Here is a 288358-nt window from a genome sequence, read left to right on the forward strand (position 1 = left end):
ATTGATATGTATATATAATATTGAATATTGATCTCCAACATGCTACGTCATATAAACATATGATGACCTTAATACCTGGCTTAGACGTCACCACCTCATTACCATAACACCTGAAGGTGGGGGGGGGACACAATGTCTCGTTGTCCCCCCTCTCTTCCGGTGCCTATGGATGGATAAGAGTGTGTGTATGAGCACAAGATGAGCTCCTCTCTGCCTGAGTGTGGGTTCATCAGAGAAAGCTCAAGTATTGGCTGTCTCCAGTACACCCCCCCTTCCACCAGCCGTCCAATCAGAGGCAGCAGCAGCCAGGCAGAGCTGCCAGTGTGAGGCTGCACTCAGAAACAGAGCAGAGCCCCTCTGCATTAGCCCGCCACACTGTCTCAGGTAGGTCCATTAACACACACGCGCACACACGCACACACACAAAAGTTTGATTTTACTGCGTGTCAGAGTATCGATCCTCTCTGCATTATCTGCTGCAGCTACTAGAATGGGAATCAGCTTGTGTGTTTGCTGCTGTTGATGTGGACGGAGGGATGCCGCAAGCCTCCCAGCAGAGGAGTTATTGGGCTGATAATATGCTGTGGATCGCCTAGCTGCAGTCGTCTGTGTGTGTGTGTGTGTGTGTGTGTGTGGGTGTGAATGAGCGGTGAGGTTGGACCGTCCTTGCATGAAATGGATAAAAGCTGACGTTTTTTGATTAGATAATATTTTCAGTTTGGACCCGAGATGCTGATATTGGCTGATTGAATAAATACTCGGTTGACCCACATTTTAATATTTGATCTCACTCGTGGTATCTAGCCATACATGCTTGGATTTGTATGAGAAACTATATTTTTTTTCCTAATTTGTGAAACAAGCCTTTTGATGTTTTGTTGGACTGTTTGGTAGAACACATTTTGAGTCACTAGATTTTCTTAAAGGGACTGTTTGTAAGAATCAGAAATTGCTTGTTAACAGCGACACACCTGTGGCCGTTAAGTCGACGAAAGTCAGCGTCCTGTTGCTCGCGCTTTTTCTCGCTCTACATAGACATGAACGAGCATCGCTCAAAACAGTGAGGCGACACGCGTCAGCTAAAAGCACAATATCACTCTATATTTCAGCTGCTTGGCAGTAATGTTAGCTGACCAGACGAAGGTCTCTCCATGAATCAATGCTGATCCTAGTGTTGGCTTTTCCTGCCTCAACCTTCCGACCACGGCCGAAGGGAACATGGGACACCAACCTGGATTGATTTATACCTGTAAGAAGTTACAAACAGTCCCTTTAACTCAACCTGACGGAGCCTCGTACCACTGGTTTTAAGGTTGTTATGCTGAAATAATCCACTAGATGTCGCTGTGTCTTGAAACTGCATGCCTTCTCAGTCTGCCTCCTGACAGGAAGTTAGCAGAAGAAAAGTCTCTCCAGACATGAGGACCCTGTTTGGTCTCTATTCTTTCGACTTATCATAGTCTCAGAGGTATTACTGAACGGAATTATGTAACTTGATACTAAATTAATAAGTCTAATAAAGGGCAAATCATTTTCTAAAAACACGCTCTACCTAACGGTTCAGTTGTCCTTTCATGATAAAGCTAGTGAAGCTGATGATGTCATTAAAATGTATTATTTTCTACTAAATAAAACAACTTATTATTGTTCCTTATTGTTCATCAATTATTCATTGTTGTTAATATGGTACATTTAATGTTATTGTTTTCATTGATGTTGTTTTTATGTTATGTTTTATTTATGCAGGAATAAAATAATAGTATGATTTTCTTTTTTACTGTCTAAATGCTCTATACCAAACGGTTGAATTGTTCTTTACTCGTAAAAGTAGCGTTGCTAAGATAATAAATTTAGAATTTGTATGAAATAAAAACAAACTTATTAACATTCACTGTCGTTAATATCATATTTTCTTTTTTTATCCATTAAGTTAAGTTAGTCTACCATGTATTTGATGACACAATTATATCAGTATGATTTTTCACCATTTCTGAGATGTTTTCAAAGTATCCTATACTGTAAATATGGTAAATATCTAGAATAAATACATGGAAATAATACAAGTGTTGTTAATACTACTAATTCCATGCTAACAAATGTACATATGTTGGTATATTAACCTATTACTAGCATGATAACAGTACATGGTTAGTATTTTTCTTTTACCATGCAGAGTCTCAACCAAACTCCAAAAAAACAAACAAAAGGACAAAAGAAAGGCAAAGAGAAAACTTCTCCATTGTTTGTTTCTTAGTGAGGACATTAAAGGGTTATGGTCTGTTATATTATATATATTATCATGCACCAAACACGACTGTATCCAGTACATCCAGTCCTTTAGTGTTCAGCTCAGCAACTGAGGTTGGCGGATACAGAGATACAGAGGTATGACACACATTCCCACGTGTCTTTCTGTCATGTACTGCTGGACATTTGTCAGTCAATCAATCAATCAATCGATCAATCGTATCCAGTTATAGAGTGCATAAAGACTAATGTTATTCCATATTGTTGTTTTGTCAATACCTCCATCATGAAAGGACTCAGACCAGCACACTGTTGGTTCCTCCTCCTCTGCCCATCGGCTCCTAATGAACATTCAAATACTCTCAAACAGCCCGACTCCTGAAACAAGGAAATAATGACGTTGTTGGGGACTATTTCCAGTGGTGGATTAATCCACATGTGGGTGCTCTAGTGAGTATTAGTGGCAGCTGGACGGTGGTTGTGGGGTTGAGTCTAAATAAACTACAAATAGTGCAAAGAAATGAATACTGAGTGGATGTACATGGACTGGAATAAGTACAGTAGGAACATGTATAGATGTCTGTATGTACAGTGAGTAGGTATTTATATTGGCAGTGACAGATGATGTGTACATATTTACAAAATGTGCATTAAAGACTGTAAGAATTATAACCTATAAGAGCAGCAGTGGATATGTTGGTGTTAGAGAGTTATTGACTGTGTATGACTGATTTAGATGTCCCATATCGTGCTAATTTTCAGGTTCATACTTCTATTTTGTGTTTCTACTAGAACATGTTTACATGCTGTAATATTAAAAAAAAATACTGTCTGCTTGAATATACCTGTATTTACCCTGTCTGAAATGCTCCGTTTTTGTAGAGAATTGTTTATCAAGATGACCCAATCGCAGAGTAACAAGCAGGAACGGAAGTTTTTTAAATAAAGGCGAGCTTTAATAAAGCTGACAAAAATCCAAAAACCACAAAACAAGGAGGGGAACAAAGTACAAAGAAAACATACCAAAACTAAACTGAGAACAAAACAAAACTACAAACCAGAGGATACAAGAACCCGGGCAGGAGGAACACTAGGACCAGAGCTGGAGGAAACAATGAACACGGAGGACAAGGTAGACGGGGCTGGGGAGACAAGACGAACCGACCAGGACAGAGGGGAAACACACAGGCTTAAATACTAGACAAGATTACACACAGGTGAAACAAATCAGGGCGGGGCAGACAATCAACAAAAGGCGGGAAAACAAACAAAGGAGGGAAGTAAAACCAGACAAGACACAGGAGGAGTGAATTACCAAAATAAAACAGGAAACACCGGAATAATATAAAAAACACCAAATCCAAAATCACAAAAGTAAATCATAAGAGGCTGGCACAGACAGAACATGACAGTTTTAGTGTATTTCAACGAAATTGCAACGGATACGGATTGCCTGGCAACAGTTTGGGTCCATGTTTACTTCCTGTCAGCTGATGTTATTTACATACACTGCAACAGGAAATAAACTGGGACACATTTAGAATGTTTCATTCTAAACCGCGTAATGATCTAAATATTGTATATTTGTGACATCACAAATGAAAAGAAATCCTAACGCCTTGTTTCAAACGCACAATTTCTGAATAAGGGGTGTGTGTATTTCTCTGTATATTGAGCACTTCGATAATTTCACAGTATTTATACAGCACTTAAACCTGCTTTATAATATAAAAGACATGGAAATCTTACTTTTTACAATATGCGACCTTTAAGAGATCATCGGAGTGTCGGCCTGAGAGACGAAACTGTTGTTGTGTCTGCTTGTTTTGGCGTACAGAGCTCTGTAGCGCCTCCGACAGATTGTGTCCAGGGTGTGAAGGGTCTGCAGTGATGCTTCCTGATTGTTTCCTGACTCTGGAGGTGTAGTTGCCCTGGATGGAGGGGCAGGTTAGCACCAATGGTTTTCTCTGCAGTCCTGACTGTCCGTTGTAGTCTGTTCCTGTCCCGTTTGGTGGCCGATCCGAACCACACGGTGATGATGATGAGCAGAGAACAGACTGGATTATTGCAGTGTGCAGAACTGGATTAGAATCTTGAGGCAGGTTCCTGAGCTGGAACAGGAAGTAGTGTGTAGATTATCGACAGCCTTGTTTTTGAATACTTTCCGAATGGTTAATACTCCTTTCAGTGATCCGTATTTCTTAATAAACAGTAAAAGATGATGATAGTATTATGTGTGCAGTTTAGCCTGCAGCTATCTTGCGCAGTCCGCTGCAATGATTGCATGTGAGTTCTTGGAGTAGAGATGGAGCCGGTGTTTTCAAGGCTTTCCCTCACAGAAACGTGTCAGTGTGGCTGCGACAAAGACTTACACGTGCACACACACACAAAGCACATGTATCCTTTGACAGATTTGTATCCCTCCTAGTGAACTACCGCTGATGTCTCCGTCATATTTGTCTCATCTGTTAGACTGAAGCTTTGCACATATAGTGTGTGTGTGTGTGTGTGTGTGTGCGTGCGTGCGTGTGTGCGTGTGTGTGTGTGTGTGTGTGTGTACTTGATTTCATGACAAATGATGAGGACAATTCTATGATAACACACCTTCAATATCAGGACGTTTGGAAAAATGAGGACATTTTTCCGAGGCTCACCAAAGTGTTCTAGAGCCTCCCTAGCATTGAAATCAGGTCTGACCAAAATATAGCCTCAGACAAAATCTCAACAGATGGATGTATTCGTAGAAGCATGGCTCGGAAACACTTTGATTCCAAGCTCTCTAGGACCTTGGGAAAGGCACGTCCCCATTTGTCACGTTTTTTTCAAAAGTCCTGATATTGTCTAAAAACACGTATGTGTGTGTGTGTGTGTGTGTGTGTGTGTGTGTGTGTGTCTGCTGCTTTGAAGACAAAGAAAGCCCAAGCAGCCCTCATCTTTTCAGTTAGTATTGACAGGTTGAAATGTATTTAGAGGACTGCAGGCAGTGTATTAATGAAGGATGAACAACACACTCAATGAATTCATTATTTTTAATGGTAGAATATAATTTACCCCGCTTGCGTAGCCTTGTCTAAATCTTAACAGAATACATTCAGAGCCGAAATTAGTGCTGTTCTGATGCCTTTCGCTTATTGATGATCACAGACTGGACAGTCTTTTATTTCCCCGGGAAAAAGGACTTTCACATCCAGTCGATATGAAAAGGCTGGTAGAAGCTGTTTCATGTGTAATGCAACATGTTGCACACAAACTCCAGAACCACTGATGCAAAAGACACTTAATTTCAAGGTCTTTTTTTTTCCTCATAAAGATGTCAGGCTTTTGTAGTTTGCAGGATAAAAACCTCCTGATGATGCTGGCACGTGTCCAACCTCACATCTTCAACGTATTATGAAGGGCTGAATGTCTCCTCACTGCTCCTCACTCAGCTTGGAGATGAATTGTTTCCATTCAATTCAAGTGATAAAACGCACACCCTTGTACACATTATGGTACCACATGCTGTAATAATAAAACCGCTGACTGAAAGCACCACACTTAAAACAACAATGTGTCAACAGCAAAGCTGGAAGATGTGTATAACATTGATCACAGCAACACAAATGGATGAATGGATGTCAGCCTTTAATACTGGAGGCTGCTGTTGGCATCTAGAAACAGTCGAACATTGTTTTCTTGTAAACATGATAAAACCCTGTCTGTCTAACTGTAGCCAAGTATTTCTTATTAACCGTGATCTGAACGCTGCACAGGCAGCTGGAGATATCCTGAACTGGAATGTTGACTAGTCAGAACGAGGTTGTAGATATCTCTAACTGGAGTTAGGGATAGTCTAAATGGAATTACAGATATCTAGAATTAGAGTTGTGACTAGTCTAAATGGAATTACAGATATCTCGAATCAGAGTTGTGACTAGTCAAAATGTGATTACAGATATCTAGAATTAGAGTTGTGACTAGTCAAAATGTGATTACAGATATCTAGAATTAGAGTTGTGACTAGGTGAAATGATGTTGCAGATATCTGTAATTACGTCAGAAGGGGGGGGGGTGGGGGTGGGGGGTGGAGGTGAAGCTATTCAAACTTTGGCGCTGCATTGCAGCCGTATTGGTTTATAAAGTGTGTCTGGAGACAATGAACCTACAATAGGCTGTAAATTTCTATCACAACTCTCTAGTGAACAAAGCTCTCATTGGCCACAGATGCCTCGATGATGAGCTCTTTCTATTTCATGTTAATCTTCTGACTATCTGATCCACAGCGGTCCCCGACCACTCGTCTCACAGCCAGCTGCACATAGAGACCGATTTCATGTATGTGTCCAGCTTGGAGGACTAAAGGCTTGTTGTGATTAAAATGAGCTTGTAGCTCGTTGTCTACCTCACTACGGTTAGAAAGAGCCCTCGTTGGTGTTTTAACTATGTTTCTCTGATGAGTTATTAATCCGGGGAAGTTTGAATCTGTCAATATCTTTCACACTTTACCAAATTATCTAAGTTAGAAGAGCTTCTGCTGACACTGTTCAGATGCTTTGTTGGGCCGATATCCAATGGGAAGCCTTAATGAGCCACGTCATGACAACAACACTCATATGAATAATTTCTGTAATAACCTTTAGTAACAGTTTCAGGGGGCAATGACGAACAACACGGAGGACATTTTGATTTTGATTGTGTTGTATTCTCATTTCAAACTGCCATTTTAGACTCTGTAAGCATGACAATCATCACTACCTGTCAGGTAGATGTAATTAACAGATATAATTATTATGGTTTAGCATCTTCTAATCTAATGTTTCTTTTTTTATATTTCAACCAGGTAACAAATTAGACAGACAAAGGTGTAATGAAATATACAGACTCAAGACGTATGAATCAGATGTTATATGATTTGATTATGGTACAGATTTTATGTTGTTTTTGTTAGTGCAAGTATTGTAGGTGTTTGTGTGCATGTATGAAAGTGTGTTGTATATTAATATATGAATAACTGTGACCAGAAGTATGGCCGAGGAGAAGGAGAGAGAAATAATTAGATACTTAAGTAAATGGTAATAATAATAATGTTGATAAGTAAATTCAATAACTACATGAACAACAACAATAATTCTTATTATAAATAATAATAATAATAATAATAATAATAATAATGTTTTTCTCTTAACTTACTGTTGATTTGGGATCAACAGCGATCACAAGAGTTTCAAAACAGTAGCGATCTTGATTTGTTCAGTCTTACGGCTTGTCCACACCAGGAACGTCAGCAGCGTGTGGCGGCTGCGTTACCTGTTTTTATTTCAGCGTCCGTGTTAACAGGTTAGAGCGGCCACACTTCCCACGTGAGACGCGCGTCTCATGTGCGGCTCGGCTGCGTGTCAGCTGTGTCTCTTCTAGAGATTCGAGGTCTCGCCTATTTTCACAGCAGCAACAGACAGTGAAAGTGATCGTTTGACAGTATATATATATATATATATATATATTTGTTTGTTTTTTTGTCATTGGAATTTATTTTTATTATTATCATGGCCTTTCCTCTAATGCTACCTGACAAACTTCACATTTTTGGAGCCATTAAATACAGCAAAATCATCAAAAGCCAATATTCACTTCCCTTTTAGGTCTGTTTTTGGTCTCCACCACTTCCAGAGTGAAATATCTGTCTCTTTAGCTGCTAAATGCTTGACTATGGTCACCAGCTTGTCGCTAACTTTGCCAGACTACCTTTTGATGCTGGGCAGGTATAGTGTACAGTGGGTTTAAGAGACTGGAAATTATGCTGATGAGAGCGGTGACGGTGAACAAAAACAATAAAGTTGCAGTCCGTAAAAACAAAACAATGAGCTGAAAGACACTAAAACACTCGGGTGTGAGGCAGGTGATAATGAGCCACCCTTGTCACATCACATTTAGTTTTTTTTGTTGTTGTTTTTTTCTGTTTGACAGTACATTGACATCATACCAGCAACATTACTACAGTTGTAATGTCTGTATCTGTATTTGTATTTTTTCTGTATCTTTTTTCTTAAATATGTGCCAGGACAGTGTTGTAGAACATGCAGTGACTTGCAGGGCTCCATGAATGAATATAGTACGGGGTAGTAATGGTGGATTATTACTATTATTTACAAATTACCACACGTTTCTTAACCTTTTTCTGTCTAAAATATATATAAATTATATTTATAATGAAATGAAATGGCCATTATGAAAGGCAAACTGTATGTAGAAAGAAAGAGCTGACAGCAGCAGCAGTAGCAGCAGCAGACACGCAGCTGAAACACAGCTGGTATGAACACCCAATGCCTGAATCAAGCCATTAAGCGAGCCTGACGTTCCTGGTGTGGACAAACCGTTAGTTATGGCTCTCACTGCAAAAATGGGACATCCACTCACTTTAAGCTGGGATCGTGTGTGTGTGTGTGTGTGTGTGTGTGTGTGTGTGTGTGTGTGTGTGTGTGTCAATAGGAAACAGCCTGAGGGAGCCTCATCTCCACTCTCAGCTTCATCTGAATGACAGTTCTACCAATACTCCGGTGTGTGTGTGTGTGTGTGTTGGTTTAGCACAACTGTCCATACATGAGGCAAAGTGTGTTTTCACTCAGTTAGGACTCCAACAAAGCCGCACCATAAGGCCGGTATAGTAGTATATACAGTATCTAGTATACAGTAGCAGTGTTTGTTCCTGTCTGAGTTGTTTGGAAGCTGATCCTGAATATGATTTCTGTGTGGATGATCTACTACATGCTGACGGTAAGTAGGTTTTATGTTGGGTAGAGGAGCGATGGATAGATTAGTTCGGCTTTAATCCCATAAATTAAAATGGAATTACACCTTTAGCCATACAATTAATTATTCTTTTAACTTTCTCTGACTGTTGTCACTAACTTTAAAAGAAGTACAGTAAAATGTACACCACAGAAAACTATTATTATTATATCATTTAGGGCATCTACCAGTTAACTGCTGTTTCTGTAGAGTTCAGCTGTTCCTGCAGTCCTGTTGTTGGACCTAAAGGAGCTTTATTAGACGTACGGGATGCATGCTGAAGTCACTGAAATCAGGTTAACAACTACTATAAAAAAGGACATGCGCAATTTAAAAGCTACATTTCAGAATTTTAAGATGTTTTAATGTTTATTGTGTTATTCTATATTTTATTGATCTGTGATAACACCGCAACGACGGCCAAAACAAAGGGTGTAGCTAGGGAAACACACTGAGCTGACTCTGAGGTCCTTGAACGCCTCGTAGACAGCTCGTCTGCTACGCCAAGTGAGGTTTGTTTATAACAGCCTCACGCCGGTTATAGCGTTCATGAATGGACCTTATATACTGTGGCTCTGCATGTATCCGGTAGACACGTCTTGATTGGCTGGCTACATTTATGCAAAATTCAGTGGGCGAATGTGTGCGTGAGATTGCAGGAGTGTATTGCCCATAGAGTCCGGCAGAGGATGGAGCCTGTGGGAGTTGGAACAAACTCTTTGCCATAAATGTGTTTTAAAACTCACTTGTATCAGTGGAAGTGAGAGAGCACAGCGGGGGGTAGGCTATGCCTTGTGGGAAGACCCGCCCCTACTCTGCCTCTGATTGGCTACTGGCTTCTAAGCATTGTAACGGTATAGGTAGCCAAGCTATGGATGCTAACCAGAGCTTTGGAGCTGCTTTGGCTGAGGAGAGCCACTCAGGGGTCTGAAAGTAAGCGAACCCGTTCCAACACCGGGATGTTGTTTCATCATTAAATTCACTTCTGAGAATTTTTTGAGGTGAAAAATCAACTGTGTAGGTTTTTGAATATTGGCAGTTTTTTCAGAGTTTTTTCAGAGTTGAGAAGCTCCACAAACTGCTTGTGCCTGCGGGGGTTGTCAGCCAGCCAGCCAGCCGGCAGGCCGGGCACGCTCACAGAATATTAAATGTTTTCTGTGAGTGAAAATGTCTACATAAAAGTGCTTTGCTTTGTTTCTGTCTGCGACTTCAAATTCACATCACATGTGTGAATTATTAATAAAAAATTTAAACATACAAGTTCAGATTTTTGTTCTACAAGTTCTAACATCAAGTCTACAAGCTCAATCATTTAGCAACATATTTACCTTTATAGTCATAAAGAATACACAGGTTGTCTCCTCGCCTCTTCCAGATGCATTTTATGAATTGGGACATCCTTCAAGATGAAGCGCTGAGATCGATGGATGCATCAAACCAAAAGGTTAATAGGCTACCACATTCTAATAAGAGATTAGCCATAAACACACGCAGCTATTTTGGAAAAAATGTGTGTCAGTGTCCTTGTGGCAACACCAAAAAAGGACATTTGGGAATGATTTGCTACCTCCAGAATCCAATGATGCGACATTTCAAACACACAGTTCTGCTCTGTGCCTTTATTTGAAATGTATAAGCAAAAATACTACTGAACCGTATGTGGTCGTTCCAGTGTGTTTAACATATGGAGAAGGTTTTTTTCAATATGACAAGGTGAACTTTTTTCAAGTAGGACATTTGTATTTACCACTTTTCACACATGACATGATTGCAGCAATGCTTCCAGTCACATCCAACAGTCTGCTGATGAGGTGGTGAGGGGGAGGTGGAGGAGGTAACAGCTGAGCGGTGCACTAAGTGTCAGGCCATGGTGCTCAGTCTTTCGCATGCTTGTGTCCTTGTAGTGTGTGTGTGTGTGTGTGTGTGTGTGTGTGTGTGTATGTGTGTGTGTTATTGAAAACTTCCACCAGCAAACAAAGAAGTGTGACTGGGCAGTTGTGGATGAAAAGAGATGGAGATGGACCGATCTCCTGATGTGAGCATACTTTGGTCTAAACAAGACTCGGTCAAAACTGAGTATATGTCTGGACCATATGTGGTCAGTCTGTGCATTTGTGGCTAAATTGTTACACAAATAGTCAGTGGTCATGTCTATTATGTTTTGTGAACAGTTTTTTTCCACTTATATCTTAATGTTTGATTGAAAGACAACTTGTAATGAAGCAAATGACATTCAGTAATAGTAAATGGTAACATTTACTAGTCAGTATATTATACATTTACCTCATACATACAAGGTGAAAAGGTATGAGCATGACATACAGTATGCAAGGTTAAAAGTATTTCATTTTTTTACTAAAGCATGTGTATCAAAAGCATTCATCATATAAGTGGCGTGCAACAATATATACATTGCAAGAGTTTATGTCATCACTGACGTTGTTGCTGCCGTATTTATTCCTAGACCGAGTATTGATGCAGCAGCTACTATGTTAGCATAGCCTGGCAGTGATCGATCCAATGTAATTTTAAAAGTTGTTTACTTGTCGTGTTGCGGAGAGACTTGACAAAGCATAAATTCTGTGTTTTTTACAAATCAACATCATTATGTAGTTATTTCTGTATAATTTTGATCTGTTTATTGCAATTAAATCACAGCACAGTCTGTTTATTTTGGGTTCATACCACAGTAGCGATGTGTGGCTTGCTAGATACAGATATACAGTATGTAAATACAGCTCGCCGCTTGGTGTGAATGCACGGTAACACAATACGAAGCCCAGCATAGCGTAACTTAAACAAACATAAACAAAAGCACATGCACAAAAACAGCACTATGTAATGACACATTGAACCGCTGACACGCTCCCCAGAAAACGTAAACACGGAACTGTTCTCCACATTTTCATTTTGAAAGAGCAACGGCCAATGAGGAAACTCCAACAGTCCGCCGACCAATCCTGTAACTTCATCACTCAGTCAGTCAGTCAGTCAGTGACAGACTTTTGCGTTTGTAGGGCTGGCCCTCTGCGGGCCAAAAAGCTGTGGGTTACGCACATCCGAAAAGGTTTTTACAGGTGCTGCATCAACACAAGGCAAAAAAATCAGAAAAACTGGATCCGCACACTGCATTGGTAGCTCCCAGCAATTTTAACGAAGCAACGCTTCGATCTAACCGAGATCCTCGTAAGGAATTGTCAAGTCAGCATCACAAAGCAGAACAGGCAACATATGGACACAGACACATCACCACTCAGGTGCTTGTGATCTGCTTGATTGGAAGTCAATCAGGTCACACAGCTGGACCAATCAGGGGAGGCATACTGGTGGTCTGACATGGCCATGAACAAATTAGCTTCATCATTTTATCATCATGGTCACATACTTATCCACCAAAATCTGTTTCTGAATACACTGAAGTTGAGACGCTGAGTCATGTTTTATCATCCGTGACACACAACTTTAATATTTCTTCATAAGGCAGCCTTATTTTTATTCTTTGTGTATAGTTTATGAATGAAACTTGCCCTCAAACAAAGCGGAACACATCGCCTTATGTGGCACTTTTTAGGGCTGTCGATGATGCTCATGATGATGTCATGAACAGGTGGCAATCATCAGGCTACTCGATGCATTTACTGTTTACAACCATAAGTTTAAGACTGAAGGTGATGAGGTTCACTGATTCACAAAAGAGTGCAGGAACACTGTTCAAACTAATTTGTTCATTTGATGCATTTGGGGATGGAAAAGGTAGAAACTCAATTTGCTTTTCTTTTTAATGTGTCACTTCCTGTGTGGAGATTCTCCACCAGTAACTGCACCGACCACAGATTTATATGTGGGGAAAATAGAGTGAATCTATGGAGTCATAATTAGTAGGGAATAAGATGTTTCACACATTGAAACACTGTATTATGAATTATGAATATTGCCTAGTGCTGCTGTAAAGCTGCCAAGTCAGTCTGAGCAGAGAGCGGTACATTATGTGTCGTTTCATCCTGTCGCTGAGATGATTTGTATTGATTATCACGACTGATGTCAGACTCTGGTTCTGCTTGGTCACTGTGTCTGTTCCAAAGAGAGATGGAGAGGGAGGCGGTAGGATTAGAAACTTCCTGTTAAATACTCTGAGCTTTGGAGTGAGAAGAGCCCTGGTGAGCAGCAGGTGCACACGACCTCGGCTGCAGGTCGAGGTCGATTCAACCAAAACCTTCCATATAGGCACAAAATACCAAGACCCAATGTTTGTGTTTCTGACTTTATTCATATAATGTTATGACTCTATTCTCTAAATCTCAGATTTATTTTGTTTTCCTCAATGTGGCCCTAATACTCCGTCGTACCGTCGTATTATAGACCTACAACAATGATGAATAAAAATGAAAATGTAAACACTAAACAGTTATTCATTTCCATTTTTAAAAATCCACAGGGAGCCACTGGAGAGGAGCTAAAGAGCTGCATGTGGCTCCGGAGCCGCAGGTTGCTGACTCCTGGCCTACAGTATAATGGTGTATGCATACTTTGCATGTTGTAAAGTAGGCCTACTTACAGTATGTGGTACAGCATTACTATGTACTTACAGGGGACATCAGAGCCTGAGGCAGTACAGGTTTATGTGGACTGACCCTGTTGTTACACAGAGTGATGCTCATTTATGAAGTAGACATGTTGTTTTAATGGTGAGGAAGTTGTAGAAGATGCCACTTTCTTCATCAGCAAATATTGATGGTGGATACTCGCTTTGATGGTCATGCTGATATTAGAATGGTAAATGGATTAGCATTTATATATCTCCTTTCTAGTCTTCCGAACACTCAAAGCTCTTTACACTGCATGTCAGCATTCATCCATTCACACACACACATACATACACTGATGGCAGAGGCTGCCATGCAAGGAGCCAAACTGCCCATCAGGATCTAATCTACTCATTCACACACCGATGGTTCAGCATTCAGGAACAGTTTGGGGTTCAGTGTCTTGGTCAAGGACACTTCGACATGTGACCCTTAATGTGAAAATGCTTCTATTGATTCTGATCTCAGCGATGCGTTTAGCAAAAGGTACAATCTAACAATTCTATTTTACTTATTCTCTCTCTTCACAGAGAGCTACCTCGATGGATAGAGAGGCAGATGGAAAAGATCTGAACGAAGGCTGCAGCACAACTGAGAACCACAGCTCCTTCTCCGTCACCATGGAAACCACTGAACAATCAGAGCTGGCAATGGACTGTGAAGTGGAGGGCACTGTGGCTGATTCACCTGAGCAGGAGAATGATTTCAATGAAAACGAGGAGCGAGTTTGCACAGAGACAGACTCATCAGATTTCCCAGGGGAAACAACGCTCGGCAAATTATTAATTGACCTGCCAGCCGGCACAATTGAGATGGACAAGCCTGACTGCTCTGAGACCAGTGTTTGCACTGAAACCCCTTGTCAGGGTCAGAAGGAAGCTTTGATATTAGAATCAGGGCACGAAGAGCTCAACAGAAATGAGTCGATCACCTCGTCTGTGTCCGACACACTCTCCAGTGCTGACAGTGTTTATGAGAACGAAGCCCATCGCAAAGACACGCCAGAACAAGACCCTGAACCAGAGCAGTGTCCTGAGACAGAGCAAGACCAGGAACCAGAGCAATACCCTGAGCCAGAGCAATACCCTAAGCCAGAGCAAGACCCTGAACCAGAGCAAAACCCTGAACCAGAGCAATACCCTGAGCAACAGCAAGACCCTGAACCAGAGCAATACCCTGAGCAAGAGCAAGACCCTGAACCAGAGCAATACCTTGAGCAAGAGGAAGATCTTGAGCTAGGGCACTACCCTAAGCCAGAACAAGACCCTGAACCAGACCAGTACCCTGAGCCGGAGCAATACTCCGAGCTAGAGTTATACCCTGAGCCGGAGCCGGAGGCTGAGGATAATGAGCTTAATCTCGAAGATGATGGTTATCAAAATGTGGCAATAGATACAGAGGACGACCCAGAGGTCCAAGACATCCTATTTGGACCCCCCGTTACAGAAGAGTCAATATTAGCGCAGTGTATCAGAGAAGAAGCAATGTCAGATGTTTCCAATGAATCCTGCCGTGACCTTGAGCCTGACGAAATGGACGAATGCCTGAGGGTTGAGATTGCAGAAGCTTCCTCTGACAGTGAGGCAGACGACAAATGGAGAACAATATTCTCCTCTTCTATAAATAGAGAAGACGATGACTCATATTTGGACAGTCTTCAACTCAGTGCTCAGGAGCTCTTTGTGCAGAAAGTTGAGGAGACAGACTTTGACGAACAAGACAATAACAACTATGAAGAGGTCAGTTTCGAAGTTCCACTAGTGGAAGAAGTTCTGGAACAACCTGAGGATATAATTCCCTTTCCTAGCCCTCCACACGAGGTTAAATATAACCCTTTAGGCATTCAAGGTTTGTCCAAAATCTCTGAGGACGACAGCGAAAATGGCAGAGATGCCAATCATAACCACGCCAAGCACATCAATGCAGATTTGAACAAGAAGCTACCCAAAGACTTCTGTGTGATACAAGAGACCAAGAGCGAGAACGTTAGCACAGAACATGTGGACTTCCAGCTGGCTCGAAAACAGTGGCGGAAAATGGAGGAGCAAACCATGAACATGATTGTCTTACCTACAACCAAGCAGCCCAGCTTCCATGGCAGCCACAGCTTCATGTACACACCCGTCCGCAACATTGAAAGAACTCAAAAGAAAGCACATGATCTGGAGAACTTGAATCTGGTTGGCGAATATCCTCACACCCAATTCAGCCCTTGTTCGGAGGATTCTGGCCTGGATGATTCCAGTTACAGGTCCCCTTACGATGACCCAGAAACATCAGTTGAAAGGGAGATTCGCTTATCAATGGAGAGGGAGGAGAACTTCAGGAGAGAGAGGGGCCTCTCCAGGATGGGCAAATCAACTGATTGTGCTCCGTCACGAAGTATCCCCAGATCCATAAGCACTCCACTGACACCATCATTCATCATCACCTCCTCACCCACTAAGGAACCACTGAAACACGAAGTATCAGCAAACAACGTTATCATTCTCGACCCCAGCAATGATTACACCTCCAGCCCTAGACGTGGCAAAGACAACGTGGCAGCTCAGTCCGGCAAGTGGTGCTCTGAGGACAACGGCTCGAACCTCATCATCCTAGAGACATCCAATCTGATTATTCGCAGTGCCTCAGAGTTCTCACTCAACAAAGCCTGCGAGCAGCCCCAGGAAAAAATGTTCCTGAAGAACCCCTTTTTCAAGCTGCGTTCAAGAAGCACATTGTCACTGGTGGACGAAGAGATTAAGATGGTGAAGGAGAGGGAGGACGAGCTGAGGAAAGAGAGGGCCAATCTATATGGCAAAGACAGGTTCAATAATGAAAGGCTATTGTCAAATCACATGGACACTTTGACGTTTGACAATTCAGGTATGTCAGCAAAATACTGACCACAGAACAATACATTATTTACTACACTCTGTACACATACTTTCTATCTCTTTGTATGTATAGATTTAAGCTAATGATCCTCTCTGGTCTTTGTTATTAGTTGATGTCCCGGTGAAGTGCAAGTCCTCACCATCATCACCAATGAAAACCGCCTACAGGATGGATCGCTCTGCTTTATCCTGTGATCACAGAGTAAGTTCAAACATTTCCTTTATAGAAATGTAATTTTACAGACGCTATGTCAATGAAAATGATTGAATATGCTTTATGTTTTGTAATATACCTAATGTAAAATACAAGTATGTATCATTTAAAGGGACTGTTTGTAAGAATCAGAAATTGCTTGTTAACAGCGACACCTGTGGCCATTAAGTCATAGAAAGTCAACATACTGTTGCTCGCACTCGCGCTTGTGTTCGCTCTACATAGACATGAATGAGCATCGCTCAAAACAGTGAGGCGACACACGTCAGCTAAAACCACAATATCACTCTATATTTCAGCTGCTTAGCAGTAATGTTAGCTGACCAGACAATGGTCTCTCCATGAATCAATGCTGATCCTAGTGTTGGCTTTTCGTGCTTCAGCCTCCCGACCGACAACACTGTTTTGCAAGACGGGCTCCACTAGATATGACTTGCGGTTTGGACTGTGTTGGAGTCTTGTCTGAACAGCGTAGCAACACTCGAGCGAGCAAGGGACACCCACCCGCAATGATTTATACGTGTAAGAAGTTACAAACAGTCCCTTTAAATTTGTATGCATCTATTGAGTTTACAAAAATGACTGAGAATTGTAGCAAAATGTAGCTTTAAGTAAGTCTGAGTAGCAATATTACCATCCCATTGACGCTGATTTACTTATCCCAGCTTTAGTCTAATAACCGGAGAGAGGAGGTGGAGGTGGAGGTGAAGGTGAAGGAGGTGGAGTAAGTAAGCAGGTAAACAATCAGCTGTCTCTCTCAGTTTCCAGAGGTCTACGCAGGAGGAAGACGCAAGAGTGCCATGGCTCTGCGCTGGGAGGCAGGCGAGTTTACAAAAAACGAGTGAAGAGGACCAAATCAACAGTTTGCCATATAAGGGCATTGGTTGTCAGTGTTATACTCATTCAAGTTAAATGCAGTGTTGCAATTGTTTGTTTCATCTTGTGACATAACCTGAACTCTCTGCTTCTGTGATGCTTTGGGCAAAACTTCAACGACAATGAGAATGTTTGTGGCCACATTACTTCTGACAAAGTGCATAAAGAACTCATACACACATTTGTATAGTGAACCATGGACGCAGATAACACTTGAATTTGGCCAGATGGTGTGCATTATTTTCAGAGACCTACAGGGCTCTGACATCTCCTCATCACTTTCGAATCAACACTCTGAGCTGGAAGGCTGCTGATTTCAGCTCTTACGAGGCTACAGCTTCTACTACATGTTGGAGTACTAATGTTTATTACAATATTGGCAAGGCTAGGGGTATTGTTCTCGCTTCGGGTGCGAGAGGTCCCAGGTTCAAATCCCGGACGAGCCCCCAATTCATGTTACGACCCGGCCTAGGGGAAACCATGGCGCAACATGAATAATAAGGCTCCCCTCTCCCAAGCTCCCGAAGACAACCAGCAACAAGGAATTCGCAGCCATTTACAAAGTTTATTTAACTCATCTTCAGGGTAGGCTATTGCAAAATTATAACAGCTCAACAACCTAACCTTACCTACTTCAAAGAAAGGAAAAAAAAGACAAATACTAACCTAACTCCTATGGAAAAACAGGAGAAAAAAGGGTTAAAGAAAAGGCTGCCTACCCCTACCGAACCTGGGCTGTATATCTGTTTACAAATTTAATTAGAATTCGCTGGTTTTTCTTGCTGGAAGTTGAGAAAGGAGAGCCTGCTGGGACTGAGGGAACTCGTCCTTTTGAATCTGTGTCTTGAGGCTGGAACTAATCAGCTCCCTGGATCAATCTACACACCTACACCCAATCAGCCACCTTGCCAAACTTACCTACAGCTCATCACACACACACACACATCACAGAGAGAGAGAAAACAAAAGGATCCAGCACAGAGCACATTACAGCACATACACAGAATACAGAAATACATGTTCATACGCCCTCAGGGTCGTAACACAGTAACAACACACAGTTTCCATTTAGAAAATTATGAATAAACAATACTTCTGAACTGTGGCAAGTTGCGACGGTATAAATGAGAGTCAAACCCAGGTTATCAGCTTATGTGTCATGCAATCATTTTGAATGACTGCATGCCTGCTAGTGGATTATCACTTGCCTATTGAAGAACTGTTTAAAAGGTCCAATCCAGAAGCACATAATCTCAAAAAACTGCCGGGGGAAGAAAAATATTTTTAAAAATGGCCTTATTTATGAGGATAGTACTCATGTGCCATGTTAAAAGGGTTAATGGTCGCTGTAATCAGAAATTCAGCTGGAACTAATATGAGACTTCAGTAGTATGAGTTAGACAAATCAAGTGGCCATCGGGTGTAGGTTTATTGCTGGATATCTGTCTTGGTTTGAAGTATGTTTCTCCTTTGAATAGTGTTTGCAGTGAGGTTGGAGACGGCTTCATTTCTCACCATGATTTGATGCCTCAAAGAAGAATTGTTGGAGTTAGGGCTAGGTGATGTTGAGATTAAAGCTACATTTATTGAGTTTTTTGGTTACTTTGAGGCAGGTAAAACAAGATATAGACACAATATTAGCATATATCATCACCAGTTATTTACACATTCAGAAGAAACAGAACAACATTATCCTCATGTAGAGTCTGTTTGGTCTCCTTAGAAATATATTTGTCTCTCATTAGCTGGAAATCAAACTGTGTCTGTCTGCTGTTTGGTGCCGGGCAGGTAGTGAACAGTGGGTTTATCAAAACAGCTGCCTGCTGCTGTGGCTTTGAAACGAGGCTGATGAGAGCACAAAAACTGAGCAGTAAAGGACCGGGCCGGAAAAGTAAAACAATGAGCTGAAAGATGCTAAAATGTTCTGTACAGCTCAGGGGAACTGCAGCGTTGGTGATGATTAATCTGTGAATGTACCGCTATGAACACACACCTTTCATATTAATCATAGTCATTGGATTCATTGGAAGTGCACTGTAAAAATAGTGCAGCAGTTAGGTAAGAGGAACCACACACTAATGGGGAAACATACTTTGACACAAAACCAGCAGCAAGTCTGCCAGAAACTGCTGACTTCTGACTATTCCTCTCCTGCGGCTCAGCCGTAGACTATAAAATATGGATGTAGTCGCGGTGACGTCAACCTTCTGAAGAGCCGTTGTGAAGCTGAGAGTAGGCTGCTCCGTCCATCGACATCTTTGCAGTAACGACACAGCCTAACGCCCGGGACACACAGGGAACGTCATGAGCGCGTGGTGACTGCGTGATTCACGCGATTCACGCATCGGGTGTTCACAGAAGTTGCGTGTCAGCTGCTTGTCTGCTGCGTTTCTGCTGCTGCAGCTGCTGCTGTCAGCCCTTTCTTTCTACATAGAGTTTGCCTTTTAATGGCCATTTCATTATAAATATCATTTATATTGATTTTAGACAGAGAAAGGTTAAGAAACGTGCGGTAATTTGTAAATAATGGTAATAATCGACAATTAAAACTCCGTACTATATTCATTCCTGGAGCTCTCCAAGTCACTGCATGTTCTACAACACTGTCCGGCACATATTTCAGAATAAAAGCCTTGTGTTAACAAATGAAGGAATTCTGTCCAAAGAAAAAACGCTTGAGGGCTTTTATTTTTAAACGAAAGTAGGAGGTGTTGATTTAAAAATAAGTCTTTACTTTTTTTTCATCTCCGTAACATATTCTACAGATAGACATCGAAACTGTAGTAATCGTGCTGGTATGATGTCAATATACAGTCAATAGATCACTTTCACTGTCTGTTGTTGCTGTGAAACATGCGCGGCACGCGTAAAAAAAAGACGAGACCTCTATTCTCTAGAAGAGCTGAGATGAGTGTCTCACGCGGGCAGTGTGGCTGCTCTAACCTGTTAACAGAGACGCCGAAATAAAAAACAACAGGTAACGCAGCCGCAACGCACTCCTGCCATTTCCTGGTGTGTCCCGGGCTTAACTCGCTGCAAAGATATGCAAAGAGGTGGATCGTCGGTGGAGCTGAGTCGGGACCGGATGATGCAGCAGAGCAGACAGCTAGCAGCTATCGACCTGGTAGAGCAACCACCTGTCACTCAAAGCGCCCACACCCTCAATTATGCCAAACTTTAAGCCTTAATATGATTCAAATCAGCCCAGTCTCGCGTGTAATAGACCCGCCTGTCCATCGGAAGAAAGCCTGTCAGGGTCACGTTTTGAGATGCAGTGTTTTGTATCGACAGTTGTCTCGTCATGTTTTCCGTACTAACCTTACGTCGTTTCCGTACGTGTTTTACTTAGTTTACGTACTTATTTCAAGCCTAACCTTGACGTTTTCCCCTGACTTCACAAAGTGTTTTTTTCTTGCCTGAATCTAAATCAGTGGCTTTATTGCCCCCCCCCCCCCCGGGCACGTAGAAAGAATAAAAACAATCAATAAAACCGTTTAAAGAGAAGCAGTTAATGAAGAGACGGCTTCAGTGTGGACAGAAGGGAACGATTACAGTGACCAATAAGTCTTTCAACACACACATGATGTGGTTATTGTATCAAGATAAACTTATGTGATAAAATGTGAACACTTTATATAAATGATGATAATTTGCTGACGGTAAACTGAAAGTTCTTTAGTTTGCGGAGATGCCTGAATGTTAGACTAATGTATCGTTGAGTCCACTCTTTGCTAAACTTTTCTTGACATTATAAACGTAAATCAGATTTGAAAACATATTTTGATGTTATTGTATGTCTTGATAAAGCAAATGCTACATTGCTCAGCGTATAATAATTGTATTTTCGTACTATGCTTTTTTTTTGCTGCAAAATAATATTCCAAGGTGAGCTGGACGGGCATAAATCAGCATCCACATCTTTCACCGGACAAATATAGTTCGCTCACAATAAATGACAATAAATGTAAATATGCATTTAATTTTTCACTCCCTGAGTGATATTCAGGACGCAGAATAGAACGTTGGCTTTAGCCTGAACTAGCGCTACGTTGTTCTGTATGACCCGCAGTAGGACAATCCAATAAGTACAGGTATTAGTGAACAGAGCCGTCACAAGACCAATGACACTACGTACACATATGTGGAAAGTGGACGTTCATTGTCTGTAATCTCAGTGCTTTGGAAATTCCAAATAATAAAATAGGTTTCCACAAATTAAAGTATTTTATTCTTTATACAATAGAACTATAAATGAATCTATACAATGAAGCTACTGTATACTTACTGTACATGAGCTTCTTCTTAATGTTCAATCAAATTCTGACTTTATTTTCCAACATTCACCAATCATTACAACTTGTGTGTAACAGGGCAATCGTAGGCAGTATTCACTTTTCAGCACTTTTCTTTGCGGTTCCTTTATTGTGAATTTCACGACCACATACAAGATATTTTCAAAAGGGATTTTCTTAAATATAAACACTGATATTTGATGATTTTAATAAATAAATGTTTATTATTATTTACAAAGCCTTGATATTTCCAGCTACTCTGAAAAGCAGCTTCTAGAGCTTGTTACTTTCTTGACCTTAGATTCCACTGACCTTAAACAGCAGTGTTTTACATTTCATGTTTGTATGCTTCATTGTTAAATTATAACTTACGAATCCCAAGATTGCTTGCTGGTGTTTAAACATTCTGTGAAAAGTCCCTGCCATGGCTTTTTGGGGGGCTTATTGGGCTCTTTATGACTTAATATGCGGGGGCTTTTTACTTTGTATTACTCGTGCAAGTGTTGAAGAGATTAGTGCAACAATAAAAGATGTATATGAAGAATGTTTTGGCTAGCTTTATTTCTTTGGATACATGAGCGTGGTCTGCCTGTGATGAGATAACATTTTAGCCTGAGGGTGCCACTAGAGGAAAGTTGCTCAATAAACCAAAATAGAAATGGCTCGCCCTCTATGGAGTATAAAGGAACACAGGAATCTGGCCAACAGTGAACATTTAGGTCTGCTGGTGGTGCTTGTGAAAAAACATTATAATTCTAATTGGAACCTCTTGGACCAGGAACACCAATAGCTAATCATAGGATAGTCTGGACTTTAAACACTTTGAACCAGTGTTTCATAGCAGGACGTTTGAGCTGAGGGTGGTGCTAGATGAGGAGTTCAAAAATAGACAAACTCCGGACACTTATTTTAATTAGTTAAGTTAATTTTTTTGCTTTTTTTTAAGTTGTTGATTTCCAAAGGAATCTTTTTGAAATAACTGCTCTATTTAAAAATATGTTCATCATTTATGTATTATTGGGAACTTTGTCCTCCATATATGATTAATGATGTGCTTGCCTGTAGACAAATTGGACAAAATGTTTCCATGTTCAGCTGACCTGTTGTAAACTGTGATGGGTGTAATAACTTTACTCTTTGTTTTCTCTACTGAACGAGTCCGGCTAAAACGTTTGGTTCTTGCCACGTTGGACATCTTTTGTGCTTTATGTCAAACACAGTGAAGCTTTTGTTAGATCTCAGTTATTATTGATCAAAATGATGGACAAAATTACAAAAATAAGACCAAAGTTTCATGAAACCGGAAATATTTAACTATTGCCAAATCTAGGTTTATAGGTTAAGAACAGGTTTGGATATTGGATAGTCATTGTAGTCATCACATAGTGGAAGCCATTACTTTTGAAATTAACTATTTGTACGAAGTAATATGAACAGTGAAATAACTTACAAGACATTATCATAGATAATCATTTGTGATAATTATACACTTGCAATGGATGTTATAAGTGCAGCCAGGAAGCCTGTATTCCCCACTAGGAACACCACTAACACCATCTTCTTCACTTTGGATATCTGGAAATAAAATGACTTGAAGAATCAATAAAGTGAAAATAAAAACAAACAAAAACAACAAAAACAATAAATAAAGAAAGCAAAAATAGAAAGTGAAGTGTGGTTTCAAGTCTCACCTCTCCATGCTGCTGCCTCTCTAACTGAGCAAACAAAATCTCTTTGTCATCACCGTCCATGTTTCCTGTGGATACATACAGTATGTAATTATTTAGCCAGATATGTTTGAGGGGAATACAAAACATACCAAACAGCACATATGGTTTTAGTTCAGATAAATCTATTTCAGGAACAATGTGATGCAGAAAAACCTGTATATCAGTACATCCGTGCACAGTGAAAGAACACTTCCCACTGATGGTAGAGTTCATATTAGGTCTGTCATTAAAATACTAGTACAGAGTGGTGACATTTCCAAGCTATTTGGCATTCACATTCACACACACCCACATAAATACACCCACCCATAACACACACACACACACACACACACACACACACACACACACACACACACACACACACTATAATAACTTGTAGGTTTAGTCATAATGTGTTGGAACAGAACAATTGTTTTCCAGCAGCAGCACTCAGCGCTAATTGAAACAAACAAGTAATACAGACTGTTTCCTGTTTAGGCTTTAAGAGCTAATCCACAGCTGACAGCAGACAATTAAAAGCATATACTGAAGAGTGCACTGGTGGGTTAGGGTGGACTGGATCAACACAGTGGCAGTGGGAGACTATAGCGAGTCCTACAGGCTGATCAGGGTGCTTGCACAGAGTGGGCGGGATCTGCACACCATGAAACATCATTTTTATGTCAATGTAATCACCACAGTACAGTTAGGGTTAGGGCAGGGGTCTGCAACCTGCAAATCTGGAGCCACATGCGGCTCTTTAGCCCCTCTCCAGTGGCTCCCCGTGGATTTTTAAAAATGGAAATGAATAACTGTTTACATTTTCATTTTTATTTATCATTGTTGTAGTCTATGGTACGTCGGTATGACGGAGTACTAGGGTCACATTGAGGAAAAAAAATAAAACAGATTTCAAGAATAAAGTCATAATATTATGAGAATAAAGTCAGAAGTTTGAGAAAAAAAAGTTGTAATATGAGAATAAAGTCATAATATTAGTATATATATGTACAGTAGTATAGTAGTACTAATTTTACGTGTTATTTTCTTTTTCTTTTTATGACTTTATTCTCTTAATACGAGTACGGATGGAAGGACGGACAGAAGGACGTACACACGGAGCGCTACTGCGTTGTCACGGGGGTATAACTAATAGATTCCACGTCTCCTTCATCCCAAGTGCTATTAAGATGCTCAATAGCATACAGCACTCTGGCTGCACTCTTTGCACTTCCCTTACACTATTGCACACTTTGCACATTTGCATATTTGCACGATTGTATATGTTTACTTGGGTACAAATTCCCGTTCCCTGCTCTAGCTCTGTGATTTATTATGTTGATGTGTCGACGATGTCGTCTTTTTGTATTCTGTTTTTATGTGAACTAATTTCCCCTCGCGGGACGATAAAGATAACCTCCCCTAACCTAACCACGAATGATCACAAATCGTTCACATTTGTCAAAATGCAATTCTGTCCAACAATCACACATTTGCTTGAAACTTCATTTTTCAGTGTGTCGGCATACACCAACATGGTGCTGCAGTACCTGTCCTCCTGAGTCTGTAGGAATGGACCAGCAGCAGCAGGTTTGCCAGCACGATCCACAGCAGCCATCCAGTGAGCGCTGCAGCAGCCCGGGGGCTGGGTAATAACAGAGCCTGCTGAGCAGCTCCCAGGAACACACACACCACTGGGAGGGAGAGAGGACCAGTCACACACACACACACACACACACACACACACACACATTATGCTGCACTGTGCACATTTAGAAATGACTTCATGCTGAAATAATAAAATATGTATATATATATGGATTTTCTTTTCCTCAAAACATTAAAGATCAAGAGATATAAGATAAATGTATCATGGCATGAACAAATCTATAAATATGACATAATGATTTAAAAGACTAGATATTCTACATTTTTCTTAATTTCTTCAGTCCCACATTCACCGTCCTGCTGCCCAACACTCACCATGTTCTGTTTGAGTAAGAATTGTGGAATACCACATTTACACTAATTGAAGTACCTTAACTTAAGGTAAGTTAAGGTACTTCAATTATTACTCCTTTGGGAGCAATTTGTGGTTCAGTATCTTGCCCAAGGACACTTCAACATGCTAGGCTGGATGAGCCAGAGAATAGTGGAATAGTGGAATATTAGTGGAAGAACTGCTCGACCTCCTGAGACACAGCCAGCCTGCTTCATTTTGATACCAAGCTTCTCACATCTCTCATATGGATGAATCCAAACCCTCTGTGGTTTAAGAGGAGTATCAAAAGTAGGATCAGTAGTGATAGAAGACTGTAGGGGGATGGTAATTAGATTAGAGGCAGTAACAGTGTGATTTGAATAATTAATAGGGTATCTAACAGTGGTTCAAGGAGAAATGATTGAAGAAGTAATATATTGTTCAACCTTGGGGATGATTAAAGGGATCAAATCAGATGCATGTGACATCACCAAGCCTGTACTGGAGGGAGGAGGTCTGAGCAGGCACCGACACCTGACAAACTGGAAGGCTTGAGTCTCAACAAAGATTAAAACTGTCAATAAATACAATGCTGACTTCACAGGAACAACAAAACCTGTTTACCGTGTTTTAGTTTTCCATCACATACTCAAGGGATATGTGACGGTTCATGACAGACATGTCATGTCATGTCATCAGCCAAACTTTGAGCAACTGCAGCTTGCAGGAATCACATACAGTTTCTGTTGAAAATAATCTCTCTAATTCGTCTTCTTACCAGCGAGTATCTGGCCAACAGTTCCTGTTCCAAAGTGCATCCAGTTGAAGATGATCCTCCTGCATATTATGTAGAAAGATGGGACCTGGTATGATTTCAGCTAATGTGAATGAATTTTTTTTTTAAAATAACACTGCTTCCCACAGGACTGAATACAGATAAAATCCACTTATTTGAGACAGTGATGAGCGAGTCATGGAGTTGTTAATATTCTGGTTTCAGGTCTTACCTGGGGGACTCTGGGGCTGGTCTGAGAACTGCCATAATTAGCTGGATGACTGACAGAGCCATGACAGTGCAGCCTATGTAAGGGTGAGAGCCGGCATGCTGAGAAGACAGAGAGGATGAGAGAAAGCACAGAGGGAGAGGAGCTGATACGCTGTAGTGAGATATCTGGTCATACATCGGCAAGAAAATACCAAGAAACACTTTTTACCATATACAGGTCGACCAAATCCCATTTTAATCCTGTTTTACCGGGGGCATTGAGAGATGGCATTATTAAAGACTGGTATAACAGAGGTACAGTATATGTACGTTTGGACACCTGTTTGAGCATGACAACTTGAGATCCTTTGAACAATTGAAATCCTCTTTTGGGCTTCCTTAAGCACACTTTTTTAAATATATACAAGATAGAGATTATATTAGAGTGCAGCTTGGAGGAAAACTTGCCCCTTTGGAATATTTTCAAATAGATACTATGATGCAAGAAAAATGTAATCCAAGAGGTTTTTTATCCTTTATCTATTACAGACTCATGAGCCTCACAGAAAGTTTAAGTTCTTAATGCAAAGGTTAAATGGGAAATAGACATTGGCAATGCCTTCGAGGCCTTTGAGTGGAAGTCCATCTATGATAGCTCTAATTCATTCTCCTATAACAGTCGACACAATCTCTTACAGTTCAACCTTATTCACAGGGTTTACTCCTCAGACTCCTCAACGCCTCCATAAGATAAATAATAGCTATTCAGAATATTGCCCTAGATGTAAGTCTGAAACAGGGACTCTTTTACAGATGTTCTGGACATGCAGATGCCTGGAGCAATACTGGAGATCATTAAAAGGATTGTGCAGGCGGAAATCCCAACCAACCCAAGACTGACACTACTGGGGGACCACTCAGTTTTACCAGTCAATCTGAGGGGCAATATTCGCTTTATCAGACTAGCCCTAATCACGGTTAGTAAATGTATAGCCATTCACTGGAAAGGTTAGGAGCCCCCTAGTGTATCTTTTTGGCTTTAAGAGCTCTCATCTTATTTACCATCAGAAAAGATTATGTTTAATCTTAAAAAGAAACCATGGCTCTTTGATAAATGCTGGGGTGACTTCGTAACCTTTTTACATCCTGGTACTTCTCTTAATGGTGTTTTCCATGGTCAGACCGTTTAAGAGAATATTCTGCATGTATATAGCTTGTCTATCTCTATCTCTTGTACTACTATTACTTCTGTAATTCTCTCTCTTTATTTGTTTTTTACTTATTTATATGTGTATTTATGTATGTATGTATGTATGTATATGTATGTATGTATATATGTATGTGTATGTATGTGTATGTATATACAGTATATATATATATATATATATATATATATATATATATATATTCTTTCTTCCTTTTCTATTATTTTGTTTTACTTTTTCCTTTTTTATTTTTTTTTTATTTTGTGACTACTGTTATTTTGTTATCATATATGCAAAGTTTATTCATGTAATTATCTGATGTTGGGGGGGCGGGGATTAATGTGTATTGCTGTCTGTATTGATTGTGTTGTATCCTTTGTGGGGAAAAAAAGGGGAAAAACTCAATAAATATATTGTTTAAAGAAAAAGAAACACTTATTACAAGAGCTACGACTCAATTACATCACAATCACTGCCCTATGCTGCTGCTACTACCTGAAGAATGATTTTAATTTATCAATTTATACAGAGAAGTACTCGTATCGGTACTTGGTATCGGCGAGTACCCAAATGTCAGTACTTGTACTCGTACTCGGTCTGAAAAAAAGTGGTATCGGTGCATCCCTTCTCTTAGGTGTCTGAAGTTGGTTAGGAGTAGACCCGTGATGGCGACAGTACAGAAACAGAGGTGAGATCTTCTGAGACGTGTTGTGGGATGAATAATGTGCCAATATAATAATAATAATAATAATATACCAACGGTCATGAAGAACAATACATTAACTGAAGCTAAAATGCATCCAGTAATTACAAATAGGAGAGTTTTAGAGCTTTTTAGTAGAAGCTCAGCCTCTGTGGTGAGTCAGGGTGCGCAAATGCTAGAGTGATTCAACACTGCACTCACACCACAGAACAGCATGTGACTAACACGGCTGAGTCACTCACACTCATACACACCACGGTGAAGCCTGAGGAACATACACACCTCACACTCATACACACCACAGTGAAGCCTGAGGAACACACGCACACACACACACACACACACACACACACACACACACACAACAGTGTTAGTTGACAGCAGAAGAAGCTGAACTACGGGAACATTAAGAGAAATAACGTTTGATTCACTGAAGAAAAGACTACTTTCTGACTAACGTGTCAAAGATAATACTCATATCATGTCATCATAATCATAAACAGATCAGCCTTGTTGTAACACAGACACACATACAGAACCACCCCATACCCTCACAGTGCTATGACAGACTGAGAAATAAACATTACAAATGATTTAATGGACAAATTCATCAGCTGAGTGATGGTAACAAAGGTTACACTAATAATGTAATAGTACTGTAATGTACTAGTAATGCTAGTTCTATAAGCACAGGCGAAGCCCTCTACAGGACTCGATGGAGCGCGATGGATGTACACCCTGCCATCAGGACCACCGTCAGGCGGGGGCAAAGGGTACAGCTGTCCCCGGGCCCAAGGCCAGGGGGGCCCAAGGCCAAGGGGGGCCAACGGCCAGTAAATTTGAAAAGTTCAGATCAGTCAGGATTAGACGTGGTTTTAATTATTAATAACTATTACAGACTGTGGGCTAAAACACACTAGAAGCCTGATTCTCCTTTACAATAATTCACTAGCTATATTTACAATCAGGCAGGCAAACTCATTAAAATATACACTAATAAAGATCAGTGTATATATATATATATTTTTTTTTTTAAGTCATTTTTTGGGGGCATTTTTACCATTTTTTATTGACAGTGGATAGAGTCTTGGAAAGGGGGGAGAGAGAGAGAGTGGATGCGGAAAGGGCCACAGGCCGGATTCGAATCCGGGCCACCGCGGTCAGGACTGAGGCCTGTTACATGGGCGCCCGATCTACCGACTGAGCTAACCAGGAGCCCAAGATCAGTGTATATGATTGAATAGTAGCATTAGAATGTGCCAGAGGTCACCAAATTTGGGCTTTCATAAAAAAAAAAAAAAAATCCCCCGGACCCCCCCTAGCTGGTTACTGTTTACCACTGGCTTTCTATTCCATATCTTGTGGAAAGCCCTGATCGGGGGCTCAACAAAATAAAAGCCCGGGTACAGAGAGAACAAGAAAATGAAAGGATCAGACAGGCAGTGAACACATTTCTGTTGAAGCAGCAGGTATGACAGGCAAGAGCTGAACGTACAAAGATGAGGAGCTAGACAGACTAGCAGATAAAACCCGCTAGCGGGCTCATTTTTAAAGTTGGAGTGAATATGAATATTGCCTAATATATAATATAATAATATCATATGAAAGTGGGCGACCTGGAGTCGGGGTGGATGAGGGGCCCAATTTGGAAAGTCTGTCCCGCTGCCCATAACTCCTAATGGCTGGCCTGCCTGCCGTGACGCGGTATGTGTTTTAAGTGCATTAACATCGGGCAGCCACGAAACGTCATGCTTAATTCGAGTTCAAAAAGACGCCATGTGAAGCCGAGGAGGTGGGAGAGAGGGGAGGAATATGCTCTCATTTTAACCAACATTACCGGCATCAGCTTATTAACAACAACAGGAGAAAAAAAAAGAAAATGCAGAACACTTTCTTTTTCTTCACCGCAGCGTTACGCCTCGCCTCAGCTCTGATGATGCCAGTAAGTGAATATCACAATTACTTAGATTTGTACTTAACTTTGTCTTTGTTTTATGTTGACATGAAGGGAGACATGAGCAGCAGGAATCTGTGGAAGTCATTGTTACAGAGAAGACCAGGCTGAAACTCATCAATGTTTGCATCTCTGACTTGGTTCTGGAGAGCATGGATTGTAAGTATACCAACATGAAATGTTGATATCCCTGAGAGTGGTTAAACCAATATGCCCACTTGTAATGATTGGACTATTAAAGAATGTACAGCATACGTGTGTTGAGTGTATGAAATGCAAAAGGGGGATACAGTATACAAATTCTCATTTGCTTGATACAGGGCACATGTTTTTTTTTAACAGTTGTTTTTTAATCACACATTTGACTGTAATGGATTTTATTATTATTACTGTTGTTGTTGTTGTTGTTGTTGTTGTTATTATTATATTATTATTTATGTTCCTTGCTCATTTATTTAGTTATTTCCTTTCCTGTGCTCTCCCTTAGTTAACTACCTTTAATACTTTTTTACTTTTTTTCTCCTCTCTCCATATATCCACCCTATAGACTCCTCCCCAGAACACACACACACACACACACACACACACACACACACACACACACACACACACACACACACACACACACACACACACACACACACACTTTTAGGTCCACCAACACTAGAGCAAGCCATGATGACACAGAGAGACAGCAAAATATTCAGAGATGCCAGTTAGACAGATGGAGGGACAGGTGGACAATCATGGAGGCGGTACAAACACACACACACACACACATGCACACACACACACACACACTTACCTTGCTCCATCCCCTCCTGTATATGAAAGGCAGGCTGAAGGCCACAGCAGTTAGAACCACAGCCAAGACCATCATGGTCCGATGGAGCTACAGAGAGAAGGAGAGAGACAGAGGGAGAGAGAGAGAGAGAGGGAGGGAGGTGGACTACTGTAAATACATGATGGAGACCGGTTCACTGCCGTGTTATTACCCACCAGAGACGGAGAGAAGCAAACAAATCATTTGTTTGTGAATGATTCCGTTAATGAAGACATTTCAGAGCACATCCCAGGTTTGGAAGTTTTGTTGTCATGGTAACCGATACTGTATATAGTGGTGCTCTCACCTGAAACCACAGCCTTTGTCCCAGCAGAGTTGTGTCAGGCCAGGAGTGTTTGTAGTGGTGAGCGATGAAGATGGCTGTGCTCACCGTCCACATCCAGGCAGTCAGCATCAACACACCTGAGAGAACAGACCACAGCTACCATAAAGGGCCCACTGTCTTAGACTGAATGAATGGGTAAGATCTATTTGATCATATACATCATCATATTATGTTTGTTTGGAAGAGGTCCTCAATCTGAATTTATTCTTATTAGAGATTTTTGATTGCGATGAGTTTTCAGTGATGTTAATGTTTGCTGTAGTAGGCTACATCAGAGCTGACACCAGAGCTACGGCGACTACAGTGATCCTGTGGACACGAACTGTGATTGGTCAGCTTGTGTCTGATGGATATCGTTGAGAGTGAAGACAACATGAAGCAAGCTGAAGAAAGATTCAGTACTCTGCTGTGTTCGTTGGTCTGTCCAAAACGGTGCTATTGTGTTAATATACTGAGCCGATACTAGAGACCAACCGTGGAACTTGATGAGCAGGGGGGAGCGGGAGCCAGATAGATCCTCTGGATGTCCAGTGATCACCTTCTGATTGGTGGAGATGAGAGGTTGGCGATCGTGTCTGTGGATTAAACCTGTGGAGGACAAACTTTAGATATATTTACTCTGCACTAAATTTACACAAAGCTTCCTTTTAAACGCACAAAACATTAAACACAAGAATAGTGATATTTTGCCTCCCAGCAGTAGTAGAAGAGGAAGCAATGTAAGCTATTCTTGACGATCTGACTGAAGCAAGTTTTCTCACTGAAGAAGTGACTAGTCAGGAGCATATTACCCTGGCATGCACCCCCCCCTCGACGGTTGTGGCCTGCTTCCACCGGCAGCCAGCTGGTCAGAGAGCAGGAAGCCTCTAAAGCCTGGGACACACAGGGAATGTCAGGAGCGCGTGGCGGCTGCGTGGCGTGGTGGCTGCGTGATTCACGCGTCGGGTGTTCACACCAGCTGCGTTTCAGCTGCGTGTCAGCTGTGTTTCTGCTGCTGCAGCTGCTGCTGTCAGCCCTTTCTTTCTACATAGAGTTTGCCTTTTAATGGCCATTTCATTTCATTATAAATATAATTTATATTTATTTTAGACACAGAAAGGTTAAGAAACGTGTGGTAATTTGTAAATAATAGTAATAATCCACCATTAAAACTCCGTACTATATTCATTCATGGAGCTCTCCAAGTCACTGCATGTTCTACAACACTGTCCTGCACATATTTCAGAATAAAAGCCTTGTGTAAACAAATAAAGGAATTCTGTCCACAGAAAAAACTGAAAAAAGTCTTTACTTTTTTTTTCATCAACGTAACATATTCTACAGATAGACATCGAAACTGTAGTAATCTTGCTGGTATGATGTCAATATAAACGTGTCAAAAATAGGCAAGACCTCTATTCTCTAGAAGAGACTCAGCTGCGTCTCACGCGGGCAGTGTGGCTACTCTAACCTGTTAACACGGACGCCGAAATAAAAAACAACAGGTAACGCAGCCGCCACGCGCTGCTGACGTTCCTGGTGTGTCCCGGGCTTAACGCTGCTGCTGCATGACAGGGAGAACTGGTGTGTGTTGGGCATCACCTTGACGTCTTCAAGCGTTAGTAACGTTATTAGTAATGTGTAAACGTGTTTCATTTCACAGTTCACAAGAACAATTGGCAACGTGTGATGCTGGACGTGCATTATGTCATGTTCTACCTTTGTACGACACATTGAACTTTACTCAAGTTCAACTTTCTGTTATGATGCAGAATGAAGTAGTGATTGTGCAGGCTAGCAGAAAAACGATGCGCTCTTTATGCGAGAAGTTCAGTCAGTAATAATTAAGATCTGCATGTATTGTGTTTGTTAGTTCTCAGCAGAAACATTAGTTACTGCTCAGATTAATCAAACAGCAGAGACATTTCCATCCACTGTAGAACCACTTTATACTTCCTTGATGTAAGTGTCCTGATTTATTCTGCACATAAGTTCAGTGTGACTTTGCAAATCCATTCAAACACTTCCTTACATCCTACTTTTCTTTCCAAACTTATTCGCTGTTATAAAAATGAGTTGCATATAATTGGAATTTAAAGGAAAAAGGCTTGCCTGATATAAATGCGTCACCTGTGGGTTCATCAGCATAATGTTGGTTGGCTCTGTAACAGAGAGGTCTTCGCTCAACTACATGATCACTGTTTAAGCTGCAGTTGGTAGTATCACATTTGTTTGCATTACATTAGTGTTAGTAGCCTCAGAAACTGTCATAAACTTGAACATAATTACAGCAGTTGTCAAGCATTAAAGTAGTATCATATTGCATTAAATTGTACAGCTGTTCTATTTTTTTCTGGTCACTGGACTGCATCAAGGACTGGTCATTATTTTTTTTGACAGGAAGCCAATAGAGGCCATACCTGTCACTGCTGCCTTACCTTGGTGAGATCTCCCATGTGCCAGAAACAGGAAGTAGCTCTGGTTTAAGTTGAACCTGTCCTCCACCTGAGGGTGGATGATGTTTCTTTGGAAACGGCATTGGATGACCCCGTCGGCCAGTCTCCATGCCCGACCCCACAGGTCCTCCTGGAGACAGAGAGGAGGTCAACGCTGACAGCCGACAGCTGACAGCTGCTGTTACCGTAGCTGATGATGATCCGTGTGTGTCTCAGTGTGTATACTGTACCTCTGTAGCCAGCTCAGGGTGTGTTCGTCCAGACACATGAGCAGCACTGATGCTAACTCTGCCTCCATCATTCACACACAGATAGGCGTCATCATCCCCCTACAATGGCAGAAACATTTACATACTGTACATCTCTTTACAGTGCGTTTAACTGTAAGAGGACACTGAACGATAACACAACAAAAAATACATCACAAGGACTAAGAGCAAGCAAAAATCATCCATCAAAACCAAAGCACTGTACAGAGTGCTCGTGTCAGCAGTGATGAAACTCACCATCCATTTGTCCCGAGACAGGGCAAAGGACACGTAACCTTCAGCAGGTCCACTCAGTTCAAACATCACACTCCGTCCTTGTTGATCGGTGATGAACGACAGGAAGAAACAGTGGAGGTCTGACTCTGGGTGACAGCCCACCGGGTCTCTGAGGCAAGTTTTACTGTGGGCACACCCCGCTGAACTAAACTGAGGAGGAAGGAGACAGAAAACACTTCAGACATGTAGCTCACAGTTCTATTCTATAACCCTTCATTTCAACAGTTCTCTTTACAGCTACTGCAGGAAGAATCTGAATCTGTACTGTATCTAAAGCAACAGGGGCAGTAATGGTTAGTTATCACAGAATACTAATGTTCAGTGTGATGTGTATGAGCTGGGAAGAGTTCCACCAAGGAGTCATCTTCACACTCATTTTATATGAATTTACTGAATTTGGTAGCAAACAATGAGGGCATATACAGTAGAAACCCCTGTACTGTATGTTGTAAGGCAATCCAACAGTCTACCTTTACATTTTAAATTATTGTTAAATGCTGTTGCTTCAGAAAGGTGTTAGCTCAACCATATCATATTTTGAGGCTTAGTTTTTATAATTTTGGATAGTTTTTTATGTTAGTTGTGACAGTTCACAGTTCAACAGGGTATAGGAACCAAATGGAGACCGGGACACAGTGAATGTCAGGAGCGTGTGGCGGCTGCGTGGCGGCTGCGTAGCAGCGGCGTGGCAGCTGCGTGGCGGCTGCGTGATTCACACGTCGGGTGTTCACACCAGCTGACAGCTGTGTGTCAGCTGTGTGTGTCAGCTGTGTGTGTCTGCTGCCGTCTGCCTTTTAATGGCCATTTCATTTAATTATAAATGTCATTTATATTTATTATTATTTTTATTTATATTTAGAAAGGTTAAGAAACGTGTGGTAATTTGTAAATAATAGTAATAATCGACAATTAAAACCCCGTACTATATTCATTCATGGAGTTCTCCAAGTCACTGCATGTTCTACAACACTGTCCGGCACATATTTCAGAATAATGCATCAAAATGAATGTGTAGTTATTATTTACTGATATGAAAATGGTGCACATAATACTATGACGTCAGACACTGACCGGTGTGAACAGAGCCGTGGCGCTGCTGGTGGTTTGAACAGGAACAGCAGTTGGTGGAACAGCAGTCGCTCCTCTAAGAGAGACCTCAGGGCCTGCAATCCTCACCCAGTAAACCTTGTACTCATGTACCACTGTCACACTGCAACACACATATTAAACACACCTTCAGACAGTGAAGTATGAAGCTCGTAGGCCAGACTGTTGTAGTGTTCAGCGAGAAAGCAATTATGACATATTTTAAAGGGACTGTTTGTAACTTTTTACACGTATAAATCATTGCTGAGGCAAGAAAAGCCAACGCCAGGATCAGCATTGACTTTCGTTGACTTAACGGCCACAGGTGTCGCTGTTAACAAGCAATTTCTGATTCTTACAAACAGTCCCTTTAAATAGTGTTTGGACTTTTAGCCTGTTATTGAATCACAGATTGTGTCTTCCAATACAATGACTGTGTCTGGGTCTGTACTTAAGTGCAATCAAATGCACTCAGACCTGGTATTGAACTGAAGTGTAATGCATACTTACAGAAACTGGACTCTTTGTGGAGGGTTTTCTGGAGACGTCCACACGGCCTGAACATGAGTCTTTCTTTTGCCTCTCCTGTGACTCACCCCAGATCCCTTCAGATGATTCACAGCAACACACACACACACACACACACACAACAAACACATTAAACACATAATTTTCATCCATACTGCCACGGATTAGTGGTCAACAGACAGGTTGTCTTACAGGACATGGAAACCTTTTTTATCAGCCTTTACAAGACTTCCAGAGGTGAGCAACAGTAGATGTATTCAGTCCAGGTTTATTTAATCTGCACCACTGGCCGGTTTGTTATTACAGGTGCTCAATAGTGTGTGTATCAAGTAAGTATCAATATCTGTGTGTTAAAATTTGATCAATATCACCATCTCTATACTGGTGAAGTCGACAGCTAATATTTAGTATTTTACTGCCGGGATGGAACTACCACTGAAACAGCACTTTACACAGTCATGGGGGACAGAAACTGTTAATCAAAGTCATTGAAAGGAAATAAGGAGAAACATTGCAGGTTCATTATGAAATAAATACAAAAATATAATTTATCAACACCGTGTTGAGCAGAAATTGTTTGGAAAGAATACATCAGGGTAGATTTTATTAACTGTTGTTGTACCCACAATATAATAATACCTCCATTTGATCCTGTTATTAGTGTTACCATAAATTAATAAGCCAGTATTCAAATAATGGCTGAGACTAGTGATGGTCAGCACAAACCAACATGGAACGGTCACAAAAAATGGCTCTATTGTTTTATTGTGAGTTTAACCACTTCCTCTGTCTATAGATTTGTAGTGCAGCTGTGTCCTGAACCGTCCAGAGTGATGATCTGTAACCCCGTACTGAAAGGGTATGTTGCGGAAAAACTTAAAGGTCCCATATCATGCTCATTTTCAGATTCATACTTGTATTTTGTGTTTCTACTAGAACATGTTTACATGCTGTAATGTTAAAAAAAAACTTTACTTTCCGCATACTGTCAGCCTGAATATGTCTGTATTTACCCACTGTCTGAAATGCTCCGTTTTAGCGCATTTTTGACGGAATTGCAACAGAATTGCGTTGCTAGGCAACAGCTTGGGTCCATGATTACTTCCTCTCTGTTGATGACATTCACATACACTGCAACCAGGATAAACTAGGACACATTTAGAATGTTTACGTTTAAAATTGTGTCAAGGGTCTAAATATTGTACATTTGTGACATCACGAATGGGCAGAAATCCTGACAGCTTGTTTCAAATGCAGAGTTTCTGAATACGGGCTGTGTGTATTTCCCTGTGGATTGAGTGTTTCAATACTTTCACAGTATTTATATAGGACTTAAGCCTGCTTTATAATAAAGAAAGATGAAAATCTCACTTTTTTATAATATGGGACTGTTAATTTCGTATTATATTTTAGGTGTAATATGGTCAATCTATCCTTTTTAGGGAAGGATTCAGCCTTTTGCCTCTCCCTTGGTTGAGCCACAGCAGAGTCAGTGATTGCAGTGAAGTAGGGCCCTGAGCAGTAAGGTAATTTAAAGTAGGCTGGTAATGTAGGAGGGTTACTCCCTCTGAGGGATTCTGGTAGAAATATTTGATTTTTACCATGTTTCCCCCTCTTTTTTTCAGATTGAAGCTAGATTGCTGCTTTGCCTAGATGTATTTAACACCGAAGCCTGATTGTGACTACTGAATGTTTTACATGGACTAAAAGAGAGAGACTGTGTCCAGCTGCCCATTTGTTAATTTGGACACATCCAAGTCAGACTGTTGCATTGTGGTGGTTATTATTTGAAATACTTTTTAACTCTTTGTAAACCAGAACCAACTGATTCATATTACATTGAATTTTTGTTTCTGTTCTTCCAGGCAGTGGGAGACCTGCGGGGGGTTGATTAATCGTGGTATTTCCCCTCTTCTTCCCATGCCGTGTGGTAGGCCCAAAAGTGTGATAGTCACTTTTTACAGTTTCATACATTATCTATTTGCAGTGCTGGTTGCAGTGTAGAGAAATAGTTCATATTATGCTCACATGTTGGGTTTAAAGAGGGGTTACAATAGAATCTCCCCGCAGACAGTACCCTACCTTAGTATCTGGCATTTTTTTGTATTTTTTTGGTTTCTAATTTAAAAAGGGAGGTCAGTTGGAGTTTTTATGGAAAAACTGTTTTAACTTTCTATTATTGTTGAATAAATATTGTTAATTTATGATTGCCCTCTCTTTTTTTAGGGTTATCCATTTCCAATCATTTTTCCCTTTAATTCAATACATTTGGTAGTGTTGAACTGAATGCACGTCTCCCGCTCTGGAATCTGTGAATTTATTGGTGTCAACACTCAAGTAATTGAGGCCAATTGCCTGTGGGTCTCTGCAGTAGTAGTTTCACACAGAGCTCCTATACAACACAGGCAGGAGACAAGTGTAAGGGAAGGGATGTTTGGGGCACACGGTGTGAATAGAAAGCTGGTTCATGAGACATTTAGGAGCATCACCTCCTGTATACCTGAGAGTGGCCACACTGGAGCAGCTGGGACTCATGGGGGTCAGTCAGGATGAAGAAACCCACTGCTGGGGAGTCCAATTTCTCAGCATCCCGAGCTTCTATGAGGAACCCCCTGAAAAACGTGGGGTTGGAGGAGGCCACTTGTAAAGATACTGGGGATGGAGGATGGGAGGAAAGACTAGATGTCAGCTAACAGGAGAGATGATGTGTGGGCTTTACAACTAAAGTTTAGCAGCCATACCTGTGATGTTGTCCTGGGGACTAAACGTGTCTTTGTTCACAGTGATGCTGTATGGAGGAGGGTCCGGGCTGGGCTCGTAACCATGCTGAGGCATCATGTCTCCACAGGCAATACTCACCTTCCCATTACTGTATCCTGAGACTGGCTTTACACTCCCAGTCAACACCGCCAGCAGGAAGTATGAACGCCACATTGCTGGTGGAGAGAAGAGATCCAGAATCTGTAAACTTATCCTCCACATCCCTTCTCCACACCTCTGAGACTGTCCTCACCCTGTGGTGAATTATGTTCAATTAACAACATCGCCTATGATTACATTTTAACACCTCATAGTATTTTGGTGTCTCAGTAATTCTATAATACTTGATATTTATATATTCATGTGCTCAGGGTCTGAAATTAGCACCCGCCACCCGCCAAATGCGGGGATAATTGTTGGTAGTGGCCGGTGAAATCATCAGGACAACCGCCACTTTGGCAGGCAGGGAAAATGCTAGAGATGGGAATAGAGAACCGTAGTTGTCCGCTTTCTTGGCATCTCATGCCTCTGTGACCATCAATCCTCTTATTGATGCTTTCCCACAGTTACGCTGCACAATGACGCATACGAATGCTGTATCATGTTTCAGTTTGTTTTGGACCAAAGACAAGGCGGAGAGAAAAAAAAGCGCTCAAAAGCATGACGCTACTAAACCTGAAGGACGCACCCTATTTTTTTCCCAGATAATGCGACACTGTGAACAACAAATCTGTGTTGAAATCAGCAGGAGAGTTAGTAACGTTAGCTGTTAGCAACCGTTAGCAAAACAGTCCTGACTGGCTAAATAACGGAGCTACTAACGTTAATGGAGGTGCCATTGAGTTATTATTATGAGACGATCAAAGTCTGTCAAGCAAAATGACTACTGGGTGAAGGTAAATTACAACGTTATCATGATGCGTTCAAATGTAATCTCATAAAATGAAATTTTTGGTGAGAAACTTGAATAAATCCAGTTGTTTGAAGGAGATGTTTCCACATCAATATGAAATAGATAATAGAGAGAGAATTATGACCTGTTTAACTTCATAACAATTCACCAAGATTTTTTTTAATCCAAGCAAATATTTAAATAATCATAATCATTTGAATTGTGTTTTTATGCAAATAACCGCTATAGATGACAATAACAAAGTACAGTACAGTACTGTGTATACAGTACCCTCCCTGCCCCCAAAAACAGGGCTCCCCCAGAAGCTACGGTGTAATTCCAACACTGTAATTTATCATGTATATAATATTTATTATGTTAAATATATCGAACATTGACTTCAGATCTAGAATGTTATTCCTTCATTTAGCGCAGAGGTTTCAAAAGTGGCAGAATTTTCTTTTGAGTGGCAGACAAAAAAAATACTTGTCTGTCACAGTGGCTGGAAGTGAAGAAAGTTCATTTCAGACCCTGCATCTGCTTATATTATATATGGAGTAATAAAGGAGTGGACTTTTTTAATATACTGTATAGGGCGCTGCATACCACTTTATGAATTTATATGATTCATTGAGGTGATCTAAGGAAAGTTCATTAACTTGACTAAATGTCTGCACGGACTAGACGAGTCGGGGAATTCACCTTCAGATTCACAGCCAACGTTGTCAGAGGATATAGAAACACCCGAGACGTGAGGTCACCTACAGACAGTAGCACACCTGCCGAGGGTAAAAATATGTATAAGTATCTTTGTCTGAACAGTATCTCTCGCTCTTCAGTCCGGCGAGGTCAGAGATCCGCATTTGCAAATGTGAATCTTATTTATTGCAATAAAACTCTGAATTCATGTTTTATATTCTATTAAGAAGAACATTTACACCACAGGTTCACCTATCTTCACTATTTAATTCATCATATTTGTGATGTCACAAATGTACAATATTTAGACCATTTCACAGTTTTAAATGTACACATTCTAAATCGGTCCCAGTTTATCTACTGTTGCAGTGTATGTGAATGACATCAGCTGACAGGAAGTAAACATGGCCCCAAGCTGTTTCCTAGCAACGCAATTCCGTTGCCATTCCATTGAACTGCACTAAAACGGAGCGTTTCAGACAGAGGGTGAATACAGGTATATTCAAGCAGACAGCATGAGAAAAATAATGTGTATTTTGAACATTAAAGCATGTAAACATGTTCTAGTAGAAACCCAAAATACAATTATGAACCTGAAAATGAGCATGATATGTCCCCTTTAAACAAAATGAGGGAGTGTATCTTAAAAGAGTCACAGAGAGTCAACTGAGCTGTTGTGAGCTGTAAAGTTCTAGCTGATGAACACAAAAACGAAATAGGGTGTAAAAACTAAAGCGAAACGAAATAAAACAACTCCGGTGCTTTATCTTTAATAATAGAATGATATTAATACATATAGCAAAGGGAAGTGGGTGTGGACCTCCAACGTGGAGCTGACTCACTGGCTGACATGATCTCTGTATAGTCAGTAGAGAGAGGCTGGACGGAGACACGCTGCCATCAGCTCCACGACATAATCAGTCAACTGCAGATGAGACGGAGTTCAACCGGCTCTCTGAGATAACAAACCGCTTCATCTGAGACCTAAAGTCGAACTTCTCTTAGCTTCTTCTTACACAAACAGATCAGAGGTGGCTCACTAGAAAGTGAACCAGAGACAATAATCAACCTTTAAGACATAATTAGTTCTCATTGAATAATACAATAAATAAAGGGGAATTAAATAATTAAACTTTTGCATTGAGGTTGAAAAACAATGTTTTGGAGTCACAAGATCCAACAGCCATATCTTATCTATTGTGCGAGACAAAAATGGAAATATTGAGTTCTATTGTAGCATCTAATTCTCATCCCTCAACATGTACTGTAAGAGACCTTCTAACACACACTGCTGTCTCACAGACACTTTAAAAAGTTTAACTACTACACTTAATCTAAATGAAAGTGTGTTGGTCTTACCTCCACCCTGAGCTGCCGTGTCTCAGCCTGTCTTCACCCTGAATACACACAGTTGTGTTGGCCCTCAGAGGGCGGGGCTTCTTCTGCCTCAACTTTCCATGGAAGTTCTCTTCTAGCAAATACATGTTCCCTCAGCTCCCTTACTAAATCTCTATAACTTTCTGAATTCAAATAAGTGACATTTGAAAGAAGTTGAAGGAGTGACATTCATTTTATCATGTAATGATCTATATAATTAAATCATTTTTTTACTCACATCACTTTAAAGGTCCCATATTATGCTAATTTTCAGGTTCATAATTGTATTTTTTGTTTCTACTAGAACATGTTTACATGCTGTAATGTTAAAAAAAACAACTCTATTTTCCTCATACTGTCGGCCTAAATATACCTGTATTCATCCTCTGTCTGAAACGCTCCATTTTAGTGCATTTCAACGGAATTGCGTCGCTATGCAACAGTTTGGGTCCATGTTTACTTCCCGTCAGCTGATGTCATTCACATACACTGCAACAGGAAATAAACTGGGACACATTTAGGATGTTTATGTTTAAAACCATGTAATGATCTATATAATTAATATTTGTGACATCACAAAGCTTGTTTCAAACACACAATTACTGAATATGTGCTGTGTGTATTTCTCCGTTTATTGAGCGTTTTGGTAGTTTAACAGTATTTATAAAGCACTTGAACCTGCTTTATAATGTAAAAGACATAAAAATCTCACTTTTCACTTTTATGGGACCTTTAAAGAAGCTTCTCCCACTACACTGATAGTTAATCTGAGGGTAATATTTGGTGCCCCCAGTGGAAGTGGTATAATAATAAACCCTGTGTTCCTTCTCATTTCTTCTGCACAGTATGAAGAGAATGATCTGACATGGTGAAAATGTTCTCATTAATCCTTTCTAGGGAGAGACAGACAGACTCCTCATTTGTTCTAAGGTCTACTAATAACACTCTGCTGCCATCACGTGGCAAAGATTATCACCTACACCCCCCCACCACAGCTATTACACACCATCTGTTGTTGGTGTTTCCATGGCAACAGCCCTCTGTTACCTGGTGCAGGTGAGAATTGGCAAACAACAGAGCAGAGGAGCTGCGGGGGAAGACAACAACAGAACCAACATGAACAGCCTCTTATCCAGGTAGGAGTCGGTGCTTTTATACTTCACAGTATCCAGAGTCAGCCGGGGACCTTTGACCTGAATGTTACCAAGCTGCTTCATTAAAGATAAAAGATATCCTATACTGCCAGTTTGTCTCTGGATTTGTCCCAGCAGAGACGTCCAGGTGAAGAGCATGGAGCAGACGGTGAAACATGCTGAGAAGTACCTGGGCGAGATCTGCTCCCTGCTGGCCTCCTACACCAGGAAGACGGCCAAGCTCCGAGACAAGGCGGACCTGCTGGTGGCTCAGCTCTTTGACTTCTCCAGCAGAGAGGACCCCGAGCTCCAGATCGGCCTGAAAAACATGGCAGAGGACCTGGCCATGGTGCAGGACTACAGGCAGGCTCAGGTCAGTGAAACTGTTGCTCTGCATGCATCAATGTTCTCTATTGACTGCATCAATCTGTTATACAGAGCCTGTATGGTTGTTGTCAGAATGACCGCGTTATTGTTGCAGGTAGAGAGACTGGAGACGAGAGTTGTCGCTCCTCTAAAAGCCTACGGAGACATAGTGAAAAATAAAAAGGTGAGTTTGGTTACGGATGTGTGCCTCCTGTATTGATTTGACTAGAAACTGATATCATCTGATACCCGTATTGGCCTGAATATAAGATGACCCTGATTAGAAGATTACACCTCATTTTCCAACACATAAAAGTGAAACAGGAAATAACTTCAGCAGAACCTAGATCCCACATTTGTGTAGCTTGTCTATCAGTCACATGCTCACACACTCACCTGTGTGGCTCTTGGGAGCAGTTGAAATGATTCCTCTGACAGTCTGTTTGAGCTCCTCGTCATCTGTGGCAGCTGACAGATGATTCAGTTTCTGCAAGAAAGATGTTGGAAGATGTTTTCAATCCTCAATAGACCCGTTTTAGTCTTCTTTAGGGGGGTTCAGGGGGTCTTTAGGAGGAGATAGCAGGTCAACAGAAGAGGTCACATAGAAGCGGTGTACATCATCTGAAAGCTGGGAACCTGAAGATTCATTTGAGATACAGTTCAGCGCTGTGTGTCAAGTTGTTCCAGTCATACATCAAAAATAAACATGAACTAATCAATTAATTAATTAAAATGAATAATGAAAGTGTATAAGGGTTTAGAACATAATGATAGAAGTATATGATGGTCATCCCCATGCTCTATTACGTCTCATAAGTTGTTGCAGCAATTTTTGGGTTTAATTTGTTACACAGATCTGGTGCTAAATTTAATTTTTTACCAGTTGAGAATTGATAAAAATGATCAATAATCTCTCCAAAATACCACATTAAGACACCGAGACCTTGAGGAACACCATAGAAAAAGCCATGCTGTGAGTTGGGATCAAAAACTTTTGACATTTGGAGATTTCTGCAAGAATTGCATTTTTCAGGCGATTGAATGGCGATCACTTGTGTTGTGTAAACTGATCAGAAACCCCCTTTTTGTCAGTCTAGCTAGGAAAGCCATCCATCCTCTGAATGCTCTAGGTCTCTAGTCTGATCCATCCATCCTCTGAATGCTCTAGGTCTCTAGTTTGATCCATCCATCCTCTGAATGCTCTAGGCCTCTAGTTTGATCCATCCATCCTCTGAATGCTCTAGGTCTCTAGTTTGATCCATCCATCCTCTGAATGCTCTAGGTCTCTAGTTTGATCCATCCATCCTTTGAATGCTCTAAGTCTCTAGTTTGATCCATCCATCCTCTGAATGCTCTAGGCCTCTAGTTTGATCCATCCATCCTCTGAATGCTCTAGGTCTCTAGTTTGATCCATCCATCCTCTGAATGCTCTAGGTCTCTAGTTTGATCCATCCATCCTCTGAATGCTCTAGGTCTCTAGTTTGTGGCTTCATGAGGTTGCAACAACCAGTGCTGTCTCTTGTCTTGTGTTATACAAATGTAACACAAGTTACACATGTAACACATGTTGTGTGAGCTGACGGTGTTTCTACAATACAGGCAGATCTGAAGAAGTTCAGCACTGATCTGAACAGAGAGATGAAGGAGCTGCAGAAACTGGAGAAAATCCGACTGAGGAACCCGGCAGATCGACAGAGCATCGTATCCTTCATACAGACATTTGACTCTTTTCATCACCACACACTGATTTGGGAAACTTGTTTTATTGACTAATTAACGCTTAGTAACCAACCAATGGGTCAGTCAGACATTGTTCATCCCCCACAGAACGTTATTTAAAATTGAGGTGGAGAGGCCAACGTTTCCAGAGATATCAAATCTGTCTGACTTAATTTTGAAAGAAATTTGTTTAAAATGATGATGGAGCCACAGAAAGCATGGAGGCTCAGGTATGAATATTTCACTTAATGTAAACACCGTGTAGATTCAATGAAGACCTGGAAAAAGCTGAAACAGAATATTTATATATGATACTGTCAGACAATGGAATAAGATGATTTTTTCAAACCTAAAGTCACTTAAAGGACCAATATGTAATATATTTACTGTAATAAATCATAAAAGGACCATGATATGTCATCAGAGCTTTAGGAAACATGCTGAATTGAAATACTGACACCCTGACAACAATGCATATATATATATGGCATGCCATTAAGGAAATTATTATATATATAATGTGAAATTTCAGAATATTGAATGAAATCCTGAATATATTGAATGAAATGTGAGAATATTGAATGAACGCTTCATTCAATATTCTCAGGATTTCATTCAATATTCTCAAATTTCACATTATATATATAATAATTTCCTGAACGGCATGCCATAATGTATATACTGTATATATATATATATATATACATATATATATACATATATATATATGTATATATACACACACAGCTATACTTGTGAATATTTTCTTAACAATACCTTTCAGTCTCAGGTAATGTACATGATTTTATGATAATCTCATGTATATCATCACATTACTGACCCTCCCAGCAGCTCCTACTGACTGTGAGGTAAACTGTGTGTTAACTGACAGGCAGAAGTAAACGCTCAGAAAGCTTCCAACAATGCCCAGCGCAGTATCAGACAGCTGGAGGAGACCATCACAGACTTCCAGAGACAGAAACTGGAGGATGTCAAAGTCAGTCTCACACTTTCACACATCTTCCAGTAGGGTGAGTATCCACGTCCCGTTGTCTACAACTGTTGTTTTATTTTTTTTTTATTTCAGAGGATTTTCACCGACTTCATCACAGTGGAGATGCTCTTCCATGCTAAAGCGCTGGAGGTCTATGCACACACATACCACAACCTAGAGGCGATGAACACTCAAAAGGATCTGGAGGTATCTTATGTTGATGACACAGCCAATAAACTGTTACTACTAGTACTTTTCTTTTACTTGGGAATTATCTGAGTGAGGTCGTCTTCTTAAAATGTCTGCCGTTAACTTGTAAGATGAACCGACTGGCGTGTGAGAGTAGACTTGCTCAAAAGACATAATAATAACAATAATTCAGTCATAATTGCAGTTTCATGCTTCATCAGCAGGTGATAACGATAAGCGTGAAACCTCTATCCTGTCTTTATGTCTCCATAGTTGTTCAATGGACGGATCAAGATGTCTGACTTTCTGACTGGGCGCCTGGACACCCCTCTGACCGGCTACCCTTCTCCCCTCATGAGCCACCGTCCTCCTCTGGCCTCCCCCACGGGCCGAAGCCTCAGGTCAACGCTGGCTTCCACCACAGGCCAAACCCAGAGACAACAACATAGCCAGTACCCAGACACCGTCAGGAGGGTGAGTCCTAATGTCCTTGTTACCATGGTGACAGAATGAGAGTGCTCGTTAAGGTAATTTCTGTCATTAAAGGTCCCATATTATGCTCATTTTCAGGTTCTTACTTGTATTTTGGGTTTCTACTAGAACATGTTTACATACTTTAATGTTCAAATAACATTTTATTTTCCTCGTACTGTCTGCTTGAATATACCTGTATTTACCTTCTGTCTGAAACGCTCCGTTTTAGTAAATTTCAATGGAATTGCAACAGAATTGCGTTGCTATGCAACAGCTTGGGTCCATGTTTACGTCCTGTCAGCTGATGTCATTCACATCCACTGCAACAGGAAATAAACTGGGACACATTTTGTATGTTTATGTTTAAAACTTTGAAATGGTCTAAATATTGTAGATTTGTGACATCACAAATAGACCTGACGGCTTGTTTCAAAAGCTCAGTTTCTGAATACGGGCTGTGTGTATTTCTCTGTGGATTAAGCGTTTCGATACTTTCACAGTATTTATATAGAACTTAAACCTGCTTTATAATATAAAAGCCATGAAAATGTCACTTTTTACAATATGGGACTTTTAAGATGTTTTGATGATTGATTTGACTTCTATGACCTTTTATAAAAAACAAAAATAAAGTAAAATAAAAAAAATAGCCCCCATGTCCCTCCAAAAATCCTAGGATTTTTTTGCCAAAGGGCCAAATCCAAGCTGGCTAATTCTTTTCTTGGTCTTCCTCTCGGTAGTCGCCATGATTCACCGTAAAGAACCACTGATCAACAGGCTCGTTTCTATACAGAAACATTCATGAGACGCTTTTTGTATCAACCATTTATGGTTGGATGCGGGCGAGCAGAGGGCGGGATATGAGGCGGATCCATGTGCGGACAGCTCCAAGTTGATTTTGGATTTTTAAGAAAGGAATTGGGCTGCACGGTGGTGCAGTGGTTAGCACTGGTGCCTCACAGCTAGAGGGTTGCAGGTTCGAATCCGGCTTGGGACCTTTCTGTGTGGAGTTTGCATGTTCTCCCCGTGTTAGCGTGGGTTTTCTCCGGGTACTCCGGTTTCCTCCCACAGTCCAAAGACATGCAGGTTAGGTTAATTGTGGACTCTAAATTGCCCGTAGGTGTGAGTGTGAGCGTGAATGGTTGTCTGTCTCTATGTGTCAGCCCTGCGATGGACTGGCGACCTGTCCAGGGTGTACCCTGCCTTCGCCCAATGTCGGCTGGGATCGGCTCCAGCCCCCCCGCGACCCCTAACGGGATAAGCGGTTGCAGATGGATGGATGGATGGATGGATGGAAGAAAGGAATTGCACACTGGCAGGCGTATGAAAGGTTTTCATCATTTGTACGTATGCTGAGTTTTATAAATGAGGCCGCTGGTCGTCTTCAATTAATGTAATGTCATGATCTGCCATCATAAATGACCAAATATAGGTTAAAAAAGTAAAAGTTACTTTAGAAGGTGTCTTTTCACTGAAAAACAACTTACCTTCTCGTTCAAAAGTTATGTTTTGACTCGCGGCCATCTTGGATTTCTGCATCTGGCTAACAATCCCAGGAGTTTTGGGAGGGATCATGGGGCCAAAATGTTTGTATCAAAGGTCCATAGAAGTCAAATCAGTCATCTTAGCCAGAAAGTGGGGAAAGAATTGAGGTTCTGGACCCGGATAAGACAAAAACTTCAGTGATGCTCTGATCAGTGTTTAACTGCTGTCCTGAAGGCCGTCACTCAGTGAGCCCGAGATTTCTCACCTTATTCAATCTGCAGCCTCGCAGCACCTTACAACGCCAGAGAGGCATGGAGGAGGAGGAGGGCGATGAAGAGCTGGACGGGGACGAAGAAGAAGAGGAAGAAGAAGAAGAAGAGGAAGAAGAGGAGGAGATTTATGAATCAGAGATAGAAGAGGGTCTGCACACCAGCAGGCAGTCTTACGCTGCTCAATATGCACAGATGCACAGATGGCAGAAGTAAAAGCTTGTGCACGGGACCATACACAGAAGCAGCTGTTTGTACGCAACGCTGAAATATATCTGCTGTAACCTGTAGAGCTGCAACAACTTATTTTCATTATTGTTGTCACCAAAGCACAGTCTTTAAAATTAGGTTCATACAATATTAATAAAACTGAACGCACTGAAAACAATGTTTTGCTCAGACATATTGTTATAATAAAAAAGGAGTCAGCTCGACAGAAAAAGGGTTCCCAAAATAAACCTAGATGGATCAACTTACTGTGATAAGATGCAATATTTTTCTTTAAAGTTCAACATTTAACATTAGGCCACATCTGGACTTTATAGGGATCAAAGCTGACTGACAGGTTTCACTTCACCGTCCACAGGTCTGTCAGAATGAATTTGTAGTCCATAAAGAACAGGCCTCCATCATCATTATTTAGTTTTTTCTAAATTCTCTTTTTAATATGTTTGCCTATGAGATTCATATGTATGTAGACATAATAAATGCTTAGTTTGTATTTTGCCTTCAGATTCTTGGTATTGTACATTTATTTTTACACATTAAACTTAAAGGAGTTTAAAAGATGTTTTTGCTCTGTCTTTACTCAACCTTCAGTATTAAACTTAAAAATAGTACATGTAACTTCGATTTATATTATTCAAGTTGAACTTAAAAATAACATTATTATTATTATTATTATTATTATTATTATTATAACAATAAGGCAGAAAGTACAGGTGTGAAGCACATCTGACTTTAATGCCAGAAACTGGAGTTTGTATCCCATCCTGAAATCAGCAGTTGCCTTCTCATCAACTACAAGCACAATTTTCCTCAACCCTTTTACCATATGGAGATATTGTGCAAAGAAATAATACAAATAAATGTTGGTATCAGGCATAAAAAAAAGCAACAGATGTCATAGAATGTAGTCTGAGTTTCAGTGTTTGTTTGAAGAAATGCAGTGCATGATTTTCCCATCATTTTGTACCGTAGGAACTGAACTGTAAATTAAAGCAGACTTGATGTTCAGTGATGGATGAGTCCGTTAACTGACCTTCAAACTGCAAAGAACAGAATAGAAGATCTGGCTGCCTGGAGAGGAACACTACTAAAACAATCTGAACTTGTACTGCATACAAACATGTAAATAATACATAACACAGGTTTAAAGTTTAGGAGCTTAAAGGTCCCATATCGTACTCATTTTCAGGTTCATACTCATATTTTGTGTTTCTACTAGAACATGTTTACATGCTTTAATTGCGTCGCTATGCAACAGTTTGGGTCCATGTTTACTTCCTGTCAGCTGATGTTATTTACATACACTGCAACAGAAAATAAACTGGGACACATCTAGAATGTTTACGTTTAAAACTGTGTAATGATCTATATAATTGTATATTTTTGACATCACAAATGGACAGAAATCCTAACAGCTTGTTTCAAACACACAATTTCTGAATATGGGCTGTGTGTATTTCTCAGTATATTGAGTGTTTTGATAGTTTAACAATATTTATATAGCACTTAAACCTGCTTTATAATATAAAAGACATTAAAATCTCACTTTTTACAATATGGGACCTTTAAACTTGCAAAAACTGTGGTATGTTGGTTTAAACCTCACCTGGATATCGTAAGCAGCCTGTTTAACCCGAAGCATCAATTTAATGTCTGCTGAGCAGTGTGAAACTGTCGAATAATAATCAGCCCAACTGACGGTCACGTTAGTCATCTTAGGAATGTTTAATATTCCATATCGTCAGAAGCTAAAACATTTGAACATAAAGGTGGAAGGAGCACATCTCACTGAATGCACTTACAGAAGTGATATCACTGGGCTGCATCGATGTGACATGAGATTATACTGGAGACCAGATACACAGAGCAGGAATACTGGCGATCAGAAGTAAAAGTAGCTCAAAGAACGTCAGTGTGCGATGCTGTCAGCTACTTCCTGAATCTGGTTAAATATAGCAGAGATAAAAAAAAACAAAAAAAAAAACAATATTCTTCACAGTAGTTTTTCATCACATCCATGCATGTCATTGTAATTCATCCATGGCACACTTCAAATGGCACTTTAAAAAAAGAAAAAGAAAGAACGGGTTGTTTACTGTCGTTGACGTGGTAGGTATACGGAGGAGTGGAGGAACAGACTCCGGAAAGGTGTGTTGCTGTTTGTCTGAATAAAAAGCTCCTAATCTGTGCTGAGTTGGATCGCCTTGTATGTGATGACTTGTAACACCATAAATGCACCAGAGACATACAGAACCAAATAATGGCAGATGGAGAGCACAAAACACTGAAAAAACTGCTGAAATGATACTGAAATGTTGTACAGAGAAAAGCACAGGAAACCCCCGCCCCACTCTCAATTTTCCCTTTTTTTCATAAACAGACACAGAAGCAAAGAAATGTAAAAACAAAGGTTCTGGCACTGTGAACACTGTGAACACTGTGAACACAGTGAACACCGTGGACACCGTGGACACCGTGAACACCGTGGACACCGTGAACCGTGGACACCGTGAACCGTGAACACCGTGGACACCGTGAACCGTGAACACCGTGGACACCGTGGACACCGTGAACCGTGAACACCGTGAAGACCGTTAACACCGTGAACACCGTTGACACCGTGAACACCGTGGACACCGTGAACACCGTGGACACCGTGAACCGTGAACACCGTGAACACCGTGGACAGCGTAAACACTGTGAACCGTGAACACCGTGAACCGCGAACACCGTGAACACTGTGACCACTTGGCATCTGTCAAATCATAAAACAACACAACAGTGGAAATAAATGACAATATGTTGTCGACAGCAACGTCTTCACAGAGGCAGCACAATCAGGAGTCCCACGCTCACTCACAGCAGTACAGTAGTAGTATTAGTACCAATCGGCGCTTGATTGAAGGTGTAGTAGTAGTAGTAGTAGTAGTAGTAGTAGTAGTAGTAGTAAGTTAAGCAAGAGTCCACTCTCCCTGTTTGACTCAGTGTCTCCAGGAGACCATTCTCAAGTCTGATTGTTAACCAACCTATAAAGTGCTTTCAAAAAAAATAATCTGCCCCTTCATCATACTCATCCTCATCTATACAATAAATCAGTATGTCCATTAGGCAACGTTAGAGGAGGAAAGAATAGAGATCATTAAAAAGGGTCTATCAGGCACGAGCATGGAGCTCCTCTCTTTCTCTCCGCGGCCTCGCTCTTCTTCCTCTCCCGTTTCTTTCTTTCTTTCTTTACTTCTTGAAGGGCGTCAGTCTGCCGATGTTGTGCCAGAAGGTGGAGGTTTTGCGCTTGGGCTCAGCCAGCATGAAGACCTGCTGCTGGGGCAGAGCAGTGGGGAGAGAGGGGTGCTTCTGTCTCAGGAGGAAGTCGTAGTAGGGTCTGGTCACTGCTGAGGAGGACATCCACAGAACAGTGTCATTACATTAGGAGATATCACACCCAGCTGGGACAAGCAACAAGAAGCATGCAGTCGTTATATATTACACATCTGTATTTATTAAGTGTCTCAGAGGGATGCATATATAATAAAAGTATAGGTATTCCAATAATGACAGCAATAAAGGTCGGTTGCTATTGAGCAGGGGTGAAATGAGCTGAACTATTCTGGCTCACAGTTCCATCAGTTAAACAAACAACGACAGTCATGTCATGTTGTTATTATTTATTAATTTGAATTGCAATTCTTATTTTATTTATTCTTATTTTTTTTTACTTCTCTATTTATGTGTATTTATAGCTCTCTTTGTCTTCCTGCAACACCTGAATTTCCCCTCTGGGGATCAAAAAAAGACTTACTACCAGGGTCTGAAATTCACTTTCTTCACTTCCTGCCACTGACAGACAAGTCTTTTTTTTGTCTGCCACACCCAATGAAGGAATAACATTTTAGATCTGAAGTCATTCAATGTTCGATATATTTTACATAAAAAACATTATATACACGGTAAATTACAGTGTTGAAATTACACCGTAGCTTCTGGGGGAGCCCTATTTTTGGGGGGTGGGCGGGTAATGTACACAATATGTACACAATAATGTACACAATGTATTGTACTTTGTTATTGTCATCTATAGCGGTTATTTGCATCAAAAACACACAATTCAAATGATTATGAATATTTAAATACTTGCTTTGATTAAAAAAAATCTTGGTAAGTTGTTATGAAGTTAAACAGGTCATAAGACTCTCTCTATTATCTATTTTTGATGTGAAAACATCTCATTCAAACAACTGGATTTATTCAAGTTTCTCACCAAAAACGTAATTTTACGAGATTACATTTGAACACATCATGATAACGTTGTAATTAACCTTCACCTAATAGTCCTTTTACTGAGCAGACTGTGAACGTCTCATAAAAATAACTCAATGGCACCTCCGTTAACGTTAGTAGCTCCGGACTGTGCTGCTAAAGGCTGCTAACAGCTAACGTTACTAACTCTCCTCCTGCTGATTTAAACACAGATTTGTTGTTCGCAGTGTCGCATTATCTGGGAAAAAAATAGGGTGCGTTCTTCAGGTTTAGTAGCGTCATGCTTTTGAGCACTTTTTTACTCTCCGCCTTGTCTTTGGTCCAAAACAAATTGTAACATGATACAGCGTGCGTATACGTCATTGTGCAGCGTAACTGTCGGAAAGCATCAATAAGAGGAATCGATAGTCACGGAGGCATGAGATGCCAAGAAAGTGAACAACTACTGTTCTCTATTCCCATCTCTAGCGTTTTCCCTGCCTGCCAAAGTGGAGGATGTCTTGATGATTTCACCCGCCACCGCCAAGAATTTACCCACATTTGGCATGTGGCGGGTGCTAATGTCAGACCCTGACCACCATCATCAGTGTCCAGACTCCGGGGGAATATACCTCATGTCACCAGGTCATCATTACCCCCTTTAATATATTATGTCACGATGGAATGTAATCGCCATAGACTTTGCACTATTCATCTTCTCATGCACCATGTAATAAATTATTGTTCATTGGATATGGGGTTTCTCCAGATTGAAATCAATACTCAGTCGATACTCTGCTGCTCTGAGTTACTCTTTTCAACACACATATTGTTTTCCTGCTCTATTATCACCAGTTGCCTCTACTTTGTTGTTTTTCCTGCATGTGTTTCATATTAAGAGCCTCGCAGGAAAGAGGATGATTCTTTTTTAAGCTACTTTAATGCTTTTGATGTGAAAACATCTGTGCAGATGAGTTTTATTGACAGCAGCTTAACACCAAACAAAGAGCAGCAAAGTATTAATACATTTATTTTTATCGACGATGTCTGTCCGGTCCAGAGAGTGTGTGAAGGAATGTTCATAGATTACTCTGCTGTCGTGTTCAGAGAGAGGAGGAGGAGTTTTAGTCCTAGTCAAACCTTTACTGTGATTCCTAAAAGTGATTCTGGGATGCTTGAGGAATACAGAGTGCTGCTGTATGTGCTATAGATCAGTGCTTCTATATCTATATAGTGCCTCTATATGACTCATAGGGAGGTGACCTGTGTCCAAGCCCGGAGAGAAAGAAAGACTTTCATCTTAAGACTGATATTACACCTAAGATGACCTGAGGGGAATTATAAGGAAACCAAACTTATGAACAGAGGGGTGTAAAGTCTGCACGGATTCAAACACTACTCAGAACTCAAGTCCATGCGGTCCCATCCAGCTTTATTTGCCTTTCTCTGAACCCTCCTCGGGTGCATACCTTTGGGTTTCCCGGTCGGGTGGCTTTTGCAGGCATTAAGCATGGCCTGTTTCTTCTGGACATCTGTGAGAGAGAATCCTGAGAGGAGAAAAAGGAAATAGTATCACTATATGACGTCAAGTCAAGTCGATTTTATTACATAGCAATATCCCAAATTTCCTTTACAATCTGTGCAGCACTTGACCTTCACTATGAAGCTTTCACAATACGTTTCATTTGTTTGTTCTGAATCCAACAGAATGTCCATCTTCTCACTATATAACCCAACAAGCATTTAATGGATGGAACTGTGCAGTCTTCAGTCCTCATAATTCATAACGTCCCAGTGAAGCAACCAGAGAATACAGACCGAACAACTCAGGACACCAGCCCGGCTGACATTCTGCTTGTCAGCATCATAGAAATCTATTTATTGCTGGCAGTCCCACAGTTCCTGACGCGATATTAAAGATGTTAAAGATATTAAAGATGTAGTGGAGGATATAGATCACATGTTTGGAGGCACGGCTGAGAGGTTATGGAGACAATGACGGTCAAAGGCAGGTCGCTAGATTTGAAATGATCCAACCTATAACTTCACCCCAGTGGTGCCGACTCTTCCAATGAAAGTAGGCTAGCAGCACTAGCTCCAGAAGTCTCTGAATCTAGAGACAACGTCACTGAGTCAGAAACACAGACTAAACGTAACGGCGTAAACAACCAACATGGCTGCTGTTAGTACTCACAGATATCAAGCTAGCAGCTGGAGGAAGACTGTGGTCATGTGCAATGAGTGCACGGGCAGGTAGGCAGAGAGACAGGTAGGTAGGGAGACAGGAAGGTAAAGAGACAGACTGGTAGAGAGACAGGTAGGTAGAGAGACAGGTAGGTAGAGAGACAGGTAGGTAGGGAGACAGACTGGTAGAGAGACAGGTAGGTAGGGAGACAGGTAGGTAAAGAGACAGACTGGTAGAGAGACAGGTAGGTAAAGAGACAGGTAGGTAGAGAGAAAGGTTGGTAGAGAGACAGGTAGGTAGAGAGACAGGTAGGTAGGGAGACAGACTGGTAGAGAGACAGGTAGGTAGGGAGACAGGTAGGTAAAGAGACAGACTGGTAGAGAGACAGGTAGGTAGAGAGACAGGTAGGTAGGGAGACAGACTGGTAGAGAGACAGGTAGGTAGGGAGACAGGTAGGTAAAGAGACAGACTGGTAGAGAGACAGGTAGGTAGAGAGACAGGTAGGTAAAGAGACAGGTAGGTAGAGAGAAAGGTTGGTAGAGAGACAGGTAGGTAGGGAGACAGGTAGGTACGGAGACAGGTAGGTAGAGAGACAGGAAGGTAGAGAGACAGGAAGGTAGAGAGAAAGGTTGGTAGAGAGACAGGTAGGTAGGGAGACAGGTAGGTACGGAGACAGGTAGGTACGGAGACAGGTAGATAGAGAGAAAGGTTGGTAGAGAGACAGGTAGGTAGGGAGACAGGTAGGTACGGAGACAGGTAGGTACGGAGACAGGTAGATAGAGAGACAGGTAGGTAGGGAGACAAGTAGGTAGAGAGACAGGTAGGTAGAGAGATAGGAAGGTAGAGAGACAGGAAGGTAGGGAGACAGGAAGGTAGGGAGACAGACAGGTAGAGAGACAGGTAGGTAGGGAGACAGACTGGTAGAGTGCCAGGTAGGTAGGGAGACAGGTAGGTAAAGAGACAGACTGGTAGAGAGACAGGTAGGTAGAGAGACAGGTAGGTAGGGAGACAGACTGGTAGAGAGACAGGTAGGTAGGGAGACAGGTAGGTAAAGAGACAGGTAGGTAGAGAGACAGGTTGGTAGAGAGACAGGTAGGTACGGAGACAGGTAGGTACGGAGACAGGTAGGTAGAGAGACAGGTAGGTAGAGAGACAGGTAGGTAGGGAGACAAGTAGGTAGAGAGATAGGTAGGTAGAGAGACAGGTAGGTAGGGAGACAAGTAGGTAGAGAGACAGGTAGGTAGGGAGACAAGTAGGTAGAGAGACAGGTAGGTAGAGAGACAGGAAGGTAGAGAGACAGGTAGGTAGAGACACAGGTAGGTAGAGAGACAGGTAGGTAGGGAGACAGGTAGGTAGAGAGACAGGAAGGTAGAGAGACAGGAAGGTAGGGAGACAAGTAGGTAGAGAGACAGGAAGGTAGAGAGACAGGAAGGTAGGGAGACAGGTAGGTAGAGAGACAGACTGGTAGAGAGACAGGTAGGTAGAGACACAGGAAGGTAGGGAGACAGACTGGTAGAGAGACAGGTAGGTAGGGAGACAGGTAGGTAAAGAGACAGACTGGTAGAGAGACAGGTAGGTAGAGAGACAGGTAGGTAGAGAGACAGGTAGGTAGGGAGACAGACTGGTAGAGAGACAGGTAGGTAGGGAGATAGGTAGGTAAAGAGACAGACTGGTAGAGAGACAGGTAGGTAAAGAGACAGGTAGGTAGAGAGACAGGTTGGTAGAGAGACAGGTAGGTAGGGAGACAGGTAGGTACGGAGACAGGTAGGTACGGAGACAGGTAGGTAGAGAGACAGGTAGGTAGGGAGACAAGTAGGTAGAGAGACAGGTAGGTAGAGAGACAGGAAGGTAGAGAGACAGGAAGGTAGGGAGACAGACAGGTAGAGAGACAGGTAGGTAGGGAGACAGGTAGGTAAAGAGACAGACTGGTAGAGAGACAGGTAGGCAGGGAGACAGACTGGTAGAGAGACAGGTAGGTAGGGAGACAGGTAGGTAAAGAGACAGACTGGTAGAGAGACAGGTAGGTAGAGAGACAGGTAGGTAGAGAGACAGGTAGGTAGGGAGACAGACTGGTAGAGAGACAGGTAGGTAGGGAGACAGGTAGGTAAAGAGACAGACTGGTAGAGAGACAGGTAGGTAGAGAGACAGGTAGGTAAAGAGACAGGTAGGTAGAGAGACAGGTTGGTAGAGAGACAGACTGGTAGAGAGACAGGTAGGTACGGAGACAGGTAGGTACGGAGACAGGTAGGTAGAGAGACAGGTTGGTAGAGAGACAGACTGGTAGAGAGACAGGTAGGTACGGAGACAGGTAGGTAGAGAGACAGACTGGTAGCTCGTTCAATCATTGGTTTATTACAGCCCTGCGACAGTCACAGATACCAGATTTGTTTTTTGTCAGATCATTTGATTTATTGATCACTGTCAGGATGTAATGAGACGTTCAACTAATATCCCAAAACATGTTTCTAAAATCTCTACCAACCTTCCCTTTAACCACAAGATCACAGGTAAACAGTGTTTTTCTTTCAGCATGAACTTGACCTGTTCCATACAGTATATCTGACCTGTCTCGTGGTCATGCTGGACCTGGATCCTCTCGTCGGCGAAGGCTCGGAGCCAGCGCTGTTTCTGCTCCGGCTTCTTGGCACACAGGAAGTGGACTTCATCACCAGCCAGCGAGCGCAGCTTCAGGGCGTTCTTCACGCTGATGTTGAAGTCCTTCTCCTTGCCATCCTCCACGTCCGTCACCTCCATGTGATCCATGTCCAGTCGACCCTTGTAGTACAGCATGTCCCGCCGCAGGAGGTCCTGCGATGAAAAGGACGGCACATTCACCCATATTAATTCCTCCATTTTAAACATAGGTTATAGGCATTATTATAGGACTAACATCAGATGGAATAAAAAGCTGGATGGACAGAATTTAAGAAATAAGTATTGAGATTGGTAGCAAGATCAGTCCTGAGTCAAATCTAATTTAAAGGTCTTTATAATTTAATTTAATATCAAGTTTACACACTATAGTGCATATTCCCTTCATAATATTATGCTTAATCAAGTTACCTAACTAATACATATACATTGTACAGAAAGTGGGAGACATGTCTTTAGAGTGTTGCTACTCAAACCACCACTTTGGGCCTTTTAATGTTGACATGGAAATGAATGTAGCTTCTAGGCACATTTTGACGTCATCAAAAATACAAGCATTTAATAAACGCAGTTTAATATTTGGATCATGTCCTCTCCTGCATTAGAAGTCAGCTACTATCGCACAGTGCAGACGCTCATTATATTTTTATAAAGGATGACACCTTTTGTGGACGTGGACAATCATGGTGTCTTGACTTAATAATTTATGTGACGATTTCTTTCTCCAACGCTCGTCTTAACCCTCAAAGTTACGGCTGATTGGTGTTTGTATATGAAAAATAGAGAAAAATAAATCAACCACTTTGTTTTGCAGAAAGACTGACCTTGAGGTCCCTGATGAGGATCAGGTGGTTGAAGCCTATATCTACCCTTGGTTTCAGTGCTCAGGTGCTGACTCATTGGGTGCATCCCAAAGCTCTTAATTGCATCCCTGTTTCCCTCACTAGCGTCTTTTCCTTGCATCTTAGTCCTTCCCACCAGGGAAGCATGGAGAGATGCAAGGAAACCATGCGAGGAGTGAGGAAACGAGGAAATATGCTTCACGTGAAGCGACGTCTGTTTCTGATGACAGAAGCAGCTGATCGCAGCTGGATCAGCTGTCAGTCGGCTTTAACAGCTGTCTATGTCTGAACTGTACTAATACTAATAAAGACACTCAGTTATTATCAGTGGCAGAGCAGCAGTGTTTTCTCTCTGTAGCCTGTTACCTATTTAACAAACACCTGCACATGAATAACAGCTGCAGTCTGTATTTCTACTGTGGACTGAGTCCTGCTTAGAGGACCAGGAACCATCTCTACTGGCTCAATGCCTTTATATTATTTATTCATTATTAGCGTCTGTATTTATTTATATTCAGATTGTGAGTTCATTATTCAATAACCCAGAATATGACTATGGTGTCTTTTGAACACTAGACAATATTTATTAGGCTGAATGTTTCAGGGAAAATGTAAATTATATAACTCATATCAAAACCCGACGTTCAGGAATTATCAGCCTCACAACTCAAGCGATGTTGAGAGGTAAAGTTATCAGATCAGTCCGGTCGGCAGCAGCGTCCAATCAGTAACTGATATCCAATAAGGGGGCGTGTCGGTCGGTAAAAGACTTCCGTGAAGGCTGCTCTCGTGTATCCTCGCTCCTCGCTCCTCAGAGATCCTTCCTCGATCCTCGATCTTCGATCCTCGCTCCTCCGTGCAGAAAAAAGACCTTTGGGACGACCTTCAAGATGGAGCACCAGAACAACTTCCGGTTCAAGCGAGGAGCGAGGAGCGACAAATAAGAGCTTTGGGATGCACCCATTGTCTCTTTGTCAGAGGTAGTGAGAGTGCTGTCCTGTTGTTGCTCTGTCTGCATAGGGCTGTGTGAATCCTCAGAAGTACCACATGAACCTATCTCACCATTTAGCTTCTTCTCTTCTCTGGAGTCTCTTAGAGTGGGTTAGGTCTGTGTGGCCCGCCTTCGCTGGTTCCTTTAGTTCCTTTATGTTCTAGTCAGCTGTTTGGCAGCGTTGTTTTACTTTGAGTCTTTTCAACATATACTGAGTGTAGGGAGCCTTCCTTTTGGGCCTGTTTTCATTTGCTGTTTCCCCGCTCCCTGTGTGGTTATCCTTCCTTTTAGATTCCCCTGGTCCGCTATTACATCCCTCTCCCCGTTCCCCTGACAACGTGTCATTAAAGTTAGCTCAGCATCCACAGTCTGTTGAGTTCATTCCCCCCCCCCACCCCCCTTTCGGATGATTGTTCACTCATACTGTCATCAGCATAAAATAGTGTAAAATGCTGAGTCACCTTTTTGCAGAACACCATCTGATGATCAAAGAGGAAAAACATCCTCTGTTGACTCTTGGCCTGAGGCTGGGACAGCTTACTCAACTCCCCCGAAAAGATGAGATCAGAGCTCCTGCTGAGGATGTCTTCTCCCTGCATGGACGGAAACACACACACACACACACAGATAGCTGTTGTGTTGCCGCTGTATTGAACAGTATGAAGTGAGAGACACCGTTTCAGAACAAACCTCCCAGTCCTCTATGGAGCTCTGCCACTGGGCGATCTTGTCGATGTTCTCGAGGCGACGCTTCCTCTCGTTGATCAGCCTGGCCACGTTCTTCATGGCGTTTAAGGCCGCTTCCACGTCTTTGTAGTCCCTGAAGATCAGAGAGAGTGACATGCAGTTGAAGTTTAAAGGATCCGGCGATATTCTGTATTTTTCTCAAAGTCAAGAAAATGGACCCAAAAAGAGACCCAAACCAACAAAAATAGTCCCCAACAAACGCCCAGTTGTCTTCTGTTTGAGTAACGTTCTCTATAAACTACAGCGTCCAGCTGTTTTAGCAAATTACTGAGCCTTTCTAACAAATGAAGCCAAATATTTTGATCTGTTTTTAACGCCTTCAGGAGGAAGAGAGAGCCGAAGGTAGGATGGAGACATCAGAAAGTATTAAGAGACTTTTGTGACTATGAGAGTTTTGGTGTTTTCATGGAATTTGTTGACAGTAATAAAATATAAGCTACAAGATACTTCATTAATTACGTAGTTGGAATTTACCAAAGTACACATAAAACACAATCACTACACAGAACAAGTTTGTGAAAGAAGAAAATTGTTTGTTTCCAAATTGGGATTTCTTATCTTCCAAAAAGGTTCCTAGAGCAACAACACTACCAGCGAGAGACACATAGCCAATGATTACTACCCGTTTATAGACAATAAGAATTGTGTGGGCGTATACAATGTTTTTATGTTTTGAATATTCAGGGATTTGTTTATCAAAGTATTGTTTATTATAATATGTAAAACCTTAACTCAAGGTCCACTTACTGGTATTTTCCACAGCTTTGAACTACATCTCGCCATCTTCCAGTTTTTTTTTTTTTTTTTCCTTCTCAATGTTTTTATTAACTGAGGAAGATAAACAGTTGAAAGCTCTGGAAAGAGCTACTCAGTGGACCTTGACTTAAGATCTGGTTGTTAAACTACTATTTCTAAAGTAAGAAATTATGCATATCGACTGCATCCGTCCATGTTGACCAATGAGTATGGGAAAGAATAAAGCGATTGGTTTTAACATCAGCGGCACATACAGTACGTGCATCAGTGGATCTCCTGAAACCCGTCCCCTGGGGGGGGAACACATGAAGAGTTTGCAGTCACCTGTGCTGTGGGTTGGTGTATTTGAGCAGCTCGGCCAGCTGCAGCGGGTACTTGCAGATCTTCTGAACCGGAGTGAGCAGGAAGCCGTCCAGGGAAATGTCGATCATCTTCTGGAGGAGTCGGCAGGCCTCGAAGAAGAACACGTACTTGTTGACCTTCATGACCTTCGACAGCTGGACGCAGGCGTTGGGGTGGTTGTTGCAATACTCTGAATAGATCTGGAAATCTGTTTGCTGTACGGAAAAAATGACAGGAGAGGATTAAAAGGTATGCACCAACATTGTTCACAAACTATACCAGAATTAGTTTGATGGTTTTGGAAAACAAAGTGAAAGATACATAGTAAAGAGGCCATGTGAAGTGAAATAACTCAGAAGAGAGACTTCTTATACATACGGTAACATCTCTGAAGGCATCATTTTGAAACACTACTGCTGACATTCATTTGCTTTCTGCAACTTCTCTGAATTCAAGCGGTCCTGATTGACTGTCATGACTCAGCTTACGTGCTCCAGGAAGCAGCAGCCGATCTCGCTGAGGTGCGGTTGCTCCTTGTTGAATTTCTTCTCCAGGCCTTTCAGGAACTTCCTCTGGAATCGGTAAATGTCTTCAATGTTGCCAAATATGGTCCGAAGCTGCTCTTCGGTGAACATGTCGGTCCGCTTGCGGCACTGTTTGATGTAACCCTGAGGGGAACCAGAACAAGGATCACAACATGCTGCACAATAAGCAGCAACATATGAATAAATAGATATTCATATTCACATTCCATACAATACATATACAGTAACACATTTAATGTTGTGGGAGGGCATTAGCTGCTTGCTCCACTGCTAGTTTGTCCATACTATGAGGTGTTTTCTGTATCAATAAATGTTAAATTGATAGTTAATCAAATTTTGGTTAATAGTTATTATACTATTCCAACAGTGACATGATAATTAATAATCTTTACAGATTATTAGTAATGCTATAATACATGCTATTTTAACAGTTTATTGTTGCACACAAATATAGCATATATACATATATACTGTATAACATATATACTATATTAAGTATTTGTTGGATCAGATATGGTAACACTTAAACCGTCTGTAAGCATTATTTGGATGTCTATTATAAAGTTGTAACTGATGATTATAATACCTTGTTAAATGGTTAATAAATACAATGTAAAGCATCTATAAACATTATTTAGATAGATAGTTAATACTTTATCAGTGGTTAATAATTTATTTCTGGTCCATCTATCTATGTAATGTTTATAAATGTTTTACAAACAGTTTCTTAAAGGTCCCATATCATGCTCATTTTCAGGTTCATAGGTGTATTTTGTGTTTCTACTAGAACATGTTTACATGCTGTAATGTTTAAAAAAAAACTTTATTTCCCTCATACTGTCTGCCTGTATATACCTGTATTCATGCTCTGTCTGAAACGCTCCGTTTTAGCGCATTTCAACGGAATTGCAATGGAATTGCAATGGAATAGCGTTGCTGAGCAACAGTTTGGGTCCATGTTTACTTCCTGTCAGCTGATGTTATTCACATACACTGCAACAGGAAATAAACTGGGACACATTTAGAATGTTTACGTTTAAAACCGTGCAATAGTCTATATATTGTATATTTGTGGCATCACAAATGGACAGAAATCCTTACGGCTTGTTTCAAACGCAAAAAAAAACCTGTATGAATAAATAGTTTACTGATGTAATTAGAATGTAATTGTTAACGTCCCTTATCAGCTATGATACACCATATAAACTAATTATTTCATATTACACAAACTACTGATAAAATAACAGAAATTATAACATTACTAATAATTAGTAAACATTATTAATTATCATGTCATTTTTTGTTAACAGTAAAATAACTATTAAATAAGTTTAATTATCTATTAAATTACCATTTATTAATTATGGTTATGATAAAGTGTTACATCAAGTAGTTTTCCAAGTAAATATGCTGTTTAACATGAGGGAATCTTTACATTTTTATGTGAGCCAGTCTCACCACAGCCATGCTATCATATAGTCTGGTTCATGGTTCTAGTATAGATGGTTTTGGGTGAGCTTTATGTGGACTCTTGAGTTGAATTGTTTTATACCTGACACAGAAAACAACATCTATGTAAGTAATAATGCACAATGAGGTGTCCCAACAATAATATTCGGGCAAGCCTATTATCTTTGAAATTGCATCAGAATGCATCATCAGAGCTTATTATGACAACGAGGAAGTTGCATTCAAAACCTCATACACTTTAAAGGTCCCATATTGGCTCATTTTCACGATCATACTTGTATTTTGTGTTTCTACTAGAACATGTTTACATGCTGTAATGTTCAAAAATACCCTTTATTTTCCTCATACTGTCGGCCTGAATATGCCTGTATTTACCCTCTGTCTTAAACGCTCTGTTTTAGCACATTTCGACGGAATTGCGACGATATTGCAACAGAATTGCGTTGCTAGGCAACAGCTTGGGTCCATGTGTACTTCCTGTCAGCTGATGACATTCACATACACTGAAACCAGAAATAAACTGGGACACATTTAGAATGTTTATGTTTAAAATTGTGTAAAGGGTCTAAATATTGTATATTTGTGACATCACAAATGGACTAAAATCCTGACAGCTTGTTTCAAATGCAGTTTCTTAATACGGGCTGTGTGTATTTCCCTGTGGATTGAGCGTTTCGATACTTTCACAGTATTTATATAGGACTTAAGCCTGCTTTATAGTAAAAAAAACGTGAAAATCTCACTTTTTTATAATATGGGACATTTAATTTGCTGATAGTCAGAACCCAGGCTAAGCAAGATAAGCCCTACTAATATTGTCCTGCAGCAGATAGTCAACAGAGTCGCACAACAAAAACTCTCTAAGACCACCTTCATAGGGTCTACCAGAGTACAGCTGACTTTAATACCAACGTAGCTCTCTAGTCCTTTAGGTTCTGGTGTGTCAGGAATTGGAACAAGTTGCATATTCAAATAATAAGTAACTAAAAGTTTAGCATATGGGAAACTTGGCCGTTGTATAGATTTATATTACTTACACTACCAAGTGTATCTGGTCACCTCCTGCATCTTTGTATTATTAACACGAAGAACCACAGGGGGAATAAGTCCTGGATTTTATTGTATTATTTTATTGTATTATGTCCTCCATCTGCTCCTAACATCAGATAGACTACTAAAACTAAACTGTATGGTTAGTTTCACCAGTGATCTAACTGTTAATGTAGCACTTAGTGTCAGTATTTATGACGGTGGTTTACACTGTTGACTAGAACTAAGTTTGAGACCTGACAGACATCAGAAAAGAGAAGTTCCCCACGGTCATGATAGAGGGTTGGCTTTATTGGAGCTAGTGTGTATAAACAAGACATTTACATCATGTATTCACATGATCTGATCCAGACCTCACAGATGTCTTTCAGGTGCTTGATGTAGTCTCTCTCTGTGCTCATGATCTCATTGATGACGTTGGTCCTCATCTGTTCCTTGCAGGGTAAACCGGGTCCCAGCAACAGGCCCAGAGCTGCCTGGTTCTCCTCTCCAGCTTGAGCCTCCTCCAGGTGGGCCAGGTACTCCTCCATGGGCTCATCCTGGTTCACACGTAACTGAGGAGGACACAAGGAACTATTAAACCCCCCCAGGAAGAATTTAGATCTTACCCAATAAATGCCTCTGTATCCCATCTACTTTCAGTTCTGTCTTCACAAAATAAATCACATGAATGTGAACTGCAGTTCCAGTTATAGCTTCTGGTTTACAGCTGTGCAATGAGAGGAACAAGCGCGCAGACATTTTGATCCGCCTAAATTTGAGTTTTTAGTAAGTTTTATTCTTACTTGTAGACCCATGTGCAATAACATAGCATGCTTATTATGAGCCTTGTCTTAATGACGATCCGCTAATAAAAAGAGCCTGGACAGTTTGTCCAACACCTTCTCATCCCGACTCGTCACATACCGCCGCTTTGTCACGCCCCTTGGCGTTGGCGTCATGCCCCTTGGCATTGGCGTAACAAATCTTGGCGTTGGCGTCATGCACGCCCCTTGGCACCCTCTGTCTTTCGCTCTTTAAACTACGTCACCTCACTTCCCACGCACTTTAGTGTTTACTATGAGTGTTTACTGTTGCCGCGGATGGGTTTACATCATAGTTAATGGAACGCCCGGTGTGTTTCATACTGGCACTAAAGGGTGCCGCGTGACAAAGCCTCTGTATTTATTGGTTTATATGTCTCACCCGTACGAAGCTGGCAGGGAACCAGCCCTCACTGTCCATGATGCGACCCCACCACCACTCCTTGTTCGTGGCGTCCACTACTTCGATGACATCGCCGGCCTTGAAGCCCAGCTCCTGGTCGTCCATGGTGACATGGTCCCACAGGGCCTCGGCATACACCACGCTGCCATCGCTGATCAGCTGCAGAGGAAGTACCATGGAAGGGTTAAGGTTGCAACAGGGACACTCAAGGGGTCAACAACCAAAGGATGGCCGTTTACTGATGTAACATTACTCAAGTTCAGTGTCACACATTCTTCACAGGTGGAATGGTTCATTGTGCTGCTCTGACATCTGACCTTTAGGAATTGGCTGAATGACGGCATTACATTGGAATGAATAAGCTGAATAATGCTAAAGTCAGAAGGCCAGCATACTGATGTTTACCATGTTCACCAGCTTAGCTTATTGAGTTTGGATGTTAACATTCACTGATTAGCACTAAACCCTAAGTACAGCTGAGGCTGATGGGAATGCTTTCTAGGTATTTGGTCATAAATACTCTGGGTATTGGACAAACTATTAAAAGTCAGAGGATCACCAACGTTACTACAATTCCAACCTCAGGACAATCCATTCAATAGTTCTTGACACATGTCACCACTCTGTTGGTCATTTGATTTTTGAGTATGGTTTTTAAGGACATTGTTGTCATTTTTGAAATCTGCAGCAATGTTAGCACGTTGCAGGAGACACTGCTGTGTGTAACCAGCAGAGTGTACACGTATTGTGAACCTGCCTGTAGACTCATCTTACTATCTGAATAATCACTCACTTAGGTTTACTCACTCACTCATCTTCAATCTCTTATCCGGGGTCGGGTTGCTGGGGGCAACAGCTCCAACAGGGGACCCCAAACTTCCCTTTCCCGGGCCACATTAACCAGCTCTGACTGGGGGATCCCGAGGCGTTCCCAGGCCAGTGTCTAAGACCTAGTGCTGGGTCTTCTCCATGGCCTCCTCCCAGCTGGTCGTGCCTGGAACACCTCCCTAGGGAGGCGCCCAGGGGGCATCCTTACCAGATACCTGAACCACCTCAGCTGGCTCCTTTCAACGCGAAGGAGTAGAAGCTCTACTCCGAGTCCCTCATGGATGACTGAGCTTCTCACCCTATCTCTAAGGGAGACGCCAGCCACCCTCCTGAGAAAACCCATTTCGGCCACCTGTACCCGCGATCTAGTTCTTTGGGTCATGACCCAGCCCTCATGACCATAGGTGAGAGTAGGAACGAAGACTGACCGGTAGATCGAGAGCTTTGCCTTCCGGCTCAGCTCTCTTTTCGTCACAATGGTGCGGTAAAGCGAATGCAATAACGCCCCCGCTGCTCCGATTCTCCGGCCAATCTCCCATTCCATAGTCCCCTCACTCGCGAACAAGACCCCGAGATACTTGAACTCCTTCACTTGGGGCACTGAATAATGAGCCTTTTAAATAGCAGGAAAATATTGGACCACACTTTAGACCAGGTTACTGTTGGTCGGAGGATGGAGCAATCCTTTTCTGCTGCCTAAAGATAACAAAGCACCTGACCACACCTCATCTAAGACCAACACACCGTGGGCGCACAGATGGGTTCAAGTACATCTGCTACTTACATAACGTGGGCGCTGGGCGGGAAAATAACAACTGTGTTGGTCTGAAGCTAGCCAACTAAGCTAACTATGACAGTTGTGCTGCGCTGTACGCCGCTTTGCGCCTGGTGTAAGATAGATAGGGCCCTTAGAGTTACTAATATCAGTTAGCCCATTAACTGCCAAAATAATGCACTTACAACACTGGTTCATAGTGTGTTCAGTGAAGAGTTTTGATGTCATGAGGTCAAAGGCAGGCCCATAATTCAGCAGCTTTGATATACAGTAAGGCTAATAGTGTAGAATGATAAATCAATGAGAAGCTGAGGTGAAAGCAGACTAAGACGAAGCTACAGAAGAGGAAGTGTGAGAGACGGAGAAAGGGGAGGCAAACACAGAGTGAAAGCAGAAGGAGATGGAGCCCGGTGTTATTGATGAAGACACTGCAGTGGTCATATTTCACACCGCCTCATACACACTGCCAGGTTCACTGCGTCACCGTGGCCCCAGACTCTACAGAGGCCGTCCATTATGCAGCCCAGCGTCCCCTTCCTCTCAGCAGGCCCGTCGTCTCTTTCAGGGACAGAACACAAAGTATTTCTCACTGTACCTCACCAGTGGTGTTAAAGACACGCTCCTTTTTATTTTTCTGTCTGCGATCTTGCCTCTTAGCTCCACTGATCCATCATGGCGATGAGGAAAAACAGACGATATGGCTGTTGCTAGGCAACAGACCCACACCATCTTGCCTCTCCAGAATCTGCTCTGACTACATGACCGCACACAAGTCCTCTTATTAAATGTTGTGATAGTGAACGGCTGCATATGGCTTGTTGTAAACAGGTCAAGCATCATGACAGTGCTCATGGAGCATGACTAAGGGTCACTATGGTAACACACACACACACACACACACACACACACACACAAAAGCAACTGTGCCACCTGATCACAGCTGAGTAGGACATAAGCAGGTCTGGTCTGGCCCTGAGACCTCATGGGTCAGGTATAAGCTTTCTCTGGGCACACCTACATAACAACCTGATTTATACCTGTAGAATAAAATACTCTTTCTTTAATATGCTCTATGTCACACCAATACAAATATTCATGTACTTAGCTGACCGTAGGATAATTTCACCATGTCAGGACAACTGAAGCTGCTCACAGCTCACATGACTTGTACTACGTATGATGAGGGGTCCCAAGTGGATGTAGAGTGCTGCTTTATAGGAAGGAGTCCTAAAACCCAGAATTGTGTTACCACTTTAGCACTTCCTGTACCCTAGTCTGGAAGTCAATGAGGTTTTTTGAATGGATTTCTAGTTGGATGTCTGAAATAAGGTCTGTGGTTAACACAAGCTGAAGAGATTTTAATGTTTTGTTCTACAATATAAAATACGTCAAATACTCGTGAATTATGAGGCTTTGAAAAAGACGGCTGCTAACAAGTGGCTAAATGAGACTCGTCCTCCTCTACAGCCTCGTTGTGTTTACTCGTGTTCATGTGACGGTGGTGGAGTTCCTTTTAGAGCCTAACATTAGCTTTTCACTTCTGCCGATTGCATTCACACTTCAAAAATCCCAAAAGTGGTGTTCATTAGTGGAGATTATCTTGATGAACAAAACATGTTAATATCATAAACGTTTGTTTTGCCACAGAGATTATTTTACCCTAACCCGATGGAACAATCCCATTGGCTGTTAGTGGAGGAGACCCCCCCGCCCACTGCTTCATTCTAAGGCATCTAACCAAAGATGTTGGGAAAAAAACAAAAGAGACTGGGAACAGCTGGTTCATTTCATATCTTGTAAGTTCAACTGATGCTCTCAAAAACTTTATAATACAGTAAATAAGTGACAATGTACGAGGAGGCCCAATGTGAAACCATAATGCAGTAGGGGTAAGAGAGCGCCACACTACGCAGCACAGTGCTGTTTCCCCCTGCAGCCGATTACCAAAGGAGAAGAAGGTGAAGCTGCAGTAAGTAGTGAGTTGTTAACACTCGGAGAGTCCAGAAACACAGTGGTGAGATAGCATTAGCTTATCTGCTGAATGCTAACTATTTCCTACAGACACAGAGTAACATGAACGGTCCATATTTCAGGCCAATCTTAATTCAATATTCACTATCCTCTACCAGTTTTAGCAAAAGGTCCCCAACATGTTAAGATTTTCCCCAAATCATTTAAAAATAATAATTTAAGTTTGCACCGAGGCTACCGAGTACACCTCTTTATTCCTCATGTAACCTCATGTAACACGCTGCGTCTTCTGCACAACTCATCAACACAGGCGGGGAATGACAGCACTCGCTCTGTCTGACAGAGAGGCTGACCTGGAGCACCGACACTTTTAAGAGAGGTGGACAGTTGATCTTGTTGTTGAAGATTTAATGTGACTTCCTGTTTCACTTGCAAGCAGAAAAACTGCTGTTGTCCATTAATGCAATCTCTACTACTACTACTATTACTACTGTATACTGATGATGTGGAGCATTGGGAGATAGAAGAGATTGGGAGACGAGTCACTCAGTTTCATGGTGTATATTAGGGATGCACCGATACCCGATACCAGTATCGGGTATCGGTGCACTCTCTGACTCGCGCGTGCATTAGACTCTTTGGTCCGTGTTTCAAGACGGGTCGGGTGGGTTGCCGAGATCGCCGCAGACCCCTGGCGCCTTTTACGTGGGCCGAGCCCCGCCCTGGGCGTGACACTTTGTCCACGGCCCCGGGAAGCACCTTCGCCCCGAGCCTTCCCTTTTCCATGTCGACCTAGAGCCAGTTGCGGCGCCCCGCCTCGTATGCGGACTCCTCAGCCTGTCTTGTGTTGCTCACACCTTCCAGCTGGCTGTTAACGAGGGTCTTTTGGCACAGAGAAGTACTCGTATTTGTACTCGGTATCGGCGAGTACCCAAATGTAAGTACTTGTACTTGGTCTGAAAAAAAGCATCGGTGCATCCCTAGTGTATATGGGTTAAATGTATGCTTTATCTACCAAATGTTAAAGCAGCCCCCTCTAGGTGAGAACACCTGACTAATGTAAGACCCTGATTTATACTGTCAGAACTGCTACAATGCCTACAGTGTAATCTTGGCAAATTCATTTAGAACAACAAATACCTGAACTGTGGATAAAGGACAAAGGGGGCAGTCAATCAAGATCAAGAGTTCTCAGTGACTAGTGTATATAGTGTATAGTATAACAGCAAGTATAACAAGTGAACTCCTTTTTCAAGCCACCATGACATTAAGGATTAATCCACATTGTAGATACTGTAAAAGATAATAGCTAGTACACAAACAAAGAAATGCTAGTTAGTAATAGAAGCAGAGGGGACTATGATGTCTCACATGGTAAATTCAGTCATGTTCATACTTATTAACAGATTGATATTTTAAATATATTATATAATAATATACAGCACTAAATTGATGATAAAATTGGCAGGACTGTTCAGTTCTGTTGAAACTGCCAAGTTGTACGTTCAGAACCCAACCGGCCGGTTATCTAAGAGCTGAAGAGCGGTAACAGGGTTGTGTTACATCACCTGTTATACTAGTGTTACTTTCAAAGGGTTGGATCATCCAAACCACGAGATGATTTTCTCAAACTACTTTATACCAAATCAATACTCCGTATGGAAGTGTTTTCTTTTCGTTATCAACACTAACACTGTTTCTGGAAGAGTCAACAAATCCCATGTGTAGATCCTACCCAACAATGAATACATCTACTAACAGGCGTTGTGTGTGTATCCGAAGCCTGATATATCTTCTTCCTCTGGGCCATTGAGCTCCATTGTTAACTATTACAAACAAACACCTTAAAGGTCCCATATTGTGCTCATTTTCAGGTTTATATTGTATTTTGTGTTTCTACTAGAACATGTTTTTTAGAACATGTTTTACACCGGAATTGCGACGAAATTGCAACAGAATTGCGTTGCTAGGCAACAGCTTGGGTCCATGTGTACTTCCTGTCAGCTGATGTCATTCACATACACTGCAACCAGGAATAAACTGAGACACATTTAGAATGTTTACGTTTAAATATGTGTAAAGGGTCTAAATATTGTATATTCGTGACATCACAAATGGACAGAAATCCTGACAGCTTGTTTCAAATGCAGTTTCTGAATATGGGCTGTGTGTATTTCCCTGTGGATTGAGTGTTTCGATACTTTCACAGTATTTATATAGGACTGAAGCCTGCTTTATAATAAAAAAAACATGAAAATCTCACTTTTTTTATAATATGGGACCTTTAATGTTGTCCGATATGCTCATTCTGACACCAAATGTGTATTAATCTGCTGCTGAAAATAGTCTGCAACAAATGCACTATTTCTTGCTGTTTAAGTGACGTTTATGAAAGACTACAGCAGGATAGGTTAGGATAGGTTTTTAAAAAGGTATGTCTCCAGTAGGAACCAAAGGGAGATGACAGCCACAGACAGGTTAGAGAAGTCAGACAACACTGAGAGGCAGACTAACTCATTGTCGGTTTGGATCTTTCTCTGGAATTTGTTGACAATTTAGTAAAACATACTGTATAACAGAAGCCTTATCTTTCAAGCACCACAATCTGAATTCCATCAACTTCACTGTTTTAGTGTGGAGAGACTGACATCACAGAGACAGATATGTCAGAACCTGGACAAATCAAAGCATCTGCATTAATAGTTATTACTAGAGGTAACCCTCCCCCCCCCCTTATAGGGTCCTATGCTCAGATACAACACATTCATCTTGCTTACATGTTTCTGACTGATACAAAGCTACACAATTCATCCATTCTCACATCAAATGATCTTCCCTCTCCTCCTGGTTGTACCTGAGTTCTGCTTCTGCCACGTTGGACACCCATCAATCCTCAATCCCAGCAGCCAGTCCTCCACTGATCCCTGGTCCCCTCTCTGTGTCTCAGTTTATGGTCTGTTTATCTTCCTCCATCTGGAATGGATGTGCTCGTGTGTGTTTGTGTGTGTGTGTGTGTGTGTGTGTGTGTGTGTGTGTGTGTGTGTGTGTGTGTGTGTGTGTGTGTGTGTACGTGCGTGTGCGTGCGTGCGCGTGCGTGTGCCTTCTACTGGAAGGCCAGCAGGAACATGAGCACCACGTTGATGACGATGAGCAGCATCATGATGAGGAACACCACCACCTTCTGGGTCTCCGGGGGGAGGTTGCAGCGCAGCATGGTCGTGAAGAATCCCAACTTCTGCCTGCTCCACCTCCCCGAGCCGCTGCCGCGAGCCATCAGTCCCCTGGCTTCCTCCTCTTCCTCCTCCTCAGCACCGCTGCCCCTCCCCCGTCGTCTCTCCCTCAGCGTGGAGCCTCCACACCACACGGCGTCACCTCCTCGTCCTCCTCCTCCTCCTGCTCGACTGTCTCCGTCGCTGTCCTCTAGCGCTGCCCTCCTCCTCCGCTCAGCTCCGGCGGTCGCCTCCTCTGCTTCTCCTGCCACTTTGCCGATTGCCCAGCGTCGCCCCGGCCTGTCAGTGGAGGCTTGGTGCCTATCTGTGTCAGCGTGTGTGTGAATCTGCGTGCTGTGAAGCTACTTTGTGTGTTAGCCTACGTGCTGAGCACCCCAGCCCCCATCCCTCAACCCCCCACCTTCCTCCTCTACTCCCTTTCTCCTCTTTGAGGGACAGGCGCCTCCCCTCTCTTTCTATCTTCCACCAGTTTAGTCTTTTCCTTTTTGCTTCTTCTTCTCTGTTTCTCGGTCAGGATGTCAGGATAAAACACGAAGGACGGGATGCTGCATCTTTCCGGTTCGTGCTCATGCCTCCTCTTCTTTTCTATCCCTCCGTCCTTTTGCTCTCCAGCCCCGTTCTTCTCTCTCTCTCCAGCCTACATATGCTCAGTCGTTTCAAACCAACCGGCCATTTGTTCTTCCTCCGGTTTGTTTTTTTTCCTCTTCTATCCCTCCGTCTCAGCCCACGTTTTCTCTCTCCGTTAAGAGCTCCTTGCTAAAATGGTGCTCGGTGCTGTGCCTGGAGCTGTGCTGCCTCAGCCAACCATCTAACTACAAGGATCGCCCTCTTTTTCTTTTTTTCAGTTCCTTCCCCTTCCTTTTTTTGTGCGCCCAACCCCTTGCATCGCTGGCAGCCAATCAGGATGCAGAGTGTGTCACCGTATCCTGGATACCAGAGTAGTTGAGGCAGGGCCATAGCAACCCCTGGGTGGGGGGGTGGGATGTTGGGATGAGAGAGGGACAGAGGGAGGGGTACGGTGGAGGCCATGCAGAATAATGGACGGATCTCAAGGGAAATACTGTGTGTGTGTGTGTGTGTGTGTGTGTGTGTGTGTGTGTGTGTGTGTGTGTGTGTGTGTGTTTGCGTTTGTGTGCACACATGCACAGGCAGCGGTTTAAGGTTGAGTGCTATTTGCTGCATACTGTACAGTGACTGTGTGTTGATGTAGCAAATAACGGATTGATAGGAAGTTTGACGGATAACAGACAGGGTGGCAGCAGAGCGCTGGTCGCTCTGATACTCAGGCAGAAGAAGAAGAAAACTGGTTGACGCGCCGCCGGTCGCCTGGATGTCCTTTCTGATTGGCTGTCGATCTGTCACTATCATCAATCAACCCAACAGAGTGGAGACTAAATGCAGCTGAGAGAGGGAGACGGAGCAGAGGACGGGAACTAAGTTACTGATTTCATACCTGTGTTGGGACCCGTACCACTCAAAATGGCAGAGGGCCAGTGAACTACATTTCCCAGGGTCCTTGAGTCCTTAACTTCACCCATGGATTCACAGTAACCATGGCTACTGTAAGTCCCATGACCCATTCCCACCTACATGTAAAGATATGACAAAACTAGGGAGCTTTCTTTTGTTCTCTCTCTTTTTCTTCTCCACCTCCGCTGTCTTCTGCAGCTCTTCCTCTGCTGCCTTCTGCAGCTCTTCCTCTGCTGCCTTCTGCAGCTCTTCCTCTCCACTTTTGCAGCAGAGCAGCTGCAAGAGGAGCTCACGTAGTCCTCAGCTATGGCCCGTTCAGCAGCTTTAGCCTACGAGAACTTCTTCTAACGAAGAGGACGCAAGACCCCTGACTTTTTAAGATTCCTGCTCAGCTCAGTTTGCACCGCTAACCCCAGAATAAACAAGTTTAGCGCCAGGGACTACAACGAAGTCCGCCAGCTAACTTTACAAGCGACAGGAACAATGGAATCACCAGTTAACAAAGGACTGGTAAAGTAACTGGGCCTACCTGAGCACAGCATGAGCACAGCAATTGCACATGGCTGAGCAAGACTGTGTAACTTTAACTTCTGTCAATGTACATGTATTGGATTGATTTAATGTAGGGATGCACCATCAGTATCGGGTATCGGGTCAGATACTGTGCTCATGTACTCGTACTCGCAAAATGGCTCCGATACAACAGCACCGATACCACTTTACAGCAGCGCGACGTTAACCTTTCGTCACCATCTTTCCGGTGCTCACGCTCCACTTCCCCGACGGTGCGAGCGAGACGGGCCGGTGGTGCGCCGGACCCCGCGGGGCCGGGATCTCCCCTCAGCCAGCGCACGCCAGCCCTCACTTTCATTGCGCCACGGGGTTTTGCATGCACCCTCTGACTCGCTCGTGCGTTAGAGTCCTTGGTCCGTGTTTCAAGACGGGTCGGGTGGGGAGCCTTTTACATGGGCCAAGCCCTGCACTGGGGGCACGACGCGGTTGGGGCGCACTGAGGACAGTCCGCCCCGGTCAATAGTCGCACCGGGAGCAGGGGGCCCTGTCCCTCCCCGGCGGGGAGAGAGGGCGGGGAGCGCTGTAAAGCTGCGGCCGCGAGCCACCTTCGCCCCGAGCCTTTCTGGGGCGAAGGTGCTTCCCAACCCGATAGATGCTGACGAGAGGTTAACGTCACACTGCCGTAAAGTGGTATAGGTGCCGTTGTATTAGAGCCGTTTTGCGAGTACAAGTACATGAGCACAGTATCGGACCCGATAGCCGATACTGGTATCGGTATCGGTGCATCCCTATCCCTTACTAACAAGTATTGTGAGGCATTCCAGATATGCCTCAGTAAAACCTTCACAAGGCCCCATCCCAACTTTAAAACAGAACTATACAGTCATAAACACAACTATCATCTGGACAACAACAACAAAACAAAGCACCTACAGCGAATAGATGTCTGTGAAACACTGCAATGAAAATATCAGGCCGACCGTCATGAGTCATTGCAGTAAGATAAATCCTAACATGAGGACATGTAAACGGGGACAGGTCCAATTCCTTATTTAAATTGACGTGATTTTCCGCCCTGGAATTAAAGTTGTAAACTCAAGTGTTTTCATGATAGTGCAGCCTGATAAATGCCGACTTCAGTTCGAAGGAGCATGTTCCATAAATCACGTCTCTCGTTTTTTTGTCTTCGGTTCTGCGCAAGAATCTCAACCTGCCCCCCCCCCAGTGGAAATAACATCCTTGCTCCCACAATATGAACATATGCAGAGGTGTAAGTGTCACACTGTGCGCTGCCGTAAGACTGTTGTATCAACTCAGTAAATCACATCTTGCTGAGCTTGTGCATCAGCAGAATCCAGAGCAGGTATCCATGACAACCAAATAACCCAGCAACCTCAGAGCTTGTTTTTTGCCACCCCTCTTAGTCAAAAGGCAATGGGAGCCATTTCTAGTCCTTTACTGAGGAGCAGGTTGATATGAGATATTTACAACAGTGGTCAAGCCGTCATTTGGACATGCCTACGGAGGTTTATAAGACTTTGACGAATTAACCGATTTCTTTCATTCCCTGTAATTTGTCACAACAACTCTGACAACCAGTAGGAGGATCAGCATTTAGTTTCTATATCATCTCCATGTTGCCTACCTCGTTGATGGCTAGCTGCTCTCCTCCGCCTCCTCCCGGGTGTCCAAAACGATGTCCGGCACTGCGAAACTCTTCATACAGCAGGTCCTCTTCGCTGCCCAGGTCGTCGCTGAACCCCGCCTTCTCTAACGACCCATCAGGAACAACCACCGCTGAGACAGAGAGGGGACGGGGGAGGACAGAGGAGGGACAAAGACATCGGATAATATGGTTAACTGACTTATAACTGTGTCGAGGTTTTGATCCAGCCTAAAACTGTTGATATTCTTCAACAGAGCAAATCGATACATAAAGAAGCGGGTTGGGGTTCAATGCCATACACATACATACACACATACATACATACATACATACACATATACAATAGAAGAACAGAACACTAACTTTACTGTTAAAGAGGACAAAACTTAAACTGATTGGTGAGAGTGTAGCTGAGCTCTGTAGACCCCCCAGTGCCTGCATGATACTGTGCCACCAAATAACCTCTGAGTCATCGTCCCATCATCTGACAGCCCTTCTGCAGCTGGACAGAGCTTTCAAATCAGATTCCTAACTATTCCTAAATAGTTTCAACAGCAGACAAATAAAATGTTCTCTTTCTATTGAACCGACATCATCAATCACAGAAAGAGTCCTTGGTGCGTCACTAGACCTGCAACCTCCCGGGCCACATTAACCAGCTCTGACTGGGGGATCCCGAGGCGTTCCCAGGCCAGTGTGGAGATATAATCCCTCACCTAGTCCTGGGTCTTCCCCGTGGCCTCCTCCCAGCTGGTCGTGCCTGGAACACCTCCCTAGGGAGGCACCCAGGGGGGCATCCTTACCAGATGCCCGAACCACCTCAGCTGGCTCCTTTCAACACGAAGGAGTAGCGGCTCTACTCCGAGTCCCTCACCCTATCTCTAAGGGAGATGGCAGCCACTCTCCTGAGAAAACCCATTTCAGCCACTTGTACCCGCGATCTAGTTCTTTGGGTCATGACCCAGCCTTCATGACCATAGGTGAGAGTAGGAACGAAGATTGACCGGTAGATCGAGAGCTTTGCCTTCCGGCTCAGCTCTCTTTTTGTCACAACTTTGTGGTTTTAAAGCGAATGCAATACCGCCCACCGCTGCTCCGATTCTCTGGCCAATCTCACGTTCCATTGTCCCCTCACTCGCGAACAAGACCCCGAGGTACTTGAACTCCTTCACTTGGGGTAATCAGCCCAATCCCACCCCAAATAACAATAGGTAGGATGTACCTTCACTGAGTTGGTAATGAATTATGACAGATGACCAACAAATGTACATTTTAAGTTCCTTACAGCTGAAACTGTTTTTCCTATTTAAATTATTGTTACTGAGCTTACATATGTTCATATAGGTGAAGACTTTTTTACATTTAACGTAACATTATCCTAAAGAAGTCCCCCTATCAGCAGCCTCTCTTCATACTAACATGAGCTTTTCACAAAATGAGGCTTTGTGTTTCTTCCCATCATGAAACATCCTCTGAAGTGTTTGTGGCTACCTGGCTGACAAGCTAAAAATACACTTTGCTGTCACACCTCATCATAGGCGTCACCCTCGGCTGCCTTGCCAACAGCTGTTGCCATGGAGGACGTATCTGTGGCGACAAATCACCGTGGAGACAGAGAGAGACGGATATAATGGAAGAGAACGTAGGGCTAGTAGAGAATGCACAATAAGATGCAGCCGGGGGGACAGCGTATCAAAAGTATATCTTTTTACTGGCGGTATTGACCTCTTTTTATGGCAGCATCTTACACAACAATTAACACTGTGTCATGTAACAGTGCCATCATGGGGACCGTGGAAGCTGCAGGAACCTCATGGGGGCAGTGTAGGACACCCTGACCGCTGGTGTGTGATGGTGGAGAGGGATGGAGGAGCTCCAGGTATCGACTGGCCTTTATTCATGTGCAGAGAGCTGCTGCAGTCTGGCTTACAGCAGTATGAATCCTCCAACAAGGCACTACTCTCACTGCAAGCTAGGGGCTCCCAGACAGCAGCGACAGAATAGAATAACCCTCTCTACTGAAATACGGTGATGCTGACACCGGCAATACAACATTACATGAAGATGCAAGATTGTCCTACAGTTACAATCAGGTCAAATCAGTGTGATGATATGTCATTACAATAGTTGCTCACCATCATGGCTGGATTAAACTGGTCTTTGGGCCTTACTGACCACCACCAGCACCCCCATCAGTGTACATGCTTTGTTTTCTGTTGCCTCGAATATCCCATCCAGTAGAATGCACTCAGCAGACATACATGGCAGCTTCGTCATATGCCCAGAGACTCAGTATGCACTCATTACAGTAGTAGTAATATACTACTATTACAGTATATTACAGTAGTAGTAATATACTACTAATACAGTACATTACAGTAGTAGTAATATACTACTAATACAGTACATTACAGTAGTAATATACTACTATTACAGTATATTACAGTAGTAATATACTACTATTACAGTATATTACAGTAGTAGTAATATACTACTAGTAGAGTACATTATAGTAGTAATATACTACTAGTACAGTACATTACATTATAGTAGTAATATACTACTAGTACATTACATTATAGTAGTAACATACTACTAGTACAGTGTATTACAGTGGTAGTAATATACTACTAGTACAGTACATTATAGTAGTAACATACTACTAGTACAGTGTATTACAGTGGTAGTAATATACTACTAGTACAGTACATTAAAGTAGAAATGTACTACTTGTGCAGTACATTATAGTAGTAATATACTACTAGTACAGTATATTACAGTAGTAGTAATATACTACTTGTACAGTACATTATAGTAGTAATATACTACTAGTAGAGTACATTATAGTAGTAATATACTACTAGTACAGTACATTATAGTAGTAATATACTACTAGTACAGTACATTATAGTAGTAATATACTACTAGTACAGTGTATTACAGTGGTAGTAATATACTACTAGTACAGTACATTAAAGTAGAAATGTACTACTTGTGCAGTACATTATAGTAGAAATGTACTTCTAGTACAGTATATTACAGTAGTAATATACTACTAGCACAGTACATTATAGTAGTAATATACTACTAGTACATTACATTATAGTAGTAATATACTACTAGTACAGTACATTATAGTAGTAATATACTACTAGTACAGTACATTATAGTAGTAATATACTACTAGTACAGTACATTATAGTAGTAATATACTACTAGTAGAGTACATTATAGTAGTAATATACTACTAGTACAGTACATTATAGTAGTAATATACTACTAGTAGAGTACATTATAGTAGTAATATAGTACTAGTACAGTACATTACAGTAGTAGTAATATACTACTAGTACAGTACATTACAGTACATGTAGTAGTAATATATAATTGGTTCCAGGTTTCCAAGGTGTCTAAACTTTATGGGAGGATCAAATGTAGTTGATAATGAAGGTGTTAACACTAGATACTGATACATGGCTGCACTGGTTAAGCTGCTGCAGAACCTGCCATTGTTGATATTGTACTTCATTGTGCCCGTATGGACCAGGGTCCTTGGATCAATTGCCATTCTTAGACTGGACCATTGCTGAATCGACACACTTTAAAAACCATGAAGTAAGTTAATCCACAAATCCATCACAACAACAAAGCACTACTACAATGAACTGGTAAGAGACACTGTCATCTACTGCTCTCCACCCACTCCTGCTACGGCCTCGGAGTATCTACAACATGCTTTTGATAGGGTACAAGAACAGCTTTGTCATCTGCAACTTGTTCTAAAGGTCCCATATTATAGAAAAGTGAGATTTTCATGTTTTTTTTAATTATAAACCAGGCTTCAGTCCTATATAAATACTGTGAAAGTATCGAAACACTCAATCCACAGGGAAATACACACAGCCCGTATTCAGAAACTCTGCATTTGAAACAAGCTGTCAGGATTTCTGTCCATTTGTGATGTCACAAATATACAATATTTAGACCCTTTACACAGTTTTAAACGTAAACATTCTAAATGTGTCCCAGTGTGTTCCTGATTGCAGTGTATGTGAATGTCATCAACTGACAGGAAGTAAACATGGACCCAAGCTGTTGCCTAGCAACACAATTCCGTTGCAATTCCATCATAAAAAGGTAAATAAATTTTTTTTTGAAAATTACAGTAAGTAAACATGTTCTAGTAGAAACAAAAAATACAAGTATGATCGTGAAAATGAGCACGATATGGGACCTTTAACAGAATTAAACACTCTACAGTTCTATAGTCCTGTATATATCTGAAGAAACAGAGATCGTCTGTTGCTTTCCGTATAGTTAAAATATTATTTTCACATCTGTGTTCTTGTTTTAATGCTATATTTCTCATAAAGACATCTTCAGTAATCTGAATCGCTGCTGTGGGATGTGACAGAGACCAGAGACGCTGTCCTCTCATCCTCAGAGAACAAAAGCAATCAGTGTCACCTATTGAACAGCAGCAGCTCCATACAGGCCACCATGTCACTCAGCAAGGGGTGGGGGGGGAGACTAAATTGCACTGTTTATTGTTTGCCTCTCGCCTGGCCGGTCAGCCTGTCCTTGAGAAATGTATGTGTGTGTTTGGACTAAGAGGCTGATGGAATCACAGAACAGAACAGAGCAGGGATTTAAACGGGTTAGTGAGAGTTAGTTAGCGTGTAGCCGTACAGGAAGCTGGAGCTGTAACATTTAATCATCCTGAGCCTCTGGATGTGGGTTAGACATGTTAGTGAATCAAACATTCAATACTCACTGCCATGAGTGTGTGTGTGTGTGTGTGTGTGTGTGTGTCTGTGTGTGTGTGTGTGTGTCTCTGTGTGTGTGTGTGTGTCTCTGTGTGTGTGTGTGTGTGTGTCGGCAAAGAATTCAGGCGTAATGCTTTGTCATTAGATGTGTGTGTGGTTCTGTCTATAGGGCACGTGCCTACTAGCGGTGTGTGACTGGACGGCCTCATCCGACTGGCTGCCCCTCAACCCTTCGGCCTGTTAACAGGAGCCACGTTAGCAGAGCTAAACCAACGATGAATACATCCTAACAAGTCTTCTTCCTCCATTAAAACACATCGATGAGCCTCACTGCTGCACCGGCTGACATCTTTCTACATGTGACGACCCCCCCTCTCCACCAGGTGTCCCGGTGTCCTTTTACTGGTTCCTCTCTGTGTTGCAGGGTGGAGGGTCATCAGGCTGATGAGCACCACCTGGGTTGCGTTCGAAAAGTCTAAAAATTACGTCCTAACGTCTATTCCTAACCTTTTTTCCTTGAACCTCGATGGAAAACATCATGAGGTCAAAGAAAGATGAGAAGGAGAATTCAGAAGGATTTAGGAAAAGACAACCGTGGTGTTCAGAGAATCCGACTGCTCTTTTACTAGACTGTACTTATGATGCAACGGCGTTAGTGTAATGTTAGTGACGTCAGTCTGCCGTGGTGAAACTACAATGTTCTGAAGATGGACAACAGCCGCTGCTTCCTCCGTGTGTTCTTAAATAGGTCTTTCAGTGACAGACTGCTTCACCCACGGTGCGTTAAAGAGAGATACCACAGGTCCTCCTGCTGCTGGAACACTCTATCAACATATAATAAAGATTATCTGATCTAACATGGACAACCGGTGATAAATATCACTTCATTACCGAGGATGGAACTGAAATAAACAAAGGAATATATGATAAATATTGAGTTAATTGTTGGAGTTATGGAGAAGGTGTAGGATCATATACTTCTTCCAACTTCTTTTTGGACATGTAATATTTATTTATGTTGATTATTTGTTAATTGATTGTTTACTGTTCATTTTATTTTGTATTCTTGTTTTGTTTTTTTACTGAGCTATTTGTTACATGTTCAAAATAAATAATGAATTAATTAAAATTAAAGTGAAACAAAATGGTTGTCACTGTCCACTCATATTAAACATGAATCCCAATTAGTGTATGAAATAATATGCAAGATAAGCATATTGTTTGCTGTTATGAACGACCGAATGGTGTGTCTCTTTAAATGCTGCGGCCGCAAGGAATTATGGGATGTTATTCTCTCTTTTCCTTTGGTAAAGGATGCTCCAGTGTATCCTCTGCTAAAGGAGATAATAAAGGAAGCATTGAAGCTCCTTTCCTCAACATTTAGAGGATTCAAACAGCTCTCATCACGGCTGCTACTGAGATACATCCGGGTCATTTCACTCCGTTAGGAACCTTCCTAAGCAAAAAGGACTATTTGAACGCAACCTTGGTTTCGTTTGCTGCAGACATTTTCACACACCAACACACGCCTACATTACTGATTACTGACTTTCCACATTTGTTTAGTTATTTATTAGTTAGTTGGTAAAAACTCGTCTGATCTCCCGTTATTGTTGCAGCCTCTGAGCCGGGTTGTAACGCTACATCACCATCAACTCACGCTGTAGTTGGTTTAATGGGATAGTTCAACATTTGGGGAAATGCAGTGGAGAAGAGGAGATGGATATCGATGTCATGTCTCTGTGTGTTAAGCAGCTGCAGTCAGAACATGGTTAGCCTAGCTTAGCATAAAGACTGGAAGCAGGGGGAAACAGCTAGCCTGGCTCTGTCCAAGGAGAGACCACCTCTAAAGCTCACTAACATTAACATGTTGTATTACTTATTTCTAATTTGTAAATCTTTATATATTATAAACATGTAAAAATGATGGTCACTCTGTCCATCACTAATGCTTTCCATTCTTTCTGTCATGAACAAGTCATGTGATATGGTCTGGATGGATGGATGGATGGATGGATGTCAAAACACTGTTACTTATCAGTGTTGTCTGGCACACACTGCAAAATATGCAGTGAGTCAATCCACCTTTGCATGTTTCTGCGTCTAATGCAATAAAGAAATGAAATCTATACTTTCTGCCGGTACATGACCATCAGATTTAAAGGATCCTTAGAGGATCACTAATGTTTGTAGGTCTGACCATATATACTGTATATATGAGATATTCTGGATAAACTGTTGGGTTGTTGACATCTGATCATGTGACTGCTTTCTTGATTTCATTATTTGTGTTCTCATAACTGATAGAAATGATGGACAAAACTGTGAATGGAAGACCCAAAGAATAATAAACCAGAATTACCCTTTAAAGGTCCCATATCGTGCTCATTTTCAGGTTCATACTTGTATTTTGGGTTTCTACTAGAACATGTTTACATGCTGTAATGTTGAAAAAAACAACTATTTTCCTCATACTGTCTGCCTGAATATACCTGTATTCACCCTCTGTCTGAAACGCTCCGTTTTAGTGCATTTCAACGGAATTGCGTTGCTAGGCCACAGTTTAGGTCCATGTTTACTTCCTGTCAGCTGATGTCATCCACATACACTGCAACAGGAAATAAACTGGGGACACATTTAGAATGTTTACGTTTAAAACCGTATAATGATCTATATATTCTGTATTTATGACATCACAAATGGGCAGAAATCCTAACGGCTTGTTTCAAACGCGCAATTTCTGAATATGGGCTGTGTGTATTTCTCTGTATATTGAGCGTTTTAATAGTTTAACAGTATTTATACAGCACTTAAACCTGCTTTATAATATAAGAGACATGAACATTTCACTTTTAACAATATGGGACATTTAAGATCACGTTAATGTAACACTCTGCTGTCCATGTGCTAATCTACACTATGACAATCTCCTGAGCTGTTGTCACCGTGAACTACAGCGGGATTATTGCACTTGAATACATCAAATATGATTAGATTTATGATATAGGAAGCAGCTCAGTAGCAAACCGGGTAAGGTGTTACACGGGTCCTTCCCTCAGCACAGAGCGACACCACTCTCCTCTCCTCTCCTCTCCTCTCCTCTCCTCTCCTCTCCTCTCCTCTCCTCTCCTCTCCTCTCCTCTCCTCTCCTCTGTTAGAGGAAGTGACGGATCGGAGTCGGGCACCTTGCCAAACACTTCTAAAAGGTGACAGAGTCGTCTCAGCTGCCACTTCCCTACAGCTTAGTGGGCAGGCTAGACATACACTTATACTCCACACACACACACACATTCATAGATGAACTTTTCCCCTCTCTCTAGGTTGGGAGGAAAAGGGGGAAGGAGCTTATTTGATACGTCAGGGATTTAATTTAAGGTCTCAGCTAATGGATGGGGATGAGGATGTTTTTAAGATGTGGGTTAAAAGCTGAGCTCTCCACTGGGACCCTGATGTGCCCCTAACCCACCTCAATGTGGACACAATGTAGGCCTATCTGTTATCTTGATGGACATGTAGTCAACCAAACCTCTTGCTTTGATACGAAGGCTGCTGCGCACGAGTATCTATGAACATAATCTTTACAACATAAATAATTATTATTAGTAGGGTAAGCCTACAGTATATATAGAGGGAGACACAACACAACTGGTTTATCCACCCATATTGTCTCTCTCCCTATTTCTGCTTCTCAAAAACGATTGTTTCCTGAATAAATAACAGCCGGTAGCCGACATTCTACTTAATGAAGGATTTTCTCATTTTGCCCAGCTCATCAATATTTGGCACAAGCACACGTCTCTTTGTACTGAGAGGGATAGCGGTTAAAGCGGTCCTGCATAACGGCGTGCACACAGCGTGGAAGACAGCTCATTTCAGTTAATTTAGCAACATGCAGAGTAGATAGTAGAACAGACTAGTTCTAACGAAGGTGTAAATAGAAACTATAGCCAAGTTCAAAGTAGATTACTGGCCCAAAAAATACACTGGAGTAAAAAGTAGTAGTAGTAGTAGAAAAGTTGCTAAAAAACAACTAGCCCACTTTTTTACTCATTTGCCCACCGCTGAAACCTGAAAAACCAATCAGCTCTTCTCACTTCTTGTTGGTAATAGGGATGTCACGGTACCAGAAATCTAGCAGTCGATACCAATACCAGTGAATTTCCATGATTCTCGATACCAAATTCGATACCATGGTAAAAAAAACAACCAAAAAACAATAAATCCCATGTAATGTGTACATGTGTCTATATATATCCTCAGATTGCAAGCAGTAGTTTAAATTCACTGACATGGTGACATTTCACTGGGTATGGGCTACCAGACCAGAGGTAGGACCAAGTCATTGCTTTGCAAGTCACAAGTAAGTCTCCAGTCTGTGCACTCAAGTCCTGACTCAGGTCTCGAGTCCTAAACAAGCCATATGGGCTCTTCACCAAATGTAACGTCATTTTAACAGCAGAGAAACTGGATCCAACTGGTGCTCAGTAACATAATGTTAGTTCTTCATGGTTTTCTCCTGAAACTTGATTGGATGCTGTTGGATTGGTTCAAACTAAGTAAACTAAGTGGATCTGGGGAGTTAAGTGTAAGATGATCAAATGCAAGTCCCAATAACATTCACCGGAAATGAAGAGTCCAGAGTTCAATAAAAAAAAAAAAAACACCACTTTTCAGAGATTTAGCAATAAGCAACAAAAGATAGAAATTCACTTTGTTCAGTTCAGTTCAGTTTTTCCCCACACGAGTGAATCTTCTTCTCAAACATAGAGGATCTCTGCATCTCTGGACCTCGCTGCTGCGTGGCATTGTTGTGTGAGTGTCAAACTCCGACACAGAGAGCAGAGGACAGAAGCAGCCACATTTGGCGCTTGGCGGGTAGGGTATCGTCAGTACTGTAGAAAACGAGTACCGTCACGTTTTTAGAATTTTGGCATCGACTTGGTACCGAAGTCGGTTCTCGTGACATCCCTAGTCGGTAACTAAGTTTTTTTATATTGTTTCCATATTTAACTTTGATATGTTTTATATTAAGCTCCTGATTCTTAGACTGAGGTCAAGACAAACTCCTGATTCCCTTCACTGAACCAAAGATGGACAAACACAGCTGCAAAGGTCAGATTGTGATTGAAGAAGGAAAAAAAAAGAAAAAAGATGGGTAACCATTCAGCATGTCCCACAGATGGGGGTGGGGGGCTGGGCGTGTAGAAGAGGACACTGACACAGTAGGAACGCCATGGAAATGCTGACAATAAAATATGATAAAAGACAATCTGGGTGGTCGTCTGAAGACAGAGCGATGAACAGAATGACAAATTATTCAAGCAGCGGAGAAGCATAAGTGTCAGCATTTTCTGCCTCATCGGAGTTTCCTTCTGATTTCTGATGGACCAAAAATAACAGCAGTCCATAGGCTCAAAGATAAACCAGACAGCAGGCTATACTAGGATATATCAGAGGATGAGTACAGCATCAAATGCTAGCCTTGCAGACTGAAACTGAAATCCATGACATTATTTCATAAGTGATTGTATGGCAATAAGCCTCTTACTAATGATATACATTGTTGTAACACCCAACCCAAACCAACCCAAGCCTCATCCGTTTGTCTGGACGCTGTAAACTCTCTGTAGAAAGTCCCAGAGCTGCTACAGCCTCACAAACATCTGTCAGTCATGCCTGAATTCCTCTCATGTCATGCTCAGTGTCTCTCTACTTCCTCATTTCCTTTACTGGACAGATAATGAGCTGCTGACCGTAAATGGCTGCAGTGAGAGGGACAACTCCTGATCCTGTCAGCTTTGGATTCACTACATACCGATGTGATTACTCACTCTAACCTCCTTCAGGTCAATCACTTTTTCATCCCTCAAATCTCTCCTCCATTAAAACAGGAGCATGAGGCACCTCACTAAAGATGATATACTCATAAAACAGACCAACTAAAGAGCCAGTTCTCTCTGCCGTTCAGATTAGTAAAGGCCCCAGACACTATCGGACAATCTACAAAACAAATGTGTCAAAAATACTCTTCATGTGATATCATAATAGAGAGGGTAAATCTCAATACAACGATGTTTGATTGACAAAGTGTAGAGAATAAAAGTCCTAATGATCTGTGCGAATGAAAACTAGTTTCACAGGAAGCTGCGATACACACAGTGACTGTAAAACCCCCGTGATGCTCTGCAGTCCAATATGACAGACAGCACCTCATACTGTATATCTTTGTTATTACTAATAGCGTCATCAGTTTAATGTTATAAATGTACATTTATTGTATTACATTGTACAGAGCTTTCTATGTTTCTGGTCACTCGCACAGTGCATGAGACAAAAACATGTCAAATACACAGGAATCATACCGGATCATCCATAAACACCATCATGAATCATCATGAATATTATTATCAATGAGTGATTATTTAGCGTGATGTTAAAGAGATGATCTACAGTATGTCTCTCTACGTTATATTTTGGTACATTTGGTCTGAAGCTTGTTTTTGTAGCAGTTGGAAATGCTGACGCCAGTCTAAGATAAACGATGTTTAAAGGTCCCATATTGTAAAAAGTGACATTTTCATGGCTTTTATATCATAAAGCAGGTTTAAGTTCTATACAAATACTGTGAAAGTATCGAAACGCTTAATCCACAGAGAAATACACACAGCCCATATTCAGACACTGAGCTTTTGAAACAAACCGTTTCTTCATTTCTGTCCATTTGTGATGTCACAAATCTACAATATTAAGACCATTCCACAGTTTTAAACGTAAAAATTCTAAATGGGTCCCAGTTTATTTCCTGTTGCAGTGTACTGTATGTGAATGACATCAGCTGACAGGAAGTAAACATGGACCCAAGCTGTTGCCTAGCAATGCAATTCTGTTGCAATTCCATTGAAATGTACTAAAACAGAGTGTTTCAGGCAGAGGGTGAATACAGCTATATCCAAGCAGACAGTATGAGGAAAATAAAGTTTTTTTTAAACATTAAAGCATGTAAATCTGTTCTAGTAGAAACACAAAATACAAGTATGAACCTGAAAATGAGCATGATATGTCCCCTTTAACTCAAAGTCAGCGTCCTAGGAGAGAGGAATACACTGCTTCCTGTTTGCATATAACTTCTAATTAAAGGTCCCATATCATGCTCATTTTCAGGTTCATACTTGTATTTTGTTTTTCTACTAGAACATGTTTACATGCTGTAATGTTAAAAAAAACTTATTTTCCTCATACTGTCTGCCTGAATATGCCTGTATTTACCCTCTGTTTGAGAGACGCTCCGTTTTAGTGCATTTCAACAGAATTGCAACGGAATTGCGTTGCTAGGCAACAGTTGGGTCCATGTTTACTTCCTGTCAGCTGATGTTATTTACACACACTGCTAAATAAACTGGGACACATTTAGAATGTTAACGTTTAAAACCGCGTAATGGTCTAAATATTGTATATTTGTGACATCACAAATGGACAGAACGGCTTGTTTCAAACCCACAATTTCTGAATGCGGGCTGTGTGTATTTCTCCGTATATGGAGTATTTTGAAAGTTTAACAGTATTTATAAAGCACTTAAACCTGCTTTATAATATAAAAGACCTGAAAATCTGACTTTTTACAATATGGGACCTTTAACAGTAAGCGTCTGGTTGTTGACACCTAGCAAACTGTTCACTATTTCCTACTAGCATATACAGGAAGTAAACACATTCCTTTGCTCGTTTAACTATATAAACTCACTCTTTTACACACACAGTCCACTAATCCCATTCAAAAACCAAAACACTGAAACCTACAGTCTGGTGTTCATCACTCTTGCTGGTTTATTTCCTGGCAGTCCGTCACTGGCAGCATTCCAGCTAGTGAATGATAAGGCTGACAAGTGATGGTTTCCAGGTCTCAGTGCATGCCTTACATGGTGAAGTAGTACACACAGAAACACAGGAGGATTGAGAGGATCTCTTTAACAAAGTGACAGAAGACGGACCAGCCAACCCCTCATGTGTATATACTGAGTAGCCAACCCGATCTCATTGGAAGGCATGTAAACAGCATGACGTTACAGGAACATTCCGCATGTCATGAGAACGGATTTCAGCCTTTTCGCACGCCGTTGGTACACCACGCAACAAAGCTACGGTAATGGCCGTAGTTAAGTTCAGGCAACAAAACCACATGGGTTTAAAATAAGTAGTAAATAAGTCAAATATGTATACGCAAACAACGTAACATAAGTACAGAAAACACGTCACAAACGTCACTAAAAACACGTCACAAACATCACTAAAAACACGCCACAAACGTCACTAAAAACACGTCACAAACATCACTAAAAACACGTCACAAACATCACTAAAAACACGTCACAAACGTCACTAAAAACACGTCACAAACGTCACTAAAAACATGTCAAACATCACTAAAAACACGTCACAAACGTCACTAAAAACACGTCACAAACATCACTAAAAACACGTCACAAACATCACTAAAAACACGTCACAAACGTCACTAAAAACACGTCACAAACGTCACTAAAAACATGTCAAACATCACTAAAAACACGCCACAAACGTCACTAAAAACACGTCACAAACATCACTAAAAACACGTCACAAACATCACTAAAAACACGTCACAAACGTCACTAAAAACACGTCACAAACGTCACTAAAAACATGTCAAACATCACTAAAAACACGTCACAAACGTCACTAAAAACACGTCACAAACATCACTAAAAACACGTCACAAACATCACTAAAAACACGTCACAAACGTCACTAAAAACACGTCACAAACGTCACTAAAAACACGTCACAAACATCACTAAAAACACGCCACAAACGTCACTAAAAACACGTCACAAACATCACTAAAACCACGTCACAAACATCACTAAAAACACGTCACAAACATCACTAAAAACACGTCACAAACGTCACTAAAAACATGTCAAACATCACTAAAAACACGTCACAAACGTCACTAAAAACATGTCAAACATCACTAAAAACACGTCACAAACATCACTAAAAACACGCCACAAACGTCACTAAAAACACGTCACAAACGTCACTAAAAACACGTCACAAACGTCACTAAAAACATTTCAAACATCACTAAAAACACGTCACAAACATCACTAAAAACACGTCACAAACATCACTAAAAACACGTCACAAACATCACTAAAAACACGTCACAAACGTCACTAAAAACATGTCAAACATCACTAAAAACACGTCACAAACGTCACTAAAAACATGTCAAACATCACTAAAAACACGTCACAAACGTCACTAAAAACACGTCACAAACATCACTAAAAACACGTCACAAACGTCACTAAAAACACGTCACAAACATCACTAAAAACACGTCACAAACATCACTAAAAACACGTCACAAACGTCACTAAAAACACGTCACAAACATCACTAAAAACACGTCACAAACATCACTAAAAACACGTCACAAACATCACTAAAAACACGTCACAAACATCACTAAAAACACGTCACAAACATCACTAAAAACACGTCACAAACATCACTAAAAACACGTCACAAACGTCACTAAAAACATGTCAAACATCACTAAAAACACGTCACAAACGTCACTAAAAACATGTCAAACATCACTAAAAACACGTCACAAACATCACTAAAAACACGCCACAAACGTCACTAAAAACACGTCACAAACGTCACTAAAAACATGTCAAACATCACTAAAAACACGTCACAAACGTCACTAAAAACACGTCACAAACATCACTAAAAACACGTCACAAACATCACTAAAAACACGTCACAAACGTCACTAAAAACATGTCAAACATCACTAAAAACACGTCACAAACGTCACTAAAAACATGTCAAACATCACTAAAAACACGTCACAAACGTCACTAAAAACACGTCACAAACATCACTAAAAACACGTCACAAACATCACTAATAACACGTCACAAACGTCACTAAAAACATGCCACAAACATCACTAAAAACACGTCACAAACATCACTAAAAACACGTCACAAACATCACTAAAAACACGTCACAAACGGCACTAAAAACACGTCACAAACATCACAAACATCACTAAAAACACGTCACGAACGTCCCTAAAAACATGCCACAAACGTCACTAAAAACACGTCACAAACATCACTAATAACACGTCACAAACGTCACTAAAAACATGCCACAAACATCACTAAAAACACGTCACAAACGTCACTAAAAACACGTCACAAACATCACTAAAAACACATCACAAACATCACTAATAACACGTCACAAACGTCACTAAAAACATGCCACAAACATCACTAAAAACACGTCACAAACATCACTAAAAACACGTCACAAACATCACTAAAAACACGTCACAAACGTCACTAAAAACACGTCACAAACATCACTAAAAACACGTCACAAACGGCACTAAAAACACGTCACAAACATCACTAAAAACACGTCACAAACGGCACTAAAAACACGTCACAAACATCACAAACATCACTAAAAACACGTCACTAACATTACTAAAAACACGTCACTAACGTCACTCAAAGCACGTCACAAACATCACTATCATAACTTCAGAATAACTCAACATCACTTCAGGACATGAACACCGGTCTCCTGGTTAAAGTCCTTAGTTGTTGGACCCGTCCATCATCAGCAGTCACTCCCTTTTTATTCTACATCACTAGCTCTGAGCGTAGCATATTACATTGATGCGATTACATTGCAGTCAGTAGAGACTACATGGCATGCAAGTGACACGGCGAAAGCAAGAACGGCGTTCTTATTACACGCTAAATGACTTGCGATTATTACCGTGTCATTCATTCACTATTTAATGCGACCGGACCTGGAGTAGCCACACTGTCGTTCAATAGTTAGTAATCCCTTGCCACCAAAGCTTGGCAGATGTCTGAGGACTACTCTCTATACTCTCTCTGTCTGAATGGTCCTCTTTACTAATAGATGTTATTTAGTTTAGTAGATGGAGAACTAAATGCTGTCCGACGGTTCAACCAGACTGACGACTGAAAGAGACGTCGATCCCTCTGAGCATCATTTGAATCAGAACAGAAGAACTCAGCAGTTGTTGGTAAAATAAACTGAAAGCTGAGCATCACCATGTGTGCAGATTTAAACAGGAACAGCTTCCTGTTTCAGTGTCATGGTCACAATAATGAAGCCTAGAACAAGATGGAATCAACAGCTGCGACGTGTTGCTTCAACAAAGCTCTTCTTCAGACTTCACAGTAGAAACAGAAGGTTAGTCTAGAGCAGGGAGCCGTTTTAGGCAAAGAAAAAAAAAGAAAATTTGTCTGGTGCCGCAAAACATTTGAGCATTGTGATGAAGGTAACACAGTTTATAGTCTAAGTATATATTATATAAGTCTAATGCAGTGAGGGCCCAAGTGCAAATGTACTACGGAATATTAGGGCCACATTGAGGGAAAAAAACATCTGAGATTTCCCCAAAAAAATCATAATATTACGAGAAAAAAGTCATAATTTTAGGAGAAAAAAAGTTTTAATATTGCAAGAATAAAGTCATAACTTTACAAGAATAAAAGAAAATAACATGTAAAATTACTACTTTATAATATTATGACTTTATTCTCGTAATATTATGACTTTATTCTCGAAATCTCAGATTTATTTTGTTTCCTCAATTTGGCCCTAATAGACCTACAACAATGATGAATAAAAATGAAAATGTAAACAAAAAAACAGTTATTGATTTCCACTAATTTTTTTTAAAATCCACAGGGAGCCACTGGAGAGGGGCTAAAGAGCCGCATGTGGCTCCGGAGACGCAGGTTGCAGACCCCTGGACTAGTAGTTAACACTACTGGACTATCAGCTCAACATACTGACACATCGCAGCTTAAACAACTCAGTATTTAGAGCCCAGTTGATCCACTGTGGTTCAATAATGATCGAAGCTCACTGACGCTTCTTCAACAGTATTCTCCCATCATGCAACACTGTGGGGACAGCCACTAAATGGAAGTTTGAAAACTATTTCACATGTAAATAAAACATTTTGTGTCTTTTTTATTTTATTTCTGTTAAACTAATTATTATTGAAGGAAAGAAGAAGAAAAACATAAATACAGGTGATTCCGAAATTTGGAATGGAAGTTTACATACACACCTACAAAGAACAATGAACCACAGGCACCAACCAACCATCCAATAACAATAATGTCAACAAGTAATAACTACCTTAAACATCTAACTAGAATTATCGCCTCATGGTTGTATGCCTCCGTCAACCAGACAAGTTGCAGTATACATCCATGTCTCTCTATGAATTCTTGAGATATGACCAAAAGCAGAGTCATAGCAGTGGCGGCCTGACACATTAAGCAAACTAATCAGCTGTTTATGGCCCCAGGCGGCCCTATGTGCTCACTGCACAAGTTGCATAAGGCCCGCAAAGACATCAAATAATAGAGAGGTTAAATTGATGTGTGCATCAGTGCATCTCTGGTCTGTCTGTGTCTCCAGGGCTGTTCTGTGACTTTGTGCCCGACAAAAGTGAGATTGAAATTCAACTATTTATTACGTTTGCTAAATGCCAACGGGGTTTATAAACTGCAGCGTGCGTTCAAACGCGCGTGCACGAAATGAATCTTCGGTCCAGGCAATATATGGCCGTGATGGTGCTCCTCATAGACGCACATCATTTTGAAACAAACAGACAACGATGATCTAATCTCTCAGTCAGGGTTCAGGTACAACTCTGGACTAATGCAAGATGGAAAGCAATAGATTGAAATTGACTATTGATTAAGTACTGAATTTAAAAGGTTGATTAGCTGGGAATACTACAGGGCAATATGGATGCACATCTCTCAGTACATAATGACCATCAAGTATTCAGCCAAGCCAAAGTATTGATAGTATTTTATATTTGAATACGTAAAAGTCCTGCATTCAAAATCTTGAAACAAGTAAAAGTAAGTATAGAATCAAGAAAATGTACTTAAAGTACATATTTAAAGTGAAGCAAAGTACTCATTATGCAGCCAAATGGGCTCTTTAGTTGTTACATTATTGCATAACATATGATATAATATGTTATAATAACATTTTATTCTATTGAGTTTATTTTTATTTTTCGTCAGAACACTTTTTTCCCACATAATTTCAAAATAGAAACTCCATTCAAACATCAAAATATTCCAATTTAGGAAATGATGGCGATTACTTTTCTCATTCATAACTTTCATATTTTCAGAATTATTAACCATAATTCATCAAAAATTCTCCATTGAAATGAATTGAAGAAATGTTCAGAATTTAAACATTTTCCAGCATTTTCAACTCTTCACTGCTCATTCATACTTTCACCTAGAAACTCCATTCAAACTGTAAAATGTTCCACATATTCCATAGATTCTGCCTATTATTCAACTTTCATTCATCCCAATTGTACTTTTTGAAATATTTAACTTTGTTTGGACTGTGGTAAAATTCCCCTTTTTGTATGTTAACAGGAAACTAAGGATTCGCCTAGTTTTTCAAAATAAAAGCCCAAGAAGGTAACTTTCTTAACAGGGAACTCAGAACTAACTATTTATAAGGCTCCAGCTGCTTTTCATGCAATTACAACTTTTATTTACTGATTCATATTCTTTTGATTCTGATTCTGTATCCTTCTTCATACAGATTAAAGCCAGCAATGCAGTTTAGCGTCAGCTATTCAAAAACCTTAAAATATTCCACATCTTTTATACACTATTGGTATTATTCAACTTTTCAATGATATTCATACAAATTAAACCCATTCCCACTTTTCCAACTATTCCTACTACTTCATCTTCTTCTCAAAACATTTAAGCCAGCATTACAGCGTATCGTCAGCTCTTCAGCATCTAGCATTCACACCGCAATTTCTTCAGAAATTGCTTTTCTAGTTACATATTGTTATATGAGATTATTATGTTATTATTGATGCAGTAACATATAAGATGCATTTTAATGTTGTAGCTGGCTGCAATATAGATAATTTTATTCATTTCCTATACTGTTGGGTGATTTAATTCACTGTATAACAATGCATTGTATTTCATTTATTTAAATAAATGTAGTGAAGTAGGAAGTACGATATTTTCCTCTGAAATGTAGTAGAGTAGAAAGTAGCATCAGAATTGTACCTAAGTACAGTACTTGAGTAAATGTACTTCAGAATACCAAGCTTAATACCATGCTGGACTAATGTGCAGAGCCCTGTTTGACCACTGAAATCTAATCCTTGAGTCCATGTGGACGTTTGTGACAATATTTGAAGACATTCGCTCAAGGCTTACCTGAGATATCACAAGAATGGGATGGACATGAGGTCACAGTGACCTTGACCTTTTGATCTTTGACCACCAAAATCTAATCAGTTCATTGAGTCCATGTGGACGTTTGTGCCAAATTTCAAGAAATTCCCCCCAGATCGTTCCTGATATATTGAGTTCATGAGAACCGACCGGATCACTGGTGCGGAGACATTAAGACGTACAAAAACAGGCTTGTCCTCAATACACACAGTAAATTAGATGATAACATGTAATTCTGTATGTATTTATCTGGTCCTCATCATAAACACACATTCACAAACACACCCAGCGGAGCTGAATGGAGCACCAAGGACACAGATGTGTGCTGGTGGAAAGGAAGCGGTCCCTGTAGTGTTATTACTGCTTTTATAAATAGCAACAGTGGGACAAGTTGTCCCACCCCCCAACCTGTCAGCCATGAGAAATCCAGCCGGGGGGGGCAGAAGACTGGTGGGAAACCGGGTCTTGAGATGACCCTTTAACTGTCCCCTACCCCCGAGGGCCCCAAATCATCCAACCCACTTTTAGATCAGTGCAGTGAGGTTTTTGTGGAATCTCTGTCTGTGTTATTAGCTTGAGAACTGTTCATCTGATCTACTTCACACTCTGTGAGTGTATTTCTGGGGATCCGAGGATGTTCAGTGTCAAATGTGGTGCAGTTCGGACCCCCAACATGTTCAATATTAAAGAGACTGTTTGTAAGAATCAGAAATTGCTTGTTAACAGCGACACCTGTGGCCGTTAAGTCAACGAAAGTCAGCGTCCTGTTGCTTGCGCTTGTGCTCGCTCTACATAGACATGAACGAGCATCGCTCAAAACAGTGAGGCGACACACGTCAGCTAAAACCACAATGGTCTCCAGGGCCGGAGTCTCTGCTGTACTCTGCTCCTCTGCTCCTCTGCCTGCTTGCCTTCACTCACACACCGCGCTCGCTCTCGTTCTCGCTCTTTCGCTCCACTCTCACGTGCATGCACACTGCAGAAGAGTTAGTTTAGCTGTGAGAATATCTAGTGAATGTACAGTGGACGTTTGTGCTGAAATAACTACTGCAGCTCCTCCAGACCAACAGAGGTTTCCCGTGTCTTGTGAAGTGACGGGGCTCCGCAGAGATAAACGTTATTGTCTCCGACCAAAACTCCGGTGTCTCCTCTGTTCCCTCCGGCCGCGGTCGGGAGGCTGAGGCAGGAAAAGCCAACACTAGGATCAGCATTGATTCATGGAGAGACCTTCATCTGGTCAGCTAACATTACTGCCAAGCAGCTGAAATATAGAGTGATATTGTGCTTTTAGCTGACGTGTGTCACCTCACTGTTTTGAGCGATGCTCGTGAGCGAGCGCGAGCAACAGGACGCTGGCGTTCGTTGACTTAACGGCCACAGGTGTCGCTGCTAACAAGCAATTTCTGATTCTTACATAGAGTCCCTTTAATTTTGAAGAGTTTTTACCAAGTTGTTGGTGTATGATTTATTATTTTAATAATAAATAACCATTCAATAAATGTATATCTATCTATTTATTTGTTACAATTTGTCTTACAAATATAAGAAAGCAAAGTCCAGCCTGATGTTTCCTTACACATGAAAGAATGATCCAGTCACTTCCACACAGTGAGGCATACAGCTGATTAATTTAACACTGGTATTGGATCGGTGCTCGGAATCGAAGCCCAGTTATCAGTATCGGTACTGAGAAAGTGGGATCGGTGCATCCCTAGAGAGGGCTGTCCACATATATTTGCCGATATACTGTAAGTAGATTACAATCCTGAACCTTGAGTGTATTTCCTCAGCCCTTGTTAGAATTCATTCTCATCCATTCACCATCACACAGCATGATGTGCTCCCATCCCCTGCGGACCAAACCACCATTACTCATCCTCCTGTACTCAGTGCTGCACGGCCCCACTGACAATACAGTTTGTCCAAATGATGTCACAGAGGTCACGTGTGTAAACATGTCTTTGACTGGCACATGCTTGTGTTAACTCTGTAAATTAAAGCCATGGTAGGCAGAACATTTTTTTTTTTTTTTAGATTACCTCTCTCTTCTTTATTAAAATAACTTTATTTAATCATATTTGCTCCGACCTGCCTAATGCTGCTTTAAAGCAAGGCGAGCTGGAAACTGTGCAGCACACTGTGCAGCACACTGTGCCACCCAAGAACACACACACACACACACACACACACACACACACACACACACACACACACACACAAACACACACACACACACACACACACACACACACTGCCAAATGTCCTCATCTGTGGAGCAAGGAACAGTGAGGGAGGAGGAGGAGGGAGGAGGGAGCTATGATGTCTGAAAGCATCCATCACAAAAAACGGGAGGCGCAGGGCTCTCTGGGAAATAGGTCGCTGTGGAAGCAGCCATTCAGCCGGAGGCGTCTTCGTGTTCTACCTCTGCTGAAGTTACTTAGCTGAGACGGGGGAACAGAACTTCTGCAATCATTTCCTTAGTTTTATCTTCTTGTTAACTGCGTTGTCATCTAATCCGTCACTTTAGCTCAGCGGTCTGCACTGATGGACTGACGACAAAAGGAAAAAAACATCTATGTCACTGTTGTGGCCACAAGGAATTGTGTCAAGTTGATAACATTAAAATCAGATAGCTGGCGCGGCTACCCGCTGCCATCGTGTTTTCATTGGAAACAACGGAGGCGCCGCAGGCACCTGCTCACTGTCTGAAAGTACTCTGAATGTCAGCATGTCAATTAAAGCAAAGATATGTATAAAACAGACCAAACATCGGAGCGTTGCTTGGCCTTTCTAACCAAAACAAATGATTCAGTTTTCACTTCTAACATATTTTGGTTTCTTTTTGTACAGAATTAGAACAATTCAAAGCAAAGAAATCAGAATACGCAACCCAAGTTATGGTCTGGTTCTGAGAGCTGCTTTCACTTTGGGAACATACCCGACTCATTACTCTCTGATGCTAATGAATCTCTTAGTCAACCTTTTATTTCTCCTGGCTCTTTTTTATAAGCAAAGATTGATGTAGCAAAGAACTTTGTTCGTTAAATTAAAACTTAATTAAAAACATCGCCAGCAAAATATATCAGCTGTAGCTGCAGCACTAGGGTTGGCACGGCTGCGTTCTTCAGAGGCAGACCATTAGATTAGCAAAATATAAATAACCTATATATTTGTCCAGTCGGCCAACCCTAGTAGCTCCAGGAACACCGATTCTGGATAAAATGAAACTGGCTATTGTCTGGTTAATGTGCTCTTGTAAGCTGGCGTCTGTATTGTTTGTGAGGGAAAGAAACTTCACTATGTGAAACCAGCTGATTGTGTCATTTTCAGTCAAATGTTCATATCATATCAATGATAGAAGCTAAGTGGCTCAGTAGTTGTGAAACAGGAACTCCAGTATTTGGATCAAGTAGATTGAGAAAAAATTGCAAATGTAAAAAATTAACCAGATCAGATATGGAATAAAAATTTTGATACTGGATTTGGATTTTAATAAAATGCTTTTGAACCTCAACCCTTCATCGGGCATCCCACACAGAGAATCACCCTCCAGACCGATGAGAATCCATATCAAACAACGTTTTCCTCGCCAGTGTCTGACGATGATCAATATAATGGAGTTGGAAGTCATCCCTGCAGTGAACTCGTGTGTCTAAACAGAAGGACGATCTAAAGTGCTGGGAGCTATTAACTCTGCTTAATGGCGTTGTTGTCTCCAAACAGCCCATTACATCATGGCGTGTTCCATAAAGAGGTGAGATGCTGTGGCGGTGGTCGTTTAGGGGGCTCATGATGTCATGAAGCTGCTGAAGTGAGAGGATCTTCTACAGATCAATAGTCTCCACTGATGATTGATTAAACAGTGAATTAGAACTGACATGTTGCTGTTTGTTTTTCCTTTTTGGAATTATTAATAATTTGCTGAGAGTGGATCATAATGTCGTATTTAAAATGTAATTCATGATGTCTGTGATTTATGATTAATAATATTATCCAGTGTTCTGGTTGGTGTTTGGAGACAAATGGAAGTAGGTTTTGATGACAGCTGTGCTTGGTAGTGCCTATGTGGAGTCATTTCAGTGAAATGCATGGTTTTATGAACCAGTAATGAGCTGTTGCAGTGTGTCAACATTTCCCCTTATAATTAGCCAGCCTTGGTTTGCTTATCTACTGTAGTGCCATCAGCAGGTCAAAGTGTGACTTAACAAACACCCACAAAGGTAACGACATTCCCATCAGCCTCAACTGCACATTGTGTTTAGTGCTAATTAGCTAATGTTAGCATTCTAACACGTAAAGGGTAAGGTGAGGACCATGGTAAACATGTTAAACATGTTGTCATTGTGAGAATGTTAGCCTCTAGTAGAGCCTCAGAGAGCTGCCAACTCTGCTAACTCTTAGTCTTGAGAGTAATAAACATGGACCCAGATGTGGAGTGGTTCTACAATTTGAACATTTTAAGAGTATGTAGAGTATTTTCAAAGCACTGGGGAAATATATACATCCATACATACAGCCTCAAACTGGACAAAAAAAAGGTTTTCCCATTCTTCCTGCTGATGCCTCACGTCTTATTGCCTGTATCCCTCAGTTTTTCGGTTCGGCTCAGTTCTGGGTTCTTTTCCCTGTTGGTAGTGCGTCCCACCCCACAGAAACCTTTAGGCATTTTCCTGTTGTTTGCTAGCAGACGGAATTAACAAAGAGACACGTCTATACAATACTAAGTCAACGGAGAGCGATGAATTGTTTTCCCCTCCCGCCCTCCCGTCCGGTGTGTCTCTTTCACTATTTAAACTACGACACCACACTCCCTTTGTCGGAGCGTTTACTGCTGCCGTGGATGGGTTGTAATTGATGGAATGCCGAGGTACGGTAAGGGGTGCCTTTTGCGGCGGTATCGGAACACCGATGGCCGTGACAAAGCCTCAGTATTTGATGCCCTGGGAATGGCAACGGGCTGAGCCTACATTACGACCCTCGCTAACTGATTATTAACCGACAAGATTAGTGACTGGCATGCAGCCGTGCGCCAGCTGCAGTGTATGAGAACAACAGACGACGGAGACCCGGTTCACCCGTTCGAGTTTTGCTCAGCTTTTTAGCTATTTTTAAATATTTCTTTTAACCGTTTTAACCAATATCGTTAATCGGTTAAAACTCTTAATGTTGGTTAATAGAAGGTTAATTATTGACATCACTTGTCTGCATCCGGAGAACTGACTTGTCCGTGCTGACAGGTGATTTGGACAATTTAAATTAATCTGAAAAAGCTGTCTTAGCTAATACTTTTTTTTCTCTGTATAATTCACTGTCTTCCTCAGTCGGGCCCATTTTTAGTTCTTCCACTATCTGGTCCTCTGAGCTGCCTCCTCTGTTCAATGTCAACATCTTCCTGATGCTCAGTAATATTGTGTTGGCTTCAATCGCCTTCTTCTTGACCCACTATATCCTTAGGTTCGTCTAGTTTGTCATCTATATCTACTTTCGTTGTGTCTTTGCAGAATCTTGCTGTTTGTCAGAATGTGTCCATGTCTCTGTCTGTTTGTCTTTCTTGTCCTTAGCTGCCTGGCCCTCCAGACCCTGATTCAGTTACACTCGTACTAATAGACCACAGACTCTGGTTCTTTACTTGTCTCGGGTTAGGTGACGTGACTGCTTTCTCAAGAAGTACAGGTCGATGTCAGTATGACTCTCGTTGTTTTTGGTTTCTGCCAGCCACGAGGGCAGCTACGGTTCTATTCCTTCTCATGTTTTCAGTGATGTGCTCTCCCTGTCCCTGCTCAGTCTGGTTTACCTCCTCTGTACACTCATGGGGTATGACTGTCCTATCACAGCTCTTCAGCTGCTTAGCCCCACCACCACCACCACCACCACCACCACCACCACTCCTGTAATGGTAACGGTAAAGCAAAATAGTTTGTACGAAGTGACGTTATGGCCACATCTAAAATCTGTTCAGAAAAGGCCAACAGTCAGACGTGAGGTGAAAAGCTTGCTGTGGTAGCTGAGATGGTTACTAATGGTGACTCTACACACACTGTATGTCTCTCCTCAAAGGCGTCGGTGTTACACTCTGCTGTTTTAAAGTGGAGGAAGGCGTTGTTTGAGGAAGTCAAAAAGAGAGCTTGAGAGAGAGAATTCACACCATTACACACCCGGCCAGTCACTGCATGAAGTGTGTTGACTGTGTGAAGGGGTTAAAAACAAGACGCAGCTCCGCCGCTTCACACGTCAGACAGATGTGGGGCGAAGGGGCCATGCTGCAATCTGACAAGCACTTCATTTGAAGCATACTGCCGCCTTCACTGCCGTTCCACTAAGGAAAAAAAAAAACTGCTTTAGATATTTACAGAATCAGGATGACAGGAGGTCAGTTTAATTTTGGTTCAAGCAGTAAATGACTGAGCCTGTTTAATTAAAGATTTCTATGTGGTCACTGTCTTAGTATTTAGGACTTGTGTGTGGCGTCTGGTGTTCCTCCACAAAGCAGGCAGAGTCTGAGAATGCTGGCTATGTAAGATAAGACCTGTCAGACTCAAGAAGATCACACCTTAAGGTGACCGTTGAGAGCCAGGAGTCACCTACGTTGTATATGAGGCGTACGGCCACGAGGCGGTAACTCTAGTTTAGGTGAGCCTTTCTTTTAGGTGCTGCCGGCCCGTCCACAGCACTGTATGATACTATATATTGTGATGTTACAGATTACTGGAAAAAAAGCTTTAGTCTACCTTTCCTTCCTCCTCTTGTCCTTCATTCGCCCATCCCCCCTCTTTCATTCCTCCTCTCCATCCCAGCCTCCCCCAGTTCTCTGATAATAATGCAGGCGAAGGTGTGCAGCAGCAGCAGCAGAAGGAGGAGGAGAAGAAGGGATGTCCAGGTTTTTACAGACCTGCAGAGTGTGTGTGTGTGTGTGTGTGTGTGCCCAGAAATGAAACCCAAACATAGCAGCGTAGTTTTTTTTTTCTGTTCATTTGGCTTCTTTGAATAAATACTTCTACTGGCAGAGAAACAAAGATTTTCATAAAATGCAAAAATCTATATTCCATTTTTATCATCACATTCCGCAGTTCCATCCATGTTTTTCTGCGTCGAGGACATCACAGGGCCCTACATGTAGTGGCAGTGCTGTCCTTGTGCTGTTTACATTCTGGTTTTCATATACAGCCCATATATGGCACAAAGACGGAGGAAGAACTCAGCTCAGCCTGGCACTTCCTTGCACGCTCTCTATACCTCCCCCCTCCCCCTCCTCCCTCTATCATCCCCACTCTTTCTTTCACTCTGTCGTTCCTCTTCACTTCACTCGGTCGGAGCCTGTAAGTCCTCATCAGAGAAGTTGTGTGTAGCCCAGTGATGCTGTAGGCTGTAAACTCTGCTCTCATCCTCTCTGTGAGGATGTGTGCCTTCAACAGACCGGTATAATGGACTTCCTCTGCATACAAGTACATCCATGCAAAGTATATATCTGGGATTCTGTGTCCTTTCCATGTGTGGGTTGTAATCTATTCTTCTGGCAGATGTTGCCATCATTATCTTGTACTGAATGCTATCTAAACTACTGCTGCACTTGGATTTGGACTAGGGATGTTAATAATTAACCGTTTAACCGACATTAAGAATTTTGACCAATTAATGCTCTCAGTTAAACGCTTAAAAGAAATATTAATAATTAATTAAAAAGCTGAGCAAAACTCAGAGGAACGGCTCGTCACTTAAAGGAGAAAAGCTGGTCCACCTTAACAGTCCACCTTAAGGGAGCCTGGGCCGGTTTTGCAGATATGGGAGCTCGGCTCGGGTCTTGAGGAGTTGTAGCATTTATTCACCGACAAATAAACTGTACACACACTGCACTGCTACGTTCATACAGCTAACTGCTAGCTTCATACCCACCATCACACACACACACACGGTCTGTCGGACGCTCGCTAACGTTACGCCGCGTTGACAGACCGTATGTGTGTGACAACTGCGAACATGAAGCCTCCAGCAACGCTACAGCTGCTAACGTAGCACAAAAACACACACGGTCTGTCGGACACTCGCTAACTTTACGCCGGACCGCACAGCTGACGCACAGCTGACAACCTGGCAGCTCAACTTAACTAAATGATGCGGTGGAGACTTTTACCGGGAAAGTGGCTGCATGTGTCCACGCCAACGCACGCTAGCACCGTGGCTGCTACAGTAACTCTCCCGGTCAGTGAACTGGGAATACAGTTGTCTGTCATGCTCATACACTGCAAATAGTGATAAATGATGGATTTAACCTGTTCTTGCATCGGCTTATCACTTTTAGTAAGAAATATTGTGAATGGGGAAATAGAGTGTTTTAATATTTTTGTATTCCTGCCGACAACGCCAATTCTGTGGTGGAAAACTGATACAGGCCTATGTTAATCATTGTAAACGGCACCGCTGCATGCGACTCACTAATCTAGTCAGTTAACGTTAATAATCGGTTAACGAGGGTCGATTATCAGTTAGTTAAAAAATTCAAAATTAGCGTCCCTAATTTGGACATCAAATTGATCATGTAACAAACAGGAACATATTTTGTAGACTAGTCTCCAGATTCATGTGTTGTGGTTACACAATGGAAGTGAATGTAGTCTGTGAAAGCACAGATGCATGGATTGATAACAGTCAGCTGATGTGAATGTTGTTCAGTCTCTAAACACTGCTTGCTATGACAGCATTTATGGGAGATAACTGAACATTAATGTACCACTGTGGTCTGACCTCAACAGGATGGATGTGATGAAGTGTTGTGTACAGTAGTGACTGGCTCCTAGCCAGCGTTACTCTTCAGAGATTTCTAGTTTATGATTATATGAATCAACAAACCTGCAATCCATGATTTCTTGCATTATTAGTTGAAACACACACATTCATACAGCATCTCCTGGACAGAACCTGTCTTCTTACTCAACGGGCAAATTCAGGACTACCGTGTGGCCACACAAAAAATGACCTCAATAACAAACGTCACACTGAAAGACTGCTTGGACTCCGAGTGGGCCTCAAATATTAAGTTTATAATTGAGGTGTCATAACATTAATGATGGGCTGTTTTCTACTCTTTTCTTCCCTGAATATATTGTGCTCCAAGTGAGCACTCTACATACAGATATAAAGTGGGTCACGTGATTGATGAAGGTAGCTGAACACAATAAGAAAAATGTCATATTTCTACATGCTGCCATATTCCTGGAGCACAGATCTCCAGATGTTTAGTTCTGGTCAGCACAGCAGCATCATGTCTGTCCTCCACTAACTAAAGTGAGGGATAGGAAGAGAAGACAGTGTATACGTGAAACATTGAAGAGCTCATGGCTGACCTGCTTCAGCCACAGTGATTTAAGATGATGTCATTGACTGGCTGTAATTACTCCTCTCTGGCCTGCTGATCCCAGTGAACACACACTGTTCGACCTGCAGATAACCTGGCAAGAGTTACCAGGTCTGGAACGCCACCCTGCCACGTGTTCTTATCATCCGCATCATCATCATCATCCACTCGCATAATTACAGCACACATAATCCTCATATTACACAGACACACAGCACTGTTTCACCGCTGTGCTTCCACCCCTTTAACCCATTTTCTGTTCTGAAAACAATACCCTTCAGCTGCTGTGGAACCTACATACAGTAGAACCCCTTTACCTGACATTAAAGGTCCCATAGCGTGCTCATTTTCAGGTTCATACTTGTATTTTGTGTTTCTACTAGAACATGTTTACATGCTGTAATGTTAAAAAAAACTTTATTTTCCTCATACTGTCTGCCTGAATATACCTGTATTTACCCTCCGTCTGAAATGCTCCGTTTTAGTGCATTTCAACGTAACTGCGTTGCTAGGCAACAGTTTGGGTCCATGTTTACTTCCTGTCAGCTGATGTTATTCACATACACTAAAACAGGAAATAAACTGGGAAACATTTAGAATGTTTACGTTTAAAACCGTGTAATAGTCTAAATATTGTATATTTGTGACATCACAAATGGACAGAAATCCTGACGGTTTGTTTCAAATGCACAGTTTCCGAATACGGCTGTGTTTATTTCTCCGTATATTGAGCGTTTTGATAGTTCAACCGTATTTATAAAGCACTTAAACCTGCTTTAAACTCTCACTTTTTACAATATGGGAACTTTAAAGGATAATTCCAGTTTATTAAAACTGGAATGTGTGCATATACAATACCGTTAAATACTACTGCATGCATAACATATATATGCAAATACATACATTGTTCATGTATTCATCCTTGTGTCCTTGTTTGGCTTGGACAGCGGTATTGTCGGTTGGACTCTAGACCTCCTCAAGTGCAGGACGCGGAGTAAATGGTCAACTTTCTGAGCTAAAATCTAATGGATCTCCCCAGGGACGCATCTTTTCTACTCTATTGTACATATTGTACATTAATGACTGCTGCAGCATGTATGGAAACCATCACATCTTCAAGTTTGCAGATAATACAGTCACAGTGAGCCCGCTACACAGGGAGGAAACTTCCCATGGCACTGAATGTGTCAAAGACCAAAGATGTGACAGTACAGTGATTAATAGCCAGAATATAGATAAAGTATAGTGGAGTCCAACAAGTATTTGGGAACCATATTAGACAATTAACTGACATTTGAGAGTGATACTGACGTCGTGCACAAGAAAAGCATCTCTTTAGTCTCAGGAAGCTCTCTAAGGACCCCGATTACAATATTTTACCACTCTTTTATTGACTCTGTGCTCACTTCCTCTTTTATCTGCTGGTATCAATCTCTCAAGGTCAAAAAGAAAAAAAATTCTTAAGGTGGTCAATGTCTGCAGCAAAATAACCGGAACTACACAGCAAGCTCTGCAGGATCTTTACAACAAACAGTTACTGTATGTAAGAAAGCACAATCCGTCCTGTCTGATTGTTTCCATCCTTTACATCAACCGGGGCAGTGATATCATAAACCTATACCCATTTGAGGAGTGGGGCCATTTGGAACAGGTATAGAGACTTTTGCTTCAAACTAGTTTGTTTCAAGCATGCTAACCCTTCAAAGTACTTGGTTAGGATGAGGGAAAGATGATGATATTGATTCATGATAGTGGAAAAAAAGACACCAGCAGTCAGTTAGACAGGATGTGACCAGTGGTCTCTGATGTCAAAGTCACATGCTCTGTGTTAACCCGACCATCCACTCTGTCCTCCTGGGCTTTTATGGTGCTATTATAGCATCACGCTAATCCTGCCTTTGCTCCTAACAGACCACAGTCATCATGGCCACAGGAGGTTGCTGAACCAAAGACCAATGATGATGTGTTTTCTGGTGAGGACGGTCTCTGTCCTGACTCCTTTGGGACAGAACTGATGAACTGGACGATTACTGCTTCAGGCTATAGATTAAAACACAGCTTTAGGGTCCATGTATTGTTGCTACATTCAAGTAGTAGTTTAAAGTTCTTTATGTTTACAGGGTCCTCGAGGCTAAAGGCTGCTCTGTGGGTGTATCATGTGCACACATCTGTGAGGTCCTTTCTAATATATATTATTAAATACACACAAACAAGCCTGTAAATTGGTGTTATATAGGTGTACCATGACAGGGATTACCTAATACCTTACAGTTTGTTTTGCAGAACAAAGTCCACGACTTAAACGGCCCTTAAAATATGCTCAGAACCTGTTTGTCTCATTACATGCTATAATGTATTGTGTACTATATGATTCAGATTAGTCATTTTGAGTTAATTTAGAGGAAGATAGAACCAAACCAGACATTGGTGGGTTGGATAGAATCATAATGCATTTTTCTTTGGTTTGTTTTCTGAGAACATTTGAACTTCTTAAAGGTCCCATATCGTGCTCATTTTCAGGTTCATACTTGTATTTTGTGTTTCTACTAGAACATGTTTACATGCTGTAATGTTCAAAAAAACTTTATTTTCCTCATCCTGTCTTCTTGAATATACCTGTATTCACCCTTTGTCTTAAACGCTCTGTTTTAGCGCATTTCGACGGAATTGCGATGAAATTGCAACAGAATTACGTTGCTAGGCAACAGCTTGGGTCCATGTTTACTTCCTGTCAGCTGATGTTATTCAAATACACTACAACCAGGAATAAACTGCGACACATTCAGAATGTTTACGTTTAAATCTGTGTAAAGGGTCTAAATATTGTAGATTTGTGACATCACAAATGGACAGAAATCCTAACGGCTTGTTTCAAATGCAGAGTTTCTGAATACGGGCTGTGTGATTGAGCGTTTCGATACTTTCACAGTAGTTATATAGGACTTAAGCCTGCTTTAGAATATAAAAGACATGAGAATCTAATTTTTTTATAATATGGGACCTTTAATAGACTTAACTTTTGTAAATAAGCTCAGAAAAAGTTCCTATTTATTTGTCAGTGTTAATGTAGCCTATTATTAGTAAAATATTGCATAAATATTGCGCGTGCACATTGTCTGCACATTGTGGCCACAGATCTCTAGACATCCCTGGGCCACCTCTGGGCCACCTCTGGGCCACCCCTGATAAAAGTTCCTAGAATCGCCACTGCCTGTCAGCCAAACTGCTGGCATGACGCACACACACACACATGCACACACACACACACGCACAAACACACACACACACACACACACACACACACACACACACACACACACACACACATACACACACGCACACTGTACAATCCAATCCAATCCCGAATAACACACCGACCTCGTGGCAGTGTGTCAGTCAGTCTGCTGGTGTCACGTCTCCATGTGCATGAAAAGGAGACTTGTCTGAACAGGGTGGATTTTTGGGGAGGTGTGAACGGACCCGCATCACTTACCTGTGGTGGAGTGCAGACTCTCCAAGCTCCAATAGCGAGACAGGACCCCTCTCAGAGTTCCGCCCAAGCTTCCTCCTCCTCCTCCTCTTCCTCCTCCGCCTCCACCTCCACCCATACATCCACCAACCCCGAGACCAACACCGTCCACCATGCTGTCCGTCCCTCCGGCTGTCGGGCTCCCTCCGTCCGAGTCGGAGCCAGGCGACAGCCCCGAGCTGCCGCTGCTGCCACAGCTGCCCCCAGGCAGGGGCACGCCCCCCTCCGAGCCCTGCTGGGTCCGCATCCCGATCTGGATGCACGATAACAAGGGGGGTGGGGAGGTAGGGGGGGGCAGTGAGGAAGTAAGTGTGGAAATGAAGAGGAGGCGAGGGCGGCTGAGCAGGTGGGTTATTCCCAAGAGGAGGAGGAGGAGGCGGCCTCCTCTGTGGTTTCTGCGGCACTATTCGCTGAGGTGAGCTTCAGCTGTCAACTTGCTGCTTCCTCCTTCCATCGCCGGCAGAGCAGAGCTGTGGCAGAGCTGTGGCAGAGCTGCTCTCCTCCTCCTCTCCTCGTCCTCTCCTCTCTGTATCCTCTCATACAGCCTCAGCCTCTCTCTCTCTTCCTCTCTCTCTCTCTCTCCGTTGACATCAGTGGGGGTCCTGCAGGGGGGTTCCTGCAGCGTGGACGGCTCACTAATGCTGCAGTATCCATTTAGTGGCGATGAAAACACCCCCCACCCTCCATTCCTCCATTCCTCCATTCCTACGCCCTCCCAAACACACAACACACACACACACACAAACACACGCACGCACGCACGCACACACACACACACACACGCACACACACTCTGTGGTGGTTTTCAGATCTGCGGTCAGTTCCAGAGCAGATCTATAGATTACATCCCTGCTATTTTCTGCCATATTGTCTCTGTGACTATCATGACTGATATTATGTCGATGCTGTATAACATGCAGCATCTATTAAATACATAATAGGCTAATATCGATCATTATGGTTGGACGGATACCTGACACCTGGTGCCAGTGTTATGTCTGAAATCAGTGGCTGATTTTTATAGCAAGGGATTGCAGGATACTATACTGCTATAGTACTACATTATTTATACTATGCTGCTATAGTACTATACTATAGATACTATATTACTATAATACTATACTATGGATACTATGCTGCTATAGTACTATACTATAGATACTATACTACTATAGTACTATACTATGGATACTATACTGCTATAGTACAATCTATTTCTATGAAAATCCAATAATCAAAGAATGAATAATAATGATAGCAGTTCAGATAGTGAGTAAATAAGCAGAGGGTGTGTGAGCGTAGTAAAGGAGGATGTTTTGAGGCTGTTTGCTGCCCTCTCTGGTTGAATGTTTAATGACTGTTGACCACACTGAACAGTGATGTCACCATGTACTGAGTGAGAGAAGTTATCAATTATCTGCCAACTATTTCTTAATTATTCGACTAAATATTTGGTCCATAGCAGGTCAAAAAATAATCCAGTTTACTATCATAGAAGGCTCCAAAAATCAGCAAACTTTCACATTTAAAAAGCTGGAACCAGTAAAATACTGGCATCAATCGTCAAAATTATTTTCAATTGGGTGTTGATCACCTGATCACTGCCACACCAATGTTAAGCCACCTGAACTCAGCAAAAACTAGATTTCCAGCTGCTGTTAAAAGTCCCATATCATGCTTATTTTCAGGTTCATACTTGTATTTTGTGTTTCTACTAGAACATGTTTACATGCTGTAATGTCCTCATACTGTCGGCCTGAATATACCTGTATTCACCCTCTGTCTGAAACACTCTGTTTTAGCGCATTTCAACAGAATTGCAACGGAATTTCGTTGCTAGGCAACAGTTTGGGTCCATGTTTACTTCCTGTCAGCTGATGTTATTTACATAGGCTGCAACAGGAAATAAACTGGGACACATTTAGAATGTTTGTGTTAAAACCATGTAATGGTCAAAATATTGTATATTTGTGACATCACAAATGGACAGCTTGTTTCAAACACACAATTTCTGAATACGGGCTGTGTGTCTTTCTCTGTATATTGAGCGTTTTGATAGTTTAACAGTATTTATATATGACTTAAACCTGCTTTATAATATAAAAGACATGAAAATCTCACTTTTTACAATATAGGACCTTTAAAGAGGATTACATGAGAGAAAGAGATGTATCAGTGTATAGATGAGCTCTGCTCTGCTGGGGTTCAGAATGATAATAATGCATAGTAATGAGTAAAAAAAGATTAAAGTGTCTTTGTGTGTGCTGTCCCATCCTCAGGCCCAGACAGTGAGGTAGCATTGCACGCGTCTTATGAGTCAGCTGACAGTTCAATTTAGTCCAATGAATCTAATTATACTGCGGACATCTGCAGCAAAACCACAGCCATCCCATAATGTGCCAGTGTGTCCCAGACAGGTGATGCATTCAGGAACCACAACCCAGGCGTGGACTGTTACTGATGTCACTGCAGCAGTATGGCTACGTGTACATGATAGCTATCACCACTTCTGCACCCCTAAGACTTACACTCACTCGTCAGTTTATTAGGTACACCAAGCTAAAGCCTTCTAATATTTCATCTACCGTCATTGATAAAAATGGAGTGGAGAAAATAGTGGAAAGACTTCTCAGGACAACACAATACAATTCAACAACAGCACAAACCGCATCCTCCAAAATGTACACCAGGTTTTTGTTGGACAATGACAAAATCACTTTCTGCTGCCTCAAGATAACAATACGCCAACAAAGCACCTGACCCCACCTCATCTTAAGACCAACACGCCCATGGGCGCACAGATGAGCGCAAGTACATCTGCTACTTACACAACGTGGGCGCTGGGCGTGAAAATGACAACTGCATTGGTCTGAAACTAGCAATGACAGTTGTGCTGCGCTGTGCGCCGCTTTGCGCCGGGTGTAAGATAGATAGGGCCCAAAGTGTTACCAGTGTGTTTGAATTTGCACCTATTGGGTTAGGTTCCTCGTCTTGTTACCTTCGGCAAGATATGTCCTAATATAAATAATACATAAGGTAAGCCAGCCATGTCATCAAGACAATTGGCTTTTGTGTTCAATTAAAAAAAAAAAAATCCTAGAACAACGTGTTTATACACAGGTATATTGTTTCAGTGGTGGTACTAAAAGGCAACTTACAGCCAGTATTGAAGAATTCCCCCTGCCCTAAATATGTACTGTGTGTCACGTGATGTGTTTCAGTGAGATGGTAAATGATAAATGGACTTACATTTATATATCTCCTTTATAGTCTTCCGACCACTCAAAGCTCTTCACTCTACATGTCAGCAGTCACACATTCACACACACATTCATACACTGATATCAGAAGCTGGCATGCAAGGAGCCAACCTGCCCATCAGGATCTGATCTGAATGCTCATTCACACACCAATGGCTCAGCCTTCAGGAGCAGTTTGGGGTTCAGTGTCTTGCTCAAGGACACTTCGACATGTGACCGGAGGACGACCTGCTCTACCTCTGAGCAACAGCCGCCAGATGGGCTGAAATGTTTTTTGGTGTTGTTGTTTGATAAATGTAGAAATTTCTCCTCTCTCTGCTACAAAAGCTCCACAAAAAATAAACAGAGCGTAAAATTCAAATTGCACGTTTCCCCTGAAGAGAGAAGTATCTGTTTCCATGCATCTGTATGGTACTTTGAGTTGCAGTGAGAACTTACTGCAGCCAGCAGGATAAATAAGGAACTGCACTAGTTCTGTGTTAATGCCAGCCACATGCCAAAATGTGTGAGGCTAGTGTTGCTAGCAGCAGTGCATACAATACAATATGTGCATATCCATGAAGTGCAATGTGTTTGTGATTACAAAACAATGTAAACTAGTGAAACTCAGTTTCAGTTACACCCAGCACAAACTCAACATAGATTCAATGAGGTCAAATTAGGCTCATCCAGATTACCACTTATCAGCAATACTAGTATCCCAACAACAGAAAGCAGAGATAATCTACATCATTGAACAGAATGACCTGAACTAATCAATCTGTATCCGTGTAATAAACTACGTTCAGCCTGTGTAGTTGTAATAGAGTAACACGCTAATATACACTGTTATATTAGACAGTTCACTCAACTCTCATTTTGGTTAGAGTATCCAAAATGTCCCAGGTTCAAATGTTATTAATGACTTAACCAGAGTGGGTACTTACAGGAGTAGGACATGCATCTTCTCCAGCCCAGACAGTCAAGACCAATGGGGGTGCTCTGAGAGAAGCAGTGGGTTTTGAGGGACATCCCCCGGAAGGCCTCAATTGGCCCCAAATGGACTCCGGCATCAGTCTGTGGGATTGGAAGAGGATTATTTCAAGTTACTGATATTATCACCGTCTGCTAGTGATGAACTAGACATGAACCCATAAACGACAAACAATCAATCCAACTGAGTGATGTGCAAAGAAAAGAATGCAAGATGAATGGGCATGCGTGAGTTAATGTGCAGAAGAATGGAAATTAGGAGGCCATGCCTGAAACGAAAGTTAAGTGATGGCAGGCTTCATACCCAAGAAGAACTGTCAGAAGATCACCAGAGAGAAACAGATTGTCCAGGAAGAACGGAAACTCAGAAGCAAGGCAGAGAAGGGAGAAGATGAGTATCACAAAGACGTCCAAGGTTTGGATCTTTGGCAGCTCGCGGCGCTGTGGCCACACATCTTACTTTGTCTATGTCTTCAGATAACAGTGTGTTGAGTTGTCCCATGCTCCCCCTGATGGCTCTGGCCAATTTGCGTTTGTGTTTCTTTTGCTCTTCAATCCAGAGGTCGTCTGAAAACCTTCGCCTTCGCTGCTGGCCACCTTCGTCACACCCCACATTCACCCAGCAGCCAGTCCTCAACCCACCAAAAACCACAGAGGCCTTCCCCTCGTCCTTCACCTCCAACAGCCTTCTTCTTCTGGACTGGCTGGCAGGTCCACCATCGTTTTGTGTGCCCTTTTGAGTGCATAATTTACTGGTTAGTCACAGTCAGCTTTTTTTTATACCAAATCCACTGCCTTTTAGTCCCCCAGGTACCATGCACAACTGTGGCTATTTTTACCTCCATTTTTGTGATTGTAACTTTGGATACAGGACAGTCAAGACTGTCAAAGGAATGCATTTGTATGATATGACATGAAGATAGACAATGAAATGACTACAGGATCTTGTAGGTAACTTCCATTCACTGACATAGAGCTGGTTAGTCAACCCCAACATCCTCACAGTGTCAGTGTCCTGGCTATTAGGCTGTCATTGTATTGTATTCTACATGAAGAGATTGCTCACACAGCAAGGTTCAGACCTGTGGCAGTGTAAACAATGAATTCAAATGACACCATTAAAAATCCAGTTTCATGACTCCCTTCCAACATGCAGTGTCTTTCCCCCAAAACCTCTTCTGCAGCCATCCACTGCCTTTTTTTTTAATTTTTAATTTCAATAGAAATTAATTTGTATTGTTCTGCTCCCAAAATAGCTGGTTCCATATAGTTCTACACTTTTAGCCAAATCAAATATGTAGCACAAAAGTACTGGGAAAATAATCTGGCGTTTGAAAATAGAAAAAAGTAATGAAATGGCAAAATGGAACATGGAAATGGATCAACCCACATTGACAGCGAGGCAAGTGCATGTGACTAGCTAACCCTGGGACCCTCTGCTTAGTAAAGAGTGATCTTTCCTGCTGTTTATGTGTTCTGAACTTATTAACGGTGTCTGAAGATTGACCAAAGCTCCAAGCGTCACTATGAGCTTTCCAACTTCCCTGTTTGGAAAGAAAATCAATGAATCACTAAATAAAAACAATGCTTTTTTTCTTCCTGTATTATCCTCATGCAGCCTACTTGAAAACTATTTTTAGCCAAGAAATGATATCTGTCAGCCTGGTGAGGATAGTTTGGCCAGCCACTGCACTTCCTGAGCTTGTGCTGCTGACAGACAACTGATTTTGAACACAGAGACAGCCCGACGGAGGTCAGAGTCGGTGGCTGATATTGGTCAATCTTAGCATATATCACATATATGTATTGGTGTATACAACGGCAGTAGAGAAATTCCAAAGATATGGTTGAGATCATTCAGAAACAGTGTCTCCATTATCATTACTGAAGTGCCTTTAACCCCCAACTTGGATTAGTTTGAGTGGGTCAGGTGCAACAAAACTGACAAACACCCCCCACCCTTTTCACGAGTTCTGTGTCGTTCCGGAGAGCACAGACCCTGAAAAGCAGCCTGACATGACCAAAATACGGAACCATATAAACAAAGTATCTACTCTTTTCCAATCCAAGTTTTATGTAGGGACACAAAGCAGTCTCTGATGTCTCTATAAAGGTGTGTTGTACGACGGAGTATTAGGGCCACATTGAGAAAAAAAATAATCAGAGATTTCGAGAATAAAGTCATAATATTACTAGAATAAAGTCATAATATTACTAGAATAAAGTCGTAATATTACGAGAATAAAGTCAAGTTTTACGTGTTATTTTAGAGGGGAAATAGAGCAGCGTGCTGCCCTTGTGAAAATAAGGAACGTGGAGCATCTTGTGAAGTTATACTTTAGTTTAGGTTTCACAAATAAGGAAATACTGCACCACATCATCATAAGTATCAGGACCTTGAAAAGATTGTGCAAGAAACTGCGTTGTCCTCTCGCCCGTTTTGATGGTTGCTGGTAATATGTTTTCCTAATATTACGACTTTTTTTCTCGTAAAGTTATAGACTATATTCTCGTAATATTACAACTTTATTCCCGTAATAGTATGACTTCATTCTCGAAATCTCAGATTAAATTTTTTTTCCTCAATGTGGTCTTAATACTCCGTCGTAGTGTTGAGATGTCATAAAGTTTGGAGAAAATCAAAGAAAAATTCTGCCTAACTGATGGTCAAAATCACTCAAAAGCAATAAAGTTATTCTTTTTTTTGCCATATTACATTGCAAGGCAGTGGTTAATGTCATCACAATGAACATCAAGTGGGAGGATGCCACAAGGGGGGGCTAGTCCTCAAGTTATCCTGCTCTGGCTGTGTATCACAGGACTATTGTAGGACCTGCCAGGGAGGTGGGATGATGGTAACCAGCTAACTCAGAGAATGGAAATCTACCACCCTGCTGGGGGCTGAGAGGGAGAAAGAGTTGACTCTGCTGTTTTCTCTCCTCCTCCTCATCTATTTCACTGAGAGCCACAAAGAAAGAGGGACTTGTTCTCTGTCCCAATCCAGATACTGACAGATATCTACACTGGCAACCACCCTGACACCCCCACACACACCATCGTCTGCAGAGCAAGAGATTAACTGGTGTCACCACCCCCCCACCCCATTCATTAGAAGCCAGAGTTAGTGTGTGTGAGTTAGAGGTGGGGATGAAACACTTTTCCCAGGGAGCTGGAACCTCATTGGCATCTTAATTGAGGCCTGAATAAGGCCTGTTTTATCTATACAGCTTTATAGTAATGGTTAACATACAAAAAGGCATTTATGACATTTACACATGCACAAATTTGATCCCAGTAAAACATTGTTACTTATTATTAAGATTAGAATTTCTGTATAAAGTTGTTGCACATTTCTTTTTTTGATTTTACAAAAATCTGATCTGTGCATGACAAACAGATTTCTCTTACCTCTAATTTGTTGATAGAGCCAATGGCATACAGGCTGATGTGTGACTGGCTGTCTATTCTGCCTTCGGCTGCATCCAGAGGGCTGAGGCTGAGACCCAGGGGGCTAGCCGAGGGTTTTAAGGTCTTAGGTCTCTCGGGGGGGTCTGTTAATCCCTCCACGCTGACTGAATGGCCCAGAAGGATATGACAGACAGAACTGTCCCTCGCTGAGAGAGGGTAGCAAAAGATTTTACGCTGAACTGCCGGCCTAGGACTGTTAGGTTTAGGGCTCATTGGTCGTAGGGGGCTCTTAAACAAGCCCTCGCTGGTTACTGGGTGGGACCTGGTCCAGCATGGCGCAAGCTGATGAGTAGATGTGGCTAGTGAATCTTGGCTGGTGTGATTGGGCTGTTGGACTGCAGAGTCATCTAAAAATGGAGGTAGGCCAGACACACACAATGTGGAAGGTAGACCATTGGATTTTCTTCTCTGGCCCTCAGATTTACACCCATGGGGGATTTCCTTTCCACTCCCTTGTGGAACTCCGCGCTTAGTGATGGGATCGGTGTGGCGAAGGGCTCTGAGGGACGATGGCGACCCTGGACTCCTGAGCCTGTCCAGGAGTGGAGAAGACATTAGTTCTCCACAGCCCAGAAGCCCAGAAGCCATGTTGCTACGTTCCCCATCTGGAACTGAAAGAGTTCTCTTCAGCAGCATAGCCTCCTTGGCCTTTTTTATCTTCCTCCGGGATTGTTTGGCAATACCAGAATCCGCATCAATGCCCACAGTGGCCTGCTTCTCATTCTCCTGATCCAGTGAACGGGACTCAAACAGGCTGTGAAGGGACTTGTGTGCTTGTGCAAAGCGCATGCGGATGTTTAAATGGTCGTTGCTCTTGCTCCTCTTGTAGGTCTGCCCATTAGGCGACTGGAGTTGGCTGAGGAGGGGGTTGTCTGGGCTTGGTCCTCCGTTACCCTCCCCACTACTCCTCTGGCTGACTAGTTGATGGACAGGGCGAGTATGGGGAGTAGAGAGGGAAAAGCCACAGTCCTCTTCTTCTATCTCGTCATGCAATGAGGGAAATTCTTGGTGAACTGTTTGGCTGAGGATGTCATCTTTGACAAAAACCTCATCGTCTGAGTTGTCCCTCTGAGGCCTTTGCTCAGACAGAAAGCCCTCATCTCCCCCATCTGATAACTCCTGAGGCACCTCCTCACATTTGGCACCCTTTGAGTCCTTAACCTTCCTAAAAGAAGGCATTTTAGCAAAGACAGAAAACTTGGAGCCTTTATTTCCTGTCTGGTTGCCTTTTGTTTTGCTTCTCTTGGTCATTTTGTCATCGTCGGCATTTCTGGCTGAAATAGCAAAGTGAGGATCCTCGAATGTATCGCAGTTGCTGCTAGCTGAGGTGTAAGACACAGCATCATAGGCAACAGTCATATGTCTGGAGTGCTTTTCACCACTACCACATAGAACAGGTGTTGCTGGGTTCACCTCAGGTTCTAACTCAGCAGTGGTCAAATATTCTTCTTCTTGCTCAGGCTGGTGGTGTGGACTCTTGGGACTGGATATGTCCCCTGAAAGGCTAGCAATATCCCCAACTTCCTCAGCAGGCCTCATGACCTTATATTCTTTCTTTGTTTCTATTAATAAATCATCCTCTGTTGTGCTATAAGAACGCTCAGCCTCCAGAATTGGCTCTAAACTACTGGCAGCAAGCAGATTGAGACTGACATCAGGGTGTGAGTACCTTACTACCCTCACCTCCTGCTGTGGAGCTGGCCATCTGATCTGTGTGTGGTCTCTATACTCCACAGCCAGTGTATATTCCTCAAATGATTTGGATAGGCTGCTTCTTCTTCTGTTGGGTAAGCTGTGACCCCCTGGTTGGCTACAATAGTGCCCCTCTCTCTCTTTAAATTCACTGTCCATTAATAGGCCTCTGCTCTCCGAACTTGACACTAAGGGTTGAAGACCCTCATTTCTTTCTGAGTTAGGGCACTTGAACTCTAGACTTACAACAGTGTTATCCTCAATACTCTTCTCTGTCTTTAGTTTGTCTAGCTCATCTGCGTGAGCCATGTTTGAATGGCTTTGGCTGTCAAGAATTTTCCCTTGCACAGATTCAGTGTCCTCCCTGCTCCAGTTGGTTCCTTGGTCCAGTGAAGAAAGGAACAACTCAGAATCTTCCTGGGGCTTGTCTACATCTCCCAAGGGGTCAGTGGTCACATCTGTTGATGGTTCGACCACAGGACAAATTATTCTCTTGTTACTTTCGTAGTTGCTTTGGGCTCCCAGTGAGGAAAAGCCTAAACCCTCCCCTCTCCCCACCCCTTTTGTACTGGCCTCGATGTTATTGTTGGAGTCTGAGAGCAGAGGAAAAGAGGCGTTCAGGCTACAGGGAGGTTCAGGGATCTTTAGCAGAACTTGTTTACAATGACTAGAACTTGTGCTGACAGTAGTTTGTATGTTTGTCTGGGAAATGGCTTCTTGAGCTAAACCTGGGTGTTCTCTGCTACTGTCCTGAATGGACTCAGTAGCAGCATGACAGGTTGCTGTTTTTCCTATCCTACTAGGCACATGCTGAGTAAAGTAGGCATCTGGATCACTGGCTATTGCTTTTGGAATTACTCTCAGCTCAATGTGCTCAGAAAACTCTGTTGTGCCAAGTTGTGGCTGTGGAAGATTGACTTTGCTTTCTACTTCCACAATTTGTTCCTGGTCATGATAGTCACGGTTGCCCTCCACCTCCAGCTCCTTGTTTTGCCAAAGAAGAGAGTAGGGTGATCCTTCTCTATTCCTCTCTCCTCCAAAGTTCTCTGATAACAGAGGGGAGGTATCCTCTGCTCCTTGGTTGCCAGAAAAAAACAGCAGATTATTCAAGAATGGGTGATGAGGCAGACATTCCTCAGAATCCTTACCAGTGTCCGATTGGATTTGAGTTGAGTCAGGTCCTGATTCTACAGAGCCTGACCGTGCCCTCTCCAAAAGCTTGTCCACAGAATGGAGCTGCCTATGAGTGGCTATTTCTATCGTAGCACCTCCCTGATCCAAGTGATTGGGAATAAAACCCTGGGTTCGACCTGGAACTTGTTGTGGTTGTAACCGTGCGTCCTGAGTTTTTTTTTTATCTGATTGCCAGTCAGTGAGCTCTTCCCTGTCTGAATCTGCCAACAGAACAGGTGAGGCTAGCGTAGAAACCTTTGGAACCACAGTCGGCTCAGCATAACAGGTATCCGATGGAAAAGAGGCTGTGGTCTCTGTGGAAAACGTGATGGAGGAACTTATTTCATTTACTGTCCCGGGTTGTGTAGTCAACTCTGTTGTAGTACCAACACACCCAAACTGCTCCGCCTGGAAGCAGACACCTGACACCCTTCCCTTATCCTGGGGCTTCGTTTCAATAGTACAAACCTGAGGGTGGATCTCTGACAGTCCTCTGCTGGAGCTCTCATCACACAGAGTTCGTGAACAGCAAACATCCACCTTGTGTGCCAATATATTGACTGCCTCGAGTGTGTCTCTAAGCTTTGCTGACTTTGTGTTTTGTGGTACACTATGTGTCTTTGCGCCATGTGCTTCTGTGATGTTTGGACTTGCTACAACAGTTTCTGTAATTAACTGAGAGTCTGTGTATTTTGTCTCTGATTTAGAGTGCACTGGTGTACAAGCACTGTTAGATGTTTGTGCATTCAATAGATCAGTGAAATGTGTATCAGCTATGCATGTGTTGTCTTCACAATGACTCTCTATTTTGTGACGTGTTCCATTACGATATGTCCCCACACTCTCGCACACGTCCCTTTCGTTCTTGTGCACTTTTAGATCCCGTGTGTCTTCATTGATTAAACCCTGGTGTTCTAAATGTTCTCTCCGCCTGTGATGTCTACCATTATAGTCACTATTGCATCTATTTAAACTTGTGTTTTTCTCTATAGAGGAAGTGCGGAGTAGTTCAATATTCTCTACTTCTACATTCTGAACATTACAGATTTCTAAGCTTTCTATGTCTGTCTTCTCTATGCTTTTTCTTTCTGTGTTCCCTGTCTGTAACCTTGTGTTGTGTTCATGTGTGATTTCCTGTTGTCCCTCCACAACCTTGTCCTCTGTGGTATCTACATGTGTTGTGCATGTTTCCGAGTCTGTCGGTTCATTCAGTTTGTTGGGATTGCTTTCTTCAGGTTGTGCATGCAATTTCACTTCCTGAGTGTCAGGTGGACTATTTACCTTCTTGTCAAAGGTGTCTGTGTTGTGTTGGCTTTGTACATGTAAACAGTATGGCTCTGTGCTGTCCTTGACTTGAGTTTCTGAACAAACAGCCTGTAAACTGCACCGTTCTCGGTGCAACTCTTGTGTTAGTTCCTCTGTAGTTGGACAGGGTCGAATCTTAACTGTGCACAGGTCTCTAGTGCTGAACTTTAAGGGAATATTAGGGTCCACGTGGTTCTCTAGGCTTTCCCTCGTGCTACATCGAAATTGTCCAACATAAGTCTCAGCGGCATCTCTGTGGTCGTCCTTGGCTGTCACGGACTCTCTCCGTCTGGCTTTACTCTGCCCGGTGCGGAAGGTGCCGCCCGTTGCTCGCCGACCGAGGTAGGCCCCTTCCAGTCCTAGCAGAGTATCCAGAGAGTCCTCGCCGTCCACAGTGAAATCCGACAGGGTGTCCCTGCGCCAAGAGCGGGACTCGAAACACTCCTCAGATGTGTCACCCCGTCCTGTGCCTCTCTCGCACCATTCCAGGGAGTCAGCACCCAAATCCCCCTCCTCTAAGCCTAATCCTTCAGAGAGTAGGGGGGAGTGTTCGAGGGCGTCCTGGGGCTGTGGAGACTGTAGAGAAGAAGATGAGATAGAAATCAGTGCATGAACAACAGGAGGTTTAGCATAATGCAAATAGGAATCTTACAACTGATCCTCATACAGCCACTGAAGAGCAGTCATTTAGACGGCGTGTAAAGTCAACCAAATCAACAAGTCCTAAAGATATACAACATCAATATAAGTACACACGTAGAGTAGTATTGCGTGTTCAAACTTTCCTCTATTAAAGTTAGCAAAATTATTAATGAAAAAAATGATATAGAAAAATTTACTTATTTCAGTCATTTGTAAAGCAAATCAGTTATTTTAAAGTCAAACTAAAACTTGATTTCTAACATTTTGTTTAAGGACATATCAGTTAAATTATACTATAACTACTGTGCACATTTTTTTTTGTTTTAATTTTTTTAAAAGTGAATAACATTTACTTTTTAAATTTGTTTTTGGAAACAGCTATTTAGCCTCGACCCTTTGTGTGACCATTTCCTTTGGAATCGGTTGACTAACTGTGGGTCAGAGTTGCTAGGAGACACAATGTCAAGTTCTGTGCTGCACTACTAACTTAACTTAACATGCATGGCAGCTGGATTCTCGCAATATCACAAGATCACGCGAGAATTGCAGGATCACATATCAGCAAAACGGCTCTAGGGTCCTCACGCTCCACCTCCCCGACGTTGCGGGCGAGATGGGCCAGTGGTGCGCCCGACCCCGCTGGGCCGGGATCCCACCTCAGCCGGCACTGTCATTGCGCCAAAGGGTTGCCACTTGTACTTGTACTCGGTCTAATGCCGTAATGTATAGCCTGTGAGGGTTGGCTTCCACATCAGCCATTAGCAGCATTAGTTTCATTCACACTAGACTTTACTCTGCATTTTATTTTACTTGTACATAACTCAGTTTGTTTCTCTGTGATTCAAACCACAGGATAACATCCTGAGACATGGAGTAGAGTACTGACTTCTAAGGTCACAGAAGGGGAACATCATTGGCCCAAGTTTTTGAATTGAAGCATATCATGAACCAATTTTGGGAAATTTTCATCAATCAAATTGAACATAGTCAGCTGGAACCAAATACACTGCTAAAATATTTTCGATAATTACAAATTTGACCTAAGTACACAAGTCGAAACAAACAATAAGATATACACAGATTACTTAGCAAAAACATGTTACAAGGGACACGGTTTCATATTAGAAATATATATATACAGTATATATCCTTATATATATACTGTATATCCTTAAAGGTCCCATATTGTAAAACGTGAGATTGTCATGTTTTTTATATTATCAAGCAGATTTAAGTGCTACATAAATACTGTTAAACTATCAAAACGCTCAATATACGGAGAAAAAACGAAAAACAAAACTGTTGCCTAGCAACGCAATTCCGTTGCAATTCCATTGGAATGCACTAAAACGGAGCGTTTCAGACAGAAGGTGAATACAGGTATATTCAGGCAGACAGTATGAGGAAAAATAAAGTCTTTTTTAACATTAAAGCATGTAAACATGCTCTAGTAGAAACACAAAATACAAGTATAAACCTGAAAATGAGCACGACATGGGACCTTTTAATTAAATCCTACACTGTCAGAGTTTTACTTACTCTTGAGCGCTTCAATGCACAAGCTGTGTCCAGCACCAGAGCACACAAGCGAGCAGCAAACCAGCTCAGCGCCGCTCCCATGGCGTCCCATATACATACACTCCCACACATAACCACACAGTTCTCACACACACAGCCACAGGGTCTCCTTTCTTCTGACACTACATGCCTGTAGCTTCCCTTGGCACTCTTTTTCCTTCGTCTTTGTCTTTATCTTCCATGATCATCAATCGTGCTCGCTAAGAGCTTCCAAGTCTTATGAATTACAGATCCACCGATTTCTCTCCATCTACCAGCAGTGACTGGTCTTTACATATAACACGTTGCAGACAGATAACTGTACACACAGGAAGAAGCAGAATGGTTCCTTTCACTGCATGTTTAAGATGTGTTCCTTCTACAGCAGTCAGGACTTAATCCAACCTCAAAACAGCAGGTACGCAGTGACCTCTGTGTCTCCATAACAAGGGACGACATTAAGAAGCCCTGCTATAAATACAGAGCTGCAACTTGCACTGCAGGGAGCATGACAACTCAACTCAAGGACAAGTAACCTTAATGCAAGCTAACTCAAATCACATTAGGAGAACATAGCAACATGGGTTATATATAACCGTATCAGTTTAAGTTGTCCATCAAACTGCCACACTGGATCATAGTGTGTGTTGGATAGCTTTCAATCACTATACGCTAATTCTGCTCCAAGCATATAATTTTCTCTTTCAGATGTAAATTAATTAACAAATTAACTATATATGGAATATAAGCAATGGCCTTAGCCCTCTAACAATCAAAAGTTCAGATTGAGAAACAGAAACAGTGCATTGATCAATTCTATAATTCAGTTTTAATAAAAATATGAAATCATTTTTGTTATTTGTAAAGCAAATCAATTGTTTTAAAGTCAAACTAAAACTTTAATTTTCACATTTAGTGTAAGAAAATATCAACCGTGCATCCTGTCTACCAGCCAGCAGGGGGTGACTCCTCTGTTTGTATAGAAGTCTATGAGAAAATGAGCCTACTTCTCTCTTGATTTATTACCTCAGTAAACATTGTAAACATCAGTTTATTGTCTCAATGGCTAGTTTCAAGTCTTCTTCAATACAGCATGATGATCATTTAGTAAATGATGGTACCATTTAGAGTCAGATAGACCATAAAGCAGGGGATGCTTTAGGGCGGGACTACCTTGTGATTGACAGTGTGATGATTCTAGGCTTTTTGGAGATGAACTGCGCCTCGCCTGGAAAGTAGACGAGATCCGGCGGCAGCAGCAGGGGGCGGTGACAAAAAGCTGCGGTCAAGTCGGACAGTTTCCAGCCGCTTCGAGCAGCCTCCAAAAAATGTACAGAAAGTCACAGAAAAACTGACTTCCTGTTAGATCCAATCTGTAGGCCAATTGTAGTTTTCAGACCACGTTGGGATTTATTTATATTTGTTTGTAAATCTATGTGGAAATGTGTTTATCTGGCATTGGATTCTATCCTTTATTATTTTTATATCCACCTTGTAAAGCACATGATGAGCACTCATTTTGATAAGTGTTATATATAGATAACCTTCATTAATATAACAATTATTATTATCAACCACACAAGATGTGTTTGTTAACAGATGAAACCTTCATTGCACAACATGAGACTAATATCCTATAATCTAGTGTTAAATATTACAATTACACAGAAAGTTGTGACTTTCTACAACACGTGTTGTTTGCTGTCAAAACTAAGAGCCAAACAGCTCTTTGATCAGGCGCAAGCCAGGCGTTTCCCATAATGCACTGGGTCTTGCAGTCGGTGGAGAGTAACTGTGGCGCCTGGCTCTAAAATCTGCGTCCGCCTCGATCTCGTGAGGTTATCGTTGCCCACGTGTGCACGACGTCAGAGCAGGTCGGCATCAAGTCGGACACAAATCTAACCGACATGCATTGCGCGGCGATCGACGGAGATCAATTCATTTGTACTTAGCTCCAACCTCTCGTGTCACTTCTGGTTGCATTAGACCAACATGGCGACAGCCAGAAATCAAGATGGCGACGGCAAAAAAACAAGATGGCGACGGCCAAAATGATGAACTCAAAAGCTTCAAAAAGGTAGTCCACAAACCAGTGGGTGGTGTTACGGTGACTACGTCCACTTCTTATATAGAGTCTATGCTTTTATCACAGTTCACAATGTTTATTGGTTTCTTCAACCGATAGTGTACGATCAGTAGCAGAGGACTCTGTGTTGTTTGCCAGACATGTTGGTCTTAGTTAGCAGCAGTGCATTCACATTAAACCAACTGTTGCTCTCGCCGACTCAAACCATCAATTTTTGTCAAATGAACGGTGCAGAGGCAAAACTTTGCTGCCTCCCCCCCCCAAAGCACCGAACAAGAAAAACTCCAGTCATGGTCTATCCAGACGTGTTCCATTCACAGAGTGGCCGGTGTTATTTTCTGCTAATTAATTAGAGTTGAGTGTCTTAAAGAAGATTAAAGGCTTAGAGGAGCTCCCTTTCCAGCAGATAGTGGAGCGGCTGATTGAGGCACAACACTATGACTCTTCACCACGATTATCCACACGCACGGTCCACGGTATTATCCCTTGTGGCAGGCAGAGCCTGCACCTCCGAATGAGCACCCAGCTCCTGATGTGAATAAATGTTATTATAAAGATGTGGCTCATTCAGGAGCCATTGTTTTACATCTTCACCAAACTCATGGTTATATCTATTGATGCTTGCGAACCACACATTGTGTTTCTGTTTTTCCTCTTGCAGTATCAAAGGCATCAATAACTCGTGCAACGTTGTTGTATGATCTGTTGTATCCAAACACCCGGCTGAGTTTGCACTTGAGAGTCATTTTTCATGAGCTCTTTTATTGAAGTGTGAACACTTCAAAATTTGATTAACTTTATTTATTTCCCTTCTTTGAGTGTGACGGTTCCTTTGACATTCATCATGATCGATGGAAGCAGCCTTTGTTCCACTCATTGATGACAATCAGTAGATTTAGTAGAAAAGCACTGCAAATATTCACCACGATCCACATCGATCAATAATCCATATTCCACTTTGGTACTTAAAGTTCACAAACTTCGCACTTTGAGCAGCAACAAAATGCAACAATCAGCAACACTGCGTCCACGATATACGGCGGTAACTAGGGATGCACTGGTCCAATACTGTGCTCATGTACTCATACTCATACTCGCAAAGCGGCTCCGATACAACGGCACCGATACCACTTTACGGTGGTGCGCCCAACCCCACTGGGCCGGGATCCCACCTCAGCCAGCACGCGCCGGCAAATGTAAATACTTGTACTTGTACTCGGTCTGAAAATAAGTGGTATGGGTGCATCCCTAGCAGTAACTATCTTCAAACTGTGTTAAATGAGAAGGAAACACTATGAACAAACAAAGTTACGCATGCTGTAGGCTGCTGTGTGCTTTCCCATCAATTGCTTCAGCATTTTTACTGAAAGTGGTCCATCGTTTCACGGGATGCGTCCGAAGATGAACACACCTGTGACTCCGTGGCCGTATTTTCTGTTGACAATGTTGTAGCGACTATCAACAAACATCATTTAGCCTCTGAGAGGGTTCATGCAGGGAGGTCTGTAAAACTTCATCACAATGCTCAAATGTTTTGTGGCTCCAGACAGATTTGTTTTTTTAATTATTTGCCTAAAATGTCTCTTTTGATAGTAAAGGTTGCTGACCCCTGATCTAGGCCCCGGTGACGTACACACTAACCTCCACAAGCAAACACATACCTCCACATGCACACGCCCACTACTACCAACAGTGACAGGCATGCCCCCCCTAAACACACATTCATACACTGATGTCAGAGGCTGCCATGCAAGGAGCCAATCTGCCCATCAGGATCTGATCTAAATACTCCTCCACACACCGATGGATCAGCCTTCAGGAGCAGTTTGGGGTTCAGTGTCTTGCTCAAGGACACTTTCACATGCAGACTGGAGTAGCCGGGGATCGAACCGCTCTACCCTCTGAGCCACAGCCGCCACTTCTAGTGGCCATTTGGATTATGACTGTTGTCTGTCAGGAACAAAGGCAGTAGTAGTGGGATGTTGGACCATTTTAAGATACTTTATGACGTCACATAATCAAAACAGTAGATCCAGCAGCTCACATCCAGACTGCATGTGGTGATACAAAGTGGTGAGGGAGAACTTCCTCACTTAGGCAAAACAAGCATGGAGACTGGCTCTACTCCCACCAGAAACAACCCTTTGCTATAAATAACACACAACACACACACACACACACACACACACACACACACAGGATACCTGTCTTTAGATGAGTCTTTCATCTAGGTTTTCATCTTCCACTCCCTCGTCTCTCTTTTCTTTCTCTCTCTCTCTCTCTCCCCATCTTTCAACTGTTGTCCCGTCATCCTAAGGCTCCACAGAGCCGGTGTGTCCTCCTGACGGCCCGGAGACGCCACCCACAGCCAGCACGGAGGGAATGTGGACGTGGGCGCTGCAGTCACGCTGATGTGTCAGGACCCCAGGGACAGCTGGCTATTGTGCCAGTATAGGGCACCGCTGAGTTCACACATACACCCACATTCACACAGTTTGAATGAACGCACACACACACACACACACATACATGCACTAACAAGGCTAATCTTTCTCTTCTCTATGACACAATATTGGTCGTTCTGCTGCACTCCTCTGACTCCGCTGAGCCTCTGCCTCACCGCGTCCGGAACTGACCCCGACTCCTACTCCGCCCATTCACATGCAGATAGATGCAAACTGATCTGATGTTCTGTGTGTGACTGAAACACAATAGTAAGTCACTGACATCTGGGCAGCATCGATTATTCATGATGATTTACAACATCATGCAGAGCTTACCTCTAGCAGTGTCTGGCAGTGGATGGAAAGTTTGTGTTGGCAGACCAAGAGGTCCCTTCTCACTTCCCTCTCCTTCTGTCTCACCTCAATCTACCACTGATCCCCCCACCCCCCTTCCTTCTCTCTGAGGTCATCCCCAAATTGTTGTCTACTGTCTTGGGTCTCAGCAGAGAGGGGGATGAGGAACCTGATCTCTATTCTGGAGGCTACTTGGAGTAAATGAGGGGAGGGAGTGGTGGTGGGAGTCCCTGGGGGTGAATGTGATACCTCAATGTAGGGATGCACCGATACCACTTGTATTCAGACCATGTACAAGTACAAGTACTTACATTTGAGTACTCGCCGATACCGAGTACCGATACGAGTACTTCTCTGTGCCAAAAGACCCTCGTTAACAGCCAGCTGGAGGGTGTGAGCGACACACGGCAGGCTGGGGAGTCCCGCATACGAGGCGGTGCGCTGCGACCAGCTCTAGGTCGGCTTGAAAAGGCTCGGGGCGAAGGTGGCTTGCAACCGCAGCTTTACAGCGCTCCTCGCCCCAGCGTGACGGGGCTCCCTGCTCCCGTTGCGGACTGACCTCAGTGTGCCACAACCGCGTCGTGCCGCGGCCCACGTAAAAGGCGTCAGGGGTCTGTGGCGTTGTCGGCAACCCACCCGACCCATCTTGAAACACGGACCAAGGAGTCTAACGCACGCGTGAGTCAGAGGGTGCAAGCAAAACCCTTTGGCGCAATGAAAGTGAGGGCTAACACTGTTTAACAGACGGGCTTCACTAGATAGAACTTTGCGGTTTTGGTGCTTCCGTGTAGTTTGTGATGGAGTCTTGTCTGAACAGCGTAGTCACACGCGAGCGCGCATGGGACACCGACCCGCAATGATTTATACGTGTAAGAAGTTACAAACAGTCCCTTTAAGTGTCTCAAATATGTTTACGAGCTATCCACAGACAACTGGTGCAGTATTGATCAGTTTTACAATGACTGGGTCATTGCTAAAGGTCAAGCTAGTACTCCCTACTCCCTACTACTCAACACTACCAGTTGTGACGCAAAACAAATATTTTCCACCTTCAAGTTTGAAAAGTTAAACCAAATTGTCGTAGCGTTTCATCATTCAATGAATCGTCTCATGACCCCTCCGATCTGTTGGCATAAAGGATATTTAAACTCCACACGGTAGCAACCGATCAATTAGTTCCGACGACTGAAGTCATATCTAGAAGTTCATCAGGGTATAGTGACCCTGGTCTAACCCTGGTGTCCCTCAGTGCCACAGCCTGGTCAGCTCTCTGGTATAAAGAGATACGGCTTGATGGTGATGGTGAATTCATTTTGTGACAGTGGGGGACACACAGGAAACAAAGTGGACTGACTTAATGGGGTCTATAGTACGAGACAGCTGCCTCGATTTATATCAGCCACTCAATTATTCATGAGAGGAAAAGAACACACAAGTTGCTGCTCACAGACACACATGGCAGCAGCCATCCTGTGGATACATACAGCCAAGAGTACCTGAGTCAGTGCTCCAAGTGGGCCAGTACTCACCGGTACGCACTTCTACATTTTACTCCTTGGCCTACTGTGACTTTTTCTTGCGTACTGGCACTTTTCAGAAGCTGCCGGGACCCTTTTCTGCCCTCTCCATACCAGGTTCACTGCAAGATTCATAATGGCGCAGGACGCGATGCGAATAAGCAAAACATCAGATTGTTTCAGTTTTATCCAGTGGAGACGTCCTAACCTGCTCCGTGCGTCAGCGAACAGGCAAAACGACGTGTCGCTTGTTTGAAAAACGCTCACCCCGGCTCTATTTATGAGAGGTTTCGTGCACCTCTAACCTATTTTCACTGGTCACATGGCATACCGAAAGGATGTCGCATACCAAACCGAACGCCATGTACTGAACAGTTCAATATGAGTACACGTGACGTTACACCCCTAGTTATCACCCTAAAAATGGGGTAAATATGATTTACTGTTATTGTGTTTCTATAAATGTAATTCATGGTGCTGTTATGCTAGACTGCTCTGCTAATACAGGTGCATGCTGAGGAGTAAACAGGTTTTTGACCGCATTAAAAACAAAATTATTTTTGAAAGGCTAAACACCAACAAATAAGGATTAAAGCAGAATATTTCGTTAGATAAAAACATGTTGTGGAACTAGAATGGCACTCAGAGAGTGCAGACCTCCGCCAAGCTGCCCGGGTACGATCGCCCCCCCCCCCCCCCCCCCGTGCAGCTGGCGCCATCATCCACGTGTGTTTTCGTTTATGTTGAGATCAGCTGTACGTAGCGGAGCATCGTAAATCAGGTTCTCTGTAAGATTCATAATGGCGCAGGACGCGATACAAACGAGCGAACATCAGGTTGTTTCCGTTTTATCCAGTGAAGACGTCTTAACCTGCTCCGTGCGTCAGCGGACAGGTAAAGCGGCGTGTCGCTTGTTTGAAAAACGCGCACCCCGGCTCTATTTATGAGAAGATTCGTGCACCTCTAACCTATTTTCACTGATCGCAATCGACACTGACTGACAGTAACCGACAGTTAATCAACATCACTCTCTCTATGTAGTAGAGAGCGACATCACTCGTAGTACATCTGGACATTTTTTCACGCCCCATTCGGTAGAGTTCGCTCAGTCACTGTTTGTCAGGAAGAGGTGTCATCCATATGAACATAAAGACAACGTGGGGAGCATCTGGACGAGAACGAGGGCGCCGTAATTTATCAACACAATGTTCACGTCCTTTTTTTGTAAAATAATTAGAGAATTGTTCGTCATAACTTTTGTGTGAACAAATATAATTAGTGAAATATTATTTAAACAATTTCTGAATCTGCTCTTCTGATTTACAGAATATGATTTTTACAGGGCTGTTCAGACGAAGGCTGTGATAAATAATAAAAATAATCATTTAGCCTAACTAGTAATAATAATGGTCCAAAATGATTGCATTAAATTGTAGTTTAGTTTTATAGTTTTAGGTCAGAAACCTTCCAAATTTTCTTGAGGACCCCTAAACCCAATATTATCTTTTATTCACTGTAGTGTCTCTTTATCCCGCTGCATAATATATAGGAGACTCCTGACATTTATTTATTTTAAAAGACCCTCATGCTTATTAAAATTATGAAAATAATTATTAAAAAATATTACAAATTATAAAAAAATATTATTGTAATTTGAATCCTGTGTTATACAACTGCAGAACTGAAGAAAATGCAATTCAGCACTCAAATATGTGCTAGTGTGCTCTTGAGTTTGCGGAGACACACACACACAGTCCTTTCACTGAACCCAGCTTGTGTCCCCTCCGGAGGACACCATGGAAACATGGCACAAAGGGAGGGACCAGTGAGAACAGGCCTCACAGATCTGGGTTAGAATACCAATAGAGCACAGTGTGGGAAAGAAGCAGCCAATAATTACACGTGATTCCCTGCAGACTATTATTCTGGCCAGCACGTCCTCCTACACCAGCTCTCCACACACACACGCACATGCACACGCACACGCACACGCACACACACACACACACACACACACACACACACACAAGAGCTTCATTCAGTTTCCTCTGTAGATTCTTCATAATACTATAGCCTGTGATGGAAGTATCCCCTGTGCTGTTAAGAGTTACAGTAGGACTGATGTAAAGGCCTCACTGGGTGCCGGATGACTCACATGTTATTGGGATTTATGGGGACAGTTTGCGGTTCATAATTAAATAGCTCATTGAGAGGAGGGCCGAAGCAAATAGGAATGTAATAATAAAATATCCCACAAATATGAGTCACAATAGTGGTTGACTAACACTACAATATGTTCACTAAAGATCAAACATCCAATCAAGAGTGAGCTATAGACATCAGAAACTTATTACACAACTGAACTCCGTTCTGATTGGTCAATCACAGCGTTCTGCGGTCTGCTATTTCAATACACAAAAGGGTGGAACAAAGTGAACATAGATAAAACATATAGATCTATATATATTCACTGTGTTCCACCCCTTTTGTGTATTTTGTATTATAAAACAAATATGGCATCTATTTGTATGCCTCTACTAGAACTACACCTCCCAAGAGGTAGAGCTTCTACCACCAGGGTGTCCACATACAGGTGTACTGCAGACTGCCAATGATTAGAATGGGATTGGTTATTTCTACCAGCCTGTCCTTTGTTGAATCACGTCTGCTCTGATGAAGGTCTGACGGACTGAAAGCTCAGAATAAAGTGGAATACTGCAGAGATCTAAGTGTGCCAATGAGTCCAAAAGATGATAGAAAAGATATCGATCTTTTCTATCATCTTTTGGACTCATTGACTCTTCCAGTACCTTAGCAAAGATTAAGACAGGTGGAGCGGTTGTCATGCTGCAAACCCTCCTCTAGGGATGCACCGATACCGATACCAGTATCGGGTATCGCGTCCGATACTGTGCTCATGTACTCGTACTCGCAAAACAGCTCTAATACAATGGCCAGATACCACTTTACGGCAGCGTGACGTTAAACTCTCGTCAGCATCTTTCAGGTCCTATTGCACGCGCTCACGCTCCACCTGAGACGGGCCGGTGGTGCCGGGATCCCACCTCAGCCGGCGCGCGCCGGCCCTCACTTTCATTGGGCCACGGGGTTTTGCTTGCACCCTCTGAGTCGCGCGTGCGTTACACTCCTTGGTCCGTGTTTCAAGACGGGTCGGTGGGTTGCTGACATCGCCACAGACCCCTGGCGCCTTTGACGTGTGATGCGCTCCGCCCTAGGGGCACGACTCGGTTGGGGCGCACTGAGGACAGTCCGCCCCGGTTGACAGTCGCACCGGGAGCAACTCCCTCCACCCAGCGGGGAGAGCGGGCGCAGTGAGCACTTTGGCCACAGCCCCAGGAAGCACCTTCGCCCCGAGCCTCTCCAAGCTGACCTAGAGCCAGTCGCGGTGCTCCGCCTCGTATGCGGGACTCCCCAGCCTGCCGTGTGTCGCTCACATCCTCCACCTGGCTGTTAACGAGGGTCTTTTGACATAGAGAAGTACTCGTATCGGTACTCGTATCGGTACTCGGTATCGGTGAGTATCCAAATGTGAGTACTCGTACTTGTACTCGGTCTGAAAAAAAGTGGTATCGGTGCATCCCTACCCTCCTCTAAAGCAGCTTCTTCACTGAGAACCAGGATTCTAATCTGTTTAAAATAAAAGCAGTTTGAGCTTCAGCAGCAGAAACAAGGCTCTGCCCCAATAACAGTCTACAGCATCACGGGATAAGGAATTACATGACTCTCCTGTTATATTTACAGGCTTCACGACATGTGGGCCAACACATCACTGAATATACACAACAGTCACAAATATGTCAGGAAAACAAACAATCAGTCATCAGTGAACAGAGACAGTGTGAGACGAGGCCGATGTCTGCTGCTGAATATGTTGGACACCTGGACAGTGAGGGGGATTTAAATCTGCTGCAGTGATACACAACAAGACAACTCACGCCCCCTTCTGTGTCACATATAGAACTACACCTTGTTTTTCTTCATCTGTCCAGAAGAACTCAGTTCTTATCACTGTGCTTCACTTCTACACATTCACACTGAGGAGAACCAGTGCATCCACTGGTACTGTTCTGACCATGGACTGTATATAAAGATGGACGACATGACAGCTCCCCAAAAGTGAAGCCAAAACATCTGGATCGCCCCCTGCTGGATGGCTGCAGTATAGGTCATAAAGCCCGCCCCCTCCATGTCAGCAGATGGGACATGGGCCAATATAAAAAGTCAAAGTACACCTCAAAGATGGTTTCTGTCATTTTAGGTAGTTCTTATCACGCTGAGTTTCAAGTGTTTGACTTTAATTAGTTATTTGATGCTATAAAAAGGGGGTATGACGTCATGATTGACAGCTGTGAGTCTGACAAGCTGCGGCCGCGCTCGGCTCGCAATTTGTTCGGGTTGTTAACCTCCGACCTCGGGCAGTGACTCACTCCCAACCTGGAGGGAGCAGTCCATTGGTTTACGGCAGAGAACCATGGCCTCACACTTGGAGGTACCGACTCTCATCCCGACCACTTCACACTCGGGTCACGGTCTGATGAAGCCAACAGAACCATCATAGTGACGCCAAATCATAGTGACGCCAAAGACTTCTGCCCAAGTGGCAAAATATGATGAGTTGGGATGAGATCGCGTTGAAAAACAGGGTTGTGTGGCTGTTTTTATCATGTGAGTTAGAGCTTCTGTTCATTTCAATATGAACAACTCACAGGAGCACAACACAGGCTTAAAGCTTTGCCCCTCTGATCTGTGCCAGCCACAACGTCTTAGCCTCCACTGGAACTTGGCACCCAGAAACACAACAACAAGCTCACACATTAATGCCTTAATGCCCATTTCTCTGCTGTTGCTTTGTTTTTTGTCGGAAGTGTTGAAAAAGGCTTCATGTATCCTGACGGAGGTTCAGAGGTTCAAGACATGGAAGTTAATCTCTGGTCAAAAAATGGAACAGACCAATATTTTGGGACATATATTTGACTGTCATCAAACTGAGCAAATGTATCTATGTAAAAGGATTGAAGGCAGTGGCCGATGTTTATCTGTTGTGTTGCATCAAGTTTGCGCCGGCTAAATGTTGTGTTGGTTATTTGCCGTCGGTCTCGGACAACAGTAACCAGCTGCTGATTAAGAGAAGAAGCCACTGGCTGGGTGAGAATCTGGCACGACGGCGGGTGTCATGCGCACGTTTGTTTGCAAATAAAAGTAAAAGAAAAAGTTGGCCATATGGGAGTATTACACTGTATAGTACACAGTACAGAGTATATTACACTGTCACAGAGAAAGATCAGCAACAAGAACGTTTTTATGTTCAACAAAAAATGTAGCAGTAAAACAAAGACTTTGAAGATTTCTGAAAAGCAATCACTGCGGTCTGGATGGGAACAAACCTCGTTGTGTGCGTAATATGTCACTAGAAGCCTGTCAGCAGCTCCCAGTACGTTACAGTGAGAACATCCTCCACGCTGTGCAGCCCGAGCAGCAGTCCGTACCCCGTACCGGGATCCAGTCCCTGGTAAGCAGAGCGCAGCAGCACGTCGGGCTGCCACATCGTAGTCCCGCGGCTCTGCCGTGGGTCTGTCACCGCGCCAGCCACCACCTTCTCTTTGCGAAATAGCGGCTGGGTTCAGCAGTCAGTCTGGTTATCTCCTGATCAACAAGACTGACCACAGATAGGACTGTATCAAATGTCATTGTTTTTACATACAACGCTTTGAAGAAGTTTCAAATGCCTGTCATCATATTTTATGACGTTAACACTAGGGGTGGAACGCTACACAAAATTCTGGGTTTGGTATGTACCTCGGTTTTGGTGCAATAGGGAGAACAAAGAAAATGCATTTTCATTTATTTTGAAAATTATAAACACTAAACAGTTGCTTATTGGCCACAAATCTTACTTTAACAGTTAAAGGGACTATTCCTGTTGCTCGCGCTCGCGTTTGTGCTCACTCTACATAGTTATTAAAACAAAAAAAATCCCAAAGCCGGATCATGATCCGGATCGCCACCAAAATCTAAAAGGATTGTTCATTGTGCCACACCCCACCCCTCCAAAGAATTTCATTCAAATCCATCGCAGACTTTTGGAGTTATCCTCCAAACGGACAAACCAACCAACAAACCAACAAACCATTTATTTTAAACGATTTTAAACAGTTCTTATACACAATGTTTAACCTTACTGATTAAACTGTGATCTATTTAGACAGTTCTCTGTCTGTTCACTATTGTGAATGTTTTCTTACTTATTTAGACTATTTGACGAGTCTGAGTTTAAACTTCGGTTTAAACGTAAGGGAAATTAGTCGTTGGGAACATCTCTAAGCCCCAAAACAAACATATTTAAATCACTTTTTGGTCGTACTTGGTGGTACATCAGAAGGGTATTCTAGCTGTCAATCACTCAAACTAGGCAGCGCTGATCAAATATGAATCAATATTCTGTTACATTAATGTCTATTTCTCTCCTCAAATGTTTTCAGAATCATTTTGTAGTGCACGGTTTAGATGTAAAATGAGAAAGTTTGTGACGCCGCTGCCATTGTGAAATCTGGTGAAGGAACGCCGAGTTCTGGTCACATGACCGGAGCACAGCCAACAGGAACGCTCTCTCTCTGAAATGACCTGTGATTGGTCAAAGTCTCCCATCACGGGCTAGACTTTCTAAAGCCTGAAAACAGAGACATGAGGAGGAGCAGGAGTCTAGTTTTCTCTCAGAACACTTGAATTGCAATATGCCGAAAAGTTATTATGGAATTTTTGCCAAATTATGCCAAAAAATATAGACTGCCTACTGCCACTTTAAACCACTTGCTGAATACAGAAACCTATTATACTCTGTTTTCCATGGCAATGACAACAGAACTCAATGGGAGAAGGGGACAGGGGGGTTTTCCTTTCTCATTGGTGGACACGATTGTGGACTCTGCATATACATGACAATGTGTGTGCTGCTGTAACATGCTAAGCTCATGGGAATAGACCATCCATTCCAAACAGAAGGGCTCTGTCCTGAGCAGAGAGGTGGAGGACAGTGTATAGAGCACACTGGGAGCTTTAAACTACAGCCTAGTAGTAGCAGGCTGCTGTCTAGACCTGAATGGACTGTAGAGCATGGGAAAAACACTTGAACCTTCTTCTTCGCCCCTCGTTACAAACAGAAAAACACAGGCCATGGATTCTTCAGATGAGTCCTTTAATGAAGGAAGAGGCAAGGATGAAAGATGAGGAGCCCCATCAGCAGTACACAACACCTAGTCCTGCTGACTGAACAACAGCCATGAGCTCAGACCCGTTGGGTCTCCAGTACGGTCCAGTACACTGAATAACAAGGCAGCACCAGAACTGTGGCAGACAAGTTTTGAGCAGCGATGTGATTTTTCCACAGCATCCAAACATCAAAACATGGCATGATGGGAAACGCAGCACTAACATAGGAGTATGAAGAAATTTACACTCAGTTGCCAGTTTATTAGGTACACCTAGCTCATGGGTCAGCAACCTTTACTATCAAAAGAGCCATTTTAGGCAAAAAATAATAATAATAATCTGTCTGGAGCCGCAAAATATTTGAGCATCGTGATGAAGGTAACACAGTTTATAGTCTAAGTATATAGTATATAAGTTTAATGCAGTGAGGGCCAAAGAGACAATGTACTACGGAGTATTAGGGCCACATTGAGGGAAAAAACATCTGAGATTTCCAGAATAAACTCATAATATTACGAGAAAAAAAGAAATAATATTACAAAAAAAAAGTCAAAAGTTTACGAGAAAAAAAGTCGCAATATTACGAGAATAAAGTCAGAAGTTTAGGAGAAAAAAAGAAAATAACAGGTAAAATTACTACTTTTAATATAATGACTTTATTCTCATAATACTACGACTTTTTTTCTCGCAAACCTATGACTTTATTCTTGTAATATTGCAACTTTATTTTCAAAATCTCAAATAATTTTTTTTTTTCCTCAATGTGGCCGTAATACTCCGTCGTGCCATCGTACCATAAACCTACAACAATGATAAATAAAAATGAAAATGTAAAAAAAAACACTTATTCATTTCCATTTTTAGAAATCCACAGGGAGCCACTGGAGAGGGGCTAAAGAGCCGCAGGTTGCTGACCCCTGACTTAACTAAAACTGATGCAGTCTAATACAGCAGTCCTGAAGTAAATCCCACTTCATGAAGGTTCTAATGCTCACTTTTTGTTTAAACTTGTTTTAGAGAGGTGTGATCATGTTGGAGCCTGGAGGTTGTGGTGCTGTTGTTGACAGCTGGTTCTAATATGTGGTCCACTCCTTCTCTATCAATGAGGGTAGGCTAAATAACAGAAACACCTCTCTGTAGAATGTAATGCAGTTCAACAGCACCGCAAACTACATCTTCCAAAATAATCATACTGCTCTCTACAACAGTTTTAACAATAAATGAACATTAGAACATTCATCCTGCTGTTGTATTAGGTATAGACAGCTGAGTTGTTGGGGACCCCTTGTAAGTCATATTTAAGTGTATGTTAAAGGTCACCTATTATGCAAAATGCACTTTTCCATGTCTTTTAAACATCAATATCTGTCCCCAGTGTGTCTACAGGCCACCATAGTATCATAAAAGACCATCCTTTTCCTTGTATTCTGACGTCATTTGAGAAATGCAAGCCACGTGAGGGTTTCCTGGTCGAACCAGAGCAGAACCTTCAGTAGCTGACCCCGCCCCACAGCGCGTCACTGTCTCTCCTCCTCAACCGAACTTGAGCAAAGTAGCTCCTACTGTTAGTCTGCAAGAACCAGCAGAACAGGCTTCATGTACTCCCATCATCTAAATATAACATGTTCTTTCACAAAGGCTTTATGTAATTACACTGTTTAAACAGATGATATTTATATATTATATATATTTGATGTCATGCATGTAGCAGATTACAGGTAGTAAATAGTGACTGTAAGCAACACAACACATTTCTGTTTCACAGTCAAACTTTATTTGAGTTGACAGATGACAATATTAATTATTCACAGCATTTGTAATCATCTCACCTGTTAGTTAGTTATGTTAACATGGTACAGGAGAAAGTCTTCAGCTCTGGTAAACTATGGTAAGCTAAGCTCCGGTGGTCTGTAGTCATGGTAACACAGAGACAGCTACTATTGTAAATAATATACCATTACTCTGATCTTCCATACATTTATCTTTTAGCAGAAATAATGAACTGACTACTGTTTCACATCTTCTATTTTCCACCCTGATGGTCGCTGTGTTTACACACCGTGTCATAGCGGTAGCATGTAGCTAACCCGTTAGCATGTAGCTACATGCTAACGGGTTAGCTACATGCTAACGGGTTAGCTCTGTATCTCCATGTAAACAGAGCTAACCCGTTAGCATGTAGCTACATGCTAACGGGTTAGCTCTGTATCTCCCATCTGCCCACAGCTGTCTGCTCTCCTCTGGGATGATTCTGTCGGTCATTTCTCACAGATGGATCTGTAAAGACAGACGTAAAACAGAGTGTATGTTTACGGTTTACAGAGTTGATGCATGAGGTAAACACTGAGCTAACTAACAGAGATATAAATAGTATTATTTACCTGAGAGAAACCGTCAGGAAAACCTGGAATCTGGACCGCAGATGTTCATCATGTGTCGCCGATTTCTGATCAGATTCCTCCGGTAACGTGCGCTGGGTGAAGTTTCTGGTTTATAAACTTTAAAGTGGTTTATAAGCTCTATTCTAGCTCCTCTCTCTCCCTGCTCTCAGGCCGCGAGGGGGGCGAGGAGGGTGACGCTGTGTTGTTGAGGACGTTTGATTGACAGAAAACGCTGACCAATCAGAGCAGAGTGGGAGGAGACAGAGGCTACAGACACAGAAATCAGCACTTTTGGAAATGGGCTGAAACAGAGGTTATAGAGACATGCTGGAATGCATGATCTGATTGTTTTTTTGAAAAAAAAACTTCAGAGACATGGTTTGGAGGTGTCTGAGACCTATAATAACTAGTTTAAATGGAGTATAATATGTGACCTTTAAAGGTCCCATATCATGCTCATTTTCAGGATCATACTTGTATTTTGTGTTTCTACTAGAACATGTTTACATGCTGTAATGTTAAAAAAAAACTTTATTTTCCTCATACTGTTGGCCTGAATATGCCTGTATTTACCCTCTGTCTTAAACGCTCCGTTTTAGTGCATTTGGACGGAATTGCGACGAAATTGCAACAGAATTACGTTGCTAGGCAACATCTTGGGTCCATGTGTGCTTCCTGTCAGCTGATGACATTCACATACACTGCAACCAGGAATAAACTGGGACACATTTAGAATGTTTACGTTTAAATCTGTGTAAAGGGTCTAAATATTGTATATTTGTGACATCACAAATGGACAGAAATCCTGACAGCTTGTTTCAAATGCAGAGTTTCTGAATACGGGCTGTGTGTATTTCCCTGCATTTCGATACTTTCACAGTCTGCTTTATAATAAAAAAAACATGAAAATCTCACTTTTTTATAATATGGGACCTTTAAGCCAAGATCTGACCTCAAAGAACTAGCACAGGCTAAAAAACAACCAATAAAATGCCTTCCATTGCCTCACATCCTCTGTTAAGTTGCACTTGAACACACCACATAGACTAACTGGCCACTGGCAGCAGCTGTAGGTTCTGCAGCAGCTCTAGGTTCTGCAGCAGCTGTAGGTTCTGTAGCAGCTCTAGGTTCTGCAGCAGCTGTAGGTTCTGCAGCAGCTGTAGGTTCTGCAGCAGCTGTAGGTCCTGCAGCAGCTGTAGGTCCTGCAGCAGCTGTAGGTTCTGCAGCAGCTGTAGGTTCTGCAGTAGCTCTAGGTTCTGCAGCAGCTCTAGGTTCTGCAGCAGCTATAGGTTCTGCAGCAGCTGTAGGTTCTGCAGCAGCTGTAGGTTCTGCAGCAGCTCTAGGTTCTGCAGCAGCTGTAGGTTCTGCAGCAGCTGTAGGTTCTGCAGTAGCTCTAGGTTCTGCAGCAGCTGTAGGTTCTGCAGCAGCTGTAGGTTCTGCAACAGCTGTAGGTTCTAGGTTCCAGACCTCCGAATTGCAATTTACATTTCCTACTAATTCAGCAGTTGAAATAATTCTGATGTTGAGCTCATTGACAGCTGAAGAAACAGTCGAGCGATTAGAGCTCGGTCAGCGGGATTAAGAGGACAAAGTCCTGATAAAATATGCAACACTGAGACAGGAAGTGAGTGCAGAAACACAGAGACTAGGGCTGTTAGAGAGTGGAGTAAAAGTATGTGGAGGTAGTGGGGAGGGCACATGGTGGCCTTTTACTTTTTCTCACCTGCAGGAGAGAAAATATGTCAGTCGTCTGCATTTCTATTCTAGTAAACTGAAATGCTTCATTTTGTTCACATCGTAACCATTACACCAGACCTAATACTAACTCAACAGAGAGAATAAGAAGAGTTCTCTACACACTAAGTGAGTGGAAGACAGCGGGCCCTCCATATTTCCTGAGTAACCAACAGTTACAGGAGGAAATCATCACGCATCCACTCCTTCATTTGCATAACAAGCGTTGCAGAGGCCCGGGGCCAACTAACTAACTATATGAACCTTAAAGAGCCCCTCCACTTTTCCTCCACCCCTTCCATTCTCCACAAGTGGCAATTTAACGCTGCGCTTTGCTTCCTCAAACTAAATTATTAATGAGAGGGGACATGCAAATCAGCTACAGGACAAGGTGGAGAATGTACCTTCATTTGGGCTCATTACCAGGATCTGGTTCTGTGCTATCAGGTGTCTCACAGGAGGAAATCAGTCCTAACTGGCCAGCTGGTGACGCATGTTTGGTCCTACTTTTAAAGGGGACATATTGTAAAAAAGTGAGATTTTTATGTTTCTTTTATTATAAAGCAGTCCTATATAAATAATGTGAAAGTATCGAAATGCTCAATCCACAGAGGAATACACACAGCCCGTATACAGAAACTCTGCATTTGAAACTAGCTGTCAGGATTTCTGTCCATTTGTGATGTCACAAATATACAATATTTAAACCCTGTGAACAGTTTTAAACATAAACATTCTAAATGTGTCCCAGTTTATTCCTGTTGCAGTGTATGTGAATGTCATCAGCTGACAGGATGCACACATGGACCCAAGATGTTGCCTAGCAACGCAATTCTGTTACAATTCCGTCGCAATTCCATCGAAATGGGCTAAAACGGAGGGTTTCAGACAGAGGGTAAATACAGGCATATTCAGGCTGACAGTTTGAGGAAAATAAAGTTTTTTTTGATCATTACAGCATGTAAACATGTTCTAATAGAAACACAAAATACAAATATGAACCTGAAAATGAGCACGATATGGGTCCTTTAAACATTTGATCAACTTTCTCAACAAGTGAAGAGCCTGCTGATATTTAGGAGAGTTGTAACCTGTTACAGCAGATACAGGGACCCTTGATGGCACATGTTTTGACAGAGCTTGAAAACAATGAGCCCTTCATGTGCTTTTTGGCAACAGATCACATGCTTTGTGATGATTTGGGTCTGTCACAACCAATAGTTTAGGCAGAAAGAAAGAAATGTCTCTCGCTCTTACAGCAGCTAAACAGACACAGATTAATTGAAGTCGTGGTAAAGACACTCCTGCAAAGCTCTCTTATAGTCAGTGTAAAACAACGCGGTTGGATAGGGCTGGATTAATTGAAGCTGGGTTAAATTCCCTACTCTTTTAATTTGTATATGCAGTACATTTATCTTTTAAATCACATGAGTGGCTTGCCAATGTCTACTTACAGCCTGCAATGCAAGTTACAGCTATTTAAGTTATTTGGAATTGATGATGTTTAGTGAAGTTTGACTTCTTACTACCACCTGGGGAGACAGAGGTTGGACAATTAAACCATTTATACATATAATTTTCTTTTGCAAGATAGCTTACTAGTAGGGATTCACCGATACCAGTATTAGGTATCGGGTCCGATACTGTGCTCATACTCACAAAACGGCTCCGATACAACGCCACCGATACAACTTTACGGTGGTGCGCCCGACCCCGCTGGGCCGGGATCCCACCTCAGCCGGCGGCTACCGGCCCTCACTTTCATTGCGCCACGGGGTTTTGCTTGCACCCTCTGACTCGCGCGTGCATTAGACTCCTTGGTCCGTGTTTCAAGACGGGTCGGGTGGGTTGCCGACATCGCCGCAGACCCCTGCCGCCTTTTTCGTGGGCCGCGGCACGACGCGGTTGACAGTTGCGCAGGGAGCCCCGTCACGGTGCGGGAGGTCCGGGCGGGGAGCGCTGTAAAGCTGCGGCCGTGAGCCACCTTCGCCCCGAACCTTTCCAAGCCGACCCAGAGCCGGTCGCGGAGCACCGCCTCGTATGCGGGACTCCCCAGCCTGCCATGTGTCGCTCACACCCTCCAGCTGGCTGTAAACGAGGGTCTTTTGGCACAGAGAAGTACTCGTATCGGTACTCGTATCGGTACTAGTATCGGTACTCGGTATCGGCAGGTACCCAAATGTAAGTACTTGTACTCGGTCTGAAAAAAAGTGGTATCGGTACAACCTTAATTGAGAGTCCTGTTAAAATGTTCAGTTTATGGACAAAAACAATCCCAGAATGCTTTCTAAATAGGTCAGACTGTGTGGTCTGAGCTCTAATGAGAGGTGACAGTGAGACCAGCTGGACGGCTGGATGGTGAGAGGAGAAGCTCCATCCCAGCTGAGAACCAGTGGAGCAAAGCTCATTAACATGGTGAGTAATTCTATGTTCCTCTAAAACCATGAAACATGACTCTCAGTGTGATCCTTCAGTGTACTCAGTAGATCCTCCACAGAGAGGTCTCACCGCCAACCTGTCAGAATAATACAAAGGAATCATGTCAGTTCCCTCGTCTGCCCCACAGACCAGTCATCCCTCTCTCTCTCTCTCTCTCTCTCTCTCTCTCTCTCTCTCTCTCTCCTCTCTCTCCTCTCTCTCTGTTGTGCCATGGGGCCAGAGAAAGAGAAACCTAATGACCGGGCACAGAGAAACCACAGGTCCAGAAAAAGAATAGTCAGTCATTACGCTCCCTCTGGCTCATTTCATCCTCCTGTGTGAGGAATGCTTTCTTTGGCTCTCCCCGTTCCTTTCTGCTTCTTCTGACCCCTTTTCTTTCTCTTCCTCTCTATTTTCAGCTGCTGGAAGAATGTGGGTTAGAGGTGGATCAAAGCAACCCAGTCGTACTCTGAAGCCCTGGCTCACACTCATACAAACAAGTGATGTCATGGACATGCTGGACGTGCTGCTCTCATTCTGTGACCCCTCCGTACGCTGTCAATGACACAGTCCTGTGATGCGTTCAGGGCCCGAGCACCGACAACGTTGGCCCACTGTAATGTTTATTATCATTATTATTATTATTATTAGCTTCTATAAAATTGTTGTTGTGGTTTCACCTAGATATGAAGCATATTCATCATGTCCAGATGTACCAAAAAGCCTCTTGGAGGTCTATCCTAAACCCAACAGGAAGTCAGCCATGATGAATCGAATGTGCTATTTTAGGGGTATTTTTTGCCATTTCCAGACTCTGTACTTGAACTAACTCCTCCTAGAGATTTAACCCGATCGACTTCATCTTTGGTCAGTACAGTCTGAAGACCTTTGTGATGATGAAAAGTTTGAGTTTCTATGGAATGACGTTACCGTGTCGGCGAAAAAGCACCTTTGCCAAAATACAGGAAGTTGTTGTAACTTCGGCATATACATTTTCCAATCTGCTCCAAATTTCTCATGCATGATAAGAGTCTGAGCCTTTAGTTTAAAGTCCCATCAGACTATAGACTAGTTATAGTTGTTTTATTATTATTTTCATCATTCTTTTCACGTTATGTTGGTGTGGTGTGGGATGGGGGTGGAGGGAGAATCCTTGTGTGTATGGCCTTGTTGGTGTCACTGTGTTGATTGTTTCATTTATGATCTGCATTATTATTTATGTACTTAAATGTTTGTTAACTTCCATGTTTTGTGAACAAGATGGTCCATCTCAAACTCTTTATCCTCTCATACATTTTGGACTGAAATGACAGCTGAGATGCTCTAAGTGAACTGAGACTACAGACTACAGCCTAAAGACTACAGACTACAGCCTACAGACTACAGCCTACAGACTACAGTCTACAGACTACAGACTACAGCCTACAGACTACAGCCTACAGACTACAGCCTACAGACTACAGCCTACAGCCTACAGACTACAGTCTACAGACTACAGACTACAGCCTACAGACTACAGCCTACAGAATACAGCCTACAGACTAGAGCCTACAGCCTACAGACTACAGCCTACAGACTAGACTACAGCCTACAGACTACAGCCTACAGACTAGACTACAGCCTACAGCATACAGACTACAGCCTACAGACTAGAGCCTACAGAATACAGGCTACAGCCTACAGACTAAAGACTATAGACTACAGCCTACAGACTACAGACTAAAGACTACAGACTATAGACTAGACTATAGACTACAGACTACAGAATACAGCCTACAGACTAAAGACTACAGACTAAAGACTACAGCCTACAGACTACAGACTATAGACTACAGCCTACAGAATACAGACTACAAACTACAGACTACAGCCTACAGACTACAGCCTACAGACTAGACTACAGCCTACAGACTACAGACTAAAGCCTACAGACTACAGCCTACAGACTACAGACTAAAGACTACGGCCTACAGACTAAAGACTACAGCCTACAGACTACAGCCTACAGACTACAGCCTACAGACTACAGCCTACAGAATACAGAATACAGCCTACAGACTAGAGCCTACAGCCTACAGACTACAGCCTACAGACTAGACTACAGCCTACAGACTACAGCCTACAGACTAGACTACAGCCTACAGCATACAGACTACAGCCTACAGACTAGAGCCTACAGAATACAGGCTACAGCCTACAGACTAAAGACTATAGACTACAGCCTACAGACTACAGACTAAAGACTACAGACTATAGACTAGACTATAGACTACAGCCTACAGACTACAGAATACAGCCTACAGACTACAGCCTACAGACTAAAGACTACAGACTAAAGACTACAGCCTACAGACTACAGACTATAGACTACAGCCTACAGAATACAGACTACAAACTACAGACTAAAGACTACAGACTACAGCCTACAGACTACAGCCTACAGACTAGACTACAGCCTACAGACTACAGACTAAAGCCTACAGACTACAGCCTACAGACTACAGACTAAAGACTACGGCCTACAGACTAAAGACTACAGCCTACAGACTACAGACTACAGCCTACAGACTAAAAACTACAGACTAAAGACTATAGACTACAGACTAAAGACTACAGCCTACAGAATACAGACTGCAAAACTACAGACTAAAGACTATAGACTGCAGCCTACAGAATACAGACTACAGACTATAGACTAAAGACTAAAGACTAAAGACTATAGATAATAGACTACAGCCTACAGAATACAGACTACAGACTACAAACTACAAACTACAGGACAGCTGAGTGTTCATTCCCCTCAGCTCAGCTGGATGTGAAATGAGACAAATTCCTGAGTATCTCTTGTGTCAACTTTGCAACTGTGTGTTGAAGAGCCCCCCCTCATACTGACGGTGGATGTGCAGAACTCTCACATAAACATGGAGGAGTCAGAGCCGCGTGTCTGCTCACATTTAGACTGTGTGTTTGTCAGAAAGAGGCAAAGAAGGAAAGAGGGCGAACAATAAAGAAGGTCACAGCTATTATAGAACCACAACATAGATCATCTAAATATCTATATCATAAGATCTTCCAGGGTTGTGGAGTTGACCGATAGCTCTTCGAAGCTCCGATGGACACGAATCAAGTTGAATCGAGAGAACGAAAACACAAACGACTGAATATCTGGTTCTCTAATAAAAAAGTCCAGCATGTGTACCTAAAAGAAATCACACTTTGTAGAAACCTGATGAAACATTCAGCTATTCAAACCAGTTCACATTGGATGAAATCAAGATGAGTCTTGCTGCCAAATACAGAATACAGAACTAGGGATGTTAATATTAACCGTTTAACCATTAACCGACGTTAAAAACTTTAACCGGGGGCGCCGCTGCAGCTCACCTGATAGAGCGGGCGCCATGTATGAAGGCTGAGTCCTGACCGCAGCGGCCCAGGGTTCGAATCTGACCTGTGGCCCTTTGCTGCATGTCATCCCCTCTCTCTCTCTCTCTCTCTCCTCCTCCCCCGTTCAGTACTATCTTTAAAAAAAACTTGAACCGATTATCGATTAAACGTTTAAAATAAATGTTAATAATGAATTAAAAAGCCGAGAAAAATTCAGAGGAGCGGCTCGTCTCTTTAAGGAGAGTTATAGCAGCAGAGCAGTTATAAAAGCAGTTCAAATAATTCAAAGGAATGGTTAAATAAAGTATATTCATTAAAAGAAGCCTTTGGTGAAAAAATACTTCAGGGAAAAGCAGGTCTTCCCACTTCACAGCTCCATAGAGGTCAGATCCCGACCCTGATGGTTTACAATGAATGAAACTAGGCTTTTGGCCTTGCTGCTATCCCATAATCCCATGACTGAGGCAGCAGAACGTAGGTTTTGTTGTTAGAACTTCTAACAGAGAGGAAAGCTCAGTGAAGTTCCGGCCGAACAAAGACAACACAAGTCTAACACAGTGGAACTAATGAGGGCGGTTGTTGCGTAACAAACTCCTCCTGTTGTCACTCAGAAAGACTCGGTGGACCTGAACGCCTCTTCCTGCTCCCTAACAGACTGAAACTGGACCTTAACTCCTCTTCTTGCTCCCTAACAGACTGAAACTGGACCTTAACTCCTCTTCTTGCTCCCTCACAGACTGAAACTGGACCTTAACTCCTCTTCCTGCTCCCTCACAGACTGAAACTGGACCTTAACTCCTCTTTCTGCTCCCTCACAGACTGAAACTGGATCACCTGTGTGCCGCAGCAGGGCTGGAGAAACACCCTGTGGTGGTGGAGACGCAGGAAAACAGCTACTGTCTGTCTCTCCTCTCGTCTCTGCTGCACTTGAACCACATAAAAGAAGACCATGAGAGAGAGGAGAGAGGGGGAGGCAGAGGGAGGCCAGAGGGAGGCCAGAGGGAGACCAGAGGGAGACCAGAGGGAGGCCAGAGGAGAGGCCAGAGGGAGGTTAGAGGGAGGCCAGAGGGAGACCAGAGGGAGACCACAGGGAGGCCAGAGGGAGGCCAGAGGGAGGCCAGAGGAGAGGCCAGAGGGAGGTTAGAGGGAGGCCAGAGGGAGACCAGAGGGAGACCACAGGGAGGCCAGAGGGAGGCCAGAGGGAGGCCAGAGTGAGGCCAGAGTGAGACCATAGGGAGGCCAGAGGGAGACCAGAGGGAGACCAGAGGGAGGCCAGAGGGAGGCCAGAGGGAGACCAGAGGGAGACCAGAGGGAGACCAGAGGGAGACCAGAGGCCAGAGGGAGGCCAGAGTGAGACCAGAGGAAGGCCAGAGGGAGGCCAGAGGGAGACCAGAGGCAGACCAGAGGGAGCCAGAGGAAGACCAGAGGCAGACCAGAGGGAGGCCAGAGGGAGGCCAGAGGGAGACCAGAGGGAGGCTAGAGGGAGCTAGAGGGAGACCAGAGGGAGACCAGAGGGAGGCTAGAGGGAGCTAGAGGGAGACCAGAGGCAGACCAGAGGGAGGCCAGAGGAAGGCCAGAGGGAGGCCAGAGGGAGGCCAGAGGCAGACCAGACGGAGGCCAGAGGGAGGCCAGAGGGAGACCAGAGGGAGGCTAGTGGGAGCCAGAGGGAGGCCAGAGGGAGGCCAGAGGGAGGCAGTATATAGGCTACAAGAATATGGTCATAAATTTGAAAACACAAAGTCACATTGTAAACCAGTTTAAATGTCTATCCAATCAAATTCACAGACATCCCGGTCCCCTTCTGACACAAAATGATTATTTGCCAATCAGCCGACAATTAAACAAGTTGCGCTGCTTTCAAATTTCATGACATCAGCGACGCGGTAACACCAGACGATGTTAGCAGACCAGCAAACGTACACCAGATTTGACAATGAAATAGCCAGGCCAATAAAAGGCAAAAAATATACGATTTTAATGAGGAATGGGTGATGACAAGTGTGTGTGTCTCATTTGTGGTGCGAGCGTTGTCAGTCTGTCAAAGATGTAACGTTGAGCTCCACTTCACCAAAGTCCACGGCAACTTGTCACGGGACTTTTCTGGCTGGTAGCGGTCTACGAACGGAGAAGGTAAAGGAGCTGAAAACAAGGCTTTAAAGACGACAGTCTCTGTTTACCAAACCGATGAAGAAGGACAACGTTTAGTTTAGTTTAGTGGACACGTCGTAAAGAAACACAAAAAGCCCTTCGCCTATGGTGGGATTGTGATACAGGCGATGATTGCGGTGGCTGAAACGTTATTAAAGGACCATAAAAGGAAGACAGACATTATGTCTGCTATTGGCGATGTACACCTTGGTGTTATGTGGAGCTCTCAGACACTTTCATTTTGTCAAATTAGCTCTCAGAGGGAAAAAAAAGGTTGGAGACCTCTGAACTACACTAACAAACTTGAATTCTTAGGTGTCAGGGTTGTTGGGGAACGCGAGGAAGTAGTTGAGCAGCAGCAGGTCCAGGAGAGTCAGAATCTCTGACTACTGAAAGATGCCTGTGCTGTATTCTGATATAGAAAAGTATCACTATTATTGGCTACTTACTCCACTGAAGGAACTTTTCTAGAGGCTTTCTGGGACTTTCTGTGAAACTAAGGAACGTTACCGGTGTTTCAATCAGGAGAGACTGGGTCTATCTCCTCAGCCGTGTCCCTGCAATGAGAGGTTGTTCTTTTCTGATTTAGGAACTATCAGGGTGGAGTATGCAGTGCTGAACTCTGAATACTGGGGCCAGCTGTATGAATATGAAAATCTAAATATGTCAACTCTCTTTTCAAAAAAGGGTTTTCATGAAAACATGATAATATTTCTCAAAGTAAGATATTGAAAATTGTTTTGGTATTCTATTGGCACTAGTATCGAGACATCAAATTATGCCCAGCTGTATTTAAAAGGATATTATCACATATATGAATTAATTGATAATGAAATCAATAGTACACTATAAAATAGGGATGCACCGATACCGATACCAGTATTGGGTATCGGGTCCGATACTGGGCTCATATACTCGTACTCGCAAAACATCTCCGATACAACGGCACCGATACCACTTTACAGCAGCGTGACGTTAACCTCTCATCACCATCTTTTTGGTCCTTACGCTCCACCTCCCCGACGTTGCGGGCGAGACGGACCGGTGGTGCGCCCGACCCCGAGCCTTTCCAAGCCGACCTAGACCGCCTCTTATGCGGGACTCCCCAGCATGCCGTGTGTCGCTCACACCCTCCAGCTGGCTGTTAACGAGGGTCTTTTGGCACAGAGAAGTACTCGTATCGGTACTCGGTAACGGCGAGTACCCAAATGTAAGTAGGCTACTTGTAATTGTACTCGGTCTGAAAAAAAGTGGTATCGGTGCATCCCTAGCAGTAACCATCTTCAAACTGTGTTAAACGAGAAGGAAACACTGGTATCGGTGCATCCCTAATGTAAAACAAAACTAAATTACACAGATTAATATTGTGCTACTGTTGTTTGCACCACAGAAAGCTTGAGCTCGCCGTCCGGCTGCACGATGTGAACTGAGTTGATCCCACGCGGGCCCTGACTCTGATAATCTGCTGTAACACACTGTGATGTGCTGCGGACGGACGCAGACTGAAGCTCCTTCATGCTGGCCTCCTGAAACGAGCCACAGAGAAGGTGGCAGTTAGCGCTTGGCAACCGGCGTCGTCCTGGCAGCTTTAAATGCCCTTTGAGATGCCCTCAGACAGAAACTACTGAGCCACTGAAGAGAAGACATCCAGTCAGCAGGAGAAAATGGCCGGTCTGTGCAGACTTCTGGATCGGCTGCACGGTTGCTGGGTTTGAGGTTTTTTAAACTGCTTTAACAAGCACTGGTTCAGTTTAAAAACACCCTGGCCATTTTAGATTTAAAACATTTTATTACATTTGATGAAGAACACAAGAAAAACAGTGTCATAGCCTCTCTGTATTGCTGTTGAGATTATTGATTGTAAAACTGTGAACCCAACAGAACCAGCAGACTGAGCAGCAGCAGGTCCAGACAGCTCCCACAGCTTCTATTACTGCTGTGTGCTGTGGTTTCTGACCTCCACAGTGAACCAGACCCAACTCCTTATACTTCTGTAAATTACAGAGAGGGCTTCTGATACCATTTGTCCACACTGTGTCCTCAAAGTGTGGAATTTAGTTTGGGTTTTCTTTACACAATAAGCTCCACTTCCCAGGGAATCCACCGCTGACAGGCAGACTATATGAGCTGGGGGGTATTCAGGTTCAAGTGGGGGTCACAGTACTGGAAGTGATTTCACTCCCTAACACTGCAGTGTAGAGGTGCCCGAACAACACAGAGACGGGTCACAAGGGATTTTAAAGGATAAAGCAGTCAATTACACTTTGAGCCGTGTGGTGTGGTTTTCTAGGTTGTTCTTGAAGATTTAAGTCACAGCACGGAACAATTATGTCCTCTTCTGACACAGGGTACCATGACTAACTCCAAAGAGTTGCAAAGCAATACTAAAACATGAGGAGCTTCTGGTGCCACATGGTTTCAACTACCCAGTGAGTAGCAGGAGTCATGTGAGCCTTTGAAATTCATATAAAAAAAAGCATTAGCAGTGATCCAAAAAACCTTAAACCAGGTAAAAGGTGAACAGAGGCTCCAATAAAGCATCCAATGCTAGCTCAGTCCTCTTACACTTAAAGGGATTGTTTGTAAGAATCAGAAATTGCTTGATAACAGCGACACCTGTGGCCGTTAAGTCAACGAAAGTCAGCGTCCTGTTGCTCGCGCTTGTGCTCGCTCTACATAGACATGAAGGAGCATCGCTCAAAACAGTGAGGCGACACACGTCAGCTAAAAGCACAATATCACTCTATATTTCAGCTGCTTGGCAGTAATGTTAGCTGACCAGACAAAGGTCTCTCCATGAATCAATGCTGATCCTAGTGTTGGCTTTTCCTGCTTCAGCCTCCCGACCCCGGCTGGAGGGAACAGGGGAGACAGCGAAGTTTTGGTCGGAGACGATAACGTTTCTCTCTGCGGAGCCCCGTCACTTCACAAGACACGGGAAACCTCTGTTGGTCTGGAGGAGCTGCAGCATTTATTTCTGCACAAACGTCCACTGTACATTCACTAGATATTCTCAGAGCTAAACTAACTCTTCTGCAGTGTGGAGTGTGCCCGCATGCACGTCGGAGTGGAGTGAAAGAGCGAGAACGAGCGCGGCCAACACTGTTTAACAGACGGGCTTCACTAGATAGAACTTTGCGTTTGTGTTGCAGTCTGAGTCTGAACAGCGTAGCAAAACGCGAGCGTGCATGGGACACCGACCCGCAATGATTTATACGTGTAAGAAGTTACAACAAGTCCTTTTAAATGATCAGTTTTAGCATCTGCTGTCAATGTGTGTAATTTACCCTTCGCTAAGCCCCGCCCCTTTATTGTTAGCCGTTGCTACTCCGTCAAGCTGTCGGTCACCGCCCCCAAAACTACTATGTGGCTTTAAGTCAATTCAGAGTCTCTGCATCCTCTTCTAGTTGAGGTAACGGCATAATGGATAACTAACTGGATAGAGAGAGGTGTGAGTCTTGACTTTGACTTCCACAGACATTTGGGTCACCTGCCCAACAGGACAGAGAGAGCGAGGCAGCCCGGAAACCATTATCATCACCACCCGTCAACACAGAAGGTTAATGGCGTCCTTCTGCCACTTAGGTCCAGGTTGCACGTTTGGTACATGATGCCGGATGAAACTTGCCCAGAACAGACATCGAAAATAAAGCTCCAAAAGTGATCAGTGAACAGTTAGGCCGACAGATGAAAGTACAAATAGGAACTAAAACTTCAAACCACAGATGTCAGGTACAAGTTACAGACGTACTGAGAGGTGAACACACGCGTCTGAAAACAGAGCTTTCTGTCTGGTCACCAACACAGCCACACACATGTACTGTATGTGAGTGTAACACTGCTTGGTCTAAGACAGGGGTCAGAAACCTTTACTATCAAAAGAGCCATTTTAGGCAAAAAATCTTTCTGGAGACGCAAAACATTTGATCATTGTGATGAAGGTAACACAGTTTATAGTCTAGGTATATAGTATATAAGTCTAATGCAGTGAGGGCCCAAGTACAAATGTATTAGGTTCGCATTGAGGGAAAAAAAATCTGAGATTTCGAGACTAAAGTCATAACTTTACGAAAAAAATTTCGTAATGTTACGAGAATAAAGTCATAACTTTAAGAGAAAAAAGTTGTAATATTTCGAGAATAAAGTCATAACTTTACGAGAAAAAATTCATGTTACGAGAATAAAGTCATAACTTTAAGAGAAAAAAAGTCGTAATATTACGAGAATAAAGTCATAACTTTACGAGAAAAAAGTCGTAATCATACAAGAAAAAAAGAAAATAACACGTAGAATTACTACTTTATAATATTATGACTTTATTCTCATAATACTTCGACTTTTTTTCTCGTAAACCTATAACTTTATTATCTTAATATTATGACTTTATTCTTGAAATCTCAGATTTTTTTTTTTTCCTCAACGTGGCCCTAATACTCCGTCATACCATAGACCTACAACAATGATAAATAAAAATGAAAATGTAAACAAAAAAACAGTTATTCATTTCCATTTTTAAAAATCCACAGGGAGCCACTGGAGAGGAGCTAAAGAGCTGCATGTGGCCCCAGAGCCGCAGGTTGCTGACCCCTGGTCTAAGAGAAGAGAACGTCTCAGGTTGGGCCCGGACCCGGCCCTGGTTATCCCCTTGTTGTGAGTCTGCATCGATAACATCACACTCTGCTTGGAAGTGGTGCACATAAAGCGGCCTGTGTGTGCATGTGTGCAAATGCTACAATATCAAGACCCTGAATCTTTTTCAGATGTAGCTCCAGGCACGTGGCTGTTAGGGCCCTCCACTGATCAGGGTTCTTGTGGTATTCAACCTAGTTACCATGACAATCCTGACTAGACTGTAAAAGCATCACTGTTAAGTGTCGGGGATGTTGTCAAAAAAAGGAATGCTCTTACCTGTAGAGGAGCAGACTGGCATCTGAGTTTCTGAGGAGAGAAAGAGAACATTTCTGTAAGGCATTTATAGGACATTTACTCTTTTAAGGAACACTCGACTGTCAGTTTGAATTCACAGAAAGCTACCACAGAGTGCTTCCTACTTTCACAGCAAATAAAACATCCGATAAGACTTCTCAAACTCCAGTTATGCGCTCAGAATGTTCCTCATGTTCTTTCGTCAAAATATTCTTTTGAAAACAAAAAGGATTCGCACAAAGAAGACTTGCAGCCCGTTGACAAAATAAAATGAACACGACACTATATAATGTGTAAGGGTGGTCATGGGTAACTAGGGTTCATGCCTGCGTGAGTCACTTCAAAGCTGGTGCTTATTAAGCTATATATGCTGATACTGTTTTAAAGGCTATGATAAAAAAAAGAAGAAAAGGGGGACGTATCAGCACACAAGTTAAACACATGATCTTCTTTCCTGGTGGCCAATTGTTATTATTAATATTAGGAAATGCTAATACAAAACTGTACTTTTATGAATAAGGTGTACTCTTCTCAAAACCAACTAAATCTAACGGGGCAAGAAGCACAACACCTGTCTGACTTCAGAGTAGATAGAGAAGGACAACCTGACTGGATACATGGGACAAAAGTCTTAAACACAAGGCTCACTTCATTTCAACTGCATCTCTTTACAGATGTAGTTTTGCTCAGTCGTCATTGAGATGGTTCAGTTGTCATCACCTGATGCCAAGGCCCTTCAAAGAGTGGTTCATTGGGCTGAACATACAATAGGCAATGCTCTACCATACCCCAAAGGATATTTACACCAGGTGCTGCGAGGAAAAGGCTCGGCCGGCAGAGAAGTATTCGGCCTCTGCCGCTGGTCTGCTGGCGCTGGCGTGGGCTGATGAAAACTTTGGACATGATCGTCCTGATTTCAAGAGGTTAAGCAGGTATTTATAGTAAATACAGAAAGTGGCACTGTTGAGTCGTGGTCCTGCTCCTGAGATTCTGCTATTTCGTTTCAATAAATGAATCAAGCTCTTCCATTCACACTCAAAAACAAGACAAGTGCACACGCTGCATGTCTGCAGATGTCCATGACCTGAACCTTGGAATCCGTGGGTGTGTAGAGGTGGATCAGTCTGGCTGGATGTGAGCCACTAAACCTATTGAAGCTGCTGAGCAGAGAGGAGCCTGCGGGCAGATTCAAGACATGACTTTGCTTGTCAAGAACACGAGCAGAGTCCACGGACATTTTCCACCTTGGGGGTCGACCCTCTTCCTGACACACCCTTGTCTTATTACGCTTGCTAATGGTTTTGTCAAGACAATGTGCAGTGAGTCATGACAAACAGGTCAGGTCAGGCCTTCACACCTCTGCACTTGTATATCTCACCAAATGTATAAATGCACATCTGTTCCTTTTTCAGCATCCAAGACAGACCTTCATATTTTCCGTATCTATAAAACATTCATTGTCATTTCTGTATTTGCATTTGATAACTAAAGTACAGTTAAAGGTCCCATATTGTAAAATTGATTTTCATGTCTTTTATATTATAAAGCAGGTTTAAGTGCGATAAAAATACTGTTAAACTATCAAAACGCTCAATATACGGAGAAACACACACAGCCCGTATTCAGAAATTGTGCGTTTGAAACAAGCTATCAGGATTTCTGTCCATTTGTGATGTCACAAATATACAATATTTAGACCATTACACAGTTTTAAACATTAATATTCTAAATGTGTCCCAGTTTATTTCCTATTGGAGTGGATGTAAATAACATCAGCTGACAGGAAATAAACATGGACCCAAGCTGTTGCCTAGCAACGCAATTCCGTTGAAATGCACTAAAACGGAGCGTTTCAGACAGAGGGTGAATACAGGTATATTCAGGCAGACAGTATGAGGAAAATAAAGTGTTTTTTGAACATTGCATCAATTAAACATGTTCTAGTAGAAACACAAAATACAAGTATGAACCTGAAAATGAGCACGATATGGGACCTTAAAGGTATGTTGATGGTTCGGCAACTAAAGCCATCCAAATGTCAATCCCACTGGTGCTGAAGCAAAATGCCTATACACCGGTGGTTTCCAACCTGGGGGGCTGGGGCCATCAAAGGGATCCCAAGATGAATTTGAGGAGTCACAAGAGAACTGAAGAAATGGTAACGGAACAGATCTGTTCACATCTGTCTACTTATACTGGATACTTTCATCTCTTCTGTCATCTAAAAATCCTCCAAATAAAACAACCTGTGAAGAACTTCTATAAACACATCTTCCATGAAATGCGGTACTGCTTTCACTGTGAAAATGTTGCTTACATATTAGTCATTACACCACAGATGTGAATATTACTGAGCCCCTTGCTGCACATTTGTATATTCTGCTTTAGGGTTGCAAAATTCCAGGTATATTCAAAGTGGAGACTTTCCATGGGAAAAAATAACAGGAATAAAATGGAAATATAAGGGTTGTTTGCTCAGGCTGTATTTGTCATGTCATATGCAGATAGAAAGAAACACTTTGCCAAATATATGTAGTAGAAATAATAAAAGTCTAGTCGAGTTGACTCATTTAACATTGTGTTGAAATCCTATTTAATGGGATGCTGGTAAATGATGTGTACATGTGATGGAAGAGTGTGCTACTGAATGTGCATGGTTAATTAAATAGGCATACTTTAGACCTAGTATTGCTTTTTATTTGCATTTCATCTCCAAATAAGTTCACTTTATAAAGTTACAATGTTTATATTGAAATTTGGAACAAAAAGACTCTGGCACACCGTCCTCTGAGATATATTATTAATAACCTTCATCAGGTTAATCTGCCAAACAAAAGGAGAGAATATCTTAAAGGTCCCATATCGTGCTCATTTTCAGGTTCATACTTGTTTTTTGTGTTTCTACTAGAACATGTTTACATGATTTAATGTTCAAAAAACACATCAAATTCCTCATACTGTCTGTCTGAATATACCTGTATTCACCCTCTGTCTGAAACGCTCCGTTTTAGTGCATTTCAACAGAATTGCAACGGAATTACGTTGCTAGGAAACAGTTTGGGTCCATGTTTACTTCCTGTCAGCTGATGTTATTTACATACACTGCAACAGGAAATAAACTGGGACACATTTAGAATGTTTTCATTTAAAACACTGTAAGGGTCTAAATATTGTATATTTGTGACATCACAAATGCACAGTTGTTTCAATCGCACAATTTCTGAATATGGGCTGTGTGTATTTCTCCGTATATTGAGCGTTTTGATAGTTTAACAGTATTTATACAGCACTTAAACCTGCTTTATAATATAAAAGACAAAATCTCACTTTTTACAATATGGGACCTTTAAATAGGTTGGTAGACCCACGTGGAGTGGACCAATCAGGTATCATATATCATCACATTATGGCAGATATCATGGAAAATACTTGGCCAAAATGTTGAAATGGTATAGAAACTGCTTATTGATGCATCTCAGGCTTTTTGACCAAGTAAATCACAGAAAGTTGTTTCCTATATTGAGTCAAAGGGGCGTGCCTGATAGCATTATAAGAGTCCTGGTATATATTGGTATGCAAACCACAGTATGAAGGTCAAATGGGACAATAGAGTCTCTGATTCCGGAGTACGACGGGGGGGGGGGGGGTTACTTTCACCCTTTCGCCCCCTTTAATGTGTACATGAATGATTTATCTGACCAACTAGGAGGCTGTAAAACAGGCTGTGCATGTTGTCATGATTTATAGAACAACAGGGGATAAGAACCTCAACTTTCCAGCTTTCTATCTATCAGGACAAGTTCTATGTGTTTGTAATAAAACTAAATATCTGGTGCACTTTATTACAGATCAAATGTCTGAAGGGCGAGCATGCATCAGCTCCAGGTTGACCAAAAGGACTGTATAGGGATATTACTTTAAAAACACAGGTGGTGTAGTGCAAGCCAGCTGTTCTCTATCTATCTATCTATATCTACCTGTGTATGAATAGTCCAATTTAAGCATGTTCATGTCGTACACACAGAAGCACAGAGGAAGAGGATGGTGGTCAATAGCAAGTCATCAATTGACAGGAAGTAAACATGGACCCAAGCTGTTGCCTAGCAACACAATCCTGTTGCAATTCCGTCAAAATGCGCTAAAACGGAGTGTTTCAGACGGAGGGTGAATACAGGTATATTCAGGCCGACAGTATGAGGGAAATAAAGTTTTTTTTTAACATTACAGCATGTAAACATGTTCTAGTAGAAACACAAAATACAAGTATGATCCTGAAAATGAGCATGATATGGGACCTTTAATAAGTCATAGTGTGACCACTGAGAGCTCATCTGAATCTACACCAGAGACTAACGTTAATCTCCAGACTAACGTTACTCTCCAGGCAAACGTTACTCTCCAGGCAAACATTACTCTCCTGACTAACGTTACTCTCCAGACTAACGTTAATCTCCAGACTAACGTTACTCTCCAGACAAACGTTACTCGCCTGACTAACGTTACTCTCCAAACTAAAGTTACTCTCCAGACTAACGTTACTCTCCAAACTAAAGTTACTCTCCAGACTAACGTTACTCTCCTGACTAACGTTACTCTCCAGACTAACGTTACTCTCCAGACTAACGTTACTCTCCAGGTCTGTCTTCAACTACTACTTTAACTTCCCCAGCCCTGGACGGACGGACGGACGGACAGAGGGTTCTGGTCTGGACCTACCTGGTACCACCTGAGCAGAGCCCAGCAGAGGAGGTGAGCCGCCAGGCTGAACTTGGCGGTCCGGTATCTCTCCGGTAGACAGGTGAGACCCACCGGCAGCTCGTCCCGGGCTCCGCTGCTGGACTCCTGTCCGCGGGTCTGACTACCCGGGTTATCCATCCCTGTCTGACTACCCGGGTTATCCATCCCTGTCTGTCCCCGCTGCTGTGAGCAGGTCCGTGGTTCAGGATCAGGTCCCGGATCTCCTACCAGTATGTCGGACTTCAGTCGGAGCTCCGTGCGGGACTCTGAGCGGCTCCCATACTGAGAGAGCAGCTTCTGTCTCCGGTCCACTTGTTGCTGCTGCAGCCTGAAGCCTCGGAGCGGAGCGCACTGACCCAGTTACACGACACAGAGAACTGACCCGAGACTAGAACCCGGAACACTTCAAGTGTAAAGTTAAATTAGTTAGTCGGTTAAATTTTCAAATTAAAAGCTCCATGAGTCTGTTTCATTTTAAACCCGAGCTGAGTGTCTGCTGCTGTGAGTCACTGATCCAGCAGAGAGTCTGCAGCTGGCTGACAGCGCGCCCTGCTGGCACCATCACATACACACCATCACCATCACCACCACCTGCTGGCACCGTCACATACACACCATCATCAACACCATCACCATCACCATCACTATCACCATCACCATTACCACCATCAACACCATCACCATCACCGCCATCACCATCACCGCCATCACCATCACCATCACCACCACCTGCTGGCACCGTCACATACACACCACCATCATCACCACCACCATCACCACAATCACCACAATCATCATCATCACCACCACCACCACCACCATCATCATCACCATCACCGTCATCACCATCACCGTCACCACCACCATCATCACCACCATCATCATCACCACCACCACCACCTGCTGGCACCGTCACCGTCACATACATACCATCATCACAACCATCACTTCCACCATCACCACCACCACCATCACCATCACCACCACCATCACAATCCTTGAGCAAGACACTTAACCATCACCGCCATCACCATCATCACCACCATCACCACCACCTGCTGGCACCGTCACCGTCACATACATACCATCATCACCACCATCACTTCCACCATCACCACCACCACCATCACCATCACCACCACCATCACCACCACCTGCTGGCACCGTCACATACACGCCATCATCACCACCATCACCACCACCACCATCACCACCACCACCATCACCACCATCATCATCACCACCACCTGCTGGCACCGTCACATACACACCATCATCACCACCACCATCATCACCATCACCACCACCATCACCATCACCATCCCCACCATCATCATCACCATCACCACCATCATTATCACCATCATCACCATCACCATCATCATCATCATCACCATCACCATCACCACCACCATCATCACCACCACCACCACCATCACAACCACCATCATCATCACCACAACCTGCTCTACCCTCTGGGGCTGCTGTGGTCAGAGTGTAGAGCAGGTTGTCCACCAATCGGAAGGTCGGTGGTTCGATCCCCGGCTGCTCCAGGTCATATGTCGATGTATCCTTGAGCAAGACACTTAACCACAAATTGCTCCCAAAGGCATAGCCATCGGTGTGTGAATGAGTATTTAGATTAAATCCTGATGGGCAAAGTTGGCACCTTAGGCTCTGCCATCAGTGTATGAATGGGTGTGTGAATGGGTGAATGCTGACATGTAGTGTAAAGCGCTTTGAGTGGTCGGAAGACTAGAAAAGTGCTATACTGTATAAGTCACCATCATTATCACCATCACTACCACCATCACAATCACCACCACCTGTTGTTCACTGTGGAGGATGGAGGCCTGCTGGCACCGTCACATACACACAATGTGGAAAAAAAAACTTGAAAACTACTGTAAAAGTGCATTCAAATTTCAAATTAAAGGTCCCATATTGTAAAAAGTGGGATTTTCATGTGTTTTATATTATAAAGCAGATTTAGGTGCTACAATAATACTGTTAAACTATCAAAACGCTCAACATACGGAGAAACACACACAGCCCGTTTTCAGAAATTGTGCGTTTGAAACAAGCTGTTAGGATTTCTGTCCATTTGTGATGTCACAAATATACAATATATACTGTAGATCATTACACGTTTTTAACCGTAAACATTCTAAATATGTCCCAGTTTCTTTCCTGTTGCAGTTTATGTGAATAACATCAGCTGACAGGAAGTAAACATGGACCCAAACTGTTGCCTAGCAATGCATTTATGTTGCAATTCCATTGAAATGCACTAAAACTGAGCTTTTCAGACAGAGGGTGAATACAGGTATATTCAAGCAGACAGTACGAGGAAAATAATGTGTTTTTTGAACATTACAGCATGTAAACATGTTCTATTAGAAACACAAAATACAAGCATGAACCTGAAAATGAGCACGATATGGGACCTTTAAATGCATTATGTTTTACTGAAGGTTCTTATTTTGTCCATTTAGGATCTGCTAACAGAAACACACCTCTCTGTATAATGTAATATAGTTCAGCAGCACCACAAACTGGACCTCCATCCTCCAGATGAATCCATTTGTCATCATTAAACACATCCTAACTAAATGTACTCAATGAGCAATGTGTGTGACTGTGGTTAGATGTTCTGACGGTCCCTGTTGATGTACCAGTGTGGGCTGATGAAGCTGATATTTTGGATGAAGCTGTTGATAATAATGGAACAGTGCAGTTTGGTTAAAGTGTTGTTGACGTACCAGAAGTGGGATCGGAGTAGTTAACGGGCAGGCTGTTCCATGTACCAGTTAGCTACTATAGTAGTATACTACTATACTAGTATACTATAGTAGTATACTATAGGGGGCAGATGGGTGCCACCATGATGATGATTTCTTTTGTGTCCTCAAGCTCAAGAATGAACTTCCACATTTTATTGTTAAATGAAGTATCGTTTCAAAATGTTTCTAAACCCTTTATTGTGTTGTCGTTCCCCCTGTCCTATAACGTCCTTCTCAGAGCCTGATGAGCAGATGAGCTGAGCTGATGGAGGCTGCACGGTGGAGTAAGTATTCAGATCCTAAATGGAAGAATCACAAACAGCTTGTTAACAGTGACACCTGACCCGTGGCCGTAAAGTCAACGACACTGAAACATATTTTTTGTGGAATACATTTGTGAATCCTTCGGTGTGTATTCATTAAAGCTTCAGTAGTCAGTATATTTTTGGCATCATTGGGCAAAAATTCCATAATAACCTTTCAGCATATTGTAATTCAAGTGTTCTGAGAGAAAACTCGACTCCTGCACCTCCTCATGGCTCTGTTTTCAGGCTTTAGAACATCTAGCCCGCCACGGGAGACTCTGACCAATCACAGGTCATTTCATTGAACGAGCGTTCCTATTGGCTGTGCTCCGGTCATCCGGTGACCGGAACTTTGCGTTCCTTCACCAGATTTCACAATGGCGGCGGTGTCACAAACGTTCTCATTTTACAGCTAAACCGTGCACTACGAGATGATTCTGAGAACATCTGAGGAGAGAAATAGACATTAACGTAACAGAATATTGATTCATATTTGATCAGTGCTGCCTAGTTTGACCGTTTGTTCGGAGTTCAGAGTGATTGACAGCCGGCTCTCATAGACAGCAGATGGACAGCAGATTCCAGATCAGCTCTGACTGCTTGTTTTCCTCCGGTCTGTGAAATCCTGCAGATGCCGTTAGGAGCACCAGAGGACACAGAGGAACCTTTTTGTAAAAATAACTTTTTTGAATCATATTTGCTCCAATCTGGCCTACTTCAGCTTTAATACTGAGACTGATCTGACTCCCTACATTACTGGGTGAGACCATTAAAGGGTTAAAGTATCATGAATTCTACTTTATAACAGCGTTGTAATCACATGACTGTACAAACGGGTGTCAGATGTTGCCGTAGGCCTACCGTATGGAGTTTCATATACTTAAGCCTCATGTGTTTTTGTGTTGTATCAGTATGGTGTTTCGTGAGGTGGACAATTAAAACATTTAGCTGAAATGCGTCCGATGTGGACCGCCTGTTAGAAAGTGATGACATACAGAATGTGAACTACTTTTTTTTAATTGAAATGTTTTCTGTCCAATTACAGTGAGCTCACTGCTGATTAACAAAGAGGACTGACTCAAAACTAGAGAACATTCAACCCTGAAACAAACGGTAGATAAAGAGTAACAATCAGTGATGCCGTATCAAACAGAACAACCAATACAAAACTGGTACTGGTCCATAACTGTACGTTCTACATTAGAACAGATCAGACACATGAAGAGACACACATATTTAGCTGAAGTCGACTCTGTGCAGATCCTCCACAGTGAGGTACACCACCTGAAACAACACAAACACAGTCACACCTCATCACATTATGACCATTTAGACTAAAGAATAAAGAGCATTTATCACACAGCTCATTTTAGAGTACATACTGTATACAGTAGCTCATTAATATTACTGCAAATAGATATTAAAGGTCCCATATCATGCTCCTTTTCAGGTCCATACTTGTATTTTGTGTTTCTAATAGACCATGTTTACATGCTGTAATGTTAAAAAAAAACTTTATTTTCCTCAAACTGTCGGCCTGAATATACCTGTATTCACCCTCTGTCTGAAACGCTCCGTTTTAGTGCATTTCAATGGAATTGCAACAGAATTGCGTTGCTAGGCAACAGCTTGGGTCCATGTTTACTTCCTGTCAGCTGATGTCATTCACATACACTGCAACAGGAAATAAACTGGGACACATTTAGAATGTTTATGTTTAAAACTTTGAAATGGTCTAAATATTGTAGATTTGTGACATCACAAATGGACAGAAATCCTGACGGCTTGTTTCAAAAGCTCAGTTTCTGAATACGGGTTGTGTGTATTTCTCCGTATTATTGAGTGTTTTGATAGTTTAACAGTATTTATATCGCACTTAAACCTGTTTTATAATATAAAAGACATGCAAATCTCACTTTTTACAATATGAGACCTTTAATTTGAAATTTGAATGCACTTTTACAGTAGTTTTTAAGGTGTTTTTTCCACATTGTCAGAGGAAAGGAGTCTGTCTCCATACTTTGCATTCACATTTATTCATCTACATTTTATATTAACATTTATTCATCTACATTTTATATTAACATGTATTCATCAGTCAGGCACTGAAGTGATTTTTGATGATACAGATCATCTGGTGGGAGGCACTCAACAAAGAGACATGATCCATCTTCTCATCAGATTCTCAGCCAAAAAAAGCAAATAAGCATATTTGTTGAACTTCCTTTAAGCCCACGTAAGAGTGTCCTTATTATATATACCCTTACTTCTCCCTTGTTTGTTTGTCTGTCTTCTTTCTTATTATTTTTTTTAATTCATATGTTTTTGGGGTGTGCAAGCTTAATTATTTTGTATATTGTGTCTGTCATTTTATTAAATTATTTTACAAAATTTAACACACCAAATTTAACACCAAAGATTTTTTCTATTTAGATATTGTTTTTTTGCATTCTGACGTATTTGGGCCACTGTAGGTAAAAAATAATTATTATGGAGCCGGGGGAGGGGGTCATACTCTGATAAAAAACTCAAAACTTTTTAGATTAAATTCTCTGAGATTAAATTGTCAAATAAACGAGAAAAAAAACTTGAATATTCTGAGATTATTAAGTCATAAATTAACTGGAAAAATACTCGGAAAACAGTAGAGTGCCAATCCGTAGTAACGCCAGCTGCCATCAGTGTTATTACGGTAAGGATGACCTCTGAGCCAGACGAAGGTCCTGAAAAATACACGTTTTCTTTCATGTTCTTTCCGTATTATTTTACGATCATAATGCTGACATTGGTATGCATCGTACTTTATCCTCATGTTAGACCTATCAGAGAAATCCTAAAGATCGCTGTTTCCGATGTCCTATCTGACGGAAGGCCTCTGAGCAAGTAGAAGGTCCTGAAAGGTACATATACACATTTTCTTTCATGTTCCTCTATGAACATAAATACATTTAATATTATAGAAGTTACAGGAAAGTGGAGACGAACAACTTTTATCTTTGACTACACAAAGTAGAGTGTCTTTTATTTCAGCACAGCGAACACTAAAAACCAACCGCTGAGAAGACGTTACTGCAGACACACTGCGTTACCATGGTTGCACACCGATGCTTTTAACTGTAACTGTGTCAGTGTGAAGAGAGAACAACACAGAAAAGGCTCATAGTCCCCTTGCAAGTGAAGCTATGTGGTTCCTTCACAAAAAAGGTTTTTACTCATAAATTTGTGAGTTTTATCACAGAGAATTTTTTCTCGTAAAGTTGTACGTTTTTTCTTGTAAATTTGCCGCTTTGAACTCAGAGAAATTCCAAGTTTTTTTCTCGTAAATTTACAACTTTAATCCCGGAAATTCTGAGATTTTTTCTCGGAATATTCCCCCCCTCCGCTGGCTCCATAATTATTAGGCTATTTTTTTTTTTACCCTCAATGGCCCTATTAAGCTGTCGTATTTTTTCAATTACAATCTTCATATTTTTTCTTCACCTCAAATCTTTTTTCAGTAACTGTAAACTGTTACAGAGCCAGTGGCCAGAAAAGAGCTGATTCTACATCAATAAGTGAAATGAATTAGACAGAATGAGATGTGAAAGGTCTTCCTATACTCACCCGATCATGGCAGGGGTCGGGGTAGTCACAGACGTCCTGTGAGAAGACGGAACGCATCAAGATTTTCACCTCTTCAGGGTAAATATACGTCGGCTGGCATGGATCCCCGTCCTTCACGCCGACTCTGTGAAACATCTGGAATAAAAGAGAGTGGAGAATATAGAGAGAGAGAAAGGAAGGAAGAGCTGAGACTATATTTCATGACTGCTGGTGGCTGTGAATACGCAGCACTAATCCTCGAGGATTCACCGTCCTCATTAATTATTTATTTTTTCCGTCCAATTTTCTCGTCTCCAAGTCCAGCTTGTGGTGAAAGACTTTCTTCTCCCCAACCACATCCTCCAGGTGGGATATATAATCACCCCAGAGCATTATATATTTATTTATTTATTCATTTTTATTAAAATATATTTTGCTATTATAAACTATGTGTAGTAAATTAAGATAAATCAATCCACGAAAATAAAAGTATCAGTTCTGGGCAGATATATTAAATCCATATTAAATGACTCGGATGGGGGGGCATTCCTAGTTGTAACACATGCTTGTATTTTATTACATGAGTACCGACCAGTTTCCTCTGCAGAAGCCTGTAGGCCTTCTTCCGACGGGCGCGGTCACTCCTCATTCGTTTGGCGGCGTGGAGTAGGGATGCTATCCACACAGGAAGTCTGAGGAGAGGGGAGGATTCAGACACAAGTGATCACCTCTGATAACGGTTGGTAGAAACACTCTGTGTCTTCGTTAATGTGAACAATATTTCCTTCATGTTTATTTGTATACAGAACATGGACCGTGGTTGGTTGGATAATCAGCCTGTAATGCAAACTGAGATCATCCCTTAAGGGTTACTCATGCTAGGGTAACCCTGTACAAAGAAACAGAATGTTCAAGTTTACTAGCATTAGTTTTGTGTGGTGTCGGTACGCCGTGGGACACAAAGTTCACCCCTATCCATTCTCTGCAGTACACACATTTAATCTTTTTAAGATGTTGCAGCAAATGATGCATGTCCAAACACCGGTAACACTTTATAATAAATAAATAAATATGTAAGTAAGTAAGTCAAATATAAGCTACTGTAGGCTACATAACTATTTTTAATAAATCATGATGAGAGGAGTGCCCCTTTTTCATTTGAGCACCTGCCCTCCAAAATATCTGTGCACGTTAATGATGACATCTTTTAGCTTTCCACAGGTAATAAACCTTTAGCTTACCCAAATGAACAGCAGAGATCCACATACACATCCATGAGAAGGTTGATGGAGGGAAACCAGGTCTGTGAACCAAAACACAACATGAGTTTCAGCATATCTGACAGTAATAGAGTGTGGAAGGGCTGCCTCTCTACTGCAGGGCAGTTCAGATCATCCATCCATTATCTGTAACCACTTATCCTATATATATATATACTGGAAAAACAAAGTTCGGAAACTTGTGTTTGGTGGATTATTTCTCTGCTGTTACAATGCTAATTGGCATTGTATTTTACATGGTTGGAAAGCCTGTTTATTTACCTTCGCAATGATGTCCAACTTGTAAGGATCATGCATTTGTGGGATGAGCAGCACAGCTGATTATGTGGGTAGTGCCCAAGAAAAATTTGCCAAAATGCTCTGCACTACCCACATAATCAGCTGTGCTGCTCATCCCACTAATGCATGATCCTTACAAGTTGGACATCATTGCGAAGGTAAATAAACAGGCTTTCCAGCTATGTAAAACACAATGCCGATTAGCATTGTAACAACAGAGAAATAATCCATCAAACACAAGTTTCCAAACTTTGTTTTTCCAGTTTATATATGTAGGATTTTACAGTCAAATGAGTTACTTAGGCTATTGCATTGGGAATAGCTCTCTCTCCTGGTATTTCCTCAACTGATCTTAACATGGCTGCCGGGTCACAAACTTTTACAGCTAAACAGTACACTACAAGATGATTCTGGAAACATCTGAGGAGAGAAATAGGCATTACAGTAACAGAATATTGATTCAGATTTGATCAGCGCTGCCTAGTTTGACCGTTTGATCAGAGTTGGTGAGCGATTGACAGCTGCTCAGAGACAGCAGGCTCCAGATCAGCTCTTACTGCTTGTTTTCCTCCGGCCTGTGAAATTCTGCAGATGCCATTAGAAGCACCGGAGGACACAGGAGGACACCGGAGGAGCATGATGTTTTTCAGATTACCTGTTTCATGCTATACTGTCAGGATTTAGTGACCGTTTTATAAAAATCACTTTTTTAATCATATTTGCTCCAACCTGCCTACTGCAGCTTTAATTGATAAAAAGAGTTTAAACTCTAGTGTGTCTTACTGAGATAAGGGCCACATGTGTAGTAGGCTACACTAGTATTTGTGGTCATGGTGGTACACTATATTAATAATAATAACTTAACACCTCTGTGAGGAGAGTTTAACAGTGTGACACATGTAACTTTAATGTTTCAACAACATCAGTTAATGTGCAGTAAAAGGACTCCAGTCTACCTGGGAAATAACATTAGCTTTATATGTTATATATATATATATATATATGTTATAATGTTTAGTTACATGTGAGAACGTGACTTTAATCCATGTGCTTGGATTATTCCAGTAGGCCTAAAGTGATGCTGACTCCGTGTGTCGGTAGTGTAGTGTGTAGTGTGTCAGAGGAGTAACGTCCCAGGCTATCAGGAACAGGTGGGCAGCACGTTGGATCCAGACAGTTAGCTCGGGTTAAAGCTCGGGTTAAAGCAGCTCCAGGTGAGGAGGAACGGTAATGAACTCACCTGTCTGAGACTGTGAACTCGGATCCGTCTGTCTGCTGTTGGAGTCTGTTCGACCGTCGACCATCAGTCGGTTTCGTAACCCCCCCACCGGGAGACGTTCAGGTAAACTGGGAAACACATGTGGACACAACACCGGTTCACTGACGGAGATGGATCAGCATGTCAGCAGCTGATCAGACCACCAGACCACCAGACACTGTGATGATCTCTACAGAAGGCTGATCACAACTGATCTCAAGTCTGTAGTTTAGGAGCTTTTAGAGTCATCAATGTTTTATTAGACTCAGTAGAATTTAGAATTTAGAATTCAATTTTCTATAGTAACTAAAGTGAAAGTAGTATTCAGGTGTGGCAGAAATAAGTTCAGATAAATATAAAAAATTAAAAATAAATAAATGGCTCGATAAATAAATAAATATGCCATTAAAAGTAGCAAAAGAATAATATTAAAACTAATAGTAGTCAATAATGAATTGATCAATTGTGACATAAATTGATATTTTATTTGTATTAATTCCCTTATTTATTTACTCGTTTTATTCCCACTTGTACTTATTGATGTATTTGTTTGTATTAATTTTTAAATGTATTTATTTTTTTAAATGCACGTATTTATTTGCATTTAAGCATTTAGTTATGCATTTGTTTTTACATTTCATCATGCATTTCTGCTTCATTATGCAAATGAGGGGTATATATACGTGTATACATATATATATGTATACACGTATATATACATATACTGTATATATATGTATGTATATATATACATATACAGTATATATATATACAGTATTCCCCCCTCTTGGATTTATCCAGTGTCTTCCAAGATGTAGTGAGAAAACTCCGACTAACATATCTATGCTGGTAGAAACAGCTTACGCGACGATGATAACCAGTTAACGTTTTAAAGTATTTATGCAGAATAATAAATAATAGGCCATACAAACATATGCTTGGTTATTGTTCCACAAAGTGGTGTGATCGCCTTTTTTTTTATTGAACATACCAAAAATAATAGTAGTATTTTTAGGTTAGTTCTCCTTATTATTAAGGATAGGTTCATATTTCTGTCTCCAGTATAAGAGATGGAAAACTAACCTCTGTTTGTTCAACTTGCCTGTCAGAGCAGTTATCAGCCTGAAGATGCCACGTTTCAGATTCCTGATGATGATGATGACAGTTAGGAAGTAAAGGAGTCAACACTTCCTCTGAGATCTGACAGCTTAGAATGATACGGGACAGCATTCATATATGAGGATCGTGCAGAAAAACATTTGAAAAATACGACCTACAAAAACAGAATGAGGTGAAAATCAAACTAATCAAATTGGGGAAACAATGATACAATAGTCCTTGTTTATTAAGGCTAGACAGATGACAGGTGTCACACTTCACTGTGTTGGTCAGTTGAGTTAATTCCCCAGCTTGCTTTCGGGGTCATAGATGAAGAAGTCCTCCGCACACGTTGTTTTACAGTGTGAATAATTGTCATTGGTTCAAGCATGTGTCTTTAAGGACCCTGTGTATTCATGATGGAATCTGCACTAAACTGGATCTCATTAGTTGTGACTTAAAATTAGAGTTGTGATACCACAATAACAGCACATGTAGAGGACATTTCCCTTCAAACAAAAAGCTCTTTAACTCATTTCATGTTGTGTCACATAATAAACCTCAATAAATAATATCTTGTGTTTCTGTGACTTCTCTCTCTAGAATAGACCAGTTACAGAAGGTCACTTCCACACGACCTGAGCTTGAGGACAGGTCAGGCCCTGGGTCACAGTGTCCACCCAACCAGTGGTGCATTGTAGTAAATGTCCTGGTCCCCGCTGGTCTTCACAGTGTCTCTGTGTGACCCTGCTGACTCTCAGTACGGTTTCCCTCCGATGGCAGCGAGCATCTCCTGCCTCTCTGCAGCAGCGGGCATGTCAGGCTTCACACCCTCTCTTCTCCTCTGCATCATTATGTTGTGCTACAAACAAACAAAGAACAGATGCTTAGAGGCTCGGAGACGACATTTACAACAGAAAGCTGGAGGTGTGCAGTTTGAATGGCATAGATATTTAAGGGTGCTTTCACATCAGGGACCCCGGGCCTGGATCCGAGTACACTTGTCCCCAAAGTCCAGTTTGATTGATTAGTGTGAACGCTCCGTACCGTGCCCGAATCCATTTAAGAAGGTGGTCTCGGGTACAGTTCAAGTTAGGGATGCACCGATACCACTTTTTTTCAGACCGAGTACGAGTACAAGTTCTTACATTTGGGTACTCGCCGATACTGAGTACCGATACGAGTACTTCTCTGTGCCAAAAGACCCTCGTTAACAGCCAGCTGGAGGATGTGAGCGACACACGGCAGGCTGGGGAATCCCGCATACGAGGCGGTGCGCCGCGACCGGCTCTAGGTCGGCTTGGAAAGGATCGGGTGAAGTTGCTTCCCGGGGCCGTGGACAAGGTGTCACCGGGGCGGACTGTCCTCAGTGCGCCCCAACCGCGTCGTGCCCCAAGGGCGGGGCTCGGCCCACGTCAAAGGCGCCAGGGTTCTGCGGCGATGTCGGCAACCCACCCGACCCATCTTGAAACACAGACCAAGGAGTCTAACGCACGGGCGAGTCAGAGGGTGAAGCAAAACCCCGTGGCGCACTGACAGTGAGGGCCGGCGCGCGCTGGCTGAGGTGGATCCTGGCCCCGCAGGGTCGGGCTCTCCATCGGCCCGTCTCGCCCGCACCGTCTGGGAGGTGGAGCGTGAGCGCGTGCGATAGGACCCGAAAGATGGTGACGAGAGGTTAACGTCACGCTGCCGTAAAGTGGTATCGGTGACGTTGTATCGGTTACGGTTCATGTGTACTCGGTTACGGTTCATGTGTACTCGGGTACAGTTCGTGTGTATTCGATATGGTTCGTGTGTACTCAGGTACGGTTGGTGTGTACTCGGGTACGGTTGGTGTGTACTCGGGTACGGTTCATGTGTACTTGGGTACGGTTCGTGTGTACTCGGGTACGGTTCGCATCAGGTGCAAAAGCCGTACCAAAACACGGAAATGGACCGCTATTAAACGCGAGTAATGTTAGCAGTCAGACAGTAGTTTTGAACGGACAGACTTTTTTCAACGCCGCCGGTCTCCTCCGAAATCTGTATACATATAAAACAGTTTCATATCTATGTCTTTATCCGTTTGCAGCATTCGCCGATCTCATCCTCTGAACTGCACGGCCGAGGATGATACAGCAGGAAGGCCGGCGAGAGGGTCCTTAAAATATAGACATAGCAGGTTTCTTATTTAATTTAGCTAGGGCTAAATGCTGGGCGAGCAGAGAGAGAGACGGCGGGGAAACGGAGTGTAGAGTCGGCATATTTTCACATCTAACTCGGTGAAATAAGAGTTTATTTGGACCAAACCAGAGTTGGTGATTGTTGGAAAGAGTAACAACGTGCTCCACCACTAATAACAGCTGATCTCAACATAAACAAATACACTAAACTCTCTTTTAATTCCTATTTGCTCATTTGGCATGAAAGAAAACAACAAAAACAAGATGGTTTTATTTAGTTTTGACCTGCAACCAAGGGAAAACTTATTATATATAGTCTATATATACGTAGACTGATCTGACATGAGAAGAATCTCCTCTACAACTAACTAATTCAAAGTATTTCATAGTTAATTAAACTGATTTTATTTTCTTCGTCCATAATAAATGATAATTAACGGATCCATTTATTCCAAGATGTGCATTTCATTTGTGTCTCTGCGTATTGAAGCTTGTGTTGCTGTGACCCGAGTCGTGTTACAGAAATGTTAGACTGCTTCTTACTCAGACATGAGACCAACATGTCAAACTATCATCACATTTATGTAACGAGGTGCATGTCTGATATCTCTTGTGAGTCCTACAACTTTATGGAAGCAATACTAAATGACTGGAGAGCTCTATTAAGGAGCATGATGGGCCAGCCAGAGATATGGTCTCTGAGAGACAAAGCCCGGGTCTCTGATCACGCCTTTCCATGCATCCAACTCTCATCTTTTGAACATGTCCGGATTATTTGTTCACATACACTCACCCAGTATTTCCTACAGTTCTTATATCTCTGGAAATAGGCTGAACACATACTCGGATCATAGGTACCCGAACACTTCTGGGAGGCATCACTTTCCTGAAAAAGAGAAGAAGTTCCAGGATTAGAAACTTAAGAGACACGTTTGAGCCGATGTCTGACATAATGCAGGATGTAAAGGGGTCGGTAGCTTACATCGATGCATGGGTTAAAGTCCTCATTACGAACTTTTCGTGCCGTTTTAGCCATTCAGACCTGTGTAAAGATAGACAACATATAAACAAGTTCAGTTGAACAAGGTCATGGTTTACCTCTTCTGTCACATGTAACTGTCTTGAATGACTTAAACATTCAGTGGAATTATACTCTGATGATTTCTACAGCTCAGTTCATTTGAACGTTTTAATAAAACCAGCAGATATGTTGTAACGAAGGCGGGTGGTAAACTCCATCTAAGGCTAAATACCGATACCAATAGTTGACAAGTACCTTGGCTCAAATAAATACAGGCGTCCATCGACCTCAAAGACTTCATCCACATTGTCGAAATCAGCTGAATATTCAGCCATGACATTGAAAATCTTTTAGATAACTCTGAGCTACGCTTTCTGTACTGCACAAAACTCTGCCCGGCTGCCACTCTCATTTCCACCATGGATGTATTCCACTATTCCACCGTTGTCTTCCAGCTACACGTCAACTCACTAGATTTTAGGGCGAGATTCTTTCCATAATATCAGACATTTATAATAACGATCACAGCCTGTCATGGAAAAAAACAAGCACTTTTAGTGGACGTAAATGACGTTGCCAGCTTGCCCCAATAGCACCGTATTGTTGCCAGGGAGCAGCTGCTGTCTACAGCGCTCTCCCTCAATACTTGGACCAGTTTCAAATATTGTTGTCCTTATTAGTCAGTTAGACAGTAAAACATGGGACAACGGGGTCCAGGTTGAAAAATACCGAAGTTACCCTTTAAGAGTTGTGAAAAAGATCTGTACAGAGCGGGACATTTCACAATTGATAAATACACAAACAGCAAATAAAAACAAATGTATACATATATATACACTAAAATAAGCATTAAATGTATTCATGTATCTTTCATTTACCAGTACCCTTTTGTTATGGCAAACATATCTTTGGTGTTTCTGTACTGCAGTTTCTTGCTACTTGTCAGCCAACATATAGTATAGGCTCCATTGATACAGATATAGGCTATCTGTGATAAGCTAATATTAGTTGATAACTTCGATCAAGCCGCTACATCAGTCAGGGTCTAAGTCATTATGCCAGTCTATTAAAATGTACTATGTATAAATGTTACATTTTCAACTGCATTTACATGCAGAAAAACTTGCAGCTAAAAATTCTAGTGCAGTTATTTTCATACATTTCATACATACTGTATATCACAACAGTACCAATTGGTTTTCCCATAAACTCTAATAAACATGTCCAGATATCATGTTGGGGCTATTTAATGTGTAAAAAAAATGATAATTTACAATTTACTAACTTCCAAATGTTTGTTAGGAAAACATTTTGCTTTTACTGTAACCTTTCCCAATGTATTGTTAAATATCTCAGCTCATGTATGGAGAGAAAACACATCATAATCTACAATACACAGTTTAAAAAACAAATTGTATGATACATCACATTCACAATGTTACAGCCAGAACCTACTCAACCAAGCCACAGTCAATCTGAACCACACTAACTAACAACTAACTCTCAGCAGAACTGAAACCGATGTTTGTATAATTCATATTAAAACAATTTCAGCTCGGTGTGTAAAAAGTATGCCGAATTGAAAAGCGTCTCTTCCTCTTGTAGAAAACATGTTAATCCTTCTCGACCGGTGGAGTAAAAGTATAAATATCAACACGTTTTTACTGTACTGACCGATTTCTCAACGGAGTCTGGTGCGTCCTCCACTACTACCACATTGTGTGTATAATTAATATTAAAACCATTTCAGCTCGGTGTGTAAAAAGTATACCGAATTAAAAAGCGTCTCTTCCTCTTGTAGAAAACGTGTTAATCCGTCTCGACCGGTGAAGTAAATGTATAAAAATCAACACGTTTTTACTTAAATGCCAGATTTCTGAACGGAGTCTGGTGCGTCCTCCACTATATGTAACACTGCTGCTGTCCTGCAAACACGTTGACCTTCACTGATGTTACCAAGCGGCTGGCGGGGACCTGTGTGGCGGGTTGTCATGGAGATGGACAGACTAAGGTAACAGTGAGTGGACAAAGGACAGAGACTTTACGTACCTTTCACTAACAGGAGACCTGCAGAGCTACAAGCTACAAGCTAACCTTCCTCCTCTCTCAACAGCGCACCAGCAAAATCACACACAGCGTCACCGACGACTGACAGCAGCCTCAGCCAATAGGAGCGCCTGAAAAGATATACACTTAGACTGACACTCCAAGGAGCCAATAGGATTTCTCGGCTGACATTTTAGTCTTCCTATGGTTATAAATGGTGCTAAACTGAATTTAAACGATTGACAGTACGTGCAGCAAGTCCACTAAATGATGTTTAACCGAGCGGGACTGTGAGTGACATTATAGTGAAAGTGGCAGCAATTTACGCGAATCAAAAGAAAGAGAGCAACGAGTGGGCGGGACTTGTAGTGGGCGTGGCTAAGCCCCCTAGTGCGGTTGCATCGCAGCGCATACACACAATGGCTGCTCGAAAGAGAGGAAAGCAAACAATTTTCAGGCCCGTCGCGTCTCGCGAAAAATATGAGAAAAAAATTATTAAAAATTCGGAAAATAGTTGAAAGTGGAGAAAAACCCGACAGGAAGGATGTTAAAGCGACTGGGGTGAGTTTGATGTGAATTAAGTGAGCGGTGACTCAGTTGTTGAATTAAAATCTGGGGGTTATTTAAATTATGAGAGAGGGGTGAGCTGGGGAGAAAAGTTAGAGTTAATCAGGATCCAGTCTGGAGCACAGAGAACAGCACACACACTCACATTAGTATTAAAATAAATGATGTCACTGCTGATATTAGTGTCACGGTGCGTGTGCGACAACTTTAAAGAGCACAGGAACCAGCAGAAATAGAAAAAAGTTGAGTAAAGTTCAATCTCCTCACATAATATATATTATTTTATTATTATTATTATAATATCAACCGCAGTGCGATCAGGAGCGACAGGAACACGCGCACTTGGATTCAGCATTAATGACATTTTTTTGCTGCATTATTTATTTTTTGCCTCATATACACACACAGTTCATCATGAAGCAGTGTCAACATGTCCTTATCGATTCAAAGCATCTCCTTTACACAACTACAGTGTGATCATGTTAGCAGGCTCTTTCTGCTTCTCTTCTATCGCAGTTTTATACCCACTAAAGTATTGATCCGGTGTCATCTGATGACAGGTCTGCTGTGAGTCTCACTAGAGAAAACAGGAGGATTGATTGTCAATAAAGCAGCAAAATGGAGGGAGAATTCAGCTAATTCAGATTTTGGTTGGACATGTCTTCATCTTTTAAGAACAGAAGTCAACTCAGTGTGACTGCTTGTGGCAGGTTGCACTGTGCACATTAGTAATTGGTATTTATAAAGATGTGCTGCTATGAGCCTGTCATGTGTTGGTGTCGGTGGTTTAGGAAGCTGCTACTGGATCAGTTCCTGTTTACACCTGTCCTACTACCTTAAACCAGACCTAAACTCTACACTGTAAACAATTGCTGTTCATTTACAGCAGGATTTCAACAGTATTAACCTGTCATTGCTAAAAACAGTGCTTTACTGTTAATACAAAAGAAAACCTGTTAAATTAAACTATAATGCATTCTTAAAAAAACATCACTTTACTGCTGATCAACTGTCTAAAGTATCATCAGTAACAGTTTCATGCAGTATTTGTTTAATTCTGGGACCTGATCTGCTCATGTGAGGCTTGCACATTGTACATGATTGTAAAATCAGTGAATTAGCTTTATTGTTCTTCACTCACATGTTGTTCTGGTTTACATTCTGTGCTTGTAGCCAGCTAGAGACAGACATTTTGGGAAAAGTGTCAACAAGTCTATTATAGCCTTTTTCCTAACAAGTGCCTTTAATTGTATTTAGTGTGACTATTCCTATGTCTGTAACCTGCTAAGTCTATGTAAAAAATAATGTTTATTAAAATACCTAAATAGTGCATTAAAACAAATCAGTAAGATAATGTAAAAGAAAGGTGGAAAACAGCTATATAATGTATCTTTAAACAGTAAATTAACTGTAAAATACTGTGAAATTAATAAAGAAAAAAACAGTTCAAACTGTATTTTTCATTAACAGTACAAAGCTGTAAATTTGAGCGACAGTATAATAATGTTAATTTTACAGTAACATAAAGGCAACCCTGCTGCCAGTTCTTTACTGTTATTTTGCTGGGAAATTCTTAACAGTGTATACATATGATTATCTAGTCTCATTGTTCTGTAAACTGCATGGGCATTAAATGGTTCTATCTTTGATTCCAGGTGTTTGCTTCACCTGAGATCTTTAAAATGCTGCTTTTAGTTGAGCCTATAAGAAGGACATTTTCTAGGAGGGAATAATGTTGATGTGAAAAAGTTGCATTTGTCAAACTCATGAATTTTTCCTAGAAATGAAACCTTTTCTGCCTCACAGGCTTGTTGAGTTTTCTTAAAATTTGAACATTCTTAGCTAAGATATTTGTATGAGAAATAAACTTCATGGTGGATATTTTCATGTGTTCATCAGTTGCTATACTGTTGTTTTTAAAGCAATAATTCATTTAGTCCTCTTACGCCAGAGTTATTTTATATATACATAAATGCACCTATATAGTCTGAAGCAGTTCTACTTGTTGTCCTGAGATCAGTGTTGCAGCTGTGATTAGACAGATAATATTTAATGAGCACAATAACAATAATAAAAATAAAGTTTAATATCAGCTTAATAACAAGTCTTCTTAAACCGTGGTCTCATAGGCATTTAGTCTTAAAATTAATACTAACTATATTGTTGTAACCTTCAGTATAGCACACTTTATCTTTAAACTCCAACAGAATAATTAGAAAGATTTGTTTCTATTGATGAATTTATATATTAAATGTATACAGTGAAGAAAAGCAGCTAATTGAAGTGAGTAAAGAAACAGATTATTATTATTATCATTAATGTTATTCAAAATTATATAAAAAGAAATGAAAACAGTGACTTTTTACTAAGACAAAATATGAATCATGCAATGCATAGTCATGTGTTATAATGACATTTTCTTTAAAATTTCAAGCACTGATTAATATTAATTATTGCAGAATAGTTGTCTGTTACCAGTGTAGTTATTATTTTATATATAACTTCTGTTATAAATGTATGAATAACAACTCATGCTTTAAAGTTACAAAACATCTTTAATTTAATTACAGTACTACAGAAATCTCAGCAGTGTGCTGCATGGATAATGTACCAGAGATGTACAGTATGGGTATTTGAACATTTGATGGATAATACTCATCCCCATAATGAGAGCAGATCATGTAAACTTTTGCTGATAATTGTGTTGATAATTCTCCATGTGTGAATTTTCAATAATGATATGATAATGTATGATGTAGATGTGATCTATTTATCTAGTCAAGTCAATTTAATTTGTATAGCCCAAAATCACAAATCATAAACTTTCCTCAGAAGGCTTTAGAGTCTGTCGAGGACATGACACCCTCTGTCCTTTACAGTACCACCCTCTCATCGGAGGAGGAAAAACTCCCCGTCAAAAAATAACTCTTTTAGTCCAGGGCCCGGAAAAGACTAGTAATTATTATCCTCCGTGTTTGGGACATATTCTGATATGATAACCTTTGCAGAGTGGCAGCTTAGTTGTAGTTAAAATTACTTTTATACCCATACCCTATATGACAGGCATCCAGAACAATCCAGGCATTATTACTGAGAAATGGACCAAACTGGTCTTTATACATTTGTTTAAATACACAATGAACATACAGGAGGATGATGGAGGAATACTGTATTAGATAGCAGGTCAGCAGTAGTAAGTGATCATCTGAATGCAGGAACCTGAAGATTAATCTGAGATGCAGCTCAGCACTGTGTGTCAAGTTGTTCTAGTCACAAATCAGAAAAAAACATGAATTAATTTATTTAATGAATTAATTAAAATGAATGGTAAAAGTGTATACGGGCTAAGAACATGATGATGGAAGTATATGATGGTCATCCCCATGCTCTATTATGTCTCATACATTGTTGCAGCAATTTTTGGGGTTGAAACCATTTGTTACACAGATTTGGTGCTACATTTAACCATTTTTTACCACTGGAGAATTGATAAAAATGATCAATAATCCCTCCAAAATACCACATTAAGACACCAAGACCTTGAGGAACACCATAGAAAAAGCCATGCTGTGTTTGGGATCAAAAACCTTTTGACATTTTAGGAATTGCATTTTTCTGCGATTGGATGGCGAGCACTTGTGTTGTCTAAACTGCTCAGAAACCCCCTTATTGTCAATCTAGCTAGGAAAGCCATCCATCCTCTGAATGCTCTAGGTCTCTAGTCTGATCCATCCATCCTCTGAATGTTCTAGGTCTCTAGTTTGATCCATCCATCCTCTGAATGCTCTAGGTCTCTAGTCTGATCCATCCATCCTCTGAATGTTCTAGGTCTCTAGTTTGATCCATCCATCCTCTGAATGCTCTAGGTCTCTAGTTTGATCCATCCATCCTCTGAATGCTCTAGGTCTCTAGTCTGATCCAGCCATCCTCTGAATGCTCTAGGTCTCTAGTTTGATCCATCCATCCTCTGAATGCTCTAGGTCTCTAGTTTGATCCATCCATCCTCTGAATGCTCTAGGTCTCTAGTTTGATCCATCCATCCTCTGAATGCTCTAGGTCTCTAGTTTGATCCATCCATCCTCTGAATGCTCTAGGTCTCTAGTCTGATCCAGCCATCCTCTGAATGCTCTAGGTCTCTAGTTTGATCCATCCATCCTCTGAATGCTCTAGGTCTCTAGTTTGATCCATCCATCCTCTGAATGCTCTAGGTCTCTAGTTTGATCCATCCATCCTCTGAATGCTCTAGGTCTCTAGTTTGATCCATCCATCCTCTGAATGCTCTAGGTCTCTAGTCTGATCCAGCCATCCTCTGAATGCTCTAGGTCTCTAGTTTGATCCATCCATCCTCTGAATGCTCTAGGTCTCTAGTTTGATCCATCCATCCTCTGAATGCTCTAGGTCTCTAGTTTGATCCATCCATCCTCTGAATGCTCTAGGTCTCTAGTTTGATCCATCCATCCTCTGAATGCTCTAGGTCTGTAGTTTGATCCATCCATCCTCTGAATGCTCTAAGTCTCTAGTCTTACCCATCCATCCTCTGAATGCTCTAGGTCTGTAGTTTGATCCATCCATCCTCTGAATGCTCTAGGTCTCTAGTTTGTTGCTGTAAAGTTTCATGAGGCTGTGATTATCCTAGAGGTCACCACAGGTTATTTTATACAGTGAGGTCAATGAAATGTCTCCTATGGGGACTAACATCATCACACATGAATACAGTTGGGCTCATTGGATCCACCAGAGTCTCAGCTTTACAGTGATACCCAATTTATGGAATTCACAGACTGTTTAGGGACCCCAGTATGCAGAAATATTCACACCATTGTAGAATAGGAGACAATAACACATGTACTGCATGTGATTATCATAAAGTGGGCATGTCTGTAAAGGGGAGACTTGTGGGTACCCATAGAACCCATTTACATTCACATATCTGGAGGTCAGAGGTCAAGGGACCCCTTTTCCCTCGCCAAACTTTGGAGCGTTATTTAACCTCCTTCCCAGCTAACTAGTATGACATAGTTGGTACCAAGTAGGTTTCTAGTTTCATGTGATACCAGTATCTTCAAAGATAGATACAGTAAGTGCTAACACTACCCTCAATATATAGTTAATGTCCCTGTTAAGATGACTAGATAAATGAAGCTTCCCCACCTGACTTCACAAGGTGGAGATGTTGCTGTAGTCTACAAATATATTTCTAATTTAACCCTCAAACATGATATTAGATTAATTTGAGGCTCTTGTATTGAAGTCATCTCCATTAACTATAAATCGCCTTGTCCAGTTTGGTACTATACAGACCACCTGGCCCTTAGTCACAATTTTTAGAAGAATTCTGAGAATTTATCTCAGACATTATTACTCATTCTGATGAGCTTGTAATTATTGATGATTTCAATATTCACCCGAACAAGGCTGATGATCCTCTATGTAAAGCCTTTTTGGCCCTCCTCAGTCTGTACATGAACCCACTCATTCCAGTGGTAACACCCTCGATCTGATACCGTCACTTGGAATAGATGTTACTGCCGTGACCGTCTCTCCCGTCACATCGGTGATATCAGATCACTTTCTTATTAAATTCAAAGCAACACCAGCCTGTCTGCGTAACACGGGGGCTGATGTAGTCAACACTCGCCATACCGGTCCGTCCACTATAACTGAAGTTGGCGAGCGATTACCTGTGGGTTCTGGCTCCTTTCACTACAGCGACAGAAGCCTGTCGAGAATTATATTAGTGACTTCAGGAGATTGGAACGTAAATGGCGTGAATTGGAAATAAACTACCTATCATGGCATGAGTGCGTTTTAAATTACAAGCGTGCTCTGTCCGCTACCAGAGCAGCCGATTTCTCTCCATTAATCAGTAACAATAAACACAATCCCAGATTTTAGGGATGCTCATTTTGAAAAAAATGTCTGAACCGATAACCGATCCTCGTTAACCGATTATTAACCATTAACCGACAAGAGAATGTGAGGTTGTTGGTGGCGTTCTAGCTGTGAACGTAGGTGTAGCAGTGTGTGTACAGTTTATTTGTCGGTGAATAAATGCTACAAAACTACAACTCCTCCGCTCCGCTCAAGCGAGCCAGAGACCGGAGCTGACTTCCTGTATCCTGCAACTCCGCTCTGCCTCTTGTCTCCGTCTATGCCTCTTGGCTGTTAAGGTGGACCAGCTTTTCTCTTTAAAGAGAAGAGCCGCTCCTCTGAGCCGCTCAGCTTTTGAGTTAATTATTAACATTTCTTTTAACCGTTTTAACCGATAGCGTTAATCGGTTAAAATGCTTAATGTCGGTTAACGGTTAAACGGTTAATTATGGACATCCCTACTAGATTTCTCTTTGACACTGTAGCCAAACTCACCCCAAAACAGCCGCCCGTTAGCACTCAGCACAAACCACAGTTAACAAGTTAGCAGAGTATTGTTAGCTGTGAAGTGAAAGAAGGCTAGGCAGGTACGACAGGTTCGACAAGACGCAGGGCTAAGGTAAACAGCAGAGGCTGACGTTACCGCTAATACTAGACGTTTCAGAATAAATAACAAGTGGAGAATGTGGACTAGTTATAAAGAGAGTGACAGAGTAGATGAAGGAGTAGTACAGAAGATCAACAAGGATAAAGAGTAGACGGCAGTATACGATCTCACAGAATCACAGGTCCGTCTGTTGTTGTTTCTCTCTGCTGGGTATCTCCTGTGTTCAGTCAGCACAGTTTTATCTATTTATTCAATTTAATGTCTCTTTTAAAACTTGGTTGGATTAAGACGAGAGCTAAGATTCTCTGTGTTTGAAATACATGATTCATGAGCTAATTTATTTGTGTTCCTTTGGCCTCATATGGAATCCCAGATAACCGAGGCTGATTGGGAGAGATTCTTCAGTCGGTAGGCCTGTAAGGGAAGCTGTTTAATTGTAGAGGAGCTATATGGTGTAGGTGCTTTTTTGGAAAAAAGCATTAGCCTATATATAAGGAAGGTATGTGGAAGATATAAAATATTCACCTTGGTGGCAGCAGTAGGATGAAGCAGTGTTTTGGCATGTTCCAGTGATGTGCTCGCCCACATCAGTCTCTCACAGAGGCCTCCATGTGATCATCAATGTCTGACCTACCTGCTGCAGGGTTTAGCTGGGTGACCCTGCACAGGGATTCTACATGATGGCCATAACAAGTGTATCAGCAGAATTAAACTACACGGACCCGGACGGATACCTGTGTTTTTATATGTTGTAATGTCAACCGTTTACTTCAAATAGGAATGCTTTACATCTGTGGTATTAGTAGTAGTATTACCATACTTAAAGGTCCCATATTGTGCTCATTTTCAGATTCATACTTGTATCTTGTGTTTCTACTAGAACATGTTTACATGCTGTAATGTTCAAAAAATATATATATTCCTCATACTGTTGGCCTGAATATACCTGTATTTACCCTCTGTCTGAAATGCTCTGTTTTAGTGCATTTCAACGGAATTGCAACGGAATTGCGTTGCTAGGCAACAGTTTGGGTCCATGTTTACTTCCTGTCAGCTGTTGTTATTTACATACACTGCAACCAGGAATAAACTGTGACACATTTAGAATGTTTATGCTTAAAACCGCGTAATGGTGTAAATATTGTATATTTGTGACATCACAAATGGACAGAAATCCTGACGGCTTGTTTCAAACGCACAATTTCTGAATACGGGCTGTGTGTATTTCTCCGTATATTGAGTGAAAGACATTAAAAACAATTTTTTTACAATATGGGACCTTTTAAAGGAGAGGTTGGAGTCAATTTACACCCCAATATATTTAAATTGACTCACAACCTGTAATCGTTCACCTGCTACAAGTACGTGAGGCTCATTAGGACTAATTTGTAGAAGAACATGCTGACTGTTTTAGACAAATGTATTTGGAGGCAGCACTCATCGGGCCATGTTGTCACCTGAGCCGTCGATGCTTTGGTTCTGCCATGTACAAATAAAACAGTGTCGTCTGCGTACATTAGGGTTTCAGCTTCAGGACAAACAAATGGAAGCTTGGTAATGTATAGACTGAAGGTGCAGTCTGAACAGATGTGTCGAGGTTTTCTGATATCCTCATGTCAACAGGGAGCTCGTTCAACCGTAGTGGAGCCAGGACAGCAGCCGTGACTTTTTTAGCAGAGCGTAGTGGACGGGCTGGGGGGGATGGGGTATGGTTTGACCATGTCCTGGATGTAGGATGGGCCTGACCCATTCACAGCAACATAAGCAAGTACCAGTGTCTTGAAACTGGTTGTAACAGCCACCAGTAGCCAGAGCAGGGTGATGGAGCGGTGTAGTGTGGGAGAACTTGGAGAGGTTGAATATGGAGTGAAATTAGTCACAGGACGGTCACAAATGTGTACTACATGATGTACACATGAAAAATAAGATTTGCGAACGTGTACAACTTTTTGTGTGTATTTTATACTCACAAATGCATGTTCCAATCTACACTCAAACACCGATCATTTAGAACACATAAAACGGTTTTACAAATCACGACTTGAATAAATATTCCTATTTTAGATATGTATTTTTACCTTCAACTTCACAAATTGGATCATTTTCACTATCGAAAAGCTTCCTGTGTGTGCATGTATCGCCTGATACGCACAGATCAGTTTACTTTTTGTGTGTGGAGTTTTGAGACAATTTTTTACATCTCCAGCGCAAACAGATCCACGAATGCATGCTGCGTCTCATTACAGGTGGAACACTGGGATATCTGGGCTTTTGGTGAAATCGTGTGTAATGTCAGATGTTTTTCTAAATAGACAGAATAGCTCATCACCCCTCAATTAGAACACGTACATTTACCAACTCTATACTCTATAAAGTAGCCTATAAATGTAAATAAGCTACTGCTAGGGGGTGGACTTATCCTTCTGCAGAACGCCATGGCGGAATATCGCAGTGGCTCATTCTCTGAAGTGAGTATAAGCTAAACCACCCGTTGTAATGAAAACGTGTATGCTTTGCAATATCAATATGAGCTCAGTATTTCAGGTATCGTCAGGTAACGAAGGTTACGATGTTGTAACTCTAGTTCTATAAGCACAGGTGGAGCCCTCTACTGGACTCTATGGGTAATACTATCCACCAATCACGAGCACGCATTTGCCCACTGAACTTTGCATAAACGTAACGGGCCTATCAGGACGTGCCTACCCGAATACGTGCGGATCCCACGGTATATAACGCGAAATCTTGCAGATGCCGCTACCATGGATATAATAATAAAAGACCCTGACCGTAACAGAAGTACTGACTTTACAATAAAGTGACGAGAAATACAGAGCAGTAGATATTTCTGTTGGTCAGAAGAATCCTTTCATTGTTCTATAGACTTTCAACTGTGGGTTTAAAGAAGAGCTTCTAACAAACGGAGAGATAGTTCACCACACTAATGAAGAACAGGGTTCCTGGCGGTGTCCGTGCTCTTATTTCATCACTGCAGCTCACAATAACATGAGGAGGAAATTATAAATGCATCATTACGGTCAGATAAACTTCATCATCCTCCATCTCATCTCCTCTCCTCTCTCCTCTCTCCTCTCTCCTCTCTCCTCTCTCCTCTCCTCTCCTCTCCTCGCCTCTCCTCTCCTCTCCTCTCCTCTCCTCTCCTCTCCTCTCCTCTCCTCCAAACTTTTTATGTGTTTCACATATTAATAATAATTTATATGAATATTATTAATATAAAATAGTATTAATATTTTTTATAATATTCATTTTGAAAATGCGGAATGTATTAAAAAAGACGTATGTAATAATTCCCACACTTGTCACACTTTATAACCATCTACTTTTAATATTTGGATATCATTTCTAGTGTTTTATTATTATTATTTCTGCCGCTCACTATCACTTTTCGCAGCTGCTTTATTCACATTTTTCCACAGATATCAATCGAGCTTATGGTTCTGATTATATTGCTTGTCATTAAGAACTCCTCATCGGTCACATGGCCACTCTGAGCTGGATTATAAAACCCGGAGTTAACTTGAATCTTGAACTTGTTTAGTGATGTTGGCCTCTGATCAGCTGATTAATGACTTACTGTAAGTTTTAGTGTATTTTGTAGTGCCAGCAACCATTCAGATGTTCTTCTCTCTCTCTCTCTCTCTCTCCCTCTCTTCCCCAGGCCCCTGCGTCTGGGCGGTGTTGAGCACATAGAACTGGATAGAATAATTGCATCAGTACTAGTCGGGCTCTGTGCCCCTGTCCATGTAGCCGGTCAGCCTTAGAGTGCCATGGCCACGGGAACCCAGGGCCACCGTGACCACGTCCTGGAGAGAACCAAGCTCGCGCCGCCGCCCACGGGGAGGCGCAGGAGAGCAGACGGGAAACCAAAAAAGAACTTCCCTTGCCAGGAGTGTCAGAAAGCTTTCAACAGTCTGGAGAAGTTGAAGGTGCACTCGTACTCTCACACAGGAGAAAGACCCTACCGCTGCTCCCACCCCGACTGCACCAAGGCTTTCGTCTCCAAATACAAGCTGCTACGGTACAGACCAGAAGCAGTACACTGCAGGCTGCAGCATGTTGCTTTTCTCTTTAATACCTTTAAACGTAGTGCTCAGTAGTAATCACAATGATGTGTTGATGAATACTAGTTTTCAGCTCTTGTGTTTCTGTGTAATGTAAAGCATGCCATCTTAAAAAACATGATTGCAACAATTCTGAGTGCTCATAGAATGTGTCTGTGTTCCAAGGCATATGGCAACTCACTCGCCAGAAAAAAACCACAAGTGTTCATACTGTGAGAAAATGTTCCACCGCAAGGATCACTTAAAGAATCACCTACACACTCACGACCCCTACAAGGAGGCGTTCGCCTGTCAGGAGTGTGGCAAGAGCTACAACACCAAGCTGGGCTTCAAACGCCACCTCGCCCTCCACGCCGCCAACAGCGGAGACCTCACCTGCCAAGTGTGCCTGCAGCCATTCCCCAGCACCGGGGTCCTCCTGGAACACCTCAAAACGCACGCCGGCAAGTCCTCTGGTGGGACCAAAGAGAAAAAGCATCGCTGCGAGGACTGCGAGCGGCGGTTCTACACCCGCAAAGATGTGCGACGCCACATGGTGGTGCACACCGGATGCAAAGACTTCCTCTGTCAGTACTGTGCCCAGCGCTTCGGGAGGAAGGACCACCTGACGCGTCACGTGAAGAAGAGCCACGCCCGGGAGCTGCTGAGGGTCAAAACGGAGCCGGCCGATTCGCTGGAGCCCGTCGTCTACGACTTGGCGTCCGGGGGCATCAAGGGCGAGCTCCCGGGCATGCTGACACCGAGGCCGCCGCACCAGTTCAACATGTACGCGGGCTCCGTCCTGGACACAGAGCCCTTCCCCACCGCCACACACCCGTTTTCTTTTAAGTACCCACTGGGCTCCAACTTTACCTCATACGCCGTCTCCTCTCAGGAGCGGGAGCAGAATCTAAAGGGAGAACTGGAGACCTACCTGATGGAGCTGCAGAACAGCATGCCCTCCTCATCCTCCGCAGCCCAGGAAGCCCAACTCTCCTCCTCCAAGCTCCAGTTGGAGCCTCAAGTGGGCGTGCTGGAGGCGGCGGGCGGGGGGGCGTCCCTGTCTAAAATATCCACGCCGATGGCCGCAGGCGCCGCGGGCGACTCTCTGGCCTCATCCTCTTCTCTCATGGACTTCTCACAGCTTTTCAACTTCCTGCCACTCAACGGGCCCCCGTACAACCAGGCGGGGGGCAGCGGCGGGGGGGGGCAAGGCGTGGCCTATCCGCCCAACGAAGAGCCCACGCCTCTCGTCCAGCTGCCCCCCCAGCCTCCCGAAGGCCCAGAGGCTGCTGAGAGTCCTCTTCAGAGGCTCTCCTCGTCCTTCATATCCAACCTGAGCTCACCCACCACACTGCCCCGCTTCCACCAAGCCTTTCAGTGATCCAGTATGTAACTGCACCCGGCACACACATACTGACACACACACACACACACACACACACACACACACACACACACACACACACACACACACACACACACCCGGAGAAACCCAAACAACACACTAGTAATACAAGATATCAGCACTTCTGTCCATTTAATATGACAACATGAGCAGACACATGGTAATCAGCACTGAGAGCAGCACACACACACACACACACACACACACACACACACACACACACACACACACACACACACACACACACACACACACGGTTTGGCTTAATCCGCATTCTAATGGCTACTGTTGGGTTGAATTCTTTTCACCTGTTAAGCTTTTTATTGACGAGTCGGCAGATCTTCCCCACCACTGTCCTCTAATGATGTGTTCACATGATCGCAGAAAAACGATCCTCTTGTGCAGCGTGGATATGCAAATACAATATCCATAATTCTTCTGTTTTGATTACCAAGAAAAATGACTTTTCCTACAGGCTACAACATACATAAACATCTTTAATGGTAGCACCGGCAGTAGAAAACGTGCCACCTGCACGTTAATAGAGCAAAATCTGTTTTTCTGCAATAATGTGAACATGTCTGACCTGTGACTGTGAGAGCTGGGTCAGGTTAAACATGAGTTAGTCTTTTGGGAGTTGGAGAATATCACATAGATGAATGCTAATAGCAATAGCATCCCCGATGCTTTAGGATAGATTGACCTCAGTAAGCAGATTGTTGTTCGTACAGCACTTTGAACTTTATGATGTCATCAGAGTCGACCTTTGTTTTTTGTCTTTCTTATTTGTGGTAGGGACCAAGTTTAGCTTTAGTTTTGGATTGTTTTTGCCCGTTTACGTAACTGATAATGTACAGCGAGCGAGCCGTTCATTGTTGTGAAAGAATTCCCGACAGGGTGATGCTGCACCCCGACGCGAAGTAAGGGGATTCTTTCACAGCAATGACCCGCTAGCTGTACATCATCCCGCTTATTAGACGGCTACTTACTGATGAAATCAATATTTTGACACAAAAATGGTCCTCCAGAGTCCGACTGAGCTGAGCTGCGTCCATAGCAACGGTCTGTTATAAATAGCAACGGTCTGTTATACATAGCAACGGTCTTTTGTCCACAGCAACTGTCTGTTATACATAGCGACGCTCTGCTATACATAGTAACTGTCTGTTATACACAGCGACGCTCTGCTATACATAGCAACGGACTGCTATACATAGCAACGGTGCTATACATAGCAACGGTGCTATACATAGCAACGGTCTGCTATACATAGCAACGGTCCGCTATACGTAGCAACGGACCGCTATACATAGAAACGGTGCTATACATAGCAACGGTGCTATACATAGCAACGGTCTGCTATACATAGCAACGGTCTGCTATACATAGCAACGGTCCGCTATACATAGCAACGGGCCGCTACACATAGCAACGGGCCGTTATACATAGCAACTGTCTGTTATACATAGCAACGCTCTGCTATACATAGCATCGCTCTGCTATACATAGCAACAGTGCTATACATAGCATCGCTCTGCTATAGCCTACATAGCATCGCTCTGCTATAGCCTACATAGCAACAGTGCTATACATAGCAACGCTCTGCTATACATAGCAACGCTCTGCTATACATAGCAACAGTGCTATACATAGCAACAGTGCTATACATAGCATCGCTCTGCTATACATAGCAACGGTCTGCTATACATAGCAAAGTTCTGTTATACAGAAATTACAGACCGCAGAACACCGTGACTGACCAATCAGAATTGAATATTCAACACAGCCGTGTAATAAATTGAGTTAATACATCACGCACTATAAATGACAGCATACCCGATTTTGGTTGTTGTTGTCTGTTTTTTTTGCAATTTTCCAGGCCGTCATTGTGTTTCATTAATTTCTAATCTGTATGGAAATGAATTGACTTGAGTCAGGTAATCCTTTACAGTGATCATATCTGCTTGTATTTCTGTCAGTAACATCACTGTTATGTAATATGATCAGTGCAGTCAGCAGCAGTAGACCTGACGTTCACTATTTCAAGTCTCTGCAAGATAATTTCCAATACATTGTGAAAATTATAGGAAACCAAAGACTTCCTGGAATTTTGGGAAAACTCGATCGAAATATCTCCGACATGCCCTAAATATATTTATCAGTTAAGGTAGATGTGATCGGTAGTTAAAACATCAATTTGGTCCTATTGATCAATCAATAGATCATAAATGCATTCACACAACAATGTACTGAGCAGGAACTACTGACAACAGTATTACAGTTTTACATTTCATCGGTCCTCACATATCCTCATTCTCCAACCTTTCTTCTAACCCCAAACACACACTGCTGAAACACTGACGTAGACTGAAGCTCATCAGTGTATTTCAACCACCACACACAGCATCCCCAGTTGAAGAGTCTCTGGATTAACACACTGAGATTATGCTCTGAACCGTGACACACAAACACACACAGCCATTCAGCCTTTATGAGCCTCGCCCGGTCAGGCCAGCTGAAGTGATCCGTGTCAACCGGCCCAGTAGAGTTGTCTTCACTACAGGCTCAATCAATACGGCTACTTTCACTCTCCCCTTTGCTTGTGTCATTGTGCCTTAAAGTGCCTTAAAGGACATAAAAAAAGTATTTTATCAAACGTCACACTCCTATCAAACTTCTAAGAAGTGCAGGTAGATTATCTCGTTTGTGACTGTTTGACTGAAACAAGCAAAAAAATTGTTTTTGATTGGATGCGAAGATTTTTACAGTAGTCACCTTTAAAGTGTTTATATGTGATACCTACAGTAGTACCATCGTATTTTATGCATCATAAAAGGTCATAGGGTATGCTGAAGTCAACCATACATATGCAAATTGGGATCTACAAAATGATTGGGATGGGTCGGAGGGCTGAACCTGCAAAGCTTAATTAATATTTTCACTGGACCCCCCCCCCCCCCCCACCCCTTGACTTAAAGCAGAAACAATCTCAGATGAAGTACTCCAATTTAAAAATGTAATATTTAAAGAAAGCATAATTTTTTACAATTTTTACATTCTAAGTGAAATTAGCCAGATTATTAGCAAATATGACAAAAGGAGCACTGTTAACCAAATATTCCAGCCTCTCTATCAAATTAAATTATAAAATACAGCAGCCACGCAATCAAAATGAACTCCGGTATTTTGTATTTTAAAAATACTAAAACACAATTCCACACGTAGGCCTCTCTGATCTATTCATTCACCAGCACACGGACTTTACTGATCATGAGATTATTATAGAATATTAAAGGTCCCATATTGTTAAAAAGTGAGATTTTCACGTCTCTGATATTATAAAGCAGGTTGAAGTGCTTTATAAATACTGTTAAACTATCAAAACACTCAATATACGGAGAAACACACACAGCCCGTATTCAAAAATTGTGCTTTTGAAACAAGCCGTTAGGATTTCTGTCCATTTGTGATGTCACAAATATACAATATTTAGATCATTACACGGTTTTAAACGTAAACATTCTGAATGTGTCCCAGTTTATTTCCTGTTGCAGTGTATGTGAATAACATCAGCTGACAGGAAGTATACATGCACCCAAACTGTTGCCTAGCAACGCAATTCCGTTGAAATGCACTAAAACGGAGCGTTTCAGACACAGAGTAAATACAGGTATAATCAGGCAGACAGTATGAGGAAAATAAAGGGTTTGTATGTTCTAGTAGAAACACAAAATACAAGTAAGAACCTGAAAATGAGCACAATATGGGACCTTTAAACTATTTAAATCCATGATATCGTCCCAGTCAAAGGTCTGGACTTCACATTATAGCTGCAGTACACACATAGTCCATATAATATTAGAATACATATCAACAAACATTACACTACAAAGTGCAATGAGTGAAGTTCTTTAGATTTTGTGAGACGGTTAGAGGAACACTCGTCTTCTCTTCTTCAGCGGAGAGCCCGGCAAGCTGTCTGTACTCCACGGAGAGGACTTTAAAATATTTAGAAGATATTTCAGCGGACAAACCATTTATCTGGCACCAAAGTACACTTTTCAAAATGTTACAAGAAATGTCTAGGAAACATGGAGCCGCTGCTATCGCTCTACTATTTTATTTATTTATTTTTTTTATATAATTTCCTAAACATGCAGGTTTAGGTGAGCTCAGATCTCTTCAATCTTTTCTAGTATTTTCTCTCAGCTTCTCCTCGTACTCTATCACACGTTACTCTGCTCGCTGAATCCACTTATCCTCTTTGCTTGCTAACAGCTAAATGCAAAAAAATATTCCAATTGATACAAGTGTGTGTGTATAAAACATACGACAGCCCCAGTTAAATAGACAACGCAATAACCATTATGTCACACATAATGTCTACCTCTTAATGACGGTGCTGCCCAACACGTGCGTGCATTAAACTTAAAGTTACACGTTCTAAAGTGTTTATTATAGATCTCAATTCTCTGTTTGAGGCTATTCTCTTTTTGCACGTATAAAATCAGCTGATGAAAGTTTATAAAAAAGCTTCTGTTAACTCTGAGGACAGCTTGCTGTGTAGTGAACTCGGTTTACCATCGTAACAAAGATGTGAAAATGGTAAAAGGGACTAATGCCTACCTCGAATATAACGGCATAAACTGTTACGTTTTTTTTGCTCTACTATACCTATATACTATATACCTATAAGTAGGAAACAACATGTTTCACACACCTTATGCCCCGTTCTCATGTCTCTCCAGCAAGCCTGGAGCACTTTACCGGACACACTATCTTCTGTAGTTTGCATATATGTGATGTCATCACATACACAGTATTTTCAGTATTTTTAAAATTTAAAACTTCTTAAATATAAAATACAAAACCGTTGCTATCAATTCCATCAAGTACAAATTACAAAATACAATACCATATATTTTTTCAATAGCATATTTTAAATACATTTCTCATAAATACTGCCCATCCCTGAATAGAAGTATAAAGCCTAGTCACTTTTTTCTCCTCAATTGTACAGTTTGTGAAACTGCCTAATTTTGCTGCTATTTGCTCATTTAGCCGACGTAATGGGATGTGAAACAGATATTCAGAATGTTAACAGGACATCTAAATGATAATAATAGACTCTAAATGAAATGACTTTACTGAACTATCTGAAAGCTAAAAACATGACGGAGCTGAAACTGTTCAGACAATAACTTAAAGACTTATTACGAGGACAAAGGAAGTAGTTGCTAGTATTTCAGTTTTCATGCAAATGTGAACAGAGATTCAGTGTAATTGCTCTTTAATGAAAACTTCAGCATCTCACATTATGCTTACTGCTGGACAATGGTATTTACATATTCCAACTTGCAATAATAGGACATCATATCTTGACCTTTGAATCCTAACGTTCATCTGTGTCTTAAAGGGGACGTGTTTGTGTTCATCCATTTAGGGATCTGGAGTTCTTACAAACCCACAAACTGTGAAATAAGACGACCAGTCAGTTTATTGTGGGCTGTTTAGATCATAAAACATGTGATTCAGCAAGCCAATCAAATGTGGCTCCCCTTCCTATGTCACACGCCATACGTTTCTCTCCAGCCAATCAGATGTGGCTCCCCTTCTTATGTCACACGCCATACGTTTCTCTCCAGCCAATCAGAAAAGACTGGACTCCTAAAGGTCCCATATCATGCTCATTTTCAGGTTCATGCTTGTATTTTGGATTTCTACTAGAACATATTTACATGCTTTAATGTTCAAAAAACACATTATTTTTCTCTTACTGTCTGTCTGAATATGTCTTTATTTACCGTCTGTCTGAAACACTCAGCACATTTTAACAGAATGGTAACGGTATTGCGTTGCTAGGCAACAGCTTGGGTCCATGTTTACATCCTGTCAGCTGATGTTATTCACGTACACGGCAACAGGACATAAACTGGGACACATTTCGAATGTTTAGGTTTGAAACTGCAAAATTGTCTAAATATTTGTGACATCACAAATGGACAGAAAAACTAACGGTTTGTTTCAAAAGCTCAGTTTCTTATATATCACTTAAACCTGCTTTATAATATAAAATACATGAAACTCTCACTTTTTACAATATGGGACTCTTTAAAGAGACAGGCGCTAAAACGGAGCGTTTCAGACAGACGGTGAATACAGGTATATTCGGACAGACAGGAGGAGAATAATAATAATGTGTTTTTTGATCATTGAAGCATGTAAACATGTTCTAGAAGAAACCCAAAATACAAGAATGAACCTGGAAATGAGCCTGATACGTCCCCTTTAAAATCAATCAAAAGTGGGCTTTCCACATATACATTAGCTTCCAATGCTACTTGACTTGTACATCATTATTTTTCATGTTCGAAAGGTAAATTAGATGTAACGGAACATTACAGTCAAATCTTTAGTGCCTGATCTTTTTAAGATGAAAGTGTTGATATTCAAGCTAACACCACAGGAATATGAACGCATTAATGCCATACAGCTTTGGATAATTTGAGTGAAAGAGTCTCGCAGTACTGTGGTTTCTAGCTTTAGGGGGGAGAGTTGATCACCTTCTTCATCCTTGAACTGAAATGTTTAAAGACTTCAAATGCAGCTGAACACGTTGGGAGAAAGTTTGTCTGCTCTGGGAACAGTGAAACACGTCACGTGTTTTCCCAGCAGTAGTGCTGTATCTACCTACTGTAGGCAGATAGTTTGATACTATGGATGTCAAAGGTACTCAAAGCACTGAACAAGTTAGTCTTATTAGAAAGGAATTAGAATAGGGATTGTGTCCGTGTCGGATGATTTCACATCTCACACTTTATATCCAGTGCCGACGCAGTAAGTAGTGTGCCCTGTAAGGATGGGCCGGTCCAGTCGGTGGATGGGCCTGTAGCCTGCAGGATACCACGATCTCGCCCTCACCTTAACCACACCTGTAGCCTCGCACAGAGATTGTAGGAAGCAAGAATTTTAAAAAGATCCACAATATATGATAAAAATGTCTTTGAATGTGATCTTTTTTTTTTTTGCAGAATAGAAGAATATCAGCAGTCTTGCCTGGCGATGGCTTTGGAAAAATTACCCAACACTAACATATTGGATAATCATTATATCATAAACCGATTTCATTTATAAAACTGTCATCGTTATCAGCGCTCTGTCCTGTGGACTGTCTCCAGTCACTGGGGACATTGTTACCAAAAAAAAAAACATGAAGTTTGGATGCTCCACAAAGCAAATAGTATTTAGCAGCATTGTTCTGGTAGAAGTCTCAAAACCTGGACACGTTAAACCAAAACTATCTTCATACCACTTCAGGGACGGGAACATGTGTTAGCTCAACTACATCTTTAATTTATTACATACAAAATTGAATACATCAATCTTTGTTAAAGGACATGCTGTTTTGGTGTGGACATATCTGTGATTCTTATCATTTAAATTTCTGAGAGGGTATTTTTGCTATTTTTCTGCAGTCAGTTTGGACTTCCTCCTCCAACCGAACCATCCAGAGGAGTCTGTTAATGAGAGATTTAGAGCAAAGTCAATGCTGTATGTATAGCGAAGCTCCACCTAGCATTAATATCCTGCTAATGAGACAGGTGGATGTTTGGTCATGATGAGTAGTGAAGAGAATCAATGGACAGTATAGCTGCAGGTCATCTCAGATGGACCGTCGGTGCCTGAATCAGTCCACACAGACACAAATGCATTTTTCACCACGTCTTCTTTCAACATGAAGTCAGTCGTCAGTATGGACACAATCATATTCAGATAATACGTTGTAAACAGAAGTTATGCCTTATTTTTCATGCAATATACGTTTAACACATCAGTTGTTTGCTGTTTAAATGAGGAAATGTGAAAAAATGGCACAAATAACGGCTGCGTTGGAAAAGATGCGGATCATATTTTGATATGTTTCCCACATTAACCGTGACAGTAACATCTACGAACATCGACATTCACACGATGCCAACATTTCCAAAGATACCTGCTGGAATGATGCACAAGACTTTCTGGAGGGCCATTAGAAACATGGAGTCTTCGGTTTAAATATTAAATATATTGTGTAAAGATGATACACCTTCAATGGCGTGTTGCAACAAGCAGATCCAGAATATAATCCGTGACATGACTCGTTGGTATCATAAAGCCTGTAACACACCAGGAACGTCAGGAGCGCTTGGCGGCTGTGTTACCTGTTGTTTTTTATTTCAGCGTCCGTGTTAACAGGTTAGAGCAGCCACACTGCTGAGCGTCTCAGCTGCGTCTCTTCTAGAGAATAGAGATCTTATCCTATTTCTGACGCGTGCCGCGCACGGTTCACAGCAACAACAGACAGTGAAAGTGATCTATTGACTGTATATTGACATCATATCAGCAACATTACTACAGTTTTCGATGTCTATCTGTAGAATATGTTACGGAGATGAAAAAAAGTAAAGACTTATTTTTAAATCAACACTTCCTGCTTTCATTTCAAAATAAAAGCCCTTAAGCGTTTTTTCTATGGACAGAATTCCTTCATTTGTTAACACAAGGCTTTTATTCTGAAATATGTGCCTGACAGTGTCCTAGAACATGCAGTGACTTGGAGAGCTCCATGAATGAATATAGTACGGAGTTTTAATTGTTGATTATTACTATTATTTACAAATTACCACACGTTTCTTAACATTTCTCTGTCTAAAATAAATATAAATTATATTTATAATGAAATGAAATGGTCATTAAAAGGCAAACTCTATGTAGAAAGAAAGGGCTGACAGCAGCAGAAACACAGCAGACACGCAGCTGGTGTGAACGCCCGACGCGTGAATCACGCAGCCACCACGCAGCCGCCACACGCTCCTGACGTTCCTGGTGTGTCCCAGGCTTTAGTCCTATGAGTGACTGTTTCCTAACTAAGTGGTTGTGTTGCCTACACCCAACTTCCTGTGAAAAGAGAACATTATTTTGAAAGGACACTATGCATGTAGCGAGCGTATATTGACACGCCGTCCCTGACAGGTTCCCAAAAGTAAAGTAAGAGGTTCCCCGTGTGTCGGCAGCACTTACCGAGCAGCGGTATTTGACGAGTTGGTAGTGAGAACGTGTTGTGCCAGTTCTGGGTTTATGACTATAGTCTTGTTTTTTTATACAGTTAGCGGTGGTGCTAGCAATCACTTAGCCAGCAGAGTCGGGCTGGGTATCGCCTGAAATGTCTGCGTAGCACTGAATACCAAAATCTGTACTGAAAGCTGACATGAAAGGTGTGGTCAAATCCACTTCTTCTTTATCCTGATTGAAATCTAAATTTTGGATTAAAAACTTGAGAGCAAACACTCTGCTCCTCTAATCGCCGGCTCGCAGGCATACATAAAAACATAACTGCACACTCATAACTCGGTTACCTTCTGTATTTTACTTTTACAAAGTTCTTATTTGGCTGCGCACGTTTGGACAACATTTGGCATTTAAAATGTATCACGTGATCAACATATTTGGTCATGATGATGATGACGACGACGACAAGTGAACAAACTCCATAAAACCCCAATATGCTGACAAAGTATGTAAGATGTTTAAAGGGCAACACAGAATCTAGTTAGTGGACCTTCAGTATTTAGTTAAACTACCGTTCCCAAGGTGAAGAATGACATTCATGCTCAACAGCTGCTTTTGTAAAATGAAAATAAGGTTTTGTAGAAAAACGTGGTTTCTATATTGTTTTGGTATCAAAACTCTGGTCTCATACTGACTCATATTGAAAATAGCCAGCCCTACAACACCGTAACTGTAGGAGGACGAGTCACACATTTATACGATTTCATAAAACAAAGGTTCCATATTTCATCTGTAGAACAGACATCATTTACAGACATCGGACTGTACACTATGTGGCTTAAATGTGAACTTGACAGCCTTCACCTTTAACAGACGGTGCATCTTAGTTCCATGAAATGTTTGATGCATATCGAACCCAATAGTGTTATCATTTACCTCACATATTCATATTGTTTTTGTTGCTCTGAAAATTCAAAAATGATGATGAACTAGAAGTGTTAAGTTCCCCTCTCTGAATGACAGGACTTGATGAGACAACGTGTTTTTTTCTGGGTTATTATGTGAAATTTAGAGTTGAATGTTTTAATGTTTCAAAGCATTTATGGAAGTTTGCTATATCTGTATCTTGTGAAGGTTTTTACAAGAGATGTTAGCAAGCCGCTTTTTTTTTTTGTTTGTTTGTTTGTTTTTTTGTAATCATAGCACTTTTTGTAAATTGAATGCCTTTATTTCCTCCAATACCTTTTTGTTTAAAACCTTTATTACAAATGTATAGATGATATATTTAGCTCTTTTAGAGAACAATAACAATGTAAATACAATATAAAATGTTTTATTTTTACAGGTACAATGTTGACAGTGTTTTTTCCTATCAAAGTGTCATTTTGTTTTTTGCTTTACTTGCACAAGTGTTCTGTGTATCTCATTGAGGGGTCTTTTAACAATGTACCTTAAAACACAGATTCATGTTGGCCTCGTCTTTCAGAAGGCCTTCTTTGACTATTCAACCCGCTGGTTTAGGTGAGAGCACAAACAATAGTGAAGCTGAAATGGATAGTTATATAATACTAAATTATATCATCTTTTCATGGAGACAAAGAAGATATACTGTATGTTCAATAACTCCTCTTCCATCATCCTTTGACCTCAGTGTGACATTATGAAAACTTGATCTCTTAGTGGCTTCTCCCTGAAAGTTGTTAGATGAAAACAAATTTTCCAATCAGCGAACTTCAGTTTAAACTTAATGTTTAAAGGTCCCATATTGTAAAAAGTGAGATTTTCAGGTCTTTTATATCATAAAGCAGGTTGAAGTGCTGTATAAATACTGTTAAACTATCAAAATGCTCAAAATACTGAGAAATACACACAGACCGTATTCAGAAATTGCGTGTTTGAAACAAGCCGTTAGGATTTCTGTCCATTTGTGATGTCACAAATATACAATATTTAGACCATTACACGGTTTTAAATGTAAACATTCTAAATGTGTCCCAGTTTGTTTACTGTTGCAGTGTATGTAAATAAAATTAGCTGACAGGAAGTAAACATGGACCCAAACTGTTGCCTAGCAACGCAATTCTGTTGCAATTCCGTTGAAATGCGCTAAAACGGAGCGTTTCAGACAGAGAGTAAATACAGGTATATTCAGGCAGACAGTATGAGGAAAATACAAGTTTTTTTAAACATTACAGCATGTAAACATGTTCTAGTAGAAACACAAAATACAAGTATGAACCTGTAAATGAGCACAATATGGGACCTTTAACTCATATGGACTGTATGACAGAATCCAGGGATCTGATGTGGGGAGATTAAAAGCAATAAACTATGGATCAAACACATAGATCTACACACGTAGAAGAAAGTATAGATCCAGATCTGAAGTCTGGTATCCGATTAAGTTCATTAAATCTAAAGTGTCCTGAGAATAACCGAACGTGTCCCGCCGCCGCGTGACCGGAGACGCTCTTCAGTGAGAGGCACAGACCTTCAGCAATGTTCTTTATAAGCTTCAGTGGTACCAGTGAACTTTATTGAATGTGTATGTAAGAAACACTGCAATACTGCAATATATATTTTTGGTATTGGATCAAGCTGCTAACATACTTCTAAAGCTCCTTAAGGTGCTACAGACCTCTTTTTTCTAGTTCTTAAATGTACCGTTTGTACAAACACAGTATCCAGATTAGCTGAACAGTCGGCGCGTGTGCCTGTTTGTACCTTATAGCTACATATATTTTTATTGTACTGTGACTTTTGTAGTCTTTTTACAGACTTTTGCCTGTAATATCACATGCCCCCCCTCACCCCTTCCCCATCTGTGTGTTGTGATATTGGGAAACCGAGTCATGGCGGGAGACTGATCTGAGAGCAGTCACTCAGCAGAGATGAAGACAAACACGACTCCATGTGACGCCATTCAGAATGAGCTCAGAAAACGAACTGCATTCCAGCTGTTGGTTCTGTTATTGGTCGCATTTGATGGACTCATTGCTAATTCTCAATATTTTACTTCAAATCTATTTTACAAACTACTGTTGTATTTTTATAAATATAGGCAAAGTAATTCACGTGAAGATATATGTGTATATATATATATATATATAAGTAAATATATATATATATATATATATATGTATATGTTTACAGGTTGTGTAAAATAAAATTTAATGCTGCAGCTTTTATCTGTTGTTTTTTTAAACATTGACATCATCCAAAGAGGCAGATTATTTATTGTCTGGCAGAATAACCTGATCTGATTTACATACCTTGCTGCTATGAGAGAGAAGAGCTGCAGTCGTCAACTCCAGTGTTTTTACACGATGTAATGAAAGTTCAATAAACGGAAGAAAAAGGATCCAACTGCACGTCTGTTTGGTCTTTCATCCACTTGTGATTACTGTATGTCTGCTGCTGTATATTATATATTATATATACATATATATATATATATATATATATATATATATATTGTAGAAGTTTGTGGTTCTTTCAAGCCTTTCCCCATGTCACACCTGGGACATTTAAAGTAACATTTAAAGGGACTGTTTGTAACTTCTTACACGTATAAATATTTGCGGGTCGGTGTCCCATGCGCTCTCGCATGTGGCTACGCTGTTCAGACTCAGACTCCAACACAAACTATACGGAAGCACCAAAACTGCAAAGTTGTATCTAGTGAAGCCCGTCTGTTAAACAGTGTTGGTCGCGGTCGGAGGACGCGGGGGAGACCGTAGCTTTGGTTTCCAGGGCCGGAGTCTCTGCTGTACTCTGCTCCTCTGCCTGCTTGCCTTCACTCACACATCACACTCGTTCTCGTTCTTTCACTCCACTCACGTGCATGCACGCACACTCCACACTGCAGAAGAGTTAGTTTAGCTCTGAGAATATCTAGTGAATGTACAGTGGACGTTTGTGCAGAAATAACTGCTGCAGCTCCTCCAGACCAACAGAGGTTTCCCATGTCTTGTGAAGTGACAGAGCTCCGCAGAGAGAAATGTTATCGTCTCCGACCAAAACTCCGGTGTCTCCCCTGTTCCCTCCGGCCGCGGTCGGGAGGCTGAGGCAGGAAAAGCCAACACTATGATCAGCATTGATTCATGGAGAGACCTTCGTCTGGTCAGCTAACATTACTGCCAAGCAGCTGAAATATAGAGTGATAATGTGCTTTTAGCTGACGTGTGTCGCCTCACTGTTTTGAGCGATGCTCGTTCATGTCTATGTAGAGCGAGCAACAGGACGCTGACTTTCGTTGACTTAACGGCCACAGGTGTCGCTGTTAACAAGCAATTTCTGATTCTTACAAACAATCCCTTTAACATGCTGTCTTTTAGTAGGAGAGGTTTTTAAACACGAGGTGAACCTGAATCCTAAAGGTGGAGAGATTTTACTGAAGAAGGATGCATGCTGAATTAAAGTGGACTGGGTGGTTCATAAGAAACTTAGCTCATAAACTACCAATGTGAGCAAACTTTAGTCTGCTCTATCCTACAAGAGAGAGCAGATGAATCTGTATTCATGCCAGATTTATAGTATAGTGCCGTGCACGTGTTCAGAATGATGCTGCGGTAGTTCAAACAGGATGTGAGTTAGTCATCTGCTGCTGCTGATCTCATGAATTAGTTTATTTAATCTTCTGTAATGCTAAACAAGAGAGGGCTGGAGTGGATCCCAACCAGGACCGGTCACCAGTCTGACAGCTCAGGTTAGCTGTCCCATGCTGAGCCAGGCTACATTTCATGCTGTGGGTTAACTAACACTCTGTGGTTCTGTGTGCCTCCACGGTTCTCTCTTTATCGGGATGTCTGTTTGCTTGAAACCTCCGGGTTTTTCTGTGGAGGTTTATACTTTATACATAACTGGCCACAAACTCAGGTTGCCATCACTCTCTCCTGGACGTCTCCGTCTGCAGATTGATCCATTCAAGGATCAGCTGGAGAGGTTGACCTGATCGTGTAAGAGGAACAGCACAAAAGAGTTTTACCATGAACAACCTGATCCTGTGTTCTCATCACCATCTCACCCCGAATCACAATGTGATCATCTGTTCCTGAATGCTGGAAAAGTCTCAGTGAAAAGACTTAAAAGGACAAACACGAGCTCTGAGCAGTGTAACATGCTCCCCCCACCTCCACCCTACAGTAAGTCAGATCTGTCAGTGTGCACGTCTAAAAGTCTCCAGCTGTCTATAGCTGCTGAACAGCTAGCTGGCATTCACACATGAGGTAGTTACTGTCTGACACATAAATATTATGATTATTATTGTGCTTTAATACCACAGAATGCAGGAGGTGTTGCATGTGAAACCCCCTCCTCCTCCTACTACTACTACTGCACACAGTAAACTGAGTTGAACCATCAGGATGAACCCACTGAACCCAAACAGAGAGCATTACAGCCTCCTCAACGCTGAGGGGCGGTGTGGCTGCTGCTGCTGCTGCTGTGTGTGTGTGTGTGTGTGTGTGTGTGTGTGTGTGTGTGTGTGTGTGTGTGTGTGTGTGTGTGTGTGTGTGTGTGTGTGTGTGTGTGTGTGTGTGTGTGTGTGTGTGTGTGTGTGTGTGTGTGTGTGTGTGTGTGTGTGGCTGCTGCGTGTGTATGTGTGTGCGTGAGTTAAAAAGCTCTGACACTGCAGAGCCTCTAATCACGCACTGTAATAATAAACTGTCAAGCATGTTCTTATAGAGTGCAACAAGTATGACGAAGAAATTCCACATTCACAAGTGTATATTTACCCCAAAAAAAGCCTGATTTCTTTGTATTTATGAAAGAAATGGAATTATATCTGTCAACAAGTTCTTCCTCACATAACAAAAAAGCAATTAAAACAATGAATGTATGCAATATCTTTAATGTTTTTAAGTGAAATTATTATCATACTCTCGCGTAGTCTTTTTTATTATTATTTACTTTTTTTTTTTTTTATGTTTGTTTTGTTTTATTTCCGTCGTCCTTTTATGTTTGTCACAGCTCTTTGTTTATGTTTTCGCTATGCTTCTTTTGTATGTAAATGTTTTAAATTTGTTCTGCTGTTACTATGTATACTGTAATTTTGAAATAAAAAAATATGACAAAGAAAGAAGGGAATTGATATCAGTAAATGTTTGAACTATTACAATGGGGGAATCTGCTAGGAAAGACATCTAAGAAAGTACACTATATTCTAATTAATGACTTAAGGGCAACAGGAATAATGGAGAGAATTTAATTAATATTATTATTATTATTATTGATGATTAATATTTTTTATTTTATTGTTGTTGTTTTGTTTTTGTGTTTTTTAATTAATTAATTAATTATTTTTTTCATGCCAATCCACTGCTCCACACTCCAGTCCAGTAGATGGCGGTAATGCACCTATAAGAAGAAGAAGAAGAAGAAGAAGAGCCTCTAATCAGGCTGCACGCACACACACACACGCACAGTCTCCATCACGCACGATGCCGTCTCCGGTCCCGGTAACCCGCCTGCTGCCCAGAGACCTGTACCCGTCCCTGGACCTCGGGATCTGCAGCAGCCCGCTGACTAAAGGCTCCTCCACCCTCCAGGTCCCGGTCCCGGTGCCGGTGCATAGGCTGCATGGACCGGTGGCCCGCCGGCTCTGGTCCACGGTGATCCTCTGGTCGGAGCTGCGCTGCGTGACGCCGGTGGGCTCCGGCGGGTTCGGCTCGGTGTACCGGGCGGAGTACCTCGGAGAGACCGTGGCCCTGAAGAAGGTGAAGAAGTCCACCAAGAACGCGCTGGCCTCGCGCCAGAGCTTCTGGGCCGAGCTGAACGCGGCGCACCTGCGGCACGCGAACGTGGTGCGCGTGCTCGCGGCCACAACCTCCACCTCCTGCTTGCCGCCGCGCGAGTTCGGAGACGAGTCGAGCACCGGGACCGTCCTCATGGAGTTCGTGGGGACAAGGAACCTGCAGCAGATCATCTACGGTGGCCTCGCGGAGGAGCCGCTCGAGGAGCCCCGGTGGCTCCGGTACGCCGCGGACATCGCGCGCGGACTCCGGTTCCTCCACTCGCACGGCGTCGTGCACCTGGACGTGAAACCGGCCAACGTGCTGGTGTCCGGTTCAGACGTGTGTAAGATAGCGGACTTCGGCTGCTCCGTGAAGCTGGACCCGGAGCGCGAGGAGGAGAGCTGCATCAGCGCGCGGCTCAGCCACGTGGGGGGCACGTACACGCACCGGGCTCCGGAGCTGCTGAAGGGACAGGGTCTGAGTCCTAAAGCCGACATCTACTCCTTCGGGATCACGTTGTGGCAGCTCATCACCAGAGAGACGCCGTACACCGGAGACCGGCAGCACGTGCTCTACGCGGTGGTGGCGCACGAGCTGCGGCCGTCGCTCCAGGACTGCCCGGTGTTCCAGTCTGAGCGGGGCCGTCTGTGGAGGACTCTGCTGAGCCGCTGCTGGAGCGGGGAGGCCCGGCAAAGACCCGGAGCACACGAGCTGCTCCAGGAGCTCGAGCTCCGGCACGGGGGCGCGTTTTAGAGCCGCTGCTCTGCTCGGTTCTACCGGCAGCTGCTTTTAGGAAGATTTTAGAAGCAGCCTCAGTGGACCAGACCTGCTTTTAAAAAGCAAACATTTAAGTGCCTTCTTGTCTAAAGGCTGAACACACTGTGCCTTTCTAACATTTAAAGTGCTACACTACCATGTGAGGATGTCCTGTTCATTTCGGCTCATTGTAAAACTTATTATTATTAACTTATTGTCATAAAAAAACAGCTTTGAAATGGTTTTCCATCGCTCACACCCCCTTGATTGATGCATTTTTTGGTTGTAAACTGTATTGTGTGTTGTATATAGAGTGTTGGTGATGATGTGCCTGATTGAAGCAGAGACACTGGGAGCCTACAGTTGTTTTCTCAGCAGTATGAGGCTCAGGAAGGTATGTCTTTAAAATGCCCTTTATTTGAGTGGACTTTGGTGCAATGTCCTCTAAAACAGTCTGCACGGCTGCAGGTACAAATGTTAATTTTTGTCTTGGAAAAAGGCAGATCACTCCTTAGTACAAAGAGAACTTTGACTGAAGGAGTTGGTTTGGATGCAGAAGTTCTTCACTTTTAAACCCACCTCCTGGATTCACTGCTGGTTAAGGTGTAGGTTGCACTATATATTACTGCTTCCTCTCAATACAACCACACGTTTTAAAGTTTATTTAGCCGTGCACTGTTAACACGTTGTCATTTCATTTGAAGACTCCGACCGTCCACACTGAGTTACTGAGAGAGTTCTAACTGACTTTGTTTTAGCCTTTTTTCTTAAACTATGGAATCAAAATGTGTTTTATTTGCCACCATGAGATTGTAATGTAAGATTTAACTATGATGGTTTCATTAAAATTATTTTTATACTGTATTTTGTTTCTCGGCTCTTCCTCACATCATGTTAACAGACAAACATATTAACACCCATTTTAGAGTTTCTAGTTAAATATACAAACAGCTGATCAAACATGAATCAATATTCTGTAACTGTAATGCCTATTCTCCTATGTTTTCATAATCATCTTGTAGTGTACTGTTTAGCTGTAAAATGATAGTTTGTGACCTGGTAGCCAGATCAAGTTGAGGAAACACCAAGCACCGCCCACCAGCTGGAGAACAGCCAATAGGATCGCTCTCTCTGAAATGACCTGTGATTGGTCAAAGTCTCCCGTCACGGGCTAGATTTTCTAAAGCCTGAAAACAGACATGAGGAGGAATAGAAGTCTCAGAATACTTGAATTACAATATGCTGAAAGGTTATTATGGGATTTTTTTTCCCAATGATGCCAAAAACATTCTGCCTACTGCAGGTTTAACATGATTCCTACTGCTGAAAATATAAAATAAAGCCGATATCTGAAAGAAGAAACACGGACGCAGGAGTGAAACTAAACTTCAAACCACAAAGATTCTCTGTTAGAAGCTACAAAAGTAGTGAGAGCTGAAACGTCTCTGGTCTCCTGCACAGACGTCGAGTCTCGCTCACAACCTGCACACGCTTGTCTTTCGGTGGAGAAGGAGGTCGTTACAGTTCGGCCGCAATCGGTTCGCTCTGCACCGCTCTCATACGGCGGTTACAAATGATAACGCCACGCAGCTCCCACCCTCAGGTTCCCCCCCCAGGTTACCACTGTTAGCTCTGTCAGCAGTGTGGCCGTCGTTAGCACCGTTAGCTACGAGTTCCACATGGCTCATGTTGAGAGCAGTGTGAAGGCAATCCTTCAGTCAGATATGCTCTGAATTTAGAATTTAGCCCCTTTAAAGGTCCCATATCATGCCCATTTTCAGGTGCATACTTGTATTTTGTGTTTGTACTAGAACATGTTTACATGCTGTAATGTTAAAAAAACAAAACATTATTTTCCTCATACTGTCTGCCTGAATATACCTGTATTCACCCTCTGTCTGAAACGCTCTGTTTTAGTGCATTTCAATGGAATTGCGTTGCTAGGAAATAGCTTGGGTCCATGTTTACTTCCTGTCAGCTGATTTTTACATACACTGCAACAGGAAATAAACTGGGACACATTTAGAATGTTTGTTTAAAACCGTGTAATGGTCTATATATTGTATATTTGTGACATCACAAATGGACAGAAATCCTAATGGCTTGTTTCAAACCCACAATTTCTAAATACAGGCTGTGTGTATTTCCCTGTATATTGAGCGTTTTGATAGTTTAACAGGATTTATATAGCACTTAAATCTGCTTTATAATATAAAAGACATTCAAATTCACTTTTTACAATATGGGACCTTTAAACGTTGGGAAGAACCAAACTTCCATGTGAACATTTTGATTGTATGCTGAGAATCTGATGACTTCATCTTGTTCATGTTGTGTGGGTGTTGAGACTCTTATCAGTTTCATCAACTTGTCATCTGATATTTGCAAAATCTTTTCTTTGTTAAATGTGTGCATCCTCTGACTCGGTGTTACTTGTAACACAGCAGCCTGCTGGTCACTCCTCACAGACTGATACCCCTTTCACACCGAGGACTCAACCAGGGTTGAACCAGGGTTGATTGTGTGTATGAAAGGGTTAACCCACATTGATCGACTCGCCTTTGCAACCCAGGTCGAGAGGTGGGTCAGACCGGGGTCGATTTCGATGTGAATTTTGAACGGGCCGGGGTCGCTAACAACAGGGCGGGACAAATCATGTCATTGGTTGGTAAATGAGGGCTCACAGTCGTGACGCGATTGTCACAGGTCGGAGCGACGGCAGCAGTAATGTTTTCAGCTGCTTTACACTGAAATGATTTTATTATGGATATGTGGCAAGATTTCGAGGTGCGGGAAAAATAAATAAATCGGAGATTTTGAGAAAAAAAGTCATAATATTACGAGAATAAATTCAGAAGTTTACAAGAAAAAAAGTCGTAATATGAGAATAAATCATAATATTATAAAGTAGTAATTTTACGTGTTATTTTAAGTTACGACTTTATTCTCGTAATATTACGACTTTCTTTATTATGACTTTATTCTGGAAATCTCAGATGATTTTTCCCTCAATGTGGCCCTAATACTCCGTAGTACATTTGCGCTTTGCCCCTTGCTGCATTAGACTTATATACTATATACTTAGACTATAAACTGTGTTATCTTCATCACAATGCTCAAATGTTTTGCGGCTCCAGACAGATTTTTTTTTGCCTAAAATGGCTCTTTTGATAGTAAAGATTGCTGACCCCTGATTTAGACTGTTCCTTAGAAGGTGTAAACATACTGGCTCAGGAGAGACAGGATGTCTGGCCAGCGGGGGCGGGGGGGGATTAGTGTCATTTATTAGAAAAAACATTACAATCAACTGATACTCACATCATAAATGTGTCATCTCAATCATTCAGAAGGAGAGCAGATGCTGCACACACACACACACACACACCAGCAGAGGTCACTGCTGCTTCAGGAATCAAAGCAGGGCATCAGATGATTGGACAGTAGATCACAGATGTTTCCTGCAGACTGAATAACGTGCTGCAGATGTGACAGAGAGTTCTATGGGATACAGGATGGAAACAGGTACGAGGTGGTCCGACTACACTCATGAGAAAGTGCGTTTAAGCCCTGCGTGAAGACTCTGCGAGGACAGGTCAACTTTAACCAATAGTGTTAGAAATAAAAAAGGAAACATTCTTCATTTGGTTGTGTAACGGCGATGGCTAAGTCTGTCAACATCATCATTATTCTCTCAGTAAGTTTATGAGCAGCAGTGATCGAACAGCACTCAAACAATCAGTGTCAGAAAGAATATGTGACTGGAAACATCAGTACTGTTATTGGACAAGTGGTTGTGCTACAAACATATCTATACATATCTATATAAAAATGATACACAAATCACTCAACTCTGCCGCCGTCTGGCTAAAACTGGAGCTTATGTCTATAAAAAAAAACTTATTCCTCAGTATCCTCCCTACTCTACACTAATCTTGCATCTGCTATTAAATCAGTAAGTCATAGTTTCGTTGTCAGAAATTTCGCTGAAAATTCGTAGTCAAATTAAACATATCTACAAAATCCCTAGTTTTTCGATATATACACCATTTTGCCACAACCATGCCTTTACGCCAGCATTGCTGGACGATACATTTGCTGTATGGTGTGTAAAAGGGCTGAAGTGCATAAAAGACTTTTATTTAGACAACTAGTTTGCATCTTTAAGCTCAAAGTATAATCTACCACACTCCAATTTTTTTTGTTATATGCAATTTAGGTACTTCGTGAGGGAAAACATTCCAAATTTTGAATCCACTTTGTTCGATAGGTTTGCACCTCTTAATAAATGTCTCTGGTTGTGGAGTTTATAATCACTGTGGTGTATCGGTTAGAATACATGAGAAGATGCTTCAAAGGTTTCTTGTTCTTTTACTAGAAGGCTGTGCAGGTTTACACTTGAATGAGTGTACAGTAGTGTGGTTATCTTAATTGACGCACATAATATCTTATACAGCCAGCAAGACAACCTTCATCCCAAACATATGCATTGAACTCACTGCAGTGAACTAGTAGACCAGACTTCAAAGCCTAACGAGCCAATATACCCCTTAACCACTCCAAGTAGCCGATTGGCTCCCGGCACGCCCGCCGACATGTTGTCCAATGAAATGAAGGGGCTGCTGTGCCTGAGCTCCAAGTGAACTGCAAACCTTCTTAACACACTTGCGAGACACGCTTTTTTTAGAACTGCTTTCTCTTTCACCAGAGAGTAAGAAGCTTATCTCCAAATTGGTGAATTATTTCTCTAAAGAGTCTGAATCTGCTAACTGTATTAAGAAGGCTTGGGAAAGGGAAATCAATGCTATGTTGCCTGATCAATTATGGAAGACTGCCCTCTCCTGTATTCATAGTTGTTCAATAAATAGCAGACATAGGTTAATTCAGTTCAAAGTGATTCACCGTTTTCATTATTCTAAAGTCATGTTATATAAGTTTTACCCCTCTGTGTCTCCCAATTTGTGATAAATGTAAATCAAATGATGGTACATTGCTGCATTTAAATTGTACACGAGTAAGGACTCTCTGATGAACAGATGGTGCGAAATTTGTGTGTGTAGTGTCAAAAATGTGACCTCGGCAGCAGTTTCCAAAAGTAGTAACTTTTGCTCTAATCCAAAAAATGTGTGAAATTTAACATGAGCCCCTATGGGAAGGTAGCCTGGAGTTGCTCTCACTTCCAGGCATTAATCACCAAATGTGTAATTCCGACTGATTCCATAGCTACATGACTGCGACTGGCATAAAATGTCCTACAATTTGATGAAAAAATATCTATAAAGGGTGAAAATTGTGGGTTAGGGAGCAATTTGTTTGGAACATTTTCCAAAGATTTTAAAGTATTCCTCCACTCTAGCGGTGATGTCACGCACTCTAGCCCTTAACGACCCACGCAATACACCCCCATTATAAAATCTGAAAACGGTCTGAGAATTTCACAAAACGTAAACTGCGATTTCGTGAAAACCGTACAAGCTATCAAAATGCCCATTTGGCCCAGTAAAGTCCCAAGTCTCGTGGCCAGTTTAAAGTTTTAATCACGTTTCTACAGTAAAGTATGGCGACTCTGTATGGCCTCGAAGATGAGCTCTCCTGACGTCAATTTTCCATTCATTCCTATGGAGAAAACAAATCGCGCTTTCGAATCTCTTAGAAAAGTCATAGCACACGATCCCCGATCATTCCGCACGATTTGATGTATTTGTTGTACAGGTGTTGGCAACGGCAAACTTTTAGGTGGAAGAAGCACAGGCCTTGTGCTTCTAGGCACACTGGAACTATATGGATTATAGAACTAACTTAAGACAAAAAGGCTACTGTAAGCAGTAGATAGACGATCCATCCATCACTGTGAATGCCCGTTACAGTCGTATTACTGCTCCATGGTGATGTTAGTGAGACCATGGAAGGAGTTCCAGTTAGGTGAATTTAATGGTGAACTCATTAAATGAATGAACTGAGTAGATCACTGATCATCTTCCTGCTATAAGAGACTCACATACTGTAAACCAGATAACAGGGTATGTTGAACAGAAAAGCTCCTAGTCGTGCTGGACTGCATTCAGATAAATACCGTCTAGATCTAAATGAAATTCTTAATCAAAGCCGTGGATCTGACTGATTAGAGCATAGTCAGGGGTACAGTAATAAAACATTTCTTGACAGCTTGGCAGTGGGACATCGTCACCAAAAAGCACCGCAGGAGATAATAGTAACTAGTAATATGCTCCAATGTCTCTGACACATTTGACCTATTCAGTGTTATTTTGCTGAGAGCTGCGAAAATAAAACACTATTGAAAAGAAATTTGTATTTTATGAAATTTATCAACATAAATACTGTTTCATAATCAAAGAAGTACTACAGCAATTTAGTTTTGCACTCCGATGAAATTGAGGGACTCACAAGAGACAGATTAACGGCCAAACATGTCAAAAACACATCCTGTCTGTTGGTTACACCACCCCCCGCCTGGTAAACACACATCTGTCGTCTCCATCCTCATCGACATCACTCCCCAGAGCCACAGAAGACTTTATTACTATTATTGTTATTATTATTATTAATAACTGTTTTAACAGGCTCAGTACAACGAGTACAACTGGTGGAGTTTCCCTTTAAAGTCATGACAAACACTCAGTATCTCAGTGTTATTTTACAAAGTATTGGTGAGATGTTGACAAGATACAGTCAAGGGAAGAATATTCCATTTTACAATTTAGATGGACAAACTGTAAGATAACAGTCATACAAGGTCGGTAGATATAGTGACTCGTAACAGCTCATAAGTACACAATGTCAGCAAGAAGTGTTGGCAGTAACAAAGTAAGAATGATATGAGAATCATTGGCAGTATATGTGAAACCCCCATACAGGAGCAGACAGCTCGATCACATGATGGTGACTCTCTCGGGTGAAACGTGGGCGGCCGAGCCCACCGGCTCCAGGCGCTGGCACCGGTACCGACTGCTGTCCATGCCTCGGCGGATCTGGTGGAGCTTGCGGGCCACGCAGGGGAGCAGCATCAGCACCTTCCCCAGTATGACGCACACCGGCAGGGCCAGGGCCACCACGAAGCTGGGCGGCAGGTAGAAACGGTAGGCTTCCTCTTCGAAGGCTCGCTTCCAGCCGAACAGCAGGCCGTGGAAGGTGGCGATGAGCAGGGCGATGTAGCCCAGAGTGGACTGGAGCAAAGACGAGAAGACAGTTAACAGCTGCTGTGATCATACAGCACAGCGAAGGAAACACACAGCTTCCAGGTGTACCTGTATGAAGCTGAACTCCCTCCAGTTGAGCGTGCTGTGGACGGAGGGGATGGAGGTGACGGCCAGCAGCGACAGGAGCCCGAGACTCATGATCCCAAAGGAGACGTACATCTCCACCCTCCACACCTCCTCCTCGTTCCACGAGTTCTCCACATTAGCATGGAGCTGAAGACACAGAGGATAAATCACTTTCATTTCTGGTTTTATGCATGGCCAGATCACCCTTCCAAAGGGGGCTGGGGGCAACACATTCACTCAGGAATATGCTAAATGTAAGTGCAAAAATTTAAATATTGAGGATCTAAAACTAAATGTTTCTTACCCCGAGACTCAGTAATATATTTAAAAATACAATAAAAATGTATGATGCTGCAGACTGTGCATGACTACCATGTAAAAACACGTCCATGTATGCGGACATCCAATGTAGTGTGTACAGAATTGGATTATTTAGTGTGTATTTGTGTTTCCATATGGACTAGGGATGTCCATAATTAACCGTTTAACCGTTAACCGACATTAAGCATTTTAACCGATTAACGCTATCAGTTAAAACGGTTAAAAGAAATGTTAATAATTAACTCAAAAGCTGAGCGGCTCATAGGAGCCGCTCGTCTCTTTAAGGAGAAAAGCTGGTCCACCTTAACAGCCCACCTTAAGAGACGGAGCCGGAGACAAGAGGCGGAGCCGGAGTTGCAGGATACAGGAAGTCGGCTCCGGTCTCTCTCAGCTCTCTTGAGCGTAGCGGAGGAGTTGTAGTTTCGTAGCATTTATTCACTGACAAATAAACTACACACACTGCTACACCTACGTCTTGTCAGTTAACGGTTAATAAATAATCGGTTAACGAGGGTCGGTTATCGGTTAAGAACATTTTTCAAAATGAGCATCCTTAGTTCTGTGGAAATCCAACTAAGTAATATTTGTTCTTAAAGTGTCCTGAAGTAGCACATCACATGACATGCTCAAATACTTTAATTTAATACATTCAACAATATAATCATGCTTTGTTGTTCTGGATTACTCATCTAAAATGTTATTGTCCTATTTCACTCTCTCTGGGTGAACACTGTTCTTGTTAATGTCCCAGACAGACTGTATTTTGTAGTAAAGTAAAAGTGCCACATGATGGCACAAGCTACAGATGAAGTCGAAGTGAGAACCGTGCAGCCGTTGAGTTTTACACAACGTATTCCTGTTGAAGCTGTAGTAGGCAGAATGTTTTTGGCATCATTGGGCAAAAAATCCCATAATAACCTTTCAGCATATTGTAATTCAAGTGTTCTGAGAGAAAACTAGACTTCTGCACCTCCTCATGGCTCTGTTTTCAGGATTTAGAAAATCTAGCCCGTGACGGGAGACTTTGACCAATCACAGGTCATTTCAGAGAGAGAGAGCGTTCCTATTGGCTGTTCATTCAATGGAGGTGGCTGTCAATCACTCACCAACTCCAACCAACGGTCAAACCAGGCAGCGCTGATCAAATATGAATCAATATTCTGTTACTGTAATGCCTATTTCTCTCCTCAGATGTGTTCAGAATCATCTTGTAGTGTACTGTTTAGCTGTAAAATGAGAAAGTTTGTTCCGGCTGGTGGGCGGTGCTTTGTGTTTCCTCAACTGATCTCAACATGGCTGCCCGATTACAAACTTTCTCATTGATGTTGATCTTCTCGTGTCACTGGAGCAATTAATTATATTTCTCAAATTTAGCTATTCCTTTTATTTTGGTGAAAAATGCCAGCTTTGTGTGGGTGGAAAGTCAGCTGTATGAGTATCAGTGTGTGAACATGGTGTTGGAGCCTTCCATCCCACTGACCTGCTGGTAGGCGGTGTTGAGCAGCAGGTACCTCTCAGACCTCCTCATGGGCAGACAGAGGCTGTAGAGAACGTGGACAGCAGCCAGGAAGAAGCTGAGGAGGCCCAGCTGTTTGCGGCTCTGCAGCCAGCCCTCCAGCCAGTGAGGGAAATGCCTGTACTTGGTGCCGTAGTAGAGCTGGTGGGCGGCCGCTAGCTGGCCCGCCAGGTACACCAGGGCCAAGAGAGTGATGGCGACAGTGGGCAGCGTCCGGTTCACAATCTCTATGGGGATCTTGTAGAAGTCGCTTTGCTTGTATTTCACATAAGGGTGGATGATATCTCGTACAAAAGAGTAAGCGAAAAAGAAGATGGAGAGGGCCACGGCGGCGAGAACGGGGCCCTTCCAGCCAGGGAATAACTGAATGGGAATCTTCTCAATATCCCGCGAAGAAGACAGGGTGCCCATATCCACCGGCAGGAAGTCGAGCCGGCGGGCTAATTCCATAATCTGCTGTCGAGCCTCCATGGAGTCACTGCAGATGAACACCTACACAGAGTCAGGGTTACAGAGGAAGACTGGTTAGACGTACATGTAAGACAACCAGGAAGGACGGAACGGAGACACGTTCCTCTGTATCGTAGAGCTTGTTGTCCGACATTAAAAATTATATTAAAAGTACATCCATAAGCCCCAGCGTTGTACTTGGTGACATGTTTCTTCTCACTATGAACACACACTCTCACTAGAGCAGCAAATGTGTATTAATCCGCCGCGTTCATTCCTATGAGAGTAGCTCAGTGACGCTTGAAGGTAACAAAGCTCGACTTCCGAGGATAAATTACCCAGAACTTCTGGTGATCTTCCTCATCCGTTGGGCCCATAGAGCAGGAGCAGTAGCGTTTCCTTTAACTCCTCCTCCCAGCCCTCGCTCCAGCATCGGTCTGGGTCTCATTCACATGAACGGAGGAAGGGGAATAACTCAGCTGATTCAGCTATTAGTGCATTTTACAACTTTTAGGACCTAATGATTTAAAGGGACTGTCAGTAACTTCTTACACGTATAAATCATTGCGGGTTGATGTCCCATGCGCGCTCGCGTGTGGCTACGCTGTTCAGACTCAGACTCCAACACAAACTACACGGAAGCACCAAAACCTCTTCGTTGTATCTAGTGAAGCCCGTCTGTTAAACAGTGTTGGCCGCGGTCGGAGGACACGGGGGAGACCGTAGCTTTGGTCTCCAGGGCCGGAGTCTCTGCTGTACTCTGCTCCTCTGCCTGCCTGCCTTCACTCACACACCGCGCTCATTCTCGCTCTTTCTCTCCACTCTCACGTGCATGCGCGCACACTCCACACTGCAGAAGAGTTAGTTTAGCTGAGATTATCTAGTGAATGTACAGTGGACGTTTGTGCAGAAATAACTGCTGCAGCTCCTCCAGACCAACAGAGGTTTCCCGTGTCTTGTGAAGTGACGGGGCTCCGCAGAGAGAAACGTTATCGTCTCCGACCAAAACTCCGGTGTCTCCCCTGTTCCCTCCGGCCGCGGTCGGGAGGCTGAGGCAGGAAAAGCCAACACTAGGATCAGCATTGATTCATGGAGAGACCTTTGTCTGGTCAGCTAACATTACTGCCAAGCAGCTGAAATATAGAGTGATATTGTGGTTTTAGCTGACGTGTGTCGCCTCACTGTTTTGAGCGATGCTCGTTCATGTCTATGTAGAGCGAGCACAAGCGCGAGCAGCAGGAGGCTGACTTTCGTTGACTTAACGGCCACAGGTGTCGCTGTTAACAAGACATTTTGGATTCTTACAAACAGTCCCTTTAAATAAGAACTATTAGAGTGTTCATACTGGGGAGTTGATTCACCTAAAAAAAATGATCCTCTGAGTTACAGACGTCTCTTTCCCAATGTAAGTCTATGGGAAAAAGTATTTTTGGGCCCAATGACATCACGTGACAGACACGGACGTTGTAGTACCGCCGTTTGGCCACTACGTAACATTTGCACAGACAGTGACCCCCCTGGAGGCTGTAAACCCCCTGGAGGCTGTAGACCCCCTGGAGGCTTTAAACCCCCTGGAGGCTGTAAACCCCCTGGAGGCTTTAAACCCCCTGGAGGCTGTAGACCCCCTGGAGGCTTTAAACCCCCTGGAGGCTGTAGATCCCCCCGAGTTGAGAACCACTGATCTAAAGGAAAGATAGAACTTTGAAGTTGGCCTAACCTCTTCATCACTTTTCCTCCTTGCTGGATCCTGAAACGAATAATCTCTTCTGCTCCAATATTTCTGATGGCGAGAGCTGGTAATGAAACCCATGCATCTCATTTTAGGTTTAAGAAGCTTCGTAACGGCAGAGCTGAAGTTGATATAGTTTTATAATCCAATCCAGCGATAAGGTCAGCTGACTGGCTGGGGGATTATTAGAGGCCAGGAGCTCTATTGTTTCCTGTACACGAATTAATATGCTGGAAGGCTTTTTTATAATCCGTACCTAAATTATAACAGAATTAATGTGTCAGAGAGGAAGCAAGGCAGTCACACAGACTCAACTGTCATCGCTAGTTTCAGACCGACGCAATTGTTTCCCGCCCAGCGCCCACGTTGTGTAAGAAGCAAATGTACTTGAGCCCGTCTGTGCACCCAAGGTTGGTCTTAAGATGAGGTGTGGTCAGGTACTTTGTTGGCGTATTGTTATCTTGAGGCAGCAGAAAGAGATTGGGTCATTGACCAACAGAAACTTGGTCTAAAGTCTGGAGCAGTATTTTCCTGCTATTTAAAGGGACTGTTTGTAAGAATCAGAAATTGCTTGTTAACAGCGACACCTGTGGTCGTTAAGTCAATGAAAGTCGGCGTCGGGCTCGCGCTTGTGCTCGCTCTACATAGACATGAACGAGCATCGCTCAAAACAGTGAGGCGACACACGTCAGCTAAAACCACAATATCACTCTATAGTTCAGCTGCTTGGCAGTAATGTTAGCTGACCAGACGAAGGTCTCTCCATGAATCACTGCTGATCCTAGTGTTGGCTTTTCCTGCCTCTGCCTCCCGACCGCGACCGGAGGGAACAGGGGAGACACCGGAGTTTTGGTCAGAGACAATAACGTTTCTCTCTGCGGAGCCCCGCCGCTTCACAAGACACGGGAAACCTCTGTTGGTCTGGAGGAGCTGCAGCAGTTATTTCTGCACAAACGTCCACTGAACATTCACTAGATATTCTCAGAGCTAAACTAACTCTTCTGCAGTGTGGAGTGTGCGCACATGCACGTGAGAGTAGAGCGAAAGAGCGAGAACGAGCGCGGTGTGTGAGTGAAGGCAGGCAGAGGAGCAGAGGACAGCAGAGACTCTGGCCCTGGAGACCAAAGCTACGGTCTCCTCCACGTCCTCCGACCGCGGCCAACACTGTTTAACAGACGGGCTTCACTAGATAGAACTTTGCGGTTTTGGTGCTTCCGTGTTGTTTGTGTTGGAGTCTGAGTCTGAACAGCGTAGCCACATTCGAGCGCGCATGGGACACCGACCCGCAATGATTTATACGTGTAAGAAGTTACAAACAGTCCCTTTAAAGGGCTCATTATTCAGATAGTAAGATGAGTCTACAGGCAGGTTCACAACATGCGTACACTCTGCTGGTTACACACAGTTAAACACAGTGTGGGCTCTACAACAACGTTTTTATTTTTGTTCAGGGAAAACACTTAATTCAGGCGGCAGGTGACAATTGAGAATTTAATGAAGTAAGGCTCTCAGCGCTCCTCAGGTCGCTGGCGTGACCGCCGTGACCAGAGAGATCACGGTGGTCACACGCCTCTGTGGCGTCTCCTCCCATCATCCCCCTGTGTGTGCGAGTGGAGACGTAGGCTACTTCAACGTTTGCGGGCCCTCTCCTCCTAAATGGCGGCGTTTTGAGGCTGATGGATCCGCGTTACGCACAGCCTCTCCGGCAGCGCCCGGCTGCTAGCCTGTGCATAATTCATCTCCGGAGGATTCTGCTCAGACGCTCTGAGCCCCCCCGTGGGTTAATACATATTTATCATATTTAGCCTTGAGCTGATTATCTTATAATAACCCAGGTTTTTTCCATCAGGCTCTGTGGACGTTCCCATAGAAAGGCTCTACAGCACTTATTCCTATGAAGGAATTATACCACATTTCACAAGATATGCAAGTTAACGGCATACTGAGTAATAATATAGTGAACTATTAATGTGTGCTACCTCCATATTCAACCGCCTGTTCTCATGTGACTGACAGGATTGTTGGAATTTGTTCAAACAATAGAATATGTGTGATTGTACCTGTGTGCTGGCGTCTTTGGGGCAGCTCTGCTGCATGGCCCAGGCTGAGATGACGTTGAAGCCTTTGACCGTGAAGGAGTCTGGCAGCAGTGAGGCCAGATACTCAGCGTTAGACTCTGGGTACTGGTTCACCTTCCTGTTGTTACTCACATCAACCAGGATCTTACCTGCAGGACAACGAGACAAACACACATGATCTCCGTAGTTAAACACATTAAATATACTATGACTAGGGATGCACCGATACCACTTTTTCTCAGACCGAGTACAAGTACAAGTACTTACATTTGGGTACTCGCCGATACCGAGTACCGATACGAGTACTTCTCTGTGCCAAAAGACCCTCGTTAACAGCCAGCTGGAGGGTGTGAGCGACACACGGCAGGCTGGGGAGTCCCGCATACAAGGCGGTGCGCCGCGATCGGCTCTAGGTCGGCTTGGAAAGGCTCGGGTTGAAGGTGGCTCGCGGCCGCAGCTTTACAGCGCTCCTCGCCCGGACCTCACCGCACCGTGGACAAAGGGCTCGCTGCGCCCTCTCTGCCCGCCGGAGACGGCTCCCTGCTCCCGGTGCGACTGTCGACCGGGGCGGACTGTCCTCAGCGCGCCCCGACCGCGTCGTGCCGCCAGATCGGGGCTCGGCCCATGTAAAAGCCGTCAGGGGTCTGCGGCGATGTTGGCAACCCACCCGACCCGTCTTGAGACGCGGACCAAGGAGTCCAATGCACGCGTGCAAGCAAAACCCCGTGGCGCAATGAAAGTGAAGGCCAGCGCGCCGGCTGAGGTGGGATCCCGGCCCAGCGGGGTAGGGCGCACCTACGTAAAGTGGTATCGGTGCCGTTTTGCGAGTACGAGTACATGAGCACATGAGCACAGTATCGGACCCGATACCCAATACTGGTATCGGTATCGGTATCGGTGCATCCCTAACTATGACAATTAGTGCAGTACTAGAAATTATGTGCACACAGAGGCAGTGTGAGGAGAAGGGCTGAAGCTGGAGCCGGAAATATGTGCAAGCAACAATATATCTGAGTGCAAGCAGAGCAGTTTGAGCAGAAGCAGAGCTAATCCAAGCACGAGCAGGGACTGGTTGAGTGTGAGGACGGGGTTTTGAGGCAAAGCATTACAAAATATGAAATCAACAAGTCAGGCTCTCAAACTGAAAGACGACGCTCTTGAATAAAGACAGGAACATAGCTCCATATCTGCAGGTCAAAGTGTCCTGGGGCAAGAGCTGATACTGATATATAAATGCAAGTCCATTTGTGTTGTATGGCGATGTGGTTGAGTCATCACTTGACTGGTGAAGTGTTAAAGGTCCCATATTATAAAAAAAGTGATATTTCCATGTTTATTTATTATAAAGCAGGCTTAAGTCCTATATAAATACTGTGAAAGTATCAAAACACTCAGTACACGGAGAAATACAAAAAGCCCGAATTTAGAAATTCTGCATTTGAAACAAGCTGTCAGGATTTCTGCCTATTTATGATGTCACAAATATACAATATTTAGACCCTTTACACAGATTTAAATGTAAACATTCTAAATGTGTCCCAGTTTATTTCCTGTTGCAGTGTATGTGAATGACATCAGCTGACAGGAAGTAAACATGGACCCAAGCTGTTGCCTAGCAACGCAATTATCTTGCAATTCCGTCGCAATTCCGTCGAAATGCGCTAAAACAGAGTGTTTCAGACAGAGGGTAAATACAGGCATATTCAGGCTGACATTATGAGGAAAATAATGTTTTTTTTTTAACATTACAGCATGTAAGCATGTTCTAGTAGAAACACGAAATACAAATATGATCCTGAAAATGAGCATGATATGGGACCTTTAAGATGTTAGTGATCTCAGTGTGCGTGTGTTATCTACCTTCCAGTAGGTGCTTGAGGTCCCACAGGAAAGAGTAGTGCTCCCGGCGGACTGCCAGGAACACAATGCTAGCCTTCCCCACGGCGTCCTCGTGGTACGTCACATCCACCACGTGAGGGAACGACTGGGCTGCCTGTTTGGGATGGCGGCTGCCCACCACCACGTGGAAGCCACAGCGCAGCAGGCGGATGGTCAGGCACTTGGAGAAGTCACCCGAGCCCAGGATGGCCACTGTGGGCCGGGGGGACAGACAACAGGCGGCCTCTGCACCTCCCACTCCGCTCTTCATGCCGTTAGGCAGGAAACAGGCCTGGGCGTGTCGGAGGTGGTGGTGGGAGGACGGGGCTGTGAGGAACACGGGGCTCCTGCTGCCGCTCATCATAGAGATGGAGTCCATCCTTCCTCCACTGTCACTTCTTCTTCTGTGGTTTTCTGCTTAGGAGGATCTCAGTGGGTCTAAGAGAGGGAAAGAGCAGCAGAATTAAAGCACCATTCAATGACTGTTTTTCTTGGGCATTTCATATTAAAGTTTAAGTTTATAATTTAAACTTGAACCCTGATTCAAAGCTGAACAGATTAATAGCAGAATAATTACTACATATACATAGCAGTGTGTTTGATATTAACATTCAGACAGAACTAGACTTATGTACTTTTATTAAACGGGAACTCCTTTACACATTACATTTATTTTATTTAGCGAATGCAAAGTCCTTGAGCCATGCAGTTGCCTCCTGGTCTGCTGTATGGAGGGTGTCTAACCCTCCTTTTAGACTGTGGAGCGGGCAAGCTTCAATGATGTGTTCCATTGTTTGCACCTCTCCACAGGCACACAATGGGCTTGGGCTGCTGCCCCATTTGTGAAGGCTGGCCAAGCAGGGGCCATGTCCGGACCTGAATCTATTAAGAGTTGACCACTGTATCCTTGGCAGGTTGGTGCCAGGGACCTGTAGGGTGGGGTCTGACACCAGATGTTTGTTTGGGACATCCTTGGACTCCCATTCCTTTTCCCATGCTGATTGGGTGGTGAAGTCGGCTGGTGGGGTATTCTTCCATATTGGTCGTCTAGATGGAAGACGGGCAGTGGGTGGGTTGCAGATGTCTGCATGGATTGGTAGATGGGGAGAGTCTTCGACCTTTTGAAGCATCCTTTGAGTAGATGCTACTCGCCGGATATGTGGGGGGGTTATATTGGATAGGACAGGGAGCCAGGGGAGTGGTGTTGAACGAATAGTCCCGCTTATGATTCGCATGGTTGTGTTGAGCTGGGTGTCCACATGGTGTGTATGGGGTGACCTGGACCAAACAGGACCAAACAGGGGCACAGTATTCTGCTGCAGAGTAAGCAAGGGCCAGTGCCGAGGTGCGCAATGTGGGGGCTGCTGCCCCCCATTTTGAGCCAGCGAGCTTACAGAGCAGGTTGTTTCTAGTCTTCACCTTAGCTGCCGTTCCTTTCAGGTGTTCCTTGAAGGATAGGGTCCTGTCAAGTGTCACTCCCAGGTAAGTTGGGTTGAGGGCGTGCTTCAGCTTAAGTCCGCTGAGTTGGATATTTAGCTCTGAAGCAGCTTTTGCGTTGTTGAGGTGGAATACACTGGAGACTGTTTTAGCGGGGCTTGGTTTTAGGCGCCAGGTTTTGCAGTACTGGTCCAGCTTTGCAAGGTCTTCCGTGAGCACCTGTTCCAGAGAGTCAAAGTCTGGTGCTTGAGTTGCCAGACAGATGTCATCAGCGTAGATGAATTTACGGGATTTAGTGGTGGGTAGGTCATTTGTGTAAAGGTTAAACAGGGTTGGGGCGAGGACTGACCCTTGTGGGAGCCCGTTTGACTGTTTTCTCCATGCACTCTTATTCTGTCCAAGGTGAACTCTGAACCTCCGGTTAGTTAGCAGAGTTTTAATTGTTGCTGTTGCCCAGGCAGGGAGTGCTTTTGTGAGTTTTAGCAGGAGGCCTTTGTGCCAAACAGTATCGTAGGCAGCTGTGAGGTCGAGGAATACTGTTCCTGTCTTCAGTTTGCGCTCGAAACCATTTTCGATGAAGGTGGTTAGGGCCAGTACTTGTTCTCCTGTGCTGCGGCCCTTGCGGAAACCGGCCTGGTCTACGCAAAGAATCTCTTCTACTCCTGGAGATATGCGTTGTAGTATAAGGCGTTCTAGGATTTTGAAAGGGACGCAGAGTAGAGAGATTGGGCGGTAGCTCGCTGGTAGTTTGTGGTCTTTACCAGGTTTTGGTATGGCAATTACTTTTGCTGACCGCCATTTCTTTGGGATTGAGTTTGACTGTATTATCCTGGTATAGAATTGGGTCAGCCAGGTTAGAGCTCGGGGGCCCAGATGTTTCATGAACTCTGGAGAGATGTTATCATATCCTGCTGCCTTTCCACATTTCAGGCCCTGCAGGACTTTCTCCAGTTCAGCGACCTCAAAAGGCTCAGGGTTGCTTTCCTCTCTGAGCTTTTTTCTGTGTGCCTTTAGCTCAGTTGTAATTGATCTTCTGGTGTTTTTGTCTTGGGCTGCTTTTGCAATAGTCAGTAGGTGGGACGCAACTTGATTGGGTGTGACAGGTGGTCGGCTTTGGGTAGGTGGTTTCTGTGCAGCACCAAGGCGGCGGATGAGGCTCCAGCATTTTCTGCTAGAGCGGGTGAAATTCAGGTCTGCTACAGTCTCCTCCCATTTTTTCCGCCGAGCTGTAGATAGTGATTCAATGAGATGGTCTGCCATCTCGGGGTCCCCTGATGTTTTGTAGGCTTGTAGGAGGGCAGCACTTTCTTCGTCCAGGCATGGGACATAGAGGGGTCGGTAGCCTCGTGGAATTGCTGTGTGGGTAGCTTTGTAGATGGCGCTGCAAAAGCGATTGTATGCTTCATCTACAGTGATGGTTTGGAGTGGGATGGTGACGATACTCCGGTCCAGAGTTTCACTGAATTTCGTCCAGTTGGCATCTTCCAGCACATCACCCCCACCCTCATCCACCTCCACTGGCTCCCGGTCAAGTCCCGCATCACCTACAAAATCCTCCTCCTCACCTACAAATCCCTCAATGCCCTGGCTCCTCAGTATTTATCTGACCTCCTCCACCCTTACACACAGCCCCGGAACCTTAGATCCTCAGGCACGGGTCAGCTCTCCATCCCTCACACAAGAATGCGAACTTTTGGGGACAGAGCCTTCAGTGTGACAGCCCCCACACTTTGGAACTCTCTCCCCATAGAGCTCCGCAACGCACCATCTCTGGACACCTTCAAAAGACTCCTCAAAACCCACCTCTTCACCAAGGCCTATGGCCTCTAGCTTCTGTTACAGTTGTTGTGTTTATTTATGTCTTTGTTAAGCGTCCTTGGGTTTCATGAAAGGCGCTATATAAATCCAAGCTATTATTATTATTATTATTATTATCTTCCTTGGGCTGTTTATGATTGGGAGTTGTAGGCCAATGTGTATAAGTGAGGGCCGGTGTTGGCTGTGTGGAAAGTCGTCAAGGATGAGGGTCTGTGCAGGATAGGGGGTTCCATTCAAAGAGCTGACCCAGCACAGGTCAGGGGAGTAGTCCTTATTCCACCTGGCTGAGTGGAATGTTCCTCTTTGTTTGGGGTCATGAATCAGAACAAGGTCGTTTCTGGATGCCCAGGCTGAAAGTGCCTCACCATCACCATCTACTGCTGGGTATCCCCAGTCAGGGTGGTGGCAGTTAAAGTCCCCCACATAGATGGCAGGGTGGGGGAAAGTGGGTAGGACTTGCTGATCCCAGTTGGCACTCGGGGGCTTGTATACATTAACGATGTGAAAACCGCCAATGGTTATGGTTTCAGAGAAATTGATTGTTGTCAAATGGTTAGCTTCAACTATGTCAGAGCGCACATAGGTGGCAAGTCCGTGTTTGGTATGGGGCGTGTAGCACAGAAGATCAAAGCCATTGATGGAGTAGCGGCCTGCTTCCTCTGTGCCAACGTGAGTCTCTTGGAGGCAGATAACGTCAATGGAATGTTAGGAAGCGAGGACTTCGATGAGGCTCCGCTTGGCTGCAGACAGGCCTTCAACATTAAGTTGTAGTATTCGGAGGGCAGGTCCAACCGCTAGGTGCTCTTGGGGCTGTTTGTGGTTACTGCTTTCGGCTTGGGGACTGTGACTAAGATTCTTCGATTTGGCTCTCAGGCGTTGTCTCTTGGAATTTAGTCTGCTGGTAGGATCATTGGCTTCCCCAGGCGGGCGTGGGTACTGACGGGGGGCGCGACGTGAACGCTGATCCATTGCCATCCATGGCAAAGGAGACATATTATAAAAAAGTGAGATTCTCATGTTTTTTTTATTATAAAGCAGGCGAAAGTCCTATATAAATACTGTGAAAGTATCGAAACACTCAATTCACAGGGAAATACACACAGCCCGTATTCAGAAACTCTGCATTTGAAACAAGCTGTCAGGATTTCTGTCCATTTGTGATGTCACAAATATACAATATTTAGACCCTTTATGCCGTTTTAAACATAAAAATTCTAAATGTGTCCCAGTTTATTCCTGTTTGCAGTGTATGTGAATGTCATCAACAGACAGGAAGTACACATGAACCCAAGCTGTTGCCTAGCAACGCAATTCCATTGCAATTCTGTTGCATTTCCATCGAAATGCAATAAAACGGAGCATTTCAGACAGAGGGTAAATACAGGCATATTCAGACTGACAGTATGAGGTAAATAAAGTTGTTTTTTACAGCATGTAAACATGTTCTAGTAGAAACACAAAATACAAGTATGAACCTGAAAATGAGCACGATATGGGACCTTTAAGGTCTAACTGGACAATATGCGAACAAGCGTACAGTTTTTCCCGATGAAGATGTCCACCTAAAGATAAACACCTCTGCACCTCAAGACACTGATGCTGTTGATGATGCTGTTGATGTTGATTAGGATATTCATTATGATGATGACATTGATGATGTTGATGATGATGACAAAAAAATTAAATAATCTCTGCTTCCATCCACCGTGTGCGTTGCCTCTGTGCACTGCCTGTCGGCACCTGTGTCCGATCAGACTTGAAGCTGTTGTTACTCACGTCGTTCCCTCCTATCTAGATCCTCGCTTGTGTTGTACGACCTCTCAGAGATGTACGTCGCTCACCCCGGCTCTATTCATGCGAAGTTTTGCACACCTCTAACCTATTTCCACTGATTACAGTCGACGCTGACAGTAACTGACAGTTAATCACTCTCTCTCTGTAGTAGAGAGGGACATCACACGTAGTAGTATATCTGTTCGCTCGGTCGCTGTATGTTAGGAAGAGGTGTCAGCCTGAGCCAACAGCTGTATAATGATTCCGTCGCTGTAAAGGAGCTTTATACTGTCGAGTCGGAGATGATGTCACAGTGATGTCATCTGGGATATCTCAGCTTGGAGACACGACACATTTAGAACAGATACAGAAACTGAAGGTGTAGAGTATGAAAGATGTGGATGTTTACCAGACATGGAGGGTTTAATGAAAGGATGCCATTGGCTGCATTATGGGAAATGTAGGATCCAGTGTTTATGGAGCTTTAGCCACACTAGGCACCAAAACATACTGTAGGATAGCTCAGCTTCTGCTGCACAGATTTGATCCATTTTTAACTATCACCTCTGGCAGTGTGCTCATTAGCAGCATCTGAGGGCTAAAACATTTGAAAGGAATTGGCACATTATGCAAATCAATAATTATTAAAGTAATTTAGCACAGGGGGTTCCACAGGTTTTGGGAGGTAAGCAGACATATGATTGAGTAGCCAGTCTGTGAGGTGTTGCCAGTTCTGTCAGCTAAACACAAATCAAATGGGAAGACTCTGAAAGTTCAGCCGTGACCTTGGAAACAGCATCAGCATCAGGTCCACTCATGAATCTGAGAGTAAAAACATCGGCACTGCTTTCTAATAAGTCACAGCTCATAAAGGGTTTATTTATGATTAATAAAACATTTACTAATGTTTTATAGATCAGTTAAATGACATCACTAAGATAAAGCATTTTGGGTTGCCAGGTTGTAAAGCTGAAAACAGGCTGATCCTCCAGATACCCAACATCTGCTGAAGCAGCTCGGTAAAAGCCGACCAGAGGGAGGACATCCGTCCACCGGGAGGACATCCGTCCGTCCAGCGGGAGGACATGGAGGACATCCATCCAACCGGTGAAGCTGCGTGTGTTAATGACCTTCTCCGTGCACAGACGGTGATCGTGTGAAGGACACGGCCGTGTGCACCTGTAGCGTATCTGAGCATCACGGCCGCTCTGCTGCTCCGTCATGAAGCAGCACAACACACAGCGAGCTGATGACAACACGCACGCACACACGCACACACACATGTGAACCGACTCCGTGCACAGTGCCAGTACTGTTACCGGCTGGTCTGATGGAGAGCTGGTGATGGATGTTACCAACCTGTCATCGAGCTTCACAGAGATGCTGCTGCGACTCTGAGACGAAGACCAGCTGCTAGCTGCACCCCCCCATCACCATCACCCCCCTATCCTCTCATCCTCATCCTCAATGTGATGCTGCTCAGCCTCCTCTGGATGCACACATGCTGCGTTCAGGTCCCGTGGGGAAGATTGTAGAGAACAGCTTTCATCTGAAAATAACGTGTCTGCATACAGTAGGCTATATACTGTATATATATATAAATATTATGTAAAATTATGTACATTAGTTTTATATATATATACATAAAATTATGTAAAATGATGTACATTAGTTATATATATATATACATATATATATATATATATGTATATATATATATATATATATATATATATATAGATAGATATAAAACTAATGATTTGATTAAAGGGACTGTTTGTAACTTTTTACACGTATAAATCTACCGGGTCGGGATCCCATGCGCGCTCGCGTGTGGCTACGCTGTTCAGACCGCTCCTCTGCCTGCTTGTCTTCACTCACACGACGTGCGTTTATCGCTCCACTCTCACGTGCATGCGCGCTCACTCCACACTGCAGAAGAGTTAGTTTAGCTCTGAGAATATCTAGTGAATGTACAGTGGACGTTTGTGAAGAAATAAATGCTGCAGCTCCTCCAGACCAACAGAGGTTTCCCGTGTCTTGTGAAGTTACGGGGCTACGCGAAGAGAAACGTTGTCGTCTCAAACCGGGTCCCAGTGTCTCCCCTGTTCACTCCGGCAACGGACAGGAGACGAAAACGTTACTCGCTGCTTCAGCCTCCGGGGCTGAAGCAGCGGGGCTGAGGCAGGAAAAGCCAACACTAGGATCAGCATTGATTCATGTAGAGACTTTCGTCTGGTCAGCTAACATTACTGCCAAGCAGCTGAAATATAGAGTGATATTGTGGTTTTAGCTGACATGTGTCGCCTCCCTATTTAGAGCGAGCAAGCAGGAGCCCGACGCTGGCTTTCGCTGACTTAACGGCCACAGGTGTCGCTGTTAACAACCATTTCTGAAAGTTACAAATAGTCCCTTTAATAATTACCACTATTGCACACAGAATATTATATATATATATATATATATACACATAAAATGATGTATATATATATATATATTTGTACATATATATATATATATATATAAAACTAATGATTTGATTAATAACTACCACCATTGCACACAGAGTAAAAAAATATTATAAAACTAACGATTAGATTAATAATTGCCACCACTACACATAGAGTAAAAGAAATATGATAAAATGATTTGATTAATAATGATCAGTGCGGTTGCAGTTTAGTTGTATGGGAGTGTAATTTAGTGGGAGACAGGGTAGATGTTCATGAGCCAAACCGGAAACTGTCAAGCTTGTTCTTATAGAGTGCAACAAGTATGACGAAGAAAGAAGGGAATTTCTATCAGGAGTAAATTATGGAAATATTACATTGGGGGAATCTGCTAGGAAAGACATCTAAGAAAGTACACAATCTTCTAATTAATGACTTAAGGGCAACAGGAATAATAGAGAGAATGTAATTATTATTTTTAGTACTCTTATTTTTATTAATTTTATTATTGTTAGTTACTATTTATTTTAATTTTATTTTTTTCTTGCCAATCTACTGCTCCACACTCCAGTCCAGTAGATGGCGGTAATTCACCGTTTTTTTTTTGTTTTTTATTGAACAAATTCAGATTAACAGACAACATGACTCATAGATCATTGCATTAGAGTGAAAGGACAAGGTGCATACAGAACAAGAACAGATATAATATGTAAAATTATACATGAAAATAATAATAAATTAAATGAAGGGCTATGGGGCTGTACCAGTAATTCATATTCTTCTATTATACTAAGAAGTTTCAAAGCATTTTTTGTTTTTCTTGACTTTAAGGGCTTTTATGTAAGAAATAAACTCATAATGAAACACATTAAACCAGGTTTCACTTTCATATACTTGGATTTGTGCAAATACAATTTTCCAAGAATGAGAATGTTATTCACCAGAAAGTCATCTTTGTTATTGTCCATGACAAGACTATAAACAATGTCCCTTTGAGAGAAGTTTCCCAGATGAGAAACTTTTGGGAAAAAAAGAAAGAAGATCTTCATGAGCCTGATGAACACACTGAAGGATCCGAGTCTCCTCGGAAAGAACAATCTGCATCATTATTATCATTTTCAGGTTCATAGCAGTATATTGTGTTTCTAATAGAACGTGTTAACATGCTGTAATGTTAACTAATCTCCTTTATTCCCCCATACTGTCTGCCTGCATATGCCTGTATTTACCCTCCAGTGTTTCCCCTCGGATCCTAGGATCGATCCTTGGATCCCGCCATCTACTAGACTGGAGTGTGGAGCAGTAATTTGGCAGGAAAAAAATAAATAAATAAATAAAATTAATAAAAATAAGAATACTAAAAATAGTAATAAAATGTTCTCCATTATTCCTGTTGCCCTTAAGTAATTAATTAAAAGGTTGTGTACTTTTTTAGATGTCTTTCCTAGCAGATTCCCCAAATGTAATATTTCCATCATTTACTCCTGATATCAATTCTCTTCTTTCTTCATCATATTTGATGCACTCTATAAGAACATGCTTGACAGTTTCTGGTTTGGCTCATGACCCTGTCTTTCACTAAATTACACTCCCATACAACTAAACTGCAACTGCACAGGCAATTATGAATCAAATCATTATTTATTTATTTTTTTACTCTATGTGTAGTGGTGGCAATTAGAAATCAAATCATTAGTTTTATAATATTCTGTGTGCAATGGTGGTAATTATTAATAAAATCATTACTTATATATATAAAAATATATAAAACTAATGTACATAATTTTACATAATTTTATGTATATATATATAAAACTAATGTACATCATTTTACATTATTCTCTCCCTCTCTCTCTCTCTCTATATATATATATATATATATATATTTATTTATTTATTTATGTATAATATTCTTCATCCTAGGATGGAGCTGTGGTGGTGACAGTCTTACATGCGCAGGCGTACTTCCTGTGTTTTGGTCGTCCAGAATTGCCGTAGCCGTCATGGCGGTGCTGGTAGCAGCTGTGTTTGCTGTGTTGTGTGTTGTGTGTGTGTTTATTGTCCGGTTATATCATGTTGTGAGGACCGGCTCCAGCTATAAACCTGGAACCAAAGGTCCGGTCTCCGTTGTGGTGGTCGCAGGATCAGGTAATGAACGTCAGTGACTTAATTTACTGACTTCCTTAGCCTCCATGCTAACAACACGTAGCCTTACTGTAGTGGAGCTGATCTCCAGGGTTAGTGAGGCTGGAGCTGTGACAGTACAGCACAGAGCTCCAGACTAACTCTTTACAGTGACAGTACAGCACAGAGCTCCAGACTAACTCTTTACAGTGACAGTAGACAGCACAGAGCTCCAGACTAACTCTTTACAGTGACAGTAGCTAGCACAGAGCTCCAGACTAACTCTTTACAGTGACAGTAGATAGCACAGAGCTCCAGACTAACTCTTTACAGTGACAGTAGACAGCACAGAGCTCCAGACTAACTCTTTACAGTGACAGTACAGCACAGGGCTCCAGACTAACTCTTTACAGTGACAGTAGCTAGCACAGGGCTCCAGACTAACTCTTTACAGTGACAGTAGACAGCACAGAGCTCCAGACTAACTCTTTACAGTGACAGTAGACAGCACAGAGCTCCAGACTAACTCTTTACAGTGACAGTAGATAGCACAGAGCTCCAGACTAACTCTTTACACTGACAGTAGACAGCACAGAGCTCCAGACTAACTCTTTACAGTGACAGTAGACAGCACAGAGCTCCAGACTAACTCTTTACAGTGACAGTAGCTAGCACAGGGCTCCAGACTAACTCTTTACAGTGACAGTAGATAGCACAGAGCTCCAGACTAACTCTTTACAGTGACAGTAGCTAGCACAGGGCTCCAGACTAACTCTTTACAGGGGTTGCACTGTAGGGGTTTTCATTACACCATGTGCTGGCTTGGCTCGGCTCAGTTTGACTTACGCATACTTGCCAACCTTGCGACCTCAGAAAAAGGGAGGATTTCTAAACCGAAGCAGGAGGTTACTCCCGCAGAAAGATCTGAGTTTCAGAGACTTTGTTTCCTGCATTCTGGTGACTCTAAAGGATGAAAATGGCAAAATAATGATAAAGTGCACTGCAACAGCAGTTTTATATTAAACACATAACTATACTTTTTTTAAATTTTACTTTTAACTCGAGTTTAATTCTATGAGATATGCTGAAGAGCCGGTGATGGAAACTGGAATAAGAAATGGGTTTCATGCCAATATCTTCCATCTAAGTTCCTGTTGCTCACGTTCTTCTTCATCATGTGTTTGTTCTGTCTTATTGTTTCCAGGTGGTCACACCACAGAGATCCTACGGCTGATGGAGTGTCTGTCTGCAGCCTACACACCTCGACACTATGTGATCGCTGACACTGACCGGATGAGTGAGGAGAAAATCTGCACCTTTGAAAGCTCAAAGCAACACTCAGACTCTGAGTCACAGGTACACAGCTGTCGGTGGACACACATCTGGATATGGATGGTAGGGACATGTCACTACCATCCATACATCTGGGTACACACACACATACACACACACACACACACACACACACACACAGAGCAAGGGCTTCTTCATTGTATGAATTATACTCTTCTCTTTATAATCTCATTATTACTTGACGCTTATATTACAACATTGTCCTTGTTATGTTCATATGCAGAACGGAACCTGCCAAAATAAAAAATATATAAATAAATAAATGACTTGATAAAAAAAAATAAACATGTCATTAAATGTAGCAAAAATAATATTAAAACTGTAGTCATTAATTAATTGATCAAATGTGACATAAATTGATATTTCTGTTTTAATTTGCTTCTTTATTTATTTACCTTTGTATTAATTCCGTTATTTATTTACTCTTCTGTTTAATTTTCCCTTTTTATTTATTTGTGTATTTATTTTTATACATTTTTAAACTTGTTTATTTTTGCATTTATTTATTTATTTATGCATAATTGTCCCTTTACATTTCACCCATTATTTAATTCCCCAAACTTATTTATTTCTGTTTTCTTTTCTTTATATACTTCTTTTTACATTTCTTTATGCATTTCTGCCTCATTATGCAAATGAGTGGGCTGTAACTCAACGTGTGTCATCACAGGGTCAGGGTGCATAACTATATGCTAGCTAGCTGGCTAACACTTTGTCCACACAGGGAATGTTGTATGTGCCCGAAATCTCTCCAAAATGATATGCATGGCCAGATACCACTAGATGTAAAGGGGAACATATTTTTAGTGATTTGGGTGAACTGAACCTTTGTTGTTGTGTGGCAGTAGACTCATTGGAAAAGTTTACCACTGAACTGTTGATGTGCTAGTGAGAGACTGTGAAATCTGAGACCTGACAGTTTAAAGCCAGTTTGATCCAAATCCAACACAACGGTTGGTGACATCTCTGAGTGTCTCTGATAGACGTGTGACCTTGTACCCCCAGTTCACCATCTGTCGGATCCCAAGGAGCCGGGAGGTGCATCAGTCATGGAGTTCCTCTGTCGTCAGCACCCTGGACGCCCTGCGCTACTCCCTCCCTCTGGTGTTCAGACTAAGACCTGACATGGTGAGTGGACAGAGTCCAGTCGATGGCTGTTCTCTGTGTACCCTTAGGGTGCTTTCACAGGCCGTAGTCCGCCTGGCTGGTCTGAAACTCTGAATCCGAGTCAAACTGGTACTTTTGGTTTGTTTTTGTTATTAGTCTGGCTCAGTTATCTTTTTCATCTTGAGAGCTGCCCCTTCTACACAGGGAATCACAGACTTTGATATATTGCTGTGGAAGTGTTTTCACGTTGACTCTGCACTGATCTACTGTGAGCATGAATCCCCTCTCCTCCAGTTTATCTCCAATGAACTTTATAAACCTCACTATTTTTGTGAATTTTGATCATATTCTGAATGTTTTCTTTGGCCCAGATGTCAAGCAAACATCGGGTCAATCCTCTCCCACTCACGTTAACCTTACAACGTCAGCCTTTGTCCATCTCAACAAATGCCAGAACAGGAAGCCTGCATTTTGGTTTACTTGGAAACGGTCCAAGACCAGATCACCTCCCACAAGCGGTCTCAGATCGGCCCACACCACAGTACGATTACTGCGTTCACAACCGCCCCAAACGAACCGCACCAGGGGTTGAACAGCACCAGAGTGAGATTAAAGGGGACTAAATGTTGGCTTGTGAAAGCGCCCTTACACACAAACACACACAGTAATGACAGAGTACTTCATGCTAATGAAGATATGTTATTTGTTGCATTATGGGAAATGCAGGATTTAATGTTTTTGGAGCTTGACACACAGACTAAAAGTCCGGATATCTCAGCCTCTGCTGCACAGATTGTGACCCTTATTTTTATAATATGCCTTTTGTGAGTCTTCATAGAAGCACAGTACTAAACTGCCCCTCTGAAACCTGCGGGTTTAAGAGGTGGTAGAGGGCTCAGTCAATGGAGATATATCATATGTGCAGAAACCAGACGACCTAAGGAATCCATTGGTACCAACCATGTCATGCTAGCTAGTCAGGAAGGAGGCTAAATTACGCTACGAAGTTACGCTAAATTTTGTCGAGGGAAAAACTGGTAATGTGATTTTTAAAGGGGTCCCTTGACCTCTGACCTCCAGATATGTGAATGAAAATGGGTTCTATTTCTGGTCCCCCCTAGAAAAGACTAAAATGGGTCTATGTGGGTCTTTCAGGGTTAAGTACCTTTACGGGTTCACACCAAGCGCAAAGCAAATTTTTGCCTCGCTTTACTCGCACAAGTTGGACTGCTGTGTTATAGAGTTGTGTTAAACACTTGTGTTTATTAGCGTCACTTGCGCTAGGCGTGCCGGAGAGGAGGAGGAGGAGCTTGTCTCCATGGATACCAGCAACTTCTCTTTCCTTCTCTCTGGTCTATGTGAACTTTATGAGAGCAGATTCCAGACCTGTGACCGGTCAGTCTGGATGTCTGTCCAGCAGAACCCTCTGGTTGTTGGTGGCTGGTTGGAAACAAAGCCGGGGACTTAGTGGCAGGGCAGTCATGCCAGGAATGTTCCAGCCAGGCTTATGAGCCTCCAGCCGCTCTCATGAGCGTGGTTCTGATTCTGTCCTATAAATTAAAAAAATCATGAAATGTAAACTGTAAAATGTAAAGTAAAAAAACACAACATAGACAGAACAGAAAAACATCGTAGCAAGACCTTTTAAAAATGCATCCCCCAATTCCTTTTTAAAATTCTGCATGTTTTATGTGTAGTGACGTACAGAACTACAACCTGGAGGACATACCTGTGCTGTTGTCACAGCAGTACTGTCCCTGTCCCTGTCCCTGTCCCTGTCCCTGTCCCTGTCCCTGTCCCTGTCCCTGTCCCTGTCCCTGTCCCTGTCCCTGTCCCTGTCCCTGTCCCTGTGCCTGTCCCTGTCCCTGTCCCTGTCCCTGTCCCTGTGCCTGTGCCTGTCCCTGTCCCTGTCCCTGTCTTTGTCAGCATACGCCCACATTTAGAAACCCTGTTAAAATCCAGGTTAAGTGTATATACAGTATAATAATAATAACTTTATTTATATAGCACCTTTCAAAACAAGGTTACAAAGTGTTTTCAAATAAAAACATGATAAAAAATAATTAACACCCAGAACTTAAAATATAAACAACATAAAATCATATAAATAGTTACAACAATTCAATTCAATGTATTTTTATATAGCGTCAAATCATAACAGAAGTTATCTCGAGACGCTTTATATACATAGCAGGTCTAGACCGTACTCTATAGTTTAGAGACCCAACAAGAGATCCCACCAAGAGCATTGCAACGCGCTGTGGCCAGGAAAAACTCCCCGTTTAGCGGGTAGAAACCTGGAGCAGAACCGGGCTCTGGGTTGGCGGCCATCTGCCTCGACAGGTTGGGTTTTGAGAGAGAGAAAGAGAGACAACAGTGCACCATCAGTTAAGAAAAAGACATAATATAAAAGTGAGTCTTGAGAAGAGATTTAAAGGAAGATACTGAGTTTGCCTTCCTGAGATCCTCAGGTAAGGAATTCCACAGCTGAGGGGCCCGGACGGCAGAAGCCCAGTTGGTCACCTTTGTTGACAAGTTTGGATTTTGGAACTGTTAGTAGGGCCCTGCCAGAAGATCTCAGGCATCGATCAGGCTCACAGGGAATCAGCAAATCGCCGATATAGGCAGGAGCCAGACCATTTAAGGCTTTAAAAACAAGCAGTAAAATCTTAAAATCAATTCTAAAGCTCGCAGGTAACCAGTGAAGGGCAGCGAGGATCGGTGTGTATGGCCATGAAATCAGATTTCTCCAGCAGAAATCCTGCTGTGTTAACTGAGTTTCTTATTTTACTTGATGATGTAATTGTACAGTCTGTGTTTCCCCTAGAGATGGAAGTCTTAACAGGTTTTTGAAATTGCTAAAACACAGTTTCTGAAACTAGGGCCCTGTTTGTTGAAACTCTACACACAAAAAAACAAAAACACGTTCACAAAATACAAAACATCTCGCATCTCTTGCAAGTATAACACACTATTATCTAGTCTTTTGCTTGTTCATTTATAGCATGATCTAAATATAGACTATGAACACAAATACAAGTGGTTATTCTCATGTACTCACAACAGTCTAAAGTCTGAAGTCAGTCGCAGACAGAATGACGGTCCTCTAACTCGCTCTCCTCCATTGTTGTGCACACCAAAGAGAAACCTGAATCCTGTTGACAGTGTTCAAGCTCTGATTTCTAAGTGATCCAACTGTTTACACGTGTTTTCACAAGTGCATTCTGGGTGCAGGTGATCGATAATCGAGTGTTGTATTTCAATGGCAGTGTTTGGCAAACAACTTCTGATGTAATGATGTGTCTAATGTAGATAACAGTGTGTAGTTATTAGACTTAGTGCAGGGGTCAGCAACCTGCGTCTCTTTAGCCCCTCTCCAGTGGCTCCCTGTGGATTTTTAAAAAAAATTAGTCGAAATGAATAACTGTTTTTTTGTTTACATTTTCAATTTTATTTATCATTGTTGTAGGTCTATGGTACGACGGAGTATTAGGGCCATATTGAGGGGAAAAAAATAAATCTGAGATTTCGAGAATAAAGTCATAATATTATGATAATATTATAAAGTAGTCATTTTACGTGTTTTCTTTTTTCCTCGTAAAGTTATGACTTTATTTTCGTAATATTACGACTTTTTTTCTTGTTAAGTTATGACTGTATTCTCATATTACAACTTTTTTTCTCGTAAAGTTATGACTTTATTCTTGTAATATGACTTTTTTCTGGAAAAATCATATTTTTTTCCCTCAATGTGGCCCTAATACTCCGTAGTACATTGTCTCTTTGGCCCTCACTGCATTAGACTGATATACTATATACTTAGACTATGAACTGTGTTACCTTCATCACAATGATCAAATGTTTCGCGGCTCCAGACAGATTTATTTTTTTTCTTTTTACCTAAAATGTCTCTTTTGATAGTAAAGGTTGCCGACCCCTGACTTAGTGTAAAGCAGACAATGTGCTGATGGTTTAGCAGACCTGGTCAATAGATGAGTTCAGAGTTCTACTTCCTGCAGCCAGAGGGAGCAGATGGTGACATCTGCTGATGTTTCTGGCAGACTCTGAGATCATTTAGTTTTATTTACTGCACAGCAACAATGTGTAAACCGACCACCTTTATTTTACCAGTTAAAAGGTGGAAGGTTAGTAACTGTAAATGCTTCCGTCTGCTGCTACATGAACCGTTTCATTCTGTGGGTGTAAAGTAAAGTGTTGAGCTGTAAGAACAACGGAGCTGTTGTTGCTTTGTGAAGGAGCGTTCTCTGTAGTTTCCAGAGCAGTGTGGAGAGGATAACGGTGCTGCTGTGGTGTGATGACTTCTCCAGACTCCAGAGCAGCTCCGTCTGGTTCCTGTAAACTCAAACTCCCTCAACTCCCCCAGCTTCCCCGAACCCCGAGGCCCGAGGCCTCTTATTCAACCCGTCCCCTCCCCCCCCTCCTCCGTCTCCGAGGCTCACTGAGCTGCCTTCACCGAGTCACACACGTGCACTCTTTGCCTTCTCAATCTGCACTACTAACCGTCGTTCTTCAGTCTCAGAGTGTCGAGGGATTGTTCGTGTTCGTGTTCATGCTCAGTTATGTTTAACTTGAAGCATGCTACATAACTAGCTACATGCTACATGACTCCTCAAATGTCTAGATCACATCATCTTGCTCTAGCCTTTTTGACCAAAATAAGTCAGTCTACCTGGGAAAGTTTGCAGGTTTTTACAAAAGACATATTAACGTGTATGCATTAATAGCCAAACCCAAATATTTTTCCACATGCACTCTACTGTTCTTTGGAGATGACAGTGCCATAGTGGCCTGTCAGGTGCAACCCAATGGCTCTTACTCCCTCCTTGTCATAGAAAGCAAGGAAAACTAGATGTCTTGATGAACAACAAACCAGTCTGCAGTCTATCTCTGTACTGGACACACAGGGATTAAACACATATTGCCCTGAATTGTTCCTTTAACCAGTATTATATATATCTGAACAGCCCCCGGACGCTGCTTTCTATGTATCTTATGAAAAGCTGTGTCACTTCCTGGAAATGTGCTCACCCCCTCCCCCCCTCTCCTCTGTGTGTGTGTGTGTGTGTGTGTGTGTGTGTGTGTGTGTGTGTGTGTGTGTGTGTGTGTGTGTGTGTGTGTGTGTTGTTTCAGGTGCTGTGTAACGGCCCAGGGACCTGCGTCCCCCTGTGTGCGGCAGGACTCCTGCTTGGAATTCTGGGAATGAAGAAGGTCTCGATTGTTTATGTTGAAAGCATTTGCCGGGTGCAGACGCTGTCCCTCACGGGGAGGATCCTGTACCCGATGTCGGACTACTTCTTTGTGCAGTGGTCCTCTCTGAGAGACAAATACCCCAAATCCATTTTCCTTGGAAGATTAGTGTGAAAACACATCTGTTACACACACACAGATCCCGACCCATTTATCAGTTTTGGCCTATCGCAGATATATCGGTAATCAGCGAACATGATGTCCGATTTGCACCGATTGTGAAATGAACATAATGCAACATCCATAAAGCAGTGGCAACACTTGGGTGGGTCATAGTTAACTGCTATTACTTAGTTCCCCCACTAGAGTGCACTCTGTACAATACTGTAACTAACTAACATTTATATTTTCAAGGACCCTCTTGGCAGCGTCAACTACGTTTTATTCAACACACAGGACGAGCTCTTTAAAGAACAGCTACCTCAGTCCTGGTTTAAAACTATAAACCAGCACAACAATCCCCATTACCACCATCAGCCACCACGTTCTGAACAGACACATCACAAACACTAACAGCAGGGACTTCTGCATTTTGGAACATGAAACGGCAATCAGGGACCAGGCAGGCATGATGGGAAATGTGGTCCGTCCCTGTCGCTACGATACTCGGAGCACTTCCTGCAAACCTGTGGTGTTTTACACTGCAGGAATTAGCCTAGCGACTAGCAGACTTTAGGTAGTTAGTTAGTTTCCTTACTCATCATAGCTCTTCTACTCTTACTTGGTTTAACATTAAGTCACTGCGTCTCCCGACAGAAACAACACCACGGTGGAATTTCAGCCTATTTGCACGTTTTTTTCAGCCCAACATTGAATCTGAGCAGCTGATATTGGTAGCGAGAGCAACAAGCTAGCGGACCGCCGAGTGCCGTCTCTCAGCTCCGCTCACTCTGGGTGAATCCCGAGTCTCTTATTTGACATTTCCTATTGAAAGAGGCTGGGACACGGGTCTTGGGGTATGGGGTATAACCATGGATGTATAAAGAGAACTCGATACCGTTCATTCACATTCACATGAACGGAGGAAGGGAAATAACTCTGGATTCAGCTATTAGTGCATTCTACAACTTTTAGGACCTAATGATTTAAATAAGGACTATAAGAGTGTTCGTATTGCGGAGTTGATTTACCTAAAAACAAAATGATCCTCTGAGTTACAGACGTCTCTTTCCCAATGTAAGTCTATGGGAAAAAAGTATTTTTGGGCCCAACGGCATCACGTGACGGACACGGACGTTGTGATTCCACTATGTAAAATTAGCTTCACAGCGTGGCGCTCTTCCTGGGGGGAGGGTCTGGGGTATAACACATGCGCAGTGTAACTGAAGCTGCAGTCGTAAAGTAAATGACAACAAAAGCGTATTTGTGTAGATTACAGACTGCAGAAGGATTTCTGTTTAGTTTTTCTAATGTCTCTGTACTGAGGTGGGTCACACAGATGCAGCTTTATATATTAGACTGCTGTCGTCTGGTTTTTTGAAACACTTTCTAAATAAAAGGGGAGTTCAGAATTATCTGACTGCTCGTATTAATTGATGAGAAAGTAGACATGCAGTAATATATATCGAAAATTGATATGCATCAAGAATTGTTGACCGGTGAATCGTAATGGAATGGAACTGTGAGGCCAGTGAAGATTCACACCTCGAATCAACACGTATCGGCTGATATATTGATATCGGAACGTTGTTACTCCCTAATATTGGAATCGGCATCGGCCCCAAAAACCCTGTACCGGTCGGGCTCTATGTATATATAAATATAGGATGAAATGTGTTGTGATGTTCATGAATAAATGATCTATTTTTGATTATTTTTGAGTGATGTTAATATGTTGTTTTTAATAGTTGTGTCTTACAGCGCCGTATACTTGATGTTACATAGAACAACATACACTTCTCTTATTAAAAAGAAAACCAAGAATACCATCTTAAAAAGGAGGACAATTTCATAGTTCTGGAAGACCATTTAAATAACGACGTAGAGATTTAGTGTTTATTAACACGTAGAGTCTGACAGATTTGAACACATGAACACAACAGGTAGATTTTCTACACCTTAAGATGTGCGACGTGTTAACACACAGATAGGCTGCAGGCTCAGACGGCGTGTCTCCCTCCTGTCTGACCAGCTGACCTCCGTCTTCACGCAGACCTTCAACAGATCACTGGAGCTGCTTCAAACGCTCCACAATCACCCCGATTCCCAAAGAAACCCTCCATCACTAAATGACCACAGGCCCGTCGCCCTGACGTCTGTGGTCATGACATCCTTTGAGAGACTGGTGTTGACCCACCTGAAGGACGTCACAGGACCCCCGCTGGACCCCGTGTAGTTTGCCTCCCCAGCTCATCACAAACCTCCTGACAGACCGGAGGCAGTAGGTGAGGGCGGGGAAAATCACATCCAGCACCTGGACCATCAGCGCCGGCCCCCCCCCCCCCCATCAAAAGAGACATTTTAGGCAAAAATAAAAATAAAAAATTTGTCTGAAGCTGCAAAACATTTGATCATTGTGATGAAGGTAACACAGTTTATAGTCTAAGTATATAGTATATGTCTAAGAAAAAAAGTCATAATATTACGAGAATAAAGTCAAAATATAATGAGAAAAAAGTCATAACTTTACGAGAAAAGTCGGAATATTTAGAGAATATAGTCATAACTTTATGAGAAATACGAGAAGAAAATAACACATAAAATTACTTTATAATATTATGACTTTATTCTCTAAATCTCAGATTTTTTTTTTCCCTCAATGTGGCCCTAATACTCTGTCAACAATGATAAATAAAAATAAAAATGTTAACAAAAAAAACAGTTATTCATTTCCATTTTTAAAAATCCACGGGGAGCCGCTGGAGAGGGGCTAAAGAGATGTGGCTCCCGAGCCGCAGGTTGCTGACCCCTGGTCTACACCAACGACTGCACCTCAGGAGACCCGTCTGATAAACTCTGATGACACAACAGTCATCGGCCTCATCCGGGACGGTGACAAGTCTGCATACAGACGGGAGGTTGACCAGCTGGCACCTCTGGTGTGGTCAGAACAACCTGGAGCTGAACGCTCCTAAAACCCCCCTACATTGCCCCCCCCCCATCACCATTCTGAACAACACTGTGTCTGCTGTGGAAGTCTTTAAGTTTCTGGGATCCACCATCTCCCAGGACCTCAAGTGGACCTCCAACATCGACACCATCAAGAAAAAGGCCCAGCAGAGGATGTACTTCCTGCTCCAGCTCAGGAAGTTCAACCTGCCTCAGGATGCTGATCCAGTTCTACACACTGCAATGATCCCGTCTGTTCTCTGCACATCATTTTTTTGTTCTCATTTGCAGCTGAATAGGTTTGTCCTGCCCCGGTTGTTAGCGACCCTGGTCTGACCCACCTCTCGACCTGGGTCTGGGTTAACCCTTTCATACACACAACCAACCCTGGTTCAACCCTGGTTGAGTCCTCGGTGTGAAAGGGGTATTAGTCTGTCAACAATAACAAACAAGACACGTGCATTATTACAGTTTGTGGTGGTGATGTCAGAGAAGAAAGGACCGCCTTTTGTATCTCAGTTCCAAATAATATAAATGCAAAGTCTCTCTTTATAGATGTCATAATGAAGCTGGAGATTTGCTTTTCGCCACCTGTGTTTTTCTGTTCTTACCAGCGTGGCATTTGACCATGGAGGTCCCCTCTCACCAGAGACAGCATCCACCGCCTCAGTGGGTGCAGCAGCATCAGTAACATTTGTAATTTTAGAATTGAAATGATCTACGAGCTCATTGACTGAGACCCAGGAGAGGAGAGGAAGAGGGAACCTGAATAAAACGTTTCACTGGTGTTTTCAGTGAAATACTGTTCTGTGATGACTTCTGTTTGAACAGAGATAGAGCTCTCTGAGAAAACACAGGAATGATCAGAAAGAGCAACATCGGTTCAGACCCTTGGAGATGATAAGTCCAGAGTTATAGAATATACTGTATATATATATACATTTATATATATATATATATATATATATATATATTTGTTATATGTTGTAATATATATTTTAATATATATATATATATTTTATGGCATGCCATAATATTTATATATATATATTTTTTATATATATATATATTTATATATGTATATATATATTTTTTTATATATATATATATATTTTATGGCATGCCATAATATTGTGTATATATATATACTATATTATGGCATATATATGTACAGACTCCAAAACACAAACAAAACAAATGAAAAAATGAAGACAATATGATCCCAATGGGGCGCGGGCCTCACAGTGATGGTCATATTTCATTTAAATGAAATATTTTATAGCTGCCATAATTCTGAATCTTACTGGTTTACATTGCTAAAGACTTTATCCAGTCACCGTGACTGAACCTCTACCTGCAGCCTGTCTCACAATCATAGTCAAACACTTGTTATGCAAACAATTAGAATAAGTATCTCCCTCCGAGCTCATCATGCAGCCTGCACCTCATTCCACTGACTTCAATGAAATATTCATCTAGAAATAATGTGATATGGATGTGACCCTGAAATGAAAGACCAAGAACAAAGTGAAGTCAGCAGTCAGTGTTGTACCTGAACAACACTCAGTACCTGTGTGTCAGTGATAGTTGTATTGTGCTAGAGAGCTGCAGTAGAGCCTGACCCACAGCCTAGTTTAACAGCACCAGGGGGCGGAGCCTGGAGGAACCGGAGGATCTGATTGGCTGCTGCCCCCCCGTCAATCATTGGATGTTTTCTGCAATCTGAGTCCTCCAGATAGTCCAGACTCCAGTCTCCACCAGTCTCTGGTGGTTCTCTCACGGAATACTAGTCCTCCTGGTCCTGGTCCTGGTCCGGGTTCTCTGAGGATACTCAACCAAGAAGATGACCCATTTTAATAAAGGACCATCTTATGGACTATCTGCTGAAGTCAGGAGCAAAGTGAGTACAAAGTTTAATTTTTTTTCTGAGGGAAAAAGTTAACAAAGGCTCCGTGCTGCTCCAGAGACGCACAGTCTCCAGAGACACCCACTTTAAGTGTCTTTAATGTCCCTTTATTAGCAGCTAAGGCTGCTTAAAGTTTGCTGAGAGCTGGTCAGTCCTCTGCGACACACTGAGAGCTGATTAAACATCAACTAGAACCCGTAAAAGTTTCAATTCACACCAACAAAGTTGGAAGAAAGACACGCTCGATGTTAGCGCAGGATTCAGGCTAAACTGTGACCGTGTGTCGGTCTGGAGACGAGCTCACCGAGCAGCTCCACGGTGAGGACTTACTGACTGACTGACTGCATCCAGCAGGCCTCACCGAGCAGCTCCACGGTGAGGACTGACTGACTGACTGCAGCCAGCAGGCCTCAGCCTGGAAACAGGCTGACATCACTCTTTGTTTCTGGGCTGGATGGATCACTGCAGGCAGCACTGTTCAACTACACTCACGGAGTTCCAGCTGGTGATCTGATGCACCGTGTGTTTCATTGTAAATCATCTTTAATGTGATATAAACCAGATAGGATGTGTTGTTGTGCAGGGAGGAGCCGGACCAGCTGGATGGATGAACTCTCTCTGTTCTCTGCGTAGTTTTAGAAGTTTGCCACCAGCAGTAGTGTGATGATGATGATGGTGATGATGATGATGATGAGAGGCCTTTCTATTATTAAAAACACTAGTTAGGGAAAATATGCAGCAGTGCAACAGGAGGCCACACTGTAAAACAGTTTTATTCTTTATAATAAAGAAAGATGAAATGAAAAGTGTCTATCAGAGTTATTCTAGATCAGGGGTCAGCAACCTTTACTATCAAAAGAGACATTTTAGGCAAAAGAAAAAATCTGTCTGGTGCCGCAAAACATTTGAGCATTGTGATGAAGGTAACACAGTTTATAGTCAAAGTATATAGTATATCAGTCTAATGCAGTGAGGGCCAAAGTGCAAATGTACTACAGAGTATTAGGGCCACATTGAGGGAAAAAACATCTGAGATTTCCAGAATAAAGTCATAATATTACGAGAATAAAGTCATAACTTTACGAGAAAAAAAAAGTCGTATGAGAATAAAGTAATAACTTTACGGGAAAAAAAGAAAACACGTAAAATTACAACTCTATAATATTATGACTTTATTCTCTTAATCTCAAGATTTATTTTTTTATCCTCAATGTGGCCCTAATACTCCGTTTTACCGTTGTACCATAGACCTACAACAATGATGATGTTATTCATTTCCATTTTTAAAAATCCACCGGGAGCCACTGGAGAGGAGGTAAAGAGCCACAGGTTGCTGACCCCTGGACTAGACAGATTGTTGGTAGTAGGATGTTATCATCAGAAGATCTCTGTACATTAGTGCATGTTGATCACATGGGGCTATATTAGGCTACATTAGGCTACATAAATCTACATTATAGAGACACAGCTCTGCCTAGAGAAGCTTATCTGAAGAGAACTAAAAGAAGGACGATGATACAGTTTAGCTACTTAAATCAATGTTCATTTTAAACCATACTGTAATTTCTGTTATTTTCAAATCCATCACTTCAATGGCTGAATGATTAAAAAAATACATACATAATTGTGTTTATTTTGACTGGTATTGAGATATGATTTGTGATGATCCATCATAAGGAACATCATATCTGCTGTCAGTGCTACAGTAAAGGGAAGATTGTTGTTGTAAGTGCAGACTGATTCAAGATTGTACTTCAGTTACAAATCTGCAAGTCTCAAATTACATTTTGTTGCGCTGTCAACATAATCACATAGGTTCTTGTTGGCGTATGATGTTATAAACAAACGATACAAACAAATGTAGTTCAGCTGATCATATCATAACAGAAAATATAGCCTATAAAAACCCACCCTATCTAGGCACAGGCCTAACATTCATTAATAAACCGGGAATTTGATCCATTGTTTGCTACCGACGTTTCCACCGTGGGACCACAAGTGGGGACATTTTTAGGGCTTTTCGGGTCCCGAATGCCATTTTTTTGGGCACCAGAGCTTTGGTAGTAATCACAACGAATATTCAAAGCTGGGAAACCCAGGTATATTAACAGCCGCAAACATTTGGCAAACTATTTTAGCATTTTAATTTCAAATGACAAATCAATACATCTGTGTTGCTGAAGCATAGGGAAAAAAACCAAGAAGGAAATAAGAAAGAATCCATACATCTGATAATAATGAAAGTAAACATAGGATAATTGTGATCATGAAGATAACAAACAAATACTGTCCTTCAATATAGTAATATGTGTCTAGAAGATCAATAAGGCTATACATATTATTTATTATATCAAATATGACATGTGTTTTCTCTACATACTTTGGCAGGAGAAGACATATTTAGCTGCTAGCCATGCCATACTTTTATGTTCCCCCAACAAACAGAAAACTTTGTGTCCTCAGAGTGAAACCAGGTATAGCTTTTTCAAATTTCTGGAAATATTTTATTCTTATGTCTTTATATTTGGGACATGTACATAAGAAATATGGCTGCATGATTATGGGCAAAATTATAATCACGATTATTTTGATCAATATTGAGATCATGATTAGGGATGATAATAATTAACCGTTTAACCAACATTAAGAAGTTTGGCCCGTATCACATGTACATTTTCGCCACGTCTGACACAACTTTTTTGAGCATTGTAAGCCCCTCAAAAATATGATTCATTTTAGGAATAATAGGCCCGATAATAATTCCTTCAGTTTCAAAAAGGCCTTTGCTGCACAACGTTTTTCAGTGCTCGGGCCATACATATCTATCTATACCTAGCCAAGGAATGAATCCCAAGAATACTCGGGTCCATCCCTAAAAACTTTGACAGCAGATTTATGAAACGTTGTGGTGAACTCATTGCTTTGGGTGTGTGTGAGTTGGCACAGTGTGGAATTTAATAGTTTTGGGTAGAGCGTCGGAAACGGTGTCAATGTTATGCAATGCTAAATGTATGACCCTTGCTCGTCTCCAACTCTGGCTGCTTAAAGTAGAGATAGCAACTTTATTGTGTTTGTGGAGATTTTCATGTTGCAGCGACGCCGTACCGCTGTTGAATGCATACAGGGGAAACTCTGAATACACTTTTTCTTCTCTAAACTAGCTTGTGTCTGCTCTGATTTGAAAGTTCAGTTCAGCTGCAGTGAGCTGCAGTGAGGGGGTCGGGGTCTGCTACTTTACCCAAGACCCCACTAAGTGCATCAAACATTGCAGGCCAAAAGTGATAACTGTGAGCATGACCAAAACATGTGCATATAGTCGGGGGGTGATTGTTTACATCTGTTGAATGGATCACTTCTGTCAGGGTTTATCTTGGCTAGTCTTGCGTTGGTGAATGGACTGTGTTAAATCTTGCACTGCAGTAGCTTTCCAACAACTAGCATAAAGTTTGATCAAAGACTGTAAATGATTCCGAGGTCTCTGAATACTTATGTGGCATTTCTAAAAGGAAGGAGAGCCTGGGGAACGTTTTCACAGAGGGAGTTAATAATACGGAGATATTCACTTTTCCAGAGTTTAAGTTTACAACCAGAGAGTTTACTAAATGCCTCTATAATGTGTCAGACTAAAGGAAGGGAGGGATAGCAGAAATAATAATAGAAGTATGACTACTACTGTTAATAATAGCAGTGATGGTAATGTTAATAAAATATGGGCTGATAATAAAGATGGTAGCAGTGAGTGTCAAGCAGGCGCAGCCACCAACCGGTGTAACCCCGATCCACGGGTACCTGCTATGGATGCACCGATACCAGTATCGGGTATCGGGTCCGATACTGTGCTTGTTTACTCGTACTCGCAAAGTGGCTCCGATACAACGGCACCGATACCACTTTACGGCAGCGTGACATTAACCTCCCGTCACCATCTTTCGGGTCCTCGTGCTCCACCTCCCCGACAGTGCGCCCGACCCTGCTGGGCCGGGATCCCACCTCAGCCGGCACACTTTCATTGCGCCACAGGGTTTTGCTTGCACCCTCTGACTCCCGTGTGCGTTAGACTCCTTGGTCCGTGTTTCAAGACGGGTCGGGTGGGTTGGAGACATCGCCGCAGACCCCTGGCGCCTTTTACGTGGGCCGGGCCCAACCTTGGCAGCACAACGCGGTTGGGGCGCACTGAAGACCGTCCGCCCCGGTCGACAGTCGCACCGGGAGCAGGGGGCCCCGACCCGGCGGGAGAAGGCGCAGCGAGCCCTTTGTCCACAGTGCGGTGAGGTCCGGACTGGGAGCGCAGTAAAGCTGCGGCCCCGAGCCACCTTCGCCCCGAGCCTTCCCAAGTCTACCTAGAGCCGGTCTCGGCGCACCGCCTCGTATGCGGGACTCCCCAGCCTGTCGTGTGTCGCTCACACCCTCCAGCTGGCTGTTAACGAGGGTCTTTTGGCACAGAGAAATACTCGTATCTGTACTCGGTATCGGCGAGTACCCAAATGTAAGTACTTGTACTTTTACTCGGTCTGAAAAAAAGTGGTATCGTGCATCCCTAGTACCTGCCCATGGTTGGACACAGTCGCTGGCACCAGATCAGTTTTAGACTGGAGGACGGAGATGGCCGTATTTAAGTCTACCGGTGAGCCGCCTCGTGGTTCAAGCTGGCCGACGCGGCCACATCAATGTTGCTAGCGGCCACATCAATGTTGCTAGCGGCTCTTTGTTAGTCTGTTTTGTGGATTTAGACGCCGTTTATTTGTGAGGCTCACTCAACTGTTTCATGATGAAGTTGCAAAATGTTAGAGAGACATGTTAAAGTGTTTTAAATGATGAAGTTTAAAAGTGTGGTAACAGGAGGCAAACATGTCGACTCCTCACTCGCTATTTCCCTGAAGTCCAGAGTCCAACTTTTTAACACAGTTCTCCTTCATTCATCCATGGTTGGGAGGGAGGTTTTAATGTGTAGTTATCATTTAAACACTATGTCATCCATTGGAAAATACTTTCAGTAGTAGAACTGGCATTTATTAGAAATGAGCTCTTTGGTCAGAAATAAGAAGATGGAACCAAGTTGTGTAGCCTAGTTAGTAAACCTACTGTCCTGGAAGTCACTGTTCAAAGTATGAAGGTATATGTTGAGGTAAGAAAAACTGGTACCATTTTAAATTATTATTAAAGTCAATATTTTAAAAGCTATTAGCTGATCATGTCACATCAGTTTCAGGAGTCATGTTCTCCTAGTTTCATTTATATCACATCAATAATTTAAGCAATTTCATATTTTTGCATCAGTATTTGGATCGAGCAGCTTGTGAAAAACAAGTTTAATAACTTTAGTAGCTACAACAAGCTACAACTGTAGTGTGACGTGTTTAATAAACATGGATATATTCTATGTATATGACTGTTTTCTCATGCAGCCACCTAGAATTTCCCCTCCCCCAGCTTAGTTCCAGCCGAACGGCAGCTGAAAGCCGGGCGGATCCCAGCCGCTTTTGATGTACTTACTTAACTTAGTATTCCCATTTGATGCTACTTTATAGGCTACTTCTACTGCATCTCAGAGGCAAATATTGTACTTTTCACCTCACTACATATTACAGTACATATTTTAAAGCTTTAGTTACTTTGCTTATTTATATTTTGTATCAATATATATAATATAGGCCACCAAGCACAGTAGTATACCGTATAAAGTAATGAAAATGAGCTCCACCTTTACCAGCTGCAACATGACTATGATGTACACATAAACGCATCAATAATTATAAGTCAATAATATAACGTATGATTCTGAAATGGGCCGCTCTCCACAATGAGTACTTTTACTTTTGGTATTTGAAGTATATTTTGATGCTAAAAGGCTACTTTTGAATGCAGGTCTTTTACTTGTAACAGAGTATTTTTACACTGTAGAATTGCTACTTCCACCACTGCTGATTTCCCTTTTCACCTTAATGACTTAAAACAGTGACTTCACTCAGAGCAGCAGGGAGTCCTGTGGATGACACACGAAGTTTCACTGTAATGCTAACAAAGTGTTGGGACTCGATAAGGACCAAAGACCAGTGCTGTGTCACAGCCCTGAGAATCTAAAGCTACAATCACATTACAGGGCTTAATGCTCAGTTCTGATTTCCTTCTGTCTAGACTGTTCACCTTCATGTCTGAAGTGACCCGTATCTTCCCTGAGACGCCTCACATGCAACCAATAATGTCACCCACATCAGGGACTGGCTCATTGGTCCAAAAATACACACTGGAGTTCTTAGAGTACCCTGACTGCCAGATTCCATTAACATATTCCTCAGTTTAACAGATCTGGGATCCACGTCACAGAGAAGATGCTCCTGAATTATAATATATGACTTTGTATGACTCGTAAAGAAAGACTTTTTATTTTGGCTGATATTTACCTTTAACAGCTCTTCTGTGAACTAAGTTAATTAAACTAAAGTACGATGTGTGGCGTGATTGATTGACATCCCGAAACATCGTCACTCAGCAAGTCCACGCAATTTCCAACATGAGAAATTTATCATAAGAACTGAGTGAATAGTGAAAAGTCTGTTTGATAGGTTAATTTACATTTTAAATGACTGACGAGGCTTGGTAAGTCATATTGGCGATCTAATGTATTCACCATTTCCTTGAAACTGGCTTTTAACAGATAGAAACCATTTATTTTCCAATAGGGATGCACCGATACCAGTATCGGGTATCGGGTCCGATACTGTGTTCATGTACTCGTACTCGCAAAACGGCTCCAATACAACAGCCCCGATACCCCTTTACGGCAGCGTGACCATCTTTCGGGTCCTATCGCACGCGCTCACGCTCCACCTCCCCGACGGTGCGGGCGAGACGGGCCAGTGGTGCGCCCGACCCCGCGGGGCTGGGATCCCACCTCAGCCGGCGCACGCCAGCCCTCACTTTCGTTGCGCCACAGGGTTTTGCTTGCACCCTCTGACTTTCGCATGCGTTAGACTCTTTAGTCCGTGTTTCGCAACGGGTCGGGTGGGTAGCCTACATCGCCGCAGACCCCTTCCGCCTTTTAAGTGGGCCGAGCCCCGCCCTGGAGGCATGACGTGGTTGGGGCGCACTAAGGACAGTCCATCCCGGTGACACTTTGGCCACTGCCCCGGGAAGCACATTCGCCCCGAGCCTTTCCAAGCCGACCTAGAGCCGGTCGCGGCGCACCACCTCGTATGCGGACTCCCCAGCCTGCCGTGTGTCACTCACACCCTCCAGCTGGCTGTTAACGAGGGTCTTTTGGCACAGAGAAGTACTCGTATCAGTACTCGGCATCGGCGAGTACCCAAATGTAAGTACTTGTACTCGTACTCGGTCTGAAGAATGGTATCGGTGCATCCTTGTTTTCCAATGTACCTGGTGACTGCCCTCGTACAGTCTCGCCAATGTTGACTTTCACGTTCATATGTTGTTGTCTTTGTGCCGTGGGAGGAGTTTTGGTCTGGAGATTTGTGGTGTTTACATCTTTAGCCCTGACTTGTTTGTTGCACACAGCTTACAAATCACTTGGTTCACGTTGTCTGGTTCTCCTTTTTCAGTTGTTTAAAACCAAAGAATCGCCAAACAGGGACATTTGCATTCTTTTTGCTAATGAGAGTGGACATCTATCCTGCTGGAGGTAGGACTACATGGGTCATTACGTAGGCTACAGCGTCAGATGTATGCTACATGTTCAACAATGCGGTGAAGCACAGAGAAAGAGAGAGAGACTGAATATAGGGCCAAATTCATAACCGGTGTTGCATAATTGAATATCATCTTGTTATGGTGGACAGGTGAGGACCATCATCGTGGCCGACCAAAAAGTTGAACGATAATCTCGTCACATCGCCCAATCCTGCTTGTATCAGAGGAAAACCTCTTTCATTTTGTTTAACTGTATGTGGAAGAACTGCAGATCAACAATGCTACATGCTACATTATACTGTCTTGAACTAGTGAGCAGTGTGACAGCTTTTCTACTTGTTATTTATGGTGATTTAATGTCTTTTGTAACACAGAAATGTGTCTCAACTGGAACAAGCACGTAGATTGTTGGGAATACAATCTCATGGGAATGAAGGTGTTTTAAATGTCCCCTTTATTTTCCTTTAAGAACCTCGTGTCCACGTTGGCCTGAGAGCTGAGATTCAAAGTTTGTTCTTCACCTTGGAAACAGCTGAAAACCCCACGTTTCACCACAAAGTCCATTTAGTAGCTGCTCTGGGGAAAAAAACCTGGACATCTACAATTTCATGTAAAGTTGGTAAACATCTATTGATGAAGTTCACGTGATAATGATCAAAAGCTCCAGAGTTCAATGGACTTTGTGGTTGGACTGTGTTCTCAACTGCTGTTGTTTGTAAGGTGACATCATGTGCTGGATTGATGGGATTTGCGATACAGTTTTGATAATGGACTTGTCAGTAATTGTAGGTCACAGTCAGACTCTGCTGCTGCTACTTTTGTGCTTTACTTTTGTCCTTTTTATCTTCTATTTAAAGTACCGCAGACCGCTCACAGCTGGATACATTTACCTGACAGACTTCTGGATTTACAGATTTATATTCCTCTTTTCCATTCAGAGGCGTCTGTACTCTAAATCCACCTGTAAAGTGTAATGATTGTGTTATAACTGCAGTCACCTAGGCCCAGTTCACTGCAGTGAAAGCTCCTCTTGTCAGAGAGAGAGAGAGCACACAGATAAAAGGAGGAGGTCAGCTTGGGGGCCCATCTGGTGTGATCAGTAGTCCGTGCTCCTCTCTGAGCTGCATTCATCACATTCCTGAAATCCCTTCAGTGGAAACCCCTCGATGAGGACCCCATCAGCCCTCCGCCTTTCACCTTTCACTCTGCTCATCTGGCATCACGGTGTTTTTCTAGCCCGGGTAGCACACTGTATGTTTACAGTCAGTACTGGCTCTCTTTCTCTATAAAGGTTTGTCAAACCTTTGTCGAACACCACCTGTCCATCTCTCCGAGTGCTTTCCATTCAGCTATCGTGGCTGCTGGCTAACAGGACATCCTCGTTACCTCCAGAGTCATTACGGAACAACATTAGCACAGATTACCCATGAAAAACCTTTTTTTTAAACTGAGTTTTTTAACCCTGAGATGAGAGAAACAACGAGAGGTTAATCTCTGGGTCAGTTATCCTGGTATGGTTAACCTAACCTGGAGTTTCTCTCCGTCTCCTCCCTCTGACAGAGCCAGACACGCTGGTTTATTTCCTCATTCATTCAGTCTCTGAGGTTTACTGTACGTCACAATCTAAACACATTATACAGTTTGTACTCTAGACTATCTCAAGTTATCGCCTTTATGTGCTGTCAGTCATTTCACATTCAAATACCACACAGCATCAAGTCACCGTCAGCTCGGAATATAACCTCTTTTAACAGCATTTCACTGACTGTGTTTAAATTGACTCCATCTGTTGAAGTAGCTGAAATAAAATCACTGAATGCTGTTGAGCCAAGATCCAAATAGATGTCTACTATTTAACATCTACTCTATTTACCCTTTAAATCACCAAACACATTATTACTGGATCAGACTGTGAGTTTATTGATCTATTTATTTTATATTTTTCATCTTCAGTTGCTGCTCCTCTGTTTTTTGTCTCGTCAGATTAAAGCCGAACAAATCTATTTAAAATGTATTCCACCACTTCATCATCCATTAAGGAAATGTAAGTCTGGTAAAAGATGAATTAATGGACAACACGGAATTAAACTGTATTATATGACTGACACTTTTCCCCGCTCTGACTCAGGATGTTTTTTTTAAAGATAGATGCATGCATTAATATCTCTACGTCGACTGGATTAAATTGAGGCTCTTTATCTACCTGTTGCCATGGTGACTCGTAGTATCAGAGCTCCATTGATGATGGCTTTTTATGTTCAGGTTCAACCTCCTCAGAGTGACTGAACTGACTCTGATCAGCAGTTTCCCTCCTCGGGATTAGTCAACTCAGAGTTCAGGCTGAGACTCGGAGTCTGTTAAAGCTGCCTGGTACTCGTCACCAGGTCAGTTGTTGTTTAAACGTTCCCTCCCACTGATGGAAGCATACAGCAGACATATAGCAGATATTCTCCTCCCGAGGCCATTCAGCTCCAGGAAGATAACACTTTTATGGCGCTGGTCCGGTGATGCACACAGAGGCCTCCGGCAAAGAAAATGTAAGGTGGTTCGTTCAGAGAGGTTGAACTCGGCTCAATTTGTACTGCAACGCGACATCATCTGTCAAAACGGCTGTGGTGACCTATCAGTTACTGTAGAACAATCACTGCTGATTGGTTGGTAGATCTGCAGCTATTGGTCAGCCTGGGTTAATATAATACAGGCCTGAGTAAACCCCTCCCTTATTATTATAATAATTAATGATGTGATAATCATTTTAAGTGATGTGTTTAATCAGTAAGCCGATATCAGAAGTCTCACGGCAAACCGTGTAGTAGACCCGCCTGTCCACCGGAAGGCATCTTGTCAGTGTCACGTTTTGTGTCGCCGAGACGTAAATATTCCACGCCTGCATGAAGGTGTAGTGACGGAACTTCAGAGCTTGTTACGTAGTATATAAAGTGAGAGAGACCACTTATGGTGGGGGAATATAAATATATATAAATGTACACCGATCAGCCATAACATGATGACCACCTGCCTAATATTGAGTAGGTCCCCCTTTTGCTGCCAAAACAGCCCTGACCTGTTGAGGCATGGCGTTCGCTAGACCTCTGAAGGTCTGCTGTGGTATCTGGCACCAAGCCGTCTGTAGCAGATCCTTTAAGTCCTGTATATGTTGCGATGTGGGGTGGGGCCTCCGTGGATCGGACTTGTTCGTCCAGCACATCCCACAGATGCTCCATCGGATTGAGATCTGGAGAGTTTGGAGGCCGAGTCAACACCTCCGACTCGTTTCCATCCACATGATTTAAAAGAAAATTCATCAGACCGGGCCACCTTCTTCCATCGCTCCGTGGTCGAGTTCTGACGCTCACGTGCCCATTGTAGGTGCTTTTGGCGGTGGACACGGGTCAGCACGGGCACCCTGACCGGTCTGCAGCTACACAGCCCCATACGCAACAAACTGCTCCTCACTCTATGTTCTGACACCTTTCTATCAGAACCAGCATTCACTTTTTCTCTTAACTCTTTAACTTTGTTGCTCCAGTAGCTCTTCCATTGGATCGGTTTTCCTTCTGGGACCACTTTTAGTAGGTCCTGACCACTGCAGACCGGGAACATCCCACAAGAGCTGCAGTTCTGTGATGTCATCAGGAAATGCTGTTGGATACAGAGATGAAATGGGAGGGGTTGTCTGGTTTTCCCTTCCAGCTGGCTCAGATTGTAACCTTGCAGATTTTTCCCTCAGCAGATCAGTTTAATGGTCCCATCAAAAGAATTAGATCCCTTTTTCCAATGCCGTTTTTTTTCTGAGACTTGTTGGCACTCTTCCTCTAAAATAAGTGCTGAGAGAAAACCTCCTCTCTCTCTAGTCAATCCAGTGGAGTTCCTCTGTGTTGTCAGACTCCACACACACAACACCTCACATTAATGCTCTCACAAGTGACACAGCTGTTGTGAGTATTATGAGTAGAGAAGATCTCACCTTTAGCTCCAACCTGTAAATGTACAGAGATGTCATTATCTGTAGCTGTTCAACCCACTAAATGATCCGTATCTGTATTCAGACAGAAGACCGGCAGTGGGCCTAGTTTATACCGGAGTTCTTGTTAAATCAGGCAGATGTTTTTTCTAACTAACTAATATTCATTGTCGGTGTAATTTCTGTGCTTTCAAAGCATCCAATTGATTTAATATTGGGGTGTGTGTGAGCCATGATCACTTTTGCATGGTTCATTCATTATGAAATACATTTCCACATCCTTATACTGTACTTTTCATCTCTATATTTTGAACTAAACTAAATTAAGTTAAAAACCTACAGGTGTGAAGATCAATTTTGACGACTACAGAATATAGCGATCCCTTTTCAATACAGTAAATAAAAAGAACACTTTACATTAAGGTAGACAAAAATGTGCGTAGTTACCGGGGAAAGAATGAGGAACTAACTGCTAGTGAACCGTTAGTTATTAATGAGTAACTCTCAATGAATCTTTATGGAGTAGATTAATGATTATACAACTAGTGAGCCCCCAGGAGACTGGAGAGAAAAGGACACACTGTGATATTGAGGAGACATGCTATCAGACCAACTCAGACCTCAGGACATCAGGGTGGACTGTTCTGAGACGGACAGCAGATGGTTTCCGTCTGCTGGTTCTTCTCGGACTGTTGGCCCTGCGGAGTGGCGGTGGGATGTTTATGCTGTCGGCCAACACTAAAAGGCTGATCACACTGTTTAGACATGGGAGGAGCTAGCTGGCTAGCTAGCTAACAGGAGGAGGATTACTGTACAGTCAGATTGAACCCGTCCCACAGCTCCACTGCTCCAACACCAGAGACATGTGGGCTGGACTAAGATCCATCAGGCTACAAGAGGAAAAGCAGCAGTGCTGAGGTAATGTCTGCATCTCTACCAGATGAACTAAACACCTTCACGGCTGAGGAAGTACAGCCCCCCCACACACACACACTAATAATATATGCAGGTCCTTTTTAAGAGGATTAACCCTCGCAAAGCACCTGGAGCTGATGGTATCTCCGGCCGAGCTCTCCAGGTGTGTGCAGACCATCTGGCTGATGGTTTTACAGACAAGATGTCGTTTCTCCAGTCTCTAGTCCCCACATGTTTCAAGAAGACCACTATTGTCCCTGTCCCCAAAAAATCATGCCTGAATGAGTACCGCCCAGTAGCACTAACCTTCACCATCATGAAGTGCCAAAACCTTCATCACCTCCTGACTCACTGGACCCACTTCAGTTTACCAGATCTACTGGTGACTCCATCGCTCTAAACCTCCACTTTGCCCTCTCACACCTGGACCAGAGGAACACATGTGTGAGAGAATGCTGTTCATCGACTATAGTTTAGAATTCAACACCATGGTGCCTTTCAAGCTCTTCATCAAGCTCAGAGAACCTGGGACTGAACACCGCCCTCTGTGATTGGATCCTTAGCTTCCTGACGGGCAGACCCCAGGCTGTGTGGAGAGGCACCACCACGTCCTCCACCCTGACTCTCAACACCGGAGCCCCTCAGGACTGCCTGCTCAGCCCTCTCCTGTAATTCCTGTTCACACACGACTGCGTGGCGGCCCACAGCTCCAACACCATCATTAAGTTTGATGTCCGTCATCGGCCCGATCACAGACGGCCTACAGGGAGGAGGTCAGAGCTCTGGCATGTTGGTGTCAGGACAACAACCTCCTTCTCAACGTCAGTAAAACAAAGGAGCTGATTGTGGACTAGAGGAAGAGACGGGGAGAGGGACACGCCCCCGTCTCCATCAGTAGAGAGTCGGCCGCTTCAGGTTCCTCTGGGTTCACATCAGTGAGGACCTGACCTGGACTCATCACATAGAAACCACCACCAAGACGGCAAGACAGCGGCTCTTCTACCTCCGTAGGCTGAGGAGGTTCAACATGGACTCCAGGATACTCTTCAACTTCTACAGGTGCACCATCGAGAGTCTCCTGACCGGCTGCATCACCGCCTGGTATGACAGTTGTGGTTAAAACTGCACAGCACATCAGCTGGACGGAGCTGCCATCCATGGAGGACCTCTACACCCAGCGGTGCAGGAAGAAGGCCAACAGGATTATTACAGTTACTGTTATTCCAAGCTGGATTACAAACCATCTGAAAGGAATACGATCGCACCCGGCGCCTCGTTGGAAAGCTACAGTGGTGACGAAGCAGCTGCAAGTTCCGGAGATATTCTCAAAAATAGTAATTCGAGTAATTTCGTATACGACAGCGTCAACTTCAGGATGACATCGCACGTCACAGAGTGGAGAGGAGCTGTAAAATATTCAAATATTTCTTCTCGAAAACTTGCTCTCGTTCCCACAATTTTCACTCTTCATACATGAATTATAGGTCAGAATGTAGGAGATTCTGTGTTGGTCGCAGACATGCTACTATGGAGTCAGACAGACTTACACATTTGGCTTGGGCAGCCTGAAAGTGACATTAAATCCCCAAGTAGTACAGGCTGCTGGATGTGACCAGTGTGTCACCATGCTGCGTTCGTAACCGGTGGGAACTTCGAAAGCTTGCCAGTGTCCCGCGTATTTAACTCAATATTTAACTAGCGGTAAACAATTTATACATTTATCAACCGTCACACAATTATTTTAATACAGTATATCTCGTTGTATTGAGCAATATTACAAACTAATAAACGGGACTACTTTATAGTAGTATTTGAGTTTTGCTGTGATAAACTACCATAAAATGTGCTGGATTAGCCAATAACATACATGCCCATATAGCTATTTTATTCACAAACAGTTTTTGGATTGATTAATAAAGGTTTAGTTTATCTTAATATATACTGATATCACAATGTACAAAGTGCATTGACAAAGTCCTCGAGGTGTCCGGGACCGCTAACATTGAGCAGATACAGCCACACTGTCCTCCGATCACTGTGAATAAATGTCACTATTCTTAAATATCCCAGTTGTGCATTTCTACCAAACTTTCAGGTGAAATAAAAGCTCTGTTTATGACAGTTATGGGCACTGAAATAGATTTTGTTATGTATTCTTTTACATCAGATCCACACAATCTAAACAAGAAAAACTGTGCTCAATAAGTTGTTCTAGTTCTTAGTGATATTCTTAGATGCAGATTTAACATGATGGATGTTTTATCTTTCAGATTGCTCAGAAATATGACCCACAAAAGGAGGAGGAGCTCCGGTCCTGGATTGAAGAGGTGACGGGAATGACTATCGGAGAGAACTTCCAGAAAGGCCTGAAAGATGGAGTCATCCTCTGCGAGTAGGTTTTCTCTCTATATATTATATATCTATGCAGCGCTAGTGATGGCTAAGCACGTTACAGCAGTAAGGGAGGTCTCTCTCTGTGAAGGCTGACATTTAGCAACATGTCTAACATCTGTCCAACATCTGTGGTGGCAGAATTTGTCCTAAAAATGTATCTGCCGTAGTTGATGGATCACATTCTACCCTGATACATGTGGTGTTTGCCTTCCTTTCAGACTGATTAATAAGATTCAACTTGGTTCAGTAAAGAAGACCAACCTCTCACAGCTGAACTGGCACAAGGTAAGAGCTGTTCTCAACTGGAAACAGTGCAGAAGCTCATTGGTTACGGCTCCTTTAACTGCTTTTCACTGACAGCTTTATTTGTGCTGTTGTTGCTTCCTCCTGGTTTTGTTGGACTCCCCGTCCCAGCCCCCCATCACTCCTTTTTTTTTCTTCTTATTTTCCGTTGCTCTCTGCAGCTGGAGAACCTTGGGAATTTCATCAAAGCTATCCTGGCCTATGGCCTAAAGCCCAATGACATCTTTGAGGCCAATGACCTGTTTGAAAACGGGAACATGACTCAAGTCCAGACCACACTGCTCGCACTGGCCAGCATGGTGAGTGAACGCCGAGCACAGAGGAGAACACGTTTTCTGTTGTTACATGAAACATATCTAATCGGTCATTTGACCAACATGTCCTCTCTGTCAGGCAAAGACCAAAGGTATGGACTCAAAGTTTGACATCGGGGTGAAATATGCAGACAAACAGGCTCGACATTTTGACGACGAGAAGATCAAGGCCGGTCAGTGCGTCATTGGACTGCAGGTAACTGTGACGGGTCATTATGTGCTTCTTAAGGCCCAACACATGAACGTAGAGTTTTAGGCTGATGTCACTGAGAGCTGATGTTTGGTTCGTAGCTTTATATATAGCCACTTTAGTGCCGGGGAAATAAACAGATACAGCAGTTTCCCCAGAGAGTCGTATTTCTCCTGCAAGACAAGGGTGGGACTCTTTAAAGCATCTTAAATGCCTTTAAATAAAGAAACAGTTCCTTCAAAACTGATACACTGAAAGTGACTCAAGTTTCAATAACATTTCAAATGTCAGTGGTTGATTTTTAGGGTTACTTTAAACAAGTTAGACTGATTGGATTTGGTGAGATCCCATGACTTGCCTTTGTCCTCAGATGGGGACAAACAAGTGTGCGAGTCAGGCTGGAATGACTGCTTATGGAACCAGAAGACATCTGTATGATCCAAAGACCCAGACCGACAAACCCTTCGACCAGACCACCATCAGCCTGCAGATGGGAACCAACAAAGGAGCCAGCCAGGTAAAAACAAACGCTCCTCTTCTATCTTTATATTCTCAGTAAATCCCCTCGAGGAGACCAAACCTGTTTAATACTGAATATGAGAAAGATGCCCGGAGTAGCTCGGAGACACAGTTCCATGTTCACACTGCTTAGTTTGCCATGTTAAAGGGACTGTTTGTAAAAATCAGAAATGTCTTGTTAACAGCGACACCTGTGGCCGTTAAGTCAACTAAAGTCAGCGTCCTGTTGCTCGCGCTTGTTCTCGCTCGACATAGACATGAAGGAGCATCGCTCAAAACAGTGAGGAGACACACGTCAGCTAAAAGCACAATATCACTCTATATTTCAGCTGCTTGGCAGTAATGTTAGCTGACCAGACAAAGGTCTCTCCATGAATCAATGCTGATCCTAGTGTTGGCTTTTCCTGCCTCAGCCTCCCGACCGCGGTCGGAGGGAACAGGGAACCTGCGGAGCCCCGTCACTTCACAAGACACGGGAAACCTCTGTTGGTCTGGAGGAGCTGCAGCAGTTATTTCTGCACAAACATCCCCTGTACATTCACTAGATATTCTCAGAGCTAAACTAACTCTTCTGCAGTGTGGAGTGTGCCCGCATGCGCGTGACAGTGGAGCGAAAGAGTGAGAACGAGCGCGGTGTGTGAGTGAAGGCAGGCAGAGGAGCAGAGTACAGCAGAGACTCCGGTCCTGGAGACCAAAGCTACGGTCTCCCCCGCGTCCTCCGACCGCGGCCAACACTGTTTTGCAAGACGGGCTTCACTAGATAGAACTTTGCGGTTTTGGTGCTTCCGTGTAGTTTGTGTTGGAGTCTGAGTCTGAACAGCATAGCCAAACGCAATGATTTATACGTGTAAGAAGTTACAAACAGTCCCTTTTCAAATGATAAAGCCACGTTCTTTATCCTGGAGCATGTCACTGCAGTATTTATATTGGGTCATTTTATCCTGCCTGAATCAGTACATATGGTACTGTAGTACTGCCACTTCCTGTATACAGTAGGAACCTGATGAAACAGCTGTATGGATTGTTTAGTTTATTTTTCCAGGATTTGAGAGATCTTTGTCTGAGATTTTGCATTGAAAAATGACATACTGTGTGCGGATTAGTTGGAGGAAGCGGGTGCTCAGACGGGAATCAGCCCTGTGTTAAATCAAAGCAAGGAGCTGTGGAGGTGGAGGCGTGTTGTTTTAGACGCCTGAGAGACATGAAATACGATCCAGGAAGTCCAGTTGCAGCAACAGAGCCATAAATATGAAGCCTTTTCAGAACCCAAAGCACTGCACAGCATTTTATAACATTTCACGTAGGATTTTACAATTCTATTTAGTATGTGCTGTATATGAGCGACTGCAGCAACTTGCCGGATGATGTTGTGAGTACACCACACATCATGCTGAGTTGAGCCAGGTTCAACTTTTTTGGCGGACAGCCCTGCGTTTTTTTAGCCAGAGCCCTCTTTGTTGGCTGTTGACTGGCTGGGTTTTTCACACAGAGCCAAAGTCTGTCTGACTGTGACATAACAGGGCCGCTGTTCTGGGAAAGAGATGCTGCTGATGACGTTTGTTCATGTAATGTTTCAAAGCTGTGAGCGGCACAAACTAAATTCCCACTGGATCGGACGCTGAAACCTCAGAGACAAGATATCTGAAAAAGTAGAGGGAAGTTAGGAAATGTTGTTACGATTCACAAAGTTCCCATGATGCAATGATGATTTAGGATGTCTGAATGACCCTTTAAAGCTAGGGTTGGTAATGTTCTGCAAAGACATTTGTTGAAATTCTCTTTACATTCAGACAGCAATCAGTAAATCAAATGCTCTGACGAAAGAAAAACATATATGAAGCCGTCCCAGGACTGTAATAAACCTGTCCAATCATTTTATTCCACCCAAATGTAAAGATTGGACGGGCTACTTGCCTGTCTACCTGTGTGCACTCTGCCCGTGCACTCATTGCTCGCCACCGGAGTCTTCCAACAGCTGCTGTTGGGTACCGAAGTCTGTACTTTTAAAGCCCGGACACACCAGGAACGTCAGCAGCGCGTGGCGGCTGCGTTACCTGTTTTTTATTTTGGCGTCCGTGTTAACAGGTTAGAGCAGCCACACTTCCCGCGTGAGACACGCGTCCCACGCACGTCTCTTCTAGAGAATAGAGGTCTTGCCTGTTATTGGCGTGTGCCACGCCCGTCTCACAGCAACAACAGACAGTGAAAGTTATCTATTGACTGTATATTAACATCATACCAGCAAGATACAGTCTCAATGTCTATCTGTAGAATATGTTAGGTAGATGAAAAATAAGGAAAGACTTATTTTTTAAATCAACACTTCCTGCTTTCATTTCAAAATAAAAGCCCTCAAGAGTTTTTTTTCTGTGGACAGAATTCCTTCATTTGTTAACACAAGGCTTTTATTCTGAAATATGTGCCAGACAGTGTTCTAGAACATGCAGTGACTTGGAGAGCTCCATGAATGAATATAGTACGGAGTTTTAATTGTGGATTATTACTATTATTTACAAATTACCACACGTTTCTTAACCTTTCTCTATCTAAAATAAATATAAATGATATAATGAAATGAAATGGCCATTAAAAGACAAACTCTATGTAGAAAGAAAGGGCTGACAGCAGCAGCAGACACGCAGCCGACACGCAGCTGGTGTGAACACCCGACGCGTGAATCACACAGCCGCCACACGCTTCTGACGTTCCCGGGCGTAAGAGTATCGAACGAAGTACGTTGGTACTACGAGTACCGATTCACGTTAAATCAGTTGGTACCTGAGAGTGTGTCTGGGTGAGAGTATGAGCCACAGCGCAGCCGTGTACGCAGTGATTGGCCGAAAGTGGTCACAAGTGTGGTTAACGTTAACGCTCACTGCAATATTTGTAATGCAAAATGCTATATATATATATATACATATACATATATATATATATATATATATATATATATATATATATATATATATATATATATATATATATATATATATATATATACACACACACACACACATATACATACATATATAGCCCAATATCATGAATCCCACAATCTGTGCAGCAACACCCTCCTCTGTAGTTGGAACTTTCTTGAAATGTATTTATTTACTAGAATTTGTACAAAATACAGCATTGAATACAAGGGAAGTATCCAGTATGTGTACTGCCCTCATCATGTGGTGAAGTTTCTGCTGCGTTGTGGTTTCCGGCAGGCGGGCATGTCGGCCCCCGGTACCCGCAGAGACATCTACGACCAGAAGGTGGCACAGCAGCCGCTGGACAACTCCACCATCTCCCTCCAGATGGGCACCAACAAGGTGGCGTCCCAGAGGGGCATGAGCGTGTACGGCCTGGGTCGACAGGTCTACGACCCCAAGTACTGCGCCCCCCCGACGGAGCCGGTCGTCCACGCCAACGGCAGCCAGGGCACCGGCACCAACGGCTCCGAGATCAGCGACAGTGACTATCAGGAGGCCGAGTTCCAGGAGGACGAGTTCCACGGGGGTTACCATGACGACTACAACTCCCATTACAACGACCAGGGCATTGACTATTAGCGGAGACCTCCACCTCCAGAGCAGTATTAACTAGTGTATTTTATCAACTACACAACAGAGCAAGTCTTTTGCCATCCTCACTAGTATTTTTATTTTCTTGAAGCGTACGATGAAATGATGCTTTCCTTCTTCACTTATAGACGCTTTGACGTGAGCAGCCGAGGAGCTGTAGTGGCGTAGGATGATACGATACAGTGATGAACGTGTTTTAAGCTTAAGAGCATTCCTTTTTTTAATACCCACTTTTTAAAAGGTGGAACACTGAAGTAGTGATAACTTTATGGGCCGGTGGTGTAGCGTCAGGTGAAGCTGCTGCAGTCCAGTGTTTGTGTTCCTGGACTGAAACTGGGCTGATGATCCGCGTGATAGGAGCTCAACGATAGGCTGCTCCCGTCGGTCTGTATCCAGCCACTGTAACCCAGCATCACTCTGTGATATGCTGGTGTTCTTTACTACATTTAATCACTCGATAGTGTTTTTTCTTATGGTGGCTGTTCAGACTGTATTTACAGACACACTTCCTTATTCCATTACATGACCTTTATTTTCATATTATTCCCCCTTGTATTCCCGAACTGTATTTATTGCAATGTCTCCCAACAGTCTACTGTTATATGGTTCATAAAGAAAATGGTATGTTATAAATAAAGCCTTAAAATTCTTCAATTCTGGAAGCTTGTCTGCACACTACTGTTACCAACATAGCACATGTCCTGCTCTAGTGGAAGGTGCTGCACTCATGCTACGGCTTCAATGTGTTAACATAGAAGAACATCTAAAGTCATGCTGCATTCCCCTTTATTCCCTAATATAGAGACCGTATTACGGCTAACTCAATGTTAAAGGGTCATTTGGTTTATCATGAAAAAGGCTCAACGGATAAAGTGTCAACAAATCTCATGTGGAGAGCCAAACCAACTATTAATGTATCCTACTAACCAGCTCTGTGTATCCAAAGCCTGATATATCTGATTCCATGAGTACTTTATTAATCCCAAAGGGGAATTGCAGCCAACTCACATAAAACACACACAAAAGAAATATAAGGTAATAAAGCAAATGCAATAAAAGAGCAAATATTACAAAAGAAATCATTAATTAGAATGAAATAAAAGAGACTGAAGGCCGGACCATAATCTTTGATTTATATTGAATATGCTGTAAACTGTACGATGCCCAGTAATAGACTGTTGAGTAGATATTACTATGCAGTAATATAAGATGCAGGATTGTCTTTGGATACTAAACTATAATTAACTGTCCACCAACAGGTGTATTCCCATTTACTTTAAAGTTGTTTTCTATTATATTTATTGTGTTTTTATTTCCACTGACCCACCTTTTACCCCTTTTCAATATCAAATGGTTTTAAATAGCATTTACATGGTGTTAGGTTAGAGCACATCTGGTTCAAAACATCATCTACTGTCTTATTAAAGCTTCAGTAGGCAGTATATTGTTGGCATCATTGGGCAAAAATTCCATAATATCCTTTCAGCATATTGTAATTGAAGGGTTCTGAGAGCTAAATTGCCCGTAGGTGTGAATGTGAGCGTGAATGGTTGTCTGTCTCTATGTGTAAGCCCTGCGATGGACTGGCGACCTGTCCAGGGTGTACCCTGCCTTCGCCCAATGTCGGCTGGGATCGGCTCCAGCCCCCCCCGCGACCCCTAACGGGATAAGCGGTTGCAGATGGATGGATGGGTTCTGAGAGAAAACTAGACTTCTGCTCCTCCTCATGGCTCTGTTTTCAGGCTTTAAAACATCTGACGGGAGACTTTGACCAATCAATCACAGGTCATTTCAGAGAGAGAGCGTTCCTATTGGCGTTCCTTCACCAGTTTTCACAATGGCGGCGGCGTCACAAACGTTCTCATTTTATAGCTAAACCGTGCACTACAAGATGATTCTGAAAACATCTGAGGAGAGCAGCTGGACAGAAGACCTCAGATCAGCTCTTACTGCTTGTTTTCCTCCGGTCTGTGAAATCTTGCAGATGCCGTTAGGAGCAACGGAGGACACCGGAGGAACATGATTTTTTTCAGGTTACCTGTTTCATGCACTACTGTCACGATATAGCGACCGTTTTATAAAAATACGTTTTTTGTAATCATATTTGCTCCAATCTCGCCTGCTTTAATATGTGTCGTTTGGATTGAAAAGTGAGGACTTTAAGGACTTCTCTAGCCTGAGCTCTGATTCACCAGTGATTCATATCGTAGGTCGGTCGTGTCCATTGACAGATTACCACTGTTTGGAGAAACAATCGTCCAGTCAGAGCTTTCTAAACGGGATGAAGAACCAGCCAGCTACCGAGCAACATCCACGCAAAAATAACGACAAAGATGGCCATGAATATAGAAACGAGCGTAAATGAGATGGATGCAGCTGAACAGATTGTTGTAAATTGACTCTTCATGGTGAAAAATATGTGATAACAGAGCTGCTACCGACAGCTGTTAGCTGTATCCACTAAAAACAGATGTAGGTCAAAATAAAACGAGAGGCAGATTTCAAAAAGAACGCTCTGAATCGGTGTATATCCTGACTTTTAGTCCCTAGTATGACTCGAGCTCCAAAAATACTGGATCCTACATTTTCCATACTGCAACTTGATATTACCTTCCACCCTACCTGTCTGGGAAATTCCCCCCATAATTCAAAGTCCACACCTCTAATTACTATTGCAGGCTTTGTGTTCTAAACGTTTAGTTTCAGGCTCAATCTTGATGCAGCAGAGACCAAAGAAGCTTCAAACATATTCATTTATCTACACTTTTCATGCTGTTGAGCGTGTCGGCTGTCTAATGAAATAAGAGCCATAAAGATTGTTTAGTGACGGTGCAGTGAGCACGCTGCATCATTCTGGTTAAATGTAGTCATCTCTAACTGTGGTGAGTGGATCAAACAGGCTCTGTGTGTTCTGTGGCCTCAGTCAGGAGCTCAGGGGCTTCAGAGAGTTGAAGACAAAGAGTGAGCAGCCTATATGGGCTTCATGAGAATGTGATGGCATTCATTCAAAGCCCCCACCGGCCCGTCCCGCTGCTCAGGAATAATCGCCGCTTTGTGCAGGCCTGCGGAATCCAGGGTGAAAACGCAAGACTCAATTATAGAGGGAGAATCCAAAAAAGCATGGTAACCGCGGCAACCGCGGAGGGCCCTTAAAGGGAAGGCATAAAAACAACCAATCGGCAGGCCTGAACACAACCGGGTGGTATACCCTCCCACAGAAACATGTCAGAGAGCTTACTTGTGATAGATGATGCAGTTTGACTTCCATTGGACTGACGGACAGCTACTGCACGGCTCTGCTGCGGGTCTGTTGTGTTAAACCGGAACAGTTATTAACTGGGGCTTCTCATCAGAGTTGATGAGGTGCATGCTTGTAGATTTATGCTGCAGAATGAGAGACGCTTTAATCAATGCCCGCATTCACCATTCTGCCTGAACTCATCGACTGATGTCTTTAGTTCTTAAGTGTGTCCTGGTTTTCAGTCGGACCCTGATAATTGTAGAATCCAGTGACACATGACGAATGCTGCCCGTCCTGCAAGTACAAGAGTAGTGCAGTCTGTGGAAACTCTCTAAGCCTGGACTTTATTACTTATGGCAGTTCCAACTCTCCTCATCCTCGGGTTACATTTCAGTGCACCTCTGCAGAGGGAGAGAGTGTGAGGAGGTGTGCAGTCTTCTGGCTGGGAGAGTGTTTTTTTTTAAATTTAATTTTATTTAACCTTTATTTAACCAGGAAGTACTCATTGAGATTAAGAATCTCTTTTGCAAGAGAGACCTGGCCAAGACAGCAGCATTTAAACATACATTAAAGTTTCAGACGCCACAACATAAAACAAATGCAAAATAAATACATAGCATAATATCATACAAAACATATTAAAATCAAGTGTTTGAAGCCAACGTTGAAGTGAAAATATTCAGAAACACAGACAGCTCCCGATTGAATCTGCTTCTAGGTCTTTCATTCATGTTTTAAATTCATCAAAAGTAATCAGATTTTCCAGTTTCAACTTAGCTTGCAGTGTATTCCAGGAAAAGGGAGCGGAATAGCTAAAGGCCATCTTACCTAGTTCTGTGCGGACCTTAGGTACAGATAATAAGTAGAGGTCAGACGAGCCTAGGCTATAGCTGCCAGTGTTGCGCGATATGAGAGTGCACAGATAGGAGGGGAGTATACCAAGAATGGATTTATAAATAAATGTGAGCCAATGTTTGTGCCTCCGCATAGACAAAGAGGGCCAGTTAGCCGGTAATTGGTGTACAGGGTACAATGATGTGTGAGCACTTTACAGCCAGTCACAAACCTCAGTGCACTATGATAGAGAGTATCTAACATTCGTAAACACTGGGCAGATACATTCATATAAAGCAGATCCCCATAATTTATCAAAGGTAAAAATGTAGAAGTAACCAATCTCTTCCTACCTTCAATAGAAAAACAGGCCTTGTTCCGATAATAAAATCCTAGTTTTAGTTTTAGCTTCTTCACAAGTGTTTCAACATGAGGTTTAAAAGAGAGCTGGCTGTCAATTAAAATAGCCAAATATTTATACATTTGAACTTGTTCAATCTTCTCACCCTGCATAGTTATAATGCTTGGACTAGTATCAATCGTCTTCTTGGATTTTGAAAACAACATAAACTTAGTTTTTTCTGCATTCAAAACTAGCTTAAGATTATGTAATTGTGACTGAACAATGTTAAAAGCAGACTGTAAATATGCATAAGCTTGGCTGAGAGTGGTGGCACAACAGTAAATGACAGTGTCATCAGCATAGAAGTGGACATTAGAATTGGGAACATTTTGACCCAGGTTATTGATATAAATAGTGAATAATATTATAGTGTAGACAGTATAGTGTGAGGGCGGAGGTTGTATGAGTTCATCCTGAGCTACGACCCGTGCTGGCTGAAGCAGGTCTGAGGTCCAGAGCATCAGGACATCAACATTTCTATGTCAAACTCAGCGGAGGGAAGACACAGTTTGGACACCCAGCATAGCACAGTAATGACAGTGTTGTATACAGTTATCCCTTTACCTCTGCATGGGAGGAATTCACACACTCTCTTTTGCTAAATTGCGGGTTTACATAACTGAACTTGGGCCGGGGAAGCTAGCACGCTAAGCTGTGTGTTTTTGAAAATGAAACACGTGCATCAGTCGGGTGGAAAAGCAGTTTTCCTGTGCATTAGTTCTGTCAACCTTTGGTTAATTCTAGGACCCATTCGTCGCTATTTTTCCAGTCTTTATTCAGAGCGAGAGGGGTGGTCGCTTCTGATGTCGCTAGCATGGACTTGATGTATCTTAGCCGACAGTTATGCTGCATTCACAGGCTCCTCGGACGGTCCCATTTCCTGAGTTGGGAAGTCGTTCTTCAGACTTTGGTGTGTTGACGTTGTAATGTGGAAACAAGAAACAACACGTTGACAGCTGTTTGTATTAGTGATTTATAATGTGTTTTCATGCACAAGATTATAGATGGCAGGAAGTCTAAAAGTGCTCCAGCATCAGAAGAGGCGCTCTGTAAAGATGAATACAATTTATTTTTTTTGTTCCTTATTTCCTGCTGCTGTGACGAGACTGGAGTCGAAGACCACAGAAAGCGAGAGCGAAGCAGCCATGGGTGTCCACCTTCAGCATGCACCTGCAAGGAATGGGATTTGGGTCCTATCAAATATGAATTTCATATATTTTTTTGTTCTTGTTTAACCCTCTGAGACCCACAATAGACCCGTTTTAGTCTTCTTCAAGGCGGTCCAGGGGGTGTTTAGGGGGAGATAGCAGGTCAACAGTAGATGTCACATAGAAGTGGTGTACATCATCTGAAAGCTGGAAACCTGAAGATTAATTTGAGATGCAGCTCAGCACTGTGTGTCAAGTTGTTCTAGTCATACATCAGAAATAAACATGAATTGTAAGGGATCATTCCACAAAGGCGATAAATGATATTATTAACCCAGAACTGTGGAGAATCACCTCAGAGACATCATAGTACAGCGAGGAAAAATAGCTCAAACAAGTACAGCCAGTCCCCAGAGGAGAAACATCATGAGTCTAAGGTTGGTTTAAGAACATGTAAGCATTATGTTATATGTATTCAGTATGAATAAAACCATATATTTCATATTAAGATGTTTAAGACAAACATGTTTAGACAATTCATAGAGTCAGTGGTTTATTGTTTCTTATTACTTTAATTGATAGCTTTCTTACAAATGAGTGAAAGTAACTAAGTATTTACTCAGCTACTTTGATACTTGAGTTTTTCCACTTTATTTTTATGTGAGAACATTCTAGACGATCTGTCCTTGCATGGATTCTGGTCGCAGGGAGACTCCTGATTATCCGGTGTAAGCCTGTGACAGTCAGCCCACATACTCAATTTTGTTTTTCAATTCTATGACTTATTTTCATGAACATTTTCGACATACTATACTGTGACTTATTTTCATATAATTTTTCATGAATTTTTTTGACATACCATACTATGACTTTTTTCGATATTCTATACTATGACTTTTTTTCATATAATTTTTCGACATAAAATACTATTACTTTTTTTTTTACATACAATACTATGATTTTTTTAATAAACATTTTCGACATATTATACTATGACTTATCTTCATGAAATTTTAGTACAGTACAGTATGTCGAACATTTTTTATGAAAAAACATGTCATTTTATAATAACTGATAGCAATATTGCTCAAAACAATAAGAGGTAAGATAACACGTTTCTCCTTTAACCCTCCACATGTCTGCTTCTTTTTCGGTATTAAATGAAAGGATGGATAAAATAACAAATGGTTTACATACTTGTTAGGCAGAAACTGGAATCATTCTGTAGTTGCAGCTTTAGTGGGAAGATGTGCTGCTTTCCTTTATAGTGATGTACACAGACCATAATCCGCTAACCTTTCTCCACTCACTCCAAAACCCAAATCAACGGCTGATGCTCTGGTGTCTTTTCTTTCAGCCATTTCATTTAGACATACGTCATGTAAAGGGAGCTGAAAATACAGTGGCTGATGCCATGTCCCGAACTATTACTGTTTAAGTTAACATGTGTTTCCTCCCTGCAGTTTCTCTATGTGTCCATTCTGGTTTTCTTCTCTCTTAAAATGCTTAAAATGTCTCACTCTCTGTGAGCTGGGCCTGCTGCATCTACCTCACCATTCTTTCTTTGTTTGGTTTGTCACACCAGCCAACACACATCACACCATATTTTAACTCACGCACACACTACTAACACGACTGATCTCTCTCCGATTTACACACCCCACCAGTTAGTTGATATGTTTGTTAATTTGAGTTAAATAAATGACTTGATATTGATATATCTGTGTGGCCTCCCTTTTTGTTGCCAGCCTTGAGCCAGGTGGTAACATCTGTTTGACTGTTTATTTTGGACTATTGGTCGGACAACTGAAAATAATTGGCAGATCATCAAAATCCACCAAAGCCCTCACGTGCACACAAACAGAGCAGTCATTGTACTGTGTACAGCTCTCAGGTCTGGGTATATCGTTCCCAGGCAACAAGTCCAAAAGCTTGTTTGGATGTCAGTTGACAGATTAATTGAATACATTTGTTAGTTAATATCAGACGAGTTGCTTTTGTGGATGTGAAGCATCTCATAGAACTATTTATTGAGTAAGGATGAGGTTGAACAAGCCTGAGTTTTCTACAGTACACAGAAATACACTTCAGAACTTCAGAAATACACTACACATACAGTTCACTGCAATACATTTCATGGATTTCTACAGCAGTTCTGTGGTTCTTTGAAGTCTCTTTGGCCACAGTGTGTTGACCCTGACCAGCCTGTAATTGTGATGTTTCTCGTGATAGAATAATCAATCTCGTGTGGATTATTTTACAGAAGTCAATCAAATTCATATTTAGGAAAATACCTGATTACACTCAGCTTCAGTTTGCAGAGAGATACAACTTGTCTCCAAAGAGAACTGGCACAATCAAAGTGGGCATTAATCCTAAATTATGAGGTTCAACCCATCTCTTCAGAAAGCTGCAGGTGACATCACCAACATTTTAGCCATGTTATTTGGTTTTGATTTTTTTCTTTACAGTGTATGTTCTGCATCGTCTCCAAAAAGCAGCATGCAGCAGCATGGAGCGGGCTACTGCTGAGAGCATATTTGAGTAAAAGCTGACAGAAAATGAAAAGCAGCATGTTTACATGGATTTGACAGCAATCTATGACTGACTGGTTCCTCCCGATGGCCTGGTTTCTTGTAATCATGTACTCAATAATGAATAAAAATGGACTAAAAACAGAATAATAATTAGGTTTTATTTTCCCAATGCACTTTACACTGTAAGTCATATAAATGTTGAGCTATATTGTACATACATTTACATTTGAACCTTTTTTCTGATTTCACCTAATGGCACTTTTAATTGAGGAGTTTATTTTGGTCACTTTCCACTCGTCTGTGGGAACATTTCATCCAGCTATGTACATATATTAACTACCTGGCAGTGAATTCCATACATACAAATGTTTGAACAGTAAAACTTGACAGATTGAATGAGAGAAGTGGTCCATGTGGAGCTACACACAACCCCCCCTCAGCAGCAACACCTGGATCTGCCTGTTGTGTTTTATTTCATTAAAGACGTTTTAGAGACATTTTAATGTGAGATATTTCCAAAAGCAGAAAGCATCAGCAGCTTTAATGTGCACATACACAGTAGTTGTTGGAGAAGAAAGTGTAGACCTAGACATCCCAGCATTAGTTCTGTTATGATGTTACATGTAAATGTGTATTCAGCGTCTTGTAGACAGTAGACTGGTAACGGACGGCACAACTCATTATGAATGAAGGATGTAGAATGAGGTGAGGCCATCTAGTGGTCAGAGAGGTGAAGGGCAGGTTTAGTGCTGAGCCAGTGATGATACTGACCTCCTGTGGATTCTCTGCAGAATTCACTTATTTAACTTTAAGATGACGAAATGGAAGATGTCTTTCCTGTGATGCACTCCTACTACTTCTCATTCCTATTTTTAAATGTGGAGACCGGCACAAAGCCAGTAACTATTGACCCAGAAGTGTATACGGCCCGTATACCTTCAGCTGAGAATGACGACAACTTATCTTTACAGATGTTATCATCAAGGGTGAAAAGATTGATAAACTGAATTTGAATATTTGTGTGTAGTAACGGATCCAAATCTTCATTTTAAGAATGTCAAAGAATTTTAAAAGCAATAAAATACAACTCTGCAAATTGTAGATGAATTAGAAACTGACTTTCTATGGATGCAACCAAGATCCTGACATGCCTGCTATATGATCCTTTCCCACGTGACGTATTGAAGCCGTGGATGTATAATCAGACCTGGATACGGTGCCGCCACTCAGCCTGGCTTCCAAACTGTTGACAGGACACCTCCAACTGCTAACAAGGCTGATTATGACTCTTTCTAATATGACATTGAAAGATCTGTGATCTGCCGTTGACTATAATAACTCTCCAGCTCAACTAGTACACTACCTGGACAGGTCACTATCCTGTCATATCTGCTTCCTCACTGAAAACATGACACCTGTCTTGTGCAAATTAAAAATAAATCAAAAGAAAAAACAGTTTTAGTCAAAGCTACAAAGCACTGCTCCTGTGTTAGAATGAAATCAATCATTCAAACTGAGAACTCCCACTATCCGTCTGCTTCCTCCTAATCATCTGGGAGAACAAAAAATGCTGTTTGGAGTTTAAATAAAGTTGTGTGTTTGTTATCTGTAGCTCCTCCAGGACTGCAGAGGTTCACTGGTTCCTCTGAAACATTGAAAACACTGTTGACTGTGTTAATAGCTGCTTCCACATATACAGCACATCTATAACAATGTGTCATGAACATGAATGTATAATTATACTCATCCTGACCTCTCTTCTTTTTTAAACCTTTGCATAACATTTACAACACACTCAATTGAATCATCACATTGTTGAGATTACAAGAGCACTAAATATTGTGCAATTTTGTTCACTGTCTGAGGCCCACGGTCTACTGAATATAGATGACACATCCCAACAGCCCAGACTCCACACTGGATCATAGGAAGACAGTAATACTGTAAGACATTTAACCTGTATCATTATTTTCCTTTATTCTAAAGATGTTTAGTGAAAGAAAACATTCATAATTGAAAAATTATAATAATAAAAAAGTAACACACATGATTAAATTAATTTATCTTCATATATATATAGTGTTTATATACTGTATGTGTATCAGTATATACACTGTGTAGGGTTAGGGTTAACAGACAATATACACTCACCGGCCACTTTATTAGGTACACCTGTTCAACTGCTCATTAAGGCAAATTTCTAATCAGCCAATCACGTGGATTGAGTTAAAAAAATATTTAAATATATTATAAATCATAATATATATTTGCACCACCACCACCACCATGAACAATATTAGGCGTGGGAAGTCACAGAGGTTTCCTGTGCACTGGGGCTGGGCATTTGTTTTTTTATGGGGCGGGTCCTGGCTATCAGAGCTTTTAATGCAACAACGGATTCATATTGAATAGTTCAGTAATATGTAGGTTCATATATTAAAAGAGTACCATGAAATGATATGCTTATTTACTGTATATTTTAATGCTGACACTTAACGGGACTGTTAGTAACTTCTTACACGTATAAATCATTGCGGGTCGGTGTCCCATGCGCGCTCGCGTGAGGCTACGCTGTTCAGACTCAGACTCCAACACAAACAACACGGAAGCACCAAAATCTCTTGTTTGTATCTAGTGAAGCCCGTCTGTTAAACAGTGTTGGCCGCGGTCGGAGGACGCGGGGGAGACCGTAGCTTTGGTCTCCAGGGCCGGAGTCTCTGCTGTACTCTGCTCCTCTGCCTGCTTGCCTTCACTCACACAGCGCGCTCGTTCTTGCTCTTTCACTGGCCATACTGGACAACGCCAGCCATCCTCTGCACGCCGTCATCACCAAACAGAGGAGCTGGTTTAGCGGCAGGCTGCTGCTCCCCAAGAGCTCCACAGACAGACTCAGGAAATCCTTTGTCCCCCAAGCCATCAAACTGTACAACACCTCTCTAGGGAGGGGGGGGCGGGACAAAGGAGGACGGTCTGCAGGACGGATAATAATGCACACAGTGCACTTTCATAGACTAAGCTACTTTTGAATTCTGCAAACTACAAACAGCTCTACTCTGCACCTTTATAGACTGGTACAGCTTTATTCTGCACTTTAGTCTATTTTTAAAAAAACTCTCTACCTCAGTTCTCATCCCGCATTATATTCCATATTTGACATTTCTTAATCCCCTGGTCTCTACTGTATATCTCCTATATTTTATTATCCAGCACTATATCACTTTTTGCACTATATTCACATTTTTAATAGTCGTGTATCTCAGCTGTTATCCTGCACTATATTCAGTTTTAACAGTTTTCTTCATCTCCTGGTATTTTTATATCTGGTATATTTTTTTCTACTTTGTATTTTGCACTACTAACTCTTTTACTGCCTTTTTACTAACATGTTTACACTATGGAGCTGCGATGCTGGAAACTTGAATTTACCTCGGGATCAATAAAGTTACTATCTATCTATCTATCTCTCTAGTACTCTATATTGGCAGACATGCACTGAAAAAGACACAATATTTCGAACCACCTAAAAGCTGGAAGACAATTCAGGAAAACAACTTACACAAAAATGATACGAATAATATGATTGTGGCCAACTTACCTCCACTCTCCAGGAGAAATCCTCTCTGAAGGTGACATAATAGTCCGTTTATACACCGGTTCTTTGTTGATGATGTTTGCAGATGTTTCCTTGGAAAGACTGATCTTCTCGTGTGCACACAGGCCTACTTGACTTTCTGTTGACGTATGGTCTTATAATTATAAGTTTCATATTCTGTTTACTGATGAAGAGGGCACTCCTGACGGGAAGGTTCTGAATTACTGTTGCCTCGGCGTATAGCGAAGGGAGGGAACGGTCTCCAAAACGTCCGTAGCCGCGGGGCCTCAAGTCATATTAAGGTAAATGGTAAATGGACTTGGACTTATATAGCGCTTTTCTAGTCTTCCGACCACTCAAAGCGCTTTACACTACATGTCAGTATTCACCCATTCACACACACATTCATACACTGATGGCAGAGGCTACTAAGGTGCCAACTTTGCCCATCAGGATTTAATCTAAATACTCATTCACACACCGGGAGCAATTTTTTTGGGTTAAGTGTCTTGCTCAAGGACACATCGACATGTGACCCGGAGCAGCCGGGGATCGAACCACCGACCTTCCGATTGGTGGACAACCTGCTCTACCCTCTGAGCCACAGCCGCCCCTTAAGGTGCGTCTTGAATCACTAATAAACTTTAAAAACTAAGCCATGGTTGAAACATACTGTTGGGGAAAGGAGAGAAGTCAGTTTACTGATATGCAGCATGTTTACATGGTTTTTACAGTAATCTATGACTGACTGATTTCTCCCGATTGCCTGGTTTCTTGTATTCATCAATAATTAATAAAAATGGACTAAAAACAGAAGAATACTTAGGTTTTATTTTACCAATGCACTTTATACTGTCAGTCATATAAATGTTGAGCTATATTGTACATATATTTACATTTGAACCTTTTTCTGATTTCACCTGAAATGGCACTTTTAATTGAGGAGTTTATTTTGGTCACTTTCCACCCGTCTGTGGGAACATTTCATCCAGCCGTCTGGCAACAACATTCCATAACACGACTCCCTCATTCTCCATGTTTATTAGCGTTCCGTGTCTCTTATTCATAGATCGCCCTGAAGTCACCAAACTTTCTAAAAACATGACAAACAGTCTCAGCAGCGTGTCAGCAGGATACGCTGAGATTCACAGCAGCCTCAAGGAGCTGCACATAGCATTTCCTGTAATCAGGCATAGTTGACATTATGGAGTCTGTTGTTCCAGATGTGATTACTAAGTGAGCCGTGACAACAATACAAGTTTGAGTGCTGTGAAAGTCCGGACCTTATCAGGGTTATTTGAGGGTCATTAGAATAGTTCTGTGAGTGTTTGGAGAGCAACCAAACATTTAGATCATCGTTTTTATCTCAATCCTCACATCTAAGTGCTTCACTGGAAACATTCAGTCGGTGCCAGAGAACCAGAGCTGTACTCCAGTCTCAGTCTCAGTCTCAAAAGGCCAAATTTTCCATCACACTAAGCCACATAGCCTGTAATATTTAAGGTCCTTGTGAGGCTTCCTTGTTTTTACAAACCGGGACATGTTGGATGTACGTCTAACTATGAAGCAAGGACTCTCTGTCTGTGTGTTTAGGTCTGTCACATAACTCAAGAAGCGTTCATCCGATCTACTTCACGCTTGGTGATGCAGCTGCTGCTGTCAGCCCTTTCTTTCTACATAGAGTTTGCCTTTTAATGGCCATTTCATTTCATTTCATTATAAATATCATTTATATTTATTTTAGACCGAGAAATGTTAAGAAACGTGTGGTAATTTGTAAATAATAGTAATAATCCATTAAAACTCCGTACTATATTCATTCATGGAGCTCTCCAAGTCACTGCATGTTCTACAACACTGTCCGGCACATATTTCAGAATAAAAGCCTTGTGTTAACAAATGAAGGAATTCTGTCCACAGAAAAAACGCTTGAGGGCTTTTATTTTTAAATGAAAGCAGGAAGTGTTGATTTAAAAATAAGTCTTTACTTTGTTTCATCCCTGTAACATATTCTACAGATAGACATCGAAACTGTAGTAATGTAACTGATATGATGTCAATATACTGTCAATAGATCACTTTCACTGTCTGTTGTTGAAGTGAAACACGCGCGGCATGTGTCAAAAATAGGCGAGACCTCTATTCTCTAGAAGAGACGAAGCTGAGACGCAGCTGAGACGCAGTGTGGCTGCTCTAACCTGTTAACAGGGACTACAAAATAAAAAACAACAGGTAACGCAGCCGCCACGCGCTGCTGACGTTCCTGGTGTGTATCAGAGATAAGTCTGTCCTTGGATATTTTCAACAACGATTCATCCGATCGACTTCACACTTGGCGGGTGTATTGCTGAGGACCTGAGGTGATGCAGAGTGGTGTGAAGTTGTTTGGATGAGCAGTTCTGAACGCCTGTTCAGAACTGCTCATCCAAACAACGTGTTGATCTGGGCAGCAGCAGGCCCAACAAGTCAGCTGACAACAATGGAAGAACTGGTACTGATATTGATTTTGTTTAATCTTTATGATGAATCCAAGGCGTTGTCAGTCAGTCACCTAAAACAGCACCAAGTGTGTCAAGCCACTGTGTAGTTTTTAAGTTTGCTCTCCTGTCCTCACTGTGAGCGTAGATGTTTCTATAACCTAACATTTTCCCTGCACTGTCTGGCTGTGTCCCAATGTCTGCCAGACACTGAATAAACCTCAGTTTCCTCCGGCTGGCTCAGGCTCTGGGGCAAACAAAAGCAGAACCTGTGACGGTGCACACAGTACATGTTATCTTTCATTGAGTTCTTGCAGTGGAAAAACACTGAAAAGCTGCAAACTGTCCGTTGCAACACTAAAGTGGTAAAACCAGTTGATATTTGCTCAGCCTGCAGCAAGTTCTTCTCTCAGCCTGTGAGAAGTGACATGGTGAAACCATTTAAAGTCACTTCTTGTAAGTTGCTGTTATTTGCGGGGATGCAGTCACCAACAAGCGTGTGCATCATAGGCTACATGAATTTGGAAGATCACTACAATTTACATGCAAGTAGAGCACATTTTAGCGTACACTTTAACTGATATTGATTTGTTTTAGGTGAGCTTTTCTTTTAGGAGTCTAAAACACATTTTGCCGCTGCCCCCGTCCACTACACAACCTTGCTTTGGTTCTGTGGTACTCCTGTACCTCCTGTCATTTACTGTAGGTAATACACCTACTATGGATAAGTACCTCATACAACCCCACCTCAAAGCACCCAAGCTATCCCTTTAAATGTACACTCTGCTCACTAATTCCACCACTGGAAGTTTCCCGATACTACATTATCACATTTAAATCCAGTGCAGTGGATGTATTTGTAGTTTAAGCTTCCAGTCTTGAGAGAAAATCTTTGTCAATCTCAGTCTGACCTTGTCCGATAGACGGTAGTGACCACTGGCCGTTTACTACTTTTTAGTGGCGTCTGCTGTAGGGTATGAAAATTCTCACTTACATGCAATGCTGTAGTAAAGGCAAATACACTGTGTGGTGTAAAGTTAACAGTTTCAGACACAGCTCCTGGTCTTGATTTTAACCTCTTCCACTCCTTGAGGGCGCCGGCACCCTCGACCAACTTCACTTTTTTCAGAGGTTGCAGCAGCCTCAGTTTTAGAGCTAAAGTGAAGCTACAGTTAAAATGGGTCCCTTGACCTCTGACCTCCAGATATGTGAATGTAAATGGGTTCTATGGTTACCCACAAGTCTCCCCTTTACAGACATGCCCACTTTATGATAATCACATGCAGTTTGAATGTGATATTTTCTCCTATTCTAAAATGGTGTATCTGAATATTTCTGCATACTGGGGTCCCTAAACAGTCTGTGAATTACATAAATTGGGTATCACTGTAAATCTGAGACTCTTGTGGATCCAATGAGCTCAACTGTATTCATGTGCGATGATGTTAGTCCCCATAGGAGACATTTCATTGACCTCACTGTATAGAATGACCTGTGGTGACCTCTAGGAAAATCACAGCCTCATGGAACTTTACAGCCACAAACTAGAGACCTAGAGCATTCAGAGGATGGATGGATCAAACTAGAGACCTAGAGCATTCAGAGGATGGATGGATCAGACTAGAGACCTAGAGCATTCAGAGGATGGATGGATCAAACTAGAGATCTAGAGCATTCAGAAGATGGATGGATCAGACTAGAGACCTAGAGCATTCAGAGGATGGATGGATCAAACTAGAGACCTAGAGCATTCAGAGGATGGATGGATCAAACTAGAGACCTAGAGCATTCAGACGATGGATGGATCAAACTAGAGACCTAGAGCATTCAGAGGATGGATGGATCAAACTAGAGACCTAGAGCATTCAGAGGATCGATGGATCAGACTAGAGACCTAGAGCATTCAGAGGATGGATGGATCAAACTAGAGACCTAAAGCATTCAGAGGATGGATGGCTTTCCTAGCTACACTGACAATAAGGGGCTTTCTGAGCAGTTTACACAACACAAGTGCTCGCCATCCAATCGCCGAAAAATGCAATTCTTGCAGAAATCTCCAAATGTCGAAAGTTTTTTATCCTAAATTACAGCATGGCTTTTTCTATGGTGTTCCTCGAGGTCTTGGTGTCTTAATGTGGTATTTTGGAGGGATTATTGATAATTTTTATCAATTCTCCAATGGTAAAAAAAATGGTTAAATTTAGCACCAAATCTGTGTAACAAATGGTATCAACCCCAGAAATTGCTGCAACAACGTATGATACATAATAGAGCATGGGGATGACCATCATATACTTCTATCATCATGTTCTAATTTATGTTAATTAATTCATTAATTAATCGATTACTTTTTAAATTTCTGATTAATGACTAGAACAACTTGACCCACGGTGCTGAGCGGCATCTCAGATTAATCTTCAGGTTCCCAGCATTCAGATGATGTACACCACTTCTATGTGACATCTACTGTTGACCTGCTATCTCCCCCTAAAGACCCCTGCCCCCCCTAAAAGAGACAAAACTTAGTCTATGAAAAGAGGGGGGAGTGGAAAGGGTTAAAAATAGCCCCTATGTGACGACCATATTCACAGTCGATTTGATAATTGGTTCATATGACATGTTTCAACAACTTAAAGCCTGCATGTGCGGCATGTATCTCAGACTGAATCTCATATTCATGTTGTTATTCCTGATCAGCAGCTGCAGTTGCAGAACAAATACTGTTTTTCTTCAGGTGGAGGGAAACATTAAGGAGCTCCAGTCCGTCCTGCTGACAACACTGCTGCATTCTTTGGAAACTTGATGACGGGCACTAAGCAACACACAAACTAAAGACCTGGATCAGCCAGCCTGCAGCAGCTGGCGGGGGAGTCGGGAACCAGCAAAGCTGCTTTAATCTGCGCTTCAGACAGACTTCCCAGAAGAATCAGCAGCTTTTTCTGCACAGAGAGCTCCTTTTTTTTTATCTCTTTACCTCCACAAGTTGATAGTTAGTTGCTGCTCTGTGTGCACAAGAGGAAACTGCAAGCTCTATTTTCTTGAACCCGGTGACGTGACCGGATCACAGTCTGGTGCGCCCTGCCAAGTGCATCGGGAGGATGCCAAACATACTTTCAGTAATTTCATGGCCATGCTCACTGTGGCACACTGCTTTGCTGGCGCTGTGTGACTAGAATGCTTTTTCCCCATCAGGCCTTCAGATCCATAATCTCCTTCTGTTTTTAGTAAAGGCATGTGATGCCCTCAGAATATTAAACATTTCACATCCATCTTTTCTGCAGTTGGTGCCGTTTACTGCACAACAGCAACTCCTCGTCGTCTCTGCTTTGGAGCTTAGCTCTGCTAGACGTGCCGTACTTACTGCATTATTCAAAGTTTATCAATATATATTTAACGTGTCTCGTGTCCAAAATGCACCAACTTCGACACCACACGTCTTTAGGTCCCCGGTAATACACCTGCCAAGTGTGAAGTAGATCGGATGAACACACACAGACACAGATTCCTTGCTTTATAGTGTGATACTGACAGTAAATTACCTCCACCAATTGTGTTCATCATATCCATCTCCATACAGTAATAGTGAGATTTCTATTGCATCCACAGCATTCATCAGCTACGAAGAATGCTAATGCTACTTCCGACACTGCAAGTCGAGCCCATAGACGAGTATGTAGCAAGTGGACGTATCCACCGTGACCTCACCTCATTGGTTTGTGGGCTGCCCATTTTGGAGTCTTGATGGAAACTTGATTATTTGCAACCAGAAGTGAAACGAGAGGGTGGAGTTATAAGTACAACCGAGCGCTGAATAAGACATTTTCAGGCGACCGAAAAGGTTAAAAATAACTTTCATTCAACTCAAAACACACTGTGAAAAGGTTAAAGACAAAAACACGGACATCAAGGTAGCCCCGCCCTAAAGCATCCCCTGCTTTATGGTCTATCTGACTCTAAATGGGACCATAATTTACTAAATGAACATCATGCTGTATTGAAGAAGACTTGAAATTAGCGATTGAGACCATAAACCCGTGTTTACAATGTTCACTGAGGTAATGAATCAAGTGAGAAGTAGGCTCATTTTCTCATAGACTTCTATACAATCAGAGGAGTCGCCCCCTGCTGGCTGCTAGAGAGAATGCAAGTTTAAGGCACTTCAGCATTGGCTTCACTCCTCAGACCCGGGGGTTGCCCACTAATCGTAAACTCATGCAACTCATCTCAAACAAGCCGGCTGTGGGCAAAGAAAAGAAGGAAAGATTGAAACGACGACCACTTCATCTGTGAGCATTCACTGTGTCATGGCTGAGCTGCAGGACTTTACTGAGTCAACAGCATGAGTTGAAGTGTTTGAAGCTTGTGATGGTCAGTGTGGGAAGGCTCCTCCTCCCTCCTTCACTGTGCTGTCACCTCCTTTCATGGTCATGTGAATATGCAGAGTGATGTCAGGAATGCCTGATGCCCCCCCCTCCAACATATACACTACATGTGCCTCTTTCTCATGCTGCATTTGTATCCTATATGGGAAGGGAAAACACAGTTTACTCCGCTTTCAGAGAGTGGAAAACTCAGCTTTTAGGTGGTGAATCCTGTCGTAATATACGCTGTCTTTCAAACTATACTGTATGATATGTAATTACATTACGTAATTACTTTTTGTACTTCCCTATTTTGTTTATGAGCAGTTCCTTGTTTTATGCTCTGTTGTAATTTGTGTTTTGGTTTAGTTAACTGCTGAATAGCAATGGAAATATTATATTCACAAACAAGTATCTGTTGATGAGTTTTTCAATTAATCAGTTAATTTATAATATGTCAAATAACTGAGTAATCATCCTCACAAATCAAACAGATTGATAATGAGAAGATGTCATCAGCAGAGATTGTTCAATTAATAAAATATATATAAATAACATGATATAATGTAAAAGGATCAAATCGACTAGCTGGACTGATCATGTGTGGTTAATCTGTGATCTGTCTATGTTTAATATAAGTGACCAGGAACACTTTCCCCAGTTTGGATTTCATGATATCATCATCAGAGATTTAGACAGTAGAAAATTCTTTTGCCTGATTGAACTTAAAGGAGTTCAGTGGAAATGCTTTTCAGCAGAGTTTACAGGAAGTCAGAAAGCTTACAGTCTGCTACCGTATGTCACTGTCTGGGCACGTTAAGGAACCGCATGCAGCAGTCTCACGTACATAACACATTTCACATCTGGAGCTCCAGTGTGTAGTTTAATGACTTCTAAAGATACGTGGGATTTTACAGCACTGGTGGTCTATAAACAGCGGAGACTTTCAGCAAACACACTTACAAGTGATGAATAAAGAGGCGGTTTAAGTATAAATCAACTCAATCAGCTCTGAAAAACACGAGGAAAAACACCAAAGTGGAGGTAACTTCTAGGAAAGCTATACAGATGATGAATCACTGACATGCTACCGGAAAATGTAACTACTCCTAAAGACTTCTCCCTGTGTGTAATCTATCAGCAGGTATATTAGAAATAAATAGTAGGCTATTTTCAGAGGTTTTCTTCCGATAATCTGCACCACAACCGGTGATCCATCTACCATGCATCAGTTTCCACACACCGACTATTTCTTAGTCACATCCGTTGTGTTGTGAGTTCACAGTGGGGCCAGGCAGAAGTGGTTTCACAGCAACTCACAATGTTCGCAACATGAATGTCCAATAAAGATAACATATTTAAACAGAAATATGACGCACCCACTGGTGGTAAACGCTGAGAGGTGTTATCTGTGTCTGTATCGCTGCCCTCATGGGCAGCCAGCCATCACAGTTCCAGACATTGATTTGTGTACTGATATGGACTCAATAATACAGTATAGGGGCAGACAAACCCTGGAAAGGAACATGTGCTCACCCTTCATGAGGCATGTAGCAGGTCAAATATCAAATATAATGTCCTCTCTGTCAGTTAGAATAAAGGGCTGAAAATTAATGTTGATTGCTTTTTTGTATACGTGAGGACTGACACATTAATGTTCTGATCATCAGTGATTCATGTTCTGTGGGTTGCAGCCAGTTCCTATCAGTATGTTGTGCATGTTTTGGCAGATGTTGGTGACATTGCTGCATGGATACTCCCCACCCCGATGACTGTCCTCTAACGAGGAGGAGGTTGAAGCATTAGGCAAAGGTGGACTATTGTTTTAGATGAAGGATATGAAGGAAATATACAACATATTGAACCAAAGCAAATAATTACACATTATGGAAAAAAAATATTATTTCCCTTTGTTGCTAAATTAGCAGGTAAAGTGATGAAAATATAGCAAAGAATAGTTCGACCACGACTACCATTATCCAAATGATCCAAATGATCTATATACTGGCTCCTATAGCATAGCATGGACAGGGATTCTGCTGGGTAACAACAGTTAATTAACAAAGGTATGATATTAAACAAGTTAAAGGGACTGTTTGTAACTTTTTAAGCGTATAAATGTATACGGAGTCTCCTCTCCTCCGCTGCCTGCTTGCCTTCACTCACAGTGCGCGCATTCTCGCTCCACCTCTAGACGTGAACGCGCGCACACTCCACACTGCAGAAGAGTTAGTTTAGCTGAGATTATCTAGTGAATGTACAGTGGACGTTTGTGCAGAAATAAATGCTGCAGCTCCTCCAGACCAACAGAGGTTTCCCGTGTCTTGTGAAGTGACGGAGCTCTGCAGAGAGAAATGTTATCGTCTCCGACCGGGTGCCGGTGTCTCCCTGCGGGCGCAGGGGCACGCTCGGAGACGATAACATTTCTCTTCCTGCTTCAGCCTCAAAGCCAACACTAGGATCAGCAGTGATTCATGGAGAGACCTTCGTCTGGTCAGCTAACATTACTGCCAAGCAGATGACATATAGAGTGATATTGTGGTTTTAGCTGACGTGTGTCGCCTCACTGTTTTGAGCTATGATTTAGAAGCAATTGAAAGCTCACATCTATTTTTTTTTTTTTTACTTAAATTGGTAGTTAACTACTAAAAACTCTATTTCCAACAGAAAGAACTCACTTTTCTTGAACGTGCACCCTGGACTGCTGCACACCAACAACATCTGGCAACTGAAGTCCCAAAGCCAAACTATCTGAGGTTACTCCTCTCTACCTGCTGCTAACACTCTTTTAATTGAGAATAATTAGAGCTGTGCCATGTGTGGCATCACCTTAGCTGCACATGATTGATGGAACAACCAATCAGAGACATAGAACATAAAACACTCCTGCCTTCTCATCCAGTGGCCTTTTATACATCTGAGTAATGTCCTATGGGTTTAATCTGGTGGTGCAGCCAGGTCTAGTATAAATCCTATCCTTGACCTGCACATCTGCTGACCAAAATCTGTTGTGAACACCTGGGAAGACCTGGGTCACCTCTCCTACAGGACAATGTTGCCCACGGCAACTGATGGTACGTGTCCACAGGATGCGTCCTCTACACGCTTCCCATTCATTGTCTATGTAAGCAGCCGTGCAATGCATTCTGGTAGCGTGGCGGCGCGATTCGAGAGACGGAGCGTTGCGACTGCCGCTCCTCATTTGCATAAAGTTGAGGACTAGTCTACTTTATGTAAATCACGGGCGTCCGACGCGACTCGCCGCCTCTCGAAAACTCCCGAGAATCTTTTAGAATAAACGTTGATCCAAAATAAAGACAGATTCAGCAAACTGCATGGATTATTTCTCGCCTCAAATGTTTTCAGAAACACATTTCTGTGAACTGTTTTCATGAAATAAGAGAAGAAAATTTCCAAACGAGCCTCCATGTTGTTTCCGGTTTGAAAGCTGGGAGCAGCAGCCCACGGAGGGAAAGCGTTCGTCCAATGCTGGGAAGTGACGCATCCCCTCGCGATAAAAAAAACGCCCCGGTGGACATGTATCATGAGTGTCTTTGGCTTCAGTCCTCCATTTCTGTCTGGCTCCACATGTGCTTCTAGAACTAGGGTTACAATATTGTAACTTTCGTTTACAACAAACAGTTAAATAATTGTACTGTTCACCTTTGTTTTCTTTTCTAACCTGTTGGTTTGTTTCTAACTGTTGTGATCATCTGACTGAATGTGTACTAGTGATGTTCCAGATCTCAACTATGAACCCGGGGAGGTTAACAATATTAGAAATGATGGAGAAAATTATAAAAATAAGACCCAAGTTGTAATAAACTGTAATTATCCTTAAACATATTTTTGAGGGTTGTAATTGTTGTGTACATGAACTCTTTTTATTATTATTTATATACTGATTTTTTTTTGTTCCTTAATATGTGTTTTGCTTCTTTTAATGTCAACTTTAAATGTCAACTCTTTGGTTTTATCCTCCTACTGTTTGCTTATTGTTCATCATTAGTATGCACTTTATTCCATCATCCCCCCAGGACACCGTGTTCTTATCTCCTTGGAAAAGCTCCTTCTGAATTCCTGTACATGCCTCACCACCATCCCATTATCCCTCAGGAGCCATGAGGGACGACAAGTCATGCTAAAAGACAAACCTATCTCTTCTATCTGATCCTGTTCCAGCTTTGATTATTATGGAAACAACATGCAGTCGTGTTTCAACAGGTGAATATCCCACCTCTAGCTCTCCTCACAACCTGCGTACCAACGCACCAAACAAACCTAGTCCACATTCCTGGGCAAGCTGAGGCACTATGCACCAACCCAGCCTGAGAAAGTGGAAATTCACTGCTGACATAGTTCGGTTTGGTGCTGCAGTATTTCACCCTACGCCGTGTGTTTTTGACAGAATGTTGTACAGATTGCCAGTCAGTAAACCTGAGCTATTGTTTCTGAGGTATGTTCCCAACGCCCCAAGTGGTTCTGAGTGAAAGAACAAATGCTGTGCCGGCCTTTGACCTCAGCACACAACACAGCTACTGTACATAATGTAATCAACCCTAAGGTGACGACTCTTCCAGTAATTTGTTAGCAGCATTTACTGAGTACAATCGGTAATTCAGTCGGCAGGAGAATGGGACAGGATGGTTTCTCATGTATGTTTTTAGTACAGGGTGTTAGTACAGGGTGTTATTACAGGAAGGGCTGTCAGCTTCAAACTCATTACTGGCTCTGGATAAATGGTACCAGTAGTATCAGTGGTGGAAGAAAAGTCCTCACATCTTTTACGTTAGTAAAATTACCACGGTGAGAAATTCCAAGTATAAATCCTGCATTTATAACTTTACTTCAGTAAAAGTACAAAAGTATTAGCATTAAAATATACTTAAGTACCAAAAGTAAAAGTACTATTATGCAGAATGGCCCATTTCAGAATAATATATATTATATTTTTGCATTATAATTATTAATGTGTAAGCATCACTAATGTTGCAGCTGGTAAAGGATCATTTTAACTACAAAAAACATAACAATACATCGGAACTTATTCATTGATTATATTTTGTATTTTGTAAAATAATATAAAATGGAAATACTCAAATAAAGTACAAGTACCTCAAATTTGTACATAAAGTGCAGTACTTGATTAAATATACTTTGTTACATCCCACCACTGAGTAGTGTACAACACACATGCTGAAGAGTAATAAAGACAGTAATACTGAAAGTAGAAATAGTACCAGCAGTGGCTGTCCTTTGAGCCCTTTAACTCATTCGTTTGGGTTTACTGTACTTACGTTTGTTGTTGTTACTTTTAAATTTGGAAGGATAAACTTGAGTATCTAAGTTCTTCCTTGATTTTGGAAACAAGATTTTGACGAAATAAAATCCTAACTAAAAGGTCACTTCACTTCGCTTTTCCCAGCTGACTGTAACTTTTACTTTTAAAGTTAGTTAAAAGTAAAACCAGCTCTGGAGGACGCTAGAAAGTAGACCTTGAATTTTATTTTGTCACACAAGTCCTCAAAGGTCTTTAGATTGTACTGACCAAATCTGAAGTTGATTGGGTTAAATCTGTAGTTGGAGTTTGTTAATGTACAGAGCCTGGAAATAGCCAAAAATACACGAAACAAACCACACAAAATTCAAAATGGCTGACTTCCCGTTGGGTTTAGAGCATGGCCCCATGAGACTTTTTTTTAAGTCTATATGTGATACATGTGCCTAACAAATGTTGTACATCTAGGTGAAATGTACTGCGAGGGCTGCTTCGTTGAAATGTTGTAGGGGGCGCTATTTAGCTCCCTTGCCACACCAAAGCACAAAAACCATATCCGTTATCACATTTTAGCACTTTTAATGAGTGTGCCAAGTTTCGTTTGTTTGCAAGCATATCTAGCCCTTCAAAAACAACTTCCTGTTTCATGGCGAATGAGGCATTGCCATGGCAAGTACGTTCAACGAAAGCTAAAAAGCTTTGCAGTCTGGCATCAGGAACTTCTTAACACCACGCTGACCAAATTTGAAGTGGATATGGTTAACCTGCTAAGAATAGTACGCCAAAATAATGTGACTCTAACTTCCTAATGTCAATAGGTGGCACTATGAGTATGGTTCAAAATGGGCCTGGAGATGTCTTCAGGCCTGGACGCTCAACAAATGTTAGAAATTTGGAAAAGATCTGACCATCTGGAGTCAAGTTACAACAGTTTCTTTTGTAATGGCAAGTCATTAAAATTCGCCATTCCCATTCGACGAAACTTCACAATCTTGACTAGGAAGCATCATCAAGATCTTAAGGCTTTCCAGACCTAATTTGAGGTGGATCTGATTAGTTTGTGAGGCAGAGTACATCAACATGCAAAACACGACATTTCCTGTTGCCAGTAGGTGGTGCTATGACTGCGAGCCAAAATTTGCATGTGGATGTCGTCAGGCAGGGACTCTTATAAGGCATGAGAAATTAGGAGCAGATTGGTTAATGTACGACAAAGTTACAGCAACTTCCTGTTTTTTGGTGAAAGCTGGAAAGCTGCCGGGACCCTTAAGTGGTTTGGGGGTTTGAAAATATGGTCACCCTAACATAACCTAAAGGTTAACTGCTTAGCTTAGCAACTAAACTGATTAGCTGGCCACTTGAATTATAACACAACATGAGCATTAGCCTGAGACATCGTCATTGTAGGCTCTTCAATACTAATCACAACAGAGAGTCATTCAGAGCAGCCTACACATCTGAGAGTATTAGTCTACTGTTAGCAACCGTTAGTGCATTAGCATGTAACCATACCAATGAAGAAGGAACCTTCTGCTGAGTACAATGACACCTGCTGAGTGATATGACATCTCCCACATGAGTCTAGGACAAATGGTTCATGAGTTATGAAGGGCGTGGCTAACATCTTGGGGCAGGGCTATGAGTCTATATTGACATGAAAATGACCTCAGGCCTGGACCGCCATCATGGCTGAGAAATTTGGATTAGATTTGACGAAGTATGCAGAAGTTACAACAACTTCCTGTTTCATGGCGAATCACGCCAAATGGCCGCCATGCCACGGCAACGCCGTTCAACAAAATCTCACATTATTCATAATAATGCATCATCAAGGTCTTAAGACTTTTCTGACCACATTTGAGGAGGATCTGATCAACCTGCTAGGAGGAGTACATTAAAGTAGAAAACATGTCATTTCCTGTTTCCAGTACGAGGCGCTATGAGTGTGACTCAATATGGACATGTAAATGTTTTCAGGTCTTGACCCTTATCATGACTGAGAAATTTGGGGCAGATCGGATTACGTGCGGTGGAGTTACAACAACCTCCTGTTTCATGACGAATCGCTAGTTAAGAGGAAAGTTCTGGTGGTGATGAGGTCTCCCCATCTTGGTTTGAACTTCCTGAGAGCTAAACACCACAGACAGACACATTTATTAGCATTTCTGCAGAACATGAGGTTCACAAGAAGAGCACTACACTCCGACACACTTTAAAAGCTAAAACATCATGTGGAATAGGCCCCAGACAGGGCAGAGTATTTGTATAAAATCATTTATGGGTAGTGGATTACAGGTAAGAAGAGCGGCAGGATGAAAACAGAAATCATTACACGGAGCAATGCGTCCTCACATTTCAAATAACTGCAACTAAAGTCTGACTGAAACTTAAACTAACACAAAGCAGCCTATAGAAGCCTGAATAACTCTTTTTCCAGCGCTGAACATTTAACTGTTTGTTACAATCAGCCACCACCCCTCCACCCCCACACCGCCCGATAAAAAGGGAGCGGCAGCGTCTGCTATCACTAGGATTTATAATAATATTTATAAATTAAAGCTGCGAGCAGCGATGAACAGGCCCTCGCACCTTCCTGTGCATCTGGGGTACTTGCGGGGCGCCGATCGACGCAGCCAGGCACAATGAAACCGGAACTCTGATGAGTGCAGTGACGCCTGCCACAAGACTCTACGACAAACGGTTCATGAGTTATGAAAGAGGGCGTGGCTAACATCTTGGGGCGGGGCTATGAGTCTATTTTCGCATGTAAATGTCCTCAGGACTGGACCCTTATCATGACTGAGATATTTTGGGCAAATCGGACTTTGTACATTGGAGTTACAACAACTTCCTGTTTCATGGCGAATGGCTCAAAATGGCCGCCTTGACACGGTCGGGTCGTTCAGTGAAAGATCACCATTTGAATAACTTTTTATTCTCAAGGTCTTAAAATGGTCCTGACCAAATTTCAAGTTGATCTGATTAAATCTGTAGGAGGAGTTCGTTAAAGTACAGGCCCTATAAAACGCGAAAAATGCGTCTCCACATGTTACATCCGTCTGCCAAATTTCATACATGCAGGTGAAACCAGAACGAGGGGCGCAATTTTTCCAACTTTCTAAGGGGCGCTAGCGAGCCATTTGGCAACAACCTAGCCCGAAACCCATAAAATATCAAATTTGTCACCGCGTCTGAGTGTGCCAAGTTTAACAACTTTTTGAGCATGTTAAGGCTGTTAAAAATGTGATTTCTTTATGTGCTTGGGCCCTAATAAGAAAAGGACCAATTATAATAGGGCTTTCGCCGACCTCCGGTCAGTGCTCAGGCCCTAATCATTTTATTATTTATATAGCACTTTTCAAAACAAGGTTACAAAGTGCTTTACAATAAAAGCATGATAAAAGTAATTGACACCCAGAACTTAAAATCTAAAGAACATAAAATCATAGAAATACAAAATAAAACCATAATAAAAATAGTTGCAACAGTGCACCATTAGTTAAGAAAAAGCCATAATATAAAAGTGAGTCTTAAGAAGAGATTTAAAGAAAGATACTGAGTTTGCCTGCCTGAGATCCTCAGCAGAAGCTCGGTCACCTTTGATGACAAGTTTGGATTTTGGAACTGTTAGTAGGGCCCTGCCAGAGGATCTCAAGCATCGATCAGGCTCATAGGGAGTCAGCAAATCACCGATATATATACTGTATATATATTGTAAGCATCCTCAGGTAGAGGTAGAGGCAGAGGTGTTGTATTTAACTGCTCTACACTGTACAGGTGCAAAGTGGTCACTTGTGTGACATTGTATGTATTAAATAGTTGATTGATTTGACGAAGTATGCAGAAGTTACAACAACTTCCTGTTTCATGGCGAATCACGCCAAATGGCCGCCATGCCACGGCAACGCCGTTCAACGAAAACTCACAGTATTCACAGTAATGCATCATCAAGGTCTTCAGGCTTTTCTGACCACATTTGAGGTGGATCTGATCAACCTGCTAGGAGGAGTACATTAAAATAGAAAACATGTCATTTCCTGTTTCCAGTACGGGGCGCTATGAGTGTGACTCAATATGGACATGTAAATGTTTTCAGGACTGGACCCTTATCATGCCTGAGAAATTTGGGGCAGATCGGATTATGTGCGGTGGAGTTACAAAAACTTGCTGTTTCATGGCGAATCGCTAGTTCAGAGGAAAGTTCTGGTGGTGATGAGGTCTCCCCATCTTGGTTTGAACTTCCTGAGAACTAAACACCACAGACAGACACATTTATAAGCATTTCTGCAGAACCTGAGGTTCACAAGAAGAGCACTACACTCCGACACACTTTAAAAGCTAAAACATCATGTGGAATAGGCCCCAGACAGGGCAGAGTATTTGTATTAAATCATTTATGGGTAGTGGATTACAGGTAAGAAGAGCGGCAGGATGAAAACAGAAATCTTTACACGGAGCAACGCGTCCTCACATTTCAAATAACTGCAACCAAAGTCTGACTGAAACTTAAACTAACACAAAGCAGACTGAATAACTCTTTTTCCAGCGCTGAACATTTAACTGTTTGTTACAATCAGCCACCATCCCCCCGCCCCCACATCTCAAGCATCGATCAG

General features: G+C 42.3%; 9 protein-coding genes and 2 long non-coding RNA genes across 19 annotated transcripts; 7 read left to right on the forward strand and 4 right to left on the reverse strand.

Moving 5' to 3' along the window:
• Positions 1-20704: 20704 nt before the first annotated feature.
• LOC141759689 (uncharacterized) lies at positions 20705-21897 on the forward strand. The gene is made up of 2 exons (XR_012592174.1): positions 20705-21026; positions 21067-21897. It is a non-coding gene; the product is annotated as an uncharacterized LOC141759689 (long non-coding RNA).
• Positions 21898-21951: 54 nt separating this feature from the next.
• LOC141759686 (putative ferric-chelate reductase 1) lies at positions 21952-41972 on the reverse strand. 4 transcript variants are annotated; one of them, XM_074621967.1, is made up of 17 exons: positions 41870-41951; positions 40514-40590; positions 38901-39095; positions 38660-38811; positions 36142-36236; positions 35617-35755; positions 34507-34695; positions 34231-34329; positions 33983-34130; positions 32040-32153; positions 31527-31642; positions 31202-31288; positions 26557-26654; positions 26328-26386; positions 25119-25262; positions 23548-23612; positions 21952-23431 (listed from the first exon to the last, which is right to left on the reverse strand). In XM_074621967.1, exons 3-17 carry the CDS (start codon positions 39091-39093, stop codon positions 23339-23341), a joined length of 1791 nt encoding a protein of 596 aa, XP_074478068.1. In that variant the 5' UTR covers positions 39094-39095; positions 40514-40590; positions 41870-41951; the 3' UTR covers positions 21952-23338. The 4 variants fall into 4 exon arrangements, with proteins under 4 accessions (XP_074478068.1, XP_074478069.1, XP_074478070.1 ...); XM_074621968.1 differs by lacking the exon at positions 40514-40590 and having other exon boundaries at positions 41870-41972; XM_074621969.1 differs by lacking the exons at positions 21952-23431; positions 23548-23612; positions 25119-25262 and adding an exon at positions 25298-25833.
• On the forward strand, positions 31566-38527 carry LOC141759690 (uncharacterized). The gene is made up of 4 exons (XR_012592175.1): positions 31566-31700; positions 36956-37018; positions 37602-37685; positions 37785-38527. It is a non-coding gene; the product is annotated as an uncharacterized LOC141759690 (long non-coding RNA).
• Positions 41973-42898: 926 nt separating the features above from the next.
• On the forward strand, positions 42899-49254 carry LOC141759739 (CBY1-interacting BAR domain-containing protein 2-like). Its single transcript, XM_074622064.1, has 9 exons — positions 42899-43023; positions 43159-43393; positions 43502-43570; positions 44986-45087; positions 45890-45895; positions 45998-46102; positions 46193-46306; positions 46562-46762; positions 48529-49254. The coding sequence occupies exons 1-9, from the start codon at positions 42914-42916 to the stop codon at positions 48730-48732; spliced, it is 1146 nt and encodes a 381-aa protein (XP_074478165.1). The 5' UTR covers positions 42899-42913; the 3' UTR covers positions 48733-49254.
• Positions 49255-50445: 1191 nt separating this feature from the next.
• Positions 50446-158009, reverse strand: arhgef4 (Rho guanine nucleotide exchange factor (GEF) 4). Of its 5 annotated transcripts, none has more exons than XM_074622017.1 (16): positions 157634-158009; positions 152900-152929; positions 115867-120672; positions 112919-113191; positions 112413-112542; positions 76196-76347; positions 65743-65922; positions 64911-65111; positions 61981-62160; positions 61475-61707; positions 60338-60467; positions 60109-60240; positions 57727-57970; positions 54447-54524; positions 51312-52130; positions 50446-51157 (listed from the first exon to the last, which is right to left on the reverse strand). In XM_074622017.1, exons 1-15 carry the CDS (start codon positions 157817-157819, stop codon positions 51976-51978), a joined length of 7110 nt encoding a protein of 2369 aa, XP_074478118.1. In that variant the 5' UTR covers positions 157820-158009; the 3' UTR covers positions 50446-51157; positions 51312-51975. The 5 variants fall into 5 exon arrangements, with proteins under 5 accessions (XP_074478118.1, XP_074478117.1, XP_074478121.1 ...); XM_074622016.1 differs by having other exon boundaries at positions 51312-52133; positions 157634-158005; XM_074622020.1 differs by lacking the exons at positions 112413-112542; positions 112919-113191; positions 115867-120672; positions 152900-152929; positions 157634-158009 and adding exons at positions 108191-108262; positions 108608-108776 and having other exon boundaries at positions 51312-52133.
• A 10459-nt stretch (positions 158010-168468) lies between these two features.
• Positions 168469-173564, reverse strand: chchd7 (coiled-coil-helix-coiled-coil-helix domain containing 7). Its single transcript, XM_074622063.1, has 4 exons — positions 173472-173564; positions 171384-171443; positions 171195-171287; positions 168469-169101 (listed from the first exon to the last, which is right to left on the reverse strand). The coding sequence occupies exons 2-4, from the start codon at positions 171435-171437 to the stop codon at positions 168997-168999; spliced, it is 252 nt and encodes an 83-aa protein (XP_074478164.1). The 5' UTR covers positions 171438-171443; positions 173472-173564; the 3' UTR covers positions 168469-168996.
• A 302-nt stretch (positions 173565-173866) lies between these two features.
• plag1 (pleiomorphic adenoma gene 1) lies at positions 173867-198396 on the forward strand. Its single transcript, XM_074622045.1, has 3 exons — positions 173867-174029; positions 184193-184552; positions 184761-198396. Exons 2-3 carry the CDS (start codon positions 184302-184304, stop codon positions 185956-185958), a joined length of 1449 nt encoding a protein of 482 aa, XP_074478146.1. The 5' UTR covers positions 173867-174029; positions 184193-184301; the 3' UTR covers positions 185959-198396.
• Positions 198397-201408: 3012 nt separating this feature from the next.
• mos (v-mos Moloney murine sarcoma viral oncogene homolog) lies at positions 201409-203384 on the forward strand. Its single transcript, XM_074622048.1, has one exon. It carries the CDS (start codon positions 201471-201473, stop codon positions 202515-202517), a length of 1047 nt encoding a protein of 348 aa, XP_074478149.1. The 5' UTR covers positions 201409-201470; the 3' UTR covers positions 202518-203384.
• A 4981-nt stretch (positions 203385-208365) lies between these two features.
• Positions 208366-224300, reverse strand: steap2 (STEAP family member 2, metalloreductase). Of its 2 annotated transcripts, none has more exons than XM_074622044.1 (6): positions 222804-223058; positions 217755-218210; positions 215877-216043; positions 211602-212129; positions 209783-209947; positions 208366-209701 (listed from the first exon to the last, which is right to left on the reverse strand). In XM_074622044.1, exons 2-6 carry the CDS (start codon positions 218149-218151, stop codon positions 209408-209410), a joined length of 1551 nt encoding a protein of 516 aa, XP_074478145.1. In that variant the 5' UTR covers positions 218152-218210; positions 222804-223058; the 3' UTR covers positions 208366-209407. The 2 variants fall into 2 exon arrangements, with proteins under 2 accessions (XP_074478145.1, XP_074478144.1); XM_074622043.1 differs by lacking the exon at positions 222804-223058 and adding an exon at positions 224160-224300 and having other exon boundaries at positions 208367-209701.
• A 2928-nt stretch (positions 224301-227228) lies between these two features.
• On the forward strand, positions 227229-236920 carry alg14 (ALG14 UDP-N-acetylglucosaminyltransferase subunit). The gene is made up of 4 exons (XM_074622062.1): positions 227229-227398; positions 228579-228730; positions 229733-229855; positions 234986-236920. The coding sequence occupies exons 1-4, from the start codon at positions 227254-227256 to the stop codon at positions 235214-235216; spliced, it is 651 nt and encodes a 216-aa protein (XP_074478163.1). The 5' UTR covers positions 227229-227253; the 3' UTR covers positions 235217-236920.
• A 2967-nt stretch (positions 236921-239887) lies between these two features.
• Positions 239888-260525, forward strand: cnn3a (calponin 3, acidic a). The gene is made up of 7 exons (XM_074622049.1): positions 239888-240050; positions 254850-254971; positions 255192-255258; positions 255438-255575; positions 255670-255786; positions 256151-256297; positions 259515-260525. Exons 1-7 carry the CDS (start codon positions 239994-239996, stop codon positions 259857-259859), a joined length of 993 nt encoding a protein of 330 aa, XP_074478150.1. The 5' UTR covers positions 239888-239993; the 3' UTR covers positions 259860-260525.
• Positions 260526-288358: the final 27833 nt, after the last annotated feature.

This window comes from Sebastes fasciatus, chromosome 21 (genome assembly GCF_043250625.1).
Source record: "Sebastes fasciatus isolate fSebFas1 chromosome 21, fSebFas1.pri, whole genome shotgun sequence".
Classification (NCBI taxonomy): domain Eukaryota; kingdom Metazoa; phylum Chordata; class Actinopteri; order Perciformes; family Sebastidae; genus Sebastes; species Sebastes fasciatus.

What these genes read in the sequence shown, in the direction of transcription:
- LOC141759686 (XM_074621968.1), bottom strand. Translation starts at nt 39,093, where the DNA reads ATGTGGCGTTCATACTTCCTGCTGGCGGTGTTGACTGGGAGTGTAAAG. An exon ending in CCACAAAGAGTCCAGTTTCT is followed by an intron (nt 35,756 to 36,141) that starts GTAAGTATGCAT and finishes TGTGTGTTGCAG; the next exon opens with TGTGACAGTGGTACATGAGT. An exon ending in CCACGGCTCTGTTCACACCG is followed by an intron (nt 34,696 to 35,616) that starts GTCAGTGTCTGA and finishes CTTCCTCCTCAG; the next exon opens with TTTAGTTCAGCGGGGTGTGC.
- steap2 (XM_074622044.1), bottom strand. Translation starts at nt 218,151, where the DNA reads ATGGACTCCATCTCTATGATGAGCGGCAGCAGGAGCCCCGTGTTCCTC. An exon ending in CCAAAGACGCCAGCACACAG is followed by an intron (nt 212,130 to 215,876) that starts GTACAATCACAC and finishes GACTCTGTGTAG; the next exon opens with GTGTTCATCTGCAGTGACTC. An exon ending in TCAACACCGCCTACCAGCAG is followed by an intron (nt 209,948 to 211,601) that starts GTCAGTGGGATG and finishes CTGTGTCTTCAG; the next exon opens with CTCCATGCTAATGTGGAGAA.
- plag1 (XM_074622045.1), top strand. Translation starts at nt 184,302, where the DNA reads ATGGCCACGGGAACCCAGGGCCACCGTGACCACGTCCTGGAGAGAACC. An exon ending in TCCAAATACAAGCTGCTACG is followed by an intron (nt 184,553 to 184,760) that starts GTACAGACCAGA and finishes CTGTGTTCCAAG; the next exon opens with GCATATGGCAACTCACTCGC.
- mos (XM_074622048.1), top strand. Translation starts at nt 201,471, where the DNA reads ATGCCGTCTCCGGTCCCGGTAACCCGCCTGCTGCCCAGAGACCTGTAC.
- arhgef4 (XM_074622016.1), bottom strand. Translation starts at nt 157,819, where the DNA reads ATGGATAACCCGGGTAGTCAGACAGGGATGGATAACCCGGGTAGTCAG. An exon ending in GCTCCATAGAGGACTGGGAG is followed by an intron (nt 60,241 to 60,337) that starts GTTTGTTCTGAA and finishes CCGTCCATGCAG; the next exon opens with GGAGAAGACATCCTCAGCAG. An exon ending in CCAGCATGACCACGAGACAG is followed by an intron (nt 54,525 to 57,726) that starts GTCAGATATACT and finishes TTCTCCTCTCAG; the next exon opens with GATTCTCTCTCACAGATGTC.
- chchd7 (XM_074622063.1), bottom strand. Translation starts at nt 171,437, where the DNA reads ATGGCTAAAACGGCACGAAAAGTTCGTAATGAGGACTTTAACCCATGC. An exon ending in ACTTTAACCCATGCATCGAT is followed by an intron (nt 171,288 to 171,383) that starts GTAAGCTACCGA and finishes TCTCTTTTTCAG; the next exon opens with GAAAGTGATGCCTCCCAGAA. An exon ending in AGAACTGTAGGAAATACTGG is followed by an intron (nt 169,102 to 171,194) that starts GTGAGTGTATGT and finishes GTTTGTTTGTAG; the next exon opens with CACAACATAATGATGCAGAG.
- LOC141759739 (XM_074622064.1), top strand. Translation starts at nt 42,914, where the DNA reads ATGGCAACAGCCCTCTGTTACCTGGTGCAGGTGAGAATTGGCAAACAA. An exon ending in AGGACTACAGGCAGGCTCAG is followed by an intron (nt 43,394 to 43,501) that starts GTCAGTGAAACT and finishes TTATTGTTGCAG; the next exon opens with GTAGAGAGACTGGAGACGAG. An exon ending in ACCCAGACACCGTCAGGAGG is followed by an intron (nt 46,763 to 48,528) that starts GTGAGTCCTAAT and finishes TTCAATCTGCAG; the next exon opens with CCTCGCAGCACCTTACAACG.
- cnn3a (XM_074622049.1), top strand. Translation starts at nt 239,994, where the DNA reads ATGACCCATTTTAATAAAGGACCATCTTATGGACTATCTGCTGAAGTC. An exon ending in CACAGCTGAACTGGCACAAG is followed by an intron (nt 255,259 to 255,437) that starts GTAAGAGCTGTT and finishes TGCTCTCTGCAG; the next exon opens with CTGGAGAACCTTGGGAATTT. An exon ending in TGCTCGCACTGGCCAGCATG is followed by an intron (nt 255,576 to 255,669) that starts GTGAGTGAACGC and finishes CCTCTCTGTCAG; the next exon opens with GCAAAGACCAAAGGTATGGA.
- alg14 (XM_074622062.1), top strand. Translation starts at nt 227,254, where the DNA reads ATGGCGGTGCTGGTAGCAGCTGTGTTTGCTGTGTTGTGTGTTGTGTGT. An exon ending in TGTGGTGGTCGCAGGATCAG is followed by an intron (nt 227,399 to 228,578) that starts GTAATGAACGTC and finishes TATTGTTTCCAG; the next exon opens with GTGGTCACACCACAGAGATC. An exon ending in ACTCAGACTCTGAGTCACAG is followed by an intron (nt 228,731 to 229,732) that starts GTACACAGCTGT and finishes TTGTACCCCCAG; the next exon opens with TTCACCATCTGTCGGATCCC.